The sequence below is a fragment of the Desmodus rotundus genome, chromosome 7 (genome assembly GCF_022682495.2).
Source record: "Desmodus rotundus isolate HL8 chromosome 7, HLdesRot8A.1, whole genome shotgun sequence".
NCBI classification, from domain to species: Eukaryota; Metazoa; Chordata; class Mammalia; order Chiroptera; family Phyllostomidae; genus Desmodus; species Desmodus rotundus.
In genome coordinates, this window is record NC_071393.1 from 104938841 (window position 1) to 105227198 (window position 288358).

The 288358-nt window shown below is 43.1% G+C and overlaps 5 protein-coding genes, 1 long non-coding RNA gene and 1 other non-coding gene across 15 annotated transcripts; 3 read left to right on the forward strand and 4 right to left on the reverse strand.

The window, feature by feature from the left end:
* Positions 1-9392: 9392 nt before the first annotated feature.
* Positions 9393-160092, forward strand: DAAM1 (dishevelled associated activator of morphogenesis 1). Of its 5 annotated transcripts, none has more exons than XM_024567810.4 (26): positions 9393-9571; positions 70488-70706; positions 87260-87349; positions 108347-108418; positions 113658-113752; positions 115608-115941; positions 116561-116671; positions 117107-117210; positions 117486-117552; positions 117775-117892; positions 118316-118454; positions 118736-118794; positions 121838-122025; positions 122510-122809; positions 123112-123219; positions 129443-129472; positions 130518-130624; positions 137558-137642; positions 142133-142239; positions 144002-144090; positions 144964-145132; positions 148969-149076; positions 150390-150450; positions 152951-153082; positions 156103-156273; positions 157378-160092. In XM_024567810.4, exons 2-26 carry the CDS (start codon positions 70524-70526, stop codon positions 157585-157587), a joined length of 3237 nt encoding a protein of 1078 aa, XP_024423578.2. In that variant the 5' UTR covers positions 9393-9571; positions 70488-70523; the 3' UTR covers positions 157588-160092. The 5 variants fall into 5 exon arrangements, with proteins under 5 accessions (XP_024423578.2, XP_053785160.1, XP_045057953.2 ...); XM_053929185.2 differs by lacking the exon at positions 9393-9571 and adding an exon at positions 9602-9716; XM_045202018.2 differs by lacking the exon at positions 9393-9571 and adding an exon at positions 9741-9921.
* A 38979-nt stretch (positions 160093-199071) lies between these two features.
* On the reverse strand, positions 199072-201207 carry GPR135 (G protein-coupled receptor 135). Its single transcript, XM_024567258.3, has one exon. It carries the CDS (start codon positions 200923-200925, stop codon positions 199453-199455), a length of 1473 nt encoding a protein of 490 aa, XP_024423026.3. The 5' UTR covers positions 200926-201207; the 3' UTR covers positions 199072-199452.
* Positions 201208-202573: 1366 nt separating this feature from the next.
* On the reverse strand, positions 202574-216256 carry L3HYPDH (trans-L-3-hydroxyproline dehydratase). The gene is given in 6 exon segments (XM_053928931.2): positions 202574-206572; positions 209054-209191; positions 209298-209420; positions 212024-212193; positions 215822-216004; positions 216007-216256. Coding segments are annotated over 6 exon segments (990 nt in total). The 3' UTR covers positions 202574-206446.
* Positions 216257-217039: 783 nt separating this feature from the next.
* JKAMP (JNK1/MAPK8 associated membrane protein) lies at positions 217040-231992 on the forward strand. Of its 5 annotated transcripts, none has more exons than XM_045201596.2 (8): positions 217040-217175; positions 218479-218620; positions 219184-219275; positions 219847-220001; positions 223706-223912; positions 225310-225491; positions 229291-229367; positions 231202-231992. In XM_045201596.2, the coding sequence occupies exons 4-8, from the start codon at positions 219940-219942 to the stop codon at positions 231418-231420; spliced, it is 747 nt and encodes a 248-aa protein (XP_045057531.1). In that variant the 5' UTR covers positions 217040-217175; positions 218479-218620; positions 219184-219275; positions 219847-219939; the 3' UTR covers positions 231421-231992. The 5 variants fall into 5 exon arrangements, with proteins under 5 accessions (XP_045057531.1, XP_045057532.1, XP_024423983.1 ...); XM_045201597.2 differs by having other exon boundaries at positions 219202-219275; XM_024568215.3 differs by lacking the exon at positions 218479-218620.
* A 930-nt stretch (positions 231993-232922) lies between these two features.
* CCDC175 (coiled-coil domain containing 175) lies at positions 232923-287530 on the reverse strand. Its single transcript, XM_053928528.1, has 20 exons — positions 287363-287530; positions 285317-285402; positions 282809-282920; positions 277850-277985; positions 274757-274985; positions 270807-270929; positions 268163-268272; positions 264434-264515; positions 261383-261519; positions 259149-259259; positions 256438-256509; positions 255267-255402; positions 254572-254703; positions 250920-251058; positions 247387-247466; positions 246012-246164; positions 239764-239866; positions 238516-238559; positions 237117-237267; positions 232923-233034 (listed from the first exon to the last, which is right to left on the reverse strand). The coding sequence occupies exons 1-20, from the start codon at positions 287517-287519 to the stop codon at positions 232955-232957; spliced, it is 2373 nt and encodes a 790-aa protein (XP_053784503.1). The 5' UTR covers positions 287520-287530; the 3' UTR covers positions 232923-232954.
* On the forward strand, positions 256871-262666 carry LOC123480497 (uncharacterized). Its single transcript, XR_006656530.2, has 4 exons — positions 256871-257004; positions 259324-259573; positions 261516-261653; positions 262259-262666. It is a non-coding gene; the product is annotated as an uncharacterized lncRNA (long non-coding RNA).
* On the reverse strand, positions 264051-264155 carry LOC112312055 (U6 spliceosomal RNA). Its single transcript, XR_002975511.1, has one exon. It is a non-coding gene; the product is annotated as a U6 spliceosomal RNA (small nuclear RNA).
* Positions 287531-288358: the final 828 nt, after the last annotated feature.

Consider the following 288358-nt stretch of genomic DNA (forward strand, 5'->3'; position numbering starts at 1 on the left):
GGGACTTACTTATGCTAAATTCAAAAGCTTTGGCCAGAGACTAACCACCAAATCAGTGTATTCCAGAACCATGCATTCTCCATGAAAGTGCCAGTCCTCACAGACTGCAGGAAAGAAGACACAATGGTGCCCTTGAGCTTGCTTTGAAAAGCCCAAACACCAGAGAGGTGGAAGCTATTGTTATCAGTTACACTCCCTCCTAGACAGAGCCCTGGCATTTCAAAGAGCACCAGAGACAGAAGAAAAGGTTTCCTGGGTGAATTATCTGTAGTAGGCTCAGGAAAGATAGCAAGTCAGGGGATTCCTGTCCGTCCAAACCACAGCGCCAGGCCTATCAAATAGGTGATGAGCTTGCAAGATAAACTCCTAGGATGCAAGGAATTCTCCTGATACATCACAAAGAAAGTCTGCTATTGACAAAGGACTTGCTTCTGTTTCTCAGCACCTCAGGATGTTAACAAGCGTTGCTCAACTGCTTCTAGGAAAACTTTAAAAATGATTTCCCTATCCCTTTCTTGCCTCCAACCAAGTGCTGAGTAGCAGAGGTGGGGATAGAACAAGGAAGCCAAGTGTCCCTCCTTAGTCAGTGTGAGCTCCAGTGCCCGCGGAGCACCCTCTGAAGTGAGAAATTCTAGACCTGCTCTGTCCCCTGTGTACCACTGGCCACGTGTGGCTGCCGAGCACTTGAAATGTGGCTGGTTTAAATCTAGTTGTGCTGTGAGTGTAAAATACACATGGACTTTAAAGACAGTGTGAAAACAAGAACGTAAACTATCTAAATAATTTTTGATTACGTGTTAGAAAGATATTTTGGATATATTCGGTTAAAATTGATTTCACCTCCTTCTTTGTACTTTTTCCTAGAACATCTTAAAGTACAATTGTGGCTCATAGTTTTTTCTATCAGACAGCAGCTCTCTAGAATAAAAAGGTAAGCAGATGCTGCCTAGCAAGAAATATAAGTGATAAGTGGTTAGTTAGTCTATTGTGTTTCAATCTAGCCTAAATGGAAGCACAATTCTCACTTCAAAAATGCCTTTCTCTGACCTTCACTCAAGTCACTGAGATTTCTCCTCCTTTCTCTGGTGAAGTTCCTGTGGTGAAATGAGAAGTTCCTCACAATCAGGGGCTTCATCGTGTGCTGAGATTTGCCTGGCTCCTCACCCACTATACGTGCAGGATAAAGATGCAGCCGACAATGACCACCATCCATGCAAGCACCTCATGGCATCTGAGTAACGTTTGGGGTTGTTCAATAGTGTTCGGATGTGTCGATGCACAACTGGAGCTGATTGCTGAGCATTTACTGCTAATGAGTAAAAGCTGATTGAGAGATGATATTAGAGGATCCTGGTTAACTCTAAACAAAGGCAATTCAAGCACCAGAAGACACCTGTTTTGTGCAGAGCATAGGGAGTAATGAGGGAAAAAAAGAAGAAAAGAGATTAGACTTGTAAAGAGAACATATGTTTTGTAATCATAGCAGGAAGACCTTGGCCTGAGAGGGGAATAGCTGGACAGAAGGAATTTAGATATGAGTTCAGATTTCAGCGCAAAGACAGGGCAAAGCTAGAAGTGATTGCACACCTTTTGTGTTTATTTACACATCAAGCTCTTCTCACAAAATGATAAGTAGTTATGCGTGCAAACATACATCGGCAGCCTACTCCCGCACGTGTGCACATGTGGGCATACAGACGCACACACGTCCTCACTCACGCACTTCAGCTCCCACCAACCCCCCTCTAAGGCTGGGAGCTCCACGGTTCCCATAACAACCCCTCATGGGAAATGTGGGGCTTTTCAAGTATGAATCTGAAAAAAATCTAGAGGATTGCAATGTTTAATTTTCAAACATTTGTTATTCTGGAGCTGCTTGTACCAGTGGGCAATGACCAAAACAGGGATTAACTTAAATCCAACTTTGGCCAGATCAGAAAATCTGTGGGTCAGAGGGAGGAGTTTGTAAAAATCCCAGACACATTTTAAAGGATTAAGCAGCTCCCTTGCTGTGTCCTTCTGTGGTACCTGTCCTGTTCCTTCCTCTTCCAATACTCTTCCCCCAACTTTTATTGTGTCTTGGTTTTTTGTATTATTTGTTTTCTAAATGTTCCAATATATCATCAATTAAAGATAACTCATTTGCAAGACTCCTTTCCCAAAATTCAAATGATTCTAGAAAACTAGGGACTAGCAGTTACTCACACACTTGTGTAAACTTATTTAATGACTCCTGAAAGCAGCTGTGTTAGAAAAGTGGATGGAGGGGCTCTGGCTGAGAGGAGGAGAGAGCGAGAAATTTTTGAAACTTGGAGCACTTTAGGAACTCAGACGGACGCGCGAAGGTGCCGTGGTGGAGAACGCAGAGTGCACTGAGGGAGTGGGAGCCCGATGCCAGGGACACCAGACACCGAGAGAGTGAGGCATACAGTGAGGTGAGGCAACCGGTGAGGACACATTTCACCGGTTTAGATCTTTCTGGGGCACCATCCATTGGCCCGGGAGAAGGAAAAGTCATGTTCTTTCCTCTCCTCTGCGCTTCTTCATTCTTGCCACGACTGCCACCAGTCCCCACCCTTGGGAAGGCAGGCTAGCATGATCGATGCTGTGACTTCTTTACTCTGGGATGGACTTGCCTTTTTGGCTGTGTCTGAGGACCCGGTCACTATTAATAACATTTTTTTTTAATCAAGCATTCTCTATGCAAGCAGGTACAATGGGCATAAAATAGACTTTTGGGACAAAATAATTCTTAAGATGTAAAGTACCCATAAATATAATGTAGATAGCAGCTTTATGCTTCTAATAAAGTTGTTGTTATTATTCTTAAGATGATTAACCTAGGATCCCAGAATAATGAATCATCTTTTTAATGAAAAAGTTTCATTTTATAAAAAACTGTCCACATTGTCTTTTTAAGATTATTTTTATCATCGTGCTGCAGACTCGTGAACATGTTTTTAAGGGCAGCATGGGGGGCCCTGTGCTAAGCTGCTCTGCAGCCTCAGTGCCAGTGCAGTTATTCCAGAACTCTCTGCATCCCATCTGATACCTACAGCAGCCCCAAGCTGACTTCCTTCTCTTCCTGGTTCAAAACCACTTGCCCCCTGCTAAACCTATCACCAAGTTCTTCTTTCCTGTTTGAGGGAAAACGCTCAGCTCCCTGAACCGAATGAGGAATGGGGCTCTTCTTTGCTTAGGATCTGATGCCACATTTCTGCCCAAATTGAGTTAAATGACACATGTGCTCCATTTCTAGAACCTAACAGCAGAATGAAGTCACAAGAGAAAAATACGGAGCATTGCGGAGCAGTTAGGGGAGGGTTGTTCTCTTCTGTGACAAATGCAGGGGATGGAAGTGCCGGTTTCACAACAGGGCCCGTGGGGGAAGCCCCAAGCTGTCGAATTTGCAGATGTCCGTGATGTAACCTCTCCCACCGGCACTGCCTTTGACTACCGATGTGATGCCGCTGACTGTGGAGTTGGGGAGAGATGTGGAGCGGTACACCACGAAATTAGAGTTTCCACCATTCAGATTCGAGTGGAATCTCAAGACCACAGATAATAGTAAAATGTAGCAACAATGAACAAGGGATGAGTCTGAATAATCACTTTTGTTTTTAGTATAACACAGAACTGTAAGTGTATGTAATTTAATTTATATATTAACTGTTTTTAATAACTGGCTCACAAAATTTCCAAAATCTAGCGATGGTTTCTGTGAGGCTGTGTCGTGGGTCCCCATCATACCTGTGACGCCCATCCGCCTGGAGTGGAGGACTTTCACCTGCACGTTTTCAGTAGGGATGTGCAGAGTGAAAAGGCTTCCTGAAACGATGCCTGTTGGGACCTGCCCAACTTATTTAACATTATCTTAGAGACATCTGGGGCTTTTTATTTGGGAGGTTCCCATCCTAACATTGACCTTATTTAAAGCTACTCAACTTGAAAATTCTAGTGGGCTTGCAGCCAGAGGTGGTGTAGCTTCCCGCACAGTTAACACATATGCAAAGTCAAGAGAGGACGACCCTGCTACTCAGAATCACCATCAAACCCGGATGAAAAGCAATGGGCTGATATTTTACTTGTTTTAACTATGTTTAGATTTAAATGAGTGTAATTTCCTAAAACAATGACATAAATCCCAGAGAAGAAAACCTGTCACTTGTAGGAAAGCAAAGCCAAAATAAAGCATTCCAATATCTCCTTTTCCATTTTAACTGGGTGGCTTGTCTTCTGACAACCCCAAATATTATTTTAGGAGCTTGAGACATAGGGAGAGGGCAGAGACAACCCTAGAGAAAAGGTTACAATCACAGCTTGGTGAAGAGAAAATACTCTCACAAAGATAACATGCCATGACATATTGTACTGCAGTGTGGCTTTCCATGAGAACTTCCACATCACAAAGTTCTCATGCAAATGCAGGACTAAAGTCGTCCCTAATCTCCAAATCCAGTGTTTAAGCGCTAACACAACCTGCTGTGAAACAAGGCTCTCACATAAATCCGGCACACTGTAATATTTCAGCTACAAAGGAGAATTTATCTGCCAGGATAATTCCCAATGAGGAAAGTTCCAGAAAAAGTCAACAGAATCCTTTCTCTCCACAGAACATCCAGCCCATTTTTTACTTGTGGACAAGGTTTTGCCACACATGGATTGCTCATTTTAGCGTAAAAGAGCCCATACAGAAATTGGACATTTAAAGACAAAGAGACAATTAAAATTGTGTGGCACACTCTGTAGAGGATATTTTTGAAGCTAACATGGGATGGTTTGTCTAAAACGCGTGGCCAGGGAATTTATACCAAGGGAAGGTCGGGAGAATCTTCCTCTGAGAAGTCAGTACGGACCAAGTGCAACAGGACGGCGAGACTCGGTCTTCAAAGCCAGAAACAGCCAGCATCAAGGCTTCCGCATAATTCAGGAAGCACTCTGCGTTTTCTGTGTCTATTATTCTTGAGTTTTAGGTTGCTATCTTCAATTTTCAGATCTATTTTTATTTCCTAATCAGCTGTTCTACTGCTTTAGAACTTATGTGGCTACATTGAGCCACTAGCTCAGAATTGTTACCAAGTTGTCTTCCTTGAGAAGAACCAAATTTTCCTGTTAAGACCCTGACAGATTTACCAGCTTTCCCTGACACCTCTTGGGGGTGGCTGCCAAGTTCACAGCCCTGTTTCCCCTCCGGGAAGACTCCCACACAGGGCTAGGTCCTGAGTGATCACATCTGAGCCACACGATCTTGTAATCTTTGCTATAGATGAGTGGTTCGGAAACGTTCGTGTGTCAGAATTGGCTGGGGGACTTGTTAAAACACAGGTCGGGGGACCCAGCCCTGAAGTTCCTTTTCCAGTAGGTCCGTGGGTGGGGCTCACGCATCTGCACGTCTCACAAGTTCTCAGGTGACATTGATGTGACTGGTCTCTGGCCCACACTTCCAGAACAGCTGCTGTAGATAATTAAGGCAGAGATAGTTACTTTGTGATAGGGCAATCAGCTTCTCTCGGGAATCTGAAATTTGGAACAAAGAGACAAGGAGACAAGGAGACAAGGAGACCGATGGCTACTAGAATAATGCTCTGGAAAGAAGGTCCCCAAACCACCACTGTTCAGATTTGCAGAGCTGGCCTGGTTCTTAGGTGAACCCTTGGTTGCTCAATCCTTTGAATAAATCCTATTACATTTTTTATTTTGCATAAAATGGCCATAGAAAGTTTCTGTAGTCTGCCCCCAAAAGAACTTGATGAGTGTTCCACCATGAAAACAAAATCCATTGTAAGTATTTAAAACAGTTATATAGTACAGGGAATTGGTCTCCTGGGTGATAGAAGTTCTAGAACACACAGGCAACAGAGAGATTAGCAATAGCAGGAAGCTACCACCACCCTTTGGGAGGAGGGGCAGAGGGAGAAGGTGACGTTGACAGAAGCTGGGGTGATCTGGAAGAAGCCGGAATCGCAACAGGCTAGGCCCACTAAGGAAAAGCTGCTGATGCTGCTAGGAACATCACCCAGTGCAACTCTGCAGAGGTGGAGAAACACCCCGGCTTCTCCCTTCCTCCTGCTTCCAATCTCCCAGTAGCCCTCTCCGTGCTGAGGACCTAACTGGGGAAGATAGCTCGTGATACCGAGGACAGCTGGGGGCACTGTGGAAGGGCAGAGTCTGGGTCTGAACACTAGCCAAGAACTAGCCCTGTTCAATTGGGATTTCTGATTTTTTCCTTCAAAGTATATTTTGCCTACTTAAAATTAGCGAGATAATATGTCCATGCTGTATAATTTCTCAGTTTCTTGTTAAGAATAAGGTTTTTGAAAAATTCAAATAGGTTTTTATTAACTTGTTCCACAATTAGGATAGACATTTCTAAGATAAGCTGCAGGAAAAAAACTGCAAATGATAACAAGAACTAGCATTTGTGTAGCTCTTTTCAATTTGAAAAGTGTTTTTATACGTGTCATCTAATTTAATCCTCAAAAACCTTGTGAAGTAGGTTTCATGATTAGCCACATTCTTAAAATAAGGAAACCAAGGCTCAGAGAGAAGAAGCCACACGGAATAAGCAAAGTCACACTGTTCAAAAGTGGTAAGATAGCCTGATCCCCAACCCGGGCTCAGCACACAACCTCAATTGTTGCAAAACAGCAAGCTATTATGTGAAAACACATGCAAGGCTACAAACTTAAAATTCTTTCCCTATTCATATCCCATTTTCTCCCTTATCTAAAACCCAGCATAAAACTTTGTAACTAGAACTGAGAGATTACTTTGAAAGATCAGCAATATACTCTATGAAATCTTTCCCCCTCCTTTACCTGTAGAAGGTCAATTAAATCTGTTTTCAGTGGTCCCACAGCTTCCTAATTAATAGACAATGATTATGAGACAAGACAAAGCCTTTCTCATAAGATCATTCTAGAATAGCAGCAGTCATTTTAAAAAAAGAAGAAAAAACGTAAAGAAACTCATTGACTGATAATATAAATTAATAGACAGAATGGGTATTTTTGTTGGCTATAAGACTATTTAGTTACCTAGAAAGAACTAACTACAAACATACAATGAGAGAGAGAGAGAGAGAGAGAAGAGGGAGAGACAGGGAGAGACAGAGACAGAGAGAGAGGAGAGAGAGAGAGGTCCCTTCTGTCTCCATAGGAGTTAAGCCTCTGGTCCCAGGTCCACAGACTGTGCTTCTCCTGCTGAAGAGCAATCTTTGTTTCCTCTGGTTACCAGTGAAACAGTGTGCAGGAATCAGTTCAAATCCGTTGCACTTCTAGCAAAACGCTTCCAAACATAATGCCTTGCTTTCAATATTTATCTATATTTATATCTATCTCTTAGGAAGCACACACGCACATCCCCACATTCCTGTGCTTATGCTCTCTTGTGCATGATGTGCCTTAAATATGGAGATGAGCTATGTAACATGGCACATCCGTATAATATTAATTGCTATAAAGAATAGATTTTTCCCCCAGAGGACTCCATTCTCTCCTTCACTGCTGAAAACCCAAGAGAACTTGCTGTATTTGTTCTATAAAGTTACTCCTCAGTGTGCCTGAATAATATACTTTTTTCTATAAGGATAAGCCCTGCCTTATGGAGACCCTCCACATCCAATTTGACTAAATTAATATCAGGCTCACTGATTATATTTCCATCTAAAAGCTTTACACAGTCATAAAACTGGGAGAGCTTTTAGAATCATCCAGGTCAAGTTTCTTTCTTCCTATTTTCCCACAATGAATTGCAATGCATTAAGCCTACTAAGCCTACCCATTAGCTAGAGTATCACTGATTGTACTCTTGATCTGATGGCCCATGGAACATTTGTATTGTCTGGGTTCCATTTAAGACAATATTTGGAATGGATGGAATAGCTCAGAACAGGAGAGCAACATTCAAAGTTATCTTCCTTCAGCGGAGAAGAATGTGTCTGGTACATAAGCAATAGGCTCGTTTAAAGAAAACCGGAATTCGGCACTAAAACACCTCTCGGGAACACAGCATTTTCCTCTCCTCTGAGATCCTCAGCTGGTTTCATGAATATTTTTCTCTTGAAACTAAGTTATAGTTGCACAATAAAATGAGAAAATAAATAAGACTTTCATCAACAAGAATTGGTGGAGAATTGTTTAAAATCTTAATTGTGAACTTTCTTTTTACAAGACATACAATATTTGAGAGATTTTGCTAGCAGAAGTGTGGTGTGAGCTGATTGATAGATGTGACTTCGACATCAAATGTGGTTATAATGTACTCTTACAACTGGAATAACTAGATGCATTTTTTTTCATTTAAAAATGGAAATGGAGATTGGCTCTCAATGTTTTTTTTCATATTTGGCATTCATTGGACAATGAAAAATGCCATGGAAATATCTTACATATTAAAAATAAAACCTTGAAGGTTCAGAACTTAAATACACACCTTTTGCTCACCTTTAAATAAACATTTAGGTATATTAAGATCACAGCAACTCACGAACAGCACGTTTGATTTAGGCCATTTAAAATTTTTTGAGGCTAAAAGCATGGGTACAATGTTATGGATTTAAAAGTACATTTGTACGTATACATGTCATTTATTAAAACTTTAGAAAAAGATGTCTTCCTGGGAGTTGAAAGCCATCAGAGCGGGAAGTCTGCTGCAGCGAAGAACAAAAGCATGGCTGCGCGATAGTATTATCTCTGCAGCCGCAGCAGCAGCAACAGCAGCAGCAGGCCCCCTGAGGGAGGGTTTGCGGCGACTGTCTTGTCTATTACACTGCATTTTTATTAGTGACAGGCTCCGTTACTCTGTCAGCTCAGCCAACTAAGCTGTTCCCCGCGAACTCCGTTAAATGGGAGGAGAGACAGAAAGGTAAATTATACCGAGTGGGGCACACGGGGATTTATTTCTCTCCTTGAAGGTGGGCTTCGCTTCATCGTCGGGGACGTGGAGAAATTCCTGGACTGCATTTAACCCAGAAACCCATGCGTCCTATGAATTAGGTTGCTACACATAGGAAAGGCAGTGAAAGGCTTTACGTTGTTTCCAGCTGGGGCCAACAGCGCAGGGTTGGTCAGAGCTGCCTGGCCGGTGCGCACTAGCCCCGGACCCTTTCGGGCCCTCAGAACCCCTACCCGCCGAGTGGAGGTCAAGTCAAAGAGCAAGACCGCAGGGTGCCCCCACCCTCGCCCGCGCAGCCCGCAGCTTAGCTTCTGAACGACCACCGCTAACACTGCAAGGCTCGAGGGCGGGGAGGGGGCGGGGCCTTGCGGGGGCGGGGCTAGGGGCGGAGACAAAGAGGCCGGGCAAGGCGTCGGGAAGTGTAGTTCTGCTAACCCCACTAGCGTAGCCACCCAGGCTCTGCTTGTGAAATGGGGACTACAACTCTCAGGAGTCTGCGGGCCCGATAAGGGAAATCCATGCGCAGTGGGCGCCTCAGCGTATCCTATCAGCGGAGGAGAGGGTGATGTCACCTGCGAGTTGGTAACCTACGAGCGGCTGTGAAGGAAACTGTTTAACCGGATCCCATTGTACCCGGAGCGCAGAGCCGCCTTTCCAGCATGCAGGGGCTGCTCAGGTAAGGGGGATGTGCCGCCTCGGTCGCCGCACTCATTCATTAAGTGGCACCGCGCGGTGGCGTGGGGGTGGGTGCGCTTTTTCGGGCCGGCGCTTGTTTCGCGGCGCGCCTTCCAGCTGCCGCCCTGGAGCTTGCAGACCAGTGGGTAAATATTAAACCCGTCCTTCAGGTTGGGTCTGGGTGGGAACAGGACCTAGAGAGCTCCAGGCTGCCAAGCTGGATTTGGGAAAATGGCTGCAAGCACGGCGCAAAGCGAGGCGAGCACAGAGGAAGGCGCCCCTGAGGATGAGGGTCCCTCCCTCCTTTCTTTCAGAGGAGCTCGGATGCCAAGAGAGCCGGTAGGGTACCAGGTACAGCCGCCTTGCTGCAGTCACTCGGGGGCTCGGGCGCTGGGGGTCGTGGCCTCGGCTGCACGCTGCGGGCACTGCTGCTGTCGGGAACTGCTGGCTGGGGAGGCTCCCGGGGAGAGAATCCTGAGGCTTGGTGGATTCAGAGGTGGCCACAGGCGAGGAGGAACTCTGAGCAGAATCCCCACCACGCCTGGCACCCTCACTTATTCGAAAGGGATGGGACAACTGTAATTCAGGCAAAGTTGTAAGCTAAAGGTTTCAAAAGAGAGAGAGAGAGAGAGAGAGAGAGAGAGGAGGGGAAACCCGCGCTGCGGAAGGAGCAAGGGGTGTTGGCGACTGCGGGGAGGGACGCTGCGCCGCCTGCGGACCGGGTTCCGGGCGCCGCAGAGCGTTCCTGCCCCTGGTCTCTCCGAGGAGGGAGCATCTTGGTCCACCCTGTACTGATTGCTCCCTCGACAAAGAGCACCTGAGCTGGGGTGAAGCGTCTGCCCGCAGCTTTGGGGTGGGAGGTGGTAAAGCAGTGGAGGTGTTGAATTATCTACTGGTAAGGCTTGCTGTGGGGCTGGAGGGCTCGGTGATCGGGTTTTCCCAGCTGGTGCCGGAAACTCAGCTGCTTGTGATGAGCTTACCTTCGATGGGAGACAGGCGCGAGGCCCAAAAACTCTGTGAAGTCCTGTGAAAACGGGAGGATTTCCTTTCCCGTTCTAGCACCCTTGTTCTTTAGCTTACTCACTCGTCGATGAAACCCTGCTAAGCCCTGTGTTCAACTTGCTCACAGCCTGGTGTTCTGTGTCCAGGAATAGATACCCATGCTGCATTTCTCCCAATCACGCCCCCTTTTGCCCTGCTGCCCACCTCCACCCGCAGATGAGCATCAAGAGCAAATGCCACCCGTGACCGTTTTGCTGTCATTAAGCCGGTAGTTTCTTGAGGCTCGAGAAGGACCTAGTGAATTGAAGCGGAGTTTGTCTGCAAGATGAATCCCGTTGCCATGGCGACTCCTGCCGTCGGAATCTTAACTGCTCTCACTGCTGTTTCAATTCGATGTGGCTCTGCGGGCAGCTGGGAGGGAGTGGCCAGTGAGAGCGGTCAAATGCTCGCCCTGGGCCCAGCTGCTCTTTCCTCCTCACTGGTTTCACAGCCCAGGGGTTCTCTCCATTTTCGTGTAAATGGATTGGACACAGTTCTTAGCCCCTTTCCCTCTCAGAATGTCTATGCCTCTCTCTTCACTTCCCTCCCCAGAAATAATTGTTCGGAGCCTTTGTCCTGAGGACTACTCAGAAAATTACAATGGAAAGATATCTTTTCCCCTTTCAGGCTAGTTACTTCATTTTCCTAGTACCGTGTATTATAGTGTTGGAGGTACCTTTCCCACGAGGGAGCTCTCTATTCTGCTTGAAGAGAGCTCCCTGGCCACCAGGAAAGGCCCTCAATTTGACTTAGATGCAACTCCCTGGAAGTTTTTATGGACAAGTAATAACGGAAATTGAATTCTGGAAGTCACTGCCATCCCTTGTGGTTCTGATAAAATCTAAAAGCCTGCCTAGAGGATGCAGGTTCTTGAGAGTGAAGCAAGCTGGCCTGGGATCTAGGAAGCCTGCTCTGGGCCCTAGGCTGCCTATGGCACTACTGGCTACCCCACTGTGGGGTTAGTCGTTTACCTCTGGGGACCTCAGTCATGGGTGATGTGGGGAGAAGGGTACAGAGGGTTTCCTAAAGTTGATTCTAGGTATAAAATTTTGTGACTCTAAGAAGGACTTGGTCATTTTCTTTTGTTTTTTCTCAAAGAAATATGAAATGAGTTTAAACCCAGTTCTGACACTGTGGCATTGGGGTAATATCTCCGAGCCTCACTTGTGTGGCAAAATAACCTGGCTATTCATGGCAAGCCTTCAAAGTGGGCAAGGCAAGACATGTTACTATTTATATTATTTCTAATACTACTATTATTATTTCAGTATATGGACTTCTATTTGTTCTTTTATGTTAGAATTAATTGTTTAGTTTTTGCCTTTTTTGAATGCAGTTATTTGCAACTTGGTTGCATTAAGTGTAATTGATTACACAAGTACTTTGTTTCTCTTCTGCTCTCATTTCATACCAATGTGTGTTATCCCAGATATTGCTGTTAAGGGGGGGAAGTGTGTATCTGTGAGCATCTCTGCATGTGCCTCTGTGTGTAGGTCAATGCTTGGGGGTGCTGTGTGCCAGGTGGTTGGTATTCATCGACTCATTTTAAGTAGGTAGATATTTCCCTATGAGGAAACGAATCAGAAGTTGTCACTTACTCTCTCTGTTTTTGTCCTAGATTATCATCGACTGAAACAAAAATCTCCTTTATCTGTTTACTTCCTGTCTCCCTATAATTCTGACCCCAGTTCCAATGTGTGGAGTTTTCGCCACTCCTCTAAGATCTTTAGAGCAGGGTCTTTGTCTTGTCTACCCGTGCCTCTCCAGCATTTAAATCAGTGCTTGTCCATGGAGTACTTAATAAATATTTGCGGGATCAATATTAAGTAGTAGAGCCATGATTGGAGATCCAAAATCTATATTCTTTCCATGTATAGTTCTGCCATCAATTGTAATATTCCTCTTAGCTTTCTGTCAAGCAGTTTCATCTCAGCATAAACCAAAACTCCTGTCGCCTGTGACTTGAAGTATAAAAGGCCCTTCTGTGTGTTTGAAATGGACATATTTTGTAATTATTTGCTTTTGGAATACATTCACCCATACAGAATTTTTCCCCTATAATTCTTTTTAAAAAGTTTTTATTTATTAATTTTGGAGAGAAAGAGGAAGGGAGGGAGAGAGGAAAAGAGAGAGAGAAAAAATGAGAGGAGAGAGACATCGATTTGCTGTTCCACTTACTTATGCATTCATTGGTTGATACATATAAGTGCCCTGATTGGAGACAGAACCCGCAATATTGGTACATTAGGACTATGCTCTAACCACCTGAGCTACCTGGCTAGGGCCCCTGTAATTTTTAATACAATTCTTATCACCCCCAACCGGACATCTCTAGATTTCTCTCCATTGTCCTATCCTTGGCCTAGATAACATTCCCAGGAGGTGTGTGACAGGAGAACAGAGACCAGGACAAAGATACTTAGAAGCTTTTGCCAGGCCACCAATGGCTCCTGGGGCACCCTTTGGGTACAAAAGCTAGCCAGTAGTGCTCCCTCTGGGATGGAGTTGTTCTCAGTGGGATCAGTTTGTTCCAGGCTGGCTGACCTGAGGGAGGAGCAGGGTGGGAGACACTTGTCCAGTATCTGCAACGTTTGGTGACCATGCGGTGAGTCGGGTTCTGTGGGTTTCCAGAAGTATGAACTAGTGAGGAGGTGTGATGGTGAAGAGGGTGTGGTGGGTTATGTCCTTGGGTGGTGCTTACAGGAGCTCAGTGAGTAGGTGCCAAGGAATTTGAATCCTGGCTTTCTTGCTTTGTGGACACGCTCTGGCTGTTACGAATGTGTGTGTTGTGTCTGTGTGTGGTTTTATGTGAGCTACTTTGCTTAGAAGGCTGCTTTTGTTGGTGGTAGTATGGTCATCAGAACAAATCAGGTGTTTACCAACAAAATATAGGTAAGATCGAACATGTTTCATTTTGTAAATGTTTGGGAGATGGTATAAAGAGTGGCTTTGGCTTGAGAATCTTGAGTTCTGTGAAATCCTTTAAAAAATTACAGCTGTTGGATCAGGGGAAGCGAGCTTTTCCAAGAGCTTGGTACCACTGAGAACTTCAGGTGTTCGATTCAGGAACTAATCACAGAGCTTGTAACTTCCGTGGGGCCCTCCCTGACTTCATGTCGTGCCCCTGGTATCTCCAAGTGTTAAAGTCTGTCCCTTATGTTGCAGGAAACAAGGCGATTTTGCCAAGTTATGTCAGCCACCTTGTTCAATCTCTAGAGGGGGCACCAGCCAAAATGAAAAACAAATTTTTATTTTATTTGTGATTTTTTCTTTGAGTAGACAGTGTGAACTACTGTGACTTATTTTAACATTACAATTTCTAACTTGGTAATGGAGGAAAACTTCTAAGTTAATATATATCTTAAACACTCATTGCTGTTCTTAGTGGTTTTCCCAAGAACTCAGTTTGGAGGCAAGTGATAGCACAGGTAACATTTAAGAAATAGGTAAGGAGGGCAGTTTCTGTCTCTTGGCAGGGCAGGGTGGGGCAGGCCAGGCCTGGGCTGAGGATACTTCTCTTGAAGTTACATTCACTTAGCAGGTGCATTATCTCTTTATGCAGATTGTGTTTAGGATGGCTGAGAGCTGCCGATAGAGATTAGAATTGGAGGATGGATCTTTGTCTCCCCCCCTTCACCCAGCTTCCTCCAAGGCACCACTTAGTACGCCCACTGAAAGAGGGACAGATGATGAGATGGAAGTTGATTTTGGTGACCTACATTCCACTCGACTGTAGCAGACTATTTCTGTAGCAAAAAAAAAAAAAATTCTTTTTACCTTTTTATCTTCTGGCATCCAGGGGAACAGAGAACTGAGCATTTCACAGTGAGTTTACATTCATAGTATCCGTGTCCAAAAATGAGTTAAGTGGGCAATCCTAGAAGCACTGTGACGGGCACACAGAGCCCCTTCCCTCCGTTAAACTGAGGTTACCAAATACACCCTCAGCAGCCGTGGCGAGCTTATTTTCCTTGTTGATGATTGAGCATGTCTGGTTTTTACCTCTGTCTGTGAATTTCTGCAGTAATGGCTCCCCGCAGTTGGGGTGTGCACTCTCCTGAGTGTCTGAATTTTCCTTGTGCTTTCAGATTCAGCTGGAGTGCCACAGCTTCCAGGAAGCCTTCCATGCCTATCCTTCAGCTTTCACCACCCGCCTCTGCTCCTTCTTCCTTAGGGCCCTTAGGCTGACCACACAGCTTAACACTTACAGCTGATGTGATACTAATAGTCAAGGTATGTGAGGTGCTTACCTTGTGCCAAGCCCTTCCTGATACTTTACGTGAGCTTAACCATCGCCCTCTCACAGCAGCTGTATGAAGTAGGTAGTATTATCACCTTTTTACCGGGGAGGAAACTGAGGCTTGGGGAAGTTAAGGAACTTTTCCCAGTTCAGGTCACACAGCTGGTCGGTAGCAGACCAGGTGGGGGACCAGGCAGCGTAGTTCTTTGCACCCTACACTCTGGTCTTGCATCTCTAGTTTTCCTACATATTATATTCTTTTCTCTCCATCAGGTTGGGGGAACCACAGCTTCCTTTGCATCTCTTAATTCTGAAACAGTGCTAGGTCAAGAAATGCTGGGTTGATTGAGAGTAAAAATGCTTCTACATTGAAAGGTATCTTATATGTAGTCTGATTTTCTGGAGCAGAAAATGTTATGTGAAGTTAAAAGTGTTGCATTTGCTTATTTGAATGATAAAACTTTGAACTCCCTTCTGTTTGCTGTGTGAATGATAAGCATATTATATGAAAATGGAAATGCTTATATTCCAAATCTACTTGGAGCCTGTCCAGCATTAGACCCTATTTATGAACGGAGATAACTTTTCAGTAGGTTGAATCCCTTATCTGAGGAAAGCCCTTCTTATCCAGAAAAGGGCCACAGAGCCTGCCTTGCGAGTTAAGACTCCCATAACTTCTTAGCTTCCTTCTTCCCTGTTGTCTTTTAACATAACTTGTAAACGCTCTTGAAGAGAAAATAATGAAAACTTCAGCAGTAGTCAAACATGTAATCTAATATTGGGTATCTTTAGATATTAAACTAAACTTTTTTCCCCCCCACCTCAGAAGAAAGACTTTTATTTATTTTTGCAGTGGAGCAAATTTGGTGCCAAATATACAATTGGAATTCTTTAAAAACATAGTCACTATTGTGAATTAAGTGTGGAAAACTAGGGAAGCAAGTTCAATTTCCAATGTAGCCGGTGTGATTTCCTGACTTACAATAGCTCTTTTCCTTTTGGCTTATAACTGGGTATTATATCACTTTGGCAATATTTAATGAAGACAATTCACTAAAAAACTGTCATTCGGGGAAATAATAGGAAAATTATGCTCTAATAGCATATTGCAAGGGAAGGAAAATAACAACAAAAGACTTGTTAGTCATCAGGATACTCGAACACAACATTCATTCACCAGACATTGATTTCGGAAGCTTTTTTATTTTTTCATTCATCTTGGTACACTTCCTAAGTATGTCATGCACCTTTAGTAACAACCTGAGCTCATTCTGTTCTATATATTGCACCAGGATTGAAGTTGAAGGTGGTTTGTGTTTCTGCCAGGTACACTATTAGGGTCACCTATTAAATGGGTCTTTGTCCTTTTCATTTAAAAAAAAAAATCTGTGACATTGGCAAATGTTGCCCATCTGATGGACTTTCTGAATTTAGACTTCCAAGGGAAGATAGCCCAGATCCGAGCATGGGGGATTGTGTGGGCAATACAGATGTCCATCTTTTGTTTTCGAGATGGATTCTTCTCTTCTGGCTTGTTGGCTAAGCTCTGTTTGTTAGTGACGTAAAATTCAGGTCAAGGGCATGGGTTAGTTTGACTTGTTTTGGAGCCACAAACTGCACCTGTAATCCTAGTCAACTTTTTCTTTCGTTAACTCACCATGCTCTTGGCTACAAAAGAGAGTAGACAGGACACTGTGGATATGTCAGGGCATAGCCATCACTACCAGGGGCAAACAGTGGTGCCATGTTATAAAATGAACCGATGGAGGGTCTTACTCTTTTCAGAATCCCGGGATGGGAGGCAAGGCTTTGCCAGCAGTTTGCGAAGGTACTATATGCTTCTGACAGGTATCGACCTGTGAAGAGTGGGTCAGGACGAGGGGATGCCTCCTAAAACTTGGTCAAAGCCTCATCAGCCTTGTCTTTTCCCTTTCCTGGGGATATGACTGCAGTCACTGGGGGCGGGTGTTTTGGTGCCACTCCTGGGCTTTACTCTTTCTTCATAAAGCTCTTGCAGATGCGCACTCCAGAATAAGAGTGATGGGTGGTGGTCAACATCGTTCACCGGGAGAGTCGGACCGTTCGTACACGTCTAGGCATAAATCTGTATTTGTTTCTCAGAGATTTGGTAAAACCGAGCAGTGGCACGTCCAGACACAAGTTAAGTCAGAACCTGAAGTTCTGTGACGGGGTTAGACTTGGAGCCTCCCTGAACCCCGAGAATGTATTACTAAACTTAGTGTAAAAAGTAAAAGAAAAGGAAATGGACAAATTTCACCATTGAAGGACCTTTTTGCATTCTCCACTTTTTTCTTGGTAGTTGGTGAAATTGTGGATACAGACAATGTCCTGTGGTTCTCTCCAAGGTAATTTACTTTTGTTTAAATGCATTGGCAGTTACCTCATATTAGTAGTTTTGATTTAGGATGATGGTGGCAAAAGAAATAACAATAACATTGGTTTCCTGTTCTGTTTGTATGTGGCAATCCTGATTGCATTGGAGGTAGGCGCCCCCCACCCCCGCTGACACCCCCACCCCTGTATCAGCCAGCACTCAGTAAAACTAAACTAAACTAAAAGTCAGGGTGCTGGAGTTGAGAGTTGAACCTGATGACTGAAATTGCGTCGTGTTTTCAGAAGGTTAAATGAATGGCCTGTTACTATATTTTTGTTTTTAAAATCAAGAATAGAGATTGGATTGGACTGGAAAACCTCTACGACCCATTTGGACGTTTGGAGCTTGACATTTTGTGAGAAGGTGACACTTACAATGACAGAAGTTCCAGGAACAGTAGCAAGAAACTGCCTTGCCTACGACATTTTCTGCTCAGAGATTGATTTAAAATTTAAAAAATACATGTTATTTTTAGTTTAACCCAGTTTCTTCTCAGGCTATGACCGAAGCTTCCTTTCTTCCATATTCCATCTTTTCCTACTACACCCCTTGGATTGTAACTTGAGTCTGGAGGACCAGTGACCTGCGTCCTTGCCAGTCGGCTCTCTTGGCCTCCCCGTAGACAGAGGAAGACTGCGGTCCCCCAGCTTCCAGGTTCCATGCAAGGGGAGCCACAGTCTCCGACCTTACGAAGAAACACATCTTTCCCTTTAACCTCCTAACTTAGGATGGGGAGCTGTATAGCAGCAGAGAGGGGAAGGTTTACATTTTAATTCTCCAGCACTCAGGGTTTGTTTTTTTTTTTTTTTTTTTTTTTTTGACGGAACAAGTTGGGGGAAGTTAGTGGAAGGGAGGACAGAGGGAGTTACTGGGTTTCACTTATCTTATCATTTGTTTCCCACTGGATTGTCTTTGTTTATACTGTCTCTTCAGGCCAGGAATTCCTCCAGCAGAAAGCATGCGTGCACGTGGGGATACTCAGATGGCGCTTCCTTCTTGTGTTCTGCTGACTGGGCTCTCCTCTCTCCCGCCCCACACAAAAGGAGGGCTGGAGACATTTAACCTGCTTTAAATGTTTCCATTTGTGGAAGGGAGATCTTAAAACAGTGACTTGGGGCAAACGTGTTAATGACTTTTTTGATGAGGAAAGAGGGTGATGCTGAGTAGGTTTGAATTAAACATATCACTTATTTATGTTGGTAGAGAGTTTAGTCACAAATTTTTGGCACCTTGAGTGAAATCCCTTTGCCTTTGGTTGCCGCTTTGCAATTGCTCAGAGGAAAAAGAAACACCACCAGTTGATTTTAGGTCCAGATTTGGGTGATCATGGCAATTCCTTCAAGCATCCTGGGCCTCTATTTCCTCCTCTGTGAAACAATGTGAAAATTCTAAAATGTTATGAGAAAGGCAGCAAGCACCTTAAAATAATGACCTCACTCATGTGGCACTGTGTAATGTTGGCGTAATATCCGCTGGATTTCCCTAGAATGGAGATCAGTTGGCCAGAGTTCTTAGAGCAGCGTACCTGAGACCCTGTTCTCGGCTGGAGCTACGCCCTCCAGACACGATCCGTAGTGTGCTCTCCTTAACGGGACCACCTCCAGTCGCCTTCTCCAGTGCTGGCGCTCGGAAAGGTCCATGTGAGGAGGCTAGACAGTGTGCGTGAGGGATCATCTAGTTCTGCTGAAATTGGTAATTCTCTTTAAACCAGTTTGACCACCAGTGGTCCACAGGATGGATGTAGCCCCTGTCATGTTTTCTTCGGCCAGCACAGTGTTATTCTTAAAACCGGAGTGATCTTCATGAGCATTTATGCTTGGGTTTGTCACTGACCTCACCCCGCCCTCGTGCTCATACACAGCCACTCTGTTTGCGTGATATTTCTCTAGCTCCTTGGCCCTCGAAGGCATTTGGGTTTGTGGCCCTTGTTTTAAGCCACATTGAATTGTGATGGGAGTCTCTTCAAACATTTATCCAGCAGAGGGGCTGGCAGATGACCAGTCCAGGATCTTGCAACCTCAGCGCTTCTGTTGTGCGGGGCTGTGCTGTGCGCTGTGGATGTCTAGGGGCATCCTTGGCCTCTGCCCACTAGATGCCAGTAGCCACTGTTCCCCCAGTTGTAATGACCAAAACCATCTAGACATTGCCAGATGTCCCCTGGACATGGGGCAGAATCGGCCTCAGTTGAGAGCCAGCTGACAGATTTTGCATGGTCTGAGAACTTTAAACACTGGACCAAGCTTGGATATTTAGGGATAAATTGGAATTCATCTGGGAAGCCCAGCTACCCTGCTGTTTTTATTTATTTGGGCAGTTGGTTAGAGCAAAGTAAGGTCAGTGGATTAGGCCGTTAGGGGTCACTTCTCCATTCTTCCATGACCACTGCCTGGGAGGCCAGCCACATTTTAAGGACATGTCCTTGGTCACAACAGGGGACTCTGTGAGACACTGGTGCCGGGTCAGGTCAAGCCCACCAGGGCTAGTGGGTAAACAACTTTGAAGCCGGGGCCTGTGTTGGTGGGTCAGTGATGTTATCTGTGGGTAAGGAAGATGAAGCTTTTGGGGAAAGGAAAGGTCATCTCTGTCATTATTGCCAAAGGCCAAAATGTTTAAAAAAAGAAAAAAGAGCCTCCAGCCCTTAAAAATGACAGCTTATCTTAAATCAGCAGTGTGGGAAGAGCTCTGAAAAGGATTAGCAGAGTGACATTCCACTTTTTTTCTCACCCTTAACACAAGAAAGTCTTTAAAACTCCAAAACTTGGGCTTTGGCAACACTCAAACTTGCGTTGCCCTCTCAGAAAAACGTTGATAAGATTTTCAGTGTCCAAAGGGAGAATGTTGTGAAGTTTTCAATGAACCAACCCAAGCTCAGTTCCTGAACAGCTAATGCAGAGATAATGCTTGGGGAGGCACAGGGTTTCAATTAAAAGGTAAACCAGAGTCCCTTCTCAGAGGGAGAGGTTGGACTGCTGAAGGGATCCATGGGTTCCTCTTCCCGAAGGCTGTGTCGTTTCTGCACCCTGGGTGTGCACATTTGTTCATGGTGGATTTTAAAAGGAGGTGCCTAGGGGTTTTGATTCAGTAGATCTGTGGTTTGGGTCCAACCTCCAGGATACCTCAAGCTCCCCAGGTAATTCTGGTATTTAGCCAGGACTGAAAGCTAGTGAGAAGAGCAAACCACGATCCTACATTTGGGAAGTATGGCAGATGTGTGCTGGGCCCAGATGGCTGGCTGGTTAAATTTTTTGTTTTTAAAAATTTTACCTCCATTTTGGCTTGAATTTTTTTTTTTCACTTTTCTAGAATTTTGCATTTGTGAAAAGAGATTGCTCATTTACCTGTGGTATATTGTGTGTTATCTGATACGTGAAACCTGAAGTTTCTGATAATCTGGAACCTGTATTGTATTTTTCAGGCTTTACTGAAAAACTTGTGGAAGTGATCTTTTTTCCAAGATGCTTCCCTGAGAGGATTCAATTTGCATATTAACCTATTGTTTAAAAGCTAAGGAAACAGACTACCCTATCACAAACGACCCACAGCAGGAGGGCGCTGGAGAGGAAGTAGGTGGGACAGTAATGGTCAATGCTCTTCCTAGCTTCTGTTTTAGAAAACTCTAAATTCTCTAGGAAGGTCTAAATATCTCACAGTTAAGTTTAACGCAGGGAGTTTCCCATCAGACTTTTCTCTCTGGCATCTTAAACATGCGGTAGTTTTGTTTCTTGCAAGTTTCCTTCTTGAACAGAGTCCTAGCGTAGTTATAACCGCCAAACATGGGAAATAGAATAAAATGGCTCCTCTCACTTGGATTTTGCTTAGAATTTTAGATCCAGATTTCTTTCAAGCATAGCAGAGGCAAGGGAATGAGTAAGTGTTGGGGGAAAATATTATACTGGTCATTTTACGGACTATCTCATAAACCATGGAAGCAACATTTTAAAACATTATTCATTGTAGCATGTAAAAAAATGTTTCAATGTTGGGTGTGAACATTTCAGAATGCTGATTTAAATGCCAGATCTTTTCCTTTGGAATATAGAACTCCTGTTTTACTTAACTAAAGCTCGGATCATGCTCTGTTGTCAGCTTCAGAAACAAAAAAATTACGTTGTGCAATAGGCTAAGAGTCCTCCCAATGAAAGACTCATTGCTTTCACTGGCAAGTAGTTTCATGTTTTGCTTATTTGATTCACGTTCGTGTTTTCAAAGGAATGTTCACAGCATTAGTTATAGGAAGCAATACTCTACAAATCACGCTTTTCTAGTGTTTGTTATGCCTGTACGGCAAATCTTCTATCAGTTTTAAAAATATTTTATTTATTCACTTTTAGAGAGAGGGGAAGGGAAGGAGAAAGAAAGGGAGAGAAACAATGATGTGCGAGAGATACATTGATCAGTTAGTTGTCTCTCACATGCCTCAACTGGGGACCGGGCCGGCAACCCAGGCAAGTGCCCTGACTGGGAATCGAACTGGCGACCTTTTGCTTCGCAGGCCAGCACTCAATCCACTGAGCCACACCAGCCAGGGCCCTTCAGTTTTTTTCATTCCTCAGTGCTGATTTTGTGTCTCAGGTGATCAGTGCTTTCTAGTGCTCGAGAAAAATTTGTTAGCTTGACATGGTATTAAATAAAGAATGACAAATTAAAAAGTCTTACAGGGCTTCTTTATAGGGCAGTGAAAATCTTCTAAAATTAGTGGTGATGGTTATGCAGTTTGTAGATAGACATCTGCCCCCCCTTATCCACAGGGGACAGGTTTCAAGTCCCCCAGAGGATGCCTGAAACCATAGGTAGTACCAAACCCTAAACGTGCTCTGTGTTTCCTGTACACGCATACCTGTGGTAAAGTGCAATGTATAAACTAGGCACAGCAGGAGATTAACAACAGCTAATCATAACATAGAGTAATTATAAAAATACACCGTGATAAAAGTTACGTGAATGTGTCTCTCATACTTTGTACTGTACTCCCCCTTGTGAGGATAGGAGGTGGGAAAATGCCTGGTGAGGAGATTAAGGTGAATGACCAGGTGTTGTGATGCAGCCTGTGATGTGACCTCCTAACGATCTGTCAGGAGGGGGTCATTTGCTTTGAGCGTGTTGGTGGTTGAGTGTCAGGAGCAGGTGACACTGGCTGAGGAAATTCAGTATTTTCAGACCATGGTTTACTGTTGGTAACTGAAACCAGAGAAAGCGAAACCACGAATAAGGTGTGTGTGGGAGTTACTGACTAAAACCCACTGGACTCTACATTTTAAATGGATGAATTTTATGGTATGTGAATTGTCTCAATAAAGCTGTTATTTCAAAAAAAGAATTGGACTAAGTTGAACTTTAGAAACATAATTTTAGACCTTAGGGATAATACCTATGATTTTTCCATTTCTTTTCCTCATGTATATCTTAATTATTCCTCTAAATAAATAGAAGTATATCATGAACAAAGAATAGTTGTGATAATTCCTTAATATTTATGGACCACCTAAGACATGGGAAACTGTTATAAAGAAATTTTTATTGTAGTGGAATCTGGCTTATATTTTTCTTATACCTTCTAATTGTGAGCCAGGGCAGGTATTAAAGGGTGGAAAGCTTTGATTGTGTTACACCTGCTGTGATGATAGGCTAATGTTTTGATGATACATTCAGCTTTAGCACACTTTGCTTGAAACTTGTTCCATTCGATTATTTTGCAGGATTTTTCTGCTGTATAAGCCTTTACACTGTAAAAAGCACTCAAGTATATAATCTTGCCTGTAAAGCTAACTGTGTGTGTTGGAAAATAAATATTTTATGTGTAAGGGATTATGTAGCTGAAGGTTTCCCAAATTTTGATTCATGATCCTTTGCGAAACACTGCATGAGAAGTTAGGTTGCTGAGTGTTTGGGGTCTCACTTGGTGCCCGTGGGATCATAAACTCATGTGCAGAGGTAGGGTTTGAGTGCTGCGGTACTATTCAGGTAAAAGATGCTTATCCAGGCATATTAGTTTTATTGTTGTGGAACGAATTGCTACAAATTTAGTGGCTTAAAAGTCCCACCAGGTCAGAGGTCTGACGTGCTGTGGCTAGGTTCTCTGCTCAGGGTCTCTCCGGGCTAAAACTCATGAGTCAGCCAAGGCTGCAGTTCTCCACCTGGCTGTTGGTGGAATTTATTTTTTCATGGCTGTAGGACTGGGGATGGCTACCTGTTGGCCAGGGACTGCATTAGGTCCTAAAGGCCACCCACATTCCATGCCAGGTGGCCCACATTGGCAATGGATGTCTGCTTTCTTCCAGACTAGCTGGAGCACTTTTCTCTAACATTCTTCTCTGCAGTCAGCCAGAAAGAAGGGTCATTTATGGCCCCACCCAATTAGGTCAGGCCAATCATGGGTAATCTCCCTTTGACCCTATAATGCAACATAATCACAAGAGTGCTATCTTATCATATGGTTCTATTCACCCTGAAAAGATAGTGAAGGGGGAGTCATTTAAAGTTCATCCTGTGATACCACGTAACAAATTATGCCAATAGACTTTGATGATTATTAAGGTGAAAATCCAAAATTAAAAATGGATGACACCTGACAAATGTGCTTCAGGACACCCTCAGGTCTTCCTAAAAAGACTCCCCACCACACTTGCTGCTTTCCATTCCTACTTTTCTTGTTTGAAGTAGAATGAACATGAAGATTTTTTTTTAAAGTTGTATCATTGAGAATTTCCTACACACACATAGAATTACTAATATAGCAAGTATGAGAATTCTCCATATACTCACAGCTTCACCATTTACCATTTTAGGACTGGTCTTTCATTTCTACTGCCAACTACTTTCCATCAACTCTGGGATTATTTTATAGCATATTCCAGTCATCTTATAATTTCCTCTGTAAATATTTTAGTATTCATGTCCAAAAAACTCAGGACTCTATTTTTTAAAAGATTTTATTTGTTTATTTTAAATAGAGGGGAAGGGAGAGAAAGAGAGGGAGAAAAACATCAATGTGTGGTTGCCTCTTAAGCGCCCCCTACTGGGGACCTGGCCCACAACCCAGGCTTGTGGCCTGACTGGGAATCAACCAGCGACCCTTTGATTCGCTGGCCAGTGCTCAATCCACTGATCCACACCAGCCAGGGCAAAATCAGGACTCTTTTTAAAAACATAACTAAAATACCACTTACTTTCTTTTTTTCTTTTTAAGATTTTATTTATTTATTTTTAGAGAGAGGCAGGAAAGGAGAAAGAGGAGGAGAGAAATATCAATGTGTGGTTGCCTTTTGCACACCCCACACTGGGGACCTGGCCCACAACCTAGGCATGTGCCCTAGACTGGGAATCAAACCAGCGACCTGTTGGTTCACAGGCCAGCACTCAATCCAATGAGCTACACCAGCCAGGGCTAAAATACCACTTTCAGACCTATAATAATTTTTATATTTCTTTAAAATTAGCAAACACCTCATCAGTTTTCAAATTTACCCTTTACTTTTTAAAAAGTTTGTTCAACTCAGGATTTCAGTAAGTTTCATATGTCACAGTTTTTGATGTGTCCCTTAAGCCTCTTTAAATCCATGCAGTATTTTTCCTTGCAAATTACTTGTGAGAGGAGAGCCCTATTTGTCTTACAGAATTTCCCACAGTCTGGATCTCAGGGTACAAATCCCTCTGTTTGTTGTAAACTGGGTAAGATGAAAATAATGCCGTGGACCTATCTGCTCGCTAGAGATAGAGAAGCTGATTTTGTAAACAGAATGTATAGATAAAATTTACTAAGCCTGTTTGTGTATACATATTTAGAAAAACATATACATATTTTAGAGAAGAGCAAGTAGGTTGGGTTTTTCAGATAACTTACGGAGAGCAGTCTAAGAGGTACATACTTATGGTGCACGAACGTACAGTTTAAATTCTTACAGAAAATATACAACATAGAGAATCATTAAGTGACACTTGGATTTGTTTAGTTTCTTGGCTTAAACGTTTTTATTAAATCAGGTTTTAGCTTCCATAAAAGGAGAAAAAGTTCTTAAGGAGGAAGGTGTTTTAATTTTGAGTCTTGGAAAATAGCCATATTTAAAAATTCTGAACATCATGAAATAATTGCTTTTTTATAATAGGGCTTTGCTAGTTATTTCATATCTGCAGGTTTTTCAAAGGCATATTCTTCTCTTCTCAAAGAACATGATATATAGTTTAAATCTTCACCATTGGATTATTCTATCTTTTCTTTTTAAAAAATATTTTATTGATTATGCTCTTACAGTTGTCCCAATTTTTCCCCATTTGTCCCCCTCTACCCAGCACCCCTCATTCCCTCTGTCAATCCCCCCACCCTTAGTTCACGTCCATGGGTCGTGCATATAAGTTCTTTGGCTTTTCCATTTCCTACACTTGCTCTTAACATCCCCTTGCCTAATCTAATCCGTACCTACCAGTTTGTACTCCTAAATCCCTATTATTTATTCCCCTCTCTTCCCCCTCCCAGCTGCCAACCATCCAAATGATCTCCGTATCAATGATTCTTTTTCTGTTCTGCTTGTTTGCTTAGTTTGTTTTTTAGATTCAATTGTTGGTAGTTGTGTATTTATTGCTGTTTTAATGTTCATAGTTTTGATCTTATGCTTAAATAAGCCCCTTTAACATGTCATATAATAATGGCTTGGTGATGATGAATCCTTTAGCTTTACCTTATCTGGGAAGCACTTTATCTGCCCTTCAATTCTAAATGATAGCTTTGCTAGATAAAGTAATCTAGGGTGTAGGTCCTTGCTTTTCATCACTTTGAATACTTCTTGCCAGTCTCTTCTAGCCTGCAAAGTTTCTTTTGAGAAATCAGCTGACAATCTTATGGGAACTCTTTTGTAGGTAACTATCTGCTTTTTTCTTGCTGCTTTTAAGACTCTTTATCTTTAACCTTTGGCATTTTAATTATGATGTACTTGGTGTGTTCCTCTTTGCATCCATCTTGTTTGGGAATCTCTTTGCTTCCTGGACTACTTGTGTGTCTGTTTCCTTCACCAAATTAGGGAAGTTTTCTTTCATTATTTTTCAAATAAGTTTTCAATTTCTTGCTCTTTCACTTCTCCTTCCAGCACCCCTATGACTCAAATGTTGGTATGTTTGAAGTTGTTCCAGAGGCTCGTTACACTGTCCTCGTTTTTTTGGATTCTTTTTTCTTCTTGTTCTGATTGGTTGTTTTCTGCTTCCTTATGTTCCAAATTATTGATTTGATTCTCAGCTTCATCTACTCTACTGTTGTTTCCCTGTAATTGTTCTTTATTTCGATTAGCGTATCCTTTGTTTCTGATTGGCTCTTTTTTATGCTGTTGAGGTCCTCACTAAGTTCCTTGAACATCCTTATAACCAGTATTTTGAACTCTGCATCTGATAGATTGCTTATCTCCATTTTGTTTAGTTCTTTTTCTGGAGTTTTGAGTGAGTCTGCGTAAGTCCTAAGTCCATTGCATTCCCTTTAAGAGGAGATGCCTGAAAATTCTGCAGTTTTTCCCACTGTCCCAACCCCCACTGGTTTTTACAGCCAGAAGTTATAGGGACTTGTCTTCCTGGCACTGGAACCCTGGGCTGGGTGGTCTGTTGTAGGGCTGGGATCCCTTGATCCCGAGATATTTCTCCCGATTTTTATCTACCACACATGAGTGTGGGACCAGCCCATTTGACGTCTCTTGTCTCTGCCCCTCCTACCCACCGGAATGAGTGTGACTTCTTTAATTCCTTGGTTGTTGGACTTCTATACAACTCGATTTTCTGACAGTTCTGGGTGGTAGTTGTTTTGTACTTTAGTTGTAATTTTTGCTGTGGTTGTGCGAGGAGGTGAGTCATGTTTTCTGTAAAGTGCCAGATAGTAAGTAAGTTAGGCTTTGTGGGGCATGCTGTCCCTGTCAACTATTTAATTCTTCCATTGTGATAGGACAAGCAGCCGTAGACCATATGGAAACATGGATGTGACAAGTTGGGAAGAATCGACATTTTGACAATATTGAGTCTCCTTATCCATGGACAGGAATGGCTCTCCATTTATTTAGTTCTTTGATTTTGTTCATCAGAGTTCTGTAGTTTTACTTATATAGGTATTGGCCTAGTTAAAAGGAAAAAAAAAGTCAGAGGTAATCCCTGGAGGACCTGCTCCACCACAAATACATGACCCTGGAAAGATACTCAGTAGTCTCTTTTGCCCATACTTAAATCTTGGGTTTTTCCCTAAAAGTAGTCCCTTCTCTCACAACTGTTGTCCTGCCCAGCATGGGAAATTTATTTATTTCGGTTTTTAAATTATATTTTATGGATTATGCTATTACAGTTATCCCAGTTTTTCCCTTTTTGCCCCCCTCCATTCAGCACCCCACACTCCCTCAGGCAATCCCCCCCACCATTGTTCCTGTCCATGGGTCATGCGTATAAATTCTTTGGCTACTCCACTTCCTGTACTGTACTTTACTTCCCCATGGCTATTCTGTAACTACCTGTTTGTACTTCTTAATCCCACTCCTCACCCGCTCCCCCACACCCCCCTCCCATCTGGCAACCATCAAAACGCTGTGTATATCCATGATTCTGTTCTTTTTGTTTGCTTAGTTTGTTTTTTAGATTCAATTGTTGATACATATATATTTATTGACATTTTATTGTTCATAGTTCTGATCACCTTCTTTTTCTTAAATAAGTCCCCTTAACATTTCATATAATAATGGTTTGGTGATGATGAACTCCTTTAGTTTTTTCTTGTCTGGGAAGCTCTATATCTGCCCTTCTATTCTAAATGGTTATCTCCAGCATGGAGAATTTATAAGGCTATTCTGAAACTATTAATTCAGAAACATTATATTTGATTATAAAAATTAATATTGGTTACTATATGAAAAAATGAAAATAAGGAAAGTATAAGGATGTAAAGAAAAATCTCATAAAAGAGACACATAATGTTGACGTCATGGGAAAATGTATTTATGAAATATAAAAAATTTTAAAATTATGTATTATCTGTGCTTCTTTGCATCCTTCCCCCAACCAAATGTTATAATAGCATTTTTCAAGTTGTTAAATCTTTTTTTATTGTGGTAAAAAGGTCAATAAATTTACCATCTTAACCTTTTTTAAGTACACAGTTCAGTAGTATTAAGTATATTAACACTGTGGTAAAACAGATTACAGCACCTTTTCCCCTTGCAGACCTGAAACTCTATACCAGTTCCCCGTTTCCCTCTTCCCCTATCCTCTGGTAACCACCATTCTATTCTCTCTGTGAATTTGACTGCTTGAGATACCTTAAATAAGTGGAATAATTTGTCCTTTTGTGACTGGCTTATATTACTTAGCCTAAGGTCCTCAAGGTTCATTCCTTTTGTAGCAGGTGACAGGATTCCCTTCCTTTTTAAAGCTGTATAGTATTCCATTGCATGCATATACCACATTTTGTTTACCCATCCACCCACTGATGGGCATTCGATTGCTCCTACCTCTTCACTAGTGTGAATTCTGCTGCTATGAACGTGGATGTGCAAATATCTCTTTGAGACCCTGCTTTCAGTTTTCTGGATAGATATTCAGAGGTAGGGATATACCTAGAGCCTGGGTCATATGGTGGTTCTGTTTTTAATATTTTGAGAAACTGCTGTACTATTTTTCATAGCAGCTGTACCAGTTTGCATTTCACCAACAAAAGTGCAAATCCTCATCAACATTGGTTGTTTTCTAGGGTTTTTCTTTTTATAGTAGCCATCCTAACAGGTGTAAGGTTATTAAAACTCTTAATAAACTTCTTAAGTGGTGGCATTTATTTCCCTTTTATGTGCTATGTAGGGTAATCATTTTCCTAATGTTTTTTCCATTAAAAACTTACGAACATTTTTTCATGTTTCAGATCATTTTCTTAGGATATATTCTTAGAAATGAAATAAATAGGTCAAAAGCATGTAATTTTAAAGCTTTTTGTAAGTACTGCCAAATTGTCATCAAGAAGGGTTTTGGCCAGTTGACACTGAATTACGTTACTGAAGCATCTTTCATTTAACCCTTGCCTATGCGGAATATTATCTTACAATTATCTGTGACTGAGCAACTGACAATTGCTATGACATTGTTTTTTTGTTTTTTTTTAATCCTTACCTGAGGACATGTCCATTGAGTTTTAGAGAGAGACGAAGGGGTAGGAGAAGAGAGAGAGAGAGGAACATCGATGTGAGAGAGGAACATTTATATTTTGCCTTCCATGTCATGCCCCAACTGGGGATTGAACTCACACCCCAGGTCTGTTTCCTGACCAGGGGTAGAACCTGAGGCCTTTCGATGTACCAGATGGTGCTCCAACCAACTGAGCCGCCCAGCCAGGGCACGCTGTATTTTAATTTGTATTTTAAAAATTTGTTAAATCTTTTTTCTCTATACTTGTTGTATTTTTTTCTTTGTTTCTCAAATGGCCTCTTTGCACGTTCATCTACTTAAATCTCAATGTTTTGAACAGATCATAAAAGACATTAATTAGCAATGCAAATATGAAGCTACCAGAACTTTTCATAAATGCAGTAAACAATCATAGAACACATTAGAAGGAAACTTATGAGACCTCTGGGCACATTTAAAACGACTGAAAATATTTCTCTGCAATTAAGGGTCTCTGGCTGCAGATTTGCAAAATTAATTCTCTTAATAAGCCCCTTCCTCATTATTTGGAGGGAAACCTTAGGTCTGCTCTTGTCATTTTATGGCCAGTTTGCATTTCCTGGAATTTGCCTCAGTGGTTTTCCGACTGCATGTGGTTTTTCTGCAGACAATGAGATTGCTACAGAGAAGGCAGAGTGAACAGGGAGATGATATGTAGTTTTTCCATTGGAGTGCATATGTTTGGAAGAATAGGAGGTAGAACAATGAAATAATCCAAATATTATGAGGAGGGAGGCAGAAGTTTACATTAGAATGGTTTATTTGATGAAAGAAATGTTATGCCCAGTACTTTTTGTTTATAAGTGGTGTTGTAAAACAGATACTCAGATGCTTAGCTAAAGTATTTATGAAGCATTGCCTGTACAGCACCTAACATTGGAAAAACGCTCTCCTCCTCACAGTCCGATCGTCTTCATGGCATCAATATACCAAAAGTCAGTATTGTGGGGGAAACGGGTTTCACCTACCCTGAGGGCTTTATTTACATTTGCTCTAATTTAAGCAGAAACTAATTTCAGATGGTTATGGTCACTCATTAACCCAATATAATGCAAGGTTTCCTAGCACATTTTAGAGAAGACCACAGATTCGGGATTTTCATGGTTCTGCTCGTCTCCTTTTTTCTGGGACTCTGTTTTGAGGCTCTGCAGCTGTCTGTCTTCTTTCAAAGGATAACACAATGCACCCCGCGTCCTGTGGAACTTTCTCTAAGGCAGGTGTTGGCAGGTGGTCCCTCTGCGTTCGTTGGGACATATTTTGACGCAGGGTGTAGAGGTTGTTAGGAGAGTACTCTGTGGAGTCAGGACCAAGATTCTGAGCAGATCACTTTTGCATTCTCCTCCCCGAAACATCAGTTCCTGTCCTCCTAGTCCTGGAGAATGGACACTTCAGCCACGTTGTTAGTTCCTAAGCACCAGTCTAGTCACAGGTTGTTTGACTCACTGTAAAATTGATGGAGCGGAATTTCCAAGAGTACCAAATGCCATCTCTGTGACACATGTACTGCGAGGGTGAAGACCGTTCTCGGCCATCAGACTGTGGACATTCCAGAACATGTCAACAGGATGCACAGTTATTGTGAAGGGCCCCACAGGCACCCAGCAGGGGGCTTCAGTCACAGTGATGTAGAACTCAAAGGGACAGGGGCTCCAGTTGACAACTGGTGGGGAAATGGGAAGGTGCAGTCACGTACTGACCTGATTGCAGTGGACTTCCCTTCCAGGCCGAGGTCTGTCTGCGCGCACTTCCTCATCAGCGTTGTCCTGCAGGAGAGCGGCCCTCTCATTGAAATCAGACGTTTTGGGGGCAAAAAATACATCTGCAGGGTTCAGATGAGGTCAGGCGTTGCTTGTGCAGTATCTCAAGCCCAGAAAGTTGAGTTAATTCTCAAAGGAAACGACATTGAACTTGTATCAAATTCAGCTGCTTTGATTCAGCAAGCCAAAACAGTTAAAAACGGTATCAGAAAAATTTTGGATGGTGTGTAGGTTTCTAAAAAAGGAACGGTTCAGCAGGCTGAGGAGCCAGATCTAAGTTGCTCAGCAAGATGCCAGATGAGTCTTCAGACTTACTTGTGATATTTTAAAGATGCAATAAAAGCTGTGTATTGATCTTGGGGAAGGAAAGTACCAAAAAGCCTTTCTAAGTAAGGATTCAGACACTTTGCTCACACATTTCGCGGACAAACAATACCTCTAATGTAAAGGGGATCACGAGATATTTGATCTTAATTTTCTGTTTTCTTGACTTGCAGTGACAAAGTCTTGTGAAATATCTTCAATATGGAACAAAATAGAGATTATGATTTCTTTTATTCTGTGGCTGGTAAAGTTCTGGACTAAAAGTATCCAAACATACTTTTCTTGTTAATGGTAAGGAATTCCATGTTATTTTACGAATTGACCAAAGGAAGTTGGTTTAAGACACTGCTCTGTCATTTTCTGATTCTGCTCTCCCTTGTTAATTCTTCATAAAAGTTTTAGATAGACTGTACGCCCAATGGATTTCAAGTTAGGTCATTTTTTAAAATTTAGGTTTTATTTTTTAAGAAGTTTTGCCCTAAATGGGACAACTTGGACATTTTGTAGGATAGCGTTAATTTTCTGAGATTGGCAACTATTATTTGGTTTGTATTTATTGAGAGTCTCACATGTATAATTTATCATGTTTTGAAGAAACATTTTTAATTCCTAAGCTTAAAAGTGACAAGGTATAGCTTTATTTAACAGTAATAATGCTATAATTTATTTAGTACATCATGTACTTGAGAGACATGAACTTTTTTGAAGTGGGAACTTTTTTATAGTATCAAGCCAATAGCCCTTATATTATGAATTGTCCCAAAGAGAACTAATACAAGTAATTAAGTCGAAGTTTCACACTATTTATTTTGACTCATGCTGTGTAGAAAGCTCTCCAGGGGGTGAATGCAAATTCCTTAGCCTGCTATCTCCCTGTGTGACTTTGGCCAAGAATCTTTTGGGCTTCAGTTCCCTCAGCTGTGAAATGCAGAGGTTTGGGTGGACCCCCCAGTTCTGTGACAGTTCTGTTGTGTCTCCAGTGACTTTTAGAGGAGTGCAGCATTCACTGTCTGAGTTGACTCTGTTCCGAATCAGAAGTCAGAATGCCTCTTTTTCAGACCTGGCACAGTTGAAACCTGGAATGAGTTATTTGCCTTCTAATGAATTTAGTGTGATGACAGAATCAGAGTTGGAACTCAGGTCTCCACTAACCATCATGTCTTAGATGATTAACTGACACAGGCCTGGATGTCAAATACATGTGTGTGTCCCTTCCCTCACTTCCTTTTCCCTCCAAAGCCATGGCAGACGGTGCTTATCTGATGATTATCTGATGTGACACTTCCTACCCAGCCTGGACATGGCCTCGGAACCCTTCTCAAAGCAGCATTCTAAGAGCTGCAGCTAATGGACAAGGGCATCTGACTAGTTTGACAGTGTTGGTAGTAGAATCTTTAAATAAAAAAGGCCACTGTAAATTCTGTTAAGGAGATGTACATTGTTTCACAAGTGGAATATTGTTGCTTTCTTTTTATAAAGCAGGGGTTCCCAATGGGATGATTCCTGTTTCATTTATAAAGCAACTATAGATTCCCACATGACCATGGATTTCAGTTTCATTAATCACAGCGTGTAAATTCATTTGGAAAATGAGCCTACAGATCTGTATGAGACATTTTACATGCTCGTAAGTGAAAAAGGCTCCTTGTAATACCTTCCCACCCCCCTCTCCATCCCTGCAAGAGTCAGGCATTAGAAACCATTACTTTATACTACTTTGTTTGTTTGTTTCATTTAAACTTTTAAAGAATGATGAAGTTTTTGTTTTAAGAGATCTCTGGTTTTCATGCTATGTGCCGTGGAGTCCCAATTCCAGGAAGAGCCGCGTGGGAGACCCCCTTCCCCGTTGTCCCACACCCCTTCCAGCATTAATCAGCCTGTGTGCTTCAAACTCTTCTGTGTATTTGGGTTCTCCCTAAGATTTCATGTGGTTAAAGGGTTTCACAGCTTAAAAATATCAAAAACCGCTACTAGTCCCACCTTCCCATTTTTTACACAGCGTTTCGGGGTTTCCCCATTAGGATAAATAACCAGGATGAAGAGCTAGACTGTGGGACTTACAGGCCACTCTTTACCCTCCCTACCTGAGCTGCTATTCATAGAACCCCTGGAGGATGTCAGCTGACACCATACCAGCTGGGAGTGTAGCACAGGCTTACATGGAAAAAAAAATTGTTTGCGTTATAATACCAGGGGACTCAAGTCTGTTCCAACCCTTGAATAAAAGGTTATATGGTGTACCCATTTGTAAATGGTTGTCCTGTTTGGGTGTGGGCTTTTCTCACTATTTTCGGTGGGTGGAGGGATGGTGAAACCTTTTTTAAAAAAAAAACTTGACTTTCTTTTACTTTCTTGTAAAATACTAAAGAGCAACGCCGTGGGCAGAAGACGGTTTCCTCTTTCATTTCTTCCAGTGCCGATTGTGTTTGCGGCATGCTTTCCCTGTCCTGATTTTAACCACCGTCCGAGCAGAATCTTTGCTCTCGTCCCTGGATTTTGCCATCTATCAAAGCACAACTTGAGGGCTTACTTTTCTGCACTGGTCACCTACTGCCATTGTTATTATATCAACATGCCATCAAGATACCAGCCAAATTGATATGACTATGCCTGGTCTGGGCTACCTTTTTCTTTATTTTGCCAGGGTTTTTAGCATGAAGCCAAATGTCCCTCCAGAACTTGCTGTAATTTCTAAGACTTGCTTTCCTCAGTTTACCTTGGACGTTTGGGGCTGTAGGTGACCCAGAATAACTACGAGTGTCTGGTGACAGTTTGCAGAGGGTGCTGTGTACAGCTCAGCTCCATCCCTGGGGCGGGGTGTTAAGTGTGTCCCATTCAGAGTCTTCTTGGTTGGCAGGGCCTAGGCAGTGCCCACTGCTCCCGCAGACCCCGACAGGCTGCCTGCCTCCTCACCCTGAGCAAGGTCGCATCCTCATGGGCAGAAATGCTTTCCTGTGAACTTCGGCAAAGCCACGCGCTTCACTTTAGTCAGTAATTTCAGCCTCCCTTGTTTCTCATCCAATGAGCCAACAGTTAAGAATACAAAAGGAAGAAAGAAAACAAAACCCAGGAAAGCCTTACATTGGAAATCTGGTCGTTAGACAATTGAGCAGAAACTTTTGCATCTAAGTCATAAAGCTGAGATGTGAAGTGGATTTTGGGAACTTAGTGAAAGACTTCACTTTCGCGGGGATTTCTTCTTGTCATTTCCCCCAGGGAAATTAAATAGCTCGCTCTCTTTAGTGGGACATATTTTCCTCCCATCTGTCAGCCTTCCCTCCAACAGGCTATTTTCTTTCAGAACGAACTAGGACGGCTGATTGTGAATTCTTTTCCACCTAAGGTCAGATGCTGTACGAGAGCTTTAGCTGTCACAGCACGTCACCAACACCGCGCCAGAGAAAGACTCACCAAGCTCCCTTCCAGGGAAAAAGCTTGGTGAGTCACATCATGAGTCTGAAGGGCCCTTAAAGTATATGTGAACTTACTTGCTTTGGTGAACATATTTCACTAATGGTGACTTAGTTTCTTCCTCAGCCAAATTAGGAACTGGGGTGGGGGTGGGGGTGTTAAAATGTCCACTGGTCATATCTGCATCACTGGAATTATTGATGACCTTGCGATAATCACAGCCAAAATGACTGCTGTTTCAGGTAAAAGACTAGTGGGTAACCTCAAGGATTATGACCCAGAAGCTGTTCTAAAAGGCATCCCTAGAAATCTGAGGAAGACTTGTAGTCTTAACTGTAATGTGTCAATACCAATTTCCTGGTTTTGATAATGTGCCATAGTTACATAAGAGATCACCAGTAGGGGATGCAGGGGACTTGTGTGTGTGTGTATGCCATTTCTTATGAGTCTATGGTTATAAAAAAATAAAAAGTTAAAAAAAAACAACAACCCTGAGAAGAATAATTACCATTTTAGGTGAGACGTTTCAGGTCTGAATTCTCTCCTTCCTCCCTTCCTTCCTCCCTCAGCTTTGCTTTATTGAGGTATATTTTACATACATAAGTCAACTATTTTAGAGTACAGTTAATTAGTTTTTTCTCAGTTCATTGGTTTATTCACAGAATTATACAGCCATCACCACATTCTAACCCTAGACATTTTCAACTCTCCAAAAAGGAACTCCATAGGAATCAGCAGTCATCTGAATGCCACCACCCCCCCACCCCCCCCCAACCCCCCCACCCCGCCTTCCCACCCCATCTGCACCCCAGGAAGCCATTAGTGCGCTTTCTGTCTGTATAGACCGGCCCGTCCGGGACATTTACTATAAACGGAGTCATACAGTGCGTTGTCTTTGCAGCCGGCTTCTTTCGTTTGGTATGATGTTCTCAGAAGTCCATCCATGTCACAGCGCGTGTCAGTACTTAATCCTTGTTTTTTGCCAAATAATATTCCATTTTATGGACATACCACTTGTTGTTTATTCATGGACATTCACGCTGTTTTCCTTCTTTGGCTAGTATGAGTAATGCTGCTGTCAACATTTGTGTGTAAGTTTTGTGTGAACATGTGTTTTCAGTTCTCCTGGGTAAACACCTTAAGTGTGGAATTGCCGGGGCATATGGAGACTGTTTAACATTTTGAGGAACCGCCAAACTGTTTTCCAAAGCGGCTGCCCTGTGTTATACTCCCACCAGCAGTGAATGAGTGTTTCAGTTTCTCCACAGCTCAGGTGTTTCCTAAACACTGTGTTTTTGTGTTTACAAAGTGTTTCCTCTTGTAGGTGTGGGAGCATGGAGCTGAATGGTAATTTGGAGGAAATGAAACAAATGAAAAATCAAATAAATTATTTTCAGATTGGCTCAGTGTAGCTCTGGAAACCTTTCAGCGCCGAGCCTACAAACCTTCCCGTTTGACTGGATATGACATTACCAGGAATTTTCTTTCCTGCTTTTATTCTCCCCGAGGAGAAAAAAAGAAATATGTCTTTTCCTCAGCTAGACATGGAGGGTTCAAACAAACATAAAAGACCCCTGAATTATTAATACTTCCACGGGAACATGTACTTGGTTTATGCCCAAATTCGTTTCTCTAAAGTCACTCTCTTGGTGCTTCCTCTGCACTGCTCTCCACCAGAGCGTAACCTAAGAGCTGAATCAAGGCTTGTTCAGTTGGTGTTTGGAAAAGAAACGGTGACTGGATGCTGGTCAGCTGGCGTGGGGCCACTGGCCTGCCTGCCACTGGCCGTGCTTTCTGCAGGGCAGAGCCGCTCAGGTCTTTTAAAGGCCTGCAGCAGGCAGGGGTGTTCAAGTTTGCCCTGAGCTCAGAGAAACGGGACCTTTTACAATCCGCCAGGGCAGTGAACGGGCAAGTCTGGGAATTCTGGAAGTGGCCCAGTGCACCAGCCGGAGACAGGACCCCAGCTCCTTTGCCCTGGGAGGCCACTTTGCGGAGTAGGCAGCGAAGGGGACACCAAGAAGTGTGGTTTCTTAGTTCTGGTATTACAAATATGACCACTCCTCCTGTGTTCTGGCCACTGTTGGTTACTTTTGGTCATACATTGGCAGTAAACAATCAGATTATTTTGCCTGCTGAAACCATTATAACAAAGAAGGCTCACCTCTTATGATTGCCTTTCTCACCTTCCCCATTTTTGTTCTTGCTGAGCAGAACTTTATGAATGATGTTTGCAAGGGTAGATTCCCTCCAGATTTTCGCTCACACACCCAGCGAGAGCCTTTGACACACACTCTCCTTGTGATTGGGGTTCTCCACTTGCAGGTAGGGTCTGGACTGAAGGTGAGTGTTGGTTCGGAGAGCCTCTCCTGTGCTGATTCAGCTGATTTGGAGCAGTTTCTAGTCTCACCTCCTCTGACTTCCCTGAGACGTCTTAACTCAAATCAGGAGGGGACCCATGTTCCCACTTTCTCTCTGTTAAAAACTGCTCCTCTCAGGCACGTTCTTTCAATGTCCTGTTATCTCTGTCAAATCAATATGCTTCCATTAAAATAAGCTTTGAGGTATGTGTGTGTATGTGTGAGGGTGTGGTTTAAACACCTGCCTACTTATAACAGCATGATTAGATTAAAAAATATTTTTAAAAAGATTTTATTTATTTACTTTTAGAGAGAGGGAGAAAGAAAGGCAGAGAAACATCAATGTGCAAAAGATACATCAATAGGTTGCCTCTCACACTCCACGCCCCCCTCCCTGCCCCCACCCTGGGGAGCTGGCCACAATGCAGGCATGTGCCCTGACCAGGAACCGAACCAGCAGCCTTTCAGTTTGCAGGATGGTGCTCAATCCACTGAGCCACACCAACCAGGGAGACCAAAAAAAGATTTTAAGTACATCATTTTCAAGGGTCAATTTCATACCACCATGAAGAATTTAAGATTACAGTAACAGTTGATGTGTTTTCTGTTGGCTAACCCATTGTTTAATTTCCACAGTAATTAATGTGTTTGGCTTAATGATATCAATTGGAACTAAAAAGAATCAAATTCTAATTATATACAGTCCATATGTATTTCTTTTGACTTGTCGTGGCCCAGCCATGCTTTGGCCAGGCTGAGAGTTCATATACCTTCCCAAACTCTCCAGGGTAGAAGTTTCCAGCAGTTTTTAAAAACAGACCTTCAATAATCATTTGTTCACTGGCATTGTGTTTGACCTGGTCTTGGGAGAAAGACAACTGTCTGAAACAGGTTGGTTCTCCTATGGGTGGGGACTGGGAAACTGGCTCTGCCTAATCACGTGTGTGCTTTTTCTGTTACTGACTGCAGTAGCTCAGAGAGGCAGCCCGTTGGACCCGCCAGGCCTCGGGACCGCCTCCCTGTGAGTGTCGGGCCGGTTTCTAAGGCAGTAGGCATTTATCAAGCATCAGTCACTGTTACCACTTCACACGTAGCTACCTTCCGCTTGAGGACTGTAGGTGGGTTTATCTACAGTACAACGTACCCTCAGAAAATCATCCTTTTATTTCTTTGTGACATTTTCACCTTTGATGGACTTCTGATTATAGCAGTATGAGTTTATAACAAGCTCTGAGAAAAGTTTGAGATTTGATTCTTCTAAATAAAACATGTCTTAGGCTGCCTAATATGGTAGCGACTAGCTAGATGTAGCTATTTAAGTTACAATTAGTTACAATTAAAAATCCAGTTCCTCAGTCACACTGGCCACATTTTAGACCTTCATCAGCCTCATGCGGCTGGTGGCAACTCTGTCGGACAGTGCAGAGTAGAACATATCCATCAAAACAGCAAGTTGGCTGGCTGGAGACTTTTCTCTACCCCAGAGGATCCAAGGAAGACATTAATCATTGTAAAGGAAAAGCTTTGCTTAGGTGAATTCAGGAGCTGGAAAATTTCTGCTGTCTCGAGCCTAAAAAGAGAAAAGTTGTGCCATTTGTGCTGTTTTTTTTTTTTTTTTTCTGGGTAGTGTTTCCTGCCTGTGGTTTTGTTTTCAAAGGTCTGTGAATGTCCAGCAATCAGACTTGCTTTATTCAAATGCAAGTTTAATATTTTAAAACAGTATGTAAATAAGTTATTATCTACCAGCTCCTTCTACTTCTATGTCCAGGAGTGAGCTGAGGGTCAATTAAAATTTTACCAAGATTTGATTATCACTATGGATCTGTTTTCTAAAGGTGTACATATGTACGAGTCTCATCTTACTCAGGTTTTGTCTTTTTAGGAGTTCAGGTTCATTTTGGTTTAAATGTCTTTCTCTTGGCTTCTAGTTCTTTGGGGTTAGGTTTAAGCCTGGATGTTTATTAATCATCTTTATCCACTTTGAAACTTGAATTTACAAGTTATGCTTTGTAAATGGAAAAATTGAGCACAAATCTCCTCCTTTCTCAGTCCTTCATATATGACTGTTAAGTTATTCATGCTTTTGTGTGACTGATAGGCAAGGGTTGAGGCTGCTATATAACATAGCTATATAACAAGACAGACAATGTGTAAGCTCTCCAGGAAGGTTCTGGTAAACAGACAGAAGAGTGACAATTAACTGAAAGACATTTCCTAGACAATGTGAACATTCTTTCTTTAATTTTCATTAACTTATATAATTCTCAATGGCTTGAGGATATATAACCTCGTTCTTCCTAATGTTGGCATTTGGTGGTGATGGTGTATATATTAAAAATTATATCTAAATTCCTCTCCAAACTTAGGCCAAGCCTGTGATGCTAAAGAGAAATTTCACTCCCTTCACGCCCACCACCCCATCACCAGCCTATCTTCAGAAACATTGTAGGTGAGGTAGTGTGAGTTGTTTGTTTTTTCTTCTTTTTTAAAAATAATCTTCGTGAGGGCTGGAAAAACTTATTCCATAGCAATTAGCCAGTTCGTGCCCTAGCCTCCAAGGGAGGTCGTTGGTGTGCTGTGGTGAGTATTCTGGCTCTTGTTCTCTGCTGCCTTCTGGCACAAACAAGGACACTTTTTATTCTTGTTATAGCACTTCCAGAAGGGCTTTTACATTCTCTCCTTCATGAAGGATCACTCACCTTCTTTATTCTGTTGTTATGTTTCACACCTGCTTACAATTTGTGGTACGTTTTTTATTTTTTAAGTCCATGGTAAATTTGTATGTAGACTACTGTATAGTACTCTTTCCTTGAAGAATAGAGCCTAGGGTAAAGTCTAGAAGATTGGAATTTCTGCTCTCCAGGACTGGATCTTAGATCTAGTCAAGACTTAATGCCAGTGTCTTTTATATGTTCATGAACATATAAACATGTAATGGTTAGTTTGAACATGAATTTGGCCATCGTGTGTTCTGATTCATTCAGCTCCTACTTTGGCTTCTTGCTCTCAGGATCCTGGTTTTCCAGAATGCCTTTGGTGCCTAATTCGTCACCTCAGGGATGGTGGTACTACATCAGGCCATGCATTTATTCATTCTTTTTCTTAAAAAAAATATTTTATTGATTATGCTATTACAGTTGTCCCAATTTTCCCTTCTTTGTCCCTTCCACCCAACACCCTCCACTCCCTCTGGCAATTGCCCCCCTCCCCTTTAGTTCATGTCCATGGGTTGTGCATATAAGTTCTTCGGCTTTTCCATTTCCTATACTGCTCTTAACATCCCCTTGCCTATTCTGTACTTACCAATTTATACTTTTAAATTCCTATACTTTTCCCCTTTTCTCCCTCTTTCCCCTCTCAACTGCTAACCATCCAAATGATCTCCACCATATCTATGATTCTGTTTCTGTTCTGCTTGTTTGTTTAGTTTGTTTTTTAGATTCATTTGTTTGTAGTTGTGAATTTATTGCTGTTTTAATGTTCATAGTTTTGATCTCCTTTTTTAAATAAGTCCCTTTAACATTTCATATAATAATGGCATGGTGATGATGAGTCCTTTAGCTTTACCTTGTCTGGGAAGCACTTTATCTGCCCTTTGATTCTAAATGATAGTTTTGCTGGATAGAGTAATCTAGGTTGTAGGTCCTCACTTTGAATACTTCTTGCCAGTCTCTTCTAGTCTGCAAAGTTTCTTTTAAGAAATCAGCTTAAAATGCCAACGTTTAAAGATAAAGAGAGAATGTTAAGAGCAGCAAGAGATAAGCAGATAGTTACCTACAAAGGAGTTTGCATTTATTCATTATCAACTGTGGTCCAACATCTTCCTCCAGATGCATACATTTCCCTTGTTTGGGTGCTAGCCATAGACTGTGTTTGCACTCAAGAGTGGTTTCTGCTGTGGATGTGGTTATTTGTTTTGAAAATACACATTTTCCAGCATGGCATCCATTGCCCATCACTGAACCACAATGAAAAGTGTTGTCTTGGCTTCAGTTCTTAATTTTAAGCATTTGACCCAAGTTTCAAGGTTTCGCCTGTGGTTTTGTTTTACCAGAAGCTTCTGACAGGAGATAGATTGACCTGAGGAAGAGATCCAAAGAAGTCAGAGAGTTGATGGATCTATTCTCTACATGTCACAGAATTTAAAATTCAAGGCAAGGGCAAAATATTTTACTCTATTGTCTATACTTAACCTATAAGTACTTAACCTATGGTACTTAATCTGTAATTGGCTGATTGATTAACTGTAGAGCAAACATACTCGGTGTGGTTTTAAAGTTTTTGTTAACATGTAAAGGTGCTAAAATTAAATATTTAATTGAAAATTAAATATTCAATTAAAAATGTTTGCCTGGTTTGGACAATGAACTGGCTTATTACATGGTTTTCTCATTAACCACACATTATTGCTTCCAACAACACTTACTATGAATCTATTAATGATAATTAATATCTCTCATGACAAAGCCAAAAAATGAATGTGGTTAGTGATGGAACAGTGATGAAACTGTTTTTCCTTCTAACACAAGGTAGAGTGAGGGGCTCCTCTTTCTTTGCCTTGGCTTCCCCTCCTACCTTTCCCCGCAGACTTGTTTAGTCCCATTACTTCCAATAGGCACTGAGCAACGCTGAGATAAATACCATGTAGTTGGAGGATGCTGAATGTGTCAGGGCGGTGCAGGAGCATGCTGGGTTTGGCAGGCCGAGATCTTGATTTGAACCACCACTAGCTCTATGATTCTGAGCAAGGTTTGATCTAATTTCTCTTTTTATAAAATGACTGATACGATGCCTGACCTCTCTGCCTAGTTACAGGAGCTCGTGAAGATCAAAGGAGAAACAGTACATGGAATCATTTTGCACTGTACTATCAGATGCACGATCTTACTATTAAAAAGCAATAAATTTCCCATGCATGTCTATGGATTGATATTTATTTTTATTGAACCCTCTCATTCATGTGTCCAGAAACTCCAGCTTTAGGACATTGGGGCAACTAAGAACAACCGCAAGGAAGCTAATGAAATATATGCTAACAATGTTTTAGTTGGTCGTTGATGATTTTTTTTTTGTTTTGTATTTGACTGTTCAACCTGGTACCTCTCACTATTGATATTTTCAAGCAGTTTGAGAATGGAGTTCGGGGCGTTTCTCACTAGAGTCCATAGGCAGACTTCCCACTGGGCACTCGGTTTGGTAGAGGGGTGTGGAGCTAATGCGTCCTTCCTTGGCGTGCTGTTGTCTAGGCCGACATGGTTTGTACCTCTAAAATATTATCATAGAGAGAGCACTAAGTAGTGCCAGAGTGGCTAATTCTTTGCTCTTTTCCTTTTAGTTGGTGCATCAGAATTATTTTGATTGCAAGTAAGAGAAACTAAACTTAAGCAACAACAACAAAGAATTTGCCAGAAGATTATGGAGTAGCCTTTTTACCTGTAAGAAAAGCTGGAAGGCACAGAGGGCTCTGGAGATTTAGAACTCCAGGGAGAAAGTCTACTTAGCCTGTCCTTGGTTTTTGGTTAGCATTAGCACATATTTGGTGGGGTTGGAGAGATGGGGGACCTGATACCAATAGTGCAAGGAAAATCGTAGCATCCTGTAAAGTCAGTATGCCAGACAGGCAAAAAGAACAAGAGATTTCAGCAGGATTCTCAGATCTCTGAAATTAGGAGGCAACTTCACATGCTTCTATCCATGTATCTTCCAGCACAAGTTAAATCTCCCTTTCCCTTTTACTAGCAAGAGAAATAGAAGATGAGAAAGATTGAAGAGGGAAAGATCTTCATTGAATTGAGAGGCATTTGTCCTGTACATATAATACGAGGGCCCTTTCCCTAGAATCTAGGAATGGGCCACGGTACTCAATAGCATCCTCTGTCATGTTAAAGGCAGCGGGTGTCTCCACAAGCTGACACTGCCCAGCTCCGGTCACAGAAACTACAGTGTGAATAGTGTCCCCGGAGTTATGCAAAGTTATGGTTTCTACCTTTCCATATCTTTGGCTTTGTTTCTGTCAGATTATTTTCCCACTTCTGGACTTTAATAAAAGTATCCAGAATAGGTCTGTAGAATTTTTACTGAAACAACTAACTGCTGTTTTCAGTCAAAATATTTTTCTTTCTCTATGGTCAAACTAATTAATACGTAGTATACCTTCAAAGTAATTCTCTGATGTTCTAATTTTAGAGTCTGATTCTTTATACAGACTGCCTTGCAGATGCCAGCGGTGCTTTCAGAAAGTGGACCCCTGTCCCGAAATAGGCTTACATGTGAACAGGAAAGGTGTGGTGCACCTTTCACTTCCTTCCTTCTGTTCCTCACTCCCGAACAAGTGCTTTCAGTGAAGAGCAGGGAGAGTCTCTGGCTCTCCATCACGGACCACCTGTGTAGGCCCCCGTCTTGCCCTCCTCCAGTGTTTGACCGAGACGGTGGGCCCTGAGAACGTGAGATCTGTGTTTGTGAAGGGCCTGAAGGGCCTGTTGAGATGGCCAGGTACCAGGAGCGTGGTTTGCAAGTTTAGTTTGTTCCAGCAGAACATTTCTGTTTGTTCATCCTATGCTGCACGAAGTATGCAGCACAATGGGGGAGTCCCCTGTGGGCCTAGATTATCTGGGTAGGTTATCTGTAACCTCATACTTGGGCCATTTTTCCCAGTGTCCCACACCCGACCTGGTGCTCACTGTGCACACTGTAAGTTCTTCCACTAAACTTGACTCTTCTTGAGAGTAGAGATGGGGGGATCTTGTTTACTGTCATAGCATCCCTGCCGGGCTCCCATAGGCACACCCAGGACTGTGCAGTGGGTGGTACTCACTGCCAGAGGCAGGCTGCACAGCGGGACTCGGTGGCTTCTTCTGCCCAGTCATCCCCACCAAGCTGTAGCTTTGTCTCACAGGGAAACCGTTGAGGCAGCACTGTGGTTTCTGTGTGACCGAAAGGACATGCCCATGTGACTTCTCTCTGCTCTCGTATAGTGAGACGGGATTCTTCAGCACATCATGTCTTTCCTTTTTGCTCTTCCATGGTAGTTGTATAATTTTAAATAGCGCGGAATGATGGAGTACGGCTGTCCTTTTCTACCCGCCATTGGGGAAAAGGTTTACCTCAGCTGGGGGCAGCACCTGGCCACGAGTAGATACCCCTTCGATATTTTTTGTGGAAGTGCTGAAATGACAACATGTTTTGATCTGTAAGTTGACTTTTCCTACCACTTTCCTTTTCTTTTTCAGTCTTAAGCTGGGGGGACCTAGGTGGTGATATAAAGTCTTTGAAATTTGTGGCATGATTGGAAGATGTAAGCACAATGTCATCATTCTGTCATTCTCTGTTCATCTTTCTTTATGGAAAAACATTATTATGGTTCTCACTGACACAGTTCCAAGGATCTGACCATTTCTCATGACATGAACTAGATATTAAGATGTTTTATCTAGAGGTAATCTCAGCTTCTCGTAGAATTTAGCAATTACATTCTTGCCCAGTATTGTCCTTTGTTTTCCCACCCGCACACTTACGTACAAGAGAAAACTAAAGGAAGGGGAAATTGAATTTTTACTATCAGTTAAAAATGATTTAGAGCATCACTTGATAATCTCTGGAAATTCACTTAACTCAAACTGTTTTGTCTTCCCACACATTTCGAGTGAATGCTAAAAGAAAAATACCTCTGTAGAAGCAGAAGGGTTATTTTTAGACTGCACTCCTATATTTGGGGCTTCATTACTCAGATTTTATTCCCCCGGGGCCAGGCTCATATTTATGTGTACCGTGCTTGATGGCTTTTCCTTATTTTTCTCTTTACCCAGAACCACCTGGAGGCCAGCACACTCAGTACAGTTGGTAATCTGAATAAATCGTGTGTCTTATTTGTGGGCCTTTTTCTTCTGCCCTTTTCCCAAGTGTTGTAGATCAAAAGGTTACTTTGTGTTAGATTTACTTCTGCCTTCAAGTAATTTATTTCTCCTGGTTACCAGTGGCAGCCCATTGGTTGAATGAATACTCTCCATTTTTCTCCGAGTTCTAAGACGCCTTGATTTTCCCTTTTTTAAGAAAAGACATATAGAAAACATTTAGAAAATATTAGAGAAGTCCAGTGAATTCTTTTTTATGAGGATTTGATTATGAATATTTGTAGCTGTGATTAGCAAGCAGGTGTTGAATCCCAGAAGCATCAGTGGGCTGATCTGGAAGATTCCTTGCAGGGCGCTTCCTCAGTGCATGCCATCTTGCCCAACCTGAACATGTTTCCCAAAGACACGCTTGGCTTTTATTGAGCACAGGATGCTTTTTGTAGTTTGTTCTCCACTACATTTGGAGGAGGTCTTCCTGACACCGGTGAATCATTTAGCTTTCAGTTTATGTGAGTTGCAGTTTCTGATTTTTGTGAGTTTGATGTACAAACTCACTTCACATACCTCTTAAAGGCAGGTAATACCTAGAATAAAAAAACATGCAAATAAGATTAAAAGGAAGACCTCCATTTAATTGTAATCTGTTGTGGCCCTTTGTGTATTCATTCTGCTGTCAATTTTGAAGTAAATACAGTAGAAAGATTTCTCCGCTTGTGTGCGTTTACCGGGTGGTCAACAGGGGAGGGCTAAATTCTGAAAACTTGGGAAGAGTAAATAAGGTTGTTTAAAACCTACCTAATTAAATTTCCTGGTTGAAATTCAAGGGAAGGAGGCTTAACCCCACCATGTGGGTCGGCTTCTGTTCTCAGCAAGCCCTCGGAGACCCTTCGGTGAAACCATGGCTCTGGGTGGTGGTTTCCGTCTCACGGGGGCAAGGCTGACTTCCTGCCTATAAATAGTTCGTGTGTTGGAATGAATGTCAAATAAGTTTCTTCCCCACCACCTACTTTAATAGTGGAATGTTTGAGATAATGGAACAGCGTGAGAGGGATACATTTAGCTCTGTCAACTTACTAGTGTAAACCAAGTCGATTTTCAGTTTTAGGCCCATCGTTAACTCGCCTCCCCTTGCAAGTGGAATTTCAGCCGAGGCAAACCACATGACGAATCCATTCTTTCTCTGTGGAGCTGTAGGTATCTGGGCGGGCCTCTCAGCCCTTCCTTACAAAGGGATCCTCACAGGCGGCTGTAGTGGACCTAGACTCACACAGTTAGTGAGTTGCTTTGTTAGCTGGAAGTCCGACTGGGGCAGGCCCAAGACTAGTGTGACTGGAGCAAACCTCGCAGCCGAGCGAGGGGGTGCTGGTGTGGACACTGGGGCTTAGAGACCGTTTTCACTAATGGGAGTCGCCTTACCCAGGGAGGCAGTAGTGCTCCACGGGGTAACATGGAGCCTCCTCCGGGGACTGGGTTTCTTTCTACTCAAGCAAATTTAACACTTAAAAAATAGAACAGATATTGACTCAATTGACTAGAGACTTCCAAGTCATGTGAATTATTCTAGGGCGTGTTGGACTCCTTCCTTCATTCTATTGTAAGAACAGAAGTTTTCTCTGTTGAATAACTGTATACTTGCTGCCAGTGTGTCTTTAGCTGCTTACAGTGATGTAGAGGGAAAACCACACCAAAGTCAAATGTTTCTAGCAGCCAGGTAACACGGGCAGGAAAGCAGTCATTCAGCTTTGCACATTAAACACCCAAGAATATTAATTTCTACCTGTCTCCCATTTTTCTTTGGACATGTGGCACGCTGTCTGTTTTCTCACTCTTGATAGAAATGCAAGCCCAAGAATTATTTTACTTTCCTCCTAATTCTTCTATAGGAAAAATAAAAGTGTGAGCAATAATGATGAAAAATGGCAGCTGACTCCTGGCCTTGGTGTTAGAGAAAGATTAGGGAACGGTGAGCGTGTGGCAAACTGTGCACCGAATTGGTGCGGCTTGGGAATGAAAGTCCTGTGCTAATGGAATGCTCAACAATTTGGCAGTTAATGAAACTGCATTTTTAAACATTGTTTTTAGGGAGACTTTGGTCTCCTGGTTAGGAGTTTGGTTCTGGAGCCAGACAGCCAGGGTTCAAATCTTAGCCACATCATTTATTAGCTGTGTAACCTTGGGCAAGCATACTTAGCCTTTGAGCCTCAGATCCTCGCTATCCAACAATGCCAATATTAAAGAAGACGCCGTGGGCTTGTAGGTTGAATTCAATGAGATAGTCCCTTTGTCGCAAACCACCAATGCGCAACTTCTGTTTCACAGCATGTAGACTTTGGGCATTTACTGTATCTTTGGGCAAGTTACGTAATGCTTTTGAGCCTTTGCTTCTAATCGCTGGTAAGGATGGCACAACAGAACCTACTTCTGAGTTTGATGAAGAGTCAGTGAAGTCAGGCATGTGATTGGCACAGTTGATAAATATACTATTTACTGAGCACTTAGTAAAGCATCCACCAACTCGAGGGCTGATACTCTGTCACCCCCACTTTACAGAGGAGGAAACTGCCCGTTAGCTGTGGGAGTTGTGCGCTGGCTTTTCCCTAGCGCTGCTGCAGCCTGAAGGTTCACGCTTAAGCATTTTCCGCAGAGTTGCTCTTCTATAGCCTGTTCACATGTGCTTATGAACATCTGTGCCTGTCACCACACGGTGCTCGCCGTGAGGAGAGCTTGTCCTGCGGCTCCGTGCGTTGTCATGTCTTAGTGACGGCCAGTTGGATGTCATCCCTCCAGGATATCTCAAAAGTAATTTTTCCTCCTAAATTTCAGTTGTTCACTGGGAGTCATGGTTTTGTCAGAGCACTGTTGCCTTGGCCTTTCTTCTGAAGGCCCTTGACTTCTTTTATTTTGGGGTCTGAAAATGGAAAGTTGTCTTTTCAGATGCATAAATCCTCTAAAAAGCTGGAGGGGAAAGGGCATTAGCAGAGGAGAGTGATATGGTGGCTGTTCACCAACATACTGGAAGTCAACCGTCCATTTAGTTTGGAGACGGTGAACCGCATGGTACGTCTTTACAGGCTTTGCAGGAATAGTGCATTTTGTCCAAACCAGTCACCTACTTGGAAACATTTCTGGCGGGACATGCTCGCAGCTGGTCTGCAGAGGTGGTAAGGAAACAGACCTCACTTCATCCAATGAATAGCCTAGTAGACTTAAGAAAATAGACTTAATTAGGCTTAATAACAGGAAATTCCCTTTCTTCAAAAAAAACAAATCTCATTTGAAATGGTCACTTTATGTCTTTACAATGAGAAGCACAGTCAGTCTTTTTTGTGTACTGTGGGGAGTGAGTAATCACTTCCTTAGGAGAAACTGTTTCTAACAAAGTGTTCTTGCTTGAGCTCCTGGCATTTGAGGCTTCAGATAATTTTCGGCAGATCAAAAGGAAGAAGTTGTGGCAGAATGAAGTTGCCAGAACAATCCTTACACTTTGATTAGTTTTCTATCCAGTAGTGTTTTTAATAGCTAAGGATCTGAGGATGGAAATTTATTAGGCTCGTGATTTTGCTTATTTCTCATCACACATGGTCTGGCCCTTTGACCTTGCCTTGGGCCTCTTTAACTTTTGTCCACAATGCTTCAGGTACATTAGTCACCTTTTTGTTTCTTGAGCAGGCTTAGCATTTCCTCCCCTCAAACCCTTCGTTATTCTCTCTGCCTGGGATAATCTTTAGATTTTTGCACAACTGGCTTCGTCTCATCATTCAAATATCAGTTCTAGTGGCATCTTCCCAGCTGCCATTTTCATCACCTTGCATCTGCTAAAGAATCACTACCCTTTCAGAATCCTTGGCCGCTCTCTCTTAATACCCTGTTTTATCTATCCGAAATTAGAGTAATTATGTTCTCCTGTCTCCTCTCCCTAGAATATGACCTCCAGAAAGATGGGGGCCTGATCTTTCTGGCTCATTGATGGGCCTCTGGTGCTGAGAACAGTCCCCAAAGGTAGTTAATATATGCCTGTTAAATGAATGAATTAGTTTATTTTTAATGTGCTTTTTAAAACGTCCCCAAACTTCTCTTATTTCATGTCCTTAATGTAGACCCGGGGTCAGCAAACTTTGTCTATAAGGTGCTAGATTGTAACTTTTAGTTTGGGGGGCCAAAATATCTCTGACAACGACTGCCATAGACAGTCTGTAAACATGGGTGTGGATGTGTTGCAATAAAACTTTATTTACAAACAGTGTTGGCGAGGGGAGGGGTGCCACACTTGGCCTGTAGGCCGCAGTTTGCCTGCCCCTTGTGTAAAGTCCATCGGTTTTAACTTACACGTTCCGGAATGTATGTGGGAGAGTACGGGATTTGAAGAGTAGCTTTCTTAACTGGAGACTCAGGTCATTTGGTTTACAGCTATAGAGCATGTGAACATCTATTCCTATTCTGCTAGAAGAGAACATGTAGTAAAAACTATTTGTGACATGTAGTAAAAATTATTTTTGTAAAAATTATTTGAGATGCCTCTCTTTTGGATTGAAACATTCCAAAAGAGAGACATCCCCCATGTGGTGGAATACATATTAGACATTGTTTTAACAGAAAAATTAAGTACTGATCTAGCATTGCAGTGGAAATACCAGGAGGAATATTTACAAGAATTGAAAGTTGAAAAAGTTTATTTTGACCACACCTGGCCAACCTAAGCAAATATAAGGATTTAGTTTAGGCTAATGCAGCGAATTTAGGGAATGGAAGTGTCTGAAGTTATGGAACACTTTGTGTACTTTTCTTCTGAAGAAAGAATGAACTCAAGGATACCTATATGCTATTGAGTATACTTTTGAAAACCTGAACTTATAAAATGTTTTTTGTTTTTTTTTAACTGGGATTGGCACAGGCCCTGTTGTTTCCAGTAAGACACTGCCACTTGACTGAGCTTCCGAGGAGCGGAGGAAACTGTTAGATCCCGGACCATTTCCCTTCTCCCCACATGGCTCCTAACAGCAGGAACCTGGTCAGTGGGAAGTCTCTCTGAGCTAGCTCTTTCATTTATTTGAAGGATCACAGAGCCACAGATGATAATGCCACAGATGATATGACATATAGTTTGTCTCTGGAGTTGGGTTTCTACTTCTCTTTGAAAGAATTAGAGAAAATATAATCAAAGTTGACTTGTTCTACTGAACAGTTAGAATTAGGTTGTTAAAATCTTGATAAAATTCCAAACACTTTTCATAAACAGCATAATTATAATCTAAAAACATTCTTTAGGTGTTTTTTAAAAATTTACCTGCCAATTTTTTGAACTATTAAATTTTTTTTATTATTTATTGATTTCAGAGAGAGAGAGAGGAAGGGGAAGAGAGAGTGAAAGGGGAAAAGAGAAAAGAAAACGTCAGTTTTTTTGCTCCACTTAGTTTTGCACTCATTGGTGGATCCTTGTGTGTGCCCCAACCGGGATCAAATCCTCACCTTGGTGCATCAGGATGGCTCTCTAACCCACTGAATGACCCAGCCAGGGCCCAGTCAGTTTTTCTAATCGTGGGAAAAAACACATTCATGTAGGATTTTGAGATTCATTTGCTAGGTCTAACTATCAAGTTATCAAGAATCTGTTTAGAATCACTTCTTGAGTCTTATTTAATTGACATGTCTCATAATTAGTCTGTGACCTTGAAGAAGTCATTTAATCTCATTGCCCCGTTATCTAGAAAATACAGATCAGCTCTCAGGTCTCTTTTATAATTTGTGATGAATTTTAGTTGACCACACACGGCAGCTCCAGCTTTGCTGAGAGTGGGAAAATTAGTGAAGTTCATATAATCCCTTTGAAGCTATTAGCTTGCTTTTAGATGATATATTCATAAATTGTTTTTCTTTCAAAACTAAACAGTGTGTTTAGAGTGATGCATGAGGCTGTAATTGACAATTTTGAAGGGTGAGATATTTGTTCTTTACATTGTGATCTTTCCCCCAGTGGGTAGGGTTGAAGGCTGTTTAGAGAGAAATATTGGAGGCACAAATAATTAATGTTCTTCACATAATGGCTCAGGTCCTAGTAAGACAAGTGTCTTGCATGCCTTTCATCGGTTTTGTTTGTTTGTCTGTTCTGTATGAGATCTATTTGATCTTGTGAATCAGAGAAAGTTCAAGGAAGCGCAGCAGCACCCCTGTGCTCAGCTAGACCCAGATGGAACCCACAGTTTCTCAGGCTGGGTCTCTAACAGGCGGCAGGCAGCTGGCTCGTAGGCCCTTCCTTCAGCTGCACTAAGATGTACCAGTTCTCTAAAGGCCCATTCATATTTCATCTTTTTAAACAATTTTCTGAGGTCATCCTAATTGGAAGTGCCCTTATGTCCTCTGATCCCTTACAGCACTTAATACCTCTTTTGTGGCTTTTACATCTATTGCTCTGTATTTTCCTGTGTTCATGAGTCTCTCCTCTATTAGACTGTAAGCTCTGAAATGGCTGGAACCAAGTGTGGTTTCTCTTACTGTTTCCCACCCTGTCGAGACGTCTTGCATAGCGTTAGTTTCTCCTTCCCCTGTGCTCGCGGAGCACATCTGCAAGTCAGCCTCTGCCTTTTATCTGCTTGATTTCGGACAGGCACAGAGCATGGCTTGTTCCATTTTGTATTCCTAATTTTTCACATTAACCCCAGACAAATAGCTGCCTGATGGGTGTTTAGATGAATGAGAGAGTGAGTAAAGCTATAATTGACCCAATAAAACATTAGAATATCTATATTTGTATGATTTTTTTTGCTGCTATAGACACCTCCTGAAAGTATAATGCATTGCCCTTTAAAACATCAAATGTGTTTAGCAGATGATTATTGTGTCATCACATAATAATCTTCTATTTCAAACGTAATTTAAATGATGTTTCTTCCATCAGAACCTTTCAGGAAAAGAGCCTCAGGATACTCTTTGCTAGATGATTCTAGGTTGAGCAGGCTGGCCTTGCAGAGAGTACTGTAAAAAGGATGTTCTGATTTCAGGTTCCAACTCTGCTACTTAGGAGTGGTTTGATATTGTGGAGGTCACTTCAGTACTCAAAGCTGGTTTCTCATCTATAAACTTGAAATCATAATATCTGATTGCTTGTGCCTCCCTCTTCCTCTCTCAGGGTTGTTGGGAAAATCAAATGATGTGGTGCATACACAAGCACTTAGAAAACCATAAATTACCTTACAGAGGGAGTATACCATTACATGTTATGAAATAGGGTGACACCCTATCGTTTTAACACTTACATTTTTTGTGGTTATATAAAAGAAGTAATCCAACCTGTAATTAGGACAGTTGGCTGTTACCCAGAGAGGGGCCTCAGGTTCCATCTGTTACACCCAAATCCTGAAGAAAAGGACAGTAAATAGTGCCCAGTTAGTCAAACAGTTTCTTTATTGCTTTGTTACTAGTTCTTTTTCTTCATGAAAAAGAGAGGGATGTAGCTAATGAGTTTTATGCTGAGAGCAGAACACTGAATTCTATTGCCTACTCCCTTGCCTGTTCCGGCTCCTCCGTCCCCCTCTCTCACCTTCCCCAGCTAGTTTGATTACCTTTGCCCAGGACACTTTCTTTCACAGACCCCATGGTCGAATTTTCAGATTCTTGATATTTTTCTTAAATTTTTCCTTGCTGTATGCTCCTCCCACTCCTGTTATATTTCTTCCCCTTCCTTCTCTCAAACTCTACTCCTGGAAACAGAGTTAGAGATGAAAATAACTTTGGACTGTGGCCTGTTTTTGAGGAAGAGGGGTGGGGGTGGTGATTTCTGAATGCTCCCTGCTTAGCAATGATGATGACTTTTACATTCTACTAACTATATCTTTTCAGCACCATATCTACCAAAACTTGCATTATTTCCAAGCTTTGAGGAATAAGTTCCTCATTAACTTATTTAACATTCCTAGAAAGTAAGTCTAGCAAAATTTGTTTCCAAATATAAGAACCTTTTGAGAAAAGAGGTGTTACATTATGCATGCTGATTTGTGGGCAACAAAATCTTGAGCATCTTCTCTAAAATGAGACATTTGTCTTTGGGTTTATGGCTTTATTACGTTGACTATTTGGTTGATTCTTAGAAAATAATAACACAGTAGCTTATAAGAGATGAGCTTGTGGTTCCAGGGGCTATGGTGTGCAGAGAGAGAGTGGGCTTTGGGATGAGACAGGTAAGATTTAACTCTTTACCGATACCTTCTAGCTCTATGAATTTTGTTCATACCTTACCTTGTTATTGTGAAATGGATATGTTCTTCCGAGCATGACTGTAAAAATGTGTTAAAATGATGCATGTTGATGTCCCTCATCATATCGGGCACTTGGTAGGTTCTTTGTAAGTGGTACTTTCATCTGCTTTTAGTCAAGTGGAGCATGGACCAGGGTCTTTTGCATTGTCAGGGAACAGAACCTCCACTTCAAGTGACCTCAAGGGGGAAAAGTTCACTGAATCATGCATTGGGAAGTTCAAGGGATATTTGACTGTGGCTCAGCTGGATCTAGCAGTTAAATGATGTCATTGAAACTTCCTCATCTCCCTATTCCCTTTGTCCCTTCTCTCAGTTCTGCTTTTGTCTATGCTGACTTCATTCTTGGGCATTTTTCAACATGTGGTGGGAAAAACAGCAGCTATTGTAAGTTCCAGGTGTATGTGGTCCTTCTGTCGCATGATTCCAAGCAAAGGAGAGCACCCTTTCGTCTGTAGCATCCATCTACATAAAGACCTCTGGTCTTCTTGGTGTCGTGTGCCCATCTCTAGATCAGTTGCTCTGTCCAGGGGATGAAGTGATTGATCGGCCAAGCCGATGCCATGTGCCTTCTCTATGGATGGAGAGGTAGGACTGACTTAGTAGACTACCCCATTAGAAGTACATGGGCGAGGTATAGTAATCCCCAAATGTGTGCAAGGTAGACAAATAGGTAAGAGATGGATAGGTATATCCATTAGAGGTAGCTATCAGAGGTCCCAGAGACAGATACAGCATACTCTCAAATTTTTCGTGTGTGTGTGTATAGGTTGATAATCCACAGACATCCCTGTCCTGGTTGCTTTTCCAGTATGAGCAATTACAGTTGTTAACCAGCACGTTTTTCCACAAACCACCCAGTGAGGTGGGCGGGTTTATATGAGGAGTAACCGAGGAGGAGCCAGTGACCATATTAGCAAGAACATTGGTCACAGCTCTGTGTGCTGCTGATGAGTGGGAGAGGGACCTGATGAAAAGGGACGGTCCTGGTCGATCATGTTCGCGGAGTGGAAAGTGGTACCTATAAGGTAAACGGTAATTTTAGGTGGAACATACAAAAAGATGTGGGGCACAGGGGAAAGGTGGTGGCATATATGTAGAAATCATAAATAAGTAAGAATTAAACATTTTTGATCATGTCTTCAGGTAGTAGATTGAATGTTCCCTTGAAATACAAAGCCTATCTTTCTTGATTTTGTTATTTTGAAGTCTCTTTTACTGTTATACACCTCTTATTTTGGCATTAATTTTCTCGTCCCTCTTTAAAAAAAATAGTTACCAGCATTTTGCCCTCATCTTTTGTGAACAGCTGTTAGGCTTCCATGTGGTGCCCTTTTGTAATCTGTACTTTCTGTTACTGTATTTGCTGGCCTATTTCAGATGGGGTCAGAGGCCACTGTAACGGGATACACAGGACTGCTATTGCAGTGGTTTTAGAACCCGGCTTTAGGAAGCAAGACTTTGAGATTGCTAAAACGGAACAAAAAAACTCCTTAATTAGACACTTCTAGTCTTTTACATAATGTTTCTGGGGCTGCCACCTGGCGAGTAGATGTTTTAAAGATGAAGGTAGTAGTATTTGCCTCTATACCAAACAATACAGTGAATTTACGGGGATTCTGAACTTTCCGGTTTGAGGGAAAGCGAGCGGCCACGCATCCTGTAGCTGTGGTGCTGAGATGGAGTTGGGTAGATACATAGCGCTGTCTTTAGTAAGTGCTTTGGCACCCTCTCCTCCTTCTCCTCCCGACCCCGTTTGAATTGTAAGTGTGAAGGGGAAAAGTCATTGCTCATACTGGTGTTCTACAGTTGAACAAACTGTTGTCATTTTGAGACCTAGCAATGGTGGGGTCGGGCCTGGTGACACAGCAAAGTGCAGTAATGCAAACGTTCTGTGAAGCCAAGTCGATAGATTTCCTTTGACCTTGGACTGTATTCCCAGGAGGACACAATGAGATACTTAAGGGTCATTGCTTATCTCTGTGATTAATGCAGATAACGAATGGATATAAAGCACATTGAAAGTGCCTAGTGTATTGAAGAGGGTTGATCACTAAGTTATTTTTTATTTTTATTTTTTTCAAGATTTTATTTATTTGTAGAGAGAAAGGAAGGGAGGGAGAAATGGAGAGAAATATCGATGTGAGAGAGACACATTGATTGGTTGCCTCGTGCGTGACCCCAACTGGGGACCTGGCCCGCAACCCAGGCCTGTGTCCTGACTGGGAGTCAAACCGGCAACCTTTTTTTTGGTTCACAAGCTGGCATTGAATCCTCTGAGCCACACCAGCCAGGGCACTAAATTATTTTTTAAAAATACTTGTTGGCAAACAAATATGGCTACACCTTTCTAAACTTCCACAACAGCTTGATAATCAAGGTGAAAATATGTAATCCAAGCCCATATTTAAAAATAAAAATTAGTAGAAGGGACAAGTTCCCTCCCTTTTCCAATCTCCACGTTAGTCTCTGCACAGAGCCACTCTTTATGGTATTTGTGTCTATTATTTTATCGCATGCTAGACAATTTCTTTGCATGTTTAAATAAATATATGTGATTATACCTTGTTTATTCTGCAACTAGAACTTTTTATTTACTATAATTTTTTTTACTTTTTTTATACTTTTATTTTACTATAATTTTTTATTTACTATAGAACTTTTAATATCGGAAAAGATGCCTCATTTTTTTTTTAAAGGCCGAATATTATTGCGTTCCACAGAGGTGCCCCTAAGTCATTTAACCAGGCCTGTATTGATAGCTTCCCATATTTAGCCGCTTGGTGACTTTTGGCTGTCTGACAATATTCCTGAGAATATGAAATCCAAGTAAGTATTAACCTCAGTCCAACTACTCTAGGCTTGGTAAATGAGTCCAAATAGCAATTTCAAATGGAGCTGTTCTTATTACCACATTTAGAATAAATTTTGCAAGAGAAGCAGTCTCTTTAGTGTCTAGCCTTGAATTACCCAATAAAGCAACAACTGCTCTCACCTAATTATACAGAAAATTACAGCGTGGGGTGGGGTGGGCACATTGGACTATACCAGCTTCCTTCACACTTCCCTTTTGATGACTGTGGAATGAATTCTTTTTCATTTGGCTCAGGTTTAAATCAAGAGTGTGGTAATCCATGTAAGTAATTAAAATTCAGTAAAGATCTTTCTTCACTATTTGTTTGGCTTCTACCATTGCAGAATTGTTTATTAAGCTGTGTGAATAACTTGCCAAGGATATTTCTCACATAGAATCACCTGTGAAAAACCACACTCTTTATTGCAGCTGCTGCTAAGTTGTATTTTGGTTGGTTACTAGCTTTGCTTAATGAAAAGAGACGATCTATGAGTATATATTAGTTAACTAATTTACCTGCTCAACACACATGCTGTCCTCTCCTTGGCAGTGACCATGAGTGCTCACAACTTTTCCATATTCCTTCTCTAGCCTCAAGATTTATGCATCGCTTTCATTTTGTACAGGGTAGGCAGTGTTAAAAAGTGCCTATTAAAAGGTGAGCACTTTTCTTGAGAGTGCATGCCTGGACGTTGTACTTCCTCGAGTCTCTACCTCCGTATGGCTTCTTAACTCCCAGAAATGGCATCATTATCCATTATCCATCTTTCTGCATCATCTGGGATTTCTGGAGGTGACTTGAAACTCAGTTGCCAAAGGAGCTTATTAAGTCTAACAGGTATCAGAGCAAGGTCCTGCTGTCTTCAATATTTTCCCAAAGCTTGATAGGCACGTCCCACCAACTGATGCTAGACCATTTGTTCAGGCGGCCATTTTTGTCCTATGAGCTGTGTGTACTTAGGTTCTCATAAAGATCTCAGGAAAATCCATTTTACTTTTACTTTTCCAGGGAGCATTTTCTTCCAAAGTAGTGGTAACTTTCTTTCACTGAGACTGATAGCAGTATACTGGTAATTATTTTGCAGTTTTCAGAGTAAATTTCCTTTCCAGCTGTTTGCAATGAATATTTAGTGACATTTGAAGGAATCCGGTTTCAATTACATAAACTTTTTGGAGGTGTGGTCAGGAAATAATTAGAATCATCTCATGGGACTGTGATTAGCATTCAGTCCTCAATTTCATAAAATTCCTTGATAATGTCTTAACTTGGTCCTGGGAAGACTATCTCTTACCCCCTATAAATTCATATGATCACCATGTTTTCATTTGGTTCTATAAGCATTGTGATGACTTTTTTAGTGATTGATAAGGACCCCAAACATTTCTCCTTTTAAAGATGGAGCCTCAAGAACATGTACTTGAAAGAAAATTGCTAGAAACCAGCCTTGAAGTTGTTGTAGCCAAACAGTTAGTGCCCCAATAAATATGGCTCACACATCTTTTTTTTTAAGTATCTAAAAGTATAGAAGAATTTTGAAAATTTTACTAAATGCACTTCTATACAGTTTTAAAAATATTTGACTGTATCTTAAAAATGTATCAAGTACTAAGTTTCATTCATGTATGAGCATCCTTAAGCCTCCTGTTTTGGGCCGTATCTGTGATGCCCTTATGATTTCTGAGCCACAATAGAAGTCTAATTGAAATGGAGCCAGATAAAAGGAAAATATAATAGAATTTCCCGACTTCTTTTCTAGCTGGCCCTGGGACCGTTTGAAGAACTTCCAACATAATGGCTTTCATGAACTGGAATTTCTCCCATAATTACTCTTGGGGACATGCAGAATCTAAAACAAAATAAAACATTTTTTTTTTTAAGTTTGTCATGTTATTATCCCTCTAGCTGGTGCCTGCAGCCTTGGGAATATTCTTCCTCTCTGTGTTCGCCAGGGTTGCATCTAGCATTGCATCCAAGTGTTTAGATTTGTTGGCATAGAACCGCTTTGAAATGGGCCATCTTGGTGGGTCTGCAAATCAGTATAATATTGACAATGAAGCTGTCTGCATTTGGGGGGCATGGGTTTCACGTATGCACAAAGCAAGCTGTAATTTTAGATAAAAGAATCAGTGTAATGACTTTAACATTTTCAGGTGTGTACTTAGAGTGTTTATGAGGTTGTTGAGAATGCTTACACACTTTCTCATCGTAATAGAACACTGACATCTGCATCATGCATTTATGAGAGTTCGTTACCCACGTGTAACTATTCCTATAGGCTCCAAAAAGCTTAGACGCACATGGAAATAATAGCCACCATTTATTGAGCATCTTCTGTGTGCCAAGCATTTGGCTAAATATTTTAGTGACTTTACAGTTAATATTTCCATTTCTGGATGGATTTCTGTGCATTCCCATGTATAGAAGTATGTATTATGTTGTGTGTATAGCTACAAATACAGTTTTGATTTAGTTTCCACATAAAAGGTGATACGTATGTGTTGTTATCCAACTTGATTTGTTTCTCCCTAGCCCCGTGAATATGTTAGGTCTCTCAATGTCATTATCCATGGACCTAGCACAGTCTTTGAACCTGGGCATAAGATTCTGTTCTCAGACTTGCCTGCACATTATAATCACCAGTGAAGTTTGAAAAATTCCCATGCCCGGGCCCCCACTACCAGAGAATCTGATATAATTGGCCCAGAGGCAAGCCAGGGCATCAAGATAAGAGAACCAGTGTTTTATACTATGGATGTACCAACATTTATTAAAACATTCCCCTGATGAATGACATTTGGATGATTCCCTTATTACCAGTAATGAGTCCTGTTTTCTTTATATTGCAATGTTGCAGTATACATTTTGTTATTATATCTCTGGTCCATGTGTGAATGACTATATCTGTAAGTTAATCCCTAGATACAATCCGGAAATTCTTAGATGTGATTCAAAGAGCCGGCATATTAAAAATAACAGTAGATAGATTACCCCACTGAGGTGAACCAGTCAACTTTTCTGTCCACAGGTTACTAGATTGCCCTTTGTGGGCCTGAGGGCTCTCCCCGTTGTCCCCCTCCCCAGTTTAAAAAAATAATTTTGTTCTGATTCTGGAGGACTGTATATCTAAGTGCTTATGGCAGTTCCCGACATGAAGGGAGACTGGGGAAACCTCTTGTTAAAGCTTGATTTCTCTAGGTCTCTTTAGAGTGCCATCCCTTTAAGAATTAGTTTTGTAGGCTGACATGACAAAGTAACGCCTTCACTTCTAATTGTCAGAGGGTGTGTGTCTCAGGAAGGGCTGGGGCAGTTCTGGTTGAAGACCAACACCCACTGACTAGAGCTGTACGACACCTGAAACAGGTGAAGCTCAGAGTGTCCCTTTACTGCCTTACTTGTGTACTTGAACTTGCATGCAATTGAAGCTTTTACTGTCATCTTTCCATAAACCTCTCTTGAAGATTTGTTATGTATAATTTGTAGGTAGAGTTTTTATGAAGGGCAGAGTGCTTCTTTCAAAGGGAGTTTCAGTTTTCATAATAGACTCCCCATCGGCTGTCCTTACGGTTTCAGGGTGGCTCCTCCCCACCTCGTCGGAAGGACTCATTCGGGAACAGCCCAAATGTGGGTGTGGCACTCGCCTTGCGCAGAGCAAGCCCATCTGAGCAGCAGACTCATCCCACTGTAATTTTAAACCCGGGAATCACCATGTATTTGGCTCACTATGAGCATATTTTATATTTGTAATGGCAAGTGGTAGCGGCGTCCACACATGTTCAGAGTGATCTTACTGAGGTGAAAGTGTGAAAGCTCGTGGCCCTGGGTGCTTGCAGTGGGTTTTTCGTATCGGTGACCAATTTATAATCACTCTCCTGGGCAGAGAAGACGCCCTCGGAAGTAGAGCGCAGGCTAATCAGTAGATGAGATCAGTGACTGAGGCCAGTGTGAAGGGGAGGCCGGTCGATGCTGCGATGTCTGCATCTTTGCAGGGGCTGAGCTGGGTGTGCTCCATGGTTGTTTTTGTGTAAGTGGTTGGACTGAACTATTAAACCTGTTAAATCTTTAGAATGTACAGGAAAGCCAAGGGTTGTTTTTTTTAAATGCATTTTTGCACACCCCCCCCCAAACCCTCAGAGAATTTCCCACAGTTTGCAGATAAGCTGACTAACCTGCAGAGCCTTGATTTAGTGATGACAACTGCCCTGTAGAGATTAAACCAGCCTCATTCCAGGAATTTGTTCTGCTGATACACACAGGAATGTCAGAGAAAGGAATCTGGCTCACACGCTTTCACCACACAGTAGCTGTCAAACATAAATTCCCCCTCCACCTTTGCGATATTGTTCTCATTGTCCTTTGTAATGGCCACTCACAGTCCATCGGCTATAGAGGACTTCAGAAGTCGTCCCCAAAGTCACTCCCCAGAAGGAGTGGTTGCCCTGGTCCTGGAACCCAGGCCCTGCCTCCGTGGCTGCCTATGTTACATGGTGTCTGTCCATCAGCTTTCCCCTAACTGAAGAGCAGACATTGGCCGTGAAAGAGATGGGGGTTTCTTAATATTTACCAGAAAAGCTAATTTTAACCGAGAACTTTGTTCTACATGGTGTTTCATTTTCTCCTGTTGCAATTGTATTAAAGTAATCTTGGCATAAAAGTAGTCAGAAGAACATGAAAGGAGGACCATAATTAGAGAGTTTTTAAATTTCTTTACAGTAAACATGAGCATATAAAGCCCTCTAGGCAAGCTTTTCTTCCTTTATTTTCGGTTCAGAGAACTAGAGTTTCCCTAGGATTCCAGTAGACACCCTTCACAGAGGCCTGTGTAGAAATACAAAGTACACCTACTTGGCAATAAAGTGCCTTGATGATAAAATGTAGTTACAGTCTTTGAGACGGAGTAAGGTCGAACAGCGCTCGGCCGAGGCTGTGAAGGTCAGTAGCAGGCGTCACTTTTCCGGGGGACCATGTCTTGTGACCTAAACATCACAGTGAGGTTGGTGCCACTTGTCCTTGGCCCAGAACACTTCAGTTTATCGTCTCTAACTCACACTGAACATTGCCTGGAGATCCGGAAAACATAGTTATTCAAACTAAGTCTATGACTCTCCAACCTCTTCCCTCAGGATTTGCCAGAATTATTTCAGTTGTGAGAAGGTTCCAAAAATGCCTAATGATATATTTCTTTTGGGGCCATGTCTTTTAATATCAGTTGCATTTTCTGTGGGGATGGCACCCAAAGGTTGGCTGCTTGTGGGGGAAGGTCTGAAACGTACACTGCCTGCAGTGTAGTGATCGCGGTGCGAAGACATTTTAAGAGGCCCCACGTTACCTGTACTGGTGAAGGCTGACTTCAGGGGCTATTTCTGTGGGGTCAGCAGAGGACCAGCACATACAGAGTGCAGGTGATTGCTGCTGTCTCGCCATATACAAATGCTGCTCTTGCAACTGTGATGTTTTATTCTCGTGTCCTTTTTGAAAGACCTGCGGTCTTCGAGAGACTGCCCACACTCCTGCGAACACGGTGCCCCAGGGCTGCGGTCTGCAGCCTGTGCACCCAGGGGCAGCCCTGGGGCCCGAGGGCAGGCGGCAGGCACTTCTGGGCGCTGTGCACCGCCCCCATCTGCTCCCGGTGCATAACTTCACAGAAAAACATGAATGGATAATAACAGAAAATGGTATCGGAACAGTGGGAATCAGCAGTTTTGCACAGAATGCTTTGGGAGATGCTTACCGCAGTCTGCCTGAAATTGGGACAGAATTGAACAAACAAGAGGAGTTTGGTGCTTTGGGAAGTGTGAAAGTTGCCAGTGAACTCTCTTCTCCTCTGTCAGGGAAAGTAACTGAAGTTAATGCAGCTCTTGCAGAAACTCCAGGACTTGTTGGCCAATCTTGTTGCGAAGATAGTTGGCTGATCAAGATTCCACAGAGTAAGCCTGCAGATCTAGATGAACCAATGAGTGAGGAAGCATAGGAGGAATACGTGAAATCTGATGAGGAATGAGAGTGGAACCCCCCTAGATAAAGTAGTAGTATGAAACAGCAACAAAAACAGTTGCATTCTTTTTCTTTTCTTTCTTTCTTTTTTTTTTACCAGCTTGTTAAAGAACAAAACTCGGCCTCTTGGAAGAATGAGAGCTTTGATGTAAGGATCCAGTTGTAGCTTCCTATGTTTGTGTAACCCTCCCACTGAACTTCATTTTTGTGCATTCTGAGTGGAACCCTTAGAGGCAATGAAGATAGAAACCCAAAAGGGGATTATAATTTGCATTTCTTTCAGTTTCAGCTTAAAATTGTTTATTGACTTAACTCACAGACTGGCGACGGGGTCAGCAGGCCCAAGGGCACGGGCTCTCTGGCAAGGCTGTTCATTCTTTGGTGGGGAGCTCCGATGACACTTTGGGTTTGGCTCTCCTCCCGGATGATCAAGACGAGATGTCCTGGCTTCCAGACTGGTTTCTGTCACGTGAACAGCACGGACTTCCTCACTCAAGAACTGAGTTATATTGGCTTTAGGGATTTTTGCCCTAAACCCATGGCTAAAGTATTGAGTCATGACAGAACAGTCATTGCCAGCTTTTTAGGGTGAAACCTAGAGGTCTCCTCCTTTGCTCTTTACATGAGGGAGAGGGTGTTTTTGGCAGGAGTGTATGACTTAGGCTTGGAGAACAACTGTTAATTAAGTGCTGGCTGAGGCTGGGTCTAGCTTGATGGTGTGCATGGGCTTCACTTGGGTTCCTTCCTCCCTTATCGAGGGAGGAAGTGGGGGAGGATGGGGATTGGTTCTGACTTTCACTTTGCACACCCCCTGCCTACACTGATGCAGAGAGGACACAGGAGGGAGTGGCTTTGCTTCTGCTGCTCTGCTTTAGGCTGGGCAGCAAAAGTGTTTCCAGGGTGCCAGGGGCCTTTTTGAATCCTTGGCTTTGAACTTTCTCCTTGATGGTTGGGGTGCCTGCGTTGTCTTCTTGCATCAGCAGAGTCCCTGGACTGACAGGACAGACTGCTTGCTGGGTGTATTTCTAGGAGCCCGTCAAAGAAGTGCCCTGGTAGAACATCCTTTTGGGGCCGAGTATGTGGGGAGGGCTGTCCCTACACTGGATGCACTTACTGAGAAACGCCCTTTCCTTTTCCTGAGGGCGGCGATGTTGAAACTTGCAGGGAAACACATCCCCTTTCAGATGTTTCTCCTACAGCCTTTACACTGTATCTCATGAATTTTTTTAACGCTCCAAATAGGATTTGGCATCTAGTGTACTTGGGAAATGAAAGCAGACGTGAGGAATGTGAGAGGGGAGTGAGATGGCCAAGGAAAGAAGCAAAGCAATTTTTTTCCTCTCACATTCTTTTCGATAAGAGAATTTGGGTTAACATTATCGTGTTGTTGAAACCCAAATTGCATGTCAGGGCCCTTAGGAAAAATGAAAAACATGGCGTAAACTGCAGCTCTGAAAACAATAGGATGGGCCATGGAACTTGAGACTTCTCCCAAGTATTCTAGTTGCTTCTACGGCATAAATTTTCTCTCTTGTCCGTCTTTTATGTCTGTGACATTGTTTCAGTAACTCCAGAGACCCTTTATAATAAAGAAACAATGACAGTATTTTAGTGTTGAAATTATAATTGGAGAATTAAATGTGAATTACCATCTGTCTTGATTAAAATAATAGAAATGGGGCATGACATACGTGGTCCCCTCTGCACTCTAAAAATACATGCAGAAGCTCAACTGTTGAACCAATTTGGTGGCTGGGAGGAGCTCAGGGTCTCCCCTTCTTTTCCCCTCCTCCAGCATCTAAGCTGTTGCTTCCCATGTAGGCACTGTCGTGAAGAGGAACACCTTGGTGGCTTAGCCAGTGAGCACATTTCTCTGTTTGGACGGCCGTCTGATAAATGTACGGCAGAAGTCTCTGATGACCCAGTTTAAATGAAGTATAGATCAGGGCAGATCTATTTGTCTACATGATCTTCAAGCTGCCCCCCTAGATTTGGAACCAATCATATGTCGCTTTGCGGAAAACGAACCGCCTGCATCACCCAAGTGTTGTGACTTGGCATTACCAAAGGAAAACGTTAAGGAGGGTTTTCTTGCGGACTGTAAGTTAGTCATTGTTCTTTATCATCATGATTATCATCATCTACATTCCTTAAGTTTGGCCCTCATTTTTTTTTTTTTTGACTGTTACCACGTTGAGAGTCCTGTTTTGTTAAAGACAGTACAGATGACTCCGACTTTGAGCGAGGCCACAAATGGATTAAATTTCTTATTCTTTGCTAAGCAAAATGCACCTGCCCCAGAATCTTAAGTAGCTTTTTAATTGCTTCCTTGTGCACAGCATAGCAATAGTCATCTGTAATGTGGGAGATGGATTGCATTTTGGATGTCCCAGAAGTGACTTCCCCCCTCTGCACCAAGGCCAGAAGCTGAGATTAGAAGACGTCTTCTGGTTGAGGGACCAGTTGTCATGGGGAATTAGTCCTTTCCTTCAGGCTGAGCTGATTAAAAGGGGGCCAAGATGTGGAAACATAGGCTCCTGGTTTCAGTAACTGAATTTCTTCTTTGCTGGACAGAATGTCCAACTTCACTGCTCCCTAAATGTTCCTACAAGGCTGTGATCTCTCTAATCTGTGGGCCATCTTCATCTATTTCTCAAACACCAAGCGCTGTGTCTGGCCTATGGATTGAGGAGGCTCAATGTCATAGCTGAGGAGGCTCAGCTATGACAGCTGAGTAAGTGACTCCGTCTTGGGCAGTGTTCACTGGATGGCAGGAATGGGGAAGTGTCTCAGAGATTCTCTTAGTGGGTCTATTTCCAAAAGAGCTCACTCAAAGACCGGCGGGAAAAACAGGCACCAGTTAGTTCAGCCAGAAAGAAGTTCTTCTCTCCAGGGAAGTTCTTCTCTCCAGGGAAGTTCTTCACCCCAAGGATGAAGTCTGTCTGTGAGATTGCTGTCGGTGTCAAAAAGCTTGACAAACGGCTAAAGAGCACTTGGCGATCTGATCGGCTTCCAGTGTTCTGGCAGTTGTGAGAAACAGATCTACAGGCAGCTGTGGGAAGAACACGCAATCACACAACCCTGAAGCTCGGGGATGAGATCATTTGTACTTGGGCATTTGTGCTCTTGCAGTCAACAAACATTTGTTGCGAATAAGCTCTGTGCCAGGGACTGAATGAAGCATGGCCCCTGTCTCGGCATCTCATAGTCTAACGGCGTGAAGCAGATAGGATTTTTTTTTTAAACAACAACAACGCATTCAACTATGTATATACCACTAGGGTTGTGGAAAGAAATGTGTGACCGTCTCTGGGAAACTTAAGGTTCGTAAATGCAGCGGACTTTGAGTGGGTCTTGAATGGTGAGCGGATGGTGGTCAGGTTAAGAAGGAAAAGAGCACACAAGGCTAAGGGGACTGCCAGGCTGTGGCCTCAGAGGTGTGAGTGCTGCTAAGGTCTGATGACCGCATGCTCAGGGGTGTGTGGGGGCTGGGGGGCAGGTGGGCACACAGTATTCAGGGTGTCGGGACACAAGGGTAGAGAATAAAGTAGGTAAGGGCTGGGCCACTGAGGGTACTGTGGTCCAGGCTGGAAGGCTGGACTCTGTCCAGGAGACAGTGCAGAGCTGAGTGGCACAGCGAGATTAATGATGTGCTGAGAATAAATCCCAGACCCCTCACTCTGGTGTATGCGGCCCTGGGTCTGGGCACCCCTGCCCTCTCCTGTTACTCACTGTGCCCCAGCCACACTGGGTCGGGGGGTCTTCCTTCCCTAACTCAAACGTGCCAAGTTCCCCACCTGCTTCTGGCTTCTGTGCACCCTCCTTATGCCTGGAATCTTCTTCTCGGATATTCGTAGGGCTTTTGCATTTACCCATGAGGTCTCAGTTTAAATTCCCTTCCTGGAGAGGCCGTCCCTGATCGTACTGTCCACCACCATTGTCACCCGCTCCTTTCACTTTCTTCTCACGTTCCCTGCAACACTAACAAAATCAGTACTCGTTTTAGTTTACCTGATATTTTTCTGCCTTCTCCAGAGTAAATAAGCCCTCTGAGGTTACATTTTCTCATTTTTATCCTTCTTTCCTAAGTACCTATCCCAGTGTTCAACATATAATTGGTATCGATCAGCATTTGGCTTCGTGAGTTAAACGGGTGAGTATGATGGTCTGGGGCAACCTTGGCAACCTTCAAGTCCTGGGCCCCCACGTGGGCACACCACCTATTTCTATGTGGTTCCCAAGTGAAGAATGGTTTTCACATTTTTAAATGGTACAGAAAATCAAAAAAAGAATATTTTATGACATGACATTATATGAAATTCAAACTTCAGGATCCATAAATAAAGTTTTAGTGACACACAAGCATGCCCATGATCACAGATGCTTGTGGCTGCTTTCAGGATAAAATGGTAGAGTTGATTAACTGTGATAGAGGCTTTTAGTGGCCTGCAAAGCTGGAAATATTTATTATCTGTCCCTTTGCAGAAAAGATTTGCCAACCTCTAGTCTGGGAATCAAGGGTCAGGGAGAAGAGTTACGAAGCTGTTGCAGTGATTCCAGAGGGAGAGGCCAAGGCGGGTGTGCTGCGCTGAAGTCGTGACCTTGAGGTTGGAGAGGGTGGGGACTGGGTCCCAGCCTAGTAAGCAAGCAGGTTTCCTGACCTCTGCCGAGCTTCTCTGCCCTACTCTCAACCAATTAGTCTTCTCTGAATAAACATCTCTTTGCCTTTACCAGCAAATCAAGTCTCTCACAAACTTTTCCTAATCGCCCCGCCCCCTCCCAAGTGTCCTCTGAAGTCTCATATGTGAAATGGGGATGATGGGGTGATGTGATGGGTGTGAATGCGCTTACTAAAGTCAGGCACGCGGGCAGTTGCTGGGATCTCTCGATAGTGAAGTGCCAGGGCAGTTAACTGGCTAGACATGTCTATTGTCACTGAGGAGGTCCAGTGGGATGATTACTTTTGCTTCCTGTTTTGGTCTATGTCTAGGAGACTGGGCCCTAAGCAGTGGCATTGCAGACATGTGTATGAAAAATGGTTACTTGGTAGAAATCTCAAATCTTTGCCATCATCTATAGTTTGTTTTCGTGTGAAAGAGGACCTTGTATTTGGGGTTCCACAGAGGAACCGGCATCAAACTTGGCCTTTGGGCTTTACTGAGGCTTTTGAACACAAATCACCTGTTAAGGCAATATTTTGTCCTCATTAAAATGATTTCAATTAGTTTCTTAAATGTACTAGGCTCTGTATCTTGTTACACATCTTAGAAACTAGCCAAGGCTCTTATATTCTTTGGTTTATAGAACTACTGACTTTTTTTAAGACTTAAAAAATGCTTTGGAGTGATTGTTAGCTCTTCACGTTTCCTCTGCACCCATCCTTGAAACAGCCAGAATTCAGTGTAACTTGGGTCTCAGTGAAACAGCTTGCAAAATGCAAAACTAAAACAATTGTCTTTCTAAATAAATTTCAAAAAATAAAGCAGTTGTCTTTCCATTCATTTCCCAAGGGCTTTGGTGTTACCCCTACACATGTAAGTCACGATGCAGCGCTTGTGGTGGGCGTTTCCTTTCGTAGTTGACTCTTCTATGGGGGGGGGGAAGACCCAGATCACAAAGGACTCTGTTGGCTATGGTCCTGGGGTCACAAAATGCTACAAGAGCCCAGAGCCCAGACCACATTCCATCGACTAGGTTAGTACATGTGTCTCGTGTACTGCCATGAACTGGGGACACGGCAGTGGACAGTAGATGCTAGGCCCCTGCCCTATGAAATAATCATGTAGGATGACTTCAAATAGTGGTGGCCGTGGAGAACACGCAGGCTAGGAGGATCGAGAGTGAGTGGGCGTGGAAGACGCACTGCTGCAGATAGGTAGTTGCAGACGTCTTCTGAAACGGTGACATTTGTGTTGAGGTCACAGTGATGAGGAAGAATTGGCCGTGCACAGGTGTGGGCCAGAATATGCCACTGAAGGGCACGGCTGATCCAGAGGCCCTGAGGTAGGAGCCAGCACGGCCAGGTAGTTGAAGCGCAGCGACTCGTACAAAGAATGTTCCGTCGTGAAGTAGAGAGGCAGGCAGGGGCCAGCATAGAGACCCTTGGACGCTGTTGGATGGCCTTTGCGTTGTTCTTATAAATACAGGGAGTAGCCACAGGAGGGTTTCTATAAAATAAGATTACTAAGTAATAATTCAAGATCCAAAGTGGATAAAAGCCGAGCGGCTGGAATGAGAAGTTGACCTAATGAAAATCTCTAATCTCTCCCCCATCTCCCATCTAATAGTTGGGGTACTTACACCTTAGGCATTGCTAACAGGTTAGTCTAGTCTAAAGACAACAGAGCCGGGAACTTCTTGTTTCCACCCTGTCCCATTCACAGGCATCGGGAAGTTCCTCTGTGTGTCTCCTTAGAGCAGCTACCCACTGCTTTTAAATTTAACCTTGGGATGACACAGCACTGTTCCTGGTTCTGGGTATCAGCACTGAAATCAGTTCAAGGTTAGTTGCAGGCCTGTGTCTGCCCCTCGGGCCTTCCATTCCCTTTCCGGACGTGCCTGCAGTGGTGTTAGCCCTGTACCAGGGCCTGCTGACACTGTCAGGACGTGAGGCTGGCTCTGTCGTCTGATTATCTGCAGTCTACTCTCCGTGAGGGCGCTCAGCATTCACTGTAGTTTCTCTAGCAAGGTCACCTGCCCACAGCTCAAAAAAATGAGAGTGGTCAAGACCCAACCACGTTTGCTTGCTCTCTCCCTTTCTTTCTCCCTCTCTCGTTCAGAGAAGACTAGGAGAGGCTTTACATTTAACTCCCTGTTGCCTGTGGGATAAATACAGGCTCCTCAGCCGGGGCTGCAGCATCTGCACACTGGCACCCCTCTCCAGTCTGACTCCCCATGGCTTCTCCCCGAAATTCGCCCCTTTGTGGATCCTTCCTCCACCTTCCCTGCACAGATGCAATTCTCCTCCTCTGCCCGCACAACTCATGAAGGGCCAGTTCGCACCCTACCGTCTTCTTTCTTCCTACCCCATTGCTCGTTAAAAATGGAAAACCTACAAAAGTTATACACAAGTATGCTCTCCCAAAAGAATGTTCCCTCTCTTACCTTTTCCCAGTCCCCGTTCCCTCAGTTAGGAATTTGCTGTGTATCTTTCCAGGCCTTTTGCTATGCATTTACATATAAACGCATTAAGTTTTTCTTTTTTCACTTGATAGTATAGTATCTTTGCAAGCCAATACATACAGTTGTAACTTTAAAAAAATTATGCAATCATTAAAAATGTATTTTTATGGTAATAATTCAAATTTAAAAGGTTATGCAGTGAAAAGGGTATATAGTGAATAGTTCTCCAATTCCCTATTTTCATTTTGGATGTTATTGCTAGTTAACACTTTCTTACATATATTCATACATGCTTTAAAACATATAATCCCATAGTACATGGTATATATATCATGTAGCATCTTGAACATTTTTCATATCTAGATACACAGATGCCTGTTCTTTTTAATGAGTGTAAAGTATTCTGTTGTGTGAATACACTCTGATTTATTTAACCATCTTCCTATTAGTGAACTCATTTTATCTTTTATGTTTGGAAATCTCTGACCGTTCTAGTTCACGTTAAGTCACTGTTCCTTTGTTATAAATCTCAATTATTTAACACGATCAACATTAACTGAGTACCTCCTATCTTCCTGGCACTGTGCAGGGCCCCAAGATGCTTAATATGTCGCTCCCTTCCCGCAGTTTGACTTATCACAGTCTAACAGGAAGACACACTCCTAGAAAACTTAGAAGGTGACACGAGCTGGAATGGGTAGATATGCATAGCTGCTTATCACATATATTATTAATTCTGCTTGGGGAAGGCAAAGAAGGGGAAATTACAATTGAACTATAAAGGATGAGAAAGAGATCTGGGGGCAAGAAAGAGAAGGTCGTTCATACAAGGGGAATAACAACAAAATGAGCTGGCAGGCAAGAGCATGTAATGTACAAAGAATGGCGGGTAGCCCGAAGTGATGGCGGCATCTGCTGTGGTAGAGACTGACAGGGTTGTGCTGTTTGCTCGGCAGTTGGTCATAGGAAACATTGAACAAACGAGTAGAAAGGCATGTGCGCTGTGCCCACCTGGACTCCGAACCCCTTGGGGTTATTCTATCTATGCTCTGCAAGGCACTGCCATGGCCTCCAGAGCAGGGGGCTCTTTCTTAAATTGGTCTGATTTTTTTAAAAATCATTTATTCACTTTGCACTCTTAACGATGTCATGTCCTCTTTTTGCAGAGCGTAGTCACTCAAGAAATAGAACAGAATTCAGCCATGGCCCCAAGGAAGAGAGGTGGACGGGGGATTTCATTCATCTTTTGCTGTTTCCGAAATAACGATCACCCAGAAATCACGTATCGGCTGCGAAATGATAGCAACTTTGCCCTTCAGACCATGGAGCCAGCATTACCCATGCCCCCTGTGGAGGAGCTGGACGTCATGTTCAGTGAACTGGTGGTAAGTCCCAGATTCCCATCCCAGATTCCCATTCTCTCCTTCCCATCCTTGGGAGCTGGGAGGGAGAGGAGAGAAGGTGCGTGGTTGGTTTGGCTAGCCGTGGGCTTGCCCTGCTTCTGTGAAATGACCCCCATCTGTCCCTTACGTCTGCATCCGAACTGTCAGCACTGACCCTGTGGAAAAGGGGGAGAAGGAAGAAGGTAGCATTACTACATCAAAGGGCCTTGCTGGTCCTCTCAGTGGAGCAATTTAGACCCTTAAGACTTCAAATGTGTGGCAGCATTGCACCCTAAGTTGCCCTTTCTAATTCTTCTCCATCCCAACCAGTCTGTACTTGTGTGCGTAAACAATCCCCTCATCTGCCTCATTCCTCCTGGGGGTCCCCCATGCTTCCTCCATCCCCGCGCCCAGGGTACAGTATTAATGTCTTTCTAAAAATTAGTCATACTACCCCTCCTGTCCTTGACCCTTTGATGAAAGACATTATTACTGAAGTACAATGTAATTATTTAGCCTAATGATAGGATTGCAATAATAACTGTTGTGGGAAACTTTTTATAGATGCTATCATATTTCAGAATCCACTACACTGAAGTGAGAGATGTATCTGGTGTAAGTCCCATTCACAAAGAGGTGTAAGGGGCTTTCTTCTCAAGCTTAGCTTCTCAAGTACCTCCGAAGCACTGTCTCTTTCCATTCCATGTTGCTAGAGGATATTAAGGCACTGGCAAGGAGATTAGGAAGACCTTGGTTCAAATTGCTGCTCTGAGTTTATTATCTGTATAAGTATGGAGAAAGCATATGACTTTTCTGAGCTGTCTTCTGTAAAGTGGGGAAAAAATAACACTTCCTTCTAATTTGATGGAATATTTAAATGAGAACAATAGATAGTGTAACAGCCCAGTGCCTGGTTACAGGTGACATGGGTACTCTGTCCGCCCTGGTCACCGCTGCTATTTTGTAATGGAGTTCGTTCTGCTCAGACCGAGTCTATTGTTCAGCAGATAGTAGGGAGTGCTGTTGTTCTGCACGACTGCCTCTAGGTGAGGTGGGCTGCGTCTCCGCCCTCCAGGGGTATATCTGAACTGATCCACGTCACTTCAGCGCTTCTGGACCAGAACTGACCTCTCAGCTTTTCCTACAAGATACACCGGTGTGACGGAGTGCTATGAAGCTGTTGCTTGAGTTCTGGTCTCCTAAGTAGGTTGACCTGTGGGCAAAAAGAAGAGATGAGTCTTGGCAGCATATTTCTTCTCTATGGTGCTGAATATTTTAGCGTTTCTGACATCTCTGCCCTCTGCCATTGTCACTGCTGCAGAACTCTGTTCTTGGTATGAGCGAGGAGGTTCAAGCTAGAAACTGGAACCTGCTCCCAAAGAGCTGACAGTTCCAGTAGCAAAGGAGACCCATAAAGGGATAATGCCACCAAAAAAAGAGGCACGCCCCACTTACGCATCGATGTATGGAAATGTGGTGGCGAACACAGTGATGAGGAGGATGGTGGAGGGAAACTTTCTGGAGGAAGTGAGGTGGGAGGAGCGACAGTTGAAGGTGAGAAGGGAAGCAGAGGGGATTGGTGTTAATAACTACCTTAGTCATGGTAAGCCAGTTTCTCCTGTGACAGCAAAACCTCGGTGGTTACAACTGCAGAAGTAACCAGTGTGGGTCAGCTGTGGTTCTGCTCCTCCCCATCTTCTCTCCAAGGCCCAGCCCTGGCGGAAGAGGAAAGCGAGACATGGTCAACTGCTAGCAGGCTCCGAGCTTGTGCTTAGAAATGACATGTCACTTCTGCCCACATTTCTTTGGCCAAGGCATATCGTATGGCCACTCCTGAGTTCACAGGACAAGCATGCATCCTCCTTCCGTAAAGATTGGTGTCATAAGTCGCACGGCCAAGCCTGAGGTCATTGGTGTGGGTGGAGGACCCATAATTTTCTACTAGGGAGGGGCAGTGAATCATCTGCCATGATGGCTACCAAGACGGGCACTAACGATGTATTGATAGGCTTGGTTTTATTTCCCACTTAAAGCATATTACAACCAAAAGTCAACCTAAGTAGGTGGATGTGCTGATAGATGAAGACCTCCCCGATAGTCCTGGAGGTGCTGGGCAGAGCTGGTGCCCTCGAAGCATCCACTTCCCTTGTCCTTTCAGTCGTATTCTGTGTCCTCCCAAAACGCGTCCCGAGCCACAGACTGTGCGGTGGCAGCGCCGTGTGCATCTCCAAGACAGCTCATGGTTCTGTGTGCGTGAGGGAGAAAATTCCACGTTCTGCCTTGTCGATGTCTTTATTCTGTGTGAAAATTGCCTACAGCTGTTAGTTGTTAAAGAGCCAATGCCAAACCAGAACTTGAAGCTGAAACCATTGGAAAACAAATTATCTTGAGGTTTGTATCTGTCCTGGTGAGTGAGGGATGAATTTTTGTCTACTTCTGATTTTAGGGACTTAGACCACAAATCTTTCCCACTGCCAAGGGTGTCCTAGGACAAGGGAAGTGGACTCAGAGCCACTGGAAACCTCTGCCCTGGCTCCTCTCGAGTAGTCACGGAAGCAGTTCTGCCTCTGCCAGGTCACAGGAGAGGGAGGCCACATGGGGCGGCAGAGTGCCTGGCCTTTGGAGTCGGGCCACTCTGCACCCTAGAGTGACGTCATTTAAGACGGTTTCTGTTGGAATCTGAGTTTGTTTTCTTGTCTATAAAATGGGGCTGATACCTTCTCTCCCGCAGGGTGGGTGTGAAGATTAAAGCAGATGACTTCTTTTAAAGGGCTGGCACCCAGTAGGTGCTGTACGTCCCACATCCCAGTGCAGGGAGGTAATACAGGTATTTTCTAGGCACAACACCCTAGCAAGTATCCCAGGCTTTTCCTTTTCTTGAAAGCTGATCTGCCTGCCGGGAGCAAGCCAATGTGGGTCCCGGCTTGTATCTGTTGGAAAGCATCTCATTAGACCTGGTTGTTGTAAGCCAGTTCCCTTGGCTTTGTCTGATGAGTCACTCATTTGATGTTTTAAAAAGTGATACCAAATAGGTTGCTTTCAGAAGAGCTTACTGCAACCTTATCATCTCATAAATAAAGCAGTCCTGAATGGGAGGTCAGCCATGGGAATCTTTAAAGGAGGTGGGCAGCGAGGAGTGCCTCATTCTCTAGCGGGCTCCCCGTCACAGCTGAAGAAATGGCATCCTTCCAGTGTCAGGAAGTAGTGCTTTCTGGAGGCCCCATTCCCATACCCGCCTATTTTTTTTTTAAAGATAACTTCATTGAGATAACAATTCATGTACCATATAATTCATCTATCTACAGTGTACTATTCACTGGCTTTTATTATATTCACAGAACTTTGCAACCATCAGTACAATACATTTTAGAACATTTTTGTCACCCCCCAAAAGCAACTCCCTTACCCATTTGCCATCACTCCCCCCTTCTCTCCAACCCTTCCAACCTCTCGTCTGCTCTCTGTTCTGTGAATTTGCCTCTTCTGAGCACTTTATAGAAATGAAATCATAGACTACGTGGTCTCATGCAGTCATTTGTAACCAGCCTCTTCCACTTAGCTTAAGTGTGTTCAGGGTGCATTCATGTTATTGCATGGACCAGTGCTTCATTTCTCTTTATTGTCAAATAATATTCCAGTGTATGGACGTACCGCATTGTGTCTGTCCATTTGTCATTGAGGGACATTTGGGTTGTCAGTCTTTACTATGAATAATGCTGCTATAAACATTCGTATGCCAGTTTTTGTGTGGAAATATATTTTCAGTTCTCATGGATATATACCGGCACCTAAGAGTAGAATTTCTGAGTCATATGGCAACACTGTTTAACTTTTGAGGAACTGCCAGATGGTTTCCCAAAGTGGCTGCATCATTTTACGTTCCTGCCAACAGTGTATGAGGGTTCCAGTATCTTCACATATTTGCCAGCTCTGGAGAGTTTGCGTAATCTCTGCCAGCCATGTATTTTATGCCTTTGAGTATCAGTCCTTTTTTCCCTTCTTACCTTCCCCACGAATCAGGAACATATCCCATCTGAGACCCAGCACTGTTGCCATAAAATGGGAGTCAGCTGAAGCCTTGTCTTTTCTGCAGCCTTTCTTTATTATTATTATTGATGTGGTTGGTTTGTTTATGTATTTATTTTTAAAAATCATTTCTTATTTTCAGTTACAGTGGGCATACATTATTGTATCAGTGTCAGGGGTGCACCCCATGGTTAGACATTACGTAGCTTAGTAAGCGATCATCCTGATGAATCTCGCACCCATCTGGTACCATATGTAGTTATTAGACTGTCACTGACTGTATTCTCTGTGCTGTGCTCTATTTACATCCCCATGACTGTTCCGTAACCACCGATCTGTCCTTCTTAATCCCTCCACCTTTTTCTCCCATCCTCCAGCCCCCTCCCATCTGGCAACTCCCAAAGCAGCTCTATCTGATTCTGTTTCTGGTCTGCTTGTTCATTTATTTGCCTTTTAGATTTAATTGTTGATAGATATGTATTTATTGCCATTTTATTGTTCGTATTTTCGATCTCCCTAAGACTGTCTGCAGGCTTTTAAAGGTCTTAGGTTATTCCCGCCAACCTATTTGAAGAGTCCTGGGCGTGACAACTCTACACATGGTTTTTGCTCAAGTAACTTTTCCATCTCAATGTTCGTAATAGGATATGTCTTTGGGGCTGAACAGCAGAATGTGTCATTATTTGACAGATGAATTCTTTTAACCTGTATATGTGTTAAGTGCCCACTCTGGGCCGGGCCCTAAAGTAACTGGTAAGCAAAACAGACATGGCCTTTAATTGCTTTGAGGGGCTGAAGGTCTAGGAGGGAAATGGGTAACTAAACACATAGTCTTACCCAGAGTGTCCAACTGCTATGAGCTGGGCTGTGCTCAAGCAATACATTTTGTGGGGAAATAACCTTTATTCCCATTTTTTTTTTTTACAAGGAGGAAGTTCCACTCACAGGTTCCTTTTCTTTCACCCTTAGCTCTCATGCTGAGGCTAACACTGCCAGCTTCTCTCGCATCTCCTCTTTGCCATATGCAAAGCGCAGTTTCTCTCCTGTTCTTTATTTCTCTGCAAATTAACCTGCTTTTAGAAGACACATATTCTGTGACCCTTGGTGCTATAACTTTCATAGGAATGAGCCCCCTTTGGGGAGCTCTGCAGTTGCTCAGCTATCCTTATGATTGGTGGGTAAATGGCTAATTCAGCGAGCCCACTTGTCTGCAGATGAAAGTCGTTTTCCATTCGCTGATTCCTTAGCTTAGCTCTCAGATAACTCCAGACTTGCTGGGGAAGGAAGGTGCTATTTACTGACTTCTACCCCTAAGCCCCACAGGTACCTAACCCAGTGTGAAGGACCTTGAAAGGCTTCCTGGAGGAAGTGACATTGAATGTAAGACATGAAAAACAAGAAGGAATTATTGAGGCAAAGAGGAGGGAAAAGTGTTACAGACAGTAAAATGAGCATGCGGAAGTGCTGGGAGGTGACAGAAAGGGCGGAAGGCTTAAGGAGCTGAAAGTTCATACAGACGGAGCATGCAACAGGCAGCTGTAAGCCCTGGGGTTCCAGGAGACAAGCCTGGGAAGGGGCAGGAGATTGTTCAGTAAACTATGTATCTCAGACATTTTCCGAACCAGAGAAAATACCTGGGTTTTTTTTAGGTTCTTTCAGTGAACTAAATATACCAAAGTACACCAAAATATTTGGCTACCTGGTAATATTTACAAAACATAATGATTGCTCTTTGTGGTCTCTGTGAGGTTTCGGTAAGTTTAGCAAAAGGTGTTATGAATCCCTGAGTAGAGTTTGAGTGTGTTTTCCTTTGTTTGAGTTCAGTTGTTGAGGTGAAATGCTTTCTCGTTGCAGTTCATACCTCTTGGCTATGTTAATTTTGAGATAAAAGCACTAGAAGCCTCCTTCCCCTTTTCTACTCAATGCCTAGACTCTTGCACACACCAGGAGTCGATGGACTATGGGTTTCCTACACAATATTTTACAGAAACAGTGACATTGGAGTTGATGTCTCCTCTCAGGTTTCCTATCCTCTTCTGCCTGGTGAAACATGCAAAACGTCCCCCTGCCTTTCCTGGCGTGATTTTAGGTGAGAACCTTGTTTAAGACAAGGCTGTTTATTATTTTCGAAGCGTACTGTAGTAAATCTCGTGTCTTAGAGCACACACGTAGTGTGTGCCTGGAATCAGTTTTACCGACTTATTAGAGGAAAGCTTCCATTTCTAGTAGTGTGCTTCGCCGTGAATTTTTACCCAGTTGGAAACAATAGGCAGTATGCACCCAAGTTTTCCTAAGCCTGAAATGTTACCAGTTCCATTTTCTGCTGGGTTTTTGTTGTTGTTGTTGTTAATCTGCCTTTTCTCCAACCCAGTGCTGGGTTTTCCATTTGATTGGCCAATGGGTCTAATATTTTGAGATAATATATATATATACAGTGTTGTGCCTCCCAGGAAATGTAAAATATTTCAAAGGAACTTGCTGAGAAATTTAACATTACCGACCATGAAACCATTTATACTACTGAGGATTGTCAGCAAAAGTTACAGTCTCAGTGAGGAGGGTTGTAATGATGGATACCATTGGATGATGGGAAGATATGTGTCTTTATAAACATCATTCCTTAGTGTAGGTCAGTTTAATTAAGTACTGAGGACATTCTGAACATTAGTAACCAGGCATAGAATTTGAAAAATGAAGGTAGAAGGAGTGAGAGAATTCAGTCAGCATATCAGACAAATTCACAGTCAAGGAAAAATGTGCCAAGTGAATTCCCTTGGGAACCTGCATCAGTAATCTCTTCATTTTTCAATATAGTCTGAAGTCACTTTGGTATGAAAGGCGCTGCAGGAATCCAAATTAGTCTTATGGACTTGCCAGTGTACAGATTTTAGCCGTGCGAATGTAACCTGTCTTCTCAGGTTGCCAACATAAATTTTTTTCATTACCAGGGCTATTTTAAGCTCATTTTTATACGAAAATTCTTCCATTTTCACCAGAACTGATGAAAAGTTTCAACACTTTTTATCTCTTTATTGTTAAAACTAGCCTTTTATGCTGCAGCCATGACTAAGAATGGAACGTTTCATACAGGAGCTGTTCGGCTCCCTGTCTCCAAAGAATGCTCCAAGAAAGATGAAAATATTGGGTAGCAAGAATATTTGATTTCTTTTTTCTTCTGATAGAAATTTTTTCTATTCTTCTTTTCTATCAGAAGAAAAAACTGGTTATAAGGAGTCCTAATTTTAATCAGTTGTTTCTTAATTCAAATGTAAAGGATTACTCAGTAATTAAGCAGAAGAAGTCAGAGTACATATGGCTTCAAAGATATATCTAGAACAATCTCAAAGTATTCAGTTGTCTGGAAGCCAAAAATCAGGAATTTTAATGAAGGAATCGGTATTAAAATTGTCCTATTTCCATGAGGTTAAAAATTATAAAAACTTACAGAGTTCAAAAGAGAAAATTACCTTTAGGAAAAGGACGTGGTTAGTTGACAGAGAAGAAAAAAATATTGAGTAGCTCCTCCCTCAACACTAGCATTTTTGGGTAAATCAACTCGATGCATACAAAGAAAAGTACTTAGAACCGCGTGAAAATATGCTGTATCTCACAAAGGGAAGTGAGAATGTAGATACGGGCTTAAGCGTGTTCAGCGCCAAACTCCTGTGAAGTGGATGTGAGCTGCTGCCAGGGCACAGTCAATCTAAGGATGACAAAAATGGTCCCAAACCCGGACCTTTGTAAGTGCAATAAATTACTTCGGCCCTGAGCACAACTGATGGCAGTGATGCAGGGCCATGTCCGTAGAGGTGGTTTTGCTTACTTATATCTGTTGCACTTTTGCATAGAACGTTGCATACTTCTAAGAATCAGAGTAGGGGTAGCAGTAGGCCCTCTCCCTGCGGGGCGGGTACATTTCCTTGTGCTGGTTGAGACGGTAAGATGGTCAGCCTGGATCCTTACATTTCTTTCTCGTCCTCTGATTCCCCAACCAAATGCAGTAAAGTTTAAGGCAAAACCACAAAACCATTTTATTCCTTGTAGTCCTAAATTTACTTCTGATTTTCCTAAGATCATTTTATTGTCCTTTTCTACAGACCATAAAATTTAGATTTTGACTGAAAGTTAGTTAGATACTGGGTTATCAATCAATATGTTTATTTCTGGGTGCTTCTTAATTTAGACTACAGAGATTGAAATTGGGGGGAGCAGAGTGTGGTGAGATGGAGTAAAGAAACTTGCCTTTTTTAAATGCAGGTACTCCAAAATCGTCTCTGAACTTAACAGTGTTACTAAGAAAATGGTTGTTTCATTGGCCTCGATGACTTTCATTACAGTGAATCTTAAAGAGACTCTGAGCAGCACGTACCGACTTAGTTTTTGGCTGAGGTTTAAAATCTGATTCTTTAGTTTAAGCCTCGGACGGCCATGTGCAAATTACACAGTGAACACACTATCTTGACTTTCCAACCCTACCTGTCCCCTTATAAACCAGTAGAGGTTTTAAATGACCGGGAGAATAATTTGACCTTCCTAAGTAGTATGTCCAGGTAAGCTTTCAAGTATCATTTTGAAAATGTGTTTCAGCAATGGCTGGACCAGTCTGGTAGTTTCTACAAATAACTGCACATGAGAATATATATTGATGCCCATCTAAACATCATTTAAACATCTGAACATCATTTGCTTTTACAAAACATATGTCGCGTGGCCTGTGGAAGGTAAATGCCCAATATGTGGGTGGTATATTTTAGTTCTAAATTCTCCTCAAATATTTTTATTTGTTGCACCTAGATTCCTCTCCTGCCCCACCTTCGATTCCCAGAGTTCCTCTGGAATTTAAAACTTTCTTCATGGGTGTTATAGGACCTCCAGGTCCCTGAAAAAGATACAGTATTAAATAAATCCACTATAAACATCCTACAACTGCTAGTTGTTTATTTCATCACACAATGTAATAATTAAGAACTAAACTAAACCAGTGAATGAAAGCTCACTCAATATATATGTTGTTTTCAGGAAAGATGGGCATTTCTTGCATATAGAAGGAAAAGTAAGCCATCCTTTGCCGTCTTCTAAACAATCAGACAGTTTGAGCTCACTTCCATAGGGATACCCATTATGTTAAATCCACCGTGAACGTGCACCCTTGCACCTTCAGTGAGCAGAATCGCACACAGACATTGTATCTGGCTATTTTACCCTCAGCATTCCCAGGGCCCAGAGCATCACCTTTCCAGGGTGGTGCTCAGTAAGTGCTTACAGCACGGGTGAGGAACTGATCACTGAAGGAGAGCACAGGCGATGCCCAGTAAGATGTGAGTGAATGCGTGTGTGTGTGTGTGTGCGTGCGTGAAGGAATGGCTGCTGAATGTTTCAGCGGGTTGGGTTTGTATTTCGAATTATTCTCGGAGTAGTAGTGACAGATTTGGGCCAGTCCTTGCGCTCGTCCTGCACCCCATCACCTGATGTCATTCTCTTTGCTCATCTTCACTTAGAGGTCAGTTACAACGGGGGTAACAAAGTGGCTGGCACGAAGGGTAGCAGATTAAAAGGGTAAGTGTGCTAATGTTTAAGAAATATTTTCTGTCTTTAACAAGTCTCTCTACCAGATATTACGTGAGAAAATAAACAGACGCACTGTGGGAAAGACTCATTGCACTAGATGTCTTGTGACCCAATTAAAACTTAAAAATGTCACCTAAGCTGCCAAACAAGTCTCTGGAGGGAATGCTGAGCAGGTGTGGGCACGGCAGACGAGCACGGTGCTGGTGTCACCGAGGGAGGGAGACATGTGTGGCACTGGGCTTCACAGTCGCCCACCCGTGCTCTTCTCGTCTGTCACCTTACAGCTGCTCTGTGTCCCAGGAGACAAAGTCCCTCCGTTCAATTAGGAGAATACGGCTTAGACTTTCTCTCAGCTGAGCCTTGTCAACAGAAGTTTTACTAGATTGTAGGTGTAAAAACTGGAAATTGGGGTGGCTGAATAGATTCGGGAACGTGATTTTAACACGTATTTAGAACAGAGCTGTTTATTTTAGATTATTGGAAAACTGCTGGTGATACAGACTAATTAAAAGTTGAAGTTACTCCAATGAGTTTCTAGTTGAAATAACACAAAGAAGCCAAATGAGAACCCTACAATTAGCAGCAGACGTTGCCCAGTAAAATGTGTGTAGTTTGCATTGCCTACTATTAAAGGCTGAAGGGAAATAGTGTAAAACACCCAACCATTGGTAGTAAGAAACCCCAGATTATTTCTATTAGTCAGCCTCTGCCTGTGGGATTCCTCAAGTCTTATTTTTGTATACTGAAGGAAGACATGTCTGTCAGACACAGCATTACCGCGTAGGTGGTTGTGACTCATGTTGTGGCATTTTGTGAAATGACTGAGAATGTTGGCAGCACTCTTACAGGCTAAACACCTTTAAGGTTTGTTTCCTGGGTGTACACATCCCTTTTGAAATGTAAAACTCTGTTGTTTTCCATTTATGTCTGTCCTGACTGGTTAGGAGCAGCTAATAATTCACTGAGTGTACTTCTGTTTAATATGACAAAAATCTTATTTAACTTCCAGATTCCAAACGATCACTAGGAAGATAAAATACTGTTCTCAGGGTCATTGTGGTTAAATTTTAAGAGCTGCATTGGCAGTTCATGGCTCTTGGATGTGACTGTCATTTGCTGTGGTGGGGATAGATGTTCATAAATTTAAGGAATTGTCACAGCCCAATAGTACATTTTCTCCGTACTGCCAAAGCACCACCCTTAAATCCACCATCTGCCTTGCCTGGCCTTTTCCTCACCGTGGTGTAGTTGTCACCATGCCACATGACTGAAGGTCTGATTACTTGCCCCTCCAAAGGTTTGACTTATTGCTGGTAGTGTTGAGTTGTAGGATGGGAGGAAAGGGTAATGACGGAGAGGGTGATGTCCAGAGAAGGCAGGCGTTGCTAACAGTGTTGGGTGTGTGTGAGGTGAACCTGAGGGTTCTGCTCGCTGGGCATATGGGAAAACTTTGGCATGTGGGTCGGGTGAGGATGGGCGAATTTAATTGGGCTTGTTTGCTGTGGGCAAATACTTGTTATATTTAATTTGAAGGAGAAAAGGTAGCCTTGTCTGAGTAATGATATGGTTAGAAATTCTGTGAGCTCTGTACATTGAGTCAGGTAGATGGTCAAGGGTCATTAAAAAGGAAAACACAGAGATACACACATATATCCACACGCACCTCAAACAGCCACAAACACCGACACACACTAAACAATGAGTTGATTGTCAGGAGACTCCAGAGGCCTGTCTTAGCCTCTCCGTCTCCTCGTTTTTCTCCTCCCTTCTCCCAGCATTGATCACATGCTTCTCCTATCTCTCTGTGAGCATATTAGTATGTGTGTAAAGAATTAGCTTAACTCGTTAGAAATAGAAATCCTGAATTTCCTGTATTAGAGATTTCTCTTGTTAGCCGGAAACTTGATTGTTGGCTCACAGAAATCTATTGATTTGGTAGATTTTCAAACAATGAATGCTTTTAATATGGCTTTGGAGGTTTTATAAATAATCCCTTACTTCCATTTAGTTCACAGAGCTTTTTCAACTCCTTCAAGACCCTTATTGTACATTATTTCAAAATTCCTTCCCTTGCTTTATCTAGCAGATCAATCCATTTCCTTAGATTTATTTGTACTGTACCAATTGTTTTCTGATTTATGTAGATTTCTCGGTAGAGCTGCCTTCCTACTCTGGAGCATAGGGCTGGTGAGATTTCTTGGTACCGAATCTTTTAGAAGTAGGGCTTAATAATATGCTTTGTGAGGGATGAACCCCAGAACTTTAGTTCCCACAGCTGGGCTTCCCTTAAAGGTCCTTTCTTTTTAATAAAATATATATATATAATTAATATCTTTCCTCTAAGATATTATAAACAATTTTATAATGATGTAATTAATATCTTCTCTAAGAAGGGTTTTGTTTGTTGGTTTTTCAGAAACTTGAACTTTCTGTGGAGAGGAATGATGCTTAGTAAAATTTCTCCTTTCAACACTTGCTAAGCCATTTTTCTTTCATCAAATTTTAAAAATATTCAATAATGAAAAAAACTTGGTGGCCAATGAATGGAGCTAGGCCATTTCAAGTCTAAGCTATTGTGGCAGAGAATTTGTTCCTTTATCTTGGCATTAATTGCCCATCCCCGCAGCAAGTGGACGTGTGGTCAGAGGTCCTGAAATGATGCTGCTGTCGCAGGAGGAGGAGGGGAGGTAGGGCAGGTTGGCAAAGGCCATGTCATAAAGGGTCTCAACCCACCAGCTAAGAAATTTGGACTTTATCCCGAAAAGAAAGGGTACCACTGAAGCCTTCTATCATCTTGTCTTCCTAACTAGGTTCTAAATTCCATAAAATCAGGGTCTGTTATTCATCTTTGTGTTCTTTACAATGTCTGGCCTTGGTCCTGGAGTGGGTAGGACAGCGAGTAAGTGTTGATTGATCTCTAAGGCCGTGATAATCTCTTAGAGTCTTGCATGCCTGACTCAGCCATATTATTAAAATGGAATGAGTCAGAGCAGAGACAGTTTTGGAATGGAGGGGTGGAGGTCTTATTACACCCTGGGCACTGTGCCTAGGCACTCCCAGTTATTATCTAATTTAATCTACGTCAGTCTCCCTGCTCAGAATCTGCCAGTGACCTCTGATTGCTCTTAGGATAAAGACCAAAGTTGATAGTGGCCTTCAAGGCTGCTGTTTACTGTCTGTACTGCTTTTGTTGTTGTTGTTTAAACTATTTAATTCCTAGCTATCTTTCAGATTCCACTTCACTTCCCAGGGACAGCCTTCACTAACCCACCTTTCCCCACCACAAGTGGGCTCTTGAAGCTTCCTGAGCATCATGTGATTATTTGGCTTCCTTTCTACCTGCTCAAGAATATGAGCTCTGTGATACCACTTTATCCTCTATACCTAGCACAATGCCTCAAAACACTTTTTTGGGCCTGGCTGGTGTGGCTCAGTGGATTGAGTGCTGTCCTGCAGACCGAAAAGTTGTGGTTTGATTCCCAGTCAGGGCGCATGCCTGGGTTGCAGACCAGATCCCCAGTTGCGGGCGTGCCAGAATAACCAATCAATATTCCTCCCATACATCATCGATATGTCTCTCCCTCTCTCTCTTCCTCCTTCCCCCTCTCTCTAAAAATAAATAAATAAAATATTTAAAAAAAACCACTTTTTGGTTGCATGACTGAATCTTTGAGATGCCTATCAGACATATGTTGTCAGTCTAATAGTCAGGTGAGGAAATTGAAAGTCATAGGTTAAGTCACTTGTTCAAGGTTGCGTAACCCGGAAGACCCAGACCTGGAACTCAGGGATGTCTGACACCAAAACCCTCCTCTCTGCTAACAGACAGCATGTGTTTTCATATTTGCGTCAGTGTCGTGATTCTACCTACCTGTTGAATGAGGCACAGAATGAACGGGCAAGTGGGTAAGAATGTGGGCTCTGTAACCAGACAGTCTAGACTCAAGTTTCTCTCCCACCTTTGTTACCTTGAGCAAGCTATTTAATCTCCCTGAATTCAGTTTCCTGGAAAATGAGGTAATATTACCCACTTAATAGGATTGTTGCAAGGATAAACTAAATTAACTCATATAAAACACTAACGCTAAGCACACAGAATGTGCTCACTGATTGCCAGCCGTTACTATTATCAGTATCCATTCATTCCTCCCCATTGTTTTTTACTGTAATCTAAAATTATATCCAGAGACCCAATAGCAATTTTTAATTTATTTTATGGAAATTCACTTCTTGCATGAAACGATCTGCCCCTAAATCCTTGTCCAACTGTGTTCTCTCAATTCAAAATCGGTCGTTTCTGTGTCTCAGCAGAAGACACAGAAGTTTTCTGCCTCTAACAGCAAAATATGGTAATATTAATACCCTTTGCTGTGAATTTTTAGGTTTTAGGATTCACATTCCTTCACACCTCAAGCTCAGTTAGCAAAAACACAGTGCTACGGTATAGTAAAAGATGCAATGTTAATAACACTGTTCACTCTCTTACAAATCACAATCCTTTCCCCAGACTAAGCACCATATTATCAAGCTGTTTGAATAACTGACCTGACTCCCACAGCCCCCCAAAATGTAATTCTAATTGTTTAGAAGTGATTTATGTCACCATTACTTTCCCCATTCATCAGTAGGTGAAAGCAGGTGTGACTTACAGGAAATTAAAAAAGAAAGAAAGGAAGAAAAATAATTACTTCACATATATATAATAGTTGCATGCCAAAATTTAAACATTTTTAGCATGTTCCCTTATATGGGACTTTCTGTAAATATCTGTCGTTCTCTCCCTAGTTATTCATTGTTGACATTCTTAACTAGCTTTTTTGTGGTTAAGATGTAATAGTATGTGGGTATGTTTTAGTGACTTAACTGTTTACCTTTGTTCTTAAAGAAGATTTCTGTTTAAATGCTGAGAAATAACAACAGTACAGTTTGCCATCCCTCCCCACCCCCACCCTTCAGGCGTTACTCCATGCTTAGCTGATGTTGCTAATCCTCACAATAGCCCTGCAAGAGAAGTGATATGCCCATCCCAGAGATGAGGAAGTAAAAGTTTAATAAGATTAAGAATTTACCCAGGAAGCCAGCATGTATCAAGCCCTGAGTGGCTGGGCCCTGGTGGTATGGTGTTAGTTAAAAAGACAGGGCTTCAGGGGATAACGAGAATGAGCCTGGCAAAGTAAGTCAGGGTTATACGTGGAAGACCTTCAGGGCAGGCCTTGGAATGTGTCATTCATTTTGTAGGTAATGTGGGATGAATGAAGTTTTTTGAACCAGGAACTCAAAACAGCACAGGTGCTCTGTGGTCCTCGGACCAGCAGCATTGGCAACACTTGGAAACTTAATAGAAATGGAAATTCTTATACTTCCTCCCACCTGCTCAGTCTGAAACACTGAGTAATCAGTGATGTGAGGAGTCCGCTCTGTGATTCTGATGCTTGCTCAAGTCTGAGAATTCACTCCTTAATGAATTCTGGCCCTGCTGTGGGAAGGAGTGGAAGGGCAAGGAGGAACAAGTGGAGGCTATTGCCAGAAGCCAAGGGAGAGGTTATTAGGGCGTAAGTTTGGGTGGTTTCATTGGAAACGAAACAAAGGGAAAAATCATGAGACGGTTCAAGGCAGAAATAATTGGATTTGATGACTAAATGGAGGTAAGAGGAGGAGATATAAAGTCAGTAACCACAGGTGGCAGAATTGCAGGTACACACCAAAGAGAGGACTTAGTTATGCTTCTCAGAGAGAGGACTTGTTTGTGCTTCGCAGGGATCTAAACATCACTGTGCATTAATTTATAGCATCTTTTTATAAATCTTACACCCAGTAATCTACCGCCCTCAACTAGATAACTTTCCCTACAGGGATAAAATTGGGCCCGATGCTCCAGTAATGGGCCGATAATACTACCTACCATAGATTGAGTTGTTAAATGCCGAGAACTGTCCTCTAGGTACTGTACATTCATTGTCTCTTTGTTGTTACTCACTAGTTATGGATGTTTGTAAATTCCCTTCCCATAGTGTCCAATCTAAGCTGCACACCACTGTGAAACTTCTGTTTCCAGATACTGGTCTGAGAGACCAGGAGTCTGGGCTCTGGAGTCGGACAGCTCTGGGCTGAAAACCCAGCCCATCGTTTACCAGGTGTGTAGTCTTGAGCAAGTTACTTACCCAGTCTTCTGCCTACATTTCCCCCAGCTCTGTTAAACGGGGATTCTTATGAGGAGTAGGCAACAATGAGTGGAGCTCTTAGGGTTGTTGTGAGAACTAAATGAGAAAACACACGATGCTTGGCACGTGAAGTACTGAATAAATACCAGTGGAGTTACAGCGATGAAGATGTCACTCCACTGCTCAGGACCTTCATTGGGTCTCCTTGGTCAAGACAATTTACTGCTCCGTCTGGCATTTAAGACTTTCTATGAATGAGTCACTCTGCTTCTCAAAGCTTTTATGTGATGATGCTTTTCATAATCCCAGTGCTTCAGCCAAGCTGGTCCGCGTCCCCCAAATGCACCGAGTCTGTGACCATATCCCAGCCTGTGATTCTGTTCCTCCGCTCCTCTGATCAGGTCCAAGTCCTTCAGGCCCCAGCCTGATATTCAGTGTTCGTAGAGCCATCCCTAGCAAGCTCTGATCTGCAGTATGATTAATCCATTCAAACTTGAGCTTTGATGGCCTTTACTGATCAGTGGACCCTCTGCAGCAGTGCATGTAACTCAGGATGACCCTGTTTGTGCTCAGCCCACCTCCCCACACCCTTCAGTAAGGGCAGAGCCTCGACTCTCTGCTGTGCTCAGTGCCAAGTGTGAGGGATGTGCTTTCTTAATGGTGGTAACATACACCTTAATTTAGCTTCTTGGTCTTTTAAATATGTGTTGGTGTTTTTTTCTCTCACTGATGATGCTGATAACTTCCCCTACTGGGATAACAGATAATCTATGAAATACTAATTATTATTTTTCTTCTCAGGATGAACTTGATCTCACAGACAAACACAGGGAAGCCATGTTTGCACTTCCAGCTGAGAAAAAATGGCAGATATACTGTAGCAAGAAAAAGGTAAGATATCTATTATATACATGGTTAACTGGGAAATTATCAATTTTGATCCCCTTTCCTCTCCCATTTCACCACCAGAATTCAGACAGCTGTCTATAATGTACAGACAAGATTGAACCCATTCTGCTGTGGCTTTGGTGCTGCCTTTGGCAAAGTGCCAACTCCTTGGATGTTTTTATCAACATTTCACTGGACACTCCCACCCCCACCTAGTACCTGGAACCGTTATTCATAATCCTGTACAACTGAGACCCAAAAGTAACATTGGCTACACAGTGAGCAAAGTCTCCCCGCCCTGCCTCGCTCGCTCTTTATGTAAAAGTTTATGTATAGGTGGGTTAGGGCTAGTACTGTGAGGTCTCAGTCCTCGGTGACCGCCTTCTAACAACTTTCCAGTTTGCCACCTCTAAGGCCTTGTCCTCATGGTGTCTCTCCAGCCATTTCACATCTCAAATTGAGGATGGAGGAAAGCGAAAGAAGGCAAAACTCCCCACCTCCCTTCTAAGGGACATGTGCCGGGAGTTACACATCCGAATTCCCCCTCACATCCTCACTGCAAGGAACTCAGTCTTTATTTGGGTGGTCACCCCACGTAAAAGCTGGGTGTTCTGTTACCTTCATAGAAGGGGAAGATGGAATTGGCAGCAGAAACACTAAAGCTCTTACTCCACAGCATCACCCTGTGGACTGTGTCTCCAGCAATCAAGTTCAGTCTGCCATCTTTTAAACCCTGTGGCAAATTCTTAGACTGACCGCATCCCATTTTTGGAACCAGTCCTGCTCATGGCCATCTTCAGGCACTTTCCCTTCCTTCTGTTCCAACAGAGATTTGCATCAAGCTGGGGTAAGCAGGACGGGCTGGGCTAGCACCTAGGGGAAATGTTACCTCTCCACCAGGCAGTGGACACCCCGATTGCTCACTTTTGTCCCAGGGAAGTAAGAACTACAGCAATCCAGCATCTTTCCAAGACACCGTCTCCATCAGGGAGGCCTTTTCTTAGGTGATTTGTATGCATTTCGGGGCCTCCCTTTGCCACATGGCTATGTCTCAGCCGCTCAGTTCCCTCTTTGCTGTCTTGAGTAATTGGCGTGCCACCCTCCCAGGAGCCCTTCTCTTGCATGAGCCTGCGTGTGCCCCTCTCCGGCCAGACTCCATGCCTCTGGTGGTGAGGCGCCTTGTCTTCCTCACCTCTGTAACTCCAGCTTCCGATACTTTGAAATGAATGTCTGATGAGTGAACCACTAAGTTATCATCGCTGTCATACTGAACTGTCAACAATTTGAAGCACATTTAATTTTCCACCTGAGCAGTTACCATGGATAAAACTCTGTGGGGTTTGGTGCTGGGGCCGTTGCTGAGAGATGCGTCCAGCTGTAACTTCTCAATGTGGTCTTCAGGCCGCTAGCGGATCAGACCGGTTGCTGTCTTAAGGGTTCCCGATCCAGTCACAACCAGGAAGACGTGTTTGTGAATGAATGTGTTTCTCACTAACCGGAAAACTTCTCTTTCATTGAACTGATTGTCATGACTCGGGAAGAAGATATAATACACTGGGAGAGAATTTTAAAATAAAATATAATATGCTCAGTTCTGCAAGTAATGGTATCTAAGACCTTTGGAAACAAGGGCGCTTTCCACATGCTCTTGGCCCCTAGAACTGAGAAAGAAAAGTCCACAGGAACCTGTGTACACAGAGGACGTTGTCTATTTTGGCTCGTCCAAGAACAGATTTCTTTTCCCTTAAAATTAGGAAGCAACACGAAGTGGGGATTGAAGTATGCACCGGAGGAAAGGAAAGGGCAGGCAAATGGGAGCAGCCTACCAAGGGGACAGTTTTCTTCTTTCCCAGATTTTATTACACCCTTGACAGCAATTGAAAGTTAATCATGGAAACTACTGCCCCTTAGATTAGAAAAGGCAAACCCTAGAGAATAGTAATGACCTAGGGCTCGCAGCTGCTGCTCATTTTTCAATTTCCAGGCCTATCAAATCCCCTTGCAGGCCTTGTCTCTTGTGCACATGTAGGAGGCTGGATGTGGATGTGGCCATTGGCTCAAAATCCCATTTCTTGATGGATGGCCCCTTCCTGCGAGTACCTGGCCAGATTGCCCAGATCTTTGAGAATACAGTTCTGCTAGCTTTGTTCCAGCAGCTTGGACTTCTTGTGTGACTTAGCAGTGGCGCAGCAGAGGGGACAGCCATTCCAACTCTCTGGGGAGTCCCATGGGCTTATAGGTCCACCTCACTTTAAATCGGATGGTGACTGTGCCGAGGATTTTCTTGATTAGAGCTTCTCAGACATCTAAAACTACATGCTATGCCTTTGGTCTGAAACTGGCCTTTTCTTCTTTATTGATGAGAGAGAGAGAAACGTGGGTTTGTTGTTCCACTTATTTATGCATCATTGGCTGATTCTTGTGTGTGCTCTCACTGGGGATCGAACCCACAGCCTTGTTGTATTGGGATAATGCTCTAACCAATGGAGCTACCCAGCCAGGGCCCGAAAGTGACCTTTTTGAGCTGTTAATAAATTGGGAAATAACACAATGAATAAGAGAACACAAACACCTGAGCACAGAAAGGACATGATGTTTATCTCTCTTTTGAGAACGTGAGCCTCTAAGCGACAGGTTGACCATCTCAGAATGGAGCCATGGTGGCTCTCCTCAATACTGAGAATGGTTTATTTCCCTTAAACCATCTCTTGGGTAGCCTTTTCAAATAAGGCTTGCCACTAGCAAGCCCAGCCAAAGGCTGAGGGAAAGCTGCCTACCTATGGCTCCTTCAGATTTTCCGTCTTCCAAGATCAGAACCCAGGGCACTGCAGACGTTCTCACACGTGAAGTCACAGGGTGAGGGCCCACGAAAGCCAACAGAAACAGACAGACGAGTAGGTGAAAGGCAGGGTTTCTGTTTAAAAGTGTACAGGACTGGGAACTGAAGATGGGGCCAGGTCTTTCTCAGCCAAGTGGCTCTTTTCCATCCAATAGTGACTGGAGTCCCAGCAGTGGCTATCTGCTTATCAAGCTCTGTGTTCATTTCTCAAACTTCTCTATCTAAGTCTCTGGTTGGAAACCTATTTCCAGAGCCAAAATGAAAGCAGCAGAAGTATTTGTGGGGCTAAAAGAATTGGAAAGAAACTAATTGGAATTTTGCCTAATTGAGTAATCCGGGGGAGAGCAAGAGATGGACGCTACGGCCTTGTTGGAAGTCCAAACAAATCTGTAGAAATGGCTGGACCGGTTGGTCAGCCACCGTCTATCATACACAGCAATCCACTGTCAAGTCTTTTAACTCTCGTGAAAGGTCCCCCAAAAAGGTCCTGTTGGTGGGGCCGGTGGGGGGTGGGGAGTATTTTCAAATAGGAAATGTTTGTGGTTCTTATCTTTAAAGGTAATTCCCTTTTTAGTTCCAATCACAACATACTCTTTTGTTTAAGTGAGGTTTTTCCCAGTCTCCAGCCAGAAACTGCATCTGTTAACAATCTTTTGGATTTTAAACTGAAGCTTTTTAAACAATGAACCATCTGACCACGAAAGGCATCTGGCCATGCTGTATTTGCTTATTGTTAACATGGTTTTTAAGCCCTGGGAAAAGTGAGGAGTCGGTCTTCCGAGAGGAGAAAACAAAGTGCTGTACCCACTGCATTATGGCCCAGCAATCTCACCAGCACAGGCAGGGATCTCCTGTGACTGCAGCTCCTCCCCGGAGCAGTCGGTATAGTCGAGTCCCTTAACTGGTCCTTAGCGGTGTCCAGAACACACTTTCCCCCTCCTTGAGCTTCTGACTGCAAAGTAAGTGAGTGGGGCTAGACACTGTTAGCTGTAGTGACATCAGATATGAAGGCAAAGATCAGGACCTAATTTCTCCTCCTTTCATATCTGATCTCTGAAGCCAAGGCTGAAGTACAAGGCTTTGTAGTCTTCACATTACATTTCTGTATCTTATGAGGTTTACTTTGGAGAAGGTGAAGTTTTACTCTGCTGTTGAGTTTATGTTTGACTCTAGTTTAATTCAATTAGTCCAGGATTTTGCCTAGCCGGGCTGCAGCTCAGCTGTTGTGACTTGCACAGTGTACTGTTTGAGGACATCTAGGAAAAGTGCGTATCCTGATTGGACCGCCTCCCCACTCCTCTCCCCAGAAAGGAACTCTCCTTTCACCGAACACACACAGATCAAATTTGCATTGTGTGTGGTTATCAGGACACACTTCTTTCCGTTCCTTGAGAGTTGAGGCCCTTCTGCGTTTGGGGCACCTGGACGGAGTGGTTTAGTCAAAACCCAGATTTAAAGGAACATGTGCTGAAGTGGTGGAATTAAAGACACAAGGAATCATCAGTTTTCCACACAACTGTCAAACAAACTAGCTGGAAAAGAAAGATGGTACGGTAATCCTCTAGTTGTTCCCAGTGCCCTAATGAGAAGCTGCTGTGGGCGTGCAGGGAGGAGAACCATGAATGGGTGGGCATTCAACCTGACGGATTTGAAAGGAGGGACAGGTTAGACATCCTCTTCTTTCTTTACTGTAGTTTGAGTAGATATTAGAGTGAGCTTGGGATTTTCAGTGCCCACTTTGCTAGATGTCCAGATTTGGGAGAGGGAAGCAGTAATTGGGGGGAATTAGATTTCGGTAACACTATGCTAGACTTGTTGAGAGGTACCTTGTCTGGTCTCCTGCTTTTGAGTTCTCACCCCAATAATGGATTCCAGTTGTTCTTTGTGCTCCTGATTTGAAAAGGTTCAAGAAAATGCAGGAGTAATAATGATCAGAGGTAGGATTGGGCTGTCTTTCCCTCTTTATTTCTCTAAAGACTAGATGAGGGAGGCACAGGCGTTGGAGGACAACAGGCATTTCCAGGCTCTGTGTCTCTGAAACTCTCTGCCTCATCTATGTATTTCTTGGCTCTGAGAGATGAGGATTTGTATATAATCCCAGATGGAAATGGTAAGAAACAACAAGCCTTGAGTATCTGGGAACTTCATATAATGAAACAATGAATTGGTGAAGGGCAGGTTGGTATGTGAATCACCTGATGCGTATTGGGTCCCTTCTCCGGGGCAGACTCTTGGCAAGGTTCTGAGGATAATCGAACCAGTAAGTCAATTTTCTTGGAGTGGGAGGTCCTGGTAGGAGAAGCAGATAAAATCAGATAATTGCCAGGTCTTGTCATAAGTGCCGTTATCGGGTAAGGAGACAGGCTGTAGGAAAGAGAAGAAGGAGCCACCAAGCTCTGGGGTGTATGTGTGTGACTGAGACGAGTTTCTTCTCCACTGACCCATCCAGTGGTGACTCAGTGAAAGAGCTGGTGCTGTCCTGCTGTTATCCGGGCATCTAGAAACCGGCTCCTTTTCCAGCCGTCGAGCTGTGTTTGCACGCACTGTATACTTTCCCTCTTGATTTGTACTTTGTTCTTTGTTGCTTTTGCCAATGCTTAAAAGGCCAAATTTAGACTGTTGGCCTAATCTGATCTTTACTAAACACAATTTGTAGGACTTGTTATGAAATCTATAAAGAGGCTTGAACTTTGGAAAAATAAAGGCACCGGGGTTGGGGGAAGTAGAAACTGAAGTAACTGGAGTTTATTCAGCAGAAGAGAAAGGTAGAAACTTCAACACAAGCTGATGTTCACGATTATACCCCAGTGGAACTATAGTATCTGTTGAAATATCAACTTTCAGATGGTAAAGGACAGCTGCCTCGAACCCTCCCAGTAAAACTATCCTGACAGTCTGGCCCCTGCCCGACTCAAGGGTTAACTCCTAGCATGGCACAACAGGGGACTCCTGGACCCTGTGCCCATTCTGCATCATGGTTCCCGTTCACTGATGCCCACGCTGTAATGTTGATAAATACTCCGAACATTGTCCTAAATATGAGATGCTGACTGCCCTGAAGATGGGTGACCGAAACCATGGGACAGTATGTATCCAGGTCCTGAAACGTTGCTCTTCTAGGAGTCGATCCCACGGAAGTGGTGAGCGTTAGAGGTGAAGATCTGTGTGCAGTGTTCTTCCTGGTGTTGTCTCCGACAGCCACGGACTGTAAACAACTTAAAGGACGGTGGTTGTATTACAGTACACACCCGTAACAGTGTCTGTAGCCATTGAAAGGTCCTATGTTCAAAATAACTTTAATGACATGGGAAACTGCTCAGCATGTAATAATAAGATGAAGAAAAAGACACAAAACTGTTAGCGGTGTGATCAAAAGTTTGCAAAAGGAGTGCATATAAAGTAGGCGAACAAACATGGTATTTGTCTGTCATGGCCGAGTTATATCCTTGGTACAAATTTTCCACAGTGCTTAGTTCTCCCTCCTACCTAGGAATATTGTTTTCCTGATTGTAAAAAAAAAAAAAAGCATGCACTATATTTTGTATCAATGAAGTCTCAGTCAGAGAAGCAGGATGAGTAGACACACACACACACAGAGAGAGAGAGAGAGAGATCTGCCCTTACACACACGCACACACACGCACACACGCGTGGGAGAGAGATCTGCCCTTAGGCCATCGTGGAAGCCGGCTCAGCACTCTCTAGAGCTCTTGTCTTTACACGTAGCGCTGGAGCTTCGTCATGTCTGTGGAGCAGGCAGTCGGGAAGGAGGGTGGATGTGAACTGGGGGAGAGCAAGGACAGGCTGGAGCCGCGAGGACCCACGGAAGCCTGTGTCAGCTCTCCTTGCTTTGTCTCTCACGTGGGTGTCCTGTGGGAGCCTGAGCCATAGTCAAGGCATTCGACATGCACACGTACGCACGCACACTCCAGGCCCCGAAGACAAGGAGGATCCAGGGACAGGGTGGGGCAGTTGCAGACCTGCGGGCTGCTCTGTACCAATGAGGGGAGCTGGCTTAGGGGACCGCGTGGCTTCTGCCCTTGTCCGCCCTGAGAGAGGTGCCTTTGTCTCAGCTGAAGACCCCCAAGAAAGGGTTTCATTCAGCCTAGCCAGCTGGAGCATTAGAAAGCCACCATGTATTCCTGTTGAAATTAGGAGGAAAAATAAGTGTTATTTAAAATGCAACCAGTGTTTGTGTTGTCAAGACAACCCTGGGTTTTTTGTTTGTTTGTTTGTTTTGTTTTGTTTTGTTTTGTTTGCCTAGCTCCTGGACCCTTTTTCTTTCCTTTTCTACTCCTACCCGCATGCAGTAAAACAAAGGTGAATCTGTAAACCACCCAGAGTTTGTCAATATCATTTTTGGTTTAAGCAGCGATTGTGAGAACGTGGAGATTTGGGGCCTAATGAGATTTCCTTACTTGTCCTTACTGTACCCACAAATGCACTGAAGCCGAGTTTCTCGTTACTTTTTTCCACTAGCATAATCTCAAAGCTAGTGATTCATTTTTTTTCTCTATTTTTACTACAAAAGAAATGCTATCAAAACGAGCGCCCAATTTTAGATTTGGAGTACAAAGTTCAAGGGTTCTCTGCCTCTAGCAGCCCTTAAACTGAGGTTGTATTCCAATAAGGGCAGTTGGCTGTTGAGTGTTTCTTCGCTTCCTCTTCCTGTCATTCCTTTGTTCAATAACAGCAGTTCAGGGAATTTTTCCCCAGTGTTACCACTTCCGTCACTCCAGCCATGCCTGCTTGCCACCCCTGCCTTGTCCAGAATGTATTTTCATAAATGTTGACTCTCAGTGCCCAGCTTCAGTAACGAAGGAGCAGTAAACCAACTTAGCCGTAGAATGAACCAAACATACCCATCTTTCTTCTTTGGTGTGTGCACAAGTGAACCAATCAAAAATATTGTAGACACCTTCTGCAGTCTTCTGTTGGGGTTTTTCAGGCTTGAACTATTGCTAGTGAAAGGACACAACACTAGAGATTTCATTAAGCAAGTCGATTTTCAGAAATAAGTAACTTACTAGGTTGAAGTGAGCCAGATTTACAAGTGCCCTGTTCAGCAACAAAATTTGTTCAGCGTTGTGGCATTGAAATTCAGTAGTACAAATCTAGCTGTGTGATTTCCGAAGTGAAGCTAACAAAGCAAAACTTCAGTGTTGAGATTATACAGGAAAGTTTCAGCACAGTTGCAGATACTGTTATTAATGGAAATCTTAAACCTAGTTACCAGAGAGACATTCTGGGGTCCAATAAATTGGCACTTTCTAAAATTTCTTTAAAAAAAAAACCCCACAAAACTAACAAACCTCAAGTCATGGGATAAATTATTATTTCCTGGTTGATTATTTTATTTTTGTGAAATTTTTAATGTACAAAAATGTGCAGAATATAATAAGCACCCATGTTGAACAAATGCCAACATTTTATCATTTTCATCTTGGATTTTTTTTAAGACAAAACACACAGTTGAATCCCAGTGGTGTCTTCTGTTCTGAAGGTGGTGTGTGTTCTTCTTTCCTCATCCACATATTTGACTTTACTCTTCACATTTAGATTCATAAACAATGGATGTTATTTTTTTCATTTTTAACTGCAGTTAATAATATTGCATTACATGAAAATGCCACAGTGTAATTATTTTATCCCCCTTTGGGTAATACTTCCATTTTTTTTAAAGATTTTATTTATTCATTTTTAGACAGAGGGCTAGGGAGGGAGAAAGAGAGGGAGAGAAACATTGATGTGTGGTTGCCTCTTGCATGTTCCCAACCAGGGACTCAGCCTGCAACCCAGGCCTGTGCCCTGACTAGGAATGGAACCAGTGACCCTTTGGTTCTCAGGCCAGCACCCAATCCACTGAGCCACACCAGCCAGGGCTTTAATTTTTTATTAAAAAATACTGCACGTGTTCAAAAATTTCTCTAGGATAGACAGCTAGACATCTGATTACTGGGTTGTTTGGTATGAACATTTCACCTTTAATTGCCACCAAAGTGGTTATAGTTGCCAGTTCAGAATTAGTTGCCAGTTGTCTGAGAGGAGAGAATTGGTTTCTCCTTTCCCTCATCAATCACTTTACATAAGTGTTTCAGGTACAAGAAAACTGACTGTAAAGTTCTTCCATTTTCCCCCATATGTCTTAGCAAATCTAATTGAAGTAAAAGATTACTGGAATAGAAGGTGTTTATTTAAAAAAGGAAAACCCAATATTTAGAAAGTGAAAATCACTCCATTCAAATACCCTTCAAGCCATACAGAAGTACAAAATGTTAGAAGTACAAAAAAATGGACAATTCACCCAGCATTGTGTTCATGTGGCTTGACTGCCAAGGAAACTGCTCTGTGTGTGGTTCACCCTTCCTCTTCGCTAGCTCGCTTCACACCCGCAGTTCCAGCCCCAGGCAAATTGTGTTTCCGTCTCTCAGGCTCTGGACTGGTCACCAAGCGCAGGAAGTTCCTCTGAGGCATTCACCACTTCCCTAGTGGGTGACTAAGGTGCAGGTGCAGAATCAGCTCGACTGGGCAAACAAAGCAGATTAGCTGTGCCTGGAAATCACACCACTGGTCTCTTTCTTCTCCTCTAACCACAGCATCTTTATTTCGAGCATCTCCTTATAAAAATTGGGAAAACCTCTCTTTCTTGCACTCCTTGACTCCTTCGAATATTAAGAGATTGAGACGTGCCACTGGCTGGCTGGCTGTTCCCCAGGCCTAAATTCTGAGCTAGTGTCTACGTGCAAGTCAGCTTTTGGATTTGGGGATTGTCGATTCTTCGGTCTAGAAATACTCTGTTTTGTTCTTTAGAGCATTGTAAAAGCGGTGAATATGTGTCTGCTTCGCGGCTGCCATCTCTCTTCGGTGTTTCCTCATACTTGCATTTCTTCACTGAGTTAGCCCTTTATCCAGGGCTTTGCTTTCTTTGTAATTAGGGAACACCAGGCTGGAAGAGAGTGGAGAGAATGACCCCATATTTGTGTTCACTCATAATGATTCAAACAACAGTAAAGATAAATAAGCAATATACACGTGAGAGAAAGTAAGGTCACTTCTTGTTGGACAAACTCATTGATGTGGAGTCATGGGGAGCGTGGGGGTGGTGTGTCCCATGGAGCTCTATTTCCTCCTCTGGAACAGAGGCTAGAAGAGCAACTCCCACAGCTTTCTCGCTGTGCTCGTCACTCATGCCCACCCTGGTGCTGCAGTATGGGGAGAACGCTCCTGCTTAGGCTCCCGTCAGAGACTTGGAGCTCTGGGTTTCCATGGAAGCCCTGAGGGGGTAGTGGTGTTCCGCTGCCACAGAGCAGCTGTCTTTGGCTTCCCAATCTTAATTCTGAGGCAGGTTCGCTTTGACAGCTCGGCACAGGACACGTTCTATCGTGTCGATTGCAGCGGTAGGAGTACGTGACTGCCTTTTTAGGGGCTCCCAGTCTTTGCCACAGAGTGCTTGTCAGCAGTGCTATTGTGGAATCAAGGTTCCACCTGCAACTGTACAGGGCCCTCTGAGCCCCTTGCCTCTGTGGACTGCAGCACACAGGCACGGCTCCGTTTCGCCTCCAGCATTCTGCACCTACAGGTGTAGAACTGTACACTGAGTAAGTGCTCTCCTGAGAGAGGGCTGTGCCTCTGATGGGAGGGGGGTCTCACTGTATCTCGTATCTGAGAATCCAGAAGTAGCTGCCCGGTCTGATTATCACCAGCCCAATGGACCCTCGAGGGACGTACAGCACAGTTAACACTCCAGAACAATTTACACACATATTTATTTATCCTTTTCTAGCATATTTAATACTGTTGGATTCATGTTATGCTTGGTACATTTCAAAGTTTCACCGAACCCCTGCTCCTCCCACCCCCACAAAGCAGGAAGAAGCTTTGAGCTTCCAGTGTAAGTTAGAATATGCTGCTAATACCTCTAATTTAGGCTTCGCCAAATTCCTTATACTTTAGGAACCTAGTACAAAGTCCACCAAAGAGTACCGACTCCAAATTACAGTGTCTTAAATTTACAGTGTCTCGAATTCTCGTGGTCTTCGTCAGTGCAGTACAGAACAACATTTCTGTCCCCAAACATAGATGTTTCCTCAGCTTCTAAGCTGTACTTCCACATGTCCTCACGTTTAAACATCACTGAGATAGGGGCATCTTCCAACTGAGGCTTTTCTTCCTCATTTTCTTTTGCCCAAAATGCTGTCATTGATTCAGTAGTATGCCACAGAATCAGTGATGCTTAAAATCAGGCATATGACTGTGACTCTCCTTTGGGGGACAGTTAACCCTGGCGTAGCATTTTCCGGGCATCCTGAGAATGCTTCCATGAATGGAATATGCCTTTGTAGGCTTACCGTTTCCCCTGATTCTCTTCTAAGTTTAATTACTGTTTTCCAAAGTCCTCCCTTTATTGCCTCGTGTTAAGCATTATATTGCAAATCATAAACACACTTTGATTGTTTTCCCAAGAGCAGGTTTCAGAACATCAAAACCTGCTTTCCGGCATTCTGAAAGGCTGGTCTGGTAGCAGCAAATCTGGTAGCAAGATGTGAGGCATCAGAGGCCACTGACACCACTGGCTGGATTTCCACACTGCATAAGGGAAGTGATGTGTGTCCAAACACGTACGTTTACCGACCAGCCGGTCCAGATTGTACCTAGGGTTATAGCGCTCCACGGTGATGGTGACATGCGGGCCCAAGACTCGACTTAACAGGCTACATAGAAGTAATTTGTTTTATGTCACTGTATACTTTTGTGTCATAGACAACAGGGGAATGTGGGCTTGTATCATTTCTGAAAATAGTAATTGGAGAATGTTTCTTTTTCTTTGCCATGAAAATGAGGGGGAATTGTCATCTAAAATTGGCTTCAGATGTTGGAGTCATATGGATTGAGCTTTTTAGGCTCCAGGCATATTCCATGCTGTGAAGTATTCTGCCAAAGAAATGACTTGTTAATAAACAAAACGAATGTCTTGTAGTTTGGGAAGTGATGTAAAGTCTCAGCTTTTAGTTCTAGGTAAGGATGGTTGACTGTTCTTTTAGACATAGCAGAACAGGCGATGCATTTCCCTCCAGGATCCTGTAGCATGTGACCTTTAGGGTTTCAAGTCTGTAAGGCCGGCCAAGGGCTTTTAGGGAAGAAGAGGGCGTTGGAACAGATGGACCCCTGAGCTTTTTCAGAAATGCAGTTGGTTTCTTTATATTCTCGAAGTCTTATTGTTACTTGTCTCTTTCTTACATTGCTGCTCTTCCCCATCAAGAGACTAGATGTCTTGGCAGTGACACTCTTTTCTTGCTTTTTCTGGGGTATGTTGTTCAGGGGAGAACAGAAGTGATGGCTGCTTAAGAGCTGCAGCGCAAGCTGGATTTTCAGGGTGCTCTGCTTCATTTCAGGTCGTTCAGAAATTTTTGATGATTTGGACCAGTGTAAATAAAGTTTGTGACACTAAGAAAAACATATCATGTAACAATTTCACGCTATCAAGGAAATGTCTCAAAGCACTTTTCCCAGTAGAGCGTAAGAATATTTACACTTGATTTTTATTGTGAAGCTACATGGATAAAGATTGGCGTTCAATAAAAATGCACAAGTTACTAATGCTTTACTGTTTCTTTATAAATCGAGATGAGAAGAGGGAGTAAAGTCTATAAATGAGCACAGTTCGTTGTAGCTGTGCTTGCAAAGACTGAGAACCTATTGTCAGAATAAGTTTGTGATCTTGTGAGAAACTCCCAATGCTCAAGTTTGGAAACATATTCCCGTGTCTCATGTTTTGCATTCATGGATCACTAACAAGGAAAGCAGGGAACTTTGTTCTTTTATTGATATTTATGTATTCCGACACCTAGAACAGTGCCTAGACCATTAGAAAACTCAATAAATGTTTATTGGGTGAGTGAATGAATGAGAAGGAAAGCAAATGACTTCTTAGATTCATTTCAGCACTGTGAATTTTAAGCATGATGACAGAAGGTTTCTGTTCCTATCCCACCCTCGAGACACCCCATGTTCAGAAGTATAGTGTTAATATTGCTCCCAGGTTATGCTAAGTGCTACTCTTAAATGGCATCTGGCTTCAGACCAAACTGTTAGGCAACAGTGATCACGTTTAGCTTATTTTCTAGCTAGAGGTAGGAGGGCATGGGGCTTGGGTCTAAAGTCACTGAGCTCACAGCTTTTGATTTGTTTTGTTTTGTTTTATGAGCAGTGCAAGAAGGCTTAGAAGTACTCCAATGATTTGCCCAGCAAGTTTCTGGGTGGGATAGAGGACCAGGTGTAGCTGTGCGTGTAAGGGATAGAGTGGAGTGGTCTCATGGTTTTGAGCCAGAGACTCGGTGATTCACACCGCCTAGACAAGGTAACGGAAACAGGCAGAATTGGGGTAGAGTGGTCAGGGTGGGGTAGGGGTTCTTGAGCAAGAGCTCTGGGCAGGCTGAGCAATTGGGCAATTTAGGTGTGGGGAGCCTGGAGCAGTGTTTGTCATACAGCCTGGCTTCCACATTACACCTTCATAGACTGTTCTCCTCAGCCAGGAAGTACTAGTCATGCATCTCTTATTCTGCTACACCGTAATCATAGCGAAATGGGGGGTTACTGAAAATTCTCTCTGTAGCTTTCTGCAGAGTGATCTCTGCTTTTCACTATCTTTGAGCTATTTAGCCAGTCTGAAAATTGTTTTAAAAACCCGATAGTGCAAATAATTCTTGTCTGTTGAAATGCAAATTGCCTAATGCAGTTGATTCCTGGTCCGTTGATCAGTTTTGTATCCATGTGTAAACAGGTGCCTATGTATGTCTTGGCCCCTTAGATTCTCTTCTGAGCCCATTGTAACATCTTACCAGTTCCCTCATTTATTAGTGAGTTCACTGAAGTCTTTGCCATCAGTTCATGACATAATTTTACCTTTTAAAAATTTGTCCTGTAATAATACAGAGTTTTTAACATAGAGAATTGAGAAAGGGACTAGCATTCTAAGTCAGGGGTGTCAAACTCATTTTCCCCAGGGGCTGCCTCAACCTCGCGGTTGCCTTCAAAGGGCCAAATGTAATTTCAACTCCTTAACAGTTAAGGAGTAGTTACATTTATACAGTCCTAATATTATTTTCACCCTTCGAAGGCAACCGCGAGGCCGATGGCCCCTGGCGAAAATGAGTTTGACACCCCTGCTCGGAGTGATCTCAGCTCTTTAGTAATATTTTAGGCTGGAGTACACGATATGATGGCAGGAGGCTCTCTGAGGGAACACATGCGTTGCGTGTTGATTCTAGTGAGCTTCGTGTCTGCATAGACCGAAGGAGGGGGAGGAGCAGGCTCCAGGGTTCAGAAGAGGTGTCGGGCTTCACACACACTCGTGGAAGAGGTCCCGTGGTGTCTGAGGGTAATGGTTGTGCAGGAGGGGCGAAGGGGCTCAGCATGTGATCCGGAGACCTGAAGGACAGCGCTCTGGAGGGTCTTTAATGTCCCACAAAGTTTCTTGGCAGTTCCTATTCACTCGGTTTTCATTCTTTACCTTATATTTATGTTTTAGAGATACAGTGTCCTCAATCTTGTAACAAGAAAACTAAGTTTACTATTGCTAAAATAGATATACTTAATAAAACAAGGACTATCCATGTTTACGTCTGCTTCATATAGCGTGTATCTTTTATTTCTAAGTCATAAATGCCATGTGCTGTGGACCATCCGGAGAGCAAGAACTTGCTCTTTTTCTTCTCGGGGAGACGTTTGGGTCAGACTCTTACAGTTACTCTCTCGGGAGCCTGGCTAGAGTCGTGCCTCACTCACAGGCCGTGTGAGCAGAGCCCTTCCATAGGAATCGAGATGTATTTGTTGGAGTTATTTTTGTGAAGAATGGCCATGAAGGTATGATGAACTTACGGAAAATTTGAGATTTATTTATGAATCGAGGAAAATAAACTTGTGCTGTAGAGCCAGTGGAGATTTTTTGGCTTGGTTAAAGAGGAGACTTGGGGAGAACATGATAGCTTTATTCAAATTGTTTAAATATTTGCTGGTTATAGCTCATAGGAGAAATTAGACTTACGCCATGCAGTTCCCAAGGGTAAAACTAAGGCCAACAAGTGCTTGAAGTTACAAGGAGACATCTGTCAATTCAGTATGAGGTGAATTTCCTAACACAGCACTGGCCGTGACTGGACCCCTTGAAGCCTTCTCTCGGAGAGCACACGATCGATCACCCACTGATGACTTATATAAGGGACCCCTGGGAGGGGAAACTCAAACTAGGGGGTCTCCAGGGTGAAAGACCTAGCTATATAATTACGTGATGGCTTTCCTGAAAACCATGCAGATGTTTTGTAGCATTAGGGAAAATGGGGACAGAGATTTGCTTTTCTTGCACGACTCTAAATGCTAAATATCAAAGCCATTACTATTGCAAAGTCACCCTCCAGTCTTTCCAGCAAATGACTGACATTCTGAAGCTTAGGAGGGCGTGTTGGACTTCCTGGCAGATGAAGAAGCTGCTGTTCTGTGTGGGCCCAACCGGATTTGGCAACAGATGCACTTCATGTATAATTGTGGCAGTGGCCCAAAAATGTAACCAAGATCAGCAGTCCCAGGAACCACATGACTGTCTTGAAATGTGACAACATAGGAATTATTTTTTGAAACCAACTGCCACCCTTTGACAAGCTTCGGACATAGGATCTAGTTTTAGCCCATTAAGGGTTAGAGGTTAGCACTGGAACGAGCAAGTGAAGCAGCATTCTCAGAAATCCAGGGTTGTGGACCTGCTGGTTCTTTTCTTCCCAGCAAAAGATGAATAAGATAGGAAGAGTCAGGGGCTGACATCCGGACATACAGGACCCTGGGGTGATGTGCTACTTTAACTCCTTTCAGGGAGGAATGAGCTTGGTAAGAAGGTAGACTTTTCAGGCATAGTAGGTCCTGCTGCTTCTCTAGAAAGAGTGCAGGTTACTGGGCAAATTCCGAACACTTCTTGAGCTGATCCTAACTTACAGGTGGGGTTTACTAGAGAAAGAGTGGCTTCAAGAAGAAGAAAAAGCATGGAAAATAGTTGGTGATCAAGTTAGGAATTTGATGTACTCCCGCCCTCTTGAGAGCCAAACTGTGTCTTGCACAGGGGTTGACAAACTGCAGCCTTGGGCCAGATCGGGCCAGTCACCCGTTTTTGTAAATGCAGCACCATTGAGACGTGGCGGTGCTCGCGAATTTAGGTGTTATCTATGGCTGCCTTTTGCACCGTCTGGTGGCAGTCGTGTAGTTGCAACAGACTGTGTGGTCTGCAAAGCCTAAAACATTTATCATCTGGCCCTTTACAGAGAACATTTGCCAACCGCTGGTCTCTGAGCCGCTCCTTTACACTTCATCCTGGCTATCTTTTGAGAAGATACTGGTTACTCTATTACTAAGGTTGAGGGGAAACTTAGCAGAAGTGATTAGCGAGGGCTTCCACAAAATACTTTTCCATCTTCCATGGCACCTGCTCTTCCTTTCCTGTTCCTTCAATCCAGTGTCACTCACATTGACTCCTGTTTCCTGTCACTCACTTGAGTATGACGGATGCCACACAAATCATGAAGACATTTTGGCTTTTCTGCCTCTTTCTAACTAGGATTCTGTAAAAATTGTAGGTACAGCATGAGTGTATTTATTAGTATTGTGAGTGGACCTATGAAATCTAGAACGGTAGTGACAAATTAATGCAACAGGTGACTATTTTGATCATTACCAAAGGACAGAATTTCTTGATCCTATAAACGATCACAGTTAACGTGTTTTCTTATAGCATTTTCTTTACAAACACAACAGGTGTTTATTAGTATTTAGTTGCGTTTTGTCCTGTACTGCAAATTACCAGAATGACATTTACTTCACACTGTCATGCAAAACAGTGCCTTTCTGCCGTTGACACTCCTTTGATTAAACCTTAATATGTCCCTACTATTTGGGGGTGGATAGTACTCTTGTGCATTGCTGAAGGATTGTGAGCAAATCCAGACGAGAAAGGAGTGTGTCTGTCTTTTCTAACGAGCGTTGTCTAAGAACCTCATGGGTACAAGACGAGCACGTGGAGACTTATGGCTTTAGCTGGCCAAGTGCCTGTTGCATCAGTCTGTGATTTGTGGTCTTGTGAACTCAAAGCCTGTCCTTTACCTCTGTCCCAGAGCCTGTCCGTTACCGTTGATTGACCTTCGCACAGCCCATTTTGGGCCTTACCAAGAGCATCTTAAACTGAAGAAAAACTCTACTAGTTCTTATGTATCATTACTTGGGAAATGACCCTACTGAAATTTTGCCCTGTTTTAATTTCAAAGGTTTTTATTTTTAAAGACTTAATTTTTAAACTATGCTGAGCCCCACTTATATATTACTGAAAAACTTCAGCTGCTACCAAGGTATTGGTTGCCACACAGATATGTAAGGGTGGAAATTGAGGGAACTTTAGCACGCTTTGGGTACATAAATCTTAGTCCAAATCACAGTTTCTTTCTCTGCACAGGTGGTTGATATTGGGGTTATAGGTTATAGTGAATTTGAGAAATAGAAAAGCTGTGAAAGGAAGACAATTAGAGAAATGTTTTTAAATATCTGCTGTGGGGCGCCCCCAAGGGAGGAGAACAGAGATACCCCAAACGTTGCAGGTCACGACTTGATGCGTTTCACTTTGCACAGAGCAGCAGCAAGAGCAAAGCTCTTGTCCTGTTGGAGCATGGCCTGCTTCCGAACTTTGTTTTAATTGTGAAAACGGTGCATGTTCTTTGTAGAAGTTTGGATCGCGCACAAGTTCAAGTACAAGACCTACTGCTGCTGAGAGGTAGCTGTTGTTAAATTGAATTGTATATATTTTCAGAAATATTGGTGTGTAAAGTGTACATATTTTTTCTACAAGTAGGAAATAATATTCTGAAGTACTTTTACCTCAGTACATTTCATCATTTTTCATATCATTACATAACTATTTTGTTCTTTATTCCTGCTACAAGATAATGTGTTCCACCTTCCCCCTTTTTATTGGTTAATTTTATGATTTACTAATTCGAACAGCACTAACAGGGAAGAAAAGTTCCTTGCAATATATACCTGTGCAAATCTAAATATGTGATTGTGGCCTAAATTCCTGAAGGTAGACTTATAGGGTCAAAGGCTGTGTGTGTTTTAATTTGACAGTTTCTGCCAAAATTGACCTCCAGACTGGTTGCTCCAACTTTTACAGTCGTAGTAACAGGAACTTAGAATGGCCACAGCTCGAGATTCTGGGACAGTCTCATTGTCATCGTAACTAACATTCATCGAGCATGTTCTGTGTATGTTGTTCCCAGTGCTTCTTTAACCTGTATAAACTTCTTCAGTTCTTCACAATGACCTTACAAGGTAGGCACCCATTTTACAGATAAGGAAACTAAAACTGAGTCACACAGAGAAGTCACTTGTCTTGCTGGCCTTTTAGTCACTTAAGGTAGTGACTGAGGATTCAAATGCACGTCTGTTGATGGCGATAGAAGTGACCGTGTGTGAGTTTCCTGTAGGGAAGTGGTTAAGAGAGAAAGGCCAGCTTTGCACTTAATGTGTATTGCTTGCGGTTTGTCTGAGGTCAAATCTTAGAAAGAAGTTGCTCTGATTCTTTCCTACTGACTCTGAATTTTTGGCAAGGTGACCTTTGGCATCTCACCCGACCCCTCTTTGCCTCTTGTTTCCTCTTTATTAAAGTGGGTATCGTAACAACACCTACTTCATGGAGTAGATGAAATGAGCACAGTGCCTAGAACAGTGAGCTATATATGTATTAGATTCTGCTATTGCTTCCATTATAACTTCCTTTATACATTTTATACCATCTGGTATATTTCCCACTTGTTTCTCCAGAACAAATACATAGAATTGAGACAGATGGCTTGAAGTATAACACCTGCTAGAGGTGGTAAAACAAGGACCCAGTTGCCTTCCAGGAGCAGTATACACGTTGACTCCATCAGCGGTTTGTTTCATGGACGTCCCGGGGAGCAGCTCTCTCCTGGCTTGTCTCAGTGTCCAGTGCTCCTCAGGGGACTCCCAGGGAGCAGTCGCACTCTTTTCCTTCTGTTCTGTGCCTCCTTAGAACTGCGCACTCTGGCAGCCACACCAGGCAGGGGAGAGTTGATTGGCAGATGGGAATTGCGGTTGGCTACTGGAGCACACATCTGTGTAGAAGGACCAGGGTCGCACAAGGGAAACCAGAGATGCACTGATAGACTGGAGAACTCTGAGACCTGCCCCCCCGGAGTGTAGTGACTACGCTTGGTACATTTACGAGAAGTTTTCACATACGTGAGCTCATTTGATTTTCTCAGTCCTGAGGCATGTGAAATGAAAATAAGTCTTCCCCTTATTTTGACTACGGTATCTAGGTCTACTATTAATCTGTTTACATCATTAAAGCATTTCCAAAGTGTAGCAATTTCTCCATTTATATTAATCTTCAGTTTCTAAAATGAGCTCTGTTTTATAACCATGACTATTAAGCTTACAACAGACAGCCTCTCATGGGACCCTGAACACGGGGAGTGACTTTGTTGTAGTTCTGGAAATTTGCCCTAGTTTGGGGGAATAAAAAGATCTGGCACCTTCTATTTCATTTTATAGGTTCAAATACCGTTGGATATCATCATGGGCTTTGGCTCGCTGAGCAGGCTGGTGACAGCGGGGTTGTGCGAACTTTACTGCTCCATTTTAAGGGGAGAGAAGGGTTAGGCCTTTCCACTGCCATTTAGCTAGTTTAGTAACATATGTTAAATAATAATCAAGGGCTCTTCTAAAAACTCATCAGATTTCCTAAGCCTTTTGGAACCATGGAAGTGTAATCCAGCCCAACTTCAAAGCCGCTGGGGCAGCCTTTGTCCCCATCATCTGGCTTGTTCAGTCTCTAAGTGAAATTCATGCAACCGCCTGAGTTCAGGTATCAGTTACTGCCAGCTTTTAAGGCACTGTAAGCAATAGTTACTTCGCCCCCTTTTTGTGACTACTTAAAGAATGGTTTTGAAACTACGTTTCATTTTTCTTACCCAAGTAGACAAGTAGACCTGTCTAGAAAGATTGCTTACAGAAAGTGTATTTTTGAGAGAAAGTGTAGAACTGAAATTAAAAGTCCCCCCACCCCCTAAACTGCTGTCCTGAGAACTGGGATTCTGACACCAGTTAATAGGTAATAAATACTTCATTATGTGATAACAGGTACTAGTAACTGGTCTAGTATCTTCTCCGAGGGGATGGGGCGGGGTGGGGGGAGGTTCATTGTACTACGCTGCTCCCTGAATGTGAGGCTAGAGAATAGCTGAAATTTTCCTTTTTGAGTCTGTTTGATCACAAATGGCTTGCAGCAGAAACGTGCGTGGAGCCCACAGCCACAACACCGCCTTCTGAGCGACTCGATGGCTCCTGTGGAGCTGCCCGCTTCGTTCGTTCATTCTGGAATTGTGAGTTCCGTTTGGCACAGACCTCCCATCCACAGAAGCCCTGGGGGCTTCGAGTCCCTCTGGTTTGTAAGACATGAGACTGGCTGCGCAGTTTAGAAATAGGTTCCTGAATTCCTTGGGGTTCAGTTCTCTTAAGCTGCGATGCATTGCATTTTTTATCCAAACTCACAATCTGTCATAGCCTGAGGTCTGGGCCTGGGACCAATGTGTGTTCATTTTATTGCCTTCCATTCAATGTCAGGCTTTATTCTCCATCCTCATTGAAGCAATACCTAGTTTGGTCACATCAGATTAAACCCTCCTTCAAAATTTTTACTTTCTGCTGGGTAAACTTAACTGAAAAAATCTAGTTAACAACTGGATAAATCTTGCGTTCATCTTGAAAGACAACTTTCTTTCTCTTGTGGATTTCATCTGGACGAATGGTCAGTCCAGCAGCACTGTCCTCAGTGTGACACAGACCTTGGAGATCCTTTGTCCTGGCAGCAAGCACAGTGCCCTGCCCAAGGTGACTGTGTCAGCGCTCTGGAAATTGATAGGGGAGACCACCCTAGTCCAGTGGCCAGTCTGATGATGGAAAGCCAACATTTACAGACAGATACTTTCTATCTCAATGCCTTCCAGCGGTTTGTGTGGGCCACTTTCTAGATGCTGGAAACCGGATGTGCTTATGGCCTGCGTGTGAATACATCTGGTGGTATATCACGGTGTTGTTTCTCTCCTTAGGATCAGGAAGAAAACAAGGGAGCGACGAGTTGGCCTGAATTCTACATCGATCAGCTGAATTCCATGGCTGCTGTAGGTATCCTTTCTGTTCTCCGACACGCGGTTTACAGTACAGGTCTGGTACAAAGCACGCCGTTGCGCAATAAGTCCACTGGAGTAAGAACGACCCAATGTCATTATCTTTCCAACTCCGTTCCAAATGCTCGCTGTTGGGAAAAGGGGGAGTGGCAGGCAGGAGTGGTACATGGCAAAAAAATTTTTTTCCAGTATGTTTTAAATAAAATCAGCACACCCTCAAATGTGAATTTAATGTTATAAAAGGAAATCTAATCTTAAATCTGGCTTATGTTCAACTTTAACTTGCAATTGCTGTTGTAATTATTTGGAGTTCAGTTATAGCAGCACTATTCTAAAAGTTATTGTCATTTAAAAATAGTACAATGAAACTATCTCTTCATTGTTCTCCTCCCATTCTCTTCTTTACTGAGGATTTGCTTAGTTCCTGGGTTCTTGGTTTCACTGGGCACCAAGGCACTCTTTACTCATATAAATAACAAAAAGTGCATGCATGGTGTAAGTGGTGTTATGAAAAGGCATGATGATGATAACAACACCCACTGAGATGTCCTTGGGAATGTATTTTGGTACATGTATTTTTGGTTTAATCATTGCTTCAAGTGCATTCTCCGTGTCTACAATCTGCGTGCTGGTCACGTGGATGTCTCCGTTACTTCCGCATTCCGAGCAGCTTGAGAAGCCACATGCTGATCCTTTCTGAAATGCGCAGCAGAAAACAAGTCACCAACATTTGAGCCTCCGTAACTTAAATCCTGTTTCCATTGCCTGCAGTAGAACACAGTCTTTGCCTCACTGGACACACTCATGAGTTTAAGAGTCAGTCTGTTAGATTCAGCTTTGAGTTCATACTGTCCAAACAGATGATAGCTTCCATAATGCTTTTCTCTACCTCTTTCTTTCTTGCCTTCCCCCAGAGTCCTTATGAAGACTTAGTTTCTTATCACTTAAAAAAAAAGACATTTTGCTCCTGCTGCAAAAGTTAAAAACTGACTGGAACATGTGAATCATTCACACTTTTGCTAAACTTTCAGGGAGGCCTTGACTGTTGGTAACTTCCTCTTTTCTAGCCTCTCCTTTGAAGATGCTGCTTCTGCTGTCACACGATGAATAATAAACAGCCTGGTAAATGTGAACAGAGCTGTATAAATTATAGAGGCTTTTGCCCCAAGGGTTTCTAGTCTAAAAGCACAGCAGAAAAGAACAGAAAATAACCACCACACCCTTCTCATACAAGGCCTCCTACACAGTGGAGAAGATGAAGAGAGGGTGACTTAAACCTTTGTATGAATGTGTTAGCAGAATGTGAGGCTCGTGATGACCATCAGGGATTTTCTGCGCTTCCGCCTAAACCATGATAATGTAGAGCCATTTACATTTCCTGCACGTGAAGGTTATTTTCAAAATGCTTGTTCTTTGCTGTTAGGGGATAAAGGCAGGGTCTCTTTCTAATTAAGTCAGCATCGTCTGGGATCTAACAAGGGTAGCGGAGCTTCTTTGTCCATGAACTCACTTCTGTAACTGAAGAAGCACTAAACACTATGGATTTTTCCTTTCTTCAAATTTCAGGGCAGTTAGGTTAATTTGTCCTTTAGTGAATTGACCCATGCCTTGTTGGGAGTCAGCCTGGCTCCTTTCCGGCTCCGGGTGCCCGTGACGCGCCAGTCTGTGACCCTCCTTCAGGAGCCACCTTTCTCCATCCAGTTCCTTGGACGGCCCTTTGCTGCACTCACCACATGCACGAGTTGTGCGCATTCTAATTATATTTGCTTCCAATCCAAAGTTCTTTCCAAGAGAATTCAAGGCTGTTAAATTGTCAGCCACTTTGCTGTTCTTTATGTGTTAAACACCTAACAAAGCTTTCTAATGCTCCTTCAAGGTCCCAGCCAGCATCTTTGCGGGGTTAAAGGTAAAAGGCATTAACAGTTCATGAATTGAGGAGACCTGGGAACTGCTGTGCGCATAAAGCAATAAGGAGGCCTCATGAGACTGGAAACTGCGGAATTTTCTGTTTTCCTCACCATGCCTGTTGCCACCACCTCCTCCCATAGTTCTGGCTAATCTCTGTGATAACACATCTTAGAGAATACCTCACAACACAAGGTAGAAGTCCTGAGGCTTTGTCCCGGGATTGGAAACGCACACAGTTTCTTCAAATCCTTTTATGGCCTGGCAGCTCAACTCTGGTTCTGCGCTTAGGAAATTGTTGAACGGGCATTTGTCCATTGTCATCATCCCGTTGTCTTCAGCATCAGTAGCAACTGCTGCTATTGAGTGTGGGTCATGTGATAAGCAGTATAACAGGCACTTTACATGTGGTTTGAAAGGCTTACAAGTGCCCTTTGCTCTAAGTGCTATTTATAGATAAGGAGTCTGAGATCAGAGAAAGGTTACCTTGCCCAAGGTCATCTAATTAGGAAGTGGTACAGCTGGAATTTAAACCTATCATTCCTGAGCTCAAAGACTCCTTTCCAATTTGCTTCTCGCTAACTTGGGTTAAAAACCTGTAAAAGAGGCCTGGTAATCCACCCCCCTCACACACACACCCTCAACTTTTCTGAAGTGGGGCAGGCATCTGTTTTCTTTAAGGGACAGGCCTTGAGTGATAAACAGTCCAGGTCAAGGACCGCGGCACTTACTGGTTTGTGAAGCTGTTTGTGGAACAAGTTCAGTTACTTACGTAAGCCTCCTAACAAGAATGCTTTATTCTTAAAGGACCCCTGAATGATCTGTTAAAGAGCGAAAAACAGAGCAATGAAAGAGCGCAGCCCCGCAGGGTTCTGGGAGGACCCAGGCCTTCCTTGTGTGTGACCTCCGTGCACTCAGGAAGGAAGGATGGGAGATGAAATTCAGTGTGCTTAGCCTGCTGACTTAGTGATTTCACACCAATGAAATGTTCCAAACGGGCGCTTGGCCCCACACTCCCAGGCTGGGATGATTTCTGGGCCTCATTTGTGCCTTTCCCGCGACCCTGCACGTTCCCAGTGCATGCTCTAGCAGCTTTGACCAGAGCATCCTCCGCCAGGACACACTTTGTCTCTTTCCCACTTCTCATGAGAGCAGGGATTTAGTAAGTGCACAAAGCACCCAAAGAGGGTCACAGGCCTGTCCTGCATGTGCCAAGGTGCATACTGGGTGTTTGGTATAACAGCCATTTTCAGAAATGTAGGCATATCCCCCTTTTCCACAAAGAGTTGCAAATGAAGCCCTCCTCCTAAATGTGAAGCTAGAAATCTTGACTTTCTATAAGTTATTTTATTTTGAAAAGTCACATTAGAATGTTAGATTCATCTACATATCCTCAGTTTCTCAATACAATAAATAATCTTAGATTTATATCTAATATCATATACAAAAAAGAGCGTATTTTGTTTTGAGAGGAAAATAATGGTCCTTATATTGGGAAAGGAAATTCCAATTTAGCTTTCTTGACTTTTCATAAACCTCCCAAGTCCACTAGGGAGAAACACGGTGTCATCTGCTTTTACACAGCTGTTCCATCTTCTTCAAGACTGGTAGGATAAATACATGTATCTCCTCTTAGTTTTAGTGAGCCACAAGGAAAAACGTGAGTAGTCTTTAATTTGGGGGTAGTTTTCTGTGATTAAGCTTAGGAACAAGGAGTGATATTCGTAAAAGGCTTGATTCTGAGCTGCAGATTCACAGTGGTTGCTTGAGAGGCTAGAGTTCAGCTGTGCCGTAGGAGGTTAAATGTACTTGGCCGTACTTGTGCCGAATTTCCCAGGGGATGGGTTCGCAGAGCTGTGAAGGAATTCATTGGCTATTTCTGCACACAGCTTCTTCCCTGACCATCCTCTGGTGACAGCTGTCCGGACGCATCACCAGCCAGAGGACAGCTTTAGCAGGAACAATAACAGTTTAAAAAACAAGGCTTCACTGATTTTTACTTCAGTTGTCAAAAATGATACCGATATATTTGTTTGCTTTGGGCTTTCCTCCCCTAATTATGAAGTCGAAGTTAGGCTTCCGTTAACATCTAGTTACTTAATACCAATACCACTAACTTGGGGGGGGGTGAGGGATGGAGTAGAGTCCCCCCGCCCCCTTGGTGGTTAGTGGTGCTGAAAGGAAGGGAGAGACTGCATCATTGTGACACACGGGATAAGAGCAAACATTTATTTTTCAATACACCAGTCTGTTCCCCAGTTGTGCATTTTATCAGAATCGGTGACATTGAAGAAACTAAGACTAGACCAGTGTACAAGGGACCAGTGGTCACAAAGGTAGAGGCATCTGGGGCCTTGCCACTGGGGGTACTTTCGGTACAATTAGCTGATCGTGGGGTGAAGGGAATGGAAGAGACTTTTTAACAAGTTTATAAGCCTTCCAAGTTTATAAGCATTCATGACTTTAGAATATCACCTGAGACTCGCTTCCTTAGAGCCTTGCTTTTCCCAGCGAGGCCCACAGACCCCAGCATCCGTGTTGCACGGAAGCTAGTCAGAAGTGCAGCGTGTTAGGCTTCACCCCAGGCACCCCACGTCAGAACCCATGCTTCAGCAAGGTGCCCAGGTGACTCGTATCCATGTTAAAGTTGAGAAGCACTGTTCTGGCAGCCCCCTGGGTACGGAGAGTGCGTGTGTGCGCTCACACCCACACACGCACACACCCTCACGCCCTCCTTATCCTGATTTCCAAGGGAGGTTGAGTCATTTCTAAAACTTAAACGTTTCCTCTGAAGGAATTGTCCATCTTAGTATCAGGTCCAGTTTAATTCTTCCTTAAAAAAATAATTAATTAACAAAAAATGGTAAAAGGTTACACTTTTCATCTGGGGAATGGGAGCAATAGGGCGGCAGGATTGCTGCGCACCTCAGTTTGATAGTGTGAAAATGTTACTGACTTTAATTGCCCAGGATGTTACAATTAACTACAGGGTCACTCTTCTTTCTATCAAATATAAATAGCGGTATCTTTATGCGTGTAGTTATAGAGTAGTTACACAAACATTTGGACAACTTAACCTCTGCTGATTTCTAAACATTTCCTTAAAGCTTTGTTTAAAATTTGAAAGAACTAACTTTTAGTAGAGATAACAAATCTGTAGAATTCTTGGTGCTTTGCTCTACATTTTGGCTTCTCGTAAATCTTTGTTTTAGATTTATTATGTATTTGTATTAAAAGTGACAGTAGCATGTAACCTGGGTGTTTGTCTTGCTTGTCCTATCATTAAAACACAAAATTGGAAGAAGTAACTTCAGTTTCCTTTGCACAGAGGAAGTCTCTGCTGGCGTTAGAGAAGGAAGAAGAAGAAGAGAGAAGTAAAACTATAGAGAGTTTGAAGACAGCACTTAGGACAAAACCAATGAGGTAATTTTTTTCCTGGGTAGTGTGTACCACTTGTCTCTTTTCTTTTTATTTTCTTCTCTATTCTTTCTTCCTCCCTTTTCTTACTTTCTTATTCTTTCCCCTGCAGTAGCCAAACTTTTGAGGCAGTCTTAAATTAAAAGCATGCAATTGAACCATAGATGAAATATTTTAATCACTGGACATTCAATAAATTGATTTTCTTTCATTAAAAGATATGCAAGCAGCCATTAAAATGGCTAAAATTTAAGAAGACAGAGACTAACAAGTGTTGGTGTGGATGTGGAGAAATTGCCACCCTCATCAGTTGCTGTTGGGAATGGAAAATGGTGCAGCCACTTTGGAAGACAGTTGAGCAGTTTCTCAGAATGTTAAGCACAGTGTTGCCACATGACCCACAATTGTACTCCTCCACGTGCAGCCAAGGGAAATGCAAAAAGTATCCTGCAGAAGTCCTATGTGCAAATATTCATGTCAGCATCATCCAGAATAGACAAAAAGTAGAAACAACCCAAATTCTATCACCTCATGAATAAACACAGTATGATAAATCCATACAATGGTTTATTCAGCCATAAAAAAGAATGGAGTACTGGTACACCTTACAATATAAATGAACCTTGAAAATAATATGTGCGAACTGAAGGAAGCCAGACGCAGAGAGCTACGTATTATATGATTCCATCTATAGGAAATAGCCAGCAAATGCCAATGCATAGAGACAGAAAGATTAGTGATTGCCTGGGCTGGACATGAAGGGGAAATGGTATTTGGGGGTAATTAAATTGATAACTATTCTAAAAATCACATAGTGGCAATGGTTGCACAACTCTGAATACACTAAAAAGTCACAAAATTGATTATACATTTAGAAGTGTGAATTTTATGGCATTTGAATTATATCTCAAAAACACTTATTAAAAAGAGGGTGCACAATTGGTTTCTACTGTGTGCCTCCCACACCTTCATTTTCCATTAATGCCGCTAAGGTTTGGTGGGATTTCGGACTTATTGGGACATCCTATTAGCACGAGTGCTATGAATGAAGCCAGCTGGTTTTCTAGCCTGTCCTAACTAGGTGAGTGTTTCCCTCCATGGATGTGGTCCCCGTTCTCAGATGTTAGTGGGTACCCAAGACTAAATAAGTTTGGAAATTTCTAGGGTAGTCAGATAAACAGGTTACATTACTTCTGAACTTTTCAGAGGCTTAACATGCTAGTGTACATTATGAATTATTCTTGTTAATTGACTTTACAGTAAATAAATGCCATAAATATCAATAAAATTAATACATAATGATAAAGTATTGCACTTATTTGTTTTATATGTTTAGATTCTGTGTAGCATGCCATACAAATAAAGGGTTTTGCTACAAAACCTTAGGGATACAGATTATCTTTGGTTTGGCAAGCAAATACTCTGGAGTTGAAGGGTTCTCTCTGACTTTCACTGATGTGCGGCCTGCCTGCCTCAGTGGTCCTCACATGGGGGCTGGGGGCTGCGATAACACAGCACCAGCAGAAAACAACCTAAGGCAAATGTTCTGAGTGCCTTCTTCTGACCTTCTGTGCTTATATGATCTGTTAATTGGTTTTTTGTGTTAGTTGAGATCTGTTTACCTCAAATGGAGATTTTTTCCCACACTTCTGGTTAGACCTGACCATTGGGTCTGTGCGGAGGGAGAGGCGAGGAATTAAGAAGGCTTCCATCACTGTAAGCCTTTTGGTACTTTAGGAACTGTATCTTCTTCCTTCTCCTGCTCGGCACCTCCTAAACTTTTCCGTTAAGGGTCCATTAAGAGCTAATACAAAATTCCAAAGAGACTGAAGTCTGATACATTTTAACCTCCTCCCGACAGGTTTGTAACCAGATTCATTGACTTGGATGGTCTGTCATGTATTCTCAACTTTCTAAAGACCATGGACTACGAGACCTCAGAGTCTCGCATACATACCTCTCTCATTGGATGTATCAAAGCGCTAATGAACAACTCTCAAGGTCGGGCTCATGTCCTGGCGCATTCTGATAGTATTAATGTCATTGCTCAGAGTCTGAGCACAGAGAACATTAAAACGAAGGTGGCTGTGCTGGAAATCTTGGGCGCCGTGTGCCTGGTTCCCGGGGGCCACAAGAAGGTCCTTCAGGCCATGCTGCACTATCAGAAGTACGCCAGCGAAAGGACCCGCTTTCAGGTGGGTGTGTCCCCTCTCCACTGCTGCACTCGCCCCTCGACAGGTGCCTTTCCCAGCACTGAGCCGGGAACATAACTCAGATTTCCCTGGGCGGTGACGGCTCACACTGCGATGTTAAGCAATTTCTTTCCTCTTAGGTTTTGATACCAGAGAGTAGAGTATGCTTTCTGTAGTTGATCAACCTGGGCTTTTGGATTTACTGAGCTTGAACACATGGCCCTGCTTGCTACACGCTATAGAGCACACATCGCCTGAGCCCACTGAGTGGGGTGTTCCCTGAAAATGCTACAGGTTGCCCTCTTGATTTGGGATCACTATAAACAGTGAGATCATGTCACTACCTTTATACTCACGCATAAAAAGCAAGCAGAGTTAATGAAGCACAGTCTTTTGTACTTTGTTTGCAATATATATTGTAAACTTACATATGAATATATATGATATTAAGAATTTTGAAAAAGTTTTTAGGCCTCAATTTTTTAAAAGTGGTTTTCTGTGGATCAGTGTAATTCTGATTAACCACAAGATTATAAAAGTGCTGAGGATAACAAAATTAATAAAATGAGTGTAAGGGTAGTAACGATTCACTCCTCTTTTTTAACGTTTGTGTCCTTGGTAGACGTTGATCAATGACTTGGACAAAAGCACAGGGCGGTATCGGGATGAAGTGAGCCTGAAGACCGCCATCATGTCCTTCATCAACGCGGTGCTCAGTCAAGGCGCGGGCGTGGTAAGAGCCTTTCGTATCACAGTGTAAAGCATATGTTATTAAAGACTATTTATTACAAAGATTACTGACGATAGCCCTGGCTGCTGCAGCCCAGTGGGCTGAGCGTCGGACTTTGAACTGAAAGGTCACCGGTTTGATTCCTGGTCAAACCATGTGCCTGGGTTGCAGGTTTAGTCCCAGTCGGGGCGTGTGCAAGAAGCAACCCATTGATGTTTCACTCCCTCTCTTCCTCCCTCCCCCTCTCTCTAAAAAAATTAGTAAAATATTTAAAAACAAACAAACAACAACAACAACACAGGTTTCCAGGTCTCCCGCCCAGCATTGCTGATACACTTGGTCCAGGGCAGGGCCTGAGAATTTGCGTTAAAAGAAAAGATTACTGACTGTGTAGTCTAAAAAGCATAAGTATGTATTTTCTCACCCTTTTACCTACAGGAAAGTTTGGACTTTAGACTTCATCTTCGCTATGAATTTCTGATGTTAGGAATTCAACCTGTGATAGATAAATTGAGGGAACATGAAAATTCGACATTAGATAGGTAAGTCAGACAGCTCATGCCTTTTCCCTGCGTGTAAGGCCACCCTGTGAACTACTCGTAACCTGTCGGTAACTTCAGGGGCTTGCGCCAGAATGTTAATCCAGCTGATGGTATTTTATACTAAGACTTTCTTGATGAAAGAAGCAGCACGCAGTGCAGAGAACTCAGTGTGGGTTTTGGCACTGGCCCTGCACCCATACCCTAGACTTGATTCCTACATTTCTGTGTTGGTGGGGTGTTCCACTTTTAATGTCTTCTTTTTAACTGTCTTTCAGGCATTTGGACTTTTTTGAAATGCTCCGAAATGAAGATGAACTAGAATTTGCCAAAAGATTTGAGCTGGTACGTATGCTCACAGTCAGCCTGACTAGACTCGTCAGCTCAGGGGCTTTCCCCGCCGCCACGCGTGTCACGGAGCGGTGTGACCCAAGAGCACCCTCAGCGTTCTGCGTTGCTACCTGAGTGGCGGGATGAGCTTCTGTTTGCCTGTGACTCGCCTACCTTGCGTTGTGGGAATTGAGGAACTTGGGTGTTTGGCTTAGATTTCTTTTTCCCATGAAATAGGTTCACATAGACACAAAAAGTGCGACTCAGATGTTTGAGCTGACCAGGAAGAGGCTGACTCACAGTGAAGCTTACCCTCACTTCATGTCCATCCTGCACCACTGCCTCCAAATGCCTTGTGAGTGTTTGTGACACTTATCCTTGAATGTTTGGACATCTTCCGAACGGCTCTCTTCTGCACAGTGCTGATTAGGTTGGGTGCACACTGGGGATTTCAAACCTTGGTTTTGTTATAGCCAGCCTATGGGGTGTTGTAAAGTGCTCAAAATGCAATTATATAACTTATAATGATTTCATAAGTTATAATGATTTTAAAAATAAATATATGCCTTACGACACATTCAGAAAGGGGTAGAAAGTTCCTCTCAATGAAATAAATGATCATCGCGGGTCTGAATTCCAGAAACCTTGGGAAGTGGAGGTACAGATGTTAACACATCTCTGGGTCTGTGACTGGGTCTTCGGGTGACCACTGTTGAAAAATAGCCATTCTGGTTTAGAAATAATTTGAAGTATTTTCTACCACTGTTTTCTTTTTTAGACAAGAGAAGCGGCAACACTGTTCAGTACTGGCTCCTGCTGGATAGAATTATACAGCAGATCGTTATCCAAAATGACAAAGGACAGGACCCTGACTCCACTCCTTTGGAAAACTTTAATATTAAGAACGTTGTACGGATGTAAGTTTCTTCTCATTTTGCTCTAAGATAATAGTGGCAATGTAAGGCATTCATTTTAATCCTACTTTAAAATAGCAGCCAGGAGAACTGAAATGTTTTAGAGGTCAAATACAAATCTTTTATATACACATGTATTATAGCTAAGTATCATGTGGATTTTAATGGGCTTACGCATGCTGAGGGTTTTCTCTGTGGTAGGCTATTTTTGTACCTAGAGAGCATGCATTTAGCAGTGGTCTTTCTAACGTTTTGTAACAAATGCTCCTTTAACTGTTACACAGGCTGGTTAATGAAAACGAAGTTAAGCAGTGGAAAGAACAAGCAGAAAAAATGAGAAAAGGTACGTGAGGAGGCCCTGCCGAGAAAGGAGACCACAGTGTTGGTTACTGGGCAACTGACTCTACTTTCTGTGTATTTCAGAAATTTACATCGATGTCTCTTACTAACTTTAGTGCATACAACTTTCTTTTTCTTGTCTTAAGGGCATTTCCTACTGATTTTTCTTGAATTAAGCTACTTTAGTTTCCCAAATATTTTACCCTTTTACTCAATATTTGTTAATTCTAATTTTCTTCACTATCAACCTTCCCACCCCATCCCCTATTCCATACCTGCTCTTTAAAGCACACTGAATTTTAAGAAATGAGATAAGGAGCACCAGGGATTACCCAGAATTCTAAAAGAAAAACAGGGCACTTGGTTTCAGCAGCCCAATTCTTCATGCGACTTTACATTTGGCATCAGTTACAAAAAGAGACAGCATGCAGAGGATCTCTGTCATTACAGAGATGTGTGTTATGAGACATGAACAAGCCCGTTATTGGTGAGTATTTGGATAGGTTAACACAGAGCATCGAAGGACAGGAAGGTCGTTTGTGCCTCTCACAGAATGGATGTAACTTTCTCCCCTCCTTCAAAATCTTAGCAAATCGAAGTTGGCCCCTGTGAGAAAACAGTCCCACTCCCAGCCACTCCTCCTTCACTATGTGGATGATGACTTCCTGCTCCTTGTCCAAGTGACTCGCAGCCAGTGAGGTACAAGAGCACTCACCAGATACTTAGTGTTAAAAAGTAGGTCCAAGAGATGCTAAAGCAGCTCCTTCCGTCTGGTCACATTTGTCCTTTCCATTGAGCAGAAAAGCAGGGCCACCGCTGCTACAGGAAAAAACTGAATGTGAAGTACTGGAATATTCCAGGTTCCTCATGTGAATCGGATTGCTTTTTTAAAAGTAAGGTTCCACATCCGTTTTTATAAGTAAATTTCAGAAACTTCTATAGGAAAAAAATAGAAACACTGACTAAAAGTTAGGGTAAAGAGATTATACCAAAGAGAGATGGTCAGTGAGTGGTATTGTGGGGTTGCACCCTTCGACAATGGAGGCTCAGGTGTGCAGGCTGAGGGGAGAACTCGGGACATAAGCTTTGGGTCATTTAGTCATGCCTTCGGTGGTTACTTCTTGAGTGCCAGTATGTCAGGCACTGTGCTGGGCTCTGGGTCTCTCAGCTCTGCTCCTGAGCGTGTGGGTAGGCTGAGTCACGTTCTCTTCTCCCACAGTCTCCTTCTCTGTAAAACAGCGATTATAAGTCTAAATCCCAGAGTTCTCATGGAGGTAAAATGACAAAAGGAATGTAAGGACCGTAGCATAGTTTCTGGCACATGCTAGCTGCACAGTAGATGATGGGGACTTTTGTAGGATTTAGGAGGCTGCAGTGGTACAAGAGAAAATGGTCAGAAGGAGAACAGGATGTTTTAAAGTGAGGTCAAGGGTAGAGTGTGAAAGGAGACATTGTAGATAAAATTCTTTTCTGGAAGCTTCAAGTAGCAAAGTTGTATTAAAGAGTGCTGATGAATTCGTCCGAGGGTGGAGCTGTGAGGAGACAGGACATTCTGTGGACCTGAGAGGTGGAGAGAATTCCCTCTAGTGCAGCAAACTCCCTAGTGAGTGCTGAATGAAAGCTTAGCAAATGGCTGTCGTTTGTGGGGAGAATCCGTTAGGCTGGCAAATGGGTGCCGTTTGTGGAGAGCTTCCCAAATCTGGCATTACACAGAAGCATGTCCGGAGCCCTTGAAAACCACAGATCCGCAAGCCCCCGGCCTACAGAGGAGACTTCCTGGGATGAGGCCCGGGGGTCCTGAGATGTTGTTCTCAGGAGGTTCTGAGGCAAGGCCAGATCTGTCAGAGTCTAATGGCTGGTGATGGGAAGTCATGTCTCACAGCCGTCAGAGGGGAATGGAGTGGAGAGAGAAGGAGGAGACGGGGAAACACTGAGGGGGGTTGCAGGTGGGTCTCTGACTGCACAAACGGTGGCACTGGCAACAGTGCGTTAATGGTTCCCTTCACTCCACGGCCGGTAAAAGCCAAGGATTTCAGTGTCTCGAACCCTTCTCTGCAGACTCTGAGTTTGGAAGGCTCAGAAGAGGGAAAGTAAGAGACAGAGAAAGTAAAATTTTAATGTGTTCTCAAATTCAAACGTAGAGACTAATTCTGTATAGCTCTGCCCCAATGGGTTATATCTCTAGTGGGTTTATTGATGTAAAAAGAATAGGAATTGGGGCCAAGTATTTGAAATTAAGATCTGCAGCTTAAACTTCATTAGTCCAATTTTCCAAAGCTCATCACTCTCATCAGCGCTAGAGCCGGCAGGCGTGCTGGCAATGTAAATAAGCATTATCACTACATTGGATGCCTTGTTCCATTGTAGCAGGATTGGGGAAGTCAGTTAAACTGCTGGGGAGAGCTCATATTTTTCCCCCATATTATGGTGATTCTCATAAGATACTCAGTGCTGAAAGCGATAACATTTTCTTCCGTAAGTGTTAAGAATCGTTTGCCAGAGGCATAAAATTCTTCAAGTTCAAGTCGCTATCTGAGGGGGGATGGGAAAAATGACTGCTTTGGAACAAATACTGGGTCTGGTGGCAGCATTTCCTCACAGTGCTAGATCCTCCCTTTCAGCCCCTCTGCTAGTCGGACGGACATAAGCCAGAAAACCTAGTTGATAAACCCTGGGCTTCTCCGCATTTCTAATTTGTGAGAGGAGGCCCTTTTAATATTCGTTTTCCCTAGTGTCGGTAACAGGCCATTTCTATGACAGGATTCTGAATTAATTATCCAACAGGCACCATTCTCCTCCACAAGAACCGTGATTCTAGGGTCTCTTCTTCCATCTTTTACAAAGCGTTGTAGTTAATAAAGTTGCCCATCTGAAGCCCCCTTGAAGTACAAACACCATTGAACCCACAAGTCGCTCCCCTTGATGGGGAAGAAGAGCAATAGTATTTACCCAGTAAAGAGACTCACAGTCCTCAATTTCCTTTTTAGAGAAAATGCTTCAGCTTTGAAGAGCCCCTTGTTTTCATCTCTGATTGTTTTCATGTGCAGAGCACAACGAGCTACAACAGAAATTGGAAAAGAAAGAGAGAGAATGTGACGCCAAGACCCAAGAGAAGGAGGAGATGATGCAGACCTTAAACAAAATGAAAGAGAAGCTTGAAAAGGAGACCACTGAGCATAAGCAAGTCAAGCAGCAGGTGGCGGATCTCACGGCCCAGCTCCACGAGCTCAGCAGGGTGAGGACCAAGGGCAGCCTGGAGCCCCTCGTCCTTAAGTGGCCAGCTCCTGACTGGGGGAATAAAACCTGAGCTGTCTCCTGATGTCGCACAGTGGTTGGGAAACTCGCTCCTTCTACTGCCACGTAGGTTGGGCAGCAGAGGCGATTTGAGGGGGGTGTTTTTAAATGTTAATACAGATCCGCTAATACAGAGCAAGGTTAAAGTGAAAACTGATTTCATGAAAACCAAACTGGATGATGGTTCAAGAAGTGAGAGGCATGGGGACGCTTTGCAGACAAGCACTAGAGTGCCACATACAAAGGTCTGACCCAGTAGAGGCCACCAGGGCCTGGAAGGTCTGTTTTACGTAATGTTCCTCAAAACCGACGTTCTCAGAGGTGTGACTTTCTCTATAATTTTGGGCAAAGCATCAGACTCTCAAAACCATCCAATGAATTTACTCCTTCTATTGATTTTCTCTTTTCCTATTTTATCTTTGCAGAGGGCCGTCTGTGCTTCAGTCCCGGGTGGACCCTCACCCGGGGCCCCAGGGGGACCCTTTCCTTCCTCTGTGCCAGGATCTCTCCTTCCTCCCCCGCCACCCCCACCTCTACCAGGGGGAATGCTTCCTCCTCCACCCCCGCCCCTCCCTCCTGGTGGTCCTCCTCCTCCCCCAGGGCCCCCTCCCTTAGGGGGAGTCATGCCACCTCCGGGTGCTCCACTGGGTCTGACACTGAAGAAGAAAAACATTCCTCAACCCACCAACGCCCTGAAGTCCTTCAACTGGTCTAAGCTGCCCGAGGTAAGCCATTTGTTCAGTGCCCTGTCTGATCGATGGCATCAGCAGCTCACTGTGCTGGCACAGGAAGGGGGAGCAGCCCTGGCTGTTAAGTGATTTCATCTTCTAGTATGGACTCAGGATTCTCACCAGCTCAGATATTTAAGTGATACATCTCCTGGAATATGCGACACGTTTGAAGCAAGCTCGCTTTGAGGATCTGGTGGAATGAAAAATTGGGAATAGCAGCATTTGAAAATATAACCATGTCTGTTCTTTTTGTGTGTAACTGTAAACCCTAGCACTTACTAATTTAATGTTTGCAGAACAAACTGGAAGGAACTGTATGGACTGAAATCGATGATACAAAAGTCTTCAAAATTCTAGATCTTGAAGACCTGGAGCGAACTTTCTCTGCCTACCAAAGACAGCAGGTAACAGCATGTGCCCTCCAGATGGTGCAGAAGGGTAAACATGTCTCTGTGCCTGATCCCTGGGCCATCTGCCAGAACCATGACACGATAGGCATCTTAGTTCTCGGCTGTTCGGTTTACCCCGGCATGTTCCTGCAAAGCAGCATGGCATGTGTGTCCACACGTGTGTGCCTGTCAGTGTGTGGGCGTGTAAACATGTCGAAGGGGTGTGTGTGTGTGTGTGTGTGTGTGTGTGTGAGCTTCTTGTTAGGGAGCTGCTGTGTGTCTAAGACCTTGTCTCCATTGGTGGAAGTTCTGTATATTATTATCCCTGGTACTTAGTCAAAATAGCATTTATTTCTGAAGCCATTGTAGTTTATCTGACTTTTAAATATATATATAGCAAATGGTTATTATCAGAAGTGGGCTATTTGTTTCAAATAGATGGAGCCTTTAGAAGCATGGGGGTTGATAAAGAGCTAAATTCTGGTGGCTAGCTAGGACCTAGAGAGAAGTTTTTACTGTGTCGGGACCGTGATTGACTCTGAAGAGGGCTGGGGAGGCCGAGGAAGTGCACAGATGTCAGCAGTCACGATAGGACCAGTGAGAGCATGTGACCCAGTGATTGCTGACTGGCCAAGTGGTCAGTGTCACGAGTGAGCCCTGCTCACATGTGTGGCACCTCTCACTCCTTGAGAGGGCATCTTAGTAGGACCTCTTCAGGGTGGACCAGAAGAGGTCCTGGCATGGTGGCTAGGTTCAGAGGGTTTTGGAAGAACAAGGGAAAGGTGGAGTGGGATCTGGGAAGGGAAACATGAAGTCCCGAGCGTGAGAGGGATGACCGTAGGAGAGGGAAGGTGAGGAGAGCAGAGTACGTCTTAAATAGGAGCGCACCCTCAGACAAGCAGTGTGCTTCCGAGGCCGCTTGGGCTTGGCCTGGCTCCTAAGGAAAAGTGTCTCAGAACAGAACTGCCAAGCATGGAGCGCCAGTGGGGGGCGGGGGGTGCAGGCGATAGCCTGAGGCTGAGGGAGAAACAGAAGCTGAGGGCTTTTATTTTCAAAATGGCCTTTGAGACATCTGAAATTGAAAAAGAAAAAAAAGTGGTTATGTCCTTTAGCCAGAATATTTTCACTTAGAGGGAAAGCGTCCCTGCAGTGCATTTTAATGCTGTTTTAAAAAAGAACAGAAACTCAAACAGTTGCCAGTCATGGCAACATAGCCCTAAAATAGGAGCCCTTCGCTGGGGCCGCGCAGAAGTGTGGAGGCAAACTTGTGCAGGGTTGTATACACCTTTAAAGGCAAGAAGGACTGGAAGGTGAGACAAGAAGATGTTGTCCAGTGGGAAGCAAGACCCTTTACCTTTCAAATAAAGCGTGTGTTTAGAGCCCTCACACAGCAGGTGTTCAGTGCAGACTCGTTCCTGATTGGCTGCAAAGGGCCTCCTCTCTCTGCTGTCACAGGAACGTATTCCCTGGGCCTTGACATGAAGTCTTAGGCTATTTTAGCTGATTTCCTGGTAGATTCAAATAATTTTCCGACCTCATTACATGCCCCATTGATTTCCTCCTTCAGTTTCAGCCACTAAAACTGGTCCATTTCGGTTGATGAAGGTGAAGGTTAGGGAAGCAAATTAAAGGAAGGGAAAACAGCAGTTATTCCAAATGATGCTATTCAAGTCTGAGCATGTGGGTTGCACTTATTATGAAGGCAGGTGGTTGAAAGACCCAAGTTTATAAGACTTGTAATTAACTGGCTTTCAGCAGAAGGTGCAAAAGGATGCTGCCAAAATGCTCTGGGACAAATATGTGGACAGTTCTCAAGAGCTCTAGGAGACAAGATTGCAGAAAGCCTGGCAACTGGGTAATTGTCTCCTAGCAACCAGTCACTGTTTGAGTAATCAGTAGTCCTTCCAGTCAGGAAAGACCAGAACATTTCAGCTGTACTTAACACTAAGTAGACTGGTAAATAGAATCATTTGTGACATTTTCAATAGCACTTCCTAGAGAAAAATTTCAACACACCTGCTTGGCTTGATTCAAGTACATTTCTCCTCTTGGTGCAAGAATTTGAGTTGAGAACTTTTAAGGCATAAATATATTTCCCAAATGAAGGAAATTTGCGCCATTTAATTGAATTTACTGAACGTTGAGGGACAGAAAATCGAAAGATGCAGGCATTATAATAGGAAGGTGTAGGACAGAATAAAGGAAACAGGGTGCCTGTCGTTGAATGTCCTCCAGTCTCATAACTGGTGACAATGTCACCTATGCATTTTCATTTGAGTCTTGGCAAAGTACTATATAATTATCACACTTGAACCGCTTTCTTTTCCACTCCCTGATGAATACTGGGAACCTATTTTTCCTATGATATCTCCTCCTTATTCCCTGCATAGTTAAAAAAAAAACCCTGGTCAAACTCTCTGTACCCCATCCAGTTGTTGGGCCGAGTAAATTTCTCCGACAGGAGGGGAACACGTGCATGCCGTTGTCTGTACGCATGCTGCAAGAGGAAGATTTTGGAGAAGAAAAAGTGTCAAGTATCAGGTCAGTTTAAGTTAGGTGAACACTGATTAATGACATTTAGGAAAGATTTGATACGAGTGTATGAACATACACATACAAGATATGCTCCATGGATTTGAGAAGTGTATCATTAAAAATAAGACAAATATTTACACTGTTTTGTTATATGAAGTACTTCAAATGATGCAAATGTATTAAACTGTCGCACAGGCCTACAGTGCAACGTGGAGTATAAGAGCAGAGATGAGAGAAATCTTTGAAGAACCGTAAGATGAACTAACAGATGATAATCAAACTTGATCCGCAGTTTTGGTGCTGAGGACGATGTAGACAGCTCCCGGTCTCATCAGCCCCAAAGTTTAGTCCTCAGGGAGCTCTTACACTTACTGTTTAATTTGATCCTCACTCTCGTTCTGTGACGCGAGTGTGACTCCTGTTTCACAGAAAATGCAACATGGCTCAGTGCTGTGCAGTGTCGGGACAGGCGGCACAGCCACCTCCTGCACAGCCAGGTGTCCACGCAGCCTGGTTCTTAGTTGCACGTTGTTCTTGTGCTATGGTTGTATTCATTATGAAGGTCGGGTTTGGGAGGGGATTTTCTTCAACTGCAGTTTTAAGAACAAGACCATTCTTATTCAGGATTTTTTTTTTTTTTTTTTTTTTTGGTGTGGATATCAAAGGTGTACAGAGCTGATTATGTAAAGCTTACATGCCACGTGAAATGGAATTTAATAGCATGCGGTTATTCCCCTGCTCACATTCCAAAAGCTCATTTGAAAGTCAGTTTCTTTAATCTCAAAACCCCTTTTTCTCATTAAAACTATATTATACAAACAGCTACAAAAGTCTTCACTTTATCATACAATGTAGTGCATTGCATAATAATGCTACTTCAGATACAGTTAGGCACTGTTCATCTCGGTTCTATGGGAAGGTTCATCTTGAGATGTTATAAATTCATTCTCCCTATCCATGTAGTTGGACAGAGGGAAATGAACTTGACATTTGCTGAAGGGGAGTCATATTTTTGTAGCAATAAGTTAACAGCTCACTGTCTCCATTCCTCCTCCCTGCTCTTTGCCTGGGGACACCCCTTCTTTACAGGTTGTGTTATCAGCAAGCACACAGAAAGCCTTTCTGCTCTGATTCAGGGCCCGAAGGCCAACTGCCACCTCAGGTGCAGGATCTGATCTCCCCAGCTAGTGTGTACTACACGAATCATTCTTGGGGTCCCGTTGAAACTTTTAATGGTATCTTCTGATTTTTATAAGTGGTCACGAAAATTTTCTTTTTATTCTTTTAACATTTTTCATTATTCTGTATATCTAGTTTCCACATTGGAAAATTGTGATTTAGAATATTTATTCCAGTAATCTTGGTCCTTAGCTATGACACATGAATGCCAGAAAGGAAATTATAAATTATGGTTTTTCTTAAGACTAAAGTATAAGGTAGAGGTTCTATAACTAGACTCCATGGCAAGAGTTAATCAAATGCAGAGTTTATATAAATATTAGTATATGCATTTTTCTGGAGAGGGATCCCTAGCTTTTACCAGATTTGCAAGGAATCTCAACCTCAAAAAGATTAAGAACCTTTCATGTAAGGGCTATTATTATCCAAGAAGCGTTGAGTCATTATTTCATTGTGGAACCCTATCTATAGGAATCTATCAGGACTAGCTCCTGAAAATGCAAGCCCCAAGTTCCTGCTTACATTCCACACCCAACACTCTACACCAAAAGTCATCTGGAAAAGTCAGACATCCTGTTACGTGAAGCCAAATACAGATGATTCTATTATGTTGGCTCAAGCCAGTTAGTGAAGAATTTAAACAGTCAGAAAAGAATGTTAACGTATTGGAAATAGGACTGGAAACATTGTTATTTTTATCATACCCTATCTAATAAGCTTTGTGATTTAATTTAAAATGTGATGGTTAACGGACTGGGAATCATAAGGCTAACAATTAACCAAACTCTCCATGGCATTCCTCATCCTCACCTCTGGAATGATAAGATACATTGCTTAGCTATTAACTGTTACACGTATTGCTGCTGCTGATTACACACGGGAGATCTTGACCAACTGTTCAACTCAGCTGAAAACGGAACAATAGGAGAAAAAAATAACTTGATCATCAGCTTGAAATAGAAGGTGGTTTTATAATAGCTTGCGAGTATTGAGCTCGTAACAGGTGCTGTACAAAATGCTTTACACGCATTATCACATTTAATCCTCACATTAACAACACAGTTGTCGATCTTGTGTGACAGGCAGGCTGAGAGCTGGTACACCTAATTATTGATAGTTGCCTGATTCCACAGCCCATTGCAGTAGGGGTCAGAAATCTCAATTTCCTGAGGGTGGGAACTGACAGAGATTTGCCAGAGGAGTTTCTTTTTTGAAGGCCAGACAGTGAGAGCCAGATATCTGAATTCAAGCAGCCGCTTGTCTCTCGAGTGCCAACAGGTAGGGTAAGACCTCATGGAGTTCACGTCACCTTAGTTTTTTCTGCACTGAAAAGGAGAAACTGCTTTTACAGGGAGAGTCCTAAGGAGTTTCAGAGTAGAAAAATGGGCAATGACAACAGGGACAAAAGAAAACTGTGACATCAGAGGAGAAGAAAGTTTTCTCGTGGTTATCAAATTATTTTTTAAACGCCATTCTAGAAAAGCTGTCCCTTCTTGTGCGGGTGGAGCCAGAGGAGGGCACGTCCGCTGTCCCAATAGAAGAATGACATGAAACAAGTCCTGTGTGCGAAACTGGCCTGGGCGGTGCTGCCCGGACCAGTGAGGCCTTGAGGAACTGGCTGAGCAAAGCTGGTTGTGCAAGCACTGGGCCCGAAAGCTGAGGTGTGTTTTGCACACTGAAGCTGTATTTGTTCCATCATGGCAAAAATACGCAAAGAAAGCTGTAACTTTCTCATAACTTGTTAATTACTTCTTCCTCTTTTTCTTCCTCACTCCAAGTCTTTTTCTCCTGCGGACTATTTCAAGAAGAGGCTATTGACTTTTGCATGCTTGAAACAGCCCTGAGGCAGTTGGGACAGGGCCACCAATGGCCAGACACTACATGAGTCCCTTATTGTCTCACAACTGTACCTTCTGTCCTTTTCCTCATACTCTGAGGGGTACAGAGGGTTACTATTACTGACCTGTGTTGTTGAACCAGTCTTCTGCCTTTTCATAATCCTTCTTGTCATGCAAGAAGACAAAGGATTACTGCCACCATATATACTACTATAAATATAGTGTTATATATATATATATATGTGTGTGTGTGTATATTGCTAGTAGTATATAACAATGGGAATAATTTCCTTAAGTTGATTCAATCGATTTTTTTTTTTTAACTGCAAAAGTCATGTTGAATAAATGGAGCCCAATGGTCCTTTCGAACAGGATGTGTTCCTTTCCGACCTGGGTCTTTCTGGAGTGCTCTAAGTCCTTTCTTTTCCCAATTTGATTCCCACCAGTGAAAATGAGGCCCAGCACATGCCGTCTTCTTTCTCGGCCCTGAGCGCTCAGCACCATGCCCTCATTTGTGTTTTCAGCCAGGCTCTCCCATCTTCATTAACTCCTATGGCCACCCCTAGGGGCACAGATCACCTCTTACCCTGTGTCGCTGATTTCCTTGACTTCTGCGAATTTGTTGCTGTGATTTCTGAACTGCATGTGTCTGATTTGCCTTTTCCATGCCTCTGCCATGGCTGTAGGATTTCTTTGTGAACAGTAACTCCAAGCAGGTAAGTGCGTTACCACCTAAACCTTGCCTAGTGTAAATTCCTTGGATCAGTGGAAGCTGGAAACGCCTTGGTTATCCCGCTTGGTTCAGATGGGCTAACGCAGTGTCTAGGTAATTTCACACTGGGTTTCAACTCTTAGCTGAAATCTCCTCAAGGCAAAAGACATTGTTAAGTTTGTTCACATGGTGCTTCTCACTATCAATGCCACATTGTCTTTGTTTTCTAAATGGGTATACAATTCCAGAACTCCTTGGTTTCCTTACATTTCTTTAAGTGCCATGATCCATTTTTTAAATGAATCCTGACCTCTAATAAGATCACACTTGCTGTTTATCAAGTTAGTCTGTGTTTTTACCTTGATGTCCAGTTTACTGAAACCGTATGATATGTACTTGATTTATGCTTCTCCTCCATAAATTATGACTGGCCATCATTGCTTACAGCTTTCTGTACAGCAGCAGAGTGTGCAAGTAGTGTTTCACGGCTAACTCAAGTAATGGAACTAATGCCTCGAGCTGTCCATCAGGCTCCAGGGTAATGAAAGGTACCCTGCAGGCTCGGGAGCTTCCTGTTGCACATGAAGACGTCTGGGAGTCTTCATTGTTCAGCTTTCTGAGTGCTCAGGATGCAAACGGTTCTGGGACGAGCGTGCCCTGCAAAGGGCTGGACCGGCAGTGGCAGGTCTCAGCTGAGCATGATTCGTAGTGACAGTTCTGTCTGCTGTCCATTGGGAGGTGGGGGACAACAGAGCAGTGGTCACTGATAATTTATGCACGCTTAGCTTCTTCAACTTAGAAGCACTTTGTTGCTTCCAGATAATGCTTTTTCAAATGTGGGTGGTCAGCTTTTCTTATTATTTCCCTTAGTTGACTAGATTTTAGTCTTTGTCTCAATTCCGCCACCTCCCTACACTCCCCCCCAATCTCAGTTTTGTTGTGTGTGTGGAAGTGGATGTGTGTGTGTGTACAGAGAAAATAGAAAAGTCTGCATCTGAAGTTGCGATGCCCTGTCGGACTGTGACGGATTTCTTTCATGCTCTTTGCAGAAAGAAGCAGATGCCATTGATGACACACTGAGTTCCAAACTTAAAGTCAAGGAGCTGTCGGTGATTGACGGTCGGAGAGCTCAGAATTGCAACATCCTTCTATCGAGGTATCGTTGATGTTGAGTAAACATTTCTGGTGGGACCAGCATCTCTGTCGTGTGGCTCCAAAACACACGTTTGTACTTGTTCCTCTAACTGGCCTCCGCCGAGGTGCTGTTCTTCAGACGGTCCGCTGTCTGAGGTGAGGGCCGCTGCAGGCTCACTCTCCCCGCTTTCCCGGGGGGTCCATCAGAGCTGCCTGCCTCCATTCATACAGAGGTCATTTCCGCAGACTCCTCCACTTAAAAAGCAGAACATGCCAAGTCAGTGTGTGCGTTTGTTTGTTTGTTGTTTCCCAGATAGCCTGTGAAACGGACTCTACTTGTATTTATACTTCTCAGCTTCAGAGTTATTTTGGGGGTTGAGAAACACTGTCACGGATCAGGGCCAACGATGAAGCCTCTCTTTTACTTTTTTTTTTCCCCCTTATAAAGTCATCTTTTTATACTTCAGGGTCACGTACTCTTTCTGAACATTTTTATGACTAAAAGGATATGTAAATCCAAACCTCAATGAAGTGCTAATTTAGCTAATTCAGCCCCGTTCAGGAATCTTTCTTAAAATTCATGAACCATCACAACCTTGGAACTTGAAAAGAAGAACGGAAATTTGGGAGCCTGGAGCCGGATTGTCACTTCAGGTCATCTCGGGCATTTCAAGTAGCCTCTCTGCACCTAGTGTCTTCTCTTCTCTGAAAGGGACTTTCACAGTAGGCAAAGATACCTCGTGCTTTTGGGTGAAAGAAGATGTAAAGAATCCCGAACTTTGAGGCTTTAAGTGGAAGTCCCATTGGTTGCATTCTAGAAAGAATGTTGTTTATGCATTGGGGCTGGTGGAAGGTGACTTCTCTTTCAGGGAGAGTAAAGAGGGAAAGAGGTAGTAGTCCCCGTTTTCAGATGGTCTTAGAGGAAGTTTCTTTTAAACCAAGCTGCTGCTTGGTTTTCAGCATGGAAGCTTGATCGTTAGCCAGATATATATTACCTTAGGGACCAAGTGTTTCTTTTAGTGAAAGAGAAATTGAAGCCTAGTGAGTTCCCTGAATTTTAAAACAACTAGTAAGGTAACGTGAACCACCCCATTAGCTGGCATTTCATTTCTGCCTCTGGAAGAATGGGAGCTGTGTAAGTGGCCGGCGCTGCCTTCCTCCCCACTTCCTCCCCCCAGCCTGTCATGGGCGGGGTGGCGCCACTGAGAATAACGGAGGAGGTGCTCTTGTTTTCCTTCCGCAGCGTGTGCAGTCTTGTTTCAGTTTCTTTTTACAAATAGCATCCTTAACAGCAAAATAAAACAAAATTGGGGGGAAGTTTGATTTTAATTCTAGAATTTCCCCCTGTATTTTCTAGAGGAATACTTTAAAACTGCTTGGCAAAGGGAGTCATCGCTCCTGAGTTTCTGTGGCATTTAAGTGCCCATCGGGGTATGAATTAAACTGTGACCCAGTTCCTTACAGGAAGATTATTCTCAGTACTAGGTGCCGACTAGGGTAATTGCGCTGGTTATAGATAAGGTTACATCTCTTGCTGGCAAATTTCCCATCCATAATTGAAGGAATTATTTCATATGTGTGGTATATAATTCCCTTGTCGCCTCAAAAGTGTCAGAGCCTGAAGTGACTTAGAACTTGAATGTGTCTGAACTCTCTCTAAAGACAGTTTTGAGAACTTGCCTCGAATTTGTTAAATTATCTATTAAAATCCTATTACAATGTGCATAATTAAAAGTTATTGTGCATAACTAAGTGAGCTGGAGTCTCAGTTGACCTAATGGTAATTGAGCTTTATTGATCAGATTCTAAAACCTTCTCTCCCACAGAGGATTCATTAACACATGCTTTTCTGCTCAGTGATCAATAGTTTTAGCTCTCTCCTGGGGAAAGCACTGGGCCGACACGCCACGTGTGCTGTGGTTAAGGTAACAGAAATCAAGCAGGTTTCACTTTAATTTGCTTTTTTAGTTTAGGTTTTTAACCAGTCAGCGGTTCTCCGTGCTTTCTTTGGTAATGCTCTCCCGCCCACTAGAGGAGGAGGGGCTCGCAGGGGGGCAGAGGTCTGAGACACATTTGATACTTTTCTGAGAGAGTTACCGCTTTGAAGCATCTGTTTGCCGGGCACTCTGCCGGGGGCCGTAAGACAGCACTGCTGCCTTGGGGAGCTCATGGCTGATTGGAGAAGAAAGATGACACAGGCTCAGTGGCGTGTGAGCAATTCAGGGTTTCGAGTGGCCTGACTGGAAAGAGACAGGAGCCCAGCCAAGTGAGGGGGCACCTGCAGGGTTTGCTAGCACAGTGGGCCTCGAAGGGCAACAACAGTTATGTGGGCGGGGGGACGGGGCACGGAGGCAGTTCCAGGGAGGCGTGCAGCCGGATAAAAAGGCACCGGAGGGGTATCAGCTGCTAATAACGAGAGCCCGGTGACGGCAGCAGACCATTATCCCCTGGACTGAATGAGTCCGGGCAAGAGAGCGTTCAGTCCACGCCTGCTGCCTTTCGTGAGGGCGTGAGTCAGCCTCAGACGGAGCCATACCCTCCTCGTCTATAAAGTGAAGAAGTGGTTGCCTCGCAGTGGGCTTGTGAGAATCGGACCGGGCAGGATGCCTCTGTGTGGTAGCTGCTCAGTCAGTGGCCTGTTTATGTGCCCCTGAGATCAGAGATTGGCAGTTTGTCTGTCTGGGAGGAGGGCACTTTGTTTTGATAAAGTTGCAAGTTTGATCTCAGAGGTTCACAGGATGGGCTGGAACGGGTCAGGAACTGGAGGCAAAGGCAGCCCTCAGGTGGGAGGCTGTTTCTCCTGTCCAGGTGAGACTAACAAGGGGCAGGGTTGAGAGAGAGGAAGAAACTAAATAGGACGTGAAGACTGATTCTGTGCATGGAGACAACGAATAGGAACGTTTCCAAGTTGATGTCAAGATTTCTTACCATTCCACGCTTACTTTCTTCCTTTCTGCTTATTTCATTCCCAAAGGATGGCAACCCTCTGTGTCTTGCTGACTAGGAATTTAATTCCCAGCAATGCAGTCATTACACCAAATTTCACCACAGTGAAAAGTCTGATGTTTTCCACTTTAATGAGCACATATGTCCACAGTGTTGGATATCCCTAAAAGCTCTTCCTTACCCACACACACTACAAAAGTCAGTGGCTTTGGACCCTTTGGTGAGAGGTCCTTGCCACAACTTTGCCCGGGGCTGAGCAGACAATCAGAAAGAAAGCCCGTCCCATCCCAGGGGCGAAGCAGGGAAGAAGGCACAGGCCCTTTCTATATGCTCCCAGTATAGGTGGCCAGGGTTACTTGCAGCTCCTGAGAAAGAGTGGCTGGGAAGATAGGAGTTCGAATCAGAAGCTCCCGGCCACCAGGGACCCTGCCTTTCAGAGACTTGAGAAGGGAGTAGAGTGAGAGCCCATTCCTCGAGCCCCAGGCAGAGCGACCAACAGCTTTTCTCCTGCATGTCCATAAACAACGTGTGACTGTCTAAAGTCCACTCTGCTTCATTCCCGAAAACAGACCTCTCTCTTCCAAAAGGAGAAAAAAATAAAAAAGACAGAAAGAAACCTGGAAGCTGGTTTATACACAAAGTGAACCCCCCCTAAAAAAACACTTTTATAAAGTGTCCTGCCATTCTTTTTTCCCAGATGCTCACTTACCATGGCAGCCAGGGTGTAGTAAACCACAGAAAGCTACTTTCAAGTAGGAGGCTTTGGCTTAAATCCACTGAAGCTGAGCTAAGGCTGGTGCAGCCATCCATTCCTAACTTACTGTAATTACGCCTGGATGTTTCGATTCTCTTGGCACATTTTTGAAATACTTGAGTAGAGTCAGGTAGGTTTAAATACTGTTTGGAAATGGCCAGTTTGTTTCCTGCCTTGTACAGAAAGTTGCAGTGGGTGTCTCAGAAGTTGCCGCCCTCGGGCACACGGGAGCACAGCCCAGCTTTAAAAGCAATTAAAAGGTTCGAAGTGGTAGGGTCCTTAAATTACAGAGATTAGCAACTCATTCTGTGAATGACAGATGATACTAAGAACTCGGCAACCTATGGAGCCATCCCGGAGGGCAGCACACCCTTCTCCGCTTTCCCCAAAGGCACAGTTTCTTTGTCTGCTCCAGCGGGCCACGTGCAAGGCAGTATGTTGACAGGTAGATTTTCTTAAGTACTACCCATTAAAATCTCAAGTCTCTTTGTGGGCTACATTAAGAGAAAGCAAAATTGTTATGAATTAGACCTAGTGTTTAGTCCAGACAGCCCCTTGGCGGGGAGGGGGTGGCAGGCGGTGTTGAGGAGCATAAATATATACAATTTCAAAAGCAAGAAGTTCTGCACTCCATATGGGGAGCTAATGAAATGCAAATCTGATACTTCAAGTATTGTTCTCACTCTGATTTTCAGCTCTTTTCCTTTTAAATGCAATACAGAAGGACTCAGCAGAACTGCACCATAAAGTGGTTTCTTTAGCTCAGTGTAAGAAGGACACAGAACTAATTTATTTTTTTCTTATAAGTGGAGCTTTGCTCACGATGACTACAGACGTTTCCACAGCCAGTTGGTTTTCATTAGTGGCAGCGTCAGCCTTCCCTGATGTTGCTCTTCTTGGCCTTGCAGGGCCGCACCGCGGTGTTGGCCCTCAACTGACTCAAGAGCCTTTGGTGTCCTGGAACCGAGGGCTGCCCAGGACGTGTATGGTAGGGGCCTTGATGCTGGAGTACCGTCTTTTCTCCGTCATACGTTTTACCTGTGCCAGCTTGCCTAATTGTTCCATTTAAGTTTGGGGCTTTTCCATCGTGATGTTCTAGTGAGCATCAGACTTACGAGGTGCGAGGCACCGATTGTGCCTGGGTGACTGAAACAATCTGTGGAAGCCTGCTGAGGCCCAGGGTTGCTGTCCACCGCCCAGGAGTTCTGATGGTACCACAGTGGACCAGGCGATAGAGTGGGCTTTTATTTTATTTTATTCATTTTTAGAACATGGACGATTGGGCATGTTGCCTACATGCTGTATTTGGATATGAAAACATGACAGAGGAGAGCATGGTGTTAGTAAAATAGGGTTCCCAAATTTCCGTTCCTTCCCTGTCCTGCTTATTGGCACGTGTTCAGCTTAAATGGCAGGATGGATGGTTTGAACAAGATCACGTCAAAATCTAGAGCAAAGGACAAGCCAGACGTGTCCAGAGCGGGCTCCACCTGGCATTCCGTCCTCCCTCCGTGGCCTTTGTGTCCGCCCTGCTCTCATCCAGCCCTCTCGTGTGTCCTGTGTGCCTTACGTACTCTTCCGTCTTGAGTGTTTCAGCTTATCATGTGATTCTCTCAAACATTATACTCACCTTTAAAATAAATACCACGTCTTCTAACTCTTTTTTAATACTCCCAGGCTTAATGGGTAGTGTGTGCAGAGAGGAAACTATGGTGAAATAATGGGTGTGAGAGTACTTTAGAAATTGTTCCTAATAACCCCACTAAGCATTGTTTCATGATCAAATAACTGCATGTGACCACTGAGGTTCCATTAAGTATTGCCACCTTGTTTCCTCTGGTGTAGGAAAGTCTCCCTCGTAGAGTGTACTGTACAGTGTGTTGAGCCCTTCAATGGCCAGGCAGTACGCTAAACAGTGTACATATACAAGTATTATTTCCCTTTACACACACACACACACACACACACACTCCTTTATTAGATGTAGTTATTATTGTCCCTATTTTATAGATGAGGAAACTGAGGCTAAAGAAAAACTTTCTTCAAGGTCACACTGGCCAAGAAGTGTCAGAGCCAGGTCTGGGGCCCAGCTCGTCTGATGCCAAAGCTCCTGCTTCAGATGTTGCATTTGAGGGCTATACGCCTTGCTCTATGTTTGAGCTTAATTATGTCTTTCTCTCTACTTCTAAATGTTATTCTTCTTGAAGATCACAGACTAGAAAAACAGGTCAAATGACAATAATATGCCACATTAGTGGGAGCTGTAAGGAAGTGAGTTTTTAAAGAAAGTCCGGATCTAATGCTTACAAACAAAACAAAAGAATGGCTATTGTTGTAGCTAACAATCTGATGAAGACATCGTTGCCCTGGCTATGACTCCTGGTTGTGTCTGCTAACCACATGTCTTTACCTTTTAATTTCATGACTCTTTATAGTCAACACTCGGGGGTCCTGACATAATCGATACATCCTTAATTACATTAGAAATCATATAAATTCATGGTACACAGAAAACGGGCTTGTGATTTTGCTTAAATTCTTCCCTGTGGGATATTTTAGGAGAGCAATGTTTATAAAAAGAACTTGGGATTAGCCATCTAGAATGTTGGGTTTGTGTAAGACACCGCCACTTTCTTTGTATTCGACCATGGGGCAAAATACTTAACTATCCTGAGCCTCGGTTTCTTCCTCTATGGAAAAAAAAAAGACCATCACAGCTATTTTGAAGTTCAGATGAAGTAACATGTGAAAACTCCTCAACTATGCAGTGCTTATACATCTTATTTTGTATATTAACTGTTGTCCAATTTTTTAACAATAACATAGATTCTGAACTTATTTAAATCTATGTTTCACAGCAAGATTTAAACACTCCTGATATATAATCAAAGTAAGATTTTAGTTTTCCTCTTTCACCTGCAGTCCATGGGTGTATTAAAGAAAACGGTGGTGGGCGGGAGCTATCCCTCCTTCTCCTCTGCTAATCCCTTGCTTGAGGAGACTGAAGGACAGAACATAACAGCTTTGTTCACTGTGTCAGCAGAGCATTGCAAAGCCCTGAAAGAATGTTAAAGCAGTTTCAAAATACTATTTTTAGGTGCAATATTGACAGGAAATAAGCTTTCACTGAGAGATTTTTGAGCAAAACAGTACTTGAAAGTCAGCAGCTGGAGTAGCAAAATGAATTGTCTTCCATTAAATTTTAATGTGCAAGCCAGTATCATTAACAACAAAAATAAAATATTCTTTCTCCAGGTTGAAATTATCCAATGATGAAATCAAACGGGCAATTCTAACAATGGATGAGCAGGAAGATCTGCCCAAGGACATGTTGGAACAGGTGAGCTGCCAGGCACACCTCAGAGCACAAGTGACAGCTGACTTTCAGCAGGGAGTGAGAGAGTGACAAAATCTGGTTGCTGCTGGTGGAAAGTTCCTTCATCTCTGAATTGAGGCGCTTGAGCCCAGGTTCCATAGGATTCTTTTAGGAATCATATGACTTTCTTCTCTCCGTGTTCCTCAAATGATGGCTGAGAAGCAAGGTAACAAGTTTGTCAAATGCCTGGGGTCCACAATGCCAGCTCTGTCCCTCGTGCTGCTGTTATGTTATTATGCCCTTGTAGGTCCTATACACCTATCAGCTTTAGTGGAAAATCTCTTCCTCAGGAATACTAAGATTCTTACTAGCACCATGAGATCACACGTGTGGCTTGGTCTTGGCTCACCAGCCTCACTACCACAAAGCCACTGATAAACCCCTCGCACTGTCATCTGCATCTAAATGCTCACATATGTCATGAGGTGGGATTTAAGCTTCTTGGGGCTCAGTCTTGTCGTGACATCGAGTGGCATTCCCCTTGTGTTGTGAACGGCAGTACCTCCGTTTGCCAGGATTAGCAAGTATGGGAGGGGTTTACACGCAGTCAGCACACACCTTGTTCGTGGTATTTGGAGATAATTTGTATCATCCTTGGCAGGCAAGGTGAGTGTGGTGACCTCGCCTCCCTTCATGCAGTATTTCTGCCACGCGCTCTGTGCCGCCTCTCCCCCTGTGTCATGGGGTGTTCAGCAGCTTTGTTCACTTGTCCCTCAGATGACAGTGTTGGTAACTAGCAGATGCCCTAGGGATTATCACCTGCCTCTTGTTCCGTGCTTTGTGGAAATGGGCTCGGAGTGCTCTGAGATTGTCTGCCTGTTTGTCTCATTGTCCTTGGGACAGAATTATATTTTGAGTGGTTCTAGTCACTAGGGCTATGTTTGTTAGAGGCAAGTGCACTGAAGGTTGACTTGGACACAAACAGTCACGATTCCAGGCCAAACTTGAGGGCTTCTCTGTGGGCATGCTCAGTTCCCAAGAGCAGAGGAAAAGAATCTTCCGTGTTGCTGGCAGTGATCCCGGGTGGCGAGGAACTCCAGGTGGGGTGCCTGCAGGTACGTACCTGCAGGTACGTTTCTAATGGGTCTCACTGATGACCTAATAGGCCTCAGATACAGGGCAGAGCGGAGTGATGTGTGGGGTGTCACCACAACTAAATGGAGCCGCCCTCTCTGAAGCCACTGTAGCTGCAGTTGTCCTAGGTGAAAACCCTCACACTTAGCAGTGGGGAAACTTCATGCTGTCCTTTTAAGGTTCGATTTGGGTTTCAAAATAGTTAATGACTATGTTTCCAAGTCTGTTAGGACACTCTGTATATGAAGAGTTTAAAAGTAATTCCTCAACCTCAGATCCATTTTTTAGAGCATTTTACAGTTCATCCACATGCTCCTCCCTCCCGCCCTCGCTGTACATCAGAACAGTCTCTGCCCTTTCCAGGCCCCCAGTGGCCGGGCACCGCAGTTGTCTGCATCAGAAGTTGCTCGCCCAGAGTGAAGAGCTGTGCAGAAAGCTGCCTTAGTCTTTAGACCTTCAGCCCCTATTGACAAGGTCATGTGTTTAAAATTCCACAAGATCTGTTTACTGTGAAATCGCATCCAGCAAAATTCCTCCTTGAGGGAAAGGATTTCAGAATATTGCCAAAAGGGCTTGCAGTGCAAATAGAATGTACTTCAAATAAATACAAGTAAGAAAATCAGTCTACTGAAGCAGAATCTGGCCAACTAGGATACTTTTGACCTGGAATCTCTGACAATTGTGCGTCTCATGCTCTGTTCATCTCTCATGCTCTTTCTTTTCCTCCTGATTCTGCCATTTCTCCTCTGGCTCCTTGTCTTTCATACAGCACTCTTCCCAGACAAGCATTGACGCCAGCACCTCTCTCCTCCTCTCTGTGATTTGCATCTGAGCCATATTCATTTCCTCCTCTCCTGCTGCTTTTAGGTACTGGGCTCAGAACTCGGATGAGATCAATACACTCTTTCTTGGTGTTTGTCTAACTCTTCTCTCAAAACTACCCATGCACAGTCTGTTATTTGCCTGTGCTCTGAGAAGGACTGAGCCTTTAGCATGTTCCTCTTCCTGTTCTTTTGTACATAATGAAAGAGAGTTTAGTCACCGGGTTGCCCTGAACAGGGGCCTGTGGGTTCGATGTAATGAGTAGGGGCAATACCTAAGACAGGAACTGCCGTTCCTTGTCCAGTAGATAACAGTCCAAATTCAGGGGGAAAAACAAGCCTTTTTTTCCTCTCTTCTTCCTTGCCCTTGCCTACTACCTCCCCTCCTGGCACTGAGGAAACACAAGAAGATTCTTGTCCTGTCCACTATCAGTTTGGACGCCGGAACATAAATGATTTCATATATGAAATCCCTGGCATCCACTTCCATCTCCCCCCAGCCCTCCCATCCCATTAGGAAAGAGGGGTGTCCCTGGCCCATCCCATCCGTCTGCCCAGGGACCCAGCCAGATTGGAGGCTCTGCCCCTCTCCTAGATCTTTTCACCTCTCCCTCTTGACATGTAACTTGTTCGAGGCTCAGCTTTTCTCACACACACCTGTTAAAACTGCAAATCCCCATCAAGCTGCTGTCCTCTCTCTTTGGACACAGCCCATGTTCTTGAAAGCCTGCCCCACTCACCTCCTATTTATGCTTCTTCAACTCCCTGCAGTCTATCTTCCCACCTCCCTAAAGCTGTTCCCACTACGAACACACAGAGTCCTGGTCACCAAAGCCAGGGGGCGCCTCGCAGTCCTTGTCTTCCTGGATTTCTCGGTGGTGTGTGACAGTGATGGGCACTTGCTCCCGAGGAAACGCCTTCTTCCCTTGGTCCTGTGATTCCACATAGGCCCCTCCGTTGCCTCCTTTGGAGGTTCCTCTTCTTGGCCTCATCCCCTAAATGCTGGCTTCCCCAGAGCCCTGCTTTTTTCTCCTGATGGCTGTCCAGGTTGCCTCACTCACGTGCGTGCATGTTTCAACGCATACCAAGGCTTTCTCTGCAAACAGGTAGGATTCCAGACCCATCTGCCCACCTGTGTACTAGAAATCACTACTTGGTTCTCTTGCCAGTATTTCAAACACTAAACTCACCTTCCGCCCACCCACCCTTCATCAGCTTTCTCTGCTTGGATTTCCAGTTACACCACATGCACATTGTTGCCTAAACCAGGAGCCTGGACCTCATCCTTTCGACTGTCATCCACCATAATTCATCCGTCCACAAGCCAGGCATGTTCTATTCAGAACCCCTAAGTAGCTCTAGATTCTCCCCACCACCCTCTCTAGGCCACCATCATCTCTCACCTGGATTACTGCCTCAACCACCACTCACAACCCCCTAATGCTTTCGGTCCCTTCTAATTCTCTCTCCATTCTTCAGGCACAGGAACCTTTTTGAAATGCAAACTCATTCCTCTACTTAAGATTTTCAGTTTATCCTAGGACCCTGAAGATAAGGTGTGAGCCTCTTCAAAGGCCTTTTCTACTCCCTGACCTTGACCTCAGTCTCCCTTCTCCACTGCCATCACAGCTGTGTCACCATGGCAGACCCTGGCACATGATGCGCACTTTGCCTGGAATATATTTCCAACCTCACATCATTCGCCTCCTCCCCCGTAGTTCCAGTTCTCTCTGCTGGCCGCACCCATTCTGACTGCCTTTTCTGAGATGCCATAGTTAAATCCAACAAACATTTGAAACCTGCTAAATGCAGCACCCAGTGTTACCATCGAGTTACTGGGAAGATCTTGAGGTCCATGGGGTCAGTGTAATTTGGTTTTTTAATGTCCACAGACATTGGGTCTAGGAAACAGCACACGGGCCTGGGCATTCCCATACACATGTTTGCTCCTTTAAAGGACATCAGACACACACAGAAGTGCTTTCTCCACTTTAAATGTTATTGCTGTTTCTTCCACATTCCATGCTCATTTCTTCCTCCAAAATAAAATATGGAATTAAAAACTTCAAATCCCACTGCATTCCTCTCATCTAACTCTACGTGGAGAAAAAAAGAGAGCGAGAGGGAGAGAGAAAGGGAACTAGATAAGCCAGACAAGCAAACTGAATGGAAAATACGCATAGAATCGCTCATCCCAGCATGATGTAATAGACATAAGCATGGAGCTGGGGGTCAGGAGGCAGGCTCGGTTTCTGATGATGACGCACGCCTGCGCTGTACTCCTGGGTGAGGTTCTCATCTCTCTGCACCTCATGTGTATCTTCTCCTAATTAGAGGGTTGCGTCTCCAAGGGCCCTCGAATGGTCTGTGTAAAGTAGACCCTGGCAAAGAGCTGCCACAGTGCGGGTTTGAGAGGCAGTGTAATCACTGGTGAGCAGAGCTTACAAATTAAACAAAAGTTAAAATTTCATCCTGGGACAAATTAACTGAAAGGGTGAAAAATTACTGATGTTCATTAAGTTAAACACCTCACTTGTAATATTTGTGTGTACTTTTTAGCTCTTGAAATTTGTTCCTGAAAAAAGTGACATTGATCTTTTGGAGGAGCATAAACATGAACTGGATCGGATGGCCAAGGCTGACAGGTTCCTTTTTGAAATGAGCCGGTGAGTTTAAAAATGCTTAAAAAGTAAGGATGCCCCTTACCTTTTTAAGGAAGTTAACCTTTTGATTCATGTTGAATTGTTTGGTTTAACTTGAAGCGTTTTTGGATTCCAGAATCTGTTCCAGTCCGAGTTGTGTGGGATTTGTTTAATTGAGTTCTTGTCCATGGGTGAGACAGGGTCGGGGTTTCTTCACAATTATCGCTACTTTGGGGCCTTTTTGACTCATGAGCTTTGACCCGTTCAAGGCATACCTTTTCCTGGGTCCAGTCAGTGTCGTTGTCCTCACCTCTTTGATTTGGGGGGATTGTATCTCGCTCCCCCTACTTCCTCAGCAGCTCCAGGTTGTTGCAAAGCGGAAAACGATGGGCAGGCTCTGTGATGTCGCCTGGAGCCCGCATGACTGAACAGCCGGGGTCTGGGTGTCAAACCATGACACTTGCAGACCTCACTAATCGCTCATGGCATCCTGCCCCCAGAGCCTTGGCAAGCTTTCTCAGCCCTTCTCTAGAAGTCCCTGAGGCAGCCACTGCGTCTTAATCGAGTTTGGCATGTGAGCTGAGTGTCTTTGCCATCCCAGGCCTAGCTAATTGATGCCACATTAGAGAAGGACCAGTGGTCCCGAAACACAGTCCACCCCAGGGCACAGCTCTTCCCGGTGCCAAAGGCCAACGAACGTGGCCACAGTGGACGTGCCTCTTACCCTATATTTCTGCCCTCTGCAGACTCATGTTTGTTGTTGTTCTATCTGAACTTGCCTGCTGCAGTAGGGCAAAGGATGGTTTTCAAGTGTTGGCAGGTGTGCCCAGCACCCTGTGTGCAGACACACCGGATGGTCGCCCGCAGTAGGTGCTGCTTAGTCGTTGCCCAGGTCTTTGCATGCATCTCAGTTAATCCTCCCGTCAGCCCTGCCAGGTCGGCTCTGAGGTCCAGAGCTGTTCTCTTCCCTGTAACGGAGGAGTTAAGCTACCTGTCCAAGGTCACCTAATAACAGGAGAACCTGGACTACAAACCCAGGTCCATCTGACTCTATAGTATAGTTTTGGAGAAGGGGCTGATTCCTGGTCCTACTGGACTGAAATTCCCACCAGAGAGCAGGTGAGTCAGTGATTCTGAAGGTCTGGGCCAAAATGCCTAACCTTACCCCTCAGCAGCACAGAGCTGTTAACCTCGGTGGTGACCAGCATCCCTGTGATCTTGAGTAGCTAGTTTGCTATCTTGGAAGGCAGGGCTTGCTGGCCCTGAGGGAGCAGACAGGGAGCTAACTGGAAGGAAGAGGAGGGTTTGGGGCTGTGAGAGAGGCGAGCATGATATGAGAGAATGCTGGAGGCAGTTCTGCGCTGTGGTTTTTCCAAGGGCAAACTGTGGAAAGCTAAGAAGCAAGGGAGAGGTGCAGGGAACAGCCCTTTATTTGCAGCAGAATGGGGAGTCTTATCATTTACATCCTTTTTATCCCTTCTGTGTTTAGTAGAGCAGCTGGGACTCTGAGGAAGGGAAGGGGCTGTAGTCAGTAGCAGCCACCCATTGCCTAATCTGATGGGAGATGACGCCCTGGTGCAGTTGCTGAAACAGCCCCTGTAGGTCAGAGGAAAGTGGGTCCTCTGGGCCAAGTGCCTCACGCACTGTGCTCCTATCCAGGGGAGGAAAGGGGTGTGTGTGTGTGTGTGTGTGTGTGTACACACTCTGAGGTACCCTGCCTCTACATCTGTTGAGTGAGCATGGACGTATTAAGTGAATGTTCATTACTCTATGCTTGTTCTTACAGAATTAATCATTATCAGCAAAGATTGCAGTCGTTGTATTTCAAAAAGAAGTTTGCAGAGCGGGTGGCAGAAGTTAAACCTAAAGTGGAAGGTAAAGTCAAAGGGAAGCAGCCCTGACTGAGTGTGATGATCGTCTTAAGTGCCCATATACAAGTGCGGTCTCAGTGCATAAACGGGACCCTCTGGTGATTTCTTTGCCTGAAGTCCTTTGGCGTTCTCACGGATAATTCCTTCAGGTCAGCGCTCGGCTTGCTGACCTGGTCACACCTCCTGGGCTCCTCTGCAGGATTGGGCTTTTGACCTCGTGGGTGTTAGTGAGGAATATCTTTCACTGCTACTAGCATTAAACCTTTAATTAGCTTTCTTGCAACAGAGCCTCCCTAGATTTTTTCTAAGGGAAGATTTGAGGCTATAAATATGGGTCGGTTTTGAGGCTATTAAATTCTTAAATATTTGAAATGTGGTCAAGGCAACCGAAGAGCACAGCCCCAGCAAGCAGGCTGGAATCAGGACCCTGCTTGAGCCCTGATCCCTGAGGATACCTACAAGCTGTAACATGTAACACATTTGACCACTTGTTCTATCAGTGGAATTGATCAGGAATCCTGTTGATCTCACTCACCCCTGGCAAGAAAGTGTTTGCAAAGGATTGTGGGAAGTGCACTTTCTGTCCTGGGTCTTTCTGAGTGCTTCTGACTGATCAGTCAGCCGAGGCAAGGCCTAGGACAGGATGGGATTGTACAGCTGACTAGGGGCGTGGGGAGGGGTCTCTTGGACAACCTCCGCTGCCTCTGCCTGTCCTCTTGCCCTTTGCTCCTGGTTTAGGTGTTTTGGAAGCACCCTGCTCATCCAACAACCCAGTCTTGTACCTTCATTAGATGCTGTTAGGTGTGTGGAGTTATGATGGGTATTTCTGAAAAGTCTTGGTTGTAATAGTTGTGTTTTTGTATGTCTTGTTTTGAAGCGATTCGTTCTGGCTCAGAAGAGGTGTTTAGGAGCAGTGCCCTGAAGCAGTTGCTAGAGGTGGTTTTGGCATTTGGAAATTACATGAATAAAGGCCAAAGAGGCAATGCGTATGGATTCAAGATATCCAGCCTAAACAAGATTGCTGACACGAAGTCCAGTATTGACAAGTAAGTGCGGGTCTTCCGACACTTGGAGAACCCAGGCGCTTCGGTCGGGACTGAAATGTGTACCCCTCTGGCCCTGCACCTCCACGGAGCTGCAGTGCCCAGTTTGCACCTGTCCCTCTCACCCCTCTCCGTCCTCTCTCACAGCCACAGGTGTTTTGTTTTCTAGGTTTCCTTAGATCACGTTTTTATTTTAGTATGATACACTAAAGACAAATTCACTAATTATAAATGCACATGTGATAAATTGTCACAGATTGGACATATCTGTGAAACTAGTGCCCAAGTGAAGAACTGGACTCTAGGCTTGTGGCCTCGCCCAGGCACCGCCCTCCCCGGAGAACCGTGTTCCGGGGAGAGGAAAATACCCTGATGGCTGGTGATACCGTCTGAAGTGTGCTGGGTTTTTGCACACTGAAGCTAGCAGCTGTATGCAAAAATTATGTGTAAATGTCTGTTGGCTGTTGGTATTTAGCTGCTCATCCCAAGACTTATTAAAATGCTAGAAAGTGTGTTTCTAGAAAGTGTGTTTTAGGTGAATAGATCCTTGTTAGAGACACTGAGGTGTGAAAATGCGCGGGGGCCCTTGGCGTGTAGGGGCATTAAGAATATTCAGTGTGGTTTCCCTAAGAGCCATGTTTCTCGGCCGTTCTCACTGACTTCAAAAGAACATGCACAATTGTTTCCAAGATAAACTTCTCTGTGCCGCATTCTTTTTTTTTTTTAATGTGGGTTGTTCATCCTAATTATTCCTAACTAGTGAGGCTCTTTACTCTGTATTTTCTATGGGGTTAGTGAGGCATAGTGTCATGGCCACCAGAAGCCATCCCCTAAGAAATGACATGTTAAATTGCAGGGCTGTACCTTGTTTGACGTCGTGTAGAGATGGATGGACAAAGGGCAGCTGCTAGGTTTTCCCACTGCCACCTTATTTTTCCACGTGAGCACTTGATCCTTTTACAGCACTTTCACATTTGATTGTCCCAACAGCCTGTGAACTACACAGGCCAAGTGCTGTATCACCTGTTGTCGGAGAAAGAAACCGAGGCAGACTCCTCAGCTTGCCTAAGGTCACGGCAAACAGGGTAATTGACCTTACAGCTTTCTGAGACATATTTATTAGTCTGTCCACAGCTCTACTCTACAACAAAAAGTAGATCTTATTTGGAGGGTGCAGTAAATAACTACAGCATCTTACTCCATAACAGGAGCAGCCGCCTCTTTAAGGAAGGAGGTTCTCTTCAACTGGGCTTGCAGGTTGTGGGGGAAGGAAACCCTCACTACCAGTCAGTCCAGTTCTCCCACTCTCTCTCCCTCTCCCAGACTCGCACACCAGCCTTTGATGCCCTTTGCCCTCCCCCGCTTACTGATACCCTGACACCTACTACATGGTTCTCTGCTTATCAGAGTTACTGCAGAATTTATCTAATCCACACGCCTTTTCAAAACAAATACATTAAAAACATTTCTGATCTCTTTCTTTTTCCTCTTCTTTCTGCCTGTGAATATTTGGTCCCCCAAAGTAGCACTAGTGTCTTAGAAACCTGTCGTGCCCAGCGAGCGCCTTGCTTAACAAGCAGGCCCTCAGGGCATGTTCAGTTGAATCTGATCAGACTGCAAGGGAGTGGGACTGTCAGCATGAAGGGTGTTCCCTTTGCATCCAAGGGTTGTTTCTGGTAATGACAAGAGGATGATCAAATGTGTGCCTCCGTTTTTTTTTTTTTAATTCCTCAAGAGCTTACTCAGTCAAATGAGGTTATTTGGATAGCAAACACATCTGGAAGCTCTGATCTGGTTTTAAGTCTTTCTACACTAAGAAAGGTACATGTAGTAATTGAAAATTAATTTTGCTAAATAACAAAGCATTTCTCGGAAACATCGAAGAAATGTGGCATTTCTCTTTCTTTGATGGTGGTTGGGACTCCCTCCCCTAGCCGCTCCTCACGGAGCAGGCACATGGCCGACGCGTAGATTCTGAGAAGGGCAACAGTGACGTGCAGTGATGCAGCCGAACAGCTGCAAAAGAAGTGGCCGGGGTTTCTGGTTGTTCTCTAACTACTGAGAGCAAGAAAAAGAAGGGAATTTGTTTTTTTTTACATGTGAGCCAGTTGACTCAGAGGAATGGGATTGCATTGACTCTCAAGCTAAAGGACAACTAGAAGTGGTTTTCTTTGTATGGGAAAGCAAATTGTGTGACAGCTCTGCCACTTTAGCGGAGGTGGGCGGGACTGTCGTGACTGAGCATTGTGAATTAGCAGACTACCTAAAAATTAAGGAAGTGGTTTGAAAGAAATGCAGCGTGTTCTCCTGATTCTGATAACTTCCAATAAAACTAGTAGTTCTTGGTCCTGGCTGTCATTGGGTTGGCCAAAAAGTCCGTTTAGTTTTTTCCGTAAAATAAAAGACACCGTTTTGCATTTTCACCAATAACTTTATTGCTTGGATATCTGAATATGTCAGCTATCTCCCACATGGTATAACGTTAGTTATCTCCTTTTTTTAATTTCAATTTTTATTGTATTTTTTCCCCATTACCATTTATATTTTTCTCAATGTCTCAATTTAATCACTATCAACTTCAACTGGTCTACCCGACCGTGGAGCATTCATTGTCCAGCAAGAAATGTCCAGCACGAAACTTCCCAAACCACTTCTGACACACGCAGTCAGCCACGGCACCTTCTCCATACACTGCACAAACCTTTTCTTTGTGTTTCAGTTGCATTTTTTCCTTTTGTATTTTCTTCCATCTTTAATATTAAAATGGCTACACAAAAAAATCACCAGTTTTGATAAGTTTTTTTTTAATGCATGCTGGTATGATACAATCTAAGAACGTTGGTTTGAATGACGTTAAAGACAACTAAGTGCTATTAGAACCATCCTACAGGAAAACACAAACTCTTTGGCCAGCCCAATAGAATCACTGGAGAGTTTTTAAAAATACCCATGCCTGGCCCCACCTCATTCCAATTAAGTGAATCTTAGTTTGGCCCAGGTATCTGGGATCCAGGTGATTATCACGTGGGGACACTGGGACCAGACTACCACAGCTCTGCCTAGTAGACAGTGTTATCAGATGCCTGCCTTATCACCCCAGGTCACTCAGTGTTCAGGGCTGTCACCACTGAAGAAGGAGGTGGGTTATGCAGTTAGGAGCCGAAGTGTTGCTAAAATTAGGAAGTGGACTCTTGGCCACCAGGATATCATATCCGTGATGGCACAATCCTGGCCCACTTTCAGGCCCAACCCTGAACTAGGGAGCTTTCTAACTCTGACTACCCTTTGCTGCAACAGCAAAACAAATGAGTCAGAGAGGAAAAGCATTATCATAGAGATGAAAGAAACCTTAAGTGAGAATTATCAATAATTGTCATCAGGGAGTTGCTGCTGTGTACTTTTTAGACTTGCAGTGAGCTGTCCTCATTAGTGGGTTAAACACTTCCAGTCCCCACCCCACCCTGTTGTTAGGCGCCCCCGGGGCTTGCCTCTTCTGGGGGTGGGTGCACTGTGAGGGACTGGCCCCACTGGCGATGGTTCAGATTCATTCCCATCACGGTACCCAGATTTTGAAGGGTGTTCATTATGGGCCAAAGAAGTCATTCTTATCCCCTGCCCTTTCCTCATAGAAGATGTGTCCTTCCTTTTGAAATATATTCACATAAATTTCATGTAGGCTCTCCCTGTGTCCCCTTCTCTTGAGAATCCTTGCCTTTCCAGAACCTCCAAAGTTTGAAATAGTGCAGGAATATAGCATTCTTGCGGGTTCAACCACTTGAATATACAAATCATTTACTGATATTAACCATGGTTAATATCCTTTTCTTCCTTAATTATAGGAACATTACACTCTTGCACTATCTCATAACTATTGTGGAAAATAAATACCCGAAGGTTCTCAATCTAAATGAAGAACTGCGGGACATTCCTCAAGCGGCAAAAGTAAAGTAAGTACTTGCAGTGATTTTTTTAGTTTTTTATTTATCACCTGGACTGTGCTTTAGCCATTGAGGGAGGGAGTTAGCTTTGCCTGAAAGGGGGCCTTCTGTTTTCATTCCCCTGCATACTAGCGCATGACATAAAGTTTGAGCCTTATCCAAATCACTGAAATGTGTTACGTGGTTTTGCATATACGTGTGTGTTCTAGCTTCTTTGGGATACTCCTCCATGTCGTATTTAACTGCCGCAAGACCTTATTAGGAGTTTACTCAGAGTATGTATTGAGTTAAGGAGTGTGGTTTCACTAGTACTTTTCAAAGGCAGTTCTATTAAAATATAGGTAGTGAAATGAGGATGGATGGGTAAGCAAATAGAAGACCTGAATGTCAGGGCTGACATAGTTTTCACATGTGCACACTCCCAGAAACCAAGGCAACCTTTTAATGGAAAGCAGCCCTTATGCAAATGAAGACACTAAAAATAAAACATGGAAAGTTGCCAGGCTTTTACCACAAACTTCACACCACTTTTCAGAGGCTGAGGAGCAGGCGGTTTTCCTTGCTATTGTCTCTCCTCCTCCTTCTGGCCTTCAAAAAAAATTTTTTTTAAACTGCATCTTTCTGCAGTCGATTTAAAAAGCATGGTAAGCAGACTAACTTTTTCTCTCTGTGAAGGTTGGTAGAAATGTACCGTGTAAGACATGAAGTTAAAACATTAAAGTAAATGAAGTGTTGGTGAATTTGTTTACATGTGAGTTATCTGTGAGAATGAAGTTGTATTCTTGCATTTAAAAGTCATCAAATAGAAACCATTGTGGAAGAAACCCGGAGAGCTTTCTCAGTTTTTTTGTAAAAGCAAAAACAGTGAAAACTAGTTACTACAACCTTAAGAAAAATCACTGTTGATTGAACTTGAAACCATCACCTTGTACTTTTCACGTTACCAGCGCTTTGGCGAATAGCCACGCAGTACTCAGAAAGAGCCAGCGTGAATGTGCTTCTGGAGGAGCTCGTGTTCTGCTGCCTCAGAGGGAGCCACACGGGGCAAGAAGCTCATTTTCCAGAGTAATTTGCTTAAGCGAGATCTCTGAGATTAAAACCTGAAATATTTTTGTACGGATGGAAAGATATTTGCATTCTGTTGTTTTTAACCTATAAACTATACCTGCTGGCTGTGGAAAATAAAATACATACTTCCACAAGTTCAAAATAGTGTTGTCTTTCTATGAGATCTGAACGTTGAAGGGAACTTTAAACATTTAAAATATATTGAATATGTGTAAGTCACACGCTGATTACTAAAATGTTGCTGTTTGCAACAGCATGACTGAGCTGGACAAAGAAATAAGCACCCTGAGAAGTGGCCTGAAAGCAGTAGAGACGGTGAGTGTCTGTTTCTTGTTCTAATTCCCAGTCTCTTCACTATGTCTAGGGCTGGTGGCATCCAGCAGATGAGTGGCTGGTTGCCTTGGCATGTGACTTGTCCAGATAAACATCTATTGATTTAGGAAAACAGAACAAATCAGCAACAATGAAGAAGCAAAGGCAGGTTGTGTTTAGCCAGGAAACTCCAGAAGTCAGGGGGCTGTCACTGGAACGGGAGCTGGGAAGCTGGACCTAGAGTTGCACCAGCTTCCTGCCCGCAAGGCAGGACTCACTGAAGTGGTCGGGCTAGGTAATCTCCGAGGACCCTCTCAGCGCCCACGTTCTGTTAACGAACGATGTTTGCTCTTTCCGTAATGGAACTTCTCTGTTGTCTTTGAGTCGGTCCTGTGGGGAGTATTTGTTGAGCAGGCACATGGGCGTACTGTCCCTTCTCAAGGCGAGGGGTCATGATGATTCAGAATCCTTGCCCTCCGAGTGTTGCCACGGCCAAGAACAGCCAGGCCAGAGAACATTCACACGTGACCAGTTTGACCGCATCCAGATAAGCACAGCGATTACACAGGTGCCTTCCGGAAGAAGGTTAGTCTGAGCCTTATGGAATGCCTGGCATGTATTAGAGGAAACTTCTCTTCTAGAGGAGATGAACTTTGAGCGGTGCTGAGTTGGGTAAACTTAGGCGCACAGGAGGGAGGTTGTCCCAGGTATACAGAGAACCTGGCCCAGACCTCAGCAGAAGGAAGGCAGGTCAGACTGCGGGCAGAGGCGTCGGTGGAATGGGCCATGGCTGGGATGGCACCGTGCCCCCGGGGTACTGCACACATGCAGCCGTCAGTGAGGAGGCAGGTCCAGGGAAGAGAAACCTCGCTCAGGAGAGTGGACATAGCTCTATCTGGCACTTGGTGAAGGAGACTGGTACACAGGCAGCTTGGAAAGGCACCCCTCTCTTAAATACTTTTCAAAACGATGCCATGGAAAGAAGTTGACTTCATTAAAAGACATACCTCTAATAAAAATTTAAGTTATATTATCTAACCAATCTTTTCTGTTTGTTTTTAATAAATTAGGGAGCACATAACATTTTCTTTATTCCCTGGGTGGGGGGGAGCTATTTGAAAAGAAAAGCAGATGAACTAATTCAGTGAACTCTTCCTCCCTGCCCCAGTGGGCCGAGAGACTGAGTTGAGTATATAGGATGTCCTCTGCTTTCAGGGCCAAACTGGACAAGGGCAGTCGGGCCAGGGCTTGTTTTATTTCCTCCCAGTAGAAGGCCTTCCTGAAGCTGGCGTGGCCCTTCTGATCGCCCGAAGGCCTGATCGCGGATGCGCTGGCCCTTGCATCTGAGCTACGTCACAGCCAGGCGTGGGGCGCAGGGCCAAGGAAGTTTTCTGTTTGAGGTTTATTGATGGTAGTTTTGCTGAAGTCTGTCTCTCCAGCACTTGGGTCATGTACACTGTCCCACGTTCTTCATAGGAAAGAGGCTACAGAAGCCCGCCCCTCCCCCAGCAGCTTAAATGTCAGGGTGCAGCATGGGAAAGAAGTATCAGGAGGCAGCCATTGGCCTAAGTATCCATGTATCCTAATAGTGATTTGCACAAACTGATTATGTTGTTTGGAGATACCAAACATGGAACTCTTATGAAATTGTACACTAATGAAACACTTCAAGATTCCTTTCACATTTGCACCGCAGACACACACGATGCTCAGTTTCCAGGCTGAAGTGCTGGAATTGCGGCCGTATTTTCCAATCAGAGCAAGCTCTGTAAATCATGAGTTTCTATTCCTATTATTTCATTTGATTCTCACGGTGATGGAGATATTGCCCTCCTTTTACAAGTGAAGAGACTGAGGCCCAGGCCCCTTGTCACGGACCAGCACCAAACCAGGGGTGGAGCTGAGTCGGAGCCCATAGCCTGTGCAGGAGGGTAACCTCTGCTCTCCTGAAGAAGAAAGCAGATCCGGAGTGTAGATCCAGATCAAGCCAGTGGGTGTACAGCGCAGTTGTTACTGAGACACTGGAGTCAGGCAGACCTGAGTTCAAATTCTGACCCTACCGCGTATCAGTTACTTGACTTTGCACAGGGATTTCAAACCCTCTAACCCTCCATTTCTGTGCCTCTACTGTGGGGATCGTAATGCCTCACCACAGAGGAGGTGTGGGGTTAAAAAAAAAGCTATCTGGCAGTGGTTGAAATTAATTATTAAAATTAAACTTGAATTTGAGTACCTGTGTGTTCACCACCATGGTAATGGAGAATCTGGATGATGAACAAGGCATTGAGACTCCTTACCTGCCTAAGTTGAACAGCTGTTTGCAAATATGTGGGCGCACCTGGGCCTGGCTCTGGTATGGTGGGCAGAAGAGCAGGTGGAGCTAGAGCATCACAGAAAGTTTCAGAGCAGGTTTCTGGCATTAAATTTGAGGCATACAGAAAATGAGGCAAGGTGTTTCTGCATTCAAAGCTGACATTGACTTTCTGTGTTTCCTATGTTTCAGGAGCTAGAATATCAGAAGTCTCAGCCCCCGCAGCCTGGAGATAAGTTTGTGTCTGTTGTCAGCCAGTTCATCACGGTAGCCAGCTTCAGCTTCTCTGATGTCGAAGATCTTCTGGCAGAAGCCAAAGACCTGGTAAAGTTCCCCTTGCACACTGAGAGTTGTTTGATAGGGCTGGTACTTTCCGATGTTATGCTGTAAGTATATTTTCATTTCTAGGCTGGGATCAGTTGAAACACAACCTTCTTGTCTGACTGGCCTATGTTGCCTTCAGGTCAGCAAGAGCATGAAGTGTCTGAATGGTGTGAAGCCAGTAAATAAACCAAGACAGTTTTTTCTTGGTTAGTAGTGGATCAAAGTACTTACCCCCAGAAACCAGAAAAGAATAGATAATGAAAACCAAAGTCGGGGTGAAATGTGAGGTCAGCTGGGACCAAGGTCATGTGCACAGTACCTGTAAATGACATGCTCTCCTGAGATAAAGGCTCGGGAGGACAGGACACTCCCTCTTGAAATTTCTAGCAGAACTTATTAAATGAAATGCCTCTTAAAATCCTCAGTCTTGTTGCAAGAGAAATATTTTTAAGATATTTCTTTTTATAATTTTTGCTATTTCCAAATTTTGTTTTCCTATAGAGGAAAAGTTATTGTAGGGTAATTACCAAGACCTTTAAATCCTCCTGCCCACCCCCCATCACTGTCTCTCTCTCATTTCCTGTTCCAAAACAGACATTCATAGGCATACATTCTCTCACATCCTTTCTCATTGTGTATATATGATAGTAAGCCCCTACCACGACCTGTTGAGTACTTCCATAGGAAGTACTCAGTTACGGAAGTACTCAGTTGCCACATTTCTCAGTTGCCACAATTTTGGCCTTAACCTGAATCTTCCCTTTGCAACTTGAGTACTGGATGGCATTCTTCTGTGGTCACATGTTCAGTTATAACCTTGGATGCTTGTTTATGAAAGTGTACACACATACTGGTTAAAATCAGAAGTACACTGTGTTAAGATACACTAGATAGTCTCAACTTTAAGCCCCATGTCCAACATCATTAAATAAATGGAAAGACCGTATGTGTTCAAATGACTGCAGTTAGAGGCCCAGCCTCTGGTAACCCGTGACTGCAGTGAGCCAGCTGTGTCAGCCCTCTACGAGGGTAGCCCTCTCTGTGTCTGGTGTGTGCCTCACCACTCTGGGGTACACTCTAAAGGAAGGGGACACCCCCCAGCCCCACCCCAAACCGGGCAATGTAATACCTACTTCGTCAAGGGCTCACACATTTTTATTAGAAGCAACTGGATAGTTAACGTTTGATTTAAACACACACTCAAAGTCTATTTTTTCTCCTTTATTTTAGCGTGGGAACTTTAGTCTGGAACTAGTTTCCTTCAGATTTCTAAGTCAAAAATATACATGACTTCATCGTCACTAGAATTCCTAGATAAAAAGATCATTCAGGATGGCTCGAAGTGCATGAACTTGAATGGTTTAGAAGCACAATTGTAGGCTGTCTGTTGCCATTTTGGTCATACCAGGACTTTTGGAAATTAGCTTAGAAAACCGTGGAAGAAGCCAGAGCGCTGTATGTGGTGTGTGAAGAATGCTGTGCTTTTTCCTCAAGAGCTCTGGTTGCTAATAGAATATTTCCAAATAAGTAAAGCAGTGAGAGCAACTCCCCAGTGAAGGAAAAAATGGTAAAAGAATATTTTTATTATAAATTTAAAGATATGAAATATTTATAAAATGTCTCATACACACACACACACACACACAACACAATCAGCAGTTGTTTATTGAAGAATACGTATGGAGGGGGATTGAAGGAAGGGAGTCTGGAGGTACAAACGTCCAACAGGGATGCGTTAGTCCTGGGGGTGTGACGCACAGCGTGGTGACCGCAGCTAGCGCGGCCGTGTGCTGTATGGAACGGTGTACGAGAGTAGGCCTGAGAGTTCTCACTGCAAGGAAAGATAGTTTTTCCTTCCCTTTGATGTCTGTATGACACGATGGCTGTTAACTGAACCACTGTGGTCATTACTTCACAATATACATAAGTAATTATGTTGTATATCTTAAACTTGCACCGTGCCGTCTGCATTTAGATCTCAGTAAAACTGGAGGAGGAATAAAAACAAAAGAGAGTAGATATTGAAAACACTTCCTTTATGTACATAGTGTCACTGAAATATCAGAAAAGCTTAGGATCATGAAGGTGAGGAAAGCAAGAGAATGAAAGCTGGTTAGAAATTCTTATGCCAGGGGACTGCGGAAACTTTGTGGTCTAAATATGAAAAAAAAGTTAAAGACCTGGAAAACTTTAAGTAGCTAATTAAGCATAGGGAGTGAGTATTTATTTGACTTTGAAGCTAGAAACTCTATCCTTAGTAGCTTAGGAGTAATAGCCTTCGACCCTTACAGAAGGAGGAAAATTCTAACAAACAGTGTGGCCGCACTGAACCTTATTTGGGTAACCGTAGCGATGTCACGACCCCTGAGAGCATGCCGTCTCCAGTTAGGAAGGTACCTACCAGGAGAACTAACATTAGAAACAGTTAAAGCTAAAAAGACAAAATATTATTTTGTTTCCATATATATATAATTTCTTATACATCTCCCTTAATAATCAGTTATTGTTTTCTAATTAAGGCCCAGGAAATATCATAATAACGCTACAGCATTATTTATGATTAGAAAGAGCATCTCAGAAGCATTGGATCCCATTTGCTTTTGATATTAACCATATGGCACCAATAAATGATATTAAACTACTTCAAAGGAAAGTTAAAAGTACAAGTTTCCCTTCCCCTGCTGAGCTTGCTATTAGTTTTATGTCTTGAGTGCTCTGCCCTATGATATTTTGCTTTCTTGTTTTTACTACTGTTTAGTTAATGAAAAGTCATAGGAGGTAATCATGGATGTTAAGCTGAAATGAGGCGGACAAGAATAAATGGTTTCAAGAGTCGAGGAGTATTAAATTTATTTTACTTTAGAAATGGCTGACAGACATGTCTGGCAGCCAAAGACAAATATAGGCTCACTAAAATCTAGTAAGTTAAATTTGACTCAATTCGAGCTTGCGTCCTAGAGGGATTTATATTTGATCATGGAACTCAAACTGCTTAAAACCTCCTTTTTTTTCTTTTCCAGTTTACTAAAGCAGTGAAACACTTTGGGGAAGAGGCTGGCAAAATACAGCCGGATGAGTTCTTCGGCATTTTTGATCAGTTTCTTCAGGCTGTGTCAGACGCCAAGCAGGAGAACGAGAACATGAGAAGGAAGAAGGAGGAGGAAGAGCGCCGAGCTCGCATGGAAGCACAGGTACGAAGAGCAGCTCACTGGCCAGCCCGAGCTCCTGGAAGTTCTGTTGCTGCAGCTCCGTGGCTTTTAAACAGCACTGTGGGGGGCTGGCAAGAGGGAGGGCGTCACAGCGCTCTCCAGAATGTTGCTGGAAGTTTAAATTGGTGTAAAGTTTCTCTTGGGCAATTTGGCAGTCTCTATCCAAAGCCCCCAAAATTATATCCACATCCTTTGATCTGGAATTCCATTTTTTACAAATTATGCTAAAGAAATAGTCATAAATTTGCACAGAGAGAACAGCGGTCTTTGTAATTGCCCTGATCTGGAAACAACCCAAATGTTTACCGGCCAGACATTAGTTCTAAATGATGTAATAGCTCCATCATGGGAAACTGATGCCGTCTTTAGTAGTCGTGTCTTCAAAGGGTATTTGAGAATGCAAGGAAGCTTTCAAAATGATTTCTACGTGAAATCTTTTTTTGTAAATAAAATAAGTGTAAATATAGAAAATAATAGCAGTGTGATACTGCCCCAAAAAGTTCACAATGATTATCTCTTGATAGTAGAATTAAGGATGAATTTTTCCCTTTTTGTTTCTCTGAATTATCTAAATTTTCTATAATGCGTGTGTGTTATTTGGCCTTTAATAACAGTAACTCTTTCATAGTGGGTTCCAGGCATTCACAGTCGATACAGGCTAAGCCTTTGACGTGAGTGCGGGGAGGGGCCCCATGAGTATGTGCTTTAGTCTCTCCGTGCTGTCAAAGAAACCAGTACTTGAGATCTGTTCAGTTAGTGATAACTTTCTTGTTCCATTGTAGAAATATGAATTGCTTCCATTTCTCTCTCTTTCCTTTTTAACTAGAGTATCTTGAGGTTTACCTAGATTCTAGGTGGTGGGATTCTAATCACAAAGTAGTGGCCACTTTTCTTCATTGCTCATTGCTTCTACAGTGAGACCTCATGCCCCAGGTACCCCTCTCTTGTGACATTAACGGGGCTCAGCAGCTGTAGATGAACATGGCTCGGTGTGGCTGACGCATTGCCGAATTTCACAGAACGCGTCACCACTGAAAACCAAATCCAGCACTAGGTCATTTCTAAGAGGGTGCTTTCTATTTGCAGCTCAAAGAACAGCGTGAAAGGGAACGTAAAATGAGGAAAGCGAAAGAAAACAGTGAGGAAGGCGGAGAGTTTGATGACCTGGTTTCAGCTCTGCGCTCAGGAGAAGTGTTTGACAAAGACCTTTCTAAGCTGAAACGGAACCGCAAACGCATCACCAACCAGGTGACGGACAGCAGCCGAGAGAGACCGGTTACAAAACTTAATTTCTAGTTTTCCTTGAATACTTTTTTAGAAAGCTCATTAGCAGCCCGTTGAAGTGACTAGAACTTTTCATTATACTGCCTTGCAAATCCGAACAGTGGCAATTTCTTCTTTCATCTGTGAGTGAATGTGTGAATGTGTGTATGTAAATGTATGTGTATATGTATATTAAAAAATGTACATAGATGTCGGGTGTTTTCTGGAGACCTATCTGTATGGTTTTTAAAAGCCCGTGTTAATGTGTGTGCTCAGAAGCCCTTTCTGTACGCATTCCTGTTAGGTGTGGCTCATTTTCTTCCCCGGAGCACCACGACTGTTCAGAAGCACAATGCTCTCTCCTGAAAGGGATCACAGAGACATTCCCTAGAGTAAAAAGAAAAACAAAAGAGAAAAAAGAAAGCTTGAGAAATATTTTACGGTTTCCAAGCTTGTTATACTTTGAAATTATTTTCATTGGTGAAACTGGGGTTGGAAAAATAGAGATTTAAAGTGGTCTTGATAGTTGGCCATGTGATGCCGGCGCGTCGCATCAGGAGCTGACAGGACCAGCTTAGAATTCTGACGCTGGTGCGGGGCGCAGTCTGTAGATGTTTGCGAAGGACATCGTGCACACAATCTGAATTACGTAGAATGTCAATCAAATCTTTTATATACTTACAACTTGGACATCGATTTTTTTTCTAATTTCATCGAGTTCTCTGCCAAGCATCTTGATGATTTCTTTACATTGCCTTCAAAAAGAATACTATCTAAATGCAATCTATGCCCTCGTTAAAGAACAAGGTCGCCAGAATGTGCTTGTTGTTCTAACAACATAGATATGTAAACTTCAAAATTAAAGTTTCCCACCCAAGACCTAAAAGGAGGACTTCTCTGAAGGGATCAAAATTATTTTTAAAACCTTTTATGGGGTGCCTTCCTTTTTTTTTTTTTTTTTTTTGGTATTATCTAGTTTCTGTTGTTTAGGACAAGCTGCATCTTCTGTAAATAGGTCTGGACTAAATGCACAAAATGTCAACAGCACCAACAGAGATGCCCAGACCTGTTTATCTCTAAGTATGTCTGAAGTGCTTTCCTGTTATATGTTGTCATTTTAAACTGTGTGTCAGTAAAGCTACCTGTAAAACTTCAGTCCAAAAGATTAAGCTCTCAGGGAGAAATGAATAAAAACAATGAACATTAGAAAATAAAATATAGATGCTTACCATTAACCTACCAACTCTTAATATCCTTAAATTATATGATATATAAAAAGGACTGTTACTTTTTTTTTTTTTTTTTTTTGGCTTTGCTTTATTTATTTGTAGTGGGGGAGGGGAACTAAGGTTCTCTCTTTTCTTTCCAACAATCCTGTTGTGGTTGGGTTTCCTGTGGAAAGAGTAGTTTGTCCTGTTGCACTAGAATCTTATTTACTCACTAAATTGAGTTTTTCAGTCACTTAACAAATATTTATTAAACTCCTACTATGTGCCAGGCATAGTAGGGCTACAGTGGTAAGCAAGACAGAGCCCCTGCCCCCAAGGAGCTCACATTCCAATGGGGACATTAGGGGTGAATAGAATACCAATGTGTGCGCTGTACAGGAATCGTGCTATTTAAAAATAATCTGTATAAACTGTAATGCTTAGCACAGATGGCAAAGTGTCTGTGCTACGTGAAAGCTGTGAAATAGTGCTCGAAGAGGTGTCCAGAGCTGCAGTTCTACATTTTCCCCTCATCGCAAACTGAGTGACTTTCTACATATCCTAGGAAAGTAAACGACTCTAGCAAATAAAGCAGTCATAACTACCCAGCAGAGGTTGCACTCCCCCCCACCTTGGTTACCAAGGTCTGCAAGTACACCCACCGCGTTAAAGGCACAGGCGGAGACTTTGCTCCAAGAAGCCTTGGAGACGAGGAGCGGGATGTGCTGATGGAGTTGTCTATTCCTTAACTAAAGTGCCTCTATGTACATTCTTTTCTCTTGATAGCAGGAGAAATTGGTCTGGCTCAATTTTGGAACTGTACCTTGACACTGGCTTCGGTTTACAGTGTAAGGAGTAGACAAGCGGAGGGAGAGTCCTGTAGAGGAGCAAGCTCGTGTGTCACGTCCCCTGTGCCCTTGCTGATCGCCCTCATTTTGATACGGCCATCCTGGTAGCCTCCTTTGCCATTTCCATTTTTGGTTTCTTTCCCCAAAAGCTGTGGGCAGGTTATTCCATGTGCCATTGTTGAAAAAAAAATCTACTTTTTTAGATTGGTGCTGGTGTAAGTAGCCACTTTTCTCTCTTGGGTGTGTATTTTTAAAGTTTTTTGTTTGTTTGTTTCTTTTTTTAAATTAATGCCAAAAAGTAAAGACATTATAATTTGCAAACTTAATTATGTGTCTTGTATCTTATTAGCTTAGTAGTTTGAACCACTTAGTCTTTAGGTGCAAGACTGTTGTTATAGTACCGAGAAAAAAATGTTGTATGTGTTATGAAACTGTACATTTTTTTAAATAGCAATATGCAATAAAGAGATGAATTCATTGGGTGTATGTCTATGCTTTCTGTGGGTTATTAAAACATCATCCTCAAATTTCTTTGCACTTTCCACCATCAAATTTAAATATTGTAAATTGTTTACTAAATTAGAAATATGTACCTATTTTTTAACTCATACACACCGGACCTAAAAGGGTGTAGTTTTCTCCTATGGCAGAATTCAGTGTATCCGCAGGCCACCGGATCCTGCCTCCTTATGTAACTCTCTCCTCTCTTTGTATAACTCTGTGAGTTACACAGTTGCGTGGCGGGGCTGCTGGTGGAATTATTCAGCTGGGGATATTGAAAAGACTCTCATCTCTAGACTCAAAACATAGTTCATTTTGAATGTTTTCCTTTTTAAAAGTTAATTAGTGTATAGTATAGGTCAATATGGAAAGTGTTACCTGTCCAGGACAAGGAAGGTGTTTTTCATCCTCTGAAAACAGGGGCTTTCTCTTGGTCCCACATCACTTTGGCTGCCTGGCTATCCACAACCCATTCTAAAGTCAAGCCGAAAACCAATTGTCCCAGTGGTTGATGGAGGACCCGAGCACTTCTGATCTTCAGAACGGATTCACGATGTTCTCGTAATTACTGACCATCTGGTTTTTCATCTAGTCACTGGATGCTGCGCAATATCCAAAGGCTGCTTTGTTCTCTTACACTTCGCTCTCATTCAGGTGGAAGAGAGCCTTCTGTCCCTTTGAACAAATGTTATATTCCATCCCTCAGACTGAATGCACCTACCACTGGCTATTTGTACATTTGAGCAGGAAGCCGTGTACAGAACCACCCAGGCCTTCGGTTGCCCTTAGTGTGCTTGATAGAAATAGGGGGGAACATGAAACTCTCAGATCACTAACTACACCTTTACGTCTGTAGTTTACCCAAACTAAAGACGTAAACATTTACGTGAGGCAAAAGGATAATCTTTAGTAAACTGGTTTGGACGCAATTCTTCAAAAGACCATGTTCTGAAATAGTCTTTTTGTGTGTGTGAGATTTTGTTTCCTACCAAGTGGAAAACATAAGAACTCCCAAGGTTTATCAGTTACTCCACGCGGTTCAGCTCCATAAACACCAGCTGTGAGACGGTTGGGCTGTGTGTGGAGAAACTTGGAGTCAAGGCTCAGGGCTGCTTGCGTCGGGTCAGTCCCAGGCCATCACTGTGTTGAGTCAGGTGCCCATTTTCCTGAGTCTCTATCCCCGTTTCCCCTACTGATAGGAAGTCTGCTGAAGCCTGAAAACCTGTTGAGTTCATAATTAAGAGATGGCCTAAAATCTATAAATCCTTCATCTTAAAGTTTAGAATCCTAGAGGAAGGGGTTTCTTGTTTATAGGGCTTTCTGCGTTTTCCACAGAAAAGCCCAATCAAAATTATTTTTCATCCATCTTGTGGGCAAAACACCAGATCCGACCTTTGGTCTCTTCCCTGGCGCGCTTCCATGGCACCGAACAAACAGCATGAGCACAGGCCTGCACCCTAGGGGGGTTGACAAAGGAGATCCCTATTTTTATCAAACTTTGATGTTTTGGTTTTTCATGGGAGAGCAGTTTTGAAGGATAATGTCTGTGCTCTCTGCTCCTCTGCCTGTGGTTTCTTTCACTGAGAGGAGGAAGGAAAGAATCAGCTCGATACTGGTCCTCGGTACCATCTCCCATTTCATTCTGCACCCACTCCGCCCCGTGGGGACGTTTCTGTGACAAAGGGATCCGCAGTCCCCCCTTGTGGTGATGACTGTTTCTTGTTAGTGGTCTCACCCCGCTCCCCGACCCCAGCCTCCGGTGTACTGAGACTTTATTATGTCTAATGAGATTCAAGGACCACTTGACTCTTCCGAGACTGGAAGGGGTGCTCACAAAGGAGGTGATAGTGATGCTGAGCAGGCATGGGGAAGAGGGGGAGGCTCCTCTACCAGCTTCTTCGAAAGAGAAAGCCCCTGTGTGCATGCACAAGACACTTCCCTACCGAATCCAGTTAAGTTGTCCTGCTCCCTGGTACATCCCCCACTGAGTGAAGCTCCCTTTGGTGACTTATTGTGCCCCTCGACTTCCCCAGTTCAGCCACATCTGTGTCTATCTCCAAAGAACAGCCCAGCAGGGTAGCTTCTCACACGTTCCTGTGCTTGCAATAAAGGGAGCACCACCCTTTAAGACTTCAGCCCAGTCTCTAAAACCTCCCGATTGACTCTTAGGCCGAAAGGACCATGCTGTCCATTCCTTAACTCAGGGGTGTCAAACTCTTTCACCGGGCGCCACATCAGCCTCACGGTTGCCTTCAAAGGGCCAAACTGTATAAATGTAATTACTCCTTAACAATTGAGAGAGAGTTTGGTGCTGCCACTGGGTAGAAACGAGGTGCCAGGCTGGATAAAACAAGGTGGTGGGCCGGGTTCGGCCCGCAGGCCTTGTGTTTGCTACCTGTGCCTTAGCTCCACTTTAGGAGCTGGGGGAGTGGGCAGAAATGAAAGGATGGGTTTGTCACTAGTGAGCTAACCACACTCAGGCAGTTCAGATTATAAACCACTAGGATCTCCAGCTTCAGACAGTTTCTGCGAGCTGACTTGCTAGAGGGCTCACAAGAAGAACCTGTCCTTCCTCCACCTTTCCTCCCTTTCTTCTGTCAAATCAGCTTCGTTCCTCCATGAAGGCATCGTTTATTAGGAATTCTCTGTAAAAGACTTGCAGAAATAGTCCTCTCCTACTGCCTTCAACGTGAGGTATTTGACCCTGAAATGCAGCAGCTTAGTGACCTAACATTTTTATGGCTGGTGAGTTCCCACTAAAAGCTTGGTCTTGTAGTGTCCACAGAACCGCTGCTAGGTGTGGGGTCATGGAGCCCTGTCTCACTGGAGTCACCGCTCAAGGATCCATGCAATGGGAAGAGGAGCCTCTGCCACGGGATCCGGAGAAAGGATGCTTCAGGGTCTATTGGCACTGACTCCCGCACTAGAATGGGGCAAAGGTGACCCTGATGGATCCTCAAACCAGCTGTAGTCATTAAAGAGCTCCCCGCGAAAGACTGCTCCCAAGCTCCCGTGTGCCGATTTGTAAGCAGCACAGCCGAACCTGATAACTCTTGAGTTCCAGAGCTGTCTACTGCCCTCGAACATGAGCTGTGACCTTGGGTGAGTCTCCTAAGCACCTTCACTTCCTTTTTGGGGAGCTGGGCAGAGCAGTTGTAAAACTTCCCATTACAGGGTGGAGCAGTCCTGCCTCTGAGGCTCCTGCAGGGAACTTACTAACTACAATTAAACTCCCCTGATCGAACTGCCAATCAGCCACAGCCTCGAAACCCGGTCTCCGCCCTGGCTGTCAGGGAGGGCAATTGCTCAGAGCAGATTCCATTTCAGCAGTAAAGAGGCTCATTCCAGGGTCTCCTTTTTGTTTTACCAGATAACTGTGGTGACAGATCCTCAGAGCCCCATCGGGGCTGCACCTAAATCACCTGCATTGATTCAGTCATAAGATCAATGTATGGCTTTTTCCTGTAAGGTTGTGGCAACTTAGCATGTGGCTGGAAGAGAAGGCAGGAACAAATCAAACTAAACGGATGGGCCCTTGGCACTCTTCACCAGAGTGGCCACAGCTGGAGAGCCGTGTTCTCAGGAACATGCATTTTAAAGACTGACACCGACAAGAAGAAATGCATCTGGTCAGGAGGTTCAAAAGCTGACTCAAGCATCCGCTGACAAGAAACTTCTAGCCTACAAGACATACAAAGGAAATACGGCAGCCGGCCTCAAGTGATTGAACAGAAGACTTATTCTGAATTTCACCAGAAGGCAGGAATACAACTACTGAGTAAGAGTCACCAACAAATTACTTTCATTTTTCTTAACCCCTAGAGAACTTTCAAACTCCTTTGATAGTCAGCGATTGGACAGGTGATGCGTGAAGGGACTGAGTACACCATCCTCAGAGGCAGGCAGACCTCCAGACGGGGCACCTTAGAGACTGGATGACCGTCCATCACATTGGGCTAGAATAATGAATGCCCTTGTCAGCGTTCCGCTCTCCAGAAAATGATCTAGTCCAAAATCAGATATTGTACTGAGTCATCCTATCTCTTTAGCCTCTAAATAAGACTCTTTAGCCTTTCTTTGCCTCTTATGTCATTGACATGTTTTTGAAAAATAATCCTATGGTAGGCAGAATAATGGCCCCCCAAGGGTGTTCATATCCTAATCCCCCAAAACCTGTAAATATGTTACCTTACATGGCAAAGAAGGCTTGATTAAGTTAAGGGTCTTGAGACAGGAAGATTTCCCTGGATCGTCCACGTGGGCTCAGTGTTATCACAGGGGTCCTTGGAAGAGGGTGGCCCGAGGGCCTGAGAGAAGCAGCTGTGAGAAAGGAAGCTGAGGGTGAGTAAAGCGATCGCTGGCTTTAAGGATGGAAGGGTGCCACAAACCAGGAAATACAAGTCCCCCCTCCCACCATTTTTTAACTATAATTTTCGTTGTGTTGTACTTGCCTGACGTTTCTTTTTGTTAGGTCGAGGTTATGCGTTCTTGGCTGGAAGACAGCATAGGTGGTATCAGGAAATCACACAATGTTTGCCTGTCCCTCATAGGGAACATAAATTTTCATCACTCAGCCAAGGTGTTACCCAATTTCTTCTCTGTATAATTACAGGGTTTTGTTCTCTTGCAATTAATAAGCTGCCTGTTTCTCATCAAAATTTCCCCCTAGAGTTAGCAACTATCGATGATCCTTGGCTAAAATCATCTTCACTAAGATGGCTGGGAAATGATGGTACAGCTCAGCTGCAACAGTCTCTCCACATTTGCCCTCAGGCCTCAGCTCTCTACTTCAAAAGCGAGAGCCCTCCCAACTCCTCCTTCACTAATCTTCCTCTGATCAATGTAGGCTTGTGAATTCTATTTTTTTTTCCCAGTGGCTTATAATTCATTACTGGACTTAATTTGTTTTATACTCAAATTATTCCAGATCTGACCTGAGGAGGCCCCCTCGAGCTTGCTCCGGTGTCTTTGTAATATATCCCATTTAAAAACATAATTTCCTAACTTTCTGACCTTACAAAAGGTTCCAGGTTGATCCTGCACCTACCCTGCCCCAGGCCTGCAGTGAGCCATTTCTCCAGGGAACTCTGATGCTTTTAGTGGGAAATAACATTGGAGACTGAGATGAACTTTTCTTCTTGACCTGTTTCACGGGCAGTGAGGAAATGTAAACAGGTGTATATCCATATAACATACGTGCACACAAATATGCATGTGCATGTCGATATCCTTCTATAATCTCATATTTTAGAAATAATGACTTCACACCAGTACCTCAAATTCTAACCCACCCTGAATTCAATCAGTTCTCACTATCTCTACTGTTACTATCCTGGACTAAGCTGCTCTCTTCTAGATTATGGCAATGGCTTCTCAACTGGTGTCTGTGTTTCAGACTTTCCTGCCACTGTAATCCATTCTCATCACAACAGCGGAAGTGATGCTTTCAAATACATTTAAAATCATGTCACTCTGCTTAAACTCTCCAGAGGCTTCCTATGTCACTTGAAGTAAATGTGGCAGTTCCCATAATGACCTCCTAGACCCTCATGGTCTAGGCCCAGCACCATCGCCCTTCCGACTGCATCCTCACTACTTGCCCTCTTCCTCTCTCTGCTCCAGCTGGACTGGCTTCCTCCTCTCCCTTGATCACACCAAGTGCCGGCCTACATCAGAGTCTTTGCACTGCTGTTTCCTTTGCCCTAAACACTCTCCACTTTCTTCGCTTTCCGTCATCTCCCCCAGATCTTTCTTCCAATGTAAGCTTCTCAGTGAAGACTTTGTCGCCACTCAGTTTACAATTACAACCCATGCCCATCCCAGCACCCATCCCTATTCTCTGCTCCATTTTTCTTCATAACACTTACCATATATTTTGCATATCATGTGTTTATTATATTCTTGATCCTACACTGCCCATTAGAATAAAAGCTACATGAAGTTATCGATGTTTGTTTTGTTCCAGCATTTGGAACAAGGTCTGACATATTGGAGGTTCTCAATGAATATTTGTTAAGTTGAATGAATAACTTCAATGTATCACTCTCTTCTTTGATAGATCAAATAGGCAAAAACTAGACACATAAGGATAATGAAATTGATGAGGTTTATCTGTTAGATGTATTTTAAACAAGGATGTATTTGAAAGTATGAATCTCTCTTTTTAAATGTTTATGACAGTTTTTCTCAACAGTAACTGTTACATTTTTGGGCCGAATAGTTAGTTCTTTGTTGTGGGAGCTATTGTGGGCATTGGAGGGTGTTTAGCAGCATCCCTGATCTTTACCTATGAGCACACCTCCCCAGGTTGTAACCACCAAAAATATCTCTGGATTGCCAAATGTCCCCTGGGGAGTAGAGCCACCCCCAGCTGAGATCCACTCACCTATGCTTATATTCCTAAAATTGAGCCGTCATTACCCAAAAAGAACAGGATTTAACAATAAAAATTTAAACAAAAATTATCACAATCAGTTGGGGTAAAATCTTACGTGAAACATTGGGTCAAAAGTTAGCCAAAACTAGCCCTGGCTGGTGTGTAGCTCAATGGATTGAGCGCAGGCTGCAAACCAAAAGGGTCACCGGTTCAATTCCAGTCAGGGCACATGCCTGGGTTGCGGGCCAGGTCCCCAGTCAGGGCCACGTGAGAGGCAACCACACATTCATGTTTCTCTCCCTCCCTTTCCCTTCTCTCTAAGAATAAATAAATAAAACCTTTAGTAAAAAGTTAGCCAAAACTAATAGGGAAGACACTCGGTTAAATTATAATTTCAGATAATAAATTATTTTTAGTGTAACTCTGTCCCATGCAGCATTTGGGGTGTACTTACACTAAAAATTCATCTTTTGTTTATCTGAAATTAAAATTTAACTGGGGAATCTTATACTTTTATTTGCTAGATCTGGCAACTCTAACTTATACAATAATGAGTATAAGATCATTACATGTAAAACCACAGCCACTGCACACAGAATACAGCCCAAACTCTACTCAAAGGCGGAGGTATGTGTGTTGGTGCCTTCATTTCTTAAGCAGAGAAATGATTTAAATGAACTAAATGCTTAACTTAAACTGAGAAAACAGCCAACAATACCAAAGAACGATAAAAGAAGTAATCTAAAGGAACGTCTCACAGCTAAGTTCATTCAAAGGAAGGACCCATTCCCTCCCTCCTTCGAGCCTATAGTGAGATCACAGCACTCCTGCAGCTTTGCTTCTCTGGGCTGGACACGTTTAATAATGTGTCTACATCTGCTCGGCACCATCTTCTAGTAATGTCTTTCTCATTTAAATATATTACCACACATCTTTTCCATGCCGGGTAATGTCCCGCAGATTTTGTCTACAGCCTCTGATCTTTGGACTAAAGGAAACTCTTGAGTCACAAGTATAGACATTATTGCTTGAGCTGGTGACTTTAGAAAGGACCTACTTTATGCCCACTTAGTTGGTCTAGTGAGATTAGCCGAAACCCAGAGAAGCTCACTGCCCCTCTCACGCACTGGCGCCCAGCATCTTGACAGAGGCGTCCGGTGTTTTCAAGGCCTCCCTCACGCATCTCGGCGGACGTCTTCAGGGAGGTGGCAATGCCTCGCTTGAAGGCCTCGGTATGAAGACATGAACCTGTGAGGGACTGGACCCCCTGAAGGAAGTGATTCTATCAACTAACTCTGAGACCAGGATGGGAACAAAGAAATAAGGCCTATTGTGTACAATGAGCTATCACTGTACTGTCACTTCCTGAGCGGCGGTCTTCTTATCTGCAGTGGCTCCGCTGCCAAATTTCAACTTGGAAGAGCATTACAGGGGGAAAAAAATCCAAATCCTTATGTAGTATTTCCTAGTTAGTAAACAGAGGATTTCCTGCATGCGAAATGATGTCAACAAATTGCCTTCAAACATGGCCTAGTGACACTGTTCCGCTGGGCGCAGAGCAGCTTGCTCAGACCTCCGCCAGCTGAGCGAGGGGTTTGCCAAGCGTGCAGCGGCGTCCGCGGAGCGGCCCATCCCCACCGGCCTGTGCGCCGCAGACAGCAGGTTGCATCTCACACTGATTCCCACTCGGTCCAAGTACTTCGTGTGTTTACATGTCCCCCCGAGAGAGTCTAGAAGTGTGAATCACACGTTTCTTCTGGGAGCTCAAGTGGGCACCGCGGTGATTATTAAAGAGGGAGGTAAGTGGGTGGTCAACAGAGGCTTTTGCTCCATTGGTTTTGGATTTATTTATTTGTTTGTTTATTTATCTTTTAAAAAATCTTCACTCGAGGATGTTTATTAATTTTAGATATGTTTATTGATTTGAGAGAGAGAGAAAGAAACATCAGAAGCATCCCTGCCTGAGAGAGAACACCTACCAGGGTGAACTCACAACCTAGGCACGTGCCCTGACTGGGAATCAAAGCTGCCACCTTTTGGTGTATGGGATGCCACTCCAACCAAAAGAGCTGCCCGGCCAGGGCAATTCATTGGTTTTAGAAATAAAAACATGGGGGGTTCTGCAGGATTGACGCTGAGTTTTTGAGCACTGGTGTTTGTTTCTGGGAGGAAAGGCTAAACTTTCTAACTCACAATCTCCAGAGGAAGGAAGTGTGTTGAGCAAAGGGGCAGGAATCTTTTCCTCTCAGACGTAATTCTAGTCACACCAGGATAATTTGTAAATCGGCATTAGAAACAGCTCCTTTCCTCATTTCCCATTCCTAATAAGGTGCTCGTGACGAACTAAGTGACTGAGATTCTCTCCCCAGACTTCGGTGCCTCTTTGTTTGAAAACCCTCCACTAGGGAGTTCCTTCTGGAAGCATGCGGTTTCAGAATTCCCAGCACACACTGTTAGCCTGAAACTCGTCTGAACTTTCCTCATCACGGTGATGTAGCAGAGTCACAGCAACTGCCCCAGTTTGCCAAGGGACAGAGGATGTACAGATTTGGATCATACAGCAACATTCTACAGAAATATGTTATCCCTGCCATTATGTGGAAGTCGCTGCAGAGGAAACTTTTCAGGAAGAGCCAGGGTAACTCCTCACAGTGAGCATCTGTAATATTCTTTCTGCAGTGTTGCCCCTGTTGCTGCCAAATATAATTACAGACTAAGCCCCTGGACACAATCCCTACGACATGTCGTGTTCATGGGACACAGACCTGCAGCTTTGATGAGTTGCCACCATCCATTCATTAGTCCCCTGGGCTTGGTTGTTGACAATCCAAGAGTATCTAGCTGTTCAACATGTCTCCAAGCTCATTACCCTGGCTGGTGTGGCTCCATAGATTGAGTGCCATCCTGTGAACCAAAGCGTTGCCGGTTCGATTCCCAGTCCAGGGCATATGTCTGGGTTGTGTGCCAGGTCCTCAGTAGGGGGTACTCGAGAGGCAACCACACATTGATGGTTCTCTTCCTCTCTTTCTCCCTTCCTTCCCCTCTCTCTAAAAATAAATAAATAAAATCTTAAAAAAAAAGAAAATGACCTCATTAAAATAGGATTCTACAAATTTCCATCATTAACATTTGAGAGGAAATTCCCTTTTAGAATAATAATAACTATCATTTATTAAGGCAAGACACTGTAATAAGCATTTCCCATAAAACAACCCAATAAAAATCCAGTGACCCATATTTTAAAGATAAGGAAACTGAGGCTCAGGAAAATTAAATTTACTGAAGGTCACACAAAATTCAACCATAATCTGACCAAAGAGTCTGAACCCTTAACAAATATTCAGTAGAAAGGAAATTACAGAAGACACCGTCATTATTATCTACCTAATATACATATATTTTTATTTCTATGTTAGTTGCTATTTTCTGAGATCAAAAACTCAAGTGCAGCCTTGGCTGGTGTGGATCAGGGGACTGAGCACAAGCCTGCAGACTGAAAGGTCTCTGGTTCAATTCCCAGTGAGGACACATGCCCGGGCTGTGGGCCAGGTCTCCAGTGGGGAGCGTGTGAGAGGCAATTGATCAATGTTTCTCTCGCACATGGATGTTTATCTCCCTCACTTTCTCCCTCCTTTCCCTTCTCTCTAAATAAATAAACTCTTAAAAATAAAAAATAAAAATAAAAATCCAAGTGTAGAGCAGAGCCTGTGCCGAAATCTCTGGGGCCATTTCGGTTTGCTGTTGCACGCAGGAATTTTCTAGTAATGGAAGAGTGGGCATAGAATCATAGGGCTGGAGGGGACCTGAAAGGATTGTAAGTGGACACATGCTTTAGTTTCCTACCATCAACTCGGCCTTCTTCTGCTAGCCATCCTCTCCCACCAGATGGTCAGTCAGAATGTTCTAGGCCCCCTAGATCAAGGGATAGACATGTGATGCAAGCAAGGCGATCGGAGCTGAGGAACCCCAGGTCTGGTTCCAATGACGATCCCCAAAGAGACTGTTTGTAGTTCTTGCTACCGAGAACTCAGGAGCGCCCTGGTTCCAGGCCTTTCTGAAGCTTAGTTCTTCAGCATCCCCAGCAATTCTGAAAACTGCCCCAAGGCAGATTCTGTTGGTTGGAACTGGAGAATCCTGACTGATACAAGTGTCTAATCTGGGGTCTTCAAAGACCTGAGGGGCCAGACAAGTGAGGCACCAGCTCTCCACTTCTGCTTCAGCTAAAGGGCTATGCTTATCGTTAACAAGGGTTTTGTTAATAATTGAAAAACCAGCCCTGACTGGTGTGGCTCAGTTAGTTGGGTGTCATCCCACAAAACAAAAGTTTGCTGGTTTGATTCCCTGTCAGGGCACATGCCTGGGTTGTGGGTTCAATTCCCAGACAGGGTATGTGTGAGAGGCAACTGATTGATGTTTCTCTCTCACATCGATGTTTCTCTCCCTCTCTTTCTCCCTCCCTTCCCCCCTTTGTAAAAATAAGATAAATAAATTTTAAAATCTTAAAAAAAAAAATCACTCACTGTTCTAGTCTAAGTACCCATAATCCTTGGTAGCTCAAATTGTGTCCATCTAGCTCAGCTTTGGGGGACTTTGACTTTGGCTGTTACATTCATTTATTTTTCAAATAAATTCAAACGTGAGGAGAGGGTGGCACCTCGGAGCTCCTCTAATCTCACCACTGTTTACACCCAATGAAGACAGACGGGGAAACAATCGCCATCCCAGGTCCCGTCCTGTTGACAACTCTTTCAAACCTGGATCCAAATTGCATCTAAACTTTCCTTTAAATAACATATGATCATCACCACGTTGTAAATGTACAATGGCACATTCATTTGTGTACATTTTCAGTGCTGGCAGTTTTTATTATTTTTAACTCCATGGCTGTCAAAAGAAATTTGTTCAGTAATTTATTTTCAGAGTTATTGAACTTGAAATTTATAAAACGTGAAAGGACCATTGCTAATTCAAAACTAAATCTAAGGAAGCTGACCAGAACACTCCCTACTCCTCGTACTATCCCTCTCCAAAAAGGCAAGAATGCAAAGGGGTGAAAATCTGACTTGTAGATTTTGGCAGGAGAGTGAATGTAATTTTATATTTAACTGTGGATATCTGTCTTTTTTCTGAAAAATAAGTTTACCTTTTTTCTTCCTATTTTATTGAATGAGCTAAAATCAGTGTGAAAAACCGAAGGGCATCTAAAAAGTTACATCAGCTTTGGGGTGGTTTTCCAAATTCTAGCCCGGGGGTGTGTGGCGTGGCAGGCGGAACAGATAGGGCAGGGACCAGCTGAATTCACTACGTTTAGATGGGAATTAGTTTTTAACTCAAAACATATTTTCCACTGGAAATTGTGTTTAAAATGATCGCTATGTCCTCAAGGTTAGCCTAGTATTCTAGTAAATAGTCCTAATTTATGTGGAAAAGAAAGGAACAGTGTTAAAATCTGACACCCCATTCTTTGACCCTCACCCCAGCTTTCCAGGGCCCTTTACTTCCCCAGGTCTCCCCTGGGGTCCTCTCTGCAGCTGCTACCCTCAGGTCACCTGCAGCAAGATTACAGCGGGTGCTCATTAAAACGACCACTACTATGCCCATCTCTTACGTAGAAATTTCTAAAAGTGGAGCCAAGGAATCTGCAAACCCGGAGCCCGGGGATCCTCTTAGATAGCAAGGGCTGAGAGCCCCAATGGATTGGTTCCTAATTGCTGACTTCCGAGTCCACCCCCACCCTGAATCCAAGCTTCTCCTCACTCAAGCTGGCTGATCTCAGCTCAAGTGAAAAGAAAGGGAGGAAATTAATGAGAGTTTACTGAAGATTTGAATGATGGTTTCCTCAGGGTTCCTGCTCTTTCCTCTGCCTGTGGAAACCCCTGACCTAAAGATAATCATTTTTAACAACTAGATATATTTCTCTTCAGAAAGAGATAGAGAAATTGGGGGGGGGGGTTGGAGGGGGGATTGGAATTATATAGAGATCTTATATAATAAAGTCTTTTTAAAAGACGTATAAAGTGTATTTTTCCACCTGTTAGGAATTTCGTGACAACAGAAATTTTAATGACCACCTAATATTTTCATTTTATGAATTTGATAAATTCTCTGTGGAACATTTATTTACCACTTATTATAAACAAGGCTCTGATGAACATTTTGATTATGCCTTTGACAGAATCATGTTTCCCTTGAAGTTTATTTCTGGAAACAGAATTCATAGTTTCTCAGTACAGACTGCCAAAGTGCCCCCTGGAAAGGATCGTGCCAGTTTACACTCCCAGCAGGTGGAGGTGAGAGTTCCCTTCTACTAACCACGCCACCATCAACATTGAGTAATACCAGGGTTAGGAAACGTCTAGGCACTTCTCTAAAAACTCGGGGATGACCCATGCTGTGGCTTCAAAGAACAAAGGGATAGGGAAATAGAAATAAATGCGAGTCAGCAGCTGGGTCGGTGTTGACGGGACCTGGTGACTGTCGGTCCCACTGAGTCTCTGGGAGCCACGCCCGCAGGAAGGCTGAGTGGTTGGCAGGTGCCGGTCCAGGGAGAACCACTCACCTGGCGCTGCTCCTTCCACATTTCCAGGCAGAATTATGAAATCAGTGGTTTGCACATGTTAGCTTGGATAAGAGTTAAGAATTACACAAGGCAAGAATTAAAACCCAGACTCTGAGATCCACCAAGAGATCCTGATTCAGTCAGCATTAGGTAGGCTCAGGAATTTACATTTTTATTAAGAACCCCATGCGAGTCCAACCTGAGTGGCCTAGGACTTCACATGGAGGAATATTAAGCTAAAGGAAGGGAAGAACGTTTCTGGAATGGCAACCCTACAAACCCAAACTTATTTTATCTCAGGAAATTACTCCAGTATTACCCCTTCCAAGAGGAATCTACTCTGAACAGTTTCATGATGTAATGATTTTTTGTTGTCGTTCTATTTTGAAATGGACCTCTGTTCTCAGAGGTTGCTACGACTGGCCTAGCTTTTGACCCAGCATTGAGCCTGAGTGACTTCAGCTCTACAAAATTCTGGTTTGTGAAGCTGGTACAGAGGCCCCAGCTGGTCACCTTCCCCTCTCTAGCCTCATGCTCGAGCTCTAACCTGGTTTAGTGCCGGGTGGTGCTAACTGGAGAGCAAAGACTGCAGATGCTGGCACGGACTTGCGACGGCACGCCCCTTTGTGGCACAAAAGCAGCCTGTGAAATACAGGCTGCAGTGTGCAGAGTCAGCGACCGTGTACCTTTGACGTCCTGCGAAGGGTCCCCTGGCGAGGTCTCCCTATCCTTCACAGTGCTGAGAAGAGAGCTCCACTTTTGCCACTTCCAATCACCATCTCAAAGGGAGCTGAAAGGGGCTCTGTCAGCATGGCTTAGAACTGAAGATCAAGTTCAAGGGAGGTGAAAAGAGTTTGCAGAAACGATGTACTAGGCAAGCCTTAACCTCAGGCAAAGTAGGTAGTTACTCACTGTTCAGGGCTGAATTGCATCCATTCAAAATTCGTATGTTGAAGTCCTAACCCCCATAATTTGGCTGTACGTGAAGATATGGTCTTTAAAGACCTCACAGCCTCACTAGGGTGGACCCTAATCTAACATGATTAGTGTCCTTATATGAAGAGGGGATTAGGACACTGAGACACAGAGGAAAGACCGTGTGAAGATGGAGGGAAGAGACAGCTGCCTAGAGGCCAGAAGAGGCCTCACACTGAAACCACCTTGTCAATGCCTGGATCTCAGACTTCCAGCCTCCAGAGTCCTGAGAAAATAAATTTCTGTTGTTTAAGCCACCCAGGCTGTAGTGCTTGGTTACAGCAGCCCTGCCAAACGACTCCCCCCATTAGAGAATGGTTTGAGAACACGTCTCCCCTCGGTGCCTGGAACACTCCATTAGAGAGAGTCGGTCCTTTGGCTTTGGCTATGCAGGTTAACAGTCTCTTACTTAATATTAATACCACACACACACACATTCTTGTTGCTCCTTCTAGGCCAGGCAGCTGGCTTACATATCTGTGTATTCTCAGGCCACATATCAGGATCTCCATCCAGTGGAATTCAACACATTTCTGACATACTTACTCTATGCCAGACACGCTAAGTAATAAAGACATTAAAATAGAGACGTAACCCTTATATTTGACACACTCACTGTCTGGGGAGGGAGAACCATGTGCTGTTTAAGGGCTCTGGTGGCGAGAGCTTCAGGAGGACAGAGGTGGAAATGACTAATTTCGCCCGAGAGACCTGGGGAGCCATCCCAGCAAATATAAGTTTGAATGGATGAGTAGGAGGTTTCAAGATGGAGAAGTATGTTCTGAAACATAGGCGTCTCAAGGGAAGCCTGTTTGGAAATGATGGGAACTTCAGTGTCACTCGAGTATAAGGTTGTTAGGAGAAACTCAAGTGGCCACATGCACCATCCTCTGGGCAGGACGATGCCCCTCTGCTTAGCACATGTTGGTCGAGAGAATTCTCCAGCCTCCGCAGACTCTTCCAACAACTCTGAAGCAAACGGATTGGCCCTCGCCAACCCAAAGCGGCCAGCCCCATTCCCGTGTGTTGGCTTTTAAGAGCAGAGGGCGTCCAGCACGAGAGCCCGAGTCCATCTCACTGCCATGGAACCAACACTCCCGGGCCCTGGAGAGCCGGAAAGTATCCAAAGTAAGAGATGTGGTTCATACCAGCCCCTAACATCTGCTCAGGAGAATATAATGTCTTCGTTCCTGTCTGTGTGTCCAAGGTTCATTCCGCTTGTCAGAAATCCTGATGGCATTCCTACCCCTTCCGCTGTGTGTGGTCAGACCAAAACCTGTGTGTTTTGGCAAATAACTGATATTCTTTCTCTTGATAGACTGTTTCCCATGTTATTCACCCATAGGGTTTCTGTGGTCCAGCGTTCTGTCACGTCCCAGCTGGCCAGGAGTGTGTAACAGTCATTAATGGTACAGCTGCTTTTTAAAAAAAAGGGCTTAGATAAGTTTAAACCTGTTTGTGTTAAAACACATATATCTAGATGGGTAGAAATGTTCACTTGTGTTAAGTATCTTCCAAAATTAGTATCAAAGCTAATAATAACAGTAGCTCATTATCCAAATGTAAAATATTCATTTTTGACTTTTTGAGATGTAGAAGAAGAATAAAAGCTATCTTTGAGAAAGTATTTTCTGACCGATCTAAACCAAAGCATAATTCTAGAACCAGCTACCTGTTTGTTTGTTTTTTAAAATTTCTTTGGCTTCGTCATAATCTGTTTTGAGAAAGAGAAAGTTTGGAAGGTGCCTATTCAAATGTTGAATTTCCTTTTTCAAAAAGCATCTTTAGCAGCTTATATAATCATTGACTACACACCTCTTCATCCCATAATACTCCTTGATGTCAGTTGACTGATTTTTAAAATAACGGCTTGAAATATAATTCACATATTATACAGTTCACTCACTCAAAGCGTACAATTCAATAACTTTTAGTATATTCACAAGTTGTGCAACTGTGATCAATTTGGAAACATTTCATCCCATCACAAAGGATCCCCACACCCATTAGCAGGCACTCCCCTTCCCCCCATTTCCTTCCTCTCACCCCTAGGAAACCACTTTCCTTGTCTTTAGATCTGCCAAATTCTAGACATTTCCTATGAACGGAATTATACAGTATATGTCTTTTGTGACTGGCTTCCTTTACTTAGCATGTTTTCTCAGTTACCCATGTTGTGATATCTCATTCCTTTTTGTTGCTGAGTGACACTCAGTTGTGTGGATATTCCACTTTCGTTTACCCCGCCTCAGCTGATGGGCACTGGGTTGATTCTACTCCTTGGCTGCTGTGTATTATTACCCTGCAGATGCTTTTCTACGGACATGTGCTTCCATACATTCCATACGGAGTGCAAGGACCAGGTCAGATCATTTTGACTGTGTCCCAATGTTGAATGAGGACACCCCTGACTTCATACCTGGTAAACGCAGTTCAAGGCACCGTGAGACACTAGCGTGAAGGCGTCTGGCAGACAACACAACTGGTCAGTGCCGCTCCCGGGGGCTTAGCAAAGAGTCCATTTGGTTGCCAACATTCCTACACGATTTCTTGAGCAAAGCAGGAATTGTAATAACTCACCTCTGACTTACAGGAGATGAATCAGCTGGCCAGCAACTGTGTCTGCTGACTGTCTAGGAAAGTGTCTGTGTTGATCAGATGTACCAACCACAAAAGCCACTGTTTCAGGTCAAAGGTGGCTTTTCAGTAAGACACCCTCTCCTCCTTCGTGTCACATTTAATCATTTAATTGCTAGATAGCACACCATGATTTCCAGGGAAGACCAAAAAACTATAATGTCAGAATTCTTGCCATTATTTTGTCAACACAAGTACTGCGCATTTTCTCTTTATTTGTGGAACAATTCATTTCGACATAGAATGTCTAGATTGTGCCAGGATTTGTGTTCAGTGCAGGGGGTAAAAATATGACCAAGACATGGCCACAGTCCTTAAAAGCCCGCAGCCCCAGTGACCAGAATGAGGTGACAAGCCCACTCGTGCCAGGCATGTATTAGGGCACGGCCATTCAGAAGGACAAAGCGCCTCCAGTTGGTGACATCAGGGAAACTTCAAGAAAGAAGTGGCATTTGATATGTCTTGGAGGATGAGTAAGATTTGCTATGCAAATGTACGTGGAGAAAACATTGCAGAATTGCACGGGAATAAAGGCAGATAAGCACGAAAGCGTAGGGTTTATTTGGGGAGTTCGGATTTAAACTTTCTCAGTGCTACTTATGAACCATACTACTTTGGACAATTTACCTTAATTTTCCAAAGACTCAGTTTCTTCATTTATAAAATAGGCAATAATATCATCATATGTAGTAAAGATTAAATGACACAACATATTTAAAATATTCATCACAGTGTCTAAAACATTGTAAGTACTCAATAAAAGTTGGTTTCGAGTGGCTTGGTTGGAATACAGGCAGACTTCAGGGAACAGAAAGTAGGTTGGACCCATAAATAGCGAGCCTTGATGTGGGAGGAGTCCCCAAGCAATAAGGCGTTGCAGAGACTGGGAGTAGGGGAAAGCAGCAGCAGCAGAGCTGGTTGGCATGAGCGTGTAGAATGGGACAGAACTGGGCCACTCCTCCGAGAACTGTGGCAGCAGCCCTAGGGAGAGGCAGTGAGGACCTGAGATAGTGCAGAAAGAACACAAATGGAAATGAGTCAGTTTGAAAGGCTTTACAAAGACAGACTATGTAGGCCACAGCAACTGCTTAAATTTTGGAGGCAAAAGAGAAGCCAAAGCTTTTGAGACTATTTCTCTGGGGAATCTAGTAATGTCATTCAACAGGAGAAATGAATTAAGAGGAAAGGTAGTAAGTTCGGCTTTGGCTCTGAGGAGTTCCAGGTACCTGTGAGACACCGGTGTGAAGGTGTCCAGCCCACAAGTAGAAATGGGGACTGTGAGAAGTCCAGGCTGGAGACTCTGGCACTCCCTGCAGAAGTGGCGGAAGCGAGGGGCTGGGTGACACGGGACTTCACAGGAGAGCCGAGACTGCCATAAAGAAAGGAAACAAGAACTGAGGAGACATGCCTGTCGAGTTTACACGTCAGAAAATCCTTCACGAACTGTCAGGCTCTGCAAACACTCAGCCTGAGAAACAGAAGAAGGGACAGCTGCCGCGGAGCAGGGCCCAGGGAGTCCCTTCCTGAACCGACAGCCCAACTCCGGTTTTTGATAGATGATGAACAGTCAAACAAAACCCGTCACGCTGCTAGGCCTTGGGGAACAGGATGTGACAGCCAAGGAATCCGAGGCTAGAGGAAGACAGGGCCACGAGGCAGGGGGCCTCTGTGCACCCAGCTCCCCAGGTGCCAGCACTTCTCACCTGTAATCACAGGTTTCTCACAAGGACCTTGAGAGGTAATTACTTTATCTCCAATTTTCAGACAAGGAAATGGTGACTAAGAAAAGCTGAAGTTGACCAAGGTCAAAAATCTAGTAAGTGGCTGAGCTGGACTTTGAACCTCTATTTGTCTACCTCGAGTGACTTTTTTTTCTGCTAAGGAACTTCTCTTTTGTCGGACTTGTCAAGGTTCCTACAACGTTCACCACCACGGTCCCTAGCGCTACAATTCTGACACTTCAGGTGGCCGAGAGACTGCAGTTCATGGCCCCGGACCTTTTATCCCCCTTAAACCACTTAGCGTTTCTCCCTTTTATGCAACATCTACCATTCCATATAGTTTTCTGAGTACATTTTATTTTCAAATGCCTTTGACTGAATTAAAGATAACTATATGTATTTCAGCCGAACTATTTTTCCTATGCCCTTCTTCGATAAATCTGTGATGAGAGAAGGGTTAAAATAAACTCCATGTCAGTGAAAAGGTGAGTCTTAGCTATGACATTAATAAATGACTTCTCCTAATCAGAATCGCAAAAGTGAAAAAGATAAATTTGAAGGCATGTAGCAGCAATAAAGATCTATTCTACAAATGTTAGAATTACTAATAGTTGTATATTTTGGTTGCTTAAGGATAATGCAACTATAATAGCCATTTTGTACAAAATACATGACAAATCATAGTAAATAAGAATTCATGTATACATTAATTTATTAATTTAATAGCACTTATGCTTCCCTCATACAGTGTACTAAAAAAGTCTTCCTTGCCCCAGGCAAGTACATACACAGGAAAGCATGCCGAGTGAAGTCTGCAATTTTCCTGAAATAAATCACTACTTGCCAGCATTAAGTGGAAACAGTAATTTATAGGGCTGCAGCAAACACAAGCTTTTAAAATTATGCTCTGTCCTAGGGGGAAATACCCCCATAGAAATGCATTTACAAGGAAATAATTGGAAAAGTTCGGAAGCTTGGGCCCTGAGTGTATTTTGCAGTGGTATAATATTTTATTGCCATCATTACTTGCCTTAAGTGAAAGTGCTTATCAGGCTTGATCTCAGCCCTAAGAAAATTTAAAGTAATAGAAGAGTTTTCAAAGTAGACCTACCTCATTACAACAATATCCCAGACTCTTCATATTTGAGGATTTCCAAAGTCTTCTGAGCTCTTTCTCACACTGCTTCTCAAAAACGGTTCCTTGCCTAGAATAAATAAAGAATTAAAAATTTTTGTTCCATTTTTAATTTATTTTATTGTTCAATTACAGTTGTCTGTAAATAAGGAATTTATAAATGCAGATTTACAAGCTATTTGACAAGGGTAATTTGTAAATGAGGTTGGACCTAAGGATGAGCCACTGTATTTTATTAAGATTGAAACTAGTGTTCAATTTCTGTGGGGGGTTTTTTCTCTCTGGCCAGAAGAAATTTGAAAAGTTTCCCTTTTATGGCTTTGGTTGAAGAAGAGAGTTAAACCCTAGCACCCTCTCAGGAGCTCACAGAGTTGAGTGTTTCCGTCCATGACTCCCATAAATTCTCTTCATTTTCTGGCCAGCCTCACCCAAGGTCTTCCACGTTAACCCCCACTCTTGCCTATACTCACCTTTATTTTATTATTTTTTATGATTTCCTTTATTTATTTTTAGAGAGAGGAGAAGGGAAGCAGAAAGAGAGGGAAAGAAACATGGATCGGTTGCCTCTTACACTCCCCCAACCGGGTACCTGGCCTGCAACCCAGGCAAGTGCTCTGACTGGGAATTGAACCAGTGACCCTTTGGTTTGCAGGCCAGCGCTCAATCCACTGAGTCACAGCAGCCAGGGCTTCTTCTTTTTTTTTTCTTATACCCACTTTTCTTCAGAGCACCTTGTAAACCCCTTGCCTGGATTAATCCCATTGTCTGGCTTTTCACGCCCCACAAAGGGCTGCTGTGCCCAAATAGTATAAAACGAACAAAGAGCATACCCGGTATATGTGGATTGGAGCCATTTCAAATTCAAGTTTTCTGACTGTCCCTCCGCCCCCACAGCACTGTCCCATAGGATACCCTTGGTTGGTCTTCAATTCCATCCTCTTCAAAAGCTATTGCAAGTCTCTTCCTCCCCCCACAAGTCCTCCCCAGACCACATGACTCCCCCAGAGTAAATGACCTCCCCTCTTGAGATTACCTACTCCTCACTCACCTTCATTCCTTTCCTTTCATTCGGAGGAAGAAGCGTACTCCCACCACTTTCTCAGGAGTCTTGCTCCATTAATAATTACTGCTCTGGTCTGACTGTTGTCTCTCTCCTTCACAGCTGATTCTTTCCCTTAGCAGACAGACGTGTCTGGCCTCCCCAGCGCCTCCCTGGTCCACTCCCTGGTCCACTCCCTGGGCTGACAGCTCATACATGCAGGTGGCCCCAGGGTTCTCTTCAAAGCCCTCTTCTTTCATGACTCTCTATACTTTCCTCAGCTGCCCATATTTCCCCTACAACAGTCAGGGTACAGTCAGGAGACAGCCACACCAGTTACTTTAACCATAAGAAATTAATATAAAGAATTGTTAACTACGTTGTTAACTGGGTAACTGAACGAGTGAAGGGGGAACTCAGAGTAGTACCCATAACCACCTCTAGGGCTGAAGGAGCAAAGGAAGAGGTTGGAATCATTAAAACTAGAACTTAGAGGAGAGTTCCATGGGGTGGGAGCCAGACGTCAGGGAAGGAGCATAACTGAGTACTCCTAGGGTCTCTAAGTGGGGGCAAAGGGAAGCTGGTTCTGCAAGTGTTAGAAAAACTGCACACTGGACCTGACAGCTGCTACTGCAATCAGCTGCAGCTGCCGGAGTGAAGAAGCGAGGCTGGAGGGGACTTGAACGCTTCTTTCCTTCAGCCCCGCAGCCTCCCTTTATTGGCAGAGCCTAAGAAGGAGGTAGCTGGCAAAGCAGAGATGTGGTCTATGGAATCCCAGCTCCAGCATCTGAAAGTGAGCATCAGAGAGTGACTTTGGATTGAGAGGTAAAAATTGGCTCGTTCCCATAACCTCGAATTCCACGGGAGGCTCAAAAACCTCCCCAGCTCAAGCCTCTCTTGAGCCCCAGACTCATTTAGCCAATATTTATCTGAATGCCCGGTAGTGACTTCAAACTCAATGTGTTCTAAATTGCTCTCATTATACTTTTCTTTGTCCTTCTCAGCCCTGACCCCGTCTTCCACCCCGCTTTCCCCACATGAAGGAACACCGTTATCATGTATGGAAGAAATAAATGGTACTTTGTTGTTGACACCCCCCGTCCCTTCCTCTCCACACTCAACCCTTCCAGAGTGCTCTCACTTCTCTTCACGTCTCTCAGTTCCCTCCTCTGCATCCCCAGCGCCACTCTCTTAGTCTACGCACTCCTCATTTCTGACTGGATTAAGGCACTGTCCCTTAATTAATTAGCCTCGATGACTCAAATGTGACTCTGCTACCACATCCTGGGCCCTGATTTCCTGCCAGGAAATCCTATACAAACAGAGTGATCTTTCTGAAATGCAAATGTTATCACCCTGATCTCTCCTTAAAATCCTTTACGGGTTTTCCTTAACCACCAAAATTAATTTCTCTTTGGCCTGATTTAGCAAGCTCTCCAGTCTTAACTCTTCGACCTGCTTCTACCCCCAGCCCCCTTGCTCAGCCCAACCAAACGCAATGATCTGAGCTCACTGCATCGCTCTGCTTTCCTCACCCTTGGCCCGTGCCCCCACCTCTGCACATTTGTACATCCCATCTTCTGAGTCAGTCTTCCCGTTTCTCACTTCTGACCCTTCCTCCCCTTTCTAACCCATTTCTCGCCTTCAGGACTGAGCACAAGTTCTTACTCCTAGCGGCATTGTCTCTGCCTCAGCCCCTAGTCTGGGAGTGTCTCTCCCATGGGCCCCCATAATGCTTTGTGATGGGTCTTCTTGGTGGAATTGCTGAGTGGCTAAGTGTGAGAGCGCTGGGGCCGTATTCAGTTCCATGTGCTTCATCTTGCTGTCTGCGTGACTTTGGGAAGGTTATTTCACCTCACCACCCCTCGGCTCCCACAGTGCAAACTGGGGCTTATAACAGTGCCTTCCTGATAGGTGCTTAAATGATATGTTTGTAAAAACCCAATGCCAGTTTTTAATCATTCTTTTTGAAATGTCTCACTCTTCTGGCTGTTGGTACACGTATGATTTTGAAGCCAGGACACAACTGATAGTACACTGCTTTAGAACACCACTCTCCTGCTAAAACTCATAAACACGTTTATTTTGGAAGGGCTGGGACCAGATGGATACCATGATTGCCTTGATTCCATAGTTATTTGGGGATAGGCTCAAGTCTTACATTTTCTTAAGCACTAAGGCCTCCTACTTCCTCCAGGAAAGAGTGAATGCTTTGCCAGCCCCGCATGCTCTGGCCAAAGTTGAAGTGAGTTTGGTGGGAATGCCACTAACTTCTTACGGGAAAGACGAACCCGGTCAGCACCCTGTTTCTGCCTTCCAATTGTGCTGGGGTCCCACCTGGGCGCCCAATGAAGCGTAAGCCGAGGTAGCACGAGCTCTTCCCCAGGGTCCAGTCAGCCAGCAGGCCTCTGTTCTACCTTGACCCAAACCCTCCTTTTAAACATTTACTTAATGCTTTCCATCCCAAGGTCCAATGGGATCATAAAACATATTATTATTCCAAAAGAGATTACCCCCGACTAATTCGTTCTACCACACACAGAGAAAAAAGACCACTACACATGAGCCAATAGCACAGATCGTCTCCAGAGAGCCTGCTGACCACCGTGGACGAAGCTCTCACATGCAGCCGCGGGGACCACAGTGCTGGGGAAGGTACATGTGCAGAATGAAGACACACAAATGGATTTTGTTTTGATTTTTTACTAGACCTATCCTTGACTTTTCACAGACTTCCCAGCAGAAGAATCGGAATGGATGATAACATGAGAGAAAAATGTTCTCCCGTCGTTTGTGTTCCTCAGGAGGGCCAGTTGCATACACGGGGATGGGCAGCTGAGAGCCTCAGTTGGCTCATACGGTGGGTGGGGAGGTCACACTGCTCCCTGGGAGCTGGAATGGAGTGACCTCTGTCTTCCAGTCCTCTGGGAGGATTCGGCTCATGTCCAGCCACAGGCTGTCACCTCAGATGGCCTCACCGAAGCAGAGTGAGTTCCTGGCGAGTTAGCATCAGCCTGGCTGCATAATGCTCTCTTGTGTCTCCCCTCCCCCAGCACCGACTCTGACACTCCCACCACTGGGCTGTGAAAATTACCAGGAAAAATAGAGTAGGAATATGGGTATTTTTAATGGAACAAGTTCTTTTCTTTTGTAAAAAAAAAAAAAAAATCTCTCTTTAATGAAAAAGCAAGAGGGCTTGAATATGGGAAGAAAAGTCTGAAGTACTGGCATCTCGGGGGGGGGGGGGGCCTTCCTCCCGAGGACACACGATTCCGGCAGGACCGCGCTGCCCAGCAGCGGTTGATTTCCTACTGGCCCATGTAGGGGGTCACAAAGCCAGTCTGTAGCAAACGTTTTGCATGGATTCATCCTCATCGTTAGATGTTACAAGTTTATTATGTTTATGGCTAAGGTACTACAACCGAACTATGAGAGCCTTTACTGGCTTCTTACTCTTCCACACAAGTGCCCCTCCTGCCTGATGTGAAGAAGGGTGATTGGTGTGCGTGTTCTGCGTGTTCTGCGGAAAGGAAACTGTTGCAGACTGTTGATGAGAGCTGTTTCAGCCATTTTTAAAGTAGTGAGAGGTGTAATTTTCACTTTTAAAAAGCAGAGTTATCCTGTGTCATGCATTGTAAAAAAAATAATAACAAAGTTAAAAAAAGAGCACCTACTGGCTTAACTAGCTGGCCTTTGAATATACTTTTACATGAATATATTTGCGTGTATTTCTTTCTAACTCTGAAATTGGTTTTGGTCTAGGATCGTGGGAAGTCTAGTTATTTCCTACAAAATAACCTGCAAAATCGGTGAAGTAAGTTGAGTTCATACGTTTTTTCCTTTAACAAAAGAAATCTTCATTAAATGAAATCTTGCATAGATGCCCCATATGAAAAATGGGTAAAAAATTAATTAGTTAATAATAATAATAATAATAAGGCAGCTTTGCCAGAAGCAGAGGGCATGGGAGCCTAGCTCTCCTGGCTGCCATGTCCCCCTCTTAGTGACTCCAAGGGCCCCCAGCACACAGCAGCTGAATAAGCAAATAAGCACATACAAAGATGTTCCCCGTCACTAGCCCTCAGGGAAATGCCAGTGAAAAGTGCAGTGAGATATCGCTGCACTCCTGTAAGAAGAGCTAAAGTGAAAAAGAGTGACAACAGCAGTACCGACCTGGATAGGAGACAGAATCACTCGTGCATTTCTCGTGGGAGTGTAAAATGGTGCAGCCACTCCACCAGATAATGGCAGTTTCTTAAAAAAATTAAACAGGCGCCTACTATCCAACCCAACAACTGAGCTCCCAGCCACTTGTCTTGGATAAATAATGATTTAGGTTTACATAAAAGCCTACACACACATGTTCACATGAGCTCTATTTGTAACAGCCCCCCAGATGAACAACCAAGATGTTTTTCAACAGATGAATGGTTGGCCAAACTTTGCTACCATAAAATAGTACTCAGAATAGGAGTACGCGTTGGTGTTCAGCAATGAGAAAGAACCGATCGTTACTGTATGCGACCTGGATCAATCCCCAGAGAATTACGCTACACAAAGAAAGCCAATCCCAAAAGGTTACGTGTGGAACACTTCTATTCATATAATATTCTTAAAATGACAGACTTACAGAAATGGAGGACAGATCAGTGGGTGCCGGGTTAAGCCTGTGGGAGGGGACTGGGCGTGGCTACGAAAGGGCAGCACGGAGGGTTCTGACGGCGATGGGAAGGTCCTGGACCTTGTCTGTATCAGCATCAGGATCCTGTTTGTTCTGTAGGTTTGCAAGACGTTGCCGTTGGGGAAAAGGTACGTGACCTCTCTCTATTATTTTATGCAACTGCATGGGAATCTACAATTTTCTTTCATTAAAAAGTTTAACAATCATTTCTTTAAACTATCAAAAAAGTTGGCCTCTCTAAACACTATGTCTATGATTTTGAGTAAGCCCATACAGCTATGACTCATTTGTCGCGTGCCTGTGGTTTTATCCTCTTCTGAGCGGATCCATGTATCTCATTCTGGAGGTGGTCAGGATGCCTCTCAGACAAATGCCACACCCGGTAAAGCTCACCTTTCCTCCTTCCCAACTCAGTCAGAAGCGTGCCCTTGAGTACTACTTTTCAATCAAGAGAGGATTCAGTGCTGGAAATAAACCTGCTGTTTTTGTAAGTTCACTTCTCCTGTTAACTGGGTAGGAAGTTAGGTGATAAGGCAGTGAAAGTAAGCAAGAGATAAATAATATCAACAAAGGCTGTTTGGTTGTCTCGTTAACTGGTGGCATGTATGTACTTAACTCTAAAGATAATTTAGGATGCATTGTTTTAAAAATACATATTATATACCATGGTAGGCTGAATTATGGTCCCCAAAGAAGTTCATATCCTAATCCCTGAGACCTATGAATATGTAACCTTATGTGGCAAAAGGAACTTTGCAGATAACATTAATTTAAGGGTTTTAAGATAGGGAGAGAATCCTGGATTATCCAGGTGAGTCCAATGTAATCACAAGAGTCTTTGCAAAAGGGAGAGAAGAGGTCAGAGAGAGACAGCACTGTGATGATGGAAGCAGAAACTGGAATGCGGGGCCCTAAGCCAAGGAATTCTGGGAGCCTCTAGGAGCTGGAAGAGGCAAGGAATGGATTCTCTTCTGAAGTGTCCAGGAGGAGCCAGCCTGGCTGACACCTTGGTTTCAGTCTGGTGAGACTCACTTCAGACTTCCGAACTCCAAACTCTGAGAGAACAGTAAACGTGTGTTGTTTTAAGCCAGTAAATTTGTGGTAATTTGTTATAGCAGTAACAGAACATTAATACATAGACCACAAAACTGTTAAATTTAAGAAGGAGAAAACAGAAAGAAATAGATAAAGCAAAAGGTTACTCTCTCTTCTGTTTAATTTTATTGAAATATTATTTTGATGGCAAGACTTACTTCTTATAAACTGCTTGTAGACTGTATACTTAAATGCATGCCAAAAAAAAAAAAAAGTCAACACCCATGGCAAGATATTGGATCATTTCTAATAATTATCTTTTTTTTTAACTCTGCTAGTAAACAAGCCCATATTAGGAATTCTTTTTAAAAAATTTTAAGCATTTCCGTCATATGTCGTAGCCTCAATAAGCGTTGAGCTCAATATTCTCCCTTTTCTGTATTTCCATTTGAGAAAACCAGGAGTCCAGTAAATCACAGCAGAATTATTCACAGCCGTCCGTGTGCCTCTGTTCTCTCTGGTTCGTGTGTGGAGTCAGCTCTCTGTTCTCTGGCATCGCTCGCTTTACCAGTGCATCGTCACGGCTCATTTATTCATTCAGTGGTGACTACTCGGGCATATACGTATGCACACACATAAATATGCATACATATATATATACTAGGGATCCAGTTATTCCTCTTATTTACAGTAGATATGTCAAAACAGTGAAGATTCTGATTTTCAAAAGAGTGAATCTTAAAACATACCATGCTCTAGAAAGAATCTCTAGAAAGATTCTTTAGGCCGTTACTAATAAGTGGTTTGAGAGCGCTGAAAAAAGACATCGTGATCCTCAGGGGGCGGCAGTGATCTGGCGTTTAGCACGGCTAACCCAGCGGGTTAGTAGCGTTTACCTAACACAGCGGCTTCCGATTAGCTCCCTGTCCCGATACACTCGGAATCCCACAGGCTCCTCCCGGCGTAAGACGCTGTTCCGCAGAGAACCTATTCATATGTAATGACTTGACTGGAACAGTGTTCTTACCAAGCTGATATACGCATGGCTTTAAAAATAATCATGACATACTTTGTACATGTGCCACCAAGTGTACACATCGTCAGAGTAGCTCTACAGAGTCCTACTGTATTACCTACTTGAAAAGCCCTGCGGAATAGGAACCTACTTCCTCCCTGTTGAGCCTATCCGTTAGACTTTTCATTTACATAGAGCTAAATTCTGCCTCTATTTAACATAGAGCTCACCGCCTCCACTGAACATCAGTTCTTTGTTCATCTGTCCCGGGGTTTTAACACTTAAAGACAGCTATCAGGCCCTCCTGCCAAAACCTTCTTTTTTCCCAAGTTAAACACTCATTTTTTCTTCCCGATTATTCTTCTTCAAGACAGTTATTAGCCATTAGGGAAATGCAAATCAAAACCACAGTGAGGGACCACTTCAAACCTGTTAGGATGGCTAATGTTAGAAACAAAACAAAACAATAATCCTCAGCAAGTGTCGGTGAAAACAGGAAGAAACTGGGACCCTCTACGCTGCTCGTGGAAATGCAAAATGGTGCGGCCAACTTTGGAGAAGTTTGGCAGTTCCTCAAAATATTAAACAAAATTGCCACATGACCCAACATTTCACTACAAGGGATATGCCTAAAAGAAATGAAAACATATGTTCACACAAAACTTAAGCTGTTAATAGCAGTATCACTCTTAGTAGCTAAAACACGGAAACAATCCCCAAATCAACCCATTAATTAAATGATAAATGAATAAACAAAACGTGATACACCCATAAATAGAATATTATTCCACAATAAGAAAAGAATAAAGCAATAAAAAGAATGAAGTACTGATAGATACTATGACATAGATACACTTTGAAAACAAGTCTTTTTAATATACTAAGTGAGCCCTGGCTGGTGTGGCTCAGTTAGTTGGAGCGTTGGCTTGTGCCCTGAAAGTCGCAGGTTCAATCCCTGCTCAGGGCACGTGCCTAGATTGACCGTTCAATCCTCGGTTGGGGCACATATGAGAGGCAACTAATCAATGTTTCTCGCACATATTGATGTCTCTCTCTCTCTTTCTTTCTCTCTATAAAAAGGAAAAAATTAATAAATATATCCTTGGGCAAGGATTAAAAATATATACATATTAAAAATAAAACTAAGTAAAAGAAGCCCAGTCACCAAAAAACACATATTGTACATATGGTGTGATTCCATTTCTATGGAATGTCCATAATAGGCCAATCCATAGAGACAGAGAGCAGACGAGTGCTTGCCAGGGGCTGGGAGGAGGAGGGAATGGGGAGCAACTGTTGCTGGGTGTGGGGGTTCTTCTCAGGGCGATGAAAAGTTCTGAAGTCACATGTGGTGGCGGCTGTACAAGTTTGAACATACAGAAACCCTGCTGAATCGTACAATTTCAGAGTGAATCATATGATATGTAAATAATATGTCAATAAAGCCGTTATAAAAAAAGACGCTGAAAATCTTTTACTATTTTGCTTTATTGTTTACTGTCGCCCAGGCCTCATTAGCATCAATGTGGTTGTGAAATGAACCTTCCAAGGTGTCTACTGTGGAATCTCCCATTTAGAGAAATGAAATTTCAACAACATAATTTTTAATGAATTCTGAAACTTGTCATGTTAGACAAATTAAACCAAACTATTGAAAGCATGAGGTTGAAAACTAATAAACCTTAGGTTTAAAAATGTGTTTTCTGACTATAAAGCTTGGTTAAAATTTTTTGATAAATTAAAAACAAGGAAAAGTGAAAGCATATCAATACTAGTATTTATTTGATTAACTTTAAATGTTATGAAAAGACCTAAAGCAGTTTATTTGATTTGGCTGAACATGTATTAATTACTTAAAAATAAAGCATAGCCTTAAAATGGCAGGCTAGAATGCCTGTTCAGTGGCTTAGAACTAATTTCCAAATAGCAATCTATTGCTAAATCTTTACATTTGTTTTACTGAAGTTCGCTAAATTAGTTAACATAAACTCAAGCATAGCATATTTCTAGCACATTTTTGATAAAATGTGTCACAAACATACACTTTTCCACATATGCTTGAAGTTGTTAATAGGAAACTCTTCTTTCATGGTGTCTCCCAGGAAAGAAATTGATACACGGAACTGTACTGTAGAGTGGTCTCAGGAATAAAAATCGTGAGGAGATAGGGAAGCGAGATTGGGTGAAAGAACGTGACCTGTCATGAAACCGCAAGGAAGACCTCCGCAGACCCCTTAAGGACTTGCGATGGTCCTTCAGAGTTGTCCCAAATTAAGGCAAAAGGACTGGATTTTTGTGTCTCCCCCTTGACCAGAGATTGGATATGGGCTGCCCCTGGGGAGTGGGCATAGTCTTGGGTGAAGCAATTCCTTTCATCTGAGGGTAATTAAGGAGTAGTTCAACTTGTAATGGACAAAGGGGGAAATTTCGTCCCATGATACCTACCTACCACTTTCCCCATAATTAGGGTGAATATTTATTCAGCCAAGGTGCATTAAAAAAAAGAAAAACAATCATTTAAAGGTGTATAGCCAGGGTCTGTCTCCATACCATACCGGCTGATAACTATTTTGTTTACCACACATGCAGTTTGATCATTGAAAGGGAAGTTGTAGGGGGGCTGTAGGTACAGCGAGGGGATACAGCCAGTAATATTCTAGTAACTGTGTGTGTTATCAGATGGGTATGAGATTCATCAGGATGGTCACTTAGCAAGTTATATAACATCTAATCACTGAGACACACACCTGAAACCAATGTAATATTGCATGGCAACCGTAATGGAAAAATAAAAATGATTTAAATAAAGAAAAACAAAATAAATAAATAGGTAAATAAATAAAATGTCTTTCAATAGAAATATATGTATGAGCTCTAAAATAAAAATGTGCAAAACTGAATTCTGTAAATGTTTATATGTTTAGAAATAAAGCTTCATGAGCCTATTCATTTTAAAATTTAATACAAAAGAAGACGGTAAGTTGTAGATACACAAAATTGATTAGTCTTTTTTGCACCAAATACAAAGAACCAATCTGGAATCTATTTAGAACTTATTTGACAAGTTCACCTCTGCTAAAGATCAAAATGCTTCGCTACACAAGAGTATTACTTTTTTGATAGGCTGTCTGTTTATCCACTTCTTGCTAAATCCAACATTCTGTGTTTAATTTCAGATTAGTTTTGTCCTGCATCCTTCCTAATTACTTATTTAAAACGAGATCCGCTCTTGACTCTGACCTGGGGTTTTTCAGGCAGCCTGAGCATCCCCCAAGGAAACCAGGTTCCTCCAGGCCCACAGGGGGCGTCGGTGAGTCTCAGTGAGATTCTGACCCCTTGGCTCAGCTGCTTGAGACATGGCCACCAGGTCTTCTCTAGCCTGCTCACAAGGCCAGCTCGGCACAGTCCTGACTTTTAGGGAGAAAGGCTGAACGGACGTTAAGAAGCTAGTTGCCTGGCCACCCAGTAATCACTTAAAAAGTTATCATAGGAAGCTAATTTCACTCTTACATTTCAAACATATTATTGATGCTCGTAAATGCAACCAACTAGAATAATCGAGACCCATCTGGCAGCAGGGGGGCGGATAAGGACAAGTAGGCACACCAGGGACATAAATCACTCCTTTTGTGAGCGCCCAGATAAGACTCTACCTTCATTTCATTTCATCCTGCCCCCTCCTTCCTCTCAGACTCCCAAACGCCCACCCCTCCCCGCTCTCTGCCCATCCACCGCAGCTGCTGGTTCCAATACCAGGACTTCCAACACCAGTTGTCATTTAGATGGCTGTGTGATCTGGAACAAGTTATTTCTTTGAGTCTCAGTCTCTTTGTCTACAGAATGCCCACAGTACTATCTAGCCCACAAATATAAAGTAAAGGAAATAATATTAGCGAAGCACCTAATGGAGGTGCTCAGTAAATGCTAGCTACACCCCAAATCCCCCTCTGTAAAGAAGGATAAAGTCTTGGAACACTAAAACTCTCAGATTACAAATCTAATTATATTTTCCACGTAAAGAAATTTGCCTTGTTTCTCAGTTGCCCTGATATATTTTATACACACATCATATAGTATAAAATAAATGATTTAAATATAAAGTTAATGAACACTTATGGAACCGGTCATATTTATTCTCAGTGATTTTTTCAGAGAACTGAGGAGGCAAAAGAAAAAGTTGTAACATCATATAGTGTTATATCATATAGCTAGTTTTAACATCATACATCAAAAAGGGCCTTAATTGGATAAATTATTAATTATGTATTTAGGCTATATTTCCTTTGTAATATTAAATAAACTTGTAGCCTCTTAGAAGTGTTATTACCAATATTTTAAGATATCACATCATCCAATAAGAAGTATTCACTGCTTTAATTTTAAAGAGTGATGTTAAAATAATGCCATGGCCGTATGTGTTATTGATTAGGTAGAGTTACTAAATAGGTGATAATGTTTTGCCTTATAGACAGAAGGAAAGAATTTTAGCCAAAGGTTAATCTTCTTTCTTATTTCACTTGGAAAGCCGAAGTTGACTCTATGTGACAGCTTTTGGCTCAAATGTAATCACTGAAGCGCGAGAAAATTTCTTCTTGTTATAATTATCAACTTTCCACCTTCTCCCCCCACCAGAAAGAACCTGCCTCTTGTTCTGTGTACTCAGCTTAAAGTATAGATTTAATACATAACACATTTGCCTTAGCTTTGCAGAGCGCTAAGATGATACGATACTTTTTATATGATAATGAGAAGAATCTGTAATCAAGAATGTTAGAGTGTTTAAAGATTATGAAAGTTTAATACACCATGATGCACTGCTTTTAAAATGGTCGATACTTTTCCCTCTTTGAAAATTGTTGTGCTTGATAATGGAGCCCCCTTGTGGGGAATTAATAGTATTTCAGGTTTTCAAATCACAGATAAAATGCTATTTGAATTTCTTCCCCCTTCAAGTGTGAGCTCAGGGCTTGCTAATCAAGAAAATATGTCCTTGCCTTTGCACCCCTGACACCCAGAAGGAAGCAGGCATTAATGACTATGGGAAGTGGTGGGCTCTGTGCCGTCTCTCCTTTGTCTCTTGTCACTGAAGGTAAAAAGGGTTAAAAAAATTTTTTTCCAATTAAATTGAGCATTAGGTTCTTTGGAGAGAGAACAAGTTGATTGACCATTGTTTATTTTTAAACTGGTCCATGCAGGCAACATATTAAATTAGGCAGATACCTGTTTTGCCTTAATGGTAGTGGGGATATTTCTCTCCTTTTGACCAGAGAGCATATTCGTCTGAGAGGAAAGGTGGCCTTGTTCAAACTAGTCCAGTGCTTCGGGAGAGAGATACCAGCCCTCCAGGTCAGCTAGCCCCACTCCGTGAAAAAACCGTCTAACAATTGTTAGAATAGAGTGGCTTGTGCTTTGTTAACCAGCTTTACAGGGAGATCCCGCTGAAGGAGGAACAGGCGGGACCAAAGGAGTAGTGGTGTGATGAGATTATCTTCTCCTCCACTCCCATGTACAGAGGATAAAGCAGGGTATTAGATGCAAAAAATATCTGAATCCTTGGTATATTTTGTTATTCATAATATAACAATATGATAAAAAGTGAAATATAAGATTGGCTTACTAAACTTTTTACAGGATTTTTAAAAAGCTACTTAGACACACAATTTAGGAGTGTTCCTGTGGTGGTGTATTCTCAGGGGCCCAGGCCGGTAACCCAGGCCTCAGGAGAAGGCTCCCGGGCCATTGCCTTAAGTACAGAAACGATTTCACTCCTTCCAAGGCCAAGTGGAGGGACTCTCTCAACATGGACCCCTCAAGAAGCTCTTTGGTGGCTTATCTTTATCATTCATTTAAAAAAAGTAACAGATGCTTATTGCAAAAATATAATGGGATACAGTATTCACAACTAAAGAGTACCTATAATTATATGGTTTGGCAAAAATATTTTTTGATAGTAATAATAATAGTTGTAGATATCCTTTCAGATTTATACCAGTGCAAGTTCGTTTTCCAAAAATGAGATCGCTCTTACTATTTTATAATGGACTTTTTACTTTAATAAAGTATTACATGTACACATATAAAATTTCACATCCGTGAATAAAGATTTCATGATAAAAACCAGCATACATCGCCCATTTACTCTGCGCAAGCATCCTGCTAGTGCTTTGCATGCATATGAGTCTCTCATCTTTCTGCCTAGGGTTGCTTTTCAGACTTTGACCTCGGGAGGCTGAGCCCAAGTAAAGCATGGTGGTCTTGCCAAGCTGAGACCATAAATCAGCACTGGAGGCAGCCAAAGTGACTGGAACGTAAGTCACCAGAGAAAAGCACGTGACGCTGGATTGGATGAGGCTGGAGTGATAGTCCAACTGGAATGGAGAGATTTCCCTGAGCACCTCAGGCTTTCAGTTAAGACAACATAAAGGCTCTACCTTGAGAATGACAATTATGCCCTAAAAGGAGAACCAAATCCAACGACTAAGGACCAAACTAAAGTGTACATTTAGTGTATTCCCAGCATGCTGCACCTGAGGTTAAGCATCTACCCTGTGAATGGGGCCCAGGTGGAAGAAGTGAACTCCCAACCTCTTTGCTGTGATCACCTAGGAGTTAGCCTTTGCCACTTGTACCTGGAAAGGTGAAAAGGTCTCACGGCCTGCTTCTCCCAGAAAGGGAGCACAGCCTGTGACTGGGAGCTGGGGAAAGAGGGAGCCCCATTCTCTTGGCCGCACTCCCCTGAAGTGAAGTTTCTGTCACACTGAGCTGGGAGCATGGAGAGAGAGAGTGGGTTTTAAATCAATCCCTCGATCTTAGCTGTTCTTACCAAGTTATAGTAGACTTCCTTGAATAAATACTTCTTCATCTGCGGTACGCTCTTGGGATAATTTCCAGAGACTTCAAATGGTTGCTTTTTAAATAATTTTCAGCAGTTACACGTGTTTCACTGGGGAGTGGGTCCACAGAGCTCCTAACTGCCATTCCATGAATGGAACTCCCAATGTATCCCTTATATACAGCTTTGACTTATTGACCCAACAATATTAAATGTTCCAAGTAATCAAAAACATTAAGAAATGATTTTAAAAACACCCTGAGACAGCACTATGGGTGTTGCCACAGGCCCCGTGGCACTGAGATGGAGTAATAATCTTTCTGCATCCAAAGAAGAGCTCCAAAGTGGTCTGACATTAGAGGGGGGTCCTCTTGGACTGCGTGGGGAAAAGCACACAGTAAACTGTGGATGTGACTGGAGACAGACTGACGGATGCCTCAGCGAGGCCCACACAGACGGATGAGCACCAAAGAGTGATGCTCACCGATGCCTTGGTGCTAAATAAGCCCCTCGAACCTGGATGCTGCCATCTTGAGTTTCTGCCATCTGGCAGAAGAGGAAATTGGGGAAAAATGACTTATGCATAAGAATGACTTTCTTGCACCATGAAAATCGTGGACTGGGCTTTAGATCACCAGTAGAAGTGCAGATACTTCTTTGGACAAATTTAGCTGAATGGAGGGAGCTGAGGGAGAGAAAAGGGGGTGGAGGAATAGTAGAGGCCTTTTTTTTTCTTGTAAGTGAGAGCTTAGAGCATGCTTAAAAGCTCAGTGGACGGATTTGGATCAGTGGGAAAGGCTAACACCACAAAGAAAGGAAATAATTGATAGCATGAGACTTGAGGGACTGGTTTATTTATTATTGGAAAGACAGAGATCAGAACTGACATAAATCCAGTTTGTTACGTTTGGTAGTTAAAATATGAGTGTATATGTATCTGATGCCTTTATTTATTATTTTATTTTATTTTATTTTATTTTTTGGTGAAGTAGGAGCAATGGTCATCTTCCGAGAGCAAAGGGTCATTTAAAAGTTTGCGTGAAGGTAGTTTGTAGAAACATACAGTGGGTACAAAGAGTACACTGACGAGCAAAGAGGTCCAGAAGGCGGAGCAGGGCAGAGGCCCTGGTAAGGCTGTGGACTGTAGCTAGGTGCAGAGGGTCTAATTGATCTGACTTCATAATTTTTCTCCCACTGTGCTCAGCTGCCCTGGAGCAGAAATAGAGAAGACAGACCACTGAGATCACCCAGGCCTGGGGTTACAAGTATAAGTAATTGCTAAGAATCTCTTTTTTAAAAAAACTTGTTTTTCTTTTATTGATTTCAGAGAGAGAGGAAGGGAGGGAGAATGAGAGGGAGAGAAACATCAATGTGAGAGAGATACATTGATCCGTTGACTCTCACACATACCCCAGCTGGGAACTGAACTTGCAACCCAGGCATGTGCCCTGATGGGGAATTGAACCTGTTATCTTTCGGTTTGTGGGATGATGCCCAGCCAACTGAGCCACACTGGTCAGTACAAGACCCTCTCATATATTTTTAAAACACAAATCTTATACAGCTGCTCTCCAAGTTAAATAAATCCTTTACTTTAGATTTTATGCTCCCTATTTTCCCATCCCTTTGATAATTGTTTTTTTAACTTCTCTGGCTCTTTTTTAGATTTCCCATATTCTTTTACAAATTAGAGGCAGACAATGCAGTGGCTAACCAATCTGCTAGGTGCAAATCTTACATCTAGCACTTACTTGCTGTGTGAACTTAGGTAAGTCTTATAGCTCCTCTGTGCCTCGGTTTTCTCACTTGTAAAATAGGGGGGAGTGATTGCAATAGATCTCTCCCTCAAAAGGTGGCTTTGAGGATTAAAAGAGCTAATGTAGATACTATGCTGAATATGACTTGCTGCTGCTATTGTAATTCAAATGAAATACTCAAGTTGGGAGCTGCATGAGATGTGAAAGATTACATTCTGGCCTTTTTGTATGATGCCACATTTAACACGTCCCAATATTTCACAACTTTTCTTTCCCCTTTTCCCACAAAGACCCTAAAAATCATGTAGTCAGTCAGCAAGAGGAAAGGCCGAAGTCTTATTGGAGACATTCTTTCTCCATCTTCTCTTCAAGGTGTTAGTTTTTGTCTCCAAGTATCTAGAACTGGACCAGATTGGTAGCTGGCCTTTATCTACATGTCTTTTGCTTCCAAATCCATCACCTTTGATAACCATTTCTAAAAATGCTGCACCTTTTCTTCCCCACAGGTAAACTAGAGTCCTGATACTGGGCAAGTTTTGTATAGTACAAGGTCCTTAATTAAGCTGTAAGCCTTCTTAAAGCAGGTGCTGTGATTTCTGCCTTTTAGTAAACTTTGTACCCCAGAAGTTGCCCCATGTAAATAAAGTAGGAAATAAAACCGGGAGATGATAACGATGATGATAGTGCCACAACTTCTCATCCTTAGTTTCCCTTACCATTGACCTCTGTGGGGACAACAGGGTGGAGAAGGAGCGTGGGCTCTGAGCCCCAAAAGACTGTGCCTCTATCCCTGACTAGTTGTATCGCCTCAAATTAAACAAACCAACACAACACTGTAGATTGTTCAGTAGCTTATTAACAACCTTCTCTTTTCCCCTCCCATTCTTGTTGGCCATTAACATGCGGTCTGTCCCCCCAGCCATCCCTTTCCTAAAACATCTGACCACTCCCCACCACGAGTTAGGGCGGGAATTCCCTCTCTGGCTTAAAGTCCTTCATGCCACCACCTTCCAACCTCTCAGATGTGCCCTTCCTTCTCCAGGCAGGTTTATTCCATTTCATGATTTATTACACATTTGGGAAATACCTTCCTTCAGTTCTCCGTCCCAGGCAATACCCTATTTGGCAACGTGCTCACCCCCTTCCCCCAAGATCTCTCTCTCTTTTTCTGCCCTTTATTCGCAGTTGCTGAATTCCTTTCGTGTGATATCTTTCATAACTGGAAGACTTTTTCAATTACTTCTCTCTAAATTGTAGACATGACTTCCATTTTCTCACAATGCCAAAAAATACACAACATTTTTGCCTTTAATAGGCAAATAGTGTAGATATCTGTTAAATGTCTGTTTGGCTGCATTAAGTCTGTATATGGTTTATAACAAGTACTGAAGAGATTATCTCATCTACTTGGTACTACACTGAGAGTAGCAAGATATATACAGATAGCATAAATTTCTGATTGTGATGATGCCTTGAGAAGGAAAATTAAAACATCTTTAGTTCTGATGCAAACACATATTTCAGCTTTTGACTACAAAATAATGACATACACCCACCAATCACACAAAAACTTAAATACAATAAACACCTTTAAATACTTCACAAGAAAAAAGGTGGCTATTTCACATTTAAAAAAATCTTTATACGATAGCAGATGTTTCATATCTACTTGAGAGTACTTACTTTATTAAGGCTACGAAATACTGAGTAAAAGAAGAGCAGGGTGGAGCGAAGGAAAGAATGAAGGACAAGACACAAAAATACCTCATGAAATTGCGTAAATGAGTGACTTCTGATGAAATTTTATATACACAAATCTTGATTGTGCTTTTGAATTTTTTTAAAAGCATTTTTGTTCTATACCTTTCTAAAGGTATCTCTATATCTTAACTGAAGTACCTCTCTGACTTGTCTAAGTTATTAAGACACTTTTACATTATATAATTGCATATACCTAGTCTCCCTTTCTAGTAAAGACTGCATTATTTTTAGGAAAGTCATACATATAAAGTAAGGATCCACTTTTTATTTTTTAAAGATTTTATTTATTTATTTTTAGAGAGAGGGACAGGGAGGGAGAAAAAGAGGGAGAGAAACATCAGTGTTTGAGAGGCGGATTGATCATTTGCCTCTCACATGCCCCCAACTGGGGACCTGGCCCGCAACCCAGGCATGTGCTGTGACTGGGAATCGAACCTGTGACCTTTTGGTTCCCAGGCCTGTGCTCAAGCCACTGAGCCACACAGCCAGGGAACTGTCCAGTTTTTTTAAAAAATGTACTCAAACTTCCAAATGTAGAAGAGTATGATCCTCTTGGAAAGCTCTATGTTTATTCCAAGAATGGTGCCACTTCTCAAAATATTTTTAGAATTCCTCTTAGGAAACATCTTCAGCTAGCTAAAAAAACCCTGAAACAGAGTGAAATCTTGTTACTTTACAGAGCTTCTATATGTAGGGTCTGGCACAAAGAATATCCCTTTTTTATTACAAAATCTTTTATTACACAATCATTGGCATGTAATTCTGTAACATAACAATATCACACTCAAGCACACCATATGACATTTTAGATGAAATGTTCAAATTAAAACTATAAATTATTACACCCATATTATTACCCTACCAACCACACTCAAGCAGGCGTCACTTCTGCTGGACCCTGTACATTCACCCGATTCAATCAACCTGACTTCAAATTATATTTCTGGCTGCATCCAAAAGTTATTTTACCTCAACAGGCAAAGATTTTCTACTATAAAAGTTATTTTTTTAAAGTGTGAAAGCCATTCTGAGAGGGGCACCCGCCAATTTATTAGAAACAAAGTGGCAGGCTAGAGTAGGGGTGAAGCCTCAAAGCTGGACGGGGCAGGCCTTTCAGAGGGTAGGATGAGGAATATTACTTTTTAAGGGTGATCTTGGAATACTTTTTTTTAAACAGCCACACTTCTTCATGTTCATACTTCAGGTGATTAGACTTTGTGACAATAAACCACCTTTTGAAAATCCTACAGTGGTTTTATATGGGGTAGGAAGTTTTAATTGCCCACCAAGATTTGAGAGTACACCGAAGGGCGTAAGGATAAGAATTTTCTGCTCCCAGTCTAAGCACCCCACGCGTGTGTCAAAGTAGCATATTCTAGAAATCTGAAGGTTTTCTGAATGCTGGTGATGTAGGGGGTGGTAAGCAATTCTGAGGGTCTCTGTTCTTTCCTGAAACTCTACGTGTTTGAACAAATACTGATTGTATTCAATGATTTTGTTTGTTTCACAGCGATTCCTGTAACATGAGCTTTTCAGTAATTGTGACTTTTATTTTAGACATTTTCGGCACTTACTGTTCACAATGCTCGGTTGTGTGGTTTCAGATTACTTTAATGTTTACACTTTACGTTCCCTTTGTCCTTTTTGAAGAAGGGGACATTGACTTGTATGTTATTTGGGGGAAGTGGGGTAGGCCTCCTCCTCTGTACCTTCTTTAAGTGTTTGGCTTTATGAAATACACGCTGTCTCCCAGAATCCTGTATCATTAAACAAAGCCAGTGAAAATCTGCCTTCACAAACTGTGCGTGCCAATCCTTCTTAGAGGCTGGTATCCCCGACTTCAGATTTAGGCTGTTTGGCCAATGCTGTCACAGGTTCTGGTGGCTCTTCCCGGAAGAAAAGTACAACTGGATGTTTGCGAGCCCACAAGGCCTTGTCCCCAGCCATCCCGCTGGTTGGATTGGAAGAGGTCATTCTGCTGCAGTCTCCCAGCCGGTTGTCGCAGAGGTTTAGGTTTAGAAGGCGATTGTGCCTTCTGGCCTGCAGGCCTGGGCCCTGGTTGGGCAGGGAAGCGTCCGCGTGCCTAGTCCGGTAGCCCTCTTCTCGACTGCGCCCTAGGAGCATCGATATGTTGGGGTTGCGAATGGCATAGATGACAGGGTTGATGGCTCCATTGGCCCAGGTCAGCCAGACAGCCACCACGTTGAGGAGCGAGGGGGCCTGCATGGCCTGGGCCTGACGGGCAGCAGCCAGCAGCACCAGGAAGCAGTAGGGTCCCCAGCAACATATGACGAAGACGATCATGATGAGTACAGTGGTGGCTGTGCGCACCTCACTGAAGAAGCGTAACATGCGTGCGTAGGTGGTCATGGGCCGCACGCGCACATCCGACAGGCGCACAGCCTTGCAAATGTGATAGTGGCAGAAGCACATGAGCAGGAAAGGCAGCAGGTAGCAGGCGACCACCAGCCCCACGCTGTAAGTCACGCCTAGCTGCGCTGGGTCCGGGGTCGTCCGGTACAGGCAACCGTGGAAGCTCTGCGCTGCCAGGGGCTCCCGGGGCGCGTGCAGCAGCTCCCAGGGGAAGGAGAAGCCCAGCGCCACCAGCCAGACGCCCGCCAGCAGTTGCAGCGCGCGGCGGCGACCGATCTTCTCCTGGGGCGGCCGCACGATGGCGCAGTAGCGGTCCAACGAGATGAGCGCCACGCTGAGCGTGGAGACTATGCCAAAGCACGAGCTGAAGGAGCGGCTGGCGACGCAGAAGCCGCGCCAGGGCCTTGGGGCTGCGGGAGCAGGTGCCGAAACCCCGGGCGGCGTGAAGAGATCCAGGAAGGCAGCGGGCAGGCAGAGCAGCGCCGTGAGCAGGTCCGACAAGGAAAGGGACAGGATGAAGGCGTTGGTGACAGTGCGGAGCTGCCGGTGCTTCACGATCACGCCCATCACCGCGCAGTTGCCCAGGCTAGACAGCAGGAAGATGAGCAGGAGGACGAGCGCCTGGGCCGCAACCGCCGCCCCGTGCGACAGCGGCGGCCTCCCCTCCCCCCCAGGCGCCCGGTGCCAGCCGAGGCCGCCGCCAGCCGAGGCGCCAGTGACGTCGCCCTCGCTCCCGCGGCTCCGGTTCCCCAGCGCCGCGGCCGCCACGGTAGCCGTGGTGCTGAAGGAGAGCACGGCGGCGGTCGTCTTCGCGGAGGAAGTCCCGCCAGGGGCGCCGGCCAGGGAGGGGGCGCCGGCAGGCGGGCTGCCGGACAAGGCCATGCACCCTGGCTGGCGGACCAGCGGCGGCGGCTCCATGAGGCTCCGCGGCCGCTGAGCGGCTGCTCATTCCGCACCGGGGGAGCTGGCAGCAAGCCGGAGGGTGGCGTGGCCTGGGCGAGAGGCTGCTGCCGCTATTCGGGGTCTGCGGGAGGGATGGCTGTAGCCTGGGACCCCGCGGAGCCTTTAACGTGGGGGTTCCAGGCGTTGCCGTGGGAACCGCCTGTTTACGCAGGAGCGTGGGGCGGGACGCCGGCCAAGTACCTTTGGAAAAGTCAGCACAAGCTTCACCTCTCCCCGAGGTTACTCAGCCCCGAGTTTGGGCTTTAGGGAATGCCAAATCGACCTTTGCAGGAGCCACTGGCCAGATAAAGCGGGAGTGGCTCTCATATAAATGACCAAATTCAACAAGGGTTCATTCTCAGGCTCTCTTCTTGGATACAAAAGTCCTACAGGGTGGCCTTCGTGGGGGGCGCTTTGCTCCCTGTGGGTCTTTTCAGCGTATACAGGTAGGGAAGGAAACAAGAAACTGAAGTGAAAAACTATCCAAATCCGGAGATCTTAAATTTGAGGGGCAGAATAACTTAAACCAGGTGTTCTCAAACTTGAGCGTGTGCCAGAATCACCGAGTTCTTGCCGAAACCTAAGTGGCTGGGCCCACAGCCAGAGTTTCAGATCCAGTGGGTCTGGGGTCCTGTCCTAGAATTTGCAGCTCTGACAGGTTCACAGGTGGTGGTGATGTCGCTGGTCTGACGACCACACTTTGAGAACCACTGATACACTGTGCTTATTAAAAGGCAAATTCACTGGCTGACTCCCAGGATTACTGAAGACAGGCCCATGAATCTGAATCCTGCAGGTGATTCCGACACACGTGCTCTGAGGTGCTAGGATATGGACCTTGGAGGCAGGATGTCACCTTGTTTTAAAGAGCCTGGATCTGGGGACCAAGACTGGCTCACACACATGATGGGGGGGGGGAGAAGGGAGAGCGATTGTTCCTTGCCCTGTGGCTTGGCCTCCATCAGCTCTCTGGAATGTGATCTGTTCTGAGTCTAAGGCGCACCAACTAGGCAGTCACCACAGAAGCAGCTCCAGGTCGGTATCTGGTTGGGAGACATAGGAACAGCAAGGGCCTGACTCCCCAGGGAAGCTTCTGGACATGTCATGTTTCTGGACGTGACCTCTAATGGGGAAAAGCGCGGCCAACCCTCAGGTTCTCCAAGGCTGTGGTTTGTAACGTGTGGATGCAGGCCCAGCTGCATCAGTATGGCGTGGGAACTGGTTAGAAATGCAGATTCTCAGTCCCTACCGGAAATCAGAATCAGAAATTCTGGAGTGGGGCCCAGTTACTTGACCTGCAAGTGGTTCTGACACACAGTCAAGTTTGGGAAACACTGCGCTGAAGAATGGTGAGCACATTTGCAGATCTTAACATCAATGACATTAGTGCTTTGGTTGCTTATTTCAGTAAGGAAAAGTATCTTACTGGAAATTTACAGCATAAGTAGGAATTCATTTAAGGTGGTACGCCAAGATTGGCTTTCTCAGTCTCTGCATAAAATCAACATTTTGAGACAAAGGGTTCTTTGTTGTGGGGGCTACCCTGTGCATTACAGATGTTTAGCAGCATCCCTAGCTTCTATCCACAAGATGCCTGTAGTGACAACTACAAATGTCTCCAGACGTTGCCATATGTCCCCAGGGATGGAAGGTAGGGGGAATCAACCCACCTGAGAATCAATGAATTAAGACAAAAACATAATAAATTTATTTAGCAAATCTCTGTGCTAAGTTTTCAGAAACAACAAATAAGGATTCCAGCTGAAAGAACTTTAGTCTTAGGTAAACACAAATATATTACAATGTTGTAAGTGTTGTAAAATTTCTGTAAAAAAATACAGAAATTAAATTATATGGAAGCAACAAACTCTTCCTAGGGTAGCTGATGGAGACTTCGCACAAGAAGTGACATTGGACTCTTCGAAAGAAAAGAAAAAAGAAAAGAAAGAAAGAAGGAAAGGGAAGGGAGAAAGGAAAAGAAGGAAAGGAAGGAAGGCATGGAAGGAAGGAAGGGGAAGGACGTTTGATGTATGTGCAAAGTCTCAGGGTTAGTATCTAAGTACTTTACTCTCAGGTACCGGTAAGAAGTTTCTGTATCTTAAGGTATGTGGGGGTAGGGAGTGGAGAGGGAAATAAATAATAAAAACAGATTGGGGCCCTCTTAGAAAGGCCTTGTGTGCAGTACACACAAAGGAATACGGAGGTTGAACTTAATTGGGGAAGATAGGGTAATGGCACTAGCCACTGAAAGAGTTTAAGCAAGAGATGGCCATAATCAGGTATGGTCCCGAAAGACAAGAGTGACCTCCCATTCTCCTGGTTTCCCTCCTTCCTTGTTTGCCTCAGTGTCCTCAGCCAGTTCATCCTCCCCCACCTACCTTTAAATTCTAGAGGCTTTCAAGGCCCAGTCCTGGGCAGCTCTGGACTTCCTCCCTCATCTTGCTCACACCCACAGCTTTGGAATCTGTATTTTCACAACTCCAAATTATGTCTCCAGCCCCAAACCATATACCTTGCTGGTTGGCATTTCCCCGTGATGCGCAGAAACACCTCAAATGCAATGTGACCAAAATGGAATTCATGATCTTTCCTAAAATCCTTGGTCCTCAATATTTTGCATCTTAAAAGGTGGCACCACCTTCCCTCCAGTTTACTAGCCAAAAATTTAGGGTTCTTTCTAGATACATCATTCTTCCTCATCTCCAGCCCAGATCCAATCACCAAGACTGGCACTTTTACTTGTTAAGTATCTTTGTATCCATTCATTTCTGCCATCACGTAATCCTCCACCTAAACCTTAGCTCTCATCCTCTCTTTGGGCTGCTACTGTCACTGCCTCACTGGGTGTCCCCACACCCAGCCCTTACTCCACACTACAGGCACGGGGCTCTTTTGTTTTCAGATTTGTAAAGTTTTATTTATTTATTTATTTATTTGAGAAGAAGGGAGGGAGGAAGAGAGGGAGAGAAACATCGATGTGAGAGAGAAACACTGATTGGCAGCCTTTTGGCCTGGCTGGGGACTGAAACCACAACCTTGGCATGTGCCCTGACTGGAAATTCAACCGGTGACCACTCGCTTTGCAGGACAACGCCCAACCAGCTGAGCCACACCAGCCAGGGTGGCACAATGCTCTTTTAAACAAAATAAATCTGACCATCACACCCATTTATTTAAACACTAACAGCTTTCTCCTTTTAATTTAGGATAAGGACCCCAATCCTTAACATTTATTTTAAGGCACAGCATGATTTCACATCTACTTCCTCTCTAGTCTCATTTTGGGTCACTTTCATCTTTCGCTCATACTGGTCTTTTGTGAGTTCCTTAGGGCATCTGCACCTGCTATCCCTTCTGCCGGGAAAAATCCACCACCGCCCCTTCCCCCAGTCCTCAAGAATCCCCATCTGTGAATGAATGTGAGTCTCAGGGGAAGCTTTCCTTGGCTTGGAGGACATGCCATTGTCTATAATTATGCCTTCGGGACTATTGGTTCCTCCTATGATAGACCGTAGGGTCTGTGAAGACTAGGATTTTTTCTGTTTGGCTTTTTATTAGATTCCTAGCACTTTGCACTCTGGAAAACTGCTACAAACAGGAAAGAAAAAATTGTTTTAAGTAACTGTCAGAGAAGAACCTGGCATGTGGGAGACCAGTTAAGAAAAGTCACTGTAATGGCCCAGGGGAGAAAAGAAAGAGTCCGAACTCAGGCATTTACAGCAGAGAGAGGAGGTTTTGAGGAGGTAGTGTATGGATTGAGGTATTTGGATATAAGCAATGCAAATAGGGCACTGTCTCTCTTAAGCAAGAAAGGAATTTACTGGAAGGATAGGGGAAGTTCAGATTACAAAAGGACAGTCTAACAGCCAGCCCCAAGAACAAGAGCAGTCAGGGCAGCTCTGTGGGTAGGGGGAGCAGGAACTAACTGAGGGGGATCTCTTTAGGGCACTGGCGGAATAAGTCTGTGTCAGCCATGGTGTAAACCTTCTTCATTTCTCTCAAGATCCCAGGGCCTGAGGGAAGGAGCCTGTTTGGCACACCCCTTGCCTGGTTGTCCCAGCAAGGCTACATTCTGGGGGTAAACCATTTCCCAGAGAAAGTGTTGATAAAAGAAGGAGAAAGTTAGTGACAGTGTCATTTTTCAGAGAGAAGTGATTTCTTTACCATAGAATGTTACAGAGAATAAGTGGAAAACATGCCTTCTGTGTAATTAACTTTGGTCAGGGGATCCCGTCACAGACCTAATGACTGGGTCTATCCATACAGACCTGCCGGATGGCAAAGCCAGTTAGGATGACTTAATTATTTCCATTTCTGTCTGCTCAGAAAAAAGATACTGCTCACCTCACAACAGAGTTCAATTAATATTGAGAGCACCACATGCTGAGTAATTTTTAATACTTCATTTTATAATGACTGATAATGATCGAATTTATTTTTAACAGGCTCTTAGACAATTTACTAGCAAGAATACCAAGAGTTAACATTTCTTTCATGTTTTCGATCATGGCTTGTAGTTGGTCGAGTAATAGGCTTGTCCCACTATAGCGACTCACTGGTTGACTTCTACTATGGACCCGTATTTCAACAATGCAATACGCAGTCCTTTTCATAAGAGCCTTAAGGATACAGCAAAAGTCTAACTATAGGTTGGTCTTCTCACATCAGTTTGTGGACCTCAGTTCCCTAGGTAAAGCTGGCCTTTGCCGGACAGAGAACACCTGGCTGAAGCTGTAACAGGTACCCAGAGAAGCTGGCCCGACCCGCTCCTTCCCAGGCTGTGTACGTCAAGGGGTGAGCACCTTATAATGATAACCCATCTCCCTCACAAACAACTTAGAGAGAGGGTATTATCTCACTCAAAAACTGGAAGACTAAAATAATGAACTAGTAAGAGTCATTGTTTGGAGGGCTACAATTCAAGCTATTATGCCAAGAGCATTTAGAAACAGTATTATAGTAATTACCATAGAGTACTTTTTTAAAACGAGGTTTTACTTTTACCTGATATGTTAGTAACTAGAAAATCATTTTGACTTTTTGGCATTATGTTGCTAGACATGACATTTATATCTGAATATAGGCAAAGATGAGGTATAATGACTTTATATTTAGCCACAGTGTCCTATTTTAGAAAGAATGGAAGTTGGCTTACATGTACAACTTTTTTGTTTGTTTTGTTTTTTTATTTTTTAATATTTTATTTATTTATTTATTTTTAGAGAGAGGGGAAAGGAGGAGAAAGAGAGGGAGAGGAACATCAATGTGTGGTTGCCTCTCACGCGACCCCCTGGGGACCTGGCCCGCAACCCAGGCATGTGCCCCGACTGGGAACAGAACCAGCAACCCTTTGGTTCACAAGCTGGCATTCAATCCACTGAGCCACACCAGCCAGGGCTACATGTACAATTTGGATATAGGTTTCCACATAATTAAGAAAAAAATTACTTATAGAAAACAATTGCTTGAGAAAGAAAGCCCTTCAAAGTCACAGAAGTCACTTGAGAAGAAATCCATCCTGCAGTGGGTCATCGCCTTCCACTGTGAAACTCGCTGTACCTGTGTAATGGGCTTGCCCGGACACTTCCACTATAACAGCATTAAAATCACCACATTTTGCTTCCTGGGGGGGGGGGGGAAGAAAAGATGAAAGGAGTGAAATATCAAAATACTGCATTCCTATCTGGGTTTAAGTCATGCTGTGGATTTTTGTCATTTTAAAGAAAACCCAAGGGTTCATCCAACAGGCAGTGAACGGAGAGCAACCTGATCAGGTCTGTGTTTTCCGTAAGTTAGTCTGTAGGGTGGGAGACAAACTGGAGAGGAGAAGACGAAACACCCAGAACCCTTTAAGAGGTAAGCTTAATCCAGCGATTGAATCTAGAGTCAGCCGCGTACGTAACTTTTAGTGAGGATGGAGAAAAGCAAAACACAGAGATACTGTGGAGATGGAACTGCCAGGCCTGGGCACCGATGTATGTGGGACGTGAGGAAGAGGAATACGTTAAATGTGACTACAGCTTTTAGCTTGGAAGTGACCTTGACTCTATCATTAACCAAGACAGGGGACGAGGCAGGAGAGGCATGTTTAGGGAGGGAGGAAGGACAATTTAACAAGTTGAATTTGCAGCATCTCTGGGATAATTTTGAGACGAGTTTACTGGACAGTTGGGAACACAAGTGTTAGACTCAGGAGAGAAGCCCAGGGTAGGCACGGCAGCGAGGAAGGTTTGGAGGTCATCATCAGTGGGTGACTGAGAGTTAAAGCTTTAGAAGTTGGTGAAATTGCCCAGGGGCATTAAACTACAGAGGAGATGAGAAGGAGCTAAGGATAAAATGCTAGGGACCTCTAAACAGAAGGACGGGGCCAGGAAGCTGGGGCCGGGAAAGGGAAGGAGCAGATACTGTCAGAGAGCCTGAAAGAGCCCAGACAGAGAGGAAAGGTCAGTGGTGCAGGTGAGGGTGTTCAGGCAAGTATGATGAGTAACTATTACATAAATAACTTCAAATCTTAACTACAGAGTGTCTTTAATTTCTAATTTTTAAAAATGAGAATAGCAGAAGCTTAAGGTAAAATGTCAATTATAAGGTTAGGGTAGAGTACTATTAGTATCTTTTTATAAAGCTGCTATAACATAAAGCCTCACTGAAAACTTGCTTTGTCTAATAGCAATATAATGTAATGCTTAACGGTGTGGGGTCTGCTCAGAAAGACCCCCACTCCCAGTCTGGGTCTCAAATGCTCCAATTTATCACTGTTAAAGAACAACGATAATAGCACTGACTTCCTAGGAGCCCTGTGAACTGATGGTAGGCATAAAGTACAAAGTGCTTAGCTTGGCAATTGACATGTAGTGAAACATCCAATAAATGACATAGAGCAGGGTGTCAAACTCATTTTTACCAGGGGACACATTAGCATCACAGTTGCCTTCAAAGGGCGGAATGTAATCTTAGGACTGTATAAATGTGACTACTCCTTAGCTAGGGGCAAGGAACTCTGCATTCGGCCCTTTGAAGGCAACTGTGAAGCTGATGTGGCCCCTGGTGAAAATGACTTTGACACCTTTGATATAGTCTTCAACTGCAGACTTGAGACCATGTATTCTAAATTTTTGCATACAACATAAATGGTTTGGTACCTCATAAGTTCATGTACTATATAGGAATGCCTAACTTAAATAAACAAAATTCAATACTTAGAATAACCAACCTTTAAAAATAGCTATATTAGGATATAAAAGTCTTTGTTAAAATAGATTGCTATGTTAAAGGACTCTTTATGAGTAGATTCATTTACTAGATGTAAATAAGTCATCCTGTGGATTTCACTTATTAATGAGTCAATTCATTAATTAGCTCTATTAGCATGTTTAATATTTGACTGCATTACAGAAATTCTACTTCCCGCAACTTTTCAGGACTTTCACATCCTGTTATAAAATGGAACAGTCTTATAGAACGAAAACAAACAAACAAACAAATCCAAACCCTAATTTAATGGTTCTCAAACATTTTCATCCCAGAACCCCTTCATGCCTTCTTTTGAGGACCTCAAAAGAGGTTTTGTTTACTTAGGTCATATCTATTAATATTTGCTATTTTGGTAATTAAAGATATTTGTTCATTAATTCATTTAAAAAAGTAAAGTTATTACATGTTAACATAAACAACAAAGTTTTGTAAAAATAACATTTGCCAAAACAAAAAAATATTTAATGAGAAAAATGGCATTGTTTTACATTGTTGCAAACAGAGGACAGCTAGATCCCCACGTCTGCTTCTGCATTCAGTCAGCTGGGCTATCATCATCAGCCTCTGGAGAACTCCACTGTACACTCGTGAGAGAATGGAAGTGAAAAGCAATGCCTTGGTGTTGTTATGGGTATAGTTTTGAGCTCATGGACCCACGGAAAGGACCTTGGGACCCCCCAGGGCTTTTCAAACCACACTTTGAGAACCAACATCCTAGCCAAACGTTGTTACAGGCCTGTTTTAAAATTCTCTTCTGAATGCTGAGTGAAGGAACTCATTTCACACCCAACTCGCACCACTTCAGTCTCAAAAGTAACACAGTTACAAAGACGCTACCGGTGTCACTCACCCTCACGGCCTTCCCTGTGAATACTGAGCCAGTTGCACTGCTTTTAAAGGCTCTGGTCTGGTCCAGCTCCAGAAGCCCTTTGTGATGCTGTAAGGCAATTCGGGCTGTCACTCCTGAGCCGGTAGGACTTCTGTCCACCTGTTTCAGAATAAGTGCAGATACCAACAGATACCAAAAAGCGTGTTCATAGCGCTCCACTTTCACATTGCATGGCTTTTATGCCTAGAAATTACAGTTTTAATACCTGTTCATCCGCAAACACACAAATGTTGGTGGTCGGCTCCTCACTGTAAGTGTCTTTCCCATCTGTTAATATGGTTCCATATAGAAAGGCAAGGTCTTCACTATCAGGATGAGTAATTTTAAACTGCAAATAACAAAAATTATCAACCACATGTAACTATTTTGATTCAAATATATTAAAAAAATTTTTTTTATTGATTTTTTTTTTTAGAGAGAGAGAGGAAGGGAAAGAGATACATTGATGTGTTGTTCCACTTATTTATGCATTCATTGGTTGATTCTTGAATGTGCCCTGACTGGGGATTGAACCCACAACCTTGGCGTTTTGAGATGATGCTTTAATCCACTGAGCTACCCAGCCAGGGCTAAATTTATATTTTAAATAACACATGGGGTACTGTTGAACATAACTTTTCCATCTTTACCATTTTAAAAATACCTTTTGGGCCAGGGTACTAAATGCTAGAAGTGACATTTTTGTCTAGATGAATAAAGAAAGTTTTATTGAAAGTTGTGGTTGTTATACTCTGAGTCCTTCCTAAGGAAGTCACCCTGCGCATAGCCTCTAGAATAGTCCTATTTTGTACACACACAGCCTAAACATACACACTCCACAGCACGGAGCCATGGCTGCTCAGACTGGAAGAGCTGAGACAATCATGTCCTTACTCTAGGGAGCTTGACGGGATCATGTAGAAAAAAATCAGGCAATGAGCATCTAGAGCTGAAGTTAATACCACTGATAGAGACAAGACCGTGAGAAGCCATGAGCAAGCAAAAGTTACAAGGATGCAGATGTTATTAGGTAACAGAAACAACTGGACAAAAAAAAAGCTTTATTGTAAAGGATGAAGTCAGTTGGTATCATAAAACGCAGCAGATACACACAGAGAGAGGCAGGCGCTGGCAGAGTAACTAAGTCGCGTCCAGGGCAGAGAATGGTCAGCCCAAAGGTGCACTGCTTCCTGTTCCCAGGGGTCTGGTGGTTTGATTTTCCCGGATTTTGGTAACTTCTGCTAGTTTGACCAAGATAACCATAATCTTACTTCTGTGAGTATCTTTACAGATAGTACATTCCACTACCCCTTACCTGTCATTTCAAGTAGTTGAAGAGGTTTGGATTCTTAGAATCCAAAGACTCCATTAATAACCAAGTTACGGAGGCCTGCATATTGGATCTTCGTTCTCCATTCTCTTAAAGCCCCCATCCCCCTCCACACCAGCACCATCCAACCCCACGTTGTTCAGTGGTGTGCTTCCCTCCCTAGACCAAGCTCCCTGAAGGTGGGCTGCATTCTTCCTTTGTGCCTCCAGCATCTAGCATAGTATCTGACACACAGTAAGTTCTGGGTAAGTAAGTGCTTGTTAAAAGAATGAATGGATGGAGATGAATGTATATTATACTAACTTCAGCCCCACCCCCAAAGGCCTTTCCCTAAATCTAAATCAGCATATGGTTGGTCAGCAATTCACAAAGTACTCCTACTGCTTGATTCATCCGTAATAAAACTTTTGCTCATATTTTTTGCAGAATCCCTCCTTCTTCAAGTCCATCTTTCACAACCTTGGTGAGAAGTTCAGGCTTCGATGAGAAGTTCAAAATTACTTCTATTAAGAAAACCATGCCTTTTCCTTTTGATTTCATTAAAAACAAGTTGACATCATTTTAATCCCAAACTGTTAACTTAAACTATTAGTTGTCTGCTTAATGGAACGGAGAACTGATGTAAATCCAGAGCTTCAGGACTTACAACGATAACACAATTCTACATATTGGTGTTGACAGTTCCGGAAAAATAATAATTTAGAGCAGGACAGACTATATATTTTAATTTTGTTACTTAAGTTATAAATTAAGCTTGAGATATGTTTAATTGGCCCATAAATAATTATTAGCACAAGTATATTAGATATTATCATTCACAAGTTATCTTTTACTTAGAATAATAATTAAATTATCAAATACTAAAACATTCAAACAGTGTATATGAGTTATTTGTAGGTCCCAATTTCAAGGTAAAATGGCAGACTAGTGCTAGATATGAAAGAATATTTGAAATTTGTTTATTACCTAAACTGATTTCATTAGAATAGTTTTCCCAGGCCAAAACTAGAGTTACTTGAGTAGTTATTTAATTAACTTCTTAGCAATATAGGAAAATTCACTAATTAGGAATTAATGTTCTCTGTAAATAAGAGAAAGACTGATCAGCCTTAATGAAATCTAATTTGTAATCTATATTTTATATTCATTATTTTTAAGTTTTGTAGAATGATCATATATGGCAAAACATGCATGTCAAATTAGTGGAACACTATACTATGATACATTTACTATATTTTTAAGTAACCACAAATTTATTAGTATATATGTATTATTAAAGTTAATAATGTTATCATTATTGAACACTTATTATGAGCTTGGCACTATACTATTCTAAGCTTCTACAAAGCAGGTATTTCATAATTTGCATTTTACAGATTGGAAAACTGAGGCACCTGAGGTTACGCAGCTTGCTCGAGGTTATAAAAGTCACAAGTGGCAAAGCCAGAACTCATAGGTAGTCACGCTCTACAGCCTAAGATTCAAACCAGTACCCTATTCTTAGTACAACTAATAATTTAAATACAAAACACAGGTATTTAAATTTCTGTATCCACATGTAACTAGTATTTCCTTCGTGCCATAGAGAAGGCAGTTGTTCTGACGGCAGTGACTGTACTGACCTGGGCTTTCACCGCTCCTGTCACTGCACTTGCTGCATCCACAAGGTCCCTTGTCTTGGCGGAACAGACGTCCAGTCCTAACTTTTCGGCGCTAACAAACGCATAAAAGGCGCCACCATATGCGATGTCCACTATCACCCGTCCGTGACCAGGAACGTCCACCAGGAGATCTAAAAGAGATGTGTTTGAAAATAAGTTTGTGTTAGTATTTTAACAATAAAACCCATAGAATGTTTCATACGCGTATGTTGCGGGGGTGGGGGATCTTCCTATCATAAAAAGGAATGAAACCAAAATCCATCTTCAAAATAAGCATCAAGTAAATAATGACAAACCTTCAGCTAAGTGCAACTTTCTGTTTTTAATTTGATGTTTGCATACGTTATGCATGTGAACACCATGTTTTCTTAAATTGCACATTCGTATTTGCTAACTATTCCGAGGATCTTTTTTCTAGGAAACATCATAAAGGCAGAGAGAGGAAAACCCTGGGGCATCAGTGTGTGAAAATTATGAAGGAAAATGTAAGTTCCCTCTCCTACTACTAGGAATGGTTTTATTTTATTTCTTATTTTTACAAAAGATTTTAGTTTTAGAGAGAGGGGAAGGGAGGGAGGAAAAGAAGAAGAGAAACATCGATCAGTTGGCAATCTGGGACCAAACCCACGACCTAGGCATGTGCCCTGACCAGGAATTGGACCAGCAACTTTTTGCTTTGCAGGACAATGCCCGATTAACTAAGCCACACAGGTCCAGGCAGGAATGGTTTTAAATAGTGAGGATTTGGAGTCCTATTTATAAACTGGTTTTCTTCAGCTCTAAAGTGGAAACAAAATGAAAAAAGAGATTTTTCCTCTATGTCATATACAAACATTTATTCACATACATATTTCATCTCATGAAAGCATCCTGCAGGCAAATACTGAGAACAAACCTATTGCAGAATCAGTGACCATTAAGGTGTTATTTTGCATCAGGGTTTTATGAGTATTTTAGGTGTCCGACATACCCAAAGTTTCACCTGAAGGTCATTTGAAATCCTGAATAGGTATTTCCAAAGGAACGGTGCTAGATGATATTTTGGGATATTATAACTGTTTTCCCCCCTCACATTTCCTTCTCTTCCTCCAGTTCAAGTGGGCTTGGTTATCACATCGTCTAGGGGAGGCTTATGGCTGGGGAGAAAGCAGATTTTGTGGAAAACTAGGGTCTCAAGGGAAAGAGATTTGTTATCAAAGGAGTATTCTGAAGGGAGAAATATTTCTCCTGGCCAACAGAGAAATCGCCTCTGGACTGAGAAAAGAGACTGAAGGTCCTGAGTGTAGAGCACCTGTCTTCCCCAGGGCACCACGGAGAGGCTATTGGGCCGGGGGCAGGGGGTTGACAGAGGCAGCGGCCATATGGAAGGGGGCAGATGATGCTTCCCTGGTAACCTGTGCAAGCTGAGGACCAAATGGTCCTCCTCTCCAAAGTTTTGGCTCACATGTCTATCAGGAAAAGCAGCAGCAACTCGAGGGATGAAGCTGAGCTGGGTACAGTCTCAAATTCAGAAATGAAGTTGTAAAAAATAAAATATTTCTTGTATTCCTGAGTTTGCACAGTCATGCAAAGGTACCAGTGTGCTATCAGTTACAGGCTAGCCGACAGAGCCCTTTTCACATGTGACGTGTGAAAACACAGAACATTTATCACCAAAAGAGTAAAACATGTCTGTGGAACTTAACAGCAAAACTGAATGAAAAAGGTCTTCACCTGGATGCTGGTACAACATGAAAAGCACATTAGATGAAAGGAGAATAAGGAATTAGATAAGGAATTAAATAAGGAAGTAAGGGACTGCAAGAAAGCTAAGTGTGGCTTTGGGGTCCTCATGCATAAAATGGAATTGCTATCCCCCCCCCAAAAAAGGTTTCTTTTGAGAATTCCATGTGATAATGTGTGGGTAGAGTTTGGAACAGATGAGAAATGCAATAAATGTTAATATTAAAGCCAAAAGTTTAATTTCCAATGGGAATAGGACTCTTAAGAGGCCAAGATATTTACATTTGTCAATCAGCATAATGTCCTTTAAATTTCATTTTAGTTACTCAACACATGTTGACTCTGTCCTATTCTAGCACTTGAATACAGTAAACAAAACTCGAAGTTTTCATTTTAGCAGGTGGACTGGTGGTGGACTCAGCAATTCTCTGAGGTGGGCACTGTTGTCATCTTCATTTCAGACATGGCACTGAGGAGTGGAAACCCTTTCATGAGGTCACGGAGCTGGGGAAGGGCAGAGCGGTGATCTTGACTGAACACTGTCAGTCCGCCTTTTTTGTATAGTTCTAAGTAGAGAGTTTAGGATTTCATTTTGTTAACGATGCAAAGCGACCATTAATGCTCACTGATTATTGACAGTTATGTGGCGATGCTCTCAGGAACTACTGTGCTTACAGGGTTGGCTGCCCTGCTGTGACCACCCCAAACTGAGGAAGTGGCAATCCTGCTGCCTGCTGCCATTTCCCACAAAATCTAGAGTGCTTCCCTCTGCTGCTGGCACGGCCTAGTTAGCCAAGTTAGTTAAACTGCTGAGGTTTTTGAGATGCAACCCTAATGCGGATGTGACTCTCCCAATGCAGATGTGGCATCGTTCTCTCCTAAAGGAGAAAGTGGCATCAATTTGCTCTAAGGCACACAAAGGCTTGGGCTATTACGGCATCATTCAGAATCAGGCTAATCCTGAATTCAAATCCTAGAGGAGGATCAAGATCACTTGACAGAAGGATTTTCATGGCTTGTAGACTTTGAAAGAAAGAGGTGATAACCCTGCTCCAGTCGGGAGTAAATTACCACCCAGCTCACTTCCAGTCATGCCTACGAAAGCACCCTCACCCGTAGGATTCAGCCCTTTGGAGGGATTACCTTCTACGTAAGGATGATAGTTATTAGACAGCTGTATTACAGGGCCTACAGCTTCAGTACTGGGGAACCCAGAGGTTCGGCACACCTAGAGAACTAACAAGTAACCTTGCATATTCTGTAGTCTGTCTCTAGGAATATGTGTGTGTGTGTGTGTGTGTGTGTGTATAATTTAAATTCTAAGTAGTGCCTTATACACACTTCATCCTTACAAAAAACTCCATGAGATAACACAAGAAAAAGCATAAATAAGGAGAGAATTAAGTAATTTGAGTAACGTTGCTCTGCTTTAGTTGTCAGACTTTGAACCCAGGCAAAGTCTGTTCCTGTTTTGAAAGAATAAGAACAGAGACATCCATCCCTATTTTAACGCTTTATAAATGGCTTTGTTCATTCTCACTTAATTTCCCCCCAAGAAGCGGGGAAGCATTTTTTACAGATGAGTTTTCCTAACTTACGTTTAGTAACTTTTCAGGGGGTACAGTGTGACCAGCAAGGGTATTCTGAGCGAGCCAGGAACCCAGTTAAATCGGTTGTTCTTTGCTTTTTCCTTGACCCCTGCGGACATTGCTTTGTCCAACTGTGAAATCTTTGGGAATGCCTGAGAGTGGGGAACTAGGTGCTAAGAGAGAAACGAGGCTTTCTGCACTTCCCAAGGCTCTCTCAAGACCGCAGGCCTGTACATCCGGGGGGAAACTGAATGAACTGCCTGCACCGCCCAAAGCCAGGAGGCTCAGACGCCGACACCCCCCCGCAGAGATTCAGAGTTACCATTTTATTCATCGCAAAGGCCGTGGGGCTGGGTTAGCTGCTCCGCGTGGGTTCCAGCCCAGAGACACAGTGTAGTTAGTTGTGTCTCGGGTGGCAGCCCAGGGCTGGGAGGGTCCCTCCGGTTACCTGTGGCCAGCACGAAGGCCGGGACGCTGTGGAAGCGCACCCGGCCGCGGCTCAGGCCGCCCTCGCACTCCACGAAGGCGGCCACCAGCCCGCACGGGCAGTGGATGTTGACGCGGGCCTCGCGGGCGCCGGCCGGAGGTGGCGGCACCAGGCCGAAGTCGAGCGCGAAGCGGCCCAGCGCCCCACGGCGTGGCCGCACATGGAGCTGTAGCCTTCGTTGTGCAGGAACAGGACGCCCAGGTGGGCGTCCGGTAGCTCGCTCGGCACCAGCACGGCCCCGTACATGTCCCGGTGTCCCCGGGGCTCGTACAGGAGCCGTCGCCGCACGTAGTCAAGGTGCTGGCGCATGTAGCGCCGCTTGGCCAGCAGCGTGGGGCCCACCACCTCCGGACATCCCCCCAGCACGATGCGCAGGGGCTCCCCTCCCGTGTGCATGTCCACTGTTGAGAGCTAGGAAAGAGAGCTAGGCAATTATAGGCATTGCTAAGCAGAAAACCTCTTGAAGGTCACCAGAATAGATAGGGGAGAGAAACAACATTGTCGGCCAAAGTAAAGGTAAACAATATGTGATTTGCAGAGGGCCCTGAGTTACAGCCAATTAGTTAGAGGGCCATAAAACTTTAGGCGCCAGACTCATCTCAGGCTTGGACCCTTTAAACTGAGGGTACAAATTAAGTGGGACAGGTGGTTCTTATCGACAGGAGACAGGGTTTCAAAAGAAAGTTTTAACATCTGGTTAATGTTCCTCCAGAGCCAAGAGCTATGCAGAGATAACAGCAACTCCCACTTTTGTAACTTGCTTGCTTACTTCTCACTGTATAAAAGAGCTAGCCTGTGAGCGTTCGGCGCGGCTCTCATCTGCAGCTCTTCTGAGCAAGTGTCTCCGGGACACATCGAGAGTCCGCCCCTGCGCAGGTTAAAAGAGTTGGCCATTAAAGTAACATCTCTGTAAACGTCCTGAAAGTCTCCGAACGTCTGTTTCTTGCGTCAGTGGGTGCAACATCCACCACGGACAGCGTTGGCGTCCCCGGGTCGTGCGGTGGCAGCCGGGGCCCCGCCAGCGTGCTGTCGGTTGTCTGCATCCGGGAACACGAGCACCGGCCAACGGGGCGCCCTTCGAACCCTGGGCCCACTGTCTACTCCGCGCGAGGTGGGTAGGACACGTGGTCTTCTCAGGGGGCGGGGCCTCCGAGCACAAACAAGGAAGTGCGAGGAGGGGGCGGGTCTTCGAAACGGTTGCCCGGGTTACCAGGAGACGGAACTCCGGAGGCGTCTGTGGACCGGAAGTCTGGGCCTAGCCGCCTGGTCGGCTAATCCTGGACATTCTCCAGGATAATCTAGAAGCGGCCAATGGGTAAGTGGTAGAGGGGGTCCTGGGAAGCGTTTGTCATTGTTCTCGGTTTTTCCCTAGGCCGCTTGCTCTGAGCTCAGGCCCCGTCGGCAGCCCCCCCAGGTAGCGGCTCAACCTAGCTCCTTGCTCCCATCCGCCCTGGAGCTGCGCCCCAGACTCTTACCCGGCTCGGCGGTGGAGTGAGACAGGGTGGGGAGGGGTCGGCTCCAGCCCCGCTGCAGAGGGGAAGCCGAGCGCGGACGGGGCGGGGGAAAGGTTAGGCTTTTGTTGTTTGGTTCCAGAGGTCACTTCAGTTTCTGTGTCAGTCCCTGGGTTTAACATTCCTGAGAGTTGACTTCAAAACCTACACGCGGGCGTTAGTCTGGGTAGAAAAAACAGCAAAGGAAGCAGAAGCTAATTGCCCTATCACTGTTGTCTCTTGCTTCAGCATCAAACCTCAGTTAACAGGGCCCTTAACAAAGGGTGGAAAAAGAGAAGTCAAACTTTCAGCTCTTGTTTACCGAAGGAGATGTAAAGGAAAAGTGACCGGATACTGGGAGTCAGGCTTTTGTTTGGCTGATAAGCTGTTGCTGGTTTTCAGGACTTGGGATTTGAAAAACTTGACATTCCTTACATTCAAATGTATTTATTAAGCATCTACTAGATGCGATGCCTGGGTAGAAGAAACTTCCAATTCTTTAACTTCTGCCTTCTCAAAAAATCTGAAACACTTCATTTCCATCTATTAGTTTAGAACATTGTGATGACGATTGGTTTAAAATAAGGGCCAAATAAAGAAACCCATGGATTTTTTTAGAATTTCAGAAATTTGATAAATATGAAAATATTACACTTGAGACGTTTTTGTCAGTGCTAGGTCTTTCCTGTTTTCCCCTCAGCAGCATAAGGAGAAAAAAAAAAAAATCAAAAGTGTCCTCGAATTTGAAAGGAGAAAAGCTGTTGTGGATCAGGCCGATTCTAGACTGTGACTCATGAAGAATGTGGGGAATGATTGCTCAAGAATAAGTATAAAAATGCATAGTTTTCATATTAAATCACGTTTGACCTCAGTCTTGGGATTTCTTCCGCACTAGGCAGTAGGTTCCGTGAGGTCAGGGGCTCCCTCCTGTTCCTCTGTGGACCTTCAGTTGCCCCTAACCAGTGGAACCTGGCACTGAGCCCATGGGTGCTGACTGACCGGGTCCTTGAATGGAGGGAACCATGTCACTGAGGAGAAGTCGTCCCTCAGTAACTTCTACCTGTTGGTGAGGTCAGACACAATCTCTAGGTCCTGAGGGGTTTTTGTTTTTGCTTTTGTTTTGTACAGAAGAGCTGCTTTTTATCTTCCCCGAGCCTTGAGATCAGGGGATTGATTCCAAGGCAGGGGTTCCCAAATATTGGTCAGAGGCCCAGCCAGCTTGCTGAAATTTTCACTTGTCCCCGACAAAAATGACAAGAGTTAGGACGAGGTAATAAGCTTTTTATAAACGTGAATTTGTTGACTCTGCAGGACTGCCCTTTATTCTGAAATCATGTCCTTTCCGCTTTTCTGGTGGTAAAATGTGTTCTGTGTGGGAAGAGGGTGATAATCGGTGTTGTGTGCGTGTGCACGTGCGCCCACCGTCCGGCCTGAGCAAAATGAAAAGCAGTGATCCTGCCCTGATCCTCTGACTACAGGCAGTGCGTTCAGCGGTCTGGACCCTCTGATGAAGGGGCGGGGCTGGGTGGAGCCCTAGGAGACAGGCCAGGCTAGGCCTTGAGGTCCAGGGACACATCCCCATTTGCTGCTAGAGGACTGAGGACGCTAATGATAAGAAACTGTATTAATATCAGAGTTCCAGTATAACTTTCTGCAGTGCCCCAGTGTAAAGGAGAAATTGAAGTTTTGAAATAAATGCATCAAGACTTTTGTCATAATGCATATGATTTTTTTAAATTGAAAGTGTGGTGATGTTTCTGCCAAGTGTTTCAACTTGCACTATTTTTTATAATCACAAGAGATGTTACTGTACTGGCATTTGTTTTTAAAAAGCTGTCGATATTCAACCAGCATGCCTTGGACTTTACTGTGGGAAGACCCTGTTATTTAAAAATGGCTCGACTGAAATATATGGAGAATGTGGGGTAAGTCTTCATGTTTGTAGCTACTTCCTTCGTAAACTCTGCTTTTGAAATATTTTCACATGGAGGATACCTTTTTTCTTCAGTGTCCTCATTAATTTATAAAAGAATATGTAGGCATTAATAAAATATTTGTGTCTGTATTGATCGATTGATGGATACTACATCCTTTTTGACAGTCACAGCTATTGTGCCTTTTAAAACATTTTATAATTTTGTAGTAATTTTTAATTTTTATTAATGATATATAGTACAGTGACTTGGACATCCAAGTAAGTGAACTTTTACAGTTCCAGAGTACTTGTTTGCAATTATTTTTATACACTATTAATAACTAGGTTTTTCATTTGCTATTAGCTATTTTAGTAACTTAGTGGAAGGACTCCTTTAAGAGCATAATGCAGATATAGGCAAATACACTGTAGATTTCTTTATTTTACTTATGCTTTCTCTTTATTTCTAAAAGATGCACATGGAAACATGTTTAAACACAAATGGTATATCTTATAGAAAGATTTTTGGGGGTGTTAATGTTCTCAAGTCATAGCTGTACACACTGTTTTTATATTTGTAGGTGTGTCCAAGAGGACAGAGAACAAATGCACAGAAATATTGTCAGCCGTGCACAGAGTCCCCAGAACTTTATGACTGGCTCTATCTTGGATTCATGGCTATGCTTCCTCTGGTTTTACATTGGTTCTTCATTGAATGGTACTCAGGGAAAAAGAGGTTAGCACTTCCTGTGAATGTATCTGGATAGAGTGATGTTGGAATGATTATCGCTTAGAAGACCTTATCCAGTAATTATACTACTTCTGTTGTTTTAATTATTTTTTTAAAATTTGTTTTGTTTTAGAGAGAGGGGGAGTGAGGGAGAATGAGAGGGAGAGAATTACTGATGCATGAAAGATACTTAGGTCAGTTGCCTGTCTCATGCCGTCATCTGGGAGCCTGGCCCCCAGCCCAGCGTGTGCCCACTGGGAATCGAACCAGCGACCTTTCAGTTCCCAGGCCAGCACTTAACCTACTGAGCCACACCAGCCAGGGCTGTTGTTTTAAAAGTGGTAAACCTGCTTTTGCTTTATTTTATGATTAGTTTTGATTGTGGCAAGAAAACTTAATGATAGGGCATGCCTCAATAATTATTAAGGGAAGTATCCGTTGTCTCTTTTACTTTAAATGAGCTTGAAGAAATTTTTTAAAAGTATTTGACATTTTTTAAAAGAAATTTTTAAAAATTCTAAATTATCATATTTATAGCCTTGGCTGAGTGGCTCACTTGGTTGAAGCGTCATCCCATGTACCAAAGGAATGCAGGTTTGATTCCCAGTCAGGGCACTCACCTAGGTTGCGTTTCAGTCCCCTGTCGGGGTGCCTACAGGCGGGGACTGCTCAGTCAATGTTCCTCTCTCACACTGATGTTTCTTTCTCTCTCTCTAAAACCAATAACCATATCCTAGGGTGTGGGTTAAAAAAATTATAATCTTTATTGGTTTTTTACAAAGATTTGCTTTTGTGTACAAACTGTTTATTGTTCTAGAACAAATACTTTGTAATTTAATTTGCTACTAGTAATCGCTAATGTAGTGAAAATGATACAGCTGCAACCTAATTATGAAAACTCACACTAACACATTAACGCCATAAACATTTATGAAGCACTGTGTTTTATGTTTAGAAGATCAGAGGAGGTGATACCCAAGTAACTGACATGGTTTCAGCCATAATCATGTAGCGAAGACAAATGTCTTTAAACTAAGTGTAATGTAAATCAGTCTTAAAAGTATATAAACAAAAAGTGTATGGAAGCATTGTAAACAAAACGCTCTGGAATCATAAAGAGTGGAAGAGATAAATTGTGCCCACTAGGATCTGAAAGACGTGAGGAAAAAGAACATTTTAGGCAGAGGAAAGAGCTTGAACAATGGCACAGAGGTATGAGCTGTGTGCCCTGTTAGTGTGGGAATGGCAGGAGTCCCTGCGGTCGAAGTGTGGATTGTGTGTGCAAGAGAGGTGGTGAAAAGGAGAGGGAAGGGTAGACTGAGGCCAGAATATGAAGTTTTCTGGGTTTTTTTAAAATTGTGCCCTTTATTTTTTATTATTATTATTTTATTACAGTTGTCCCAATTTTTCTCCCTTTGCCCTCCTGCACCCAGCCCACCCCAGGCTCAATCCCACAGTCAATCCCTACACCGTTGTCCATGTCCATGGGTCATTCATACGTGTTTTTTGACTAGCCCCTTCCCCTTCTTCCCACCATTATTCTCCTCCTGCCTCCCATCTGGTCACTGTCCGTCTGTTCCATGTTTCTGTGTCTCTGGTTCTGTTTTGCTTGTTAGTTTATTTTGTTCATTAGATTCCTCTTATAAGTGACATCATATGGTATTTGTCTTTCACCAGCTGGCTAATGTCACTTAGCATTATATTCTCCAGTTCCATCCATGCTGTTGCAAAGGGTAGAAGTTCCTTCTTTCTTTTGCTGCATAGTACTCCATTGTGTAGGTGAACCACAGTTTTTGATCCACTCTCTACTGATGGGCACTTAGGTTGTGAAGGTTCTCGATGAGGCTGGGAACTTTATTCTGATGGGAATGAGGAATCAAATTCTGCCCTAGTATATTTTAGCCACACTGGCATTTAGTTCCTCTGACCTCTCAGCATCTTTCCTGCTTTAGGTCCTTTCCCTTTCCCCAGGCTCTTTTCTCTGCCTGGAATATTTTCTTGTCCCTCTCACTGCAACTTTTTTCCTCTCTGCCTTTTTTCCTTCAGGTTTCAGTTTAAGTCACCTACTTGGAGAGGCCTTCCCAAACCATCTATAGTAGATCTGTGCCCTTATTTTTCTTTTTTAATGGCACTCTTCATTTTGTTGTTTCTGTTTTGTATTGGGCACTCAACACAATTTATAGTTAGTTATGTTTGTTTTCTGAGTTAGTGTTCTGTGCACCCCTGACTATAAGCCACAGGAGGGCAGTGACCATCCCTGTTGTCTCCATGGAATCCCCGAGACCAGCACAACCGCTGGCGTGTTGGAGATGCTCGCTTAGTATTTACCAAGGGAATGATTTATCGGTGAAGGTTTACTTGAGGAAGATATCTTCTGTGGAGGGTGGATGAGAAATCGGAGGCTGTCTGAGAAAAACTGATGGCCAGATTCCAGTCCCGGGAGTGGAAATGGAAGGGATGGTCAGATGGAAATAGGACCAGCACTTTTCTGCATTCTGCTTAATAAATCCATGGTCATTATCTATGTTGGAAGAAACTTTTTTTCAGAAGAATCTATAAATAGATTTTTAAAAAGCAGCTCTCATCCTTTTAATTTTTGTTATGAGCAATGAGAGATTATGATGAGGAAGATGTGAATATGTTAAAGCTCATGTAGAATAAATGCTCAGTTAATTGTTGGGACTTCTCAGGTCAAAGTAGAGAAGAGGTGGTGGAGGGAAGGGGGTACCTTCCAAATGCATTACAACGAAAACATCAGGTATGTTTTGAGGGATAATTTGGAGCAGATAGAGCTTTCTTTTCTTTTTTTCTTTTTACCTTCCTCTTATTGATTCCAGAGAGAGGGGAAGAGAAGGAGAGAGGCAGAGAAACATTGATTGGTTACCTTTTGCACACACCCTAAGTATGGACCAAACCTGCAGCTGAGGCTTGTGTCCTGACCGGAATCGAACCCAAAACTTCTTGGTTTGCAGGATGACACCCAACCAACTGAGCCACGTCGGTCAGGGTGAGGGTAAAGCTTCATTTTGAAGGTGGAACAGAGGAGTGGTCAGCGCTTAGGCAGGAACAGTGGATTTAAAAAGGACTTGCGTCACCGTGCTTACCCTACCTAGTAAGTTGGTAACAGGGAACACAAAGGCCTTCTTTTTCATTCTCCTGAGACACGTCGGACTTCTAATACAGGAAGTAGGGGCCTAGCTGTCTGAGGCTAACCAGTGTTTCTCAACCCCTTCGTCATTGTCACCTCCTTAATTCCATAATTCCACCTACCCCCATGCAATTTATGTTTACCTGTTTACATGTGTGCACATAGGTCCTTTATGTATAAAAAGTGTAAGAGTGTTTTATCCTCAGTTTCAGGAGTTAACGGTGAAAATTTCTTTTTAGAAACCCTGTCTTGAGTCCTGGCTGGTGTGTGGCTCAGTGGATTGAGTGCCAGCCTGTGAACCAAAGGGTCACTGGTTGGATTCCTAGTCAGGGCACATGCCTGGATTGTGGGCCAGGTCCCCAGTAGGGGGCATGCAAGAGGCAACCACACAGTGATTCTCTCCCTCTCCTTCCTCCCTTCTTCTCTCTCTAAAAATAAATAAATAAAATCTTAAAAAAAAAAAAAAAAAAAAAAGGAAACCATGTCTTGAATCATACCCAGGTTTTATAAAAAGCTATTTGGCACTAATAATTTTTTGGTAATTGTGCTTTTTTTTTATTAGCTCCAGTGCACTTTTCCAACACATCACTGCGCTATTTGAATGCAGTGCGGCAGCTATTATCACCTTGCTTGTGAGTGATCCAGTCGGTGTTCTTTATATCCGTTCATGTCGAGTACTGATGCTTTCTGATTGGTACACGATGCTGTACAACCCAAGTCCAGATTACGTGACCACAGTGCACTGTACTCATGAAGCTGTCTACCCACTGTAAGTATTAATTTAGACTAAGGATCTTTTTTTAAAAAACGATAATTATAGATTTCATTTATTTCAACAGGTCGAGCATTGTAAAACGGCATGTAGGCACAGGGGGAAATACACAGAAATGATTTTCTTAGCGAACATCATCTGATAGGAGAAAATAGAAATACATCTTAGTATAATAGAAGTAAAAGTATTTTTGTATTGGTGTTGAAGTGTGTATAGACACTTACAAAATAAGCTATACATGTTTCTTAAAAAAGGATTGGTAAGGAAAACCTGTTTGGTACGCAGCAGAGAAGTAGTATCTGGCACACAGGAAGGAGTATGGGCTTTGGAGCGAAAAACAGGCCTGAGTTTGAACCCCGGGTCTGCCAGTTGTGTCCACTTGAGCCTCTTCAGAGCCTCTTGTAGCTCAGTTCCCCGTTGTACGGTGGGAATGATGCTCCTTTACACGGTGGGGATGGGGGTTAAATAAATCCGTGCCTATCAGATGCAGTGCAGCGCCTTACATGCAGGTAGCACCGAGTAGTAGCCGATAGCGTTAGAATGTTTGGGTTAATGTCCTTTTTTTTTTTTTTTTTTTTTTTCCCAAATGCAATTTCGAATGTTTTATTTTAAAAATATCAAAGTCGTAGCATTCTGTATAATACCATCCCAGACTACTTGATTTTTAGAATTTCTATAAATTGCTGGTGTTCATTTGATGTGTTTTCGAGAAAGTTTTTAATAGTACTAAGTGTCAAAACACAGTACATATGTAAAAAAGTGGTTTTCAAAAAATGAGATCCAGGTACAAAGATGTGAAAATCTTTAACACCTGCCCAGCTTTAGCCCTGCAAATTATTTATTCCATGTATGTATTCTCTCTCTCTCTCCATATATATGGCTAAAATACATATATATATAAAGCCCTTTGGACTTTATAAAGGACTGATAAAGCCCTTTGTTGATTTTTATAGAGCTGTACCCTCAGCTTCAATGAATGAAATAATAGCTACATAGTATTCCAGCATGGATGTACTATAAAATTTAACCAGTTTTCTGTTGTTGAATATTTATTTTCTTCCTGAGTTTTCCTTATTACTTGATCCAAAAAAAAAACCTTATCCATAAAGTTTTTTTGTGTATCTCTGAATATTTCCCTTTGATAAGTTTCTACAAGTAAAGTTGCCGGATGGAAGGATATAAACATTTTAGGATTTTGGATGCACATTTCCAGACTGCCTCCTGGGGAAGGACCAGCATGCACTTCTCACTAACGTGTGAGAGTCCTTCTGGCTGGCCTTTCGCAAATACGAATATTCGACGGGTAGACTTAATGTATTTTTTTAACCTTCTATAGGATCAATGATGAACTATTTTCGAACATATTTTTGATACTGTAATTTCTCATTTTACAGCTACACCATTGTATTTATCTATTATGCCTTCTGCTTGGTATTGATGATGCTGCTCCGACCTCTCCTGGTAAAGAAGATTGCCTGTGGGTTAGGGAAGTCTGATCGATTTAAAAGTATTTATGCGGCACTTTACTTCTTCCCAATTTTAACCGTGCTTCAGGCAGTCGGTGGAGGCCTTTTATGTAAGTTTGTTGGGACAACAGCTCGTGTAGTTATTATCATATGCAATGAACAATATTTTCACTCAGTATAATTTGCGTGCTTTTTCTTTAAAATAGAATATATATATATTTTTTAATATATTTATTGATTATGTTATTACAGTTGTCCCATCCCCCCCCTCACTCCACTCCATCCTGCCCACCACCTCCCTCCCAAATTCCCCCTCTATAGGTTCATGTCCATGGGTCATACTTATAAGTTCTTTGGCTTCTACATTTCCTACACTATTCTTACCCTCCCCCTGTCTATTTTCCACCTATCATCTATGCTACTTATTCTCTGTACCTTTCCCCCCCTCTCCCCCTCCCACTCCCCTATTGACAACCCTCCATGTGATCTCCATCTCTGTGGTTCTGTTCCTGTTCTAGTTGTTTGCCTAGTTTGCTCTTGTTTTTGTTTTAGGTGTGGTCATTAATAACTGTGAGTTTGCTGTCATTTTTACTGCTCATATTTTTATCTTTTTCTTAGGTAAGTCCCTTTAACATTTCATATAATAAGGGCTTGGTGATGATGAACTTCTTTAACTTGACCTTATCTGAGAAGCACTTTATCTTCCCTTCCATTCTAAGTGATAGCTTTGCTGGATACAGTAATCTTGGATGTAGGCCCTTGCCTTTCATGACTTGGAATACTTCTTGCCAGCCCCTTCTTGCCTGTAAGGTCTCTTTGGAGAAATCAGCTGACAGTCTTATGGGAAGTCCTTTGTAGGTAACTGTCTCTTTTTCTCTTGCTGCTTCTAAGATTCTCTCCTTCTGTTTCATCTTGGGTAATGTAATGATGATGTGCCTTGGTGTGTTCTTCCTTAGGTCCAGCTTCTTTGGGACTCTCTGAGCTTCCTGGACTTCCTGGAAGTCTATTTCCTTTGCCAGACGAGGGAAGTTCTCCTTCATTATTTGTTCAAATAAGTTTTCAATTTTTTGTTCTTCCTCTTCTCCTTCTGGCACCCCTATAATTCGGATGTTGTAACGTTTCAAGATGTCCTGGAGGTTCCTAGGCCTCTCCTCATTTTTCCGAATTCTTGTTTCTTCATTCTTTTCTGGTTGGATGTTTCTTTCTTCCTTCTGGTCCACACCGTTGATTTGAGTCCCAGTTTCCTTCGCATCACTATTGGTTCCCTGTACATTTTCCTTTGTTTCTCTTAGCATAGGCTTCATTTTCTCATCTGTTTTTCGAACAGATTCAACCAATTCTGTGAGCATCTTGATAACCAGTGTTTTGAATTGTGCATCTGATACGTTGGCTATATCTTCCTTGCTTAGTTGTATTTTTTCTGGAGCTTTGAAGTGTCATTTGGGCCTTTTTTTTTTTTTTTGTCTTGGGGCATCTGTTACTTAAAGGGGCAGAGCCTTAGGTGTTCCCCGGGGCGGGGTAATGCTGGTTGCTGCGCTGACACTATACGTGGGGGAGGGGCTGAGAGGGAGCAATGGCGCCCGCTCCACTCTCCACTGGACCTCAATCTTTCATTCTGCTACCCACAGTCAAACTGGGCCCCTCTGGTGCTGGTTCCCGAGTGGGTGGGCCTGTGCACTCCCCAGGCCCCTGTGGGTCTCTCCAACGACCTCTCCTGTGAGGCTGGGAGTCTCTCCTGCTGCCTCCCCAACCCCCACGGGCGCTTTCAATCAGAGGTCTGAGGCTTTATTTCCCCCTCGCTGGAGCCCTGGGTTACGCGGTCTGCTTCGCTCGCCGTTTGTCTGGTTTATCTGTGCACGAATGTGGGGCCTCGGGGTGCTACCCACCGCTCTGCCTGCCCTGTTCTCCGCCACTCTGAGTCCGGCCCTCTCGGTTTATCTGTGGGCGAATGTGTGGCTGCAGGGTCTGCCAGTGGTCAGACTGCCTGACCCATTTGTCCCACACTCCGCCAGTCTGCGTCCCGCCATGGCCACATGAGTCCTCCCTGCCCTGGTGCCCGTCTCCACCCCTCCTACCGGTCTGGATGAATGTTTATTTTTTATTTTCTTGGTGTCGGACTTCCTTGCCGTTTGATTTTCTGTCAGTTCTGGTTGTGGGAGGAGGCGCAGTGTGTCTACCTATGCCGCCATCTTGGTTCTCATCCGAATATATTTTTTACTCTGCAAAATAAACCATAGTATATATTTTTGCTGAAATATAATAAGCCTTAGTTTTAAAAATGATGGGTTTTTTGGAATGAAATAGAAACTCTCAAGAAATCAGTGGCAGCTAATCAAAACTGATTTCTATTTAGACAATGCTTTGTATTTGAAGCTTATAATGGAAACAGGAAGATTTTTAAGACCTAAGTATAGATTAGAAAACAAAAACTGGTTTTTGTAAATAATATATGGAAGTTACTCTTGGTAATGTATCCTATTTATCATTGTTAGGTCTTAGATTTCTAAGTTTCTTTTTGGAGGCCTTTTCAGTACAGTAAAAGAAGCTTCAGTATATTCTTTTTTTATTTTATTACTATTTTTTATCCTCACCCGAGGACATGCTTATTGATTTCCCAAAGAGTGGAAGGGAGGGAGAGAGTGAGGCAGAGAAACATCAATCAGTTGCCTCTTATAGGCACCCTCCCCTGGGGACCAAACCCGCAACCGAGGCACGTGCCCTGACCAGGTCTTGAACCTGTGATCCTTTGGTTTACTAGACAGTGCTCCAACCAACTGAGCCAAACCGGCCAGGGTGATTCTTTATTTTAATATAACCATTCATGCATGTATGCAGCAGCCAGTTAGACTAAACTGTCATGCAAAAGAAGAAAAAGACAAAGTTGGTGTTAAAGGGCTCACGTACTACTAAGAAAGCTGCAGTAGCTGAGAGGCCGCAGTGTGACATTGACCGTTGTTGCAGGGATGTCAGGTGCCATCTTTGATGTGGGGCCTGCCAGGGCACAGAGGGCAGGCCTTCTGGCCTGAAGGACCTAGGCAAGACTGGGCATCAGTATACAAGCCATGTAGCTTGGTAATGAATTTGGTTCAAGATTAGGGTGGTGCTTTGAGGGTAAGGCCAAGGGAAATTTCTGACTAGCCGGGGGCTGTGTTGCCTCATATTCTGGTTTACAGATGTATCGTTTTCAGCTGGACTGCATGGTATTTGAAAATCTGTAGTTATTTCTAGCTCCTGCCATTCTCTGTTTCCTTAGATTTGCCCACACTTCATCTATTTACCTGCCCAGCTGGCCTCTCCAGGCATCTGAGGTTGCTATTCTTGCTCTAGGGGATAGAGACCTACTCTAAATAGGATTTTAGACAGAAGAGGGACATGACTTGGTTTGCATTCTACAGAGATAACTTGGGGGCAGCGGGGAAGATGGATGGGCAGGGGAACAGAACGTGGGGAATCAGTTAAGAGATTATGAGCCAAGTCTGTCTGACCTAAAATAGAAAGACACTAGGAGTGAAAATCTCCTTTGAAGGTAGAGTTAACTGAACTAGGTGACATTGAATGCAGGGGTTGAGAGAGTGGGAGGAGAATACGATAAAGTAGCTTTCTGACTCGGTAACTGGTGAATGGAAAAACGGAATATTAGAAGCAAAATGGCTGGTGAGAAGTGAAGTCAGTTTTGGCTGTGCATGAAGTGGTCGTCAAGAGTACAGCTTATTTACATCCGTCTGGTGTCAGGACTGGAGTGATTTAAGAATTGCCAGCTTTCACATCCCTGTGTCCTGGGCATGAGTCTCTCACAGGACTGGCTGAAACATTTTCCAATTATGGGCACAACTGTACTGTTTGAATTTTTGTTTGTTTATTCAGAAAATTTGCTTGATTTTCAATACAATGCCAATGTTTGTTTTCCAGATTACGCCTTCCCGTACATTATACTAGTGTTGTCTTTGGTCACTCTCGCCGTGTACATGTCGGCCTCTGAAATAGAGGTAGGAAAAGTTTTTTCCTTTGTTAGAGGTTTTCTTTAACAGATTTCACGATTGAACAGGAGAATAATACATATGATATGGCACCACAGCGGATCGTCTTAGTGACCCTTGGCTAACTGATGACACTGAGAGCCTTTAGTTCATGGTTATGTTTATGGAAGGTTGTCCACTGGACTCCATTTGCCTGGGAATTAGTGAAGTGGTCAGGCTCGGCTGTCTGGCACATTGGAGGAAAAAATCCTTCCAATTATGTGCCCATAGAACATACTTAATTATGAAATGTTGAAACTTACGCCACTTTGAGGGAAACATAAAAGTGCTTTCTTATACATAGCACTAATTTTATACTATTTATGATGGCAACACTGTCATCAGGAATTATATTATGCATTCTCCGCCCTTCTGTGTTGTGTCCCCAATTTTAGTTTTTTGATTTTGGATGTTTACTTTTGTCCTCTAATATCTATAATATTTTAGTGATTTGGAAATAACATTAATAGTGACATTAGTTCTGATACTGTTTCTGGTTTGAGATACCCATTTCGTGCCTCTAACTTTTTATTATTTCAGTGTAAGGTCACTGTTAGAAAGGCCCTTTATTTTGAGGCTAAATTCTAAAGGAATAAAAGTGTCAGATGCCTTAGTACTATTCCACCCTGTACTCTCTGACCTACTGTTTATGCAGTCTTTAAACTGCCCACTGCACCGCGTAAGAGAACGCGCTTTCTCATAATTCTTAACTTAAAAAAGCTCAACTCAGAGAAAGTAAGTTGTAAACTATTTTGGAATGATTGCTGTTGATGCTTCTCTTCCTGTTACATCAGTGAGAAGTGAGTGGAGGGACTTTTAGACAGAGTACTACCACAGTGGAGGAGAGAGAGTATTTTGATGGTGATTATTCACATGTTCCCATTTGCATTCTGCCCCCATTTCTCCTGTAATCTTTAATCAGTAATGCAGTATGTACAAGTAAAGAAGATAAGCAAATTAGTTTTGGCACTTTTTTCAACTCTAGAGAAATATTTGAGGGGGAAACGATTATTTGAATACAATGAAGTTTTTGAATTTTTGTTTGTTATCAGTAGCTACTGTGGGTAGTAGTAAATGTTAGCTTGAAACTTACCTGTCTTTCTGCCCCTGGGAATCTCTCCTGTGTAAATGTTTATGTACTTCAGTGAGCGCTCTACCCGTACATTGGAAGTAGAGGCCTGCATCAGGAGAAAGTCTAGCTGTAGCTGAGCGGATGAGCCCTTTATAAAAGGAAGTCATGTAATATTGCACATTGCACTTCAGAATGTTTGTCAGTGCATGTAGCTATTGCTTTTGTAATAATGTGGTCCTTCCAATTTTGGCATATTATAGAACTATATTTGAGATTAAAAGGAAATCAGAGTAGTCACATGTCATTTCTGCTGCCTTCTAATTATGCAGGAATGCTGGCGGTGAAGGAATTTGGTGTGTGTACCTCCTGTCTCACTGTAGACTCAGCCGCAGTGGATCAGGGCAGGAAGAGGGCACATCATGGGGAGTTCCCCTTCTGGTTCATTCTTTCCGAAGAAGCCATAGAGTTTCCAGGGCCCAGTGGTGCTGTACACTAGAGCTTAGGGACATTCCTGGCCCTGCCTCTGCCTGCCGGTGGGACCGCTGGACGCCTCCTCTCCTCCCCTGTGAAGTGTAGTGGCTAGTGTGAGTGCTCTCTTAGGTCCCTTTTAGCTCCACTGGTTGGTGATTCTGAGGTTACGATTTTTAAATACATTTAATTAAAATATAATAAATGATCTAGCTGATTCAGTCGATAACGTTTCTCTTTTCCTTCTTTTATAAAATTATACAGAACTGCTATGATCTCCTGGTCAGGAAGAAAAGACTCATCGTTCTCTTCAGCCACTGGTTACTTCATGCTTATGGGATAATCTCCATTTCCAGAGTGGACAAACTCGAGCAGGATTTACCCCTTTTGGCTTTGGTACCCACGCCTGCCCTTTTTTACTTGTTCACCGCAAAATTTACTGAACCTTCACGGATACTCTCAGAAGGAGCCAATGGACACTGAATATAAAATGCCAAAAAAACCTAAGAAGTATTCTTAATAAAAAAGTACAGAAATTAAAAATATGTATTAGTATTCTTCTGCCATACATGGGAATAAGATTGTCAGTATATCTTAATGTTTTTGGTTGTTTTGTTTGGTTTCGTTTTTGACTTGAGACTTTATGGTTAGACTTGGAAAATGCAGAATGCACTGTTACATAGTAAAATACACTAGACACTCACAACACACTATTATATGACACTAGAAGAAGCCTTGTAGGAAGCACTTGCCTTGCAACACCTTAGTTAATCGTTCAGAGTAAAGTCATGTTTCCGCGTACCTACCAGTATGTTGTTTCTGTTTTTAAGAAAAACTTTAACACGTGTAATCCGAAATCCTTCGTTTCGCCGCAATTGTGCATGCCCGTTGTGTTTCAACTGGTTTTTCAGACACAGTGAACTACAAAGACACACGCACACCTGTGGGGTCTGGTATTGAACATGGAAATAAAGTATGTTGTTCTTATGTATTTATTTTGACCAACACAGTATTTTGATCTATAACAAAAATAAACCACAATTTATGTAACAGGTTTTCTGTTTACGGGTAGTTTGCTTGAAGTGATTTTCGGGTTATTCCTGTTTGTGTAAAGAAAAACAGTCATGAAAAACTTAATTACAAAAAGCCTCAAATGTTCTGACATTTGTATTTGCCCCAATAATCGTGGAAATTCAGAATATTAGGTAGTGAGATTAATGTCTATTTCCCAGGTGAATAAACACGTGTATTCACATACTCCTTTCCTCTTACAACTCATTTTTTTGCAGAACATCATTACTTTAAAAAAGATTTCATTGTTGTTCAGTTACAGTTGCCCCCATTTTCCCCCATTACTCTCACCTACCCACCCCCACCTCCCACATTTAATCCTCCCCCACCCTGACCCCGTTGTCTTTGTCCATGGGTCCTTTATACAGGTTCTTTGACTTGACCCTTCCCCTTCTTTCCCTCATTATCCCCCTCAACCCTTCCCCCTCCCTTCTGGTCACTCATTTATTTCCTTGTCTCTGGTTCTATTTTGCTCGCTAGTTTGTTTTGTTGATTAGGTCCCACCTATAGATGAGACGTCTCGTTTTTTAAGGATGCATATGCATGCCATATTTTTGGATTCTGAAGCACTGTTTTTTCCCCACATTGTGATATCTCTGAATCTTACAATTGATGGCTGCTTAGATCTAACGAAATGCGGAATATATACAGGGTATAAACTTTTCCTGTGGTGGTCGTTGATAGGTATGCTGCTTGTCAAATTTTATGGTTGTAACCATGGACGCAAAAGTAAGATATTTAGTGCTTAACCTGATAATCTGACCATGTTTATTCTTTTGTATTGTTTGGGAGGTTATTGACTGACTCTGCTATCGGTGGGGGTTGGACAAGTTTGTTAAATTTTAAACTTTAAGACTTCTATTGACAGTTGCAAATTGTGAAGAGAGTACACTCACTTTTCCTGTAGTTTATGCCTTTTGAATTCACAGCAGTTGTATCCTTGAAATTATTTTGTTAATGTGTTTTTCATAATACGTTCAGCCAACGGGAAACAGGCTTTTTTGATACGCCTTTCTTTGTTCTTTTCTGTAGGAATAAAAATAAAATGTAAAAATTCCATATGTATCTCAGACAGGTTTGGGTGATTATTAGTGTCCATTAAAATTCTAAGTCGCCCAAAGGATCCCTGAATTGGGTGTTGCACAGTTGGAAAGGGGAGGCCTGGTGGGTTATGTATCCGATTCCCAGGACTACTTTTGTCCCACTACATTTGGGGCCATTTTAAGTGATGTCCTATTCCAGGAGAAAGTGTGTATACAAAGGGAGAAATCATACAAGTAATTATGATTACAAGTCCTCCAATGCAAAGAATTTTGGAAATATGTTTTTTAATTTGCATTTTTAAGAACAAAATGAACAATTCACAGCAACTGTGGTTGCTAATATTATTAAATAACTTGTTAAAACATAGTTATTAAAAATATTCAAAAGTCACCCTTGTCCTAGCTCAACTTTGTTTTGGCTTAGGTCCTTGTTGTATTTTACAGTCCTCACAGCTACAGTAATTACTTTGCTAACCAGTGCTGGATAGGTAATGTAAAAGTCAAAATATTTTCTTGATTAATTTGGGCCAATTGACCAATTTAAATTACATTGTTACATTTTTGTCTAAAGCCATTAGTTTGCAAGACTTGACAGTACATTGGAGCCAGCTGGAGAGATTTCTAAGCACCAGCCTGGGTCCCTCCCGCAGCAATTCCTGTGCAGCTCCAAGCTCCGCTCCGGGTGTGGGCCCAGCAGGAGGGTTTCTAAAACCTCTAGGCGATTCTAATGTTTGCCAACCGTTGTCCAAACACTCTTCCTAGTTACGTTTACCAAGACACCTTTTCACAATTTCTGGGAAAGTCACTTTTAAAATTATTTCTTATTGAAATTTTGATTCTGCTGGATTATAACTGTTCTTTTCCAGAATTGAATGATCAAAATACAGATAATTGTGTAGCCTCTTTCCAATACAATAACAAATAACTTTAACAGACAATTACATGAAATATTTGATCTTTCTTTTGAAATATATCTTGGCCTGAAAAGTCTCTGTAGAGCAGATAGCAAGATATTTGGTTAGTACACAAATTGTTTATCTGCAACCTTAATTATAGTACATGTATATAATGTATAGTATAATTCAAGCGCTTTTGGAATTAAAAAAAAATCTTTAATGTTAAAAAAAATCTGTACTCAGCTACTATTTGATTTAGGTGTGCACTAAGAATTAACTTGGTTACCTTTTGTTTACCAGAAAGAATATTAAGGCAAAAAGGGAGGATCTTAGTTTCAGGATGAAGCCTGTCACTTTATGTTCTGACAAGCTGACCCCCTAGTCCTGCCACTTGGTACCCCTGGCAGAGTCTCATTCAGCTGAGCTGTTGCAGTTCCTGGCCGGGTTATGTGGGCTGTTTCTTTGGGAAGACACCCCTGTGTATTCCCAACACCCCAAAAGACTTAGATGTCCCTCTTTACCCTCCCCCACAGCCACTCATTAGAAGAAGTCCACTGGATTCTAATCAACTCTTGTCTCATTCGCACAGTACGTGCACTTTGAAGTTCAGAGACCGGATGTCATTCAACTTTAAGGGCAGCATTTGCTCTAGTGTCAGACTCAAAGGTGCTCAATATATAATGAAACTAGTGCAGTGTTTCTGCAGAGGAGGGTTAGGACCTGCGGAACTGCAGTAACATCGTGTGTCCAGAAGAGGGCAGGGCAGAGCTGCTGAGATGAAAGATCAAGGGCTTCTCTAGAAGTCCTGTGAGAAGCCATTCACCGAGAACCTTCAAAGCTAGATTACAGGTGGCTCAGAGATGGCCAAGTAATTCAAGGAGTCAAGGTTGACCTTTATTACCTCAGGAGGGTGGTGGATTCCAGGGGTCCGATGGGTGCCTAATAAAGGCTTAATGTCGTATTACTGCTGTTATCATTTATATTTTCCAGCCAGGGAAACAGGGCTGGAGGTTAAATAACACATGAGCAGCAAAGTTGAGATGGGGGCCCACCTAGGGCCAGTGCTCCAGGAGCAGAAATAAGTAGAGCTAGGGGAGCAGAAATCTTCCTGCAGATCCCAGGCCCACCTCCAGTTCTTCAGAGACCTCGCCGATTCCTCAGCTAGGCCAAGGCTCCCTGTTAGGTTCTCCAGTTCTTAGGCCCCGCCTTCAGCACACCTGTGACGCTGACACTTTACACACATTTGTGTAACACCTGATTCTCCCAAGTTACCGGGGTGGGCAGACGACGCCTGAGGGGCAACTCTGCTATCAGGGCACGGTGGAGTGGTTGCTACGGAGACCGCTAAGGGCTGCTAAAGCCAAAAAGATCCTCTCAAGCTTGCCTATCTCTGAACCTGGCCTGTGATTTCCGTTTGAGCAGGGACTAGATCTGTCTCCATTCACTATTGTAACCCCACCACCTAATATAATATTTGTCACAGAATAGACCTCAATAAATACTTGTTGAATGCAGTTTAGAGTTAATAGGGAAACATGGATGGAACCTAAAAACAGGGCCAGTGAGAGAAAGGCAGATATGCCCACTAATGGGCCAGATCGCACAGGATTTTCTGCTCCCAGCCTGCGGCCAGCTCCCACCACCCCGGCCAGCAGACAGCCCGGTCCCCGAGAAGCCTTCCCTTTTGGTTTCTTGACCAAGCTGTCCCACCCTTCTGCCTGCCTTGGCATCTCTGCCCCGTGGTGGCGACTCTGACCGCCTAGTCATCCCACACCCAATGCCTCTGCTTGTTCTCATTTGGGCAGTCTTCCTCTTTCCACACTGCAGTTTTCTGTTTTCCACAGGTTATCAAGACAGTCCTCAAGACATGTGAAAAAGGGAATACCCGGCAGTTGTTCAGTGGCTTGGATCTTCAATAGAGGCGCTTTAAGTTTGCTCCAACACAAAGATTCCATCAGACTCCAGGCAGAAATGGGAGATTCACTCATGTGCTAATAGTGCAATCAACACTTAGAGATGATTTAGCTCTTACAATTCTGCCTCATCTGCGGTTGCTGGGCATGGCCTGGCCTTGCGAAGGAAACAAGGTGAAGCAAGGCCCACAGGGGCCCATTATGCGCTCATTCCTAGTAAGTAGCACCAGGCACTGGCAGAAACACCCAAATAGCTCTTTGGTTGACAAGAAGGAGTGTACCCACAAAAGTCTTCATTGGCTTGAAAACATTATTTTTTCTGTTAGCAATACCCTCAGATCATTGTTGTTTTTAACCAAATATTGACGTGTTTTTAATTCTATTGCTTTTTCTCATTTTACTTTTATTATATTTCATTTTATTTTCTCCAACCCATCTAATGGTGATGCTCTTTAAAATTAAACCTTAACAACCTCTAATAAACCCACACACTAGCTGAATGACATTGTTTTCATTTCACAACTCCTCTCCCCTGCACTCTATTTTCCTGCCTTCTGCCCAGCCTTCTCTACCTCCACCACCCCACCTGATGGAGGGGTTCCGCCCCTGGAGCTCCGGGCTGCGCTTGTGCAAGGGCTCACCTCCTTCTCTCCCTGCAGCCCTGGTCTGGACAGAGCTCTGGACATGAGAGCAGGAATTAAAGGTGACATTGCTATTGCTACCAAGAGACCTGGCTGGGGCGCAGGAGGCAACCAGTCCTGTCCTACAGGCTGTATGAACATCTCAGAAGCCCCAGGGGGCAACACTGGATTTTCAGAGAAGGCAATAGTTGCAGTTTTCAGTGCTAAACTTAACCCGGGAAGAAAATGTAAAATGATGCTCAGTATCTCCTGTTTATGAAGACGAGGAAATGTGTAAAAGAGTTTCAAAAGACCTCCTTGGGAAATATTTTTTAAAAGTGTTTTAAAAAATGAGAAAGAAGCTGAGATTCAGTCACTTGGCGAACGCACTGGGGCGGAAGGGAGATGTCCCCGGCCCTGCCGAGTGGCCCCTCTTGAGCCCACACTCGCGCACCAGGGCGCACTTGGGTATTTGTGACATGACTAGGGACGGATTACTGGGCATAACTAAGTTCTTTAGTACGCACTCTTATTTGCTGGGGGGCGGGGTTTGTTTGGGTTTTTTTGATGTCACCAGCTACAGTAAAAGAATAAGAAGTTCTTTCTTACCCAAAGTTCTCGAGAGACGCTACTTACCAGGAAGGTCCATTGCGGCTAGATGACGTAACTCCTCAAGATTCCCTTGTAACCAAACACTGATACGCTCAATTTTTTCATCTCTCTCGTGCAGCTTGTCTATTAGATATTTTATTTCTTGCAAGGCCTCTACACTATTGTGTACAAATCCCTTTAAAGAAAGCATTTTTGGGTGTGTAAATAGAAATTGCAATAAAATAAAAAACATTCTCTGCAGTGAATGTGTAAACACAGCAAATTCACGAATTTCTATAACAGAGCTCAGAAAAATGGATTAGTAAATGAGATTTAATAAATTGTTCACTGAACTCAAACTTATTTTTCAATGATTAATTTTTTACTGAGCTGTATTGACATATAGCATTACATTGATTTCAGGTGTGCACCATAATAATTCGACATTTGTGCAAAATGATTACGACAATAAATCTAGTTAACATCACCACCACACGTAGTTACAGAATTTTTTCCTGTGATGAGGACTTTTAAGATCTGCTCTCAATAACTTTCAAATACATGCAATACATTATTATGAACTACAGTCGTCCCGCTGCACCTTATGCCCCCATGATTTACCAAGGTCACCATTTGACCCCTTCACCCATTTCACCTCTCGCACCTCCACCCCCACCTCTGCCACCCCACCCGCGAGTCTCTGCATCTGTGAGTGAAGGCAGATCTTTAACTGCTCCCTCTCAGGGCAGCACAGCACTGAAGAGGAGATTTAGCATGACTTAAAGTTTAAGAGAAAGGACTTTGGATTTCGGGCTGGATCTGAGTTTTAAATCCTGTAAGTTCACTAACTGGTTGGTTGATCTTGGGCAAGTCACTTAAACTCTCTGAGTCTCAGTAGCTTCATCTGAAAAGGTATTACTAACATTTCCTTTCTCTGGTGTTTCAAGGGTTAAACAAGGATCATATTAAATGTTAAATACTTAGGAAGTGGCAGAGCCAGGCTTTAAACTGTAGCCCACCCGCCTCTGAAGGGGGCAGCTCAGGCGTGGGCATGTTGCATGGCTGGCAAAACTCTGAGGGTGGATGGAGAACAGAACTGATGACTTTGTCTTAAGACAACATGTTCAAATTGAGCTACCAAAACAAAACAAAGCAGAACAGAACTGAACAAAACAGAACAAAAAGGCATGCCCACTTTAATTGAAGTGGTATAGTGGGAAGACAGTTTCCCCAAAGGATTGAGATTTCATAGCGACATTCGGCATAAATGACATGCTTCAGGATGGGACGGTCACACTAGCTCTGTGTCTCCCCAGTAGCCCTGACCTCCGACTTTAGGGATGCCCGTGCACACGCACACACACACACACACACGCACGCACTTGTTAGGTAGGTAAATACTGTTAGAAATATGACACTTACGGAGATAACCCAGAAAACTCACCTTGACAGTAATCTGGAATTCAGCCCACAAATCCAAATATTGTGCTAAAATAAAGGTTTTCAAAATGGTAAGGTTACTGAAACAATTTGAACGTTTTAATAAAAGTAATGATATTTGTTTTTCAAACATTGTTTTTATGTAAAACTTTCTAGTTCCAAAACGTCAGAAGACCTAGATTGGACTTGCCCCCTACCCCCCATGCAAACAGGCAGAAAATGGGGCAGCATCAGACACGTGAGTGAGTGGGCTCCCAGTGATCGCAGGCCCAGCTGCTGAATTACCCCTGGACGTCAAACTGCCCCAGCTGAGGTCATGTGGAGCAGAGCCGAGCTGTCTCCACCCAGCCCTGACCAAACTGGCAATCTGTGAGCAAAGCCAATGATTCGTAGTATTTGTTATGCTGTGCTAGATCACTGGCTCAAGACGTTTCACAAATGATGAAATACAAGTGGCCAGAAGCACATGAAAAGATGCTCGACAGCATTACTCATCAGAAAAATGCAAATTAAAATCACAATGAAATATCATTGCATACCTATTAAAATGGCTAAAATGTTGACGATTTTAAGTGTTAAGTGTGGGTGAGGCTGTGGAGTATTCCGTAGCTGGTGGGATGAGAAAGTTGTAGAACCACTTTGGCAAACTGTTTGGCAGTTGCTTATAAGTTAAACATACATTAACCATATAACCCAGCAATTCCACCTTTTGGTACCTACCCAAAAGAAATGAAAAAGATATTCACAAAAGCCCTTCTAAACAAACAGGAACCCCAGACTGGAAACAATCCAAATACCCTGCAGCTGGTGAGCAGATATAAACAACGTGGCATATCCACGTGGCAGCACACAGCTAGGGAAAGGCGCACACGGGCACACGCACAACATGGGTGGATCTTAAAAGGGGTTGGCTGAGTGGGAGGAGCCAGGTCCAGAAATGCGCATAGTCCGTCAAGCCATTTACATCCAGTCCTCAGTGACAGAAAGCAGAGCAGTGGTTTCCGAGGACAGGAGGTCGGGCGGGACACTACTCCAAAGGGACGCAAGGGACATTTTTCAGGGATGGAAGTGTCCTCCATCTTGTTTGTGGTGGCAGTGGTTACAGTGGAGTGCACATTTATCGAAACTCATTGAACTTAAGATGGGTGCATTTTCTTGTATGTGAATCAGTAAAATTTGATTTAAAATTGCCTTAAACAAAACAAAAACTTTATTTTTTAAATGTAAAGATCACCTGTGACACATTACTTACCGTGATGAGCTATCAGGTGCCAAGACAGGTCGCTTGAGACGTGCAAGAGGGCTTCTTCTCCCTGAGCGTACTGCTGCGTCTTGTTCTCCAGGTACGCAATGTACTGGGGATCAGAGGCATGGCATCGCTTTAGGCAGTTTAGTTACTGTAGGTTAGTCATCCCTGCAGCCATCCCGCAAACCATTACTGACTCCTCCTCTGAGCCACCAACTGAGGCGCGAGGGAGGCAGTGGTGCACAGGGCCCTTGTCAAGCTTACATTCCAGTGAGGGAGACAAAGGGCCTCTCTAGCAAGCGTTTCACCACCCAAATAAACACAGCATCTGAATATAATTTTACATACAAAGAAATGAGAAGGTAGTCTGCGTAAATGTACCACACGCACACACACAATGTCCCTGATGCAAAGTGTGTGTGCAGTGCACGTCACGGGGCAGCAACGCTTCCTGGCTGCAGGAGCTTCGCAAAAGACCTCAGAAACTGGGTTTACTCTTCCGGCCAAGATGGTGGCATAGGTAGATACATTTTTCTTCCTCACACAACCAAAAGAAGGACAACAACAAATTAAAAAACAAAAAATAACCAGAATTGCCAGAAAATTGAACAGTATGGAAGTCTGACAACCAAGGAGTTAAAAAAAACATGCATCAGACCGGTAGGAGGGGCGGACACCGGCAGCTGGGGAGGAGAGGATTCGCCACAAGATGGTGTGGGGTGGGCGAGGCAGTGACTGGTAGACCAGACAGTCTCACATCTGCATGAGGATAAACCCAGAGGAACAACTGAGGAGCAAGACAGACTGTGCAACCCAGGGTTCCAGTGCAGGGACATAAAGCCTCAAAACCTCTGACTGAAAAAATCTGTGGGGGTTGCAGTGGTGGGAGAAACTCCCAACCTCACAGGAGAGTCCATTGAAAAGACCCGCAAGAGGTACACAAACCTACCCACCCAGGATTCAGGACAGAAGGGCCCAGTTTGCTTGTGGGTAGCGGGGGAAGTGACTGAAAGCCAGTGGAGAGCCAAGCAAGCACCATTGTTCCCTCTCGGACCCCTCCCCCACGTACAGTGCCACAATGGATCCACGTGGGTGGCCCCGCCCTGGCGAATACCTAAGGCTCTGCCCCTTAGTATGTCACAGGTACACCAAGACAAAAAGATATGGCCCAAATAAAAGAACAAATTAAAGCTCCAGACAAAACACAACTCAGTGATGAAGAGATAGCCAACCTATCAGATGCGCAGTTCAAAACACTGGTAATCAGGATGCTCACAGAAATGATTGAGTATGGTTACAAAATGGAGGAGGAAGTGAAGGCTATGAAAAGTGAAATAAAGGAAAATGTACAGGGAATCAACAATGAAGGGAAGGAAACCAGGACTCAAATCAATGGTGTGGAACAGAAGGAAGAAAGAAACATTCAACCAGAACAGGACGAAGAAACAAAAATTCAAACAAATGAGGAGAGGCTTAGAAACTTCTAGGACAACTTGAAATGTTCCGACATCTGAATTATAGGGATGTCAGAAGGAGAAGAGGAAGAGCAAGAAATTGAAAACTTATTTGAAAAAAAATAATGAAGGAGAACTTCCTCAATCTGACAAAGGAAATAGACTTCCAGGAAGCTCAGGGAGTCCCAAAGAAGTTGGATCCAAGGAAGCACACCCTAAGGCACATCATAATTACATTAGCTGAGATTAAAGAGAAGAGAATCTTAAAAGCAGCAAGAGAAAAGGAGAGAGTTACCTACAAAGAGGTTCCCATGAGACTATCAGCTGATTTCTCAAAAGAAACCTTGTAGGCAAGAAAGGGCTGGAAAGAAGTATTTGAAGTCACAAAAGGCAAGGACCTACATCCAAGATTACTCTTTCCAGCAAAGCTGTCATTTAGAATGGAAGGGCAGATAAAGTGCTTCCCAGATAAGGTCAAGTCAAAGGAGTTCATCATCACCAAGCCCTTATTACATGAAATGTTAAAGGGACTTATCTAAGAAAATGAAAAAGATAAAAAATATGAACAGTAAAATGACAACAAACTCACAACTATCAACAATCGAACCTAAAAAAAAAAAAAACCTAAGCAAACAACTAGAACAGGAACAGAATCACAGAAATAGAGATCACATAGAGAGTTATCAGCAAGGAGGGGGAAGAGGGAGAATGGGGGAAAAGGTACAGGGAATAAGAAGCATAAATTGTAGGTAGAAAATAGACAGGGAGAGATTAAGAATAGTATAGGAAATGGAGAAGCCAAAGAACTTATATGTATGACCCATGGACATGAACTAAGGTGCAGGAATGCTGGTGGGAGGGGGTTGCAGGGAGGAGAGGAATAAATGGAAGAAAAAAAATGGGACACCTGTAATAGCATAATCAATAAAGTATACATAGAAATAAAAAAGTGGGTTTATGGAGTCAGAAGACCCTGCAGAGTTGCTCGTTTTAGTCCAATGTTTCATCGGGTCGGGTGACAGTGGTAGAAGTGGTTTGGGTATGAAAGTCATGGCTTTCTCTTCTGACCGCACCAATACTCAGGAACTCTAAAGGGTCTGGGAACTCAGAAAGTATGGGCTTTGGGATATAAACTCGGCGCTTGTCCAATTTCAAGAGAGAAATAACAGCTACTAGAAACTACTGATACAAATCTAAGACATAGCTCCCAGTACCATAGAAGGTGATGACATAGAACTATTTTTAAGCACATGGTACAGGGTCTACTCATGCAGCCTTGACCCTGTGTTAGCCTTCACATGGCTTGTTGGCAGATATTACAGTAAACCAAAGTCAAGTCCAAGTCATCATTCTGGTCACTGTTTGTAGACTTACTTAGTTCAGCTGGCCTCCCAGAACTCTCACACTGAATTGTAATCAGTGTTATTCAATTCAGTGTGATAACACTGAATTGTAGTTATTTATGTATATGCCACCTCCTCAGCCAGATGGTGAGCTTCCTAAGGGTTTGGGGGCAGGGTCCTATTCATCTCTGTATTCACTGCACCTGCCCCAGGGCTTGGGATTTAGTGGGTGCTTAGAGTGTTTGAGTGAAGGGGTGTAATCAGCCAAACAGAGTGGTGAGTGAATAGGATAAAGGCACAAGTTCATCCATTCGATTAGTGGATTGGGCATTGTATCCAAAAGCAGAACTTTTAGAACATCTGTCACATGGGCATTCATTTGCTCACTCATTACCAAAATAGCAACAAAATTTCAACTATTTTAATAAATAATATACAACATCTTGATTGGAAGATAACATAGTAGGATATTGCCGTGAGTAGATGGCACTCCTTGAGTTTGTTACAAGATCTGGAAGAACCAAGATGCACTGCGTATGTGGGGCCATCAGGGATGGTCCCTGGGCTCCGTGCAGCACGTCTCCCTTTCCAAAGCACCTCAGTAGTTTTTATGCCATTTTAATTCTACCAAAAACACATGCTATTGGTTGGAAAACTGCTACCATTGAAACAATTACCCAGAGAGGAAAAGGAATTTTCCCCTTAATGAGTCTTACTGCTCATGACTGCTTTTATTTTTCCAAGTAAAAAAAAAAATGTAGAGCCTCAGTTTCCTCATCTATAAAAGGGGCAGAATACTGCATTCACTTTATAAGGTTACCGTGACGAGCAAATGGGACCGAATCCCTCTTACATGCGAGGGATTGTGCAAAACGCTTGGGATGCACTGATACAGTTCCCGGCCTGGGGGGCATTATGGTTCACTGGGGAGAGAAGATGCAATCAATACCAGCCGGCCAGACAACCTAATTTTTAACATGGGCAAAAGAACACGCACTTCACAAAGAGGGTATTCAAGTGACCAACAACATATGAACAGGTGCTTCGTTAATCATTAGGGAAATGCCCATTTTTTAATTGGGTTGTTTGTCTTCCTGGAGTGGAGTCATGTGAGTTCTTTATATATTTTGGAGATCAAACCCTTGTCTGAGGTATCATTGGCAAATATGTTTTTCCATATAGTTGGTTCTGTTTTCATTTTACTGCCGTTTTCTTTAGCCATGCAGAAGCTTTTTAATTTAATGAGGTCCCATTTGTTTATTCTTTCCTTTACATCTCTTGCTTTAGGGGACATATCAGTGAAGATATTGCTGCATGGAATGTCTGAGATTTTCCTGCCGATGTTTTCCTTTAGGACTTTTATGGTGTCACAAAGACTTATATTTAAGTCTTTTATGCACCTTGAATTTATTTTTGTTTATGGTGTAAGTTGGTGATCGACTTTCATTTTTTGGCATGGAGCTGTCCAGATCTCCCAACACCATTTGTTGAAGAGGCTATTTTTACTCCATTTTATGCTTCTTCCCCCTTTGTCAAGTATTAATTGACCATAGAGACTTGGGTTTATTTCTGGGCTCTCTGTTCTGTTCCATTGGTCTATGTGTCTGTTTTTATGCCAGCACCAGGCTGTTTTGATTACAGTGGCCTTGTAATACAGTTTGATATTAGGTATTGTGATCCCTCCTGCTTTGTTCTTCTTTCTCAAAATTGCTGCAGCTATTCGGGGTCATTTATGGGTCCATATAAATTTCTGAAATGTTTGTTGTATATCTGTGAAATATGTCATTGGTACTTCAATAGGGATTGCATTGAATGGGCAAAAGACTTGAACAGACACTTCCCCAAGGACGTACAGAGGGACCAGAGACATATGAAAAGATGCTCAGCATCACTAGCCATCAGAGAGATGCAAATTAAGGCCACAATGAGATACCACTTCACACCGTTCAGAATGGCCATCATAAACAAATCAACAAACAAGTGTTGGAGAGGATGCGGAGAAAAGGGAACCCTAGGGCACTGTTGGTGGGAATGCAGACTGGTGCAGCTACTGTGGAAGACAGTATGGAATTTCCTCAGAAAACTAAAAATGGAACTGCCTTTTGACCCAGTAATTCCACTGCTGGGATTATACCCTAAGAACCCTGAAACACCAATCCAAAATAACCTATGCACCCCAATGTTCATAGCAGCACAATTTACAATAGCCAAGTGCTGGAAGCAACCTAAGTGCCCATCAGTAAATGAGTGGATCAAAAACTGTGGTACATTTACACAATGGAATTATACACAGCAGAGAGAAAGAAGGAGCTCCTATCCTTTGTGACAGCATGGATGGAACTGGAAAGCATTATGCTAAGTGACATAAACCAGGCGGTAAGGGACAAATACGGTATGATCTCACCCTTAACTGGAACATAATTAACAAAAGAAAAAAGCAAACAAAATATAACCAGAGACATTGAAATTAAGAACAATCTAACAATAGCCAGAGGGGAGTGGGGAGGGCACAGTGGGGAGAAGGGTTTTCAGGAACTACTATAAAGGACACATGGATAAAGCCGAGGGGGAGGGTGGAAGCAAGGGAGAGAGGTAGGTTTGGCTGGGGTGGGGGGGAGTGGTGGGGAGAAAATGCAGACAACTGTAATTGAACAACAATAAAGTAATTAAAAAATAATCAGGGAAATGCAAATGAAATCCACAATGGGCAGCGTTACACACCCTCCATAATGGTTAAATTGAAAAAGACCAAGTTTCAGTGAGAATGTGGAACAGCTGGTGTCCTCGTACATTACTGCTGGAGTGTCACTTACTGCAAGCTCCTTGGGAGATGGGCACAGTGCACAAAAATGGACAACAGGCATCCCTATGTCTCTGTCACTCAGCTGGAGTGTATATCCAACAGAAATGTGTATATGTGTTCACCAAAAAACATGTACTGGAATGTTCACAGCAACACTGTTTACGATGGCCCACATTAGAAATTCTCTAAACCCCCGTCAACAGTAGAGGACATAAATAAAGCGCAGTGGAGCCGTGGAATGGAATACTATATAGAATTAAAAAGGAATGAGCCTTAACCGCACTCGGCAGTAAGGAGGAGCCTCACAAACACAGGGTTGAGCTCGAGTGCATACTGTGTCATTCTGTACATACAGTGTTTGAAAACAGACGAACCAGTCCACAGTGTCCGAAGTCAGCACGGTGCTGCTGCTGTGGGGACGTTGTGATGGGATGGGGCGGAGAGGATATCTGGGCACCATAAATTCTTTGTTTCTTGATCTGGGTGCCGGTTACCCAGGTGTGTTCATTAAACTGTACACTTATGATTTGGGCACCTTTCTGTACGTAACTTAAGCTTCATTTTAAAACTTTTAAGAGCTATTCTCCCATAACTGTTACATGTCTAGGCAATCAACCAAAACCATTGTGCAAATAGAAGTGCTCTTGAACTTACTTCTTTTAATCTTTTATTTTCCAGGAGCAAAGTTTCTGTTATTAGGTCATGTGCATAGATTTCATTTTCTAAGTTCCTCAGAATTTCAAAATGACTTTTGATTTTATGGTTTTCTTGATCTCGTAATTGTTCTAATTCCTTCTTCACTTTGTCCTGCTCAAGCATAAAACCCACAGTTATCTCACAGAGGTCAGTGAGCAGGGCGCTGAGGTACTACATCGCCTGAGCCACACTCAGAGAGGGGTCCCAGCTCACTCCTGGGCCCCCAGCAGAGGCTACAGGTACCTTTTCTTAGAAACACTTTATATTAACTTCAAAAGCTGATTGCTGGACGTTCATTCATGGACTCTGGGAAGCGGGTTCATGTTAAGTCGCCAAGACAACTTCACAAAATAAAATACATGCTGATATATGAACAATTGTCTGACAAAAAGGGGAAGGCGGGGGAGACTGAAATTTGTTGAGGATTTTTAGAGAGGATTTAATATTTCTTGAAGGAAAAGAATATTACTTTATGGATTCCTCTGAATTTTTTCTCAATTAAGTCTCTATAGTTATTATACTGTTATATATCACATAACCTTTATTCATTGTATAATCATCACTAGCAGCATCTTATTAAGAAAATAGAATTGTATATATAGAATATTTACCTATAATTTTCCCCTTCATATTTCTCAACACCCATAACATATCGAAAGTTACTTTTGATACCAGTGTATATCAAAGAATAGGTGTTTCTATTTTTAATTGAGCAACTCCACATACATGTTTATCATTAACTATTGATTGTAACTTTTAAAAAGTTAGTAAACATCTCTTGACTTGCTCCCATTTCATCCACGCCCTCCCTATCTACAGCCTCTGACTACTTAACTTATCCTTGTCTCACAGGACTGACCAGAGCAACGGATCTGAAAAGACTAGAAACCGTGATCCGGGCTCCACCTTTTGCCTAAGGAAACTGAGGCTGCCGAGTGATCTTCCCAGGGCCGCAGGTTAGCTGCTTCTGGAGTCCCTCCCTCTCCCAATGCTGCCTCCTCCCCTGTTCGACTCCTAAGAATCAACCACTTCAAACTCATTTTAGTTTTTTCTTCTATTTCCTTTAAAAATGCTTACATGGCTATTTCTTGATTTGTCATTTTAACATTTTCTATTTGTCATTTTAAGACATATACACACATGCATGTATATTATATATGTATATGCATGTTATATATGTGTATGTTGTAAAATTTCAAAAGGGTGGTATTAAAAGGGTAAGTTTAATTAATGTGGGTTTCCTAAAAACTCCAATAGTGCCAGGTATGTATTGGTGTTCCCACGTAGCAGCATTCTAACAGAAGAAAGAAGAATGAATGCACGGACTCTTTACCATGTTGTTAATGTATCTTGAAAAGTCTCTTGTCATTTGAGAAATGAGCTCTTCCAGCAAATTCTGTTCCTGCTTTTGTGCTATAAAAAAGTGAGAGAGAGGGAGAAAATAAGAATCCATAATGTTCTTTGGTTAAAAAAACCCATTAATCAAAATAAGACATGCACCTGGTTTTAAAAGTCAAATACTATATCTCAACAAAACCCCGCAGTCAGGGGCTCCCCAGCGCCGCCTCCTCCCCTGTCTGACTCCTGAGAATCAACTACTTCAATCTCATTTTAGCTTTTCTTCTTCCATTTTCTTTAAAAATAATTACATGGCTCTTTCTTGATTTGTCATTTTAAGACATTTTCTATTTAATTCCTAATCTAGCAGAGGAGGACACAGCGTGGTCACCCCCACCCCACCCCCAATCTCCACATTTTCCTCCTCTACCCTCCCCATAAAGTTATGTTTTTTGTTTGACTGAACTTTGTTTAGATCATTATGAGAATGTGAATATTATTCACTCACGAGACAAGTGGCCTAGTGTGATTATATGTACTTTCTTGTATAAATTTTTTGCTTTCTGGAGTTAAAAATCGCCTCACTTAATTTTTATTTGCTTGGTTTTCCACATATATATCACAGTTCACATCAAAATCTACAATGCAATTATTGCATCTCTCTGCATAGGACTCCCCACGTGGCCCACCACTTCAGGGGCTGCATCTGCTCCACTTCTCCTCCCGCCCCCGCTGCCTCTGGGCCCTGTCTTCTTTGGGTCTGATGCGCAGCTGGCCTCGTGGGACTTCCCTCTGCATCTCTCTCCTGTTGGACCTCCTGTTTCCTGGGTCTCATATCCTCCTCTCTTTCTTCATTTATTCCATTTGTCCAAACAATTTTTTACTAGCTTTCCAAGACAGAGTAAATGAGCTATTCTGAGATCTTATATATCTAAATATGTCTCTATTCTATATTTATACTTGACTGATAACTTGGATGGGTATGTAAGGCTGGCAATGAATTTCCCTCAGAATTCTGAAGGCCATACACTCTGACCCCTGGTATAATTATTGCAGTGAAGAAGACTGAAGCAATCTGACTCCCAATCTTTTGTGAGATCTCCTCTCTCGCTAGAAGCTTTTAAGATCTTCACTTTTTTTTTCTCCTGAAATGCCACCATGATGTGGCTGAGTGTCTTGTCTTGCATGTATTATACTGGGGGGGTTGATGGGCCCATCCAAATATAAAATGCACATTCTCCAGTATTGAGACATATTATTGCATTGTCTTTGATAACTTTATCCTTGTCACTCATTTCTGTTGTTTTTTCTGGCCTTCGTGTTAGATATTTGACATCTCAGAATAGTTTAATTTTTTTACCCTTTTATCCTGTCCTTAATCTCCTTATTATAATTTTGTTTTATACTTGGAGAGATTTCTTTGACTTTTCTTATAATCCTCCTATTGAATTTTAAAACTTTAGTTACTATGTTTTTCATTTCTATGAGCTCTTTCTCGTTCTCTGTTCTTTCTTTTAAGCTCCATATTCTTTTTCCTAATTGTAGTAGCTTCTCTTATTTCTCTAAGAATACGTTCTAATGTTCTTTGTGTTGTCTGTTTCCACTAAGCTCTGTTCCATTTTTCTGTCTGTATTAATTTTTCTTTCACGTTGGAATTTTTCCTGAGATATCTGGTGACCTTTCCTTTCTAATTCTATTTAAGAGTAAGGCACTAGCCTTGGCCAGGTGGCTCAATTGGTTGGAACATCAACCCATACACCAAAGGGCTGCAGGTTTGATCCCCAGTCGGGGCGCATACGGGAGGCAACCAATTGATGTTTCTCTCTCACATTGATGTTTCTCTCTCTCTCCTTCTCTCTCGTCAACACACATACCCGCATATCCTTGGGTGAGTGAGGATTTAAAACAAGAAGTGAGGCACTAAAAGATTTGGTTCCTGGGTGGGTTTCCCTATACGGTGATGAAGAAGAGACCAGCCATTTTTGTTGGGGGACCCTCAGGTATTAGGGTCTGTGGGGCTTTTCTCTGAAATATCAGGTTCCTTAGAGAAAAATCCAACCATCTCCTTCTTCAGGATGGGGAAGGAATGCAGAAGGGTTGCACCACTGGCTAGTTGGAGACTGGTTGGCGGCCTTCAGCAAGCTGAGAGTTCAGCACCTGTCTCCCGTTCCTCGTCACAGCTGATGCCCTGCCGTTTAGAATCTTCTGGCCCAGTTTCTCTGCCAGCACTGCGGAGGAATGGTCACCCAGCTGCACAGAGGGTGGCATGTGCCCTGGCGGTCTAACTGCGCGTTACAAAGACTTTCAACCGATCTTCAGCCCCAGGACTCATCTCAAGCCTTCACAGTGTCATGGTCCCCCAAGGGCCAGCACCTCCTGGGTCTTCTGGAGAGGATGTCTGGCCTTCACGGTGGGCTTCTCTGCAGGCTCTTGTTATTCTCACTTCTCTTTCTGCTCATCCTTCTGTCCAATTACTCCTTCCAAAAATTTGTTGGTATTTATTATCTGCTGATGTCTTCTCTGCAAGTCTCTTTTGTACTTGTAGATTTATGTCTTTTTAAAAAGAGTAATCCTTTACTCGCATTTTTGTGAAGTTCCTTTAAGGAGCAAAGGTAGATGCATGTGTTTTATCCACCACATTTGACCGAAAGTCACCACAGGACTCCACGTGCCCTCGGCCCCGGTGTTTCGTCCTCCATGAGTCTCACCACCTGCAGGGGAAGTACATTTTCTACCCTCTGAGGCACAGATGCTCTACAGCCTCTTTCCTTTCTTTCTCCTGCTTTCCCTTCTTTATCGACTTGCTTCTATATTTTTGCTCTTTAACCGTAAGAAACCAGTACTTGCAATATACTGCTTGCTTTTCTACTCACAGTGTATGACAAGCCTCACACCTGCGGGGGTGGCTCTGGGTCTGTGAACTTTTGGGTGCAGGGTTAGACGACCATGTCCAGTGATTGTGGAGAAAATAATGATTTTCATATTAAACACAGTTATGCCAAGTCATAGAATGCAAAGTGTGCATACTTTCAAACACACTTCACATTCTCTACAAGGCTCCCAGATCTGAGACAGGCTCTTATCTATCTCTGCCTCCGGGGTAGGTTATTGGAAAAAACCTCAGGGTACCTACTTCCTAAGTGGTTCACGTCGTAACTGGAAACCATACAACGTGCAAATTCATGTTAAGAGACAGAAAAGAACCTCCACATGGCAGTAAGATAAAGAAGTTGGCTCTACCTTTACCAAGTGCAGAGAGAAACCACAGAATATAGTTGCTACTAATCCTTAATTTTAAACAGTCCTTAAAAGAGAAAAGGAAAAATTTGACAACAGCAGCAGTAGGATTTTGTGATGTGGAGGAGAGGAAATTCATAGATAAGAAAAAGCCCCTCGAGAACAGTGATGGGAAAAGTTGGAAGAATCTCACCCTTGCTTTGATGGGTGACCCACCTGGCTTCCTGTTAGAAGACAACAGTGAAATCCTTACCTGGGCTTGAGGTCAATGACTAAGGGTTTCATACGTACCTGTGATAATGTTACTGAGCTCGTCATACTTTTTGTTTTTGCTCTTATATTCTTCTTCTGCCACCTGAAGATGGGGAAGGCACTCGACTAGTTCATCTTCCTTTATTTTGGTGCTCACTGTTTCCTGAACAAATTTTTCCTTGAAAGAAATTAAAGCTGATCGTGAGATATGATTTTGGAGAATCGACATAACACCCTAGAGTAGAATACAAATTCTTCTGGGGAGAGAGTCTCTCTTGGTCTGCTCCTATCCTGAGATGCATAGCAAGGTATCTGGCACATACTAGATGTTTGAAAAATACCTGCTGGCTGACTCACTGACTCTGGCAATCTATAAACTAGGGAGATTAGATTCAACGGCTTTCCAAAGATCCTTTCAGTTCTATAGCTCTATCGCTATAATTCTACTGAGGTTACCATGTATATACCTCAAAATCATTTGAAGAATTTCTCTTGGTTGATCATATTTTATTTAAAAAAAAAAAAACCCAGACAGCTGGACAGAATATATACAAGTTCTAAGAAATGTGCATGTAAGTAAGAAATGGAAAGGGTGTATCAGTAATTGGATAAAAGTCTACAACAGATGGGTAAAAGTGCTGAAGCAAAATGTGAATTTGCCTGCTCAGTCACTCAAACGCAGGTTTTGTTTAGTTTCAGATGGAGTAACGGTTGGGCCTTTTGTAGAAGGGCAGCATGCGTTTCAGACGGTGGCGAAGGCAGACAGCCCGCTGACGTTTACTGTCCGTCCTCCTGTCCTTGAATGTCAGGACTCCAGAGTTGCAGCAGGACACGCGGCTGCCAGCCCAGTGATTTCTCTGTCCCCATGCAAGTGGGGGTGACCAACGGGTTTGTGAGCCGAAGTGGTTCGTGCCACTTCTGGGCCTTGTCCTGCAACAAGAAGGGGAACGTGCTCCCTTGGCCCTTTCCTCCTTTCCCTGGCGGGGACCGTGCACATGGAAGCCCCCACTTGGCCCCGCAGGGGTCGGTCTCACGCTGAGCACTGCAGAGCTGCCCTTCTGGCCCTGGACTGCTTTCCTTTGGCCAATACCGAGACAGCAAAATAAATGTCTCTGTTGCTGTAACGACCCCACCAGTGGGTCTTCTCAACTAGACATGCAGACTCTGAAGGTTTGAATAGACTATACTTGACCCAGTTTACTCTTAAAAACTTTAATTTTTGTTTTTATCCCATTGTAACTGCACATAATTTGAAGGAAACCCTGAGTGCCAAGCATGCTTCCCCAGCAGGAGGGGCCCTAAAACACAGCCAACCACAGGCCGGTGTCCTTTGACCTCACCAAAGTGATAACACAGACACAGGAGGGAGACCCACACAGGTGGGTGTGCTAGCCTCGTGTTCAAATAGGACCCAACACCTCTTGGGCATAACTCCTAGGTCCCCACAAAGGACATGCCCACTTAACAGAGGCACCAAACCCAGAAAAACCCAATGTCATAGTTTCTCGCTAGTTCCTCTCCCAGTCAGGATGCAGCATTCCCATCATGGCCATTCTACACAAACGATGCCACCTGATCATACCACGGATGGTCCCCCTTCATCAGGCTACCAGGGCAAGAAGCCCACAAGGTAAGACAAGGTCAGTTTCCCAATATAGGAAAGAGGTTTGCTAGCCCTTTAGACTCATCTTGCCTATGTTCACTGTATTTGACATCTCTTTGATGCAACAGCTTGCTCATGCCCTATGAGTTAATACAGTGATACGCCGGCCTGCTATACCCCCTTCCAAATTGCCATTGTAATCCTTATAAGTAAAATATAGAGAGAAAAACACACATAAGACAGCATAATTTGAAAATATCACAGTGCAGTACCAGAGAAAATTTATCATACTGCGGTGTTAAAAAAACTCAGTCATGTGTTATCTATATTATGTTTTCTACAAAAGAATAGCCTGGTGGGGACAAGGAGGTGTGCGAGTGCATTCATTCATTCCCATTGTCTGCTGCCTCCCCCATCTCTGCTCCAGCCACGCTGCCCCTTTGTCATTCCTCAACTAAGTCAGTCCTGCCTCAGAACCTTCATGCTCAACACGCGCTCTGCCGGAGCCGCTGTCCGCAGGTTTCTCCAAGGCCTGCGCCCTCCTTTCCTGCAGGGCTGTAGCCTTCGCTGACCACCCTGTTCAAAATGGCACACACACACACTACATCACACATACGACCCTGCTTTCTTTTTCTCTGTAGCAGCCGCCCCCAACCCTTACACACCAGGGACGTTTTCCCAGGAACCGTACAGTGGGGGGGAGTGGGGGAGGGGTCCAGGAGGCAGAGCTCAGGTGAGCTTCACCTGCTGGCAGCAGCTCACTTCCTGCTGTGGATGTGGACTGGGGCTGAGGGGCAGGTGGACACCGGAGGTGGAGCTCAGGCGACCTTCAGGCCACTGACCTGTACTGGTCTGTGGCTGCGGGGTTGGAGATGCCCCCCCTCCCCGCTCTATAGCGTTCATCACCATGAGACGTACTACACGTTCTATTTGTTTATCTTGTTTATTTTCAGTCTCCCCCCCACGGGGATGTAAGCTCCATAAAGGCCAAGTTCTACTTTTGTTTTTGGTTTTGCTTTGTTTTTAAGCATCAAGAAGAAGCCATGGCACCCAGATACGCTACGACCAACAGAGAAATGCTCCTCACCCCAGCTGCTCTGCATTCTGTTTCTTCTAATTTTGTACCAGTTTCTGCCGAGCTTTTCCCCCTTATCAGTTCCCTGAGTCGTGCCTGTTCCCGCCCCGCTTCCTAGTCCGGGCCTCCGCCCCTGCCTGCTGCACTCCCCTGTCGCCGATTTCCCTCGGCACCTCTATGAAATGATGTGTGTTTTTAATTCACAAAAGAACGTTTGATCACAATTCTCATCGGTTCCAGCATCATCTTTGTGAGTGTTCCGCATGTGCTGGACAGTGTTGCTCCGCCTTTCATTGGTTTTTCTCACAGCATTTTTGTGTGGAGGACGTGCCTGCTTCCTTCTTGTTACTCGCATTAGAAAGAAGTGGCTTTTCTCGGATCATCTCTCTGCAGAGGGTTTCTGGAAGATGAGGCAGGCAGTGCGGACGCGGGGGTGGAGACGTGGGCACGGACCAGGGTAAGATCTAAACTTTGAAATTTAAGGACTCCCTACTCCACGGTTACAGCAAAGGACTGTTGCCTGCAAATAAAGACCCTGGCTGGGGTAGCCCGGACGCTTTTCCTGCTACGAATAGAATGAAGTTCTGGAAGGCTTCTTCTCCCAGCATCTCTTCTGTCCTCCGCCTCCCCACCAACGGTGCCCTCCAAGAAATACACCCTTGCCTTTCAAGGTCACACCATCACCTCGAAAAGATGTCTTTTCTGTTGTTTCCAGACGCCGCCCGCTCTGGGCCCCGGGGGTACTTTTGGTGCCCTGTCGTGGGACCTCCCTGAGCACCCACGCCCTCCCTATTCCACCCGGGCAGCCCTTGGCAGTCCCCAAGTCAGTGCAAAAATATTTCTTGTTGCTCTATTTCCTTTTTGGGAAAGAAGAAAGATTCAAAATGCAACTGGAACCTTGGTCATACAAAAAGATTTATTGTACATTTAACTAATTAGAAGAACGTGAAACATACCGCTCTCCCCTGCGAATAGCCATCTAAAATTATTCTCAGATGTAAAATAAAATTTACCTCATACTTGCTCAACTCTTGAATTAACTGTTTTTCTTTGGCGATGAATTTCTCCTCCTCTTGCTTTAATTCTAATGTAATTTTTTCAATCTGTACCAAATATTCACTGATCTCTTTTTCTCTAAAACTGGTCTAATTAGGGAAAAAAAATAGAGGATTTGTCATTTGTCTTGTAACAGTCATCCTTACATTTTCAAACAGCCAGGTAAATGAGTCTCTCTCTGTATTAGATTGGGCTCTGGTTTCAGGTCCTTATTCCACAGTAACCACTGAGAAGTTCTATTCATTTATGTACCTGTTTGTTCCCTTCAGAGGCTGGTGACCTCACCAAACAGCATGAACAAATGTGACGAGGAGGTGGAGAAAGGGAGTGGTGGAGCAGGGAGGGTGGGCAGAGGGTAAATATGGAAACTAAAATTATGTTTGGTCTCTATTTTCAGAGATAAATTTCTACCAAGCTATCAAGTTTCTCATTACAGCCTTCAAAAATATATTCTGGAGAGAACTGCTACTTTGTTTGCTAAATTCCTACAGTTGATACACAGCAAATGGATACATTTGAGAAAGTTAAATAATTCGCCTTAAATGTGAAGGTGGCAGAAAGAAAAATACCTTTTGGTTAAATTAAATAATTGGAGGGGAGTCACTGATACGCGGCGCTGGGGACTAATAGTAAGTCTGTGGAGCTCCCTTACCTCTTGTAATAATTGGCTGCGTCTATCTTCTGCGGCCTTAATTTTATCTATAAGTAGTTGCAACTCAATTTGTGTTTTGAAAAGCCAACGTCTATGCTTTCTTCTCAGGCAAGCTATTTTCCACTGAGTTATAATACTAGAGGGCAGAACACATAGAATCATTACTAAATTGGCGTACGAGCCCCGTAGAAAAGAGTCTACAGAATGCAAAGCAAAACAAGATGACACGAAACTGTGCAGTTGGGGCTGCAGACTGCACCTTCACTGAAAAAATAAGACAAAAACATCGACTGCCTCAATGCTGGATATGCACGTTGCTTCCAAGGAAGAAGCCACCTGGGTGCGAACGGCAGGAGAGCGGACGAACCACACTTGGCAGCCTGCCTTCTTTAGGGAAGGAACAGAAATGGGAAAGGTTCAGGGGCAGGTGGAAAAAGAAGAGGCCCGGGCAGAATTAGTCATGGAATTACCTAAATTATCCAAAGTGCTAATAAGAGATTACAAACTTCTAGGCTCTCAAACTTTTCTCTCTACCACAACCTAAAAAAGTTACATATAATTGGCGGTGAAAATGTGCAATTTGAGTCTTAAAAATCCTATGAATACAAATGACAACACCAACAATAATAAAATAGAGCCAAGTTTTCCCAAGCGCTTGCTAGTGCTGGGTGCTGCTCAAAATACTTTACGTGGATGACTCATTTACTGTTCGTGGCAACCTAATGAGGTGGGTGCTGCTATCATTCCCCACTTTACAGGTAGGGGAGCAGAGATTATTAATTAACTGACCGAGGTCCCAGAGCTAGTGAGAGGCAGAGCAACCAAAGCCCACCGTACAGGCTGTGCTCCTAACCACTCTGCTCTGTCCCTGCACATCACCTCCCTACTGTCCACGCAGAAGCCTGGATGAGCAAGAGGCATTACCCAAATCTTGGCAAGTCTACTCTTTCATGACTTCACTCTGTTCAAATGGAAAACCGGTCTTGTTCAATGCCAAAAATCAAGCTAACACACACGTCTAGATCTGAGAGAACTCAAACACTTTAACTTAGGAAAATCAGTTCCCTGGACTCTAGCAACCAACGAGTACTCTGGCATCCTTCGTATGTCGGGCACTGTTCATCCAGATGGAATACACTATTTAGAACACAAAGGAACTTGGTTTCTTTACCATCTCTGACGTTCTCTTTCCAGGTTATCATTCAGGACTCTTATTTGTTTCCGGTAGACTTCCTTTGTTGCTCTGAAAACAAGAAAAAAATACATTGGATTCAGCACTTGTAGGAGCTGTTAGAATACATAAAACCTTCTGTGTAATTCTTATGTACAGTAAGGTTACTGCTTAATGGGCAAACAGAACAAACCTTGTGAGACAACTAAAGGCTTTAGTGGCAGACTAATAGAAAGACGATTATAATTCTATGCAAGCACAAACTGATTGTGCAGGTACTGAGGAGTATTTCCAAGGACAGAGCACAGATTTTTTTGGAGGTAGTGGGGGAAAGGTCATTGGAGGTTAATGTTTAACAGAAGGAGGAACATGGAGTTCCAGAATGGCAGTGCAATCTCCCCAAAGAAAGGACGTCATCATTTGCAGAGACACAGGGGAAAGGAACAGCAAGTCAGGACTCTGGTGACCAAGGCAGGCTCGCTGCAGACAGAGGACATGAATGGAAATAACATTCTGACATAGGATGACTTAGAGTCAACGAATTGGTGAGGAGCTCTATCTTCCAGAGTGAGTTATGGTTTGGTACAATGTCTATTCCAGAAAGTCAATAGAAATTCTTGAACTAGGGGTAAACAGTAATTAAGGATGGAGGATTTTCTGATGAATCTAAAGTGGATGAAAACGTGAAGATTCTAACAGAGGTAGTAGAAGCCTTTATTATTTTTATTCCCTCTTTTTCTTATTAAGTGCTTTCATGAACAGAGAGGAATTGAAGGCCACACAAGGAAAATGTGACTTTGAGTCTTTATAAAAGATATTCGCAAATGTAACTTAGAATATGAAATGCTCTTAAATGAACTAGAAACACACTATGCTTATGTGTGTTTTTTCTATTTGAAAACATTGTATGGGTTCTCATTTTCTTACCTAAATAAACCTACCATCCTCCCCTGGGACTGCGGGGTTCTTCACAATTTGCCCCAAAGTTATTGATTTTATTTACACATTTGATTTAATCCACAAAGGAGCTCACTAATTTAAAATAAAGCAACGGTAATATCAAAAATCCTAAATGGGTACCAATATTGGGCCACAGATTTGGCTCTCGGCTTTCTGGTGACCAGACTAATGACGACACAATCATTGATTGTAAATTTGCATTTTTCATGAGGAAAATAAAGCCCCAATCAACCCAATTCTATTTTCTTGCTCTTCATAGATAAGAGTTCATAGTTTCCTTTCTGAGGTTCACATGATCAGAAAGGGATGTTTAAACATATTATTTAGCAATATATGGAACAAGGAACCAAAAGGCTACACTTCCTGCCTTGTTCTACATTTCTGTTGGTATGTGTCAAATTTTCATCCCCACCCATCTTAGATTTCTATAAGTTGGTCTCTTCAGTGCCCTATATTCAAATTATTTATATCTCTATGGGTGGTGATATTATTCCACCATTTAATAAGCAAACTGAAAAATCTGACTTGCTCTTAAAGGTATAAAGTTTTAAATTTTCATATGACAAAGAACTTCTTGACTTTTCTTTCTTTCATCCTTTTGTTTTTTAAAAATAATCCACACTCTTCTTTAGTCAAACACAATTCATTAGTTTGCATGTGTTTTAGTCTTGATCATCTGCCCAACTAAAGTATAAGTAGCCTTATGCCCAGCCTTAGTGAGAGTATAAAATGGTAGAATATTTACATAGGGCATTTTGATAATAATTATAAAAATAAAAAATACAAAACTCTCTTTGATCCAATAATTCAATGAGTAGGACTTTTTATTAGAAAGAAATAGTCACATAGGGGGACAGAGATAAGTTAATGTTAACTTGGAAAATGGTTTGTAATATAGGAAACAAAAAATGTCTATCAGTAGAGCCCAGGTTAAATAAAATACAGTATAATCCATGAAAGGAACACTGTGTGGTTAGAAAAAAGAATGAGGAAAGAAGCCCTGTGTATATAATTTTTTAATTTGAAATAGCTTCAAACTCAGTAGGTAAGTGTAAAACTTAGTACAAAGAATTCCCATATATCTTCCATCAGCTTCTCCAAGTATTGCCATTTTACCACATTTTATCATTCTCTTAGAAATAATTTTCCCAGTTTTTGTAACTGACATATAACATCATGTATGCCTCCCAGATATAATTTTAAGTGGAAAAGTCCAATTACAAAAGAGTCCAATCCAAGTTTTGTATAAATGAATACATACATATATACACACACACACATATATATATAGTATATACATACATAAATATAAGTATATATATTAGAAAGCATGTATAGCATACTATTAACAGTAATTTTCTCTGTGGAGAGAATAGGTAACTTTTACTCTCTAAGTTACATATTTTAATATTTGAATTAAAATCAGATACAGGCATTACTTCTGAAATTAAAGTGACTTAGATGTTAGAAATGGATGTGACAGGGGTCGGTGTTGTAGCGATGTTTGGGCACATCCCTGTCACTGGCCCCCAACCCGCCAATCTCACGCCCAGCAGCTTGTGGAGAACTCAGACCTGCCCATCCTTTCACTGAGATTCTCTGATAGTGACTTTTCAGGACTGTAGAACAAATAGAACTCATTATAAACCTCCTTTTCTTAGTATATTAGAACTTGACCCAGATTTGTTGCTACTGTTTATTAAAAATAAGTGAAGAGAAGACAGATTAAAATTTTCAAACAACAAACATACCGAAGAAGCTCAGTGAGTGTGTTGAGTCCTTCTTCCATATTTTTGATGTCTACCTTTCTTTGTGATAGGAAGTTTTCTTTCTGAGAGATAAATGTCAGTTGTTTGTGGTTCCTACCATGAAAAGGAAACAGCTATCATGTGTTAAAGGCTTACATGATCATTTTTAACCCCTTAGCATGAGAAAATACGCCGTCACAAATAAAAATCTCGGAAGTAGTTTGGAAAATGTAGTTCATGAACTACTTACCGGATGAATCGGGAAAAACAGGAACAAAGGCTTTCCGCTCGTGGTGGCTAAATCTACAATTCCCACGTTAACCACAACAGCATCCACAAAGCAGTAAGAAAAGGTCTACAGGACTTCATCCCTCTGAGTGGGGGTCTCTCTCCTACTTTGTCCATTCTGTCACGTTCTTTTGTGAAAGGTAAGGGAATCATTTGGACCAATTTTGAATATTGGCTCTACCTCTTCCCAGGAGTGTGACTTTGAAAAGAAACTTTACTTATTAATGAGCCTCTGTTTCCCCATCCATAAAAAGGGGGTTACAATACCTATCTCCCTGAAAATAACAGTGAAATGGGATGGAAGCATTTTATAAATGTGGTTATCTTTTTCGGTTTCTAAGTTGAAGAAAGAGTGATAGGAAGATTATGGTTTTGTTCACACTTCCAGACATTGAGAGGAACATGCCTGTCACAGAACATACTTTATCTTAGCGTCTTATCTTCAAAACCGCCGGGGACTGAGTCGTGTCCTCCACAAACGCACATGGTGAAGCCTCAGCGACCGGTGTGATGGTATTTGAAGAGGGGCCTTTGGGGGGGCTAGGGTTAGGTAAGGTCGTGAGGGTGGGCCCCTCATGAAGGGGTGAGTGTCCCCATAAGAAGAGACAACAGTGTGCTTGCCCTCTCTCTCCCTGCGAGGACGCAGTGAGAAAGTGGCTGATCTGCAGGTCAGGGAGAGCGCCCCGGCCAGAATCTGACTACGCTGGCACCTGATCTGGGATATCCAGTCTCCGGGACAGTGAGAAATAAGTTTCTGCTGTCTAACCACCCGCCCGATGCCGTCTTCTCCTGGCAGGCCACGCTGAAAAGGACAAAAACCAGTAAAGGTGGTAGACGTCTCAGTGCTACGATTATGTGTCATCAGTTCATTTTGTATTTCAAACTGATAACTTAGTATTGATCTGAGGAAAGTTTTTGCCTGAAGAATATTAAGTTTTAGTCTCAGTAAGCTGTTCCGTTGCACGAGATAAAGATTGCAACAACTCTCTGCGGCTTCGGTGCAACAGCCGCACCGCTGAACTCAGCTTTACAATAAGTGGACCTGGACAGTGTAATTACGCTTCTGTGAGGTTTAACTTTGAGTGCGGAGATGGATTATTACTTACATAGTTTATGTGTGCCAGATGTCATTCTGTAGAATTCATTAAGAAGGTAATTGTGAATGCTCACAACCTGCTAAGCAGTGTACATGATCTTGGGGATATTGGGCTGAGTGAGACAGAGCCACTGCTCTGATCTGTTCAAAGCTCAGTAGGACAAAGGGATTTGTACCCCGTTGATTATGATGAGGGAAGTGAAGAAAAGGCATGGCGTTAGAGGGATGTTTCATTCCGGTGGAAGGGAGGAAGACGAGATGGAGAAAGTGGGAAGGACTTTTCAGGGGACAGCCAAACCAAAGAGGCTGAAAGAGGTGAAAAAATGAAGTTGGAGAGGAGGATAGGACATATTTGAGAAATATTTGGGAGGTGGAACTGACAAGCCATGGTGCTTAAGTGGAGTCCAATGAGTAGTAAAAGATAGGGGTTTCCTTGAATAGTTCCCAGGCTCTACATCACAGGACTGTGTCAAGGACCTAACCCTTCTCTGACACACGGAATACATGTGCAGAGCCAGTCTCTGATGAGGGCAGATCTCATAGTTTCTCTAGATTGCCTTGTAGGGTGAAAGTATGATTATTCTTTCAGGAGCATGGTTTAGAAGTAAAAAAAAAAAAAAAGGATTTGAGATTTATGAATTCAATCTGACCCATATAGGGGAAGTATTACTCAGTATTATAGAGAAAGATTAGGAGTGTGTGTATTTATTACTAGGTAACAAATATTATATCATTGTCAATAGCTTTTAAAACGAGGATAAGCTTAATTGGAGAGTTACCACTTTGACAGCAAGGAAAGCTCCCCATAACTACGGCACGTTGGTTCATGTATGGATCATGAATAGAAACATACTCATCATGGATTTTCTTTTTCTGCAGAAAAACTCTATCCTCCTCCTGTATGACAATCATACATTGTCTGGTAAGAGTAGTCAACTTGTCTTGTAGATCTTTGTTCTCTGATTGGATTCTGTGTATTTTTTCAGCCATCTAGGAAAAAAAAACCCAAAGTAATTAAGGTGGAGGACTTGCTTCACAGTTCCTTTGAGGGGAGTCAGGGTCAGATGGGCAGCTCTCTGGAGCACGGAACACTCCACTTAGCACAGAATGACTATGCCGCAAAGGTGAGTGATTGATTTCTATGTCCAATATGCAATCGTACATTTTGGAACCTCTTCTATAAATTATGACAAAAGTGTAGAAAGGTAGTTGACACGGATGTAAAACCATAGAGTAATAATTAATATTTAAATAAAAATTGGGATTAATAAACTGAAATCATTCAGTTTAGGATATATGTCTTTTTCCTAGAAGGTAAATTGCACTGGGGAAGCAAAGTACAATATCAACAGAAGCTCTTGCTCATAACCTCTTTGACTGGATATTACACTTACTCCTTGTTAAATATTTCTATTCAAGGACAAAAGAAGAGTATTCATTAGTGTTCTGAAGGAGGTACAGTAAAGTGAAACCTTCATGTTTGGTTGTTTCGATTGAATTGATCAAATGCAGTGAAAAAGATAAATTGAATGTCAATGGTGTGCTCAATAATTCAAAATAACCTTCTGGCTGAGGATCACTAAAATAGCTGGAGGAACACATTTTTTTAAGTGTTCAAGAACTAACAAGATACTGAAGAATTATTAGGGCCACTTCTACAAGAAAGCAAGACTCACGGTGGTAAATCTATTTTTAATCAATTTTTCACTGAAAAATCCTTTTACTCTAGGGCATTTACACATATGGAAGAAACCACTTGAAAACTGAGTTTTGGTTCTCTTACATGACAAGGGGGACGAAGGTCAACACTTAGAGCTCATCCAGGTATTGAGTCTGATAAATCTCCCATCATGTTAGTCTGGGATCCCAAAGAACTTCACCCTCTGGTGAAGGGTGGACTGGAAGCTAAGAAGCCACAGGCCGTGATCACAAAGGAACCAAAAGGTGGATTAAGGTAGTTTGGGACTGGTGTGTATGTATACTTGTGTATTTATCAAAATAAATTGGGTCATATTATATGTACTATTTTATATTATATTTGTCATTCAATAATATATTTTAAAATATGACATTTAATCAAGGTACTTCTGTTAAACTTTAATTGTATTTTCCCTCTGTTCAACTATCAAAATAAATGCTTCACTGATATTTTGTGGAGAAATCTTAGTGTATATACACGATTAATTACTTAAAATACCATATTTATTTTAACCTAAGTTTCAAATGTCCAGTGAGTTCCCCTGGGGGCTAAATCTGACTCGAATACTTCACTAACATAATTAAGAGCAGTACGGGTTGCTACACTTCACGGGTACCACACAGCAGCAAGAAGCTCCTAATTTTTCTAATTAATTCACATGAAAATTGTCCATTAGTCATGGATAGTCTTTTTTAAAAACTTTTTCTTATTATTGTTCAATTACAGTTGTCCCCAATTCCCCCCATCACTCTCCCCTGCCCTACCCATCCCCTATCTACCACATTCAATCCTCACCCCAATCCCCCATTGTCTTTGTCCATGGATCTTTTATACATGTTCCTTCACTGGACCCTTCCCCTTCTTTCCCCTGTTATGCCCCTCCCCCTGCCCCTCTGGTCACTGTCAGTTCATTCTTTATTTCTATTTCTCCGGTTCTATTTTGCTTGCTTGGTTGTTTTGTTGACTAGATTCCCCTTATAGGTGAGATCATATGGTATTTGTGTTTCACCGCCTGGCTTATTTCACTTAGCATAATATTCTCCAGTTCCATCCATACTGTTGTGAAGGGTAGGAGCTCCTTCTTTCTTTCTGCTGTGTAGTATTCCATTGCGTAAATGTATCACATTTTGGTTTTTTTTAAAGATTTTATTTATTCATTTTTAGAGAGAGGAGAAGGGAGGGAGAAAGACAGAGAGAGAAATATCAATGTGTGGTTCCCCAGTTTTTTGATCCATTCATTTACTGATGGACCCAGGCTGTTTCTAGCACTTGGCTATTGTAAATAATGCTGCTATGAACATTGGGGTGCATGGGTTCTTTGGAGTTAGCATTTCAAGATTCTTAGGGTATAGTCCCAGCAGTGGAATCATTGGGTCAAAAGGCAGTTTCATTTTTAGTTTTCTGAGGGAATTCCATACTGTTTTCCACAGTGGCTGCACCAGTCTGCATTCCCACCAACAGTGCACTAGGGTTCCCTTTTCTCCACAGCCTTGCCGGCACTTGTTGTTTGTTGATTTGTTAATGATGGTCATTCTCACTGGTGTGAAGTGGTATCTCACTGTGGTTTTAATTTGCATCTCTCTGATGGCTAGTGACGCTGAGCATCCTTTCATATGTTTATGTGCCCTCTGTATGTCCTCCTTGGAGAAGTGTCTGTTCAGGTCCTTTGCCCATTTTTTAATTGGGTCGTTTGTCTTCCTGGTGTGGAGTCATGTGAGTTCTTATATATTTTGGAGATCAAGCCCTTGTCTGAAGTATCATTGGCAAATATACTTTCCCATATGGCTTGTTCCCTTTTCATTTTGTTGCTTTCTTTAGCCATTAAAATATGGAACGCTCCACGAACTGGTGTGTCATGCTTGCACAGGGGCCATGCTAATCTTCTCTGTTCCACTCCAACGTTAGTACATGTACTGCCGCAGCAAACACAGTCCTGGATAGTCTTAATGTAAAATAAACGTGCCCACGTGAAATGTTACCAAGAAAATGGTTCATCTTCACACGGACTATCTTTGCTCTTTTATATAATTAAAGTATTTGGGGAGGGAATAAAATCTTTAAATCAATAACTGTTAATTATCATGATTCTTATTAGTTCATGAAAATGGACTTTTGGAAATTTTCACATTCATCACATTTATTTCAAATATTAACTACAAATAAAATCTAATTATAATCTAAAAATCATGATTTCTATTTTCCTACCTCTTTTATCTTCTGCAATAATTCATTTTTTTCATTATTAAATGCATCACTCAGTTTTTCCTTGTTCTTCTTAAAAAAATTCCTTGAACAAAGGAAGTCAAACAAATTCCTATTAAGACATGTTTTTCAGCAAAGCCGCATCACCCTACATAACATATTTACTTACATAGCCGTTATAATAGACAAAAGAAGTTATTCTTTGAACTGATTAATTAAGTCCTTATTATCGTATTCAATCAGTTAAGAAGCAATTATTGAACAGCTGCACTTTGCATGTGTTACAAGTACAGGAGCTGCCGCACAAGCAAAGCACCTACTCTCATAAAAACTGCACTCTAGTGGAGAAGTCAGAACATAAGCAAATTATCACAAAATAAACACATAACATATTTCAGACAGTGTTAAGTGCTGACAGAACACAAAGTTGGGTAAAGGATATTTGAGAAAGCCTGAGAGCAAGGCTGCTACTTTAGACAGGAAAGACCTCTTGGAACGACTTGTGAAAGACTGAACAATGAGAAGCCAGATATGTGAAGATCCCAACGAACAGCTTTTCCTGTAGAAGAAACAGCAGGTGATAACATCCTGAGGCAGAAACAAGCTTGGTGTATTTTACAAAGAGTGGGGTGAGAAGGCAGGAGAGGTAAACAGAGATTAGATCATATAAGGTCCTGGGGACAAGGTAGAAGTTCAGATTTTATTCTGGAGGAAACAAGAGAAGGATTTTTACAGCAGAGGAGTGACATGAACCAATTCACATCTTGTGAAGATGACTCTGGCTACTCCGTGGAGGACGGCAACAGTATAGGAAGACAAACGACGTAGACGGCTAGGCCAGTGGTCCAGAGGAGGTACTCATAGTGGTGGAGGCGGTGAGAAATCATTGGATGCAGGATATATTTTGAGATGAAGGCAACAGGACATGCCTTTGGATTCGGCTAGTGTTAGGGTTAAGTAGCGACAAAAACAGGAGTGGTAGACGATGTCTATGTTTTGGGTTGTATTGATTGGTGAAATGGTGGTACGGAAGACTGTAGGAAGAGCTGTTTCAAGGAGGTGGGGAATTAAGAATTCTGTCTAGGATGTGTTAGAGCTGAGAGATCTCATATATAGCCTCCAAATGAAGAGGTATAATAAGTTACAGAGTATGAGCGTTTAGAGGTCAGGGCTGGGTATATCAATTTGGGAGTTATTGGGATATAGAAGGAACTTAAAGCCGTAAGACTGAATAAAATCATGTTTGGAGAATAGTGAAAAGAGCTGGGAACTCCAACATTTTAGAGTCAGAAAGAATTGGATCGAGTAAAGCGTCCTGAGATCAGTGCAGTGAGTAAAGTAAGAGAATGTGAGGTTTGGCAAACCAAGGGAAGAAAGGATTTCCAGAAAGTGAAAGTGATTATCTATGTCACATTCTGTTAAGAATGCAAAAACTGTAAGGAATAGAATAGAATAGAATAGAATAGACTGAAGTTTGGCAGGACAGAAGTTATTGGTAACCTTGAAGATTCTGAAGCCATTTCAGCCCCTTTAAACAGCACCTATAATTTCCACAGTCTCCTGCACTATGATGGCATTATATACTCTGGGTCACAAACTGGATGTCACATATACAACGCTTAGCTTCCAACCCCCTACTTCCTGTGTGTTAAAAACCAGCGGAATGGCAAAGAAAGATCACAGCAATTTAGAAAGGTAGGCACTGATCTACCTTTATTCTGCAAACACATCATGCTGAACAACAATAATAACAAAAAATCAAGGATTAAACTATCCATACCTCCCCTAGGCTTGTGGAGCACTGAGGTATTCTTAACTGCGTACATATACAGGGGTGTCAAACTTGTTTTCACTGGGGGCCACATCAGTCTCGTGGTTGCCTTCCAAGGGCTGAAGGTAATTTTAAGACTGTATAAATGTAACTACTCTTTAACTAGGGGCAAGGAGCTTGGTGCTGCCGCCAGGGAGGAACTAGGTGCCAGGCTGGATAAAACAAGGTGGAGGGCTAGATTTGGCCCATGGGCCTTGTGTTTGTCACCTGTGATAAGAATTTAAACTCACGGTTGTGTGATGTTTGTTTTCCCACAATATTTTGACCTTCAGATAGGTAACAAGCTTGCAAATTAAAGATTTCATGGGGTGAACATTAAGACTTATAGATTAATAGGAGTTGTGCAAATTATTTTAGTTTCTTGTATAATTTATTCTTAAAAAATCTTATAAAACAAACTGTTTGGTTCTTCAAATCCACCAAGCAAGAATTAACTAGGCTACCTCTCCTTACCTCCACTGATAGAAAAAATGAACTAAGTGGCAAAACAAAAAGAATGAAGAGAATTTTAAAAAATTTGCCAAGTAAAAAAGAGGAAAAAGTAAAGTTTTGTTCATCAAAAGGGGGTAACCTATACCTTGAATAACCAAATTAATCAAAAACACTTTTCCTCAGTGAGATTCCAACTGAATGAAAACTCTTGAAAAGCTGAGGTTGACCAAAGAGATGAGCCACTGTAAGTGGAACATCTAAGGATCCCCATTTTCTTCTTGAACATATATTCAAAACGGTTAGCTAACAGGAAGAATGCTTATAAACAAAACTTCATCAGTGTAGCAAGATTTTTAATCATAACTCCTAGAAATAATCTGAGCTAACCTATGTATTTTACTATGATTTTTTGCCTAGTTTTTCTTTAAAACATGAATGAACTAAAAGCTGTTGACTGACTTTCAAAGGAAAAGATTTCTAATTCCGAGTTGGAACTGGAGTAGTACTTGAGTGTTCCTATTATCAATCTGGTACCGAGTGCAAAGATTACAGCCCATTTTATGGACCAATGCTGATGATCACTGTACTGAGCAAATGCTGCTTTAGAAGGCATAATTTTAATCACAGTGCATTCAAACCTGTGTATGTAGAAATGAGTCATATCATAACAGGATTCCACATGCAAAGCTATTTGTCTTCTGTGGAATCTACTCAGTTCACAATTTGCCTTTTAAACTGCCAGAGAACCCTGGGTTAGGCCCAGAAGCCATGTTTGTATCACAAAACCCCGCCTTCCTATCCAGAGCTGAGCCGAACAGGGTTTGATGAGAAATGTGGGAATTCTCCCAGAAGAGTCTGTTGGCCAGTCTCTAAAGACAGATGGGTCTGGAATGACCATGCTCTACCATGGGCTCACCAGGAAGAGAACACAGCATGTGGATAAAGAGATAAGGATGAAACACTTTTGCAAAAGGAAGAGAGACTGTGGGCCTTGGGGTGGACTAGAAAATTTCCTGAAGTTTCTGGTTCAAGCCCCAAAGGTAACAACAGGTTTTGCCCTCAGGCTTCCCCATATTTTATCAGTATGTTCTGCAAGTCCCCCTTGTCTAAGAACCACCACTGTAATGGCAGGGAGATGCCACTACACTGGGTGACTTGGTCGCCTTGTGGCAGGCCTCCATAATGCCTTTGGGGGGCTTAGTCACACACGGGGAGTCAGGAACTGAAGTGGGGATGACACATTCCACAGAGTCCCTTCCTTTCCCTAAGCTGACAGCATCATCCCCAATCTTTTCTCTTGATCGCCTGAATGTACGATTAATTTCAAAATAAAGAGGTGCTTCTGTAAAGCTAGCATTATACAAATTTTAGTAAACTAAAATATTCTAATTTTTGTCTAATTAAAAAATTTTAAGGAAAGGAACATAATATCTAGAAATGCTTCAGTAAAAATACAGTATCATACTTACATTTTATCCTCCAGGATGCTACAGGCTTTCTTTATTTCTTCGATCTTTTGTTCCCAATGTCTTATTGATTCTTGTAGTTGTTCTATCTCGATATTGTGATCACTAAGAACCTATTGAAATTTTTTAAAATTATGGCATTCAATCATTGTCAAACGATTCATGACGGCATTTCAACTGCCTGGATATTCAGGTGTCACTCATTCAACTTTTATTCTGGGGTGTCCTTCCGTTAAAGTAAAAGTAACCAACCTTTATAATTGTTTCTTCAAAGTACAACCTTGGACAGAAATAACTCTGAAACCTTGAGAAAAAAAAGCCCCAAAATTTGGAAGGGAGAGTAATGAAATATAGCAGTGAGGGTGTGAAAACTACAAAAACAACTTTTGAGACATGATTTCATTTTGATTATCTTCTATAAAAGTAAACAAATTTATATTTTCTATATGTCTTCAAAGTGTTCTTCCAGGATGGTAGAATGAGTATTATAAACAAGTGAAAAAAATGGAGTCTTTACATTAATTGATAGCTATGTTCATGCTGAAAGAATGTTTCTTTATTAATATTTAATCAGAAGTTTGAAAATGAAACAATTAGATACTGTGAAAAATGTTAGCATGATTTTAAAAAGGAAATATGGATAAAAAATTCAGAGAGAAACAGATATTTTTACAATGCAGGTTTGGAATAAAGAAAAGGGAGGCAAACGTATGAGCCGTGGGTCTGCATTTTGGCTTGTGAGGGAGCACGGAGGCTTTCCAGCACAGAGTTCCAGGGACAGGTTACTGAATACCATCTAACCCTGCGGGCAATATAACGGTGCTCTCCATCATGCCGCGTGAGACAGGTGAGTGACAGCTCCCCCAAACCACTTCTTTCTCTAAAGCACCTGTGTGACTGAAATTCTGGGCCATAACTACTAGTTCCAGAGTAACAGGGGTCTGAAGTCTTAGAACTGCCACCAAAAAGCAAAATGTCTAAAGGACTCTGACCAATCATCAGGATGAGTGAGTAAATGCTGAAGGCCACCAGGCCTGACATCAGTGACCTTTAACCCTCAGTCCTTCCTGCTGTGGACATGTAGGCCACCTGGACAGTCACACACTGTTACTGTTTTCTGCCATCGTGATGTCAGCTTGACCTGCCTGCAGAGTTTTCTGAACTAAAGGTACCACGTGAAGGTTAATCTGACATTCCCTATTGTCTCAGTTCCCAGCCAAAATGTTACTTTCTAATCTCGGGCAGTAACGGGAACAAACTTTACCAAAAACACAGCACTCAGCCAAAGCCACACAGGCATGACCTCACTGATCTCCACAGGGGCCGTTTGCAACAGGCAATAGTATTAACCGCCTTTTATGGGTGAGAAAACTCTGGGCTGGTGGAGCCCCGGTCTGTGACAGTCAGGTTCGTGCTGTAAACACCGTTCTCCACCAGGAAGGGCAGGGGTGGGGATGGACAGGCTACACTGGGGGAGGGGAAAAATGAGAAGTTTAAGCCTTGTCTGATTTGGCCTCAGAGATCTTTGGGGTACAGAGTAAGGAACGTGTACTTCATTTTCCCAAGCTGGAATTGGGAGGGCACATGGCTTATAATTTATGGGGCCCAGACTGGAGATATGAACTTGGGCATGCAGACAAAATCTGTTCTACCCCTCCGCTACGCTCATTCTCCCTTGAGCCTGACTCACGCTTCCTTACCATGTTGATATTCAAAAAACAGATAATGATATTCTTAAATGCATATATTTGAGGGAAAATTTGTATTTTACTCGTGTTTTATAATCGGATATCATAGCCAGCATGTTATAACTAAAATGATCAGAACCACCCTATACAAAGTATAATGGAATTAACTGAGCATTCTGATAAAATGTGTGAAGTTACAGTATGACTGTTCCCCACACATAGTGTTACAGGCACTAATCAATACAGATAGAAGAAAGAAGGACTCATTAATTCAACTAACTGTGATAGAAGGTTAACAGGAATTCCTGTTTTAATAACACGAAGGTGGTATTAACATTAATCTTTTCAATTATAATCACTTCCATAAGCTTCAGTCTTCTTATCTTTAAAATAAGGATGATCCTCACGAAATATTTAACATAGTACTGGCTTATTAATGTTATTAATTTTTTTTAAAAATAGAACTGCAGAGTTCTGAAGTACTTTCTAACTCAAACAAATGGTCTGCTTTCCATATGCATGTTCCTATTGCCAGTATAAATTGAGAGACTAAATTCTTTGTCATCATCACACATTCAGAACTAAGGAATCCGTCCATGGTTATTTATTTCGTTATGTAAAATAAAGCAATATCATAGAGATGTTACATATGGTTCTGTATGCATTTTGGATGGTTCTGTGTGCATTTTTGAAAAATAATTTTTATAGTATTTTGGCCCATCATATGTAATTTGTTCTTAAAGCATGCCAAACTTCATTCTTCCCACCATATTCCTGAAGAAGAAAATGTAATTGCACCATAACACTTTATCAGAAGTGGACAAAAATATTCTTCCGGAATGACATAGAGGTAAATTAAAATCAATTCCTTTTTTAAAACACCTTTGCCAGTTACATTAAGGGTAGTACACATAGAGGCGCCTGGGTCGGGCTTGAAAACAAGGCTTATTCTTCCTTACCACTGCGGTAGTGTTCACTTTTTCTTTCATGTTTGCCTCTTTAAGCCTTAATTTATCCAATTCTTTCTTCTTTTGATAAGTGTGCTGTCTCCTAAGTTCACAAAGGTTTTCTTGTTCAACCATCTGCAGTGATAAGCATAAACCCATCAAAAAGCTTATGAGGACAACAAAGTTTAGAAAATCTTTTTTTATTTTGTCAACCTAATTCATGTTCAGCCTAAGCGTACCATAGTCAATCTCAGTATATCAACAACAACAACAACAACAAAAAACCCCACCCAAAACAGGGTTTGCCTGTTTTATAGCATCATAGGAAAAAGAGTGAACCACAAGGACCAAACTGCCATTATAAAATATTGAAATAGTAAATTTATAAGAGCACTAAAATAATGATCATTAATAGCAAGCTATAAAACAAGAGCCATTGTAGCCACTTATGAGTAAAACACCATAGCAACAGTTACCAGATTTACAGTGTGCTGGAGATCGGGAGAGTCGAAGGAAAGAATGAAGAATTGTGTCTGGAAACCCAGCTTCACAGTATTTAATGGGAAACAAACAGACTAAAGACAGAGGAAACAGACTCACTGAAGACAGGGCAGCTTACAGTCCCAGACAACTTCTTACCTTTGTACAAACATATTCTGACCACTTGTCAAAATATTACGTGTGTTACCCTCCTATCAGAATCAAGTGCATCAATGGATTTGTCTGGCAAAATGAATTATCAAGAAAAGGTAACTAAGAGGTTAGTAAGGCCTGAGGAAACATATTCAGCTCTACAGTAGAGAGTCAGGAAAGCATATGTTTGGATGACTCTCCATCGAAGCCACCAGCCGAGTCACCCAAAGTGGCTAATATGAATGAAGGTGATCATTATCAATTATGTCTACACCGGGACACAGTTGAAGGAAACTTGGTGATTAATAAATTTTGCTGAAAGCCCAGGCTGGTGTGGCTCAGTGGCTTTGGCTTGCAGAGCACCAGCCTGCAAACCAAAGGGTCGCCGCTTTGATTCCCAGTCAGGGCACACACCTGGGTTGTGGGCCAGGTCCCCAGTAGCGGGGGCGTGAGAGGCAACCACATGGATCTTTTTCTCCCTCTCTTTCTTCTTCCCTTCCCCTCTGTCTAAAAATAAATAAATTAAAAATAATAATAAATAAATTTTGCTGAAAATTAGAATTCTGTGTTTAGGCTTTGGCCTAAGCCTTCTCCCAAGGTCTTGCAACTATAGATATAATATTAGCAAAAAGCATCTTGTTTTGTGTTAGGGAGATCTTACGGGTTGGAAGACTCTGATAACTGTAATTGTTTTTCCTCTTTCATAGAGAGTAAGGGGAACTAACAGGCTGTTACCACAGCCCATGCTGTGCCTTCAGGGAACATTGGTGGCTGCCTCCGTCACACCCACTTCAGTCGGTCTAGCTCACTGGTACAGGGGATTCCTTTAGGATGCCTAACTGTGCCAGGGGAGGGTGGTGTCTTAACCTGGCTGGATCAGACATGGCAAGAAGACTTACGGTCCTTGGTTAGGAAAGGTTTTCCTGTTTTTACTTGAATAAAGCAGCACAGAGTCCACTTGTCACTGGCAATCATCTTGCCACTTTGAGAGAAACCAGCGTTAAGAAGAAGGTTGGAGAGGAGGGAAGAGCCACTGAGTTAACTCCTCCAGAACTCTGCTCTGCATTGGGAATTCCCACTGTGTGAGACAATAAATGCCCCTACTGTCGAAGCCAGTTCAAGTCGGGGCCTCTGCTATTTGCACTAAGTATCCTAACTGGAGCCATTTCTCAGGGGGATCACCAGAGGTAGACCAACTACTCCCCACCTCCCCATCAAATCCAGGCACCACCTGTTTTTGTAAAGCTGCTCTAATTTTAAATAAATTGTTTAAACAATACCTAAGTGGTATTGTTTAGGGCTACTTTCCTGCTAAAATGGCAGAATTAAGTAGTTGTGACAGAGACTGTATGGACCTAAGGAGGAACCTGGCATGTTGCAAATTGCCCATTTTAAGCTCCTCTGAGATTCTTTTCTTACATTTTAATATTTACATTACAGAAGAGGAAGAGGAGGACGTCCCCGTAGAGGTTAAAATGAAGTTAGACACCCGTTCATACAGTGAAGTAATATTAGAGAGTGCCTGCCACAGGCCAGGCCCGGCCTGCACTGTCGGTAGTGCTGGGGAACAGCGGCGGAGACACACAGGATCCTGCCCAGGGGAGCCTTCCTCTGGTGGCCAGAGCATAGATCTGATGCCACTGCTGAGGGGCCACTTAAGTCCCAGGGGAAGGAAGGAAAAGAACAGGGCTCCCCACTCCTCAACCCGCCTCCCCCTCCTCCCCCTCACTCCACTCTGCCCACACAGACACACCCCACTTTTGGTTCCTGTAACTTAAGTGAGCTGCTCCAGTGTGAGGGTCTGGGGTGTTCAGGGAGACGAGAGTAGTGTTTTCAGAAGAGGACTGTGTCAATGTAAGAAACTTCCAAACCTGTAAGATTTTTTATGAGTTTATTTGAGCCACGCTGACGACAATTGCCAGGAAGCAAAACCTCAATGCATTGAGAGAATGCTCCAGAAAACGGCAGTTCTGCACCTTATTTTATTCCTTACAATCAGAAGAGGAGATAGAAGGGGGTTACGTGAAATCCACTGGTAATATATTAGGGAGGTGGGAGAAAGCAAAGAGGGGAAAACCTCTGGGTCTGGATAAAAGTAAAATGATAAATCCTACTTTACCATTTATCAGGACAGATAACAATCAACAATTAACAGGAGAACAATAACAATGACTGGGTCTGTCTCCTCCTCTGGCCTCAGTGCCTGTGCTTTCGGAGGTGGGGAAAAAGGACATTTGACCTTCCAAAGGTGTGTTATCATAGATGCAAAAAGACAATAGACAGGCTCAACTAAGTTAAAGGTAGACTTTTGCCAGGGAAGACTCTAGTCTAGGTCCTGACTGCTTGCCATGAACGTTTTTAACTTCAGGCCGACCTATGTGGTTTCTTTAGACCTCTGGGTCTGTAAGGCCGTCACGCAGGCCTCCCCTGAGCTTGTCAGGTTTGTTATGCGGCCCCTTTCTGCCCCCAGCTGGAAACTGCAGGGTGATGTCAGTGCTGCTCATCATCGTTGTCAACACGGCACGAAAACAGTAAAATGCCTTTTGGACCTTTTCCTAAAATTTCCACTTCCTTGTGACAACAATACATGCCAGTAAGTTCTTGCCCAGTGACGGGAGCTCACTATTTTTGAGACGTGCATTAGTCGTGAGTATATGTTCGTGATAGAATTTTTGCTGTAAGTCAGTTGGGCAACTGCTGGGGTAGCTGCCTGCTGAGCAGCCCGGCACCAAGGAAGAGACGGGAGTCACACACAGTAACTATGCTGTTCACTCAGCTTTTACTGAATGCTGGTTCATGCCAAGTAGAACATCAGCAAACATTAATATCCTACTCATACCCTAACAATCTAAGAGAAATATAACACACACACAGACACACATACACACACACAACCATCAGTGGGAAATAATGAACCCGAGTCCCAGAGTCTCAGATTCATTCAGCAGGAGCAGCAGGCTGGGGCCGGGCTGAACTCCCTGGTCCTGTCCATAGAGACTGGGCCTCAGAACTGCCGCAGGCAGGCAACCAGATGACATGGAGGCAAATCTGTGGTCCCTAGAGGGTTGCATATGAGCAGGGGGCCACCCCAGCGACACAAATCCTGTCACTCATATTCTATCTCATAAACTGAGATGCTACTGCTATACAATTCAATGTCTTCCCCAAGGGGCCCCAGTGTCCTCGTCTCTGCTCTGCTCCCATCCTAGTCTTCACAGAAGACACCACGGGGGTGCTGGCTAGCCCCGAGGACAAGTAAGTCATTTCCCGTTTCGTGCACGAGATCCTGTATGATTCTGTATTATAAAAAAATAAATCATACCACTTACTTTTTCATTCAATTTTGTTTTTCTTTTCAAATATTCTGCTCTTTCTTTTTCAATTTGCTCCTCTACATCTTGAATATATTTTCTTTGCAATTTTATTTCTTCTCTCTCCATGTTTATTTTGGTGTAAGTCTCATTGATGTAAATAGTAGTAGTGGCTTTTTTCCCCATCGTGTTGTTCAGTGACAGGACAAACTCTTCATGCTGCCTTGCCAGCTCCTCTTGCTTTTTACTAGGAGGAAAAAAAAATCATTCGTGGCCTGCAAAGTATGGCTTTTAGGAAAGGAATTTAAAGTCTGTGTAGTGAGATTAACCACCATAAAGAGGGAAAGTGTAAGGGATGCTGATTTTACAATTGTGTTTGCACTTGCCTAACCTTGGTTGAGACAGATGGAAACACAAGTGTCCACCTGGTAACTGTTTGCCACGGGGTCCTGCCCACCGTGCCCATCCCCACATAGCAGGTGGTACCTATGGGCTATTTTGGTTTAAAGCACACAAGGATTCAACGACAGCTTTGAACAGGTAAATGAAACTTGCCAAATGGTTTGCTGTGTAGCGTTGCCATATCTATCCCATCATCCTGAGATAGGCAGTTAAGTCAAAGAAAGATAAACGTCTCACCACCCCTCCAGCCACCTTCTGATGCCATGGCCCTGCGGGGAGGGCCCAGGAGGAAGCTAGCTTTCCTCCGACGGACAGGAGTCAGGCGAGGAGAGGGTTCATCTTCACTGTTCCGAGGATGCTTGAAACCTAATTTGAACTCTCTTATCTTCTCCCAGCTGCAGCCAAATCCGAGTGCAAAAGGAGACACTAACCTCACACACCAGTCGGCCACATTCACTAGAGGAAGACCTTAAAGCTGCTAGAACATCTGTCCCAGCGCCAACAATAACGAACTGGAGGAGGGACAATTTGCGCCATTCATTTATTTTCCTTTTCTTGTAAAAGCTCCTGAAACGTAAAGACGTTTTTCCTCTTTCTAGTCCTCAGGGTTAAACACTTTACAGTTCAGATGGTTGTGTGCAAAGGTTCGGGCCGAAGGAAACAGATTGTCAGTAAGTTCAACTTCCAGACGTCCACTCCAACACAGAAATGCAATAAACAGAGGCCTAGGCTGGAGGGAGTCAGGCAGGGGTGCTTTGTGGTCTAGCAGAGGAAGCCTTCTAACAGTGAATACCCCTCCGGATAGAGTAGCCTCAGGGAGGCCAAGTGCAACAAGTCAAATCAAAACCCCAACCTGGGGTAGGACAGAGCACTCAGAAACCTCACGTGGAGCCTAAGGAAAGCACAGCAAAGAGCTTGCAGGTATTCAGTTTTGTTTTTGTTTTTAGGCTTCCAGTTCACATTTTTTTTATTTTTTTAAATTTCTGTTTAAAACAGTTCACATTTTTAATAGCAACACAATCCATGCTTTAAAAAATATTTCTGTATGTATTTATAATATTTTTGAACCAGGATCCAAATAAAATATATACATTGTTAAAAATGAGTGTCCCTTAAGTCTCTCTTTTTTAAATATCTCATTTTTTAAACATTATTGTTGCTCAGTTATAGTTGTCCCACCTTTTCCCCGTTGCTCTCCCCAAGGACTGTCCAGGAGAGGACCACCTGGCAGAGAGTGGGGGTACCTTGAAATACACCTTTCTGTGAAAAACAGGTGCAACAAGCGATTGTAGCGTGATGATGCTAGCTTGTCAAGCACCCCACCTGACGGTTGTCGTTTGCTTTTCCATAAAGATTTCTCTAGAGCAGTGATTCTCAGAATGTGGTCGGGACCTCCCAGTGGCAGCAGCAGCACCACCTGGGAACTTGTTAGATATCTAAGTTCTCACCCTCACCTCCAAGACCTCCTCAATCAGAAATTCAGGGGATGGGTGACCCCAATAATTTGTTTTCACAAGCACTCCAGGTGACTCTGACATACAATGAGGTTTGAGACTCACTGGTCTCCAGGGGTGCCTGGGTGCTGGCCAACTGCTCTGAGGATCCCAGCTTGGAAATTGACGGTTTAGCTTAAACAGCAGCCTCTGGCAATCGCGGCTGGTATGCACCACATACACTCTGCATTGGGAATCACCGACAGGGGTCAGAGAATGAGTATTTCTCAAACTTAGGTGGCGACGAACTTTCTTTTTCATGGCACATCTCCCAGAACAGGTGATCTGAGAGCCAACTTCAGGAAAGGCGTCCCTGGGCCTCGAGGTCTCCACCTCATTCCTCACGCTTTGATAGCTTGTGCGCCAAGCAATTCTCTGATTATTTCAGCTTCCCAAGAAGAGTTTTCCCCTGTGACGAGGGCTCCTTGAGCATTTCTCACTTTGACAAACTGACATTCTGATATTTGCACATTAGCCTTGCAAATGTGCTCACGGTACTGAGTTGTTCTTCAGAGTTTAGTTTTGCTTTTTCTTTCAGAATATATCTCTTCCTCCATGAGCTGGGTAAATCAAGACTTGCAATCCCCACTTAACAGATGCAGAAAATGAGGCCCCCAGGGTGAACTGCTGGCAAGGCAGCTAGGAATAAAGGGAAGGAACTAGCAGGAGGCAGATCCTGAGCTACAGGCAGTTACACACGTTGTCCCACTTCATTACAGGGAAACCCAGATCCCTCTCCTGGGAACCAGTCCCATCCGCGGCCCTCCAGCAGATTATGACAGCATCTTTAAGGAACGACACTACCTACAGTATATCTGCTTCTGTACTGTATGTGCACCCAGCAAGATTTCTCCCTTTGGTGGGTGAGGTTTGTAAATTCAATTTTACTAAGTACATGCTAAAACCACTGTGTGCCCCTGCCTGAGGAGGTGGTGTACACGGCAGTGGGTGATTTGCGCGCCATAGTCGCTGCTGTGAGGACGGAAATTTTACAGGTCTCCTGACTGCAGTGGTTGAAGATTTTCTGCTCTGCTCACCAGATCTCTGTAGCCATCACGCGCCCCTCAACAGCCCAGGATCTCTTCCACATGTGATTTCCACCTCTTACCTTGCCGGGCACCAGTTCGGGTCAGAAGACAAACCCTTCAGCAGAATGTTCCCACTCCTGCCCCAGACCCCAACTCCCTCAGGTGCTGAATAAAAAAGAAGGACTTACCCCAGAGCTTTATTCATGTCTTTCAGGTCGAGTATTCTCTTCTTCAGAAACTCTATTTCATTATTCATCCTTGTAATTTTCCTCTGTAATTGATCTATCTCAAGAAGGTTTAATCTGCGAGCATCTCTGACACATTCTTAGATGGGGAAGGAATGTTAGTGTTATCTGAGAAACAGCACGATTATAGATAATGACTTTTGAAATCACGAACAAATTGTCTTTCTTTGAAGCTTTCTTTGAATCATGTTTCTGATTCGCACACCTCTTCCTCACCCATCTGCCCCCCGCCCCCAGCCTCATCTGCCAATCATTTCCCTTATTTCAGCCGCTGCTCTGGTGACCAGCTTTCCTTGGGCTCTGAGCAACTTCGAACCGGGGCAGTCGGACAGCACCTGATCGCTGCCTTTTCTATCCACTTCTCACCTCCTGCCCAACACTTCCCTGTCACCTCCACCATGGGACTTCCTTAGACACCCAAACAGGCATGTGGGAACCAAAGTGCCAGAGGTGAGGCAAACAGGGGACCAGTGATGGACAGAAGCCTGTACCTGGATGGTCCTGAGAAGAGGTGACTGTGTCTTAGGGGCTTGTACGCACACTCCATTAGTTACATTGGCAGCAGTCAACATCATCTTGCTCCCCACATTAACTTTCCCTTCTCCCCACTCTGGTCTCCTTATCCCATTCTCCTCCTCCTTGAATTGTACTCCTTAATAAAATCACAGTGCAAAAGCAATCGCCTCAGATTCTGCTATGAGGAAACCCAGTGTTGAAAAACAACAGCAACAACTACGACTAGTTATTCATCAATAAATAACAAATCAGCGTAATCACAAAGGATTTCAGAAAACCTCAGTGCATGATAGAGGGTAAAAATGAATATTTGAACACTGCTGTTTTAGAAAAGTCCTGAATGACCTATTTCTTTGAGAGACCTTATTTTTTCTAGACTACTAGTTAAATTGTAGCAGGGCCTCTCAAACTCTGTGTCTCAAATATGCAGATGCAACACCCGGGGATCTTGTTGAAATGCAGATTCTATGATAGCAGGTATAGGATGAGCCCGGAGATTCTCCATGTTGTGATAAGCTCTCAGGGGATATTGCTGCTGCTGATCCAAGAACGATATTTTGAGTAGCAAAGCTTTATTCATAAGGCCAATTAAATTTGCTTGGTTAAGTATTCTGCATGTATCAAGGATCTTATAAGCTCCTATGGTACTGTTTTTCTTTCTAAAATATGTTTTCCTGGGTATAAGATAACCTAACCTAGAACATAAAAAGCTACCAAAAGTAATAAAACAAAAACACTCCCAATTCTGCCTTTGGCACAGTTTTCTTCTAGGTGCTATCTTTATCTGCATGTATAGTTGGCTGCATTTTCCTTGCCAAACTAGACTAACACCATACACATTGTTTTACAACTGACCATATCACTCGGGGTCTAAGTAGGTCATAGAAATCTTACAGTAAATTGATAAGGAAATTTTAAAAAAGATTTAATTATTAATTTTTAGAGAGAAAGGAAAGGAGGGAGAAAGAAAGGGAGAGAATCACCAATGTGCGAGGGAAACATTAATCGGTAGCTTCTCGCACACCCCCAGCCAGGGACCTGGCCTACAACCCAGGCATGTGCCCTGACTCATGTGCCCCTGAATCTAACAGGTGACCTTTTGTTCATAGGCCGGCCCTCAACCCTCGGAGCCACATGAGCCAGGGCTGATAGGGGAATTTTACTCTAAAGAATTATTGACTATAAAGCAGATTCGAGTGATGAGGAAAAGAATACTAAGAAAGTAAAGAGAACCTTAAAGAATTCAGGAGTAACAGGAATAAGAAACAGCCACTAGAACTATGGCTGAGAGGAAGTGTCCTCAAAGAAGCAGCATCTCCATACCCCAGATCTAGACCGCATTGCAGGTGGCTGTGGCTCATTGGGTGACTCAAAGAAATTCATAACATGCTGGGCTAGCAATCTGGCTTCTGGGTGATATTGAGGAAACCTGTCCAAGGGAGGTGCCACACTTTAAAACTCACTGCAAAGCCACCCAAGGGTGCTGGGGAAGCTGCTCATGGCAAATTGGCTCAGTAGTGGCAGTCTGCCATGATGCTGCCCGAGGGGTCCTGGAGGAAGCTGCTGGGCACTCTGGACTGCCACACTGTGAGAGTCTTCCAAGCTGAGCACCCTGAAACCAGGAAGAGAACCCCTTCTTCCTCTGATATCCCACCAGTGCCCTGGAATGACAAAGCTTCATATTGTCATGAAGGGGAAATTCATGACAATATGGGGAAATTTCCGGGGTCCAGCTGCCTTATGACAGAGCAGACCATGAAGGTGGATTTGGATCTGCAAGGCAACAAGTGAATAACTGAAACAGCTACTGAAAAGGTGTTTTTCCCTGACTGGTGTGGCTCAGTGGGTGCAGTCCCGCAAACGGAAAGGTCACAGGTTCAGTTCCCAGGCAGGGCACAGGCTTGGGTTGCAGGGTTGGTGCTCAGTTGGGGGTGTGCCAGAGGCAACTGATTGATGTTTCTCTCACACATACATGTGTCTGTCCGTCTCTTTCTTCCTCCCTCCCCCTCTCTTGAAAAATAAATGAATTGATCCTTTTTTTAAAGTTTGTTTACACCATTGTTTTAGGTTGGTCTCCCTGGGAAACAGATCGTAAAATTTGTGTGTTGAGGATGTACTGGGAAGTACTCTCAGGAACATCTCAGAGGTAATAAGGGAGCAGGGCTGGGCAGAAGGGGAGGTGAAATGGTGATGAGCCTTAGAGCTGTGAGGACACTTGGCAGTTGTTCTGCCTTGAGGCAAGGAAGGCAAGCTTTTACCCCTCCAGTGACCAATCAGCAGCGCCTGGGGAGGGCAAGCAGCCCAGAGTGAAGCCTTTCTCTTTGTTAAGGATGATTCCTGTGGAGGAACTGAGCTGTGAGCCTCAGTCAAGCCTTCTGACAGATGGGGAAATGAAGTTGGACCTTACCTTACACCAAACACAACGTTTAACTCAAAATACATAAAAAACTTAAATGGAAGAGCTAAAACTATAAAACTTATATGAAAACATGCCAAAGGGAGAGCTTCATGACATTGGATTTGGCTATGATTTCTTGAATATGAACCCAAAAGCACAGGCAACAACAACAAAAAATAAATGGGACTACATCAAAATTCAGAACTTTTGTGCACAAAAAGTCACTATCAGCAGAGTGAAAAGGCAACTGAGGGAATAGGACCAAATATTTTCAAATTTATACATCATAAGGGGTTATCACCCAGAACAGATAAAGAATTCCTGCAACCCAATGACAACAAAACAAACAACCTGATGCAAAGGTGGCAAAGGACCTGAATAAACAGTTCTCCAAAGAAGATCTACCAATAGCCAACAAGCCCATGAAAGATGCTGAACATCACTAATCATCAAGGAAATGCAAATCAAAACCACAATGAGATACCACCCGACACCCACTAAGATGGCAATTATTTACAAAACAAAAACAGGAAAATGGTGACAGGAGCGTGGAGAAATTGGAGCTATTGTGCACTGTGGGTGGGAATGGAAAAAGGAACAACTACTGTGAAAAACACTATGGCAGTTTCTCAAAAAGTTAAACATGAAATTACCATGTTACTGTACCACCCAATATTTCCCTCTGCATACACACCCAAAGAACTTGAAGCAGTGACACAAATTGATATTTATACACCCATGTTTACACCAGCATCATTCACAATAGCCCAAAGGAAACAACTGAAGTGTCCACTGGTGAATGAATGGATAAATAAAACATGGTATATACAAGGTCTGTCTGGGAAAAGTCCAGCCACTGTTAATACAAAAAGAATGGTTTCTGCGACATCGGGGTAACGGGGTGCCGAGGAGACTGGACTGGAACGCTCAGGTGCGAACAATGACGACTTCACTGTACTAGTCAGTGGCAGCAGTAGGCGCTCCTGAGGATGCATGTGTACTGTGTGGCCGTTGCATTCGAAATGACTGAGCAAGTAGAGCCATGAATCTGCATTGAACTTCGAGTTAAGTTTGAACATTCCTCCACAGAACCTATTCAGATGATTCAGAAGCCACAGCTATGGAAAACTGGAGACTGGCAGCTTCATCACAACACACCCACTCATGCATCATGTCTAGAGCAGAGTTTTTTGGCAATACATCAAATCACCCAGGTGACTCAGCCCACCTACAGCCCAGATTTGGCACCCTGCGACTTCTGGCTTTTCCCAAAACTAAAATCACCTTTGAAAGGGAAGAGATTTCAGACCATCAGTGAGATTCAGGAAAATACAACAGAGCAGCTGATGGTGAACAGTGTGAGGTCAAGGCACCTACTCTGAAGGGGATGAGGTGCCATTTTCCTATGTACAATGTTTCTTGAATCTTGTATATTCTTCAATAAGAGTCTTTTTTTCATATTACATGGCTGGATACCTTCTGGACAGCCCTCGTACATACAATGGAATATTTTTAAAAGGAGGTAAATTCTACAACACAGATGAACCCTAAAGACATTATGCCAAATGAAATAAGCCAGTCACAAAAGGACAAATATTGCATGATTCCACTTACATGAGGTACCTACAGTAGCCAACTCACAGGGACAGACAGTAGAATAGAATTGTGACTTAGGCCAGTCAAGTCACCTAACTGAATTGGATGAATATCCATTTGGAATGGGCTGATTCTATACACCTTTTCTCTGAATACTCAGACACAAAATTACATAAATTTAAATTATATATGTATTATTTCCATTTAAAATGTCATGAAAATTATTTTGGATCTCACTGTGTTAGTGTCATGTACTCTTTTAACTACATATTGACATGAAATAACCAAACCAGGCTTATATAATCATAAATTAAACTCGTCTTTTCACAATAACTTGGCTCTATTTTTCTATACAATAAACTAAATTTCTACAGTTATTGACCTCAAAATACCTTCGAATTCTGTGCTAACATTACTGGGAAGAGTTTCCAATTGAAAATATAGTCTGCTGAGTTCCATGCTTTCAATTTCCAGAAGATCAATTGTGGCTTTTCTCATTTCTTCCTAAAAATTTAAATTACATATTAAAAAATAAAATTATCTCTTAAACAATGCCCTAGAAATGTTTTGAAAGCTCAAAGTTTGATTTTCCTCGAACACCTGCTCCTGCTATTTTTATTTGGGATAGAAATTGGGAAAGTAACTACAATCAGTTTTTCAGGAGTTATTGTTAGTTTATCTTTTAATTTCTGCTCATTTCTTTGACTCAGAAATCACCTTTCCCCATGTGTTTCCTGTTTTCTTTCAATCATTAAAAAGGTAAAGACCTGAACAAAAAGGGTAACATTGAGAAAGAAAGCTACTTAATTAAAAAAAAAGAGGAAATGCCTATAAAAATATGCTTAGGTATAAAGAGAACAATGTTTCTCTTATACATACTGACAAACCCAAATAAAAAGTCAGGTGGGCCTATTGTTATTATTATTATTAATATTATTATTATTAATGTATAAATTGGGGGTGGGACTTTTTGAAAAAAATTCAAAATATGTTAGTGGAAAAACAGATCAACCATCTTTTAAATAAATGGTCACACTGGCTATAGTTACTATATGACCTGATAAATTACCATCCAAATTTGTGAATAATGAAAAGCAGGTTACAAATTGTACTGGGTTGGCCAAAGAGTCCCTTTAGTTTTTTCCATAAAATAAAAGACACATTTTTTCATTTTCACCAATTAACTTTATTGATTAGGATATTTTGAGTATGTTGACTATCTCCCGCTATTGGCTTCTAGTGGGTAGAGGCCAGGGGTGCTGCTAAACATCTTCCAGTGCATAAGACAGCCCCACAGCAAAGAATTATTTGGCCAACATGTCAATGGTACCAAGAAACTTCACAAACCACTTTTGACACATTTCATCAGTAATAGCACCTTCTCCACAGACGGAACAAATCTTTTTCTGTGTTTCAGTTGCATTTTTACCTTTCTTGAAATAACAAATCATACTATGCCAAAAATGTTGCGCATTTTTTTCCATCTTCAAAAGTAAAATGGTTGCTCAAAAATTTACCAATTTTGATAAGGTTTTGTAAATGCACACTGATATGACCGCTGTCACAATACAGTCTGACAAAGGTGTTTCCAATGAAGTTAGAGACAGCTAAGCACTACTAGAGCCATCGTAAGTTCTTGGCCAACCCAATATACATAGAGTATGACCACTTTTCTATAAAATTCAATGCAGGCATCATCTGTACCCTGAAAGTAGGAAGAACATTCACCAAAGAGGGAACGTGATTATTTGAGAGTGGTGGGATCATTGTGGTTTTCACGTTCTTCCTTTTGCTTTGTCTATTTTTTTCTAAGTTGTCCAGAATAACCATGTAGTGCTTTTATCACTATGGAAATTTGTTACCTTGGAAAATGGAGGGATTTATCTTTATTTGAGAGATTTCACAGCTCAGATATTAAGTGGAGGCATACTAGATACTTTAATATGCTACAATTAATATTTCGATCCCCTCAATTCCTGGAGAAAAGCGTAACTAAAAACAAAGCAGGGGAAAAGGTTTGCACAAGACCACAGTGCAGTACAAGCACAGACGCTAAGTTGTTCGTATTCCGTACGCACGTGTTCTGTATGTATTCGGTTAAGTGCCATTGTAAAGCATACTCCTGTAGCACACATGCAACTACACAATTACATAAAGTATAATTGTAACGAGAGTCACTCTTATCAGCAGTCTGTAGACCCAAACTCATTTACTTTACCAATTTCTATGTTTTTAGATATTTGACATGTAGTAGATTCTTACTCAATATTTTTAAATCAAATGACGAGACTTCACGATTCTGACCCTGCTGGGGAAGCACTGCAAACATCATCCAGGACCAAACAGAAATGATTGTGACACCTGGAAAGGAAATTCTTTAAATTCCTCTTTGGTTAATATAACCCAAAGAATTTCTGTTTGGTTGTTTTCACTGAACAGCATGGTCTACTTCAGTGAAAGGGGTGCCAAACATACCTTTCACCAGTTATAGCAGGAACTGCTTGTAGAGAACCGAGTTCACTGGCACCGCACATGCAGTTTATGTCAGAGTTACGTAATGCTTACATGCTGGGGTGGCCAGCATTTGCCCATTTGCCTCACCCCTTAACAGAGCTCTGTCCTCACCAGTGTTGCTTCTCCTTAGCTGGCTTGCCCTCATCCACAGCACGGATCTTAGTTCAGTGCTCTGCATGGAAAATCGGGCAACAGTCCACAATTGAGCAACACTGGTTAAAATGCTTCGTTAATTGAGAGGAAAAAAATCTTTTTTGTTACTCAGGGTTGATATTTTCCCTGTTTTTCCATTAAGATACTTTGAACAGAGTTGGTGCTAAATTAAAGTTTGATGAGGAAATAAGTGGAAGATTTTTTTAGAAGGCTCTTATTAGCTAATACAATACCAATTTCTTGACAGCTACAGCAATGTCCTTAAGAAAGATCCTAGCTTCTTCGTTGCATTTAAAATAGTCCCCTTGCAGTGATTGTTCTAAAAAAAATTACAAAATTAAGATATCTTAGTTATCTGTCCAAATTCTATTTAACCCTTTAAGATCTAGCTGAAATGCTAACGCAGCTGGGAATTACATCTCTATCTGTGAATTTCTATAGCACTTTATAGAAATCTCTTTTGTATTTGTTATTTTCTATTTCATAGTATTCTAATTTAGGTTTATATTTTAGGTTCCTTGAGGAGAAACTCCCCGTAAGAGTCTCTCTTTGACCTTGGCCAGTGTGGCTCAGTTGGCTGGAGCATTGCCCAACTGAAAGGTTACGGGTTCGATTCCCGGTCAGGGTACCTACCTAGGTTACAGGATTGATCCCCGGAGGGGCGTGTATGGGGAGCACCAAATCGATGTTTCTTTTTGTCTCTCTTCCCTTCCCCTCTCTCTAATACCAATGAACACATTACAAAAACAAAAAGTCCATCCTTGCATCTCTCATGGTAGAAAGAAGGATATGTATAGGAGAGAACAAAATTCAACAAACATTTATGAAAGGATAACAAGCCTATAATGTAGGTTTCAGAGTGTTTTCTTCATGTATATTTAGACATATACATATATCTTAAATATAGTATTATTGCCCGGACCACACATTTAATAAGTGCATAAAAATCAAAGTTGATTCTTGTAAACTTAGGATGATCCCCATTTCACAGGTAAGAAATCTAAGACTTCGAGGTCATGCCATATGATCAAGGTCGTATGACTTGAACACAGACTCCGTCACTGATGTAGTCTGGATTCAAATGCAAGTGGCGTGACTCCAGGGTCCATGCCCTTAATGGCCCTGATCACCTCTCAGAGGAGTAAATAGCAATTTCGGCCCTCAGTTCCAGGCAACTTGGATTCTCCTAATGAACTAAGCTCTCAAACCAAGTGAAAATCACTTACTGAGATGCAAGCAAGTATGTGTGAGGGAGAGACAGGCCTTGCCTGCTATTTCCTTTCCTTCCTTCTAAGGAGTGAATGAACAAAGATTCTTCCCACTTGCAAGTGGGCTGGAGAGCAACACATTTTATAACTCGCACTCAGGACAACAGGCTCAATGAAGTTTTTTCCTAAGAGGGTCCAAAAATTCTTAGGAGCACAAGTATTTGTGCTTAATTACTAGGGCAGAATGGATATGCTGATTTAAATGACCTTGGACACAGGCAAATCAGTTAGGTATCTTCAGTGGTTAACAGTTTTACTGAAAACACCTCCAAACTTACAAGATTTGTGAAGTTAAGGTAGTTCCTGTAAGAAGGGAAAAGGAAAGTATCCCCAACTATGAGTGACATGATAGATAGCAATACGATTGTCTAAAACAATGAGATGATGAGGAAAGCAATGGTTTTAGGAAACACTCTTCTTTGGATTGTGTCTTTCCTTCAGCTTAGGTGACTTGGTTACAGGGTCAGCTTTCTAGCTGAGGAAGTATTTTAACCTGGCCCCATCCTTGACTGACACAACAGGAGCTGCTTAAACACTCTCTTTCTTGTTTGCTGTTAAATCCCCCAGTGTGCATGGCACAATGTTGGAGGAAATGCACTTGTGAAGACAGGTTAGAAAGGAAAAGGTAAAACTGAATGCACAATCTACCTGCAGGTGGGCACTCCAGTGGCAGGCAAAGGGCAATGGCCTGGAGGCCAGGATTTGTCACCAGCTCCACCCTGCCCCTATCCCCACCCCCACCCCCGTAGCCTCTCTCCGCCCTCGGAGCTGGGGCTAGAGAAGGCTCCGCCCAGCAAGGGATGCGCTGGGGTCAGGAGCAGGGTTCCAGCGGAGCGCAGTGTGCGCCTCCTGTTAGGGGCCGTTCCTCCAGCGCCTGTAAGGAACCGAGCGGCGGGCGAACTTCGCCTGAATTCTGCCTCCGGTCTCCCTCCCCGCGCCCCCACTCCCCGTCTCCCCCGACTCCCGCCTCTCAGGCGAAGGCGCCCCCTTCAGCGCCTGCGGGCTTCTCACCCACAACCAAGAGCTGCTCCAGCGCTGCGGCTGCAACCGGGGAACCCAAGCTGGAGGGGAAGGTGCACAACTCCAGGGAGGGGCCGGTGGAGACCCCGGCGGGTCGCAGCACCTTCTCCACAAACCCCGGCTCCCGGGACCAGGAGTGCAGTGCCATCTTGCGGCTCCGGTGCAGCGCCCACCAGCCAGAGCCCGGAACTGCCGTTGCCACGAGCAACCAGGATGCGGACCGTTGACCGTTGACCGTTGACCTTTGAGGGAGGTGTGCACATCTTGCATTTTACCTGCAATCCTAAGATGGAGTGCGCTTCACCACCTAAAACTCCCCGGCGGTTCCCCGAGGGACAGACGACGCTTGGACACTCTTCTCGCACTGGTCCTGCTCCGCCGGCCTGCAGCCACCTTTCCATTCTTAGCAATCACCTCCTCCGGGAGGCCTTGCGAGCAGCCATAAACCGGGTTAGCGACTTCTCTGTGCAGTTAGAAGCCACCATACTTCCCTCCTGAGGCCCTTAAGTCGGGGCGCCCGCTTGTGTCCCTCATGTGGGGCGCGTCTCTCCCGGCCCCTGACTTCGGCCCCCGTAATAAGTGATCCGGGAAGGACGAGTCCCCGTCTACCTGTGCTTTTCTCCTCATTTTCCATTCCCCTTGGTCAGCGCTCGGACCTTCCTCGTGGCCCGTTGGAAACATGGTAAAGGTCCCCTTAAACTGGGCTCTGTCAGGCACCACAGGAGGACCTTAATTTTCACCGTGGCCTTGTGAGGCTGGCTCTTTTATTACCCCCACTTCTGCAGGGCTGGCCAGCGGATTTAGACGGGCCTAGGTGGTTACTCACCTGCAAGGCATTTTGTAACTGCTTCTGTGACTTATTTAGCCTTATCATAATGCTTCAGGACGATTATTGTGGCTATCCCATCTTCATTTTCTGTGTTTTGTTGTTTTGTGTTTTGTTTTCCAGAAAATCATACCGAGGTGAGAGATACAATGGCCTTGGGT

Coding starts and splice junctions, on each gene's coding strand:
- DAAM1 (XM_045202018.2), top strand. CDS start 9,802: ATGGCTGCAAGCACGGCGCAAAGCGAGGCGAGCACAGAGGAAGGCGCC. Junction 115,942..116,560: donor GCGAAAGGACCCGCTTTCAG/GTGGGTGTGTCC, acceptor TGTCCTTGGTAG/ACGTTGATCAATGACTTGGA. Junction 150,451..152,950: donor GCCTGAAAGCAGTAGAGACG/GTGAGTGTCTGT, acceptor CCTATGTTTCAG/GAGCTAGAATATCAGAAGTC.
- GPR135 (XM_024567258.3), bottom strand. CDS start 200,925: ATGGAGCCGCCGCCGCTGGTCCGCCAGCCAGGGTGCATGGCCTTGTCC.
- JKAMP (XM_024568215.3), top strand. Junction 220,002..223,705: donor TGGTACTCAGGGAAAAAGAG/GTTAGCACTTCC, acceptor TTTTTTTATTAG/CTCCAGTGCACTTTTCCAAC. Junction 223,913..225,309: donor CATGAAGCTGTCTACCCACT/GTAAGTATTAAT, acceptor CTCATTTTACAG/CTACACCATTGTATTTATCT.
- CCDC175 (XM_053928528.1), bottom strand. CDS start 287,519: ATGGCACTGCACTCCTGGTCCCGGGAGCCGGGGTTTGTGGAGAAGGTG. Junction 268,273..270,806: donor AAGTGAACACTACCGCAGTG/GTAAGGAAGAAT, acceptor AAATTTCAATAG/GTTCTTAGTGATCACAATAT. Junction 237,268..238,515: donor AATTCCAGATTACTGTCAAG/GTGAGTTTTCTG, acceptor CTTTCTTTAAAG/GGATTTGTACACAATAGTGT.